General features: G+C 40.3%; 1 protein-coding gene across 2 annotated transcripts; it reads left to right on the top strand.

Annotated features, from left to right (window-relative positions):
* The first annotated feature begins 53,197 nt into the window (after positions 1-53,197).
* glra2 (glycine receptor, alpha 2) lies at positions 53,198-268,904 on the top strand. Of its 2 annotated transcripts, none has more exons than XM_059966154.1 (9): positions 53,198-53,265; positions 54,268-54,404; positions 110,113-110,180; positions 131,826-132,049; positions 186,893-186,975; positions 190,566-190,703; positions 197,188-197,402; positions 253,594-253,743; positions 268,629-268,904. In XM_059966154.1, the coding sequence occupies exons 1-9, from the start codon at positions 53,198-53,200 to the stop codon at positions 268,902-268,904; spliced, it is 1,359 nt and encodes a 452-aa protein (XP_059822137.1). The 2 variants fall into 2 exon arrangements, with proteins under 2 accessions (XP_059822137.1, XP_059822136.1); XM_059966153.1 differs by lacking the exon at positions 110,113-110,180 and adding an exon at positions 109,952-110,019.
* The last annotated feature ends 19,454 nt before the right edge of the window (positions 268,905-288,358 follow it).

Raw genomic sequence — 288,358 nt, 5'->3', positions numbered from 1 at the left:
CAATCACACATGTCCTTCCTAATACCGTGTCACACAAACATTTGTGCAACCAATTTCTGTGAGGCCTTTTAGCCTGGATGTGGAAGGCCACGAAGGGAGTCAAAAACAGCCCGCCTCCAGTTTGTGGACACTGAGGGGTGAGGGCGACCGGTTGAGACATTGCACAGAAGAGAATTCCCAGCTTTACAGAACTTAATGTCAGCCAACTGTAGGCCCACGACTGCTGTTTGGTAAGCCTGGACCTCATTGACAGTAGTTTGCTCAGCTGCCATGCCAGCATAGTCAACCCCTAAGGGTATGGCCTCAACAGCTGGCTATGAGAGGCAATCAGCCATGGTATGATTTTTCCCTTAGATATGTTGTTTATCTGTTGTGAACTCCAATACATAGCCCATTGCTGTTTCTGCTGAGCAGAACAAGAACCTGATATTTTGACCATCTTGGGCACAAGGGATTTATAGTCAACAAATGCTGTGAAATGGCAACCATCTAAAAGAAAGCAAAAATGGCTGACAACCCCATAGAGTACAAGCTTCGGGGGAGGAAGCTGCTGTTTGAAGAAAGCAAGCGGCTGCAAAATGCCTCTGACTAACTGTTCATGCACTGCACCCAGAGCATAGTCTGAAGTGTCAGTAGTAATGGCTATGGGAGCACTGGGGAGGGTGTGTGCCAGCAGGGTCGTGTTAGAAAGAATTCATTTGGTATCATCAAATGCTCTGGTCATGTCTGCTGACCAGTCAAGCACGTGATTAGTGGTATTGTTTTTAAGCAGATGATACAGGGAAAGCCGCCCACAGAAGGAAGTGGTGATAGAAATACACCATATCTAAAAACTCCTGTAATCTTTTTAGTAGTGTGGGGCAGTGAGAAATCCATAAGAGTGGCTGCTTTTGATGGGACAGGTTTTGCACCTTCTGCAGAGATGCGATGGCTGAGAAAGTCGATGGTTGACAATGCAAACTGGCACTTAATCAACCCATTTTGGATTAAGCGCTGGAAACGTGTGTGGAGATGAGTTACGTGTTCAGATTTGGATACACTGGTGACAATTATGACATCTACGTAAACAAAAAGAAAATGGAATTCTTTTAATGCAGAGTAGATCAGCCGTTTGAAAGCCTATGCCACATTTTTCAGCCCAGATGCCATGAGCAGAAACTTAGAGGCCAAACGGGGTTATCAGAGCCATTTTGGGAATGTCCTCGAAGCACACAGTCACCTGACTAACTCTAACTAGACTAACTTTGGAAAGCATTGATTTTCTGCCTAAACATGCTGAAAAGTATGAGACGAGTGGGATTGGGTAACAATCAGGGTTGGTGACCTCGCTAAGACATTGACTTTTGCCACATGGGCAGCAGCCACTATCGGACACAGGTATCATATGGAGGGCCAAAGCCACTTGACCGGTGTACAATGTCAAGTCTTGAATTGAATTGACTTTATTACTTACATCCTTCATATACATGAGGAGCAAAGATCTTTACATTAGGTCTGAAACTAAATGTGCAGTTTATAGTAATTTATAATAAATACTATGTAGAACAGGATAGTCAATATAAGCAGTCTGATGGCCTGGTGGAAGATGTTGTACTGGAGCACGTTGGTCCTGTTGTTAATGCTGCGGTACCATTTCTTAGATGGTAGCAGCTGGAACAGTTTGCAATTGGAGTAACTCGGGCCCCTTTTATACACCTGTTTTTGTAAATAATGGGAAGTTCACATCTTCAGACGTGCTGGGCTGTCCGCACCACTCTCTGCAGAGTCCTGTGATTGAGGGAAGTACAGTCAGGATGCTCTCAATTGTACTCTATAGAAAGTTCCTAGGATCTGGGGGGGCCACACCAAACTTCTTCAACTTCCTGCAATGAAAAAGCTGCTGTTGTTCCTTTTTCACCACCACAGCCAGTATGTACAGAGCACATGAAGTCCTCAGTGAAGTTTATGCTGAGGAATTTAAAGCTGTTTACCTTCACAGCTCCAGATCCATTGATGTCAATAGGGGTTATCCTGTCTCCATTCCTCCAGTAGTCCACAAACAGCTCCTTTGTTTTTGAAACATTGAAGGAGAGGTTGTTTTCTTGACACCACTGTATCAGGGTAATGACTTCTTCTCTGAAGGCTGCCCCGTTATTATTTGCGATTAGGTCAATCAGTGTAGTGTCCTCAGCAAATGTAATTAGCAGATTGAAGCTATGAGTGGTGACACAGTCATGAGTATACAGAGAGTAAAGGAGGGGGCTTAGGACACAGCCCTGAGGGGCACCTGTGTTGAGGGTCAGAGGGGCAGAGCTGAGGGAGTCCACTCTCACTACCTGCCTACAATCTGACAGGAACTCTAGGATCCAGCTACACAAGGCAGGGTCAAGGCTGACATCTCTAATCTTCTTATCAAGCCTGGAGGGATTTATGCTGTTGAATGCTGAACTATAGTCAAAGAACAGCATTCTCACATAAGCGTCCCTCTTCTCCAGATGTGTAAGGACGGTGTGTAGAGCTGTGGCTATTGTGTCATCTGTCAATTGGTTGTGTCAGTAGGCAAATTGTATGAGGTCCAGTGTGGGTGGTAGCAAGCTGGAGATATAGTCATTCCCCAGCCTCTCAAAGCATTTGTTTATTATTGAGGTGGATGTCAAGGACCCAAAGTCCTTGACGTCCACAAGCTGACAGTTCTTAAGATTTACTAATTGTCCTTGGGCACTCGGAATTCTGTGAGTTTAGATCTCAGCTTGTACAAACCAAGCAATATAATTTTGCTTCCAAAACTCAGGCAGTTTCAAAGAGATTGCATTGGCCAATATGATCAATAACTCTGAAATGATCCTGGACTACTGGAATCACCAGTGTATATTTTAGTAAATAAAATGGAATGAGGCCTTATGTTTAAGGAAAACCATAACAATTCATTTATTATGCTCCAAACACTGACACAAAGTGTGGTAAAACTACTTTACATAGTTAAGTCATAACATCAGACAGGCTTCTAAAAGTGAACCCTATCTTAATGTCGGTGGTTGTGAATTATGTGCATTTCCACCAGTTACGTTTCTTTACAATTTCAGTTCAGCTCCCCCTGTGGAGCTCCCGTGTCACCTTCATAGGGAAACCAAAAACATTCTCTAGACGCCTTTATTGACTTTGGTGCAACGGGGAATTTTTTGGACCTCGGACCGGCAACAAGATTGCAAATCCCATTTTTGTATCTCAAGTAGTGGCTCATTGCCACAGCCCTAGTGGGAAACCTTTGATTGCGGGGCAGATCAACCACCAAAAATTCCTGCTCAAGCTCCAGTTTGGGTGGGATGTGGACTCAGTCCAGCTCCATCTCTTTCACTCCATGGAAATGCCACTCATTCTGGGTTATCCCTGGCTGTCATCTCACAACCTGAGAGTCAATTGGTGTGCTGGCATCGTTGTGGTGTGGTCAAACCAATGCAAAAATAAATGCTTCCAAAAGGGGCTTAAGACGCCTTTCAAGTTGCGTCCAGGAAATACCTCCTGAGTTTATTTCCGAGACAACTTCCGACAGGCCTCCCCAAATACCTGTTGAATCTACCACCTCCAAAACCTCAGTGAATCTGACTTGTCCAGAATAATATTCAGACCTGCTGGAGCACTTCAGCAAGAAATGGTCACCGGGAAATGGTCCTTCCCGATGTATCGTTGTTCCTGAACCTTTTCATTGAGACATGTTTCGAACTTGGTTGGGCCTCCAAGGGTGGCTTGCACCCTAGAGTTTATCACAAGATGTTAAAGGTGGCCAGCCATGACTAAAGATGTCTGAGAATATGTCGTGGCATCTGATGCTCATGTACGAAATAAAGAATCCCGAGTACAGCCTCAAGGCGTGCTTCAGAGACTCCCCAACCAGGGGATGTCACATGATGATGTAGGATCGAGACGCTGGAACCCAGCTCTCCCGTAAAAAATCAGTAAATTAATGTTTAAGTAAAGAAAAGTTAGTTAATATTTTCTAAAAGTTACTTATAATCTACTCTGGATTGTTTCAAGTTATGAAGAAAACTACTACCATGAAGACAACACAAGTTGGAACAGAATCAAGGCCCACCTCTGCCAAAGAACCATGGGCTCAGGTACATTATACCACCGGCGATACAGAACAGGAAACTGCGACAACATCAACTAAAGTAAAAGACCAAAGAGAACTGCGCAAACTTGAAGGAAGGATCATGCGCAAACGAGAACAACCTGAACTACAAATCCCAGTTATGACTGAAACCGAAAGTGAAAGTGTATCTGAGGGAGAGTCAGATTCTCTGGAAAAATCAGATGAAGATGGAGGTAAAAGTTCTTCTGGAAATATAGAAAAGACTTTGATGAAAATAATGCGCAAATTAGGCACATTAAAAGTAATCAAAAAAAAGATAAATGTGGAGATTATGTTTGAGAAAATGACAAAAAGGCAGGAAAAAACGGAAAAGAGAATTATAGACTTGGAAACTACAATGGAAGACAAGATTGAAAGAATGAGTAAAATGGAAAATGATTATTACTGCCTGGACATCAGAAAGAAAACAAATGTTGGAAAAAGTTGATAAGCTTGAAAATTTTAGTAGACGAAACAATATTAAAATTGTTGGACTTAAAGAAGATATAGAAGAAGATCCAATAATTTTTTTTCAAAAATGGATTCCTGAAAAATTGGAAATGGAAGGAGAAACTCTAATTGAAATTGAAAGGGCTTATAGAGCCTTAAGGTCAAGACCTCAAGCTGACCAAAATCCATGATCAATTTTGATAAAATGCTTAAGATACCAAGATAAAGAAAAGATCCTGAAGGCGGCTGCCCAATGTGCCAAAAAGAGAAACGGAGCATTGATGATAGCAGGGAAGGCAGTTCTTTTCTATCCTGATATAAATTATAACCTTTTGAAGAGAAAGAAGGAATTCAACCCAGCGAAAAGAGTTTTATGGGAAAAGGGTTATAAATTTATAATGCGTCACCCAGCAACACTGATAATTTTGTTGGAGGAGGGAAAAAGAAGATTTTTGACCGATTATCGAGAAGCGGAGGAGTTTGCACAAAAACTTCCAAATACTTTCTAATTACACATAGAGATCTCCAAGTGTAATGGATTAAAGATGAAGACAGAGACAGTGAATGGAAGTGATGGACATTTAAGGAAGACATAGGGGAGAAAAGCAAAATTTCAGATATACTTATTGAGAATAGTTTTTTTTTCTTCTTCATATATATATACTTTTTATGTTGTGGGGGGGCTGGGGAGCTTTGGATCGATTACTATGGGATTCACGTGTGTAATCATGGCAATCGCCATGACCCGTACAATAGAGGGGGGTAATGTTGTGTTCTTTTTTTTCACAACATTAGTAGGGGGGTATTTTGTTTTTTTCTTAACACTCTATTTTTCTTCTATCTTTCTGTCTGGATGATCAGTGGGGACACACATAGCAACATGGAGAATTTTAGAAAGATTTTCCAAAATACCACGGAAGTTGAAAGATTAGGTATTATTATAGATTGGAGTAACATAACTGAAAATAATGACTAATTTACTGAATTTTAAAAGTTTTAATGTTAATGGGCTTAATGGACCGGTGAAAAGAAAAAGAATTTTAACATACATAAAAAAAATGAAAATTGATATAGCTTTTTTTTTACAAGAAACACACTTAACGGAGATAGAACATCAGAAATTAAAAAGAGACTGGGTTGGAAATGTTATTGCAGCTTCATTTAATTCAAAGGCGAGAGGAGTTGCAGTTTTGGTTAATAAAAATTTACCAATTAAAATACAAAACGTATTAATTGATTTGGCAGGGAGATATGTAATTATACATTGTCAAATTTTTTCAGAATTATGGACTCTTATGAATATTTATGCACCAAATAAAAATGATGTAAAATTTATACAAGAGGTCTTTTTGAATTTGGCTAACGCACATGACAAAGTATTAATAGGTGGAGATTTTAACTTTTGTTTAGATCCTGTTTTAGATAGATCCACAAAGGTTGTCACAAAATTAAAAGTAGCAAAATTAACTCTATCATTGATGAAAGACTTAAATTTGATTGATATATGGAGAAGAATTAACCCAAAAGAAAGAGATTATTCATTTTATTCAAATAGACATAAAACATATTCAAGGATAGATTTCTTATTATCAACGAATATGCAAGATAGAGTGAAAAACATGGAATATAAAGCGAGAATATTGTCAGATCATTCTCCTTTGAAAATGACAATGATAATGATAGATAGAGAGGAATCGACTTATAGATGGAGATTTAATTCAATGTTACTAAAACATCAAGATTTTTGTGATTTTATGAAAAAGCAGATTCAGTTTTTTTTAGATACAAATTCTACAAATTCACATTCAGTTGATAAATTTATATTGTGGGAAGCAATGAAGGCACATTTGAGAGGTCAGATAATAAGTTATACTTCTAAAATTAAGAAGGAATATATGATAGAAATAGATCAATTGGAAAAAGAGATTACAAAATTAGAAAAAGAATCTCAAAGATATATGACAGAAGAAAAACGAAGACAACATTAATAAGTTACAATATAATACACTTCAGACATATCAAACTGAAAAAGCAATTATGAGAACTAAACAGAGATATTATGAACTCGGTGAAAGATCACATTAGGTCCTTGCATGGCAGTTAAAAACAGACCAGACTTCTAAAACGATAAATGCAATTTGAACAGGAGTAAATAAAATTACTTATAAACCTTTAGAAATTAATGAAACTTTCAAGAATTTTTATTCTGAATTGTATAAATCAGCATCACAAAATGATAATGTCAAGATAGAAAGGTTTTGATCACAAATAACTCTTCCAAAATTAAATATGGAAGAACAGAAGAGATTAGATATGCCTTTTACATTAAAAGAGGTTGAAGAATCTTGAGGATCATTTCAAAGTCATAAATCTCCAGGAGAAGATGGTTTTCCACCTGAATTTTATAAAAAGTTTACAGATTTACTAATTCTTCCTTTTATGGAGTAAATACATCAAGTGGAAAGAATGCATAAACTTCCAGAATCTTTTTCGACAGCTATTTTTATAGTATTGCCAAAAAAAAATAGAGATCTTTTAAAGCCAACATCATATAGACCTATTTCTTTGTTAAATACTGATCATAAAATAATAGCAAAAATCTTATCTAACAGACTATCTAAATACTTACCAAAATTAATACATATGGATCAAACAGGATTTATTAAAAATAGACAATCGGCAGATAATGTAACTCAGTTATTTAGTATAATTCATTTGGCTCAAAAGAGGGAGAAAATGAGTGTGGTAGTTGCTTTAGATGCAGAAAAAGCATTTGATAGATTGAAATGGGATTTTTTATTTAAGGTATTGGAAAAATATGGATTAGGGGTATCTTTTATAAAATGGATCAAAACCTTAAATATTAATCCCAAAGCTAAAGTAGTGACAAATGGTCAATTTTCAACATCATTTCAGTTAACAAAGTCAACTAGGCAAGGTTGTCCATTATCACCTGCTTTATTTGTGTTGGCGATAGAACCATTAGCTGAATTAATTAGAATGGACCCAGATATTAAGGGTTTCAGAGTTAATCAGGAAGAATACAAGATTAACTTATTTGCTGATGATGTTCTGCTTTATTTAACAAACCCATTGCACTCGTTGTGTTAATTATCCTATAGATTAGAAGAGTATGGGAAAATATCAGGTTACAAAATAAATAGGGATAAAAGTGAAATTTTACTTCTTACTAAAGGAGATTATAGTCAATGTCGATTAATAACTCAATTTAGATGGCCGGCAAATAGTATAAAATATTTAGGTTTAAGAGTCGATAATGATATAAAGAATTTATACAAATTAAATTACTTACCATTATTGAAAAAAATTCAAGAAGATCTTGATAAATGGATGATATTACCAATAACATTAGTAGGTTGAGTAAATACCGTAAAAATGAATATATTCCCTAGACTACAATACTTATTTCAATCACTACCAATACAATTACCCCAGAAGTTTTTTCAAGAGTTAAATAAATATGTGAGGAAGTTTCTTTGGAAAGATAAGATGTCAAGAATATTGTTGGAAAACTTGACATGGAAATTTGACCTCGGAGGGTTACAACTTCCAAACTTTAAAAATTATTATAAAGCAAATCAACTTAGATTTATTGCATCTTTTTTAATGAAGATAAACTGGCATTGATTAGAACAGAACTAGATAGGAGAAAATAGGAGAAAATATGCCAGAAGATTTTATATATAAGTGAGAATCTAAATGGACACAGGAAAAGAAAGAATCTCCAATATTAAAACATTTGATTGATTTATGGAATAATATAAATATTGATGAGATAAAGAAATATTTATTAGCAAAGAGATCTTTATTTCAAAATAAATTTATTCCTTTTACAATGGATAACCAACTTTTATACAACTGGTTTCAAAAAGGGATTAGATATATAGGAGATTGTTTTGAAGGAGGTATATTAATGTCATTTGATCAATTAAAGAATAAATATAAAGTATCAAACAACACTCTTTTTTGTTACTTCCAATTAAGGGCTTATTTAAGAGAAAAATTAGGTCAAACAATGTTATTGCCGAAATCTAGTGAAATAGAAACCTTAATTCAAAAAGGAAAAACTAAAGAATTTATTTTTTGTATGTATAGCTTGATTCAAAAACAGGCAACTAAACAAGGAGTTCATCAGTCAAGACAAAAATGGGAAAGTGACTTGAATATTAAAACTGAAGAAACAAATCGATCAAGACTATGTCTTGATAGTATGACAAATACAATAAATGTCCAGTTAAGATTAGTACAATATAATTTTTTACATCAATTATATATTACACCACAAAAAATAAATAAATTAAATCCAAATTTATCTGATCAGTGTTTCCGATGTAACCAAGTAATTGGTACTTTTTTACATTCTACTTGGTCTTGTTCTAAAATTCAAACTTTTTGGACAAATTTAAGAGTTTTATTGGAACAAATTACTGGAACACAACTTCCACATAATCCAATATTATTTTTATTAGGTGAAATTGAAGGGATAAAATTGAAACCCAAATTGAATAAATATCAGAAAGAATCTATAAAATTTTTACTGGCAGTAGCCAAAAAGGCTATTGCAGTTACTTGGAAATCGGATGCATATTTAAGTATAGATCAGGGGTGGGCAAACTTTTTGACTTGAGGGCCACAAAGGGTTCTAAAATTTGACAGGGGGGCCGGACCAGGAGCAGATGGATGGAGTGTTTTGGTAATACACCTCATAAGAGAAAATAAAATATCATGGGATATGTAGAAAACATGTGCTTTAATTTCAATTGAAAATGAACAAATGCATTACAACAAAATATCTGTCTTTGAAGTCCCATGGTATTTAGCTATTTATTGAAATGTCTTAAAACACTGAAAATTAAATGAATAAAATATAGCTTTTTTTAATAGCAACAGTTATTATTTTAAAGCACTGAGAATTCTGTTATCCTTCAAGATATTATCATCATCCCTCTCCTCCTGACTGTCTTTATTTCAAAAACGGTAGGAGATGCAGGTCTACTTGTCCTGCTCCTTCTTATTCAATTGTCCCCTGTGCCAAAACTCAACAACGACCCGCAGAATGACAGAACAGTGAGAGCACGCCAATATGCAGAGCTCTGTGCTCGCGAATCCCCGCAGGCTATCTCCCTTAGCCGGAACGCTGGCTAATTGTGAGCCGGTTCGGATGTGCCAGGAAATGGGTCACCACAAGGTCACAAAGTAAAGTGCAAATGTGGAGTAATACGCTGCACCTCAACAAAGGTCAATGTATATAGAGTGCGTCATCTATTGGGAAGATGCCAGAATTGTGGGGAACAAACGTTAACAAGGTTTATTAATATAATTTCATCAAGTTCTGCGGGCCGGATTAAAAAGCTTAACGGGCCGCATATGGCCCGTGGGCTGTAGTTTGCCCATGCCTGGTATAGATCGTTGGAAGAATGAAATTTCAAGCTGTATTCCACTTGAAAAAATTACTTATAATTTAAGAGATAAATACGAAACATTTTTGAAAATTTGGCACCCTTATTTACAAAAGACAGGATTAAATATATAGATGCTCTGCAGATAAAATAATTGGTTATTTGGGGAAAGAAATAGATATATATATACTAAAGTTATTACGAACTCCGTGGAGCATGTGGGGATCTTCTGATATCCAGGCACTCTTTCTTTCTTTCCTTCTTTCTTTCTTTTTTTTTCTATAGGGATGTTAGGGGGGAGGGGGAAGGGTATTTTTTTTCTTTCTGTAATCATCTGAAAACGTAATAAAAAAAGTTTAAAAAAAAAAGAGACTCCCCAACCTATTCAACCTCAGTCCCGCATTTCTATGGACTTTGTCACTGGTCTTCTGGCCTCTTGGGCTAATGGGGTAATCATGGGGGTCACAGTCAGATTCTCCAAGGCCTGCCGCTTCATACCCCTTCTGAAACTACCATCAGTTTCGGAGACCACCAAGCTCACATTACAGCACGTCCGCAGGGTTCACAGTTTTCCCAGGACACTGTATCCAGTTGCAGCACCCAGTTAGCCTCTGGGATTTGTAAGGCCTTTTAAGAGCTCGCTGGGGCCTTTGGCAATCTGTCTTCCAGGTTCCATGTGGGCAAATGGAAAGGGCAAACCAATGGGCAAACAGAACTCAATCGATCAAACCGTATCTGTAGGGGCTAAGGGATAGTTGACATTTTTGGTCGTGACCCTGCATCAGGACTAATTCATGCTCTCAAACTTAGTCTGTAATTTCCAGCCAAATAAAAATATAACTGGAAAATGAAATGGAGACTGCAGATGCTGGAATCTGGAACAACAAACAATCTACTGGAGGAACTCAGCAGGTCAAACTGCATCTATTGGAAGAAATGAATTGTCGATGTTTCAGGTCAAAATCCTGCATCAGGTCTGAGAGTGGAGAGGCGAGATAGCCAGTTCAAAGAGAGGGAGCGTGGAAAGAAAGGACTTTGAAGGAATTGGTGGGACTAAGGGCTAGATGACAGGCCGGGGGTTGCCAAGTAGGGGAAGCAAATGAGAATGAATTTGGGAGACAGGGGCAAGTGAATGGAGACAAAGACAAAAGTGGAGTAAATAGGAAGAAAATTACAGATGGTGCAAGTTTGGAGAAGGGGAATATGAAGATAGGTGATAGCTGCTGAAGGACGTTAAGGAGACAAGGTGCTATCAGTGCTAGGTTTTGAGAAACAACGGAGGTGAAAATGGGATGAATGTTTGCAACCTCACAGACAATGTAGGCTTGGTATGCTAACATGGGTTGCCAACCATGGACTTCCTTCCATTTTTGGACTGCTTATGGTTTCTCACGTGTTGATACAGGCTGGGTAAGGAAAAGAAAAAAACAGCTGAGGCCACTTTTTGCTCAAAATAAATAGAGTAAGCAGAACTTGCAAGATAATTGCAAGGTTTTAATGAATGTCAATACAAGGAGAGATTTTTTGGCTTCTTCCCACTTCTATTCCAGTCCCAATGAAAAGATCTTGGCTCAAAACATCAACTATTCATCCCCCTCCAGAGATGCTGCCTGGCTTGCTGAGTTTCTCCTGAACTTTGTATGTGTTGTTCAATATTTCCAGCATCAGCGGAACCTTATGTTTGTGAAGGATTTTCCTGATCGGCAATAACTTCTAAACTAGATTCGTCAACCTCTGCCTGATGAAAAGAAGTATCAATGTGTTTGAACAAAGCTTTGTAAGGAATTCAACCAGGTGAATGTTCCATGCTATCAATCAGCTTTCTGCCTACGTGTCATACATGGACAGAAAAAAACAAGATAGATACATAAAAAGACAAAACAGGGTGAATATGGAAATTATTACATCTGAGGCTTTTCCCCAGGGCTGAAATGGCTAGCACAAGAGAGGTAGTTTTAAGGTGCTTGGAAGTAGGTACAGAGGAGATGTCAGGGGTAAGTTTTTTATACAGAGTGGTGAATGCGTAGAATGGGCTGCCGGCAGCAGTGGTGGAGGCAGAAATGATAGGGTCTTTTAAGAGACTCCTGGATGGCTACATGGAGCTTAGAAAAATGGAGGGCTATGGGTAAAGCCTAAGTAGTTCTAAGGTAGGGACATGTTTGATAGAGCTTTGTAGGCCGAAGGGCCTGTACTGTGCTCTAGGTTTTCTATGTTTGTCTATGTTTCTATGATGAGTAATATAAATTCCTGGATATGTCCAGAATGTTTGGAATGAGGAAAGATTGCAAGTGTTTAACTATAAGTTGACTTATATTGCTGTTGGAAGTTACAGACATGGACCTGGAAAATACTTCAAAACAAATGAGTGTAACGCCCTGGTTAAGATTTTTATAGCTATGCAGTAGGTTCCAGCAGTTCTGTAAGAGCACTCTGTTCTGCTTTCAGCCTGTCTGTGTTTGAGCTGAGGTAAGGAGCTTTGTTGTTCAACTTAGGAATGTGGTGTCAGCCAATCAGGATGGTGGAATCGGGAGAAGGTTCTAGAGAGCGCTGGGCGGAGAGGTTTTGTCAGGGACTTATAGGTATAATAGGCCCTTTTTTTCTATTTTTTTTAATTGCTCGTCAGTTAAGTTAACATTCATAAGTATACTTTCTTTATAATTGTATGCAGTGTATGATCAGTTATTTCTTGCCGATGGACAGTAAAACACACAACATTCGCTCAAACTGGGGTTCCAGTGGGCATCCCAACCTCACGGGTTGGGTGGGACAAAATTTATATAAACCCCAGACGTACAGAGTCTGAGAAAGGTAGGTTTCTCGCCATGGACTCCAGTGGCTGTTAGCAGGGGGCTAACAATCCACATTTCCAGAAACTCCCAGTGAAAAGAGGTTTCTACTTAGAAATCAATCTATATTATAGACTAACAGAAAACAAGCTACTTGGGATATATAGTATTCTTGATAAATTCAGGCTCTGTATATATCTGCTATGCTTTCAATACAGCTTATGCAGCTTTGCAACCACTTATCACTTCTTGGACGTGTGAAAACAAAAACATAGTCTGAAGATAATTTATAAAGACAGGAAGACAAGTGGTAAAACAAATATAGCAAGTTGCAGTTTGGTCTTCATCAGAAATATTTAAAATGGATTTACCTCTCAGTGTTTTTCAAAGACAAGGAAGCAAGTTCACTTTTCTATCAATGAGAGATAATGCGGCTAAAAGACAAACATTAATATGATTGGTTTCTCTAAAAATGCAGCATTTATTTGGCACAAACTTTGCAGCAATTTGAAGGCTGATATGGTAACATTTTTTCATCCTGTAATCACCACAGTCTAGAATTTCCATGCAAGTTCCATCACTTGCCATGCGCAAACACTATCTTGATTTGAAAATATATTCCCATTCTACCATTGTCACCGATGACAAAGAAGGAATAGCAATATGTATTCAGCTGGAAATACTTACAACATATAGATTGTAGCAGGTCAAAAAATGTCTCTCCAATACAAAGGAAATTAATTATGGTTGGTATTTTTCATTATTCAAAATCAGAGTGTTTTTTTGAATCTTGAATTGGGTGACATGCTGGGCATTTTCAGAGGCCTTGATAGTTGTTAGATGTCAAGAGCGGTCGCTCCTATGTCAGCTCAGGAATAGTTGTCTTCTGTTCATACCTGAACCTGGTTGTAACATAATAGGACAGAGAGTGTTTCTGATGGAACATGGAACATAAACCCAGTTTCAGTCAGTAGAGTATTGGAGAACATTTTTGGTGAATGGTGTTTGTAGCTCTGGAACACCCCAAGCTGTCATAGCGTCATGCTAACCTACACTACTGATATAGCTTGAAAGCTTAGTTAAAGGTCCTCCCCACCCCCACCATTCTCCACCATCCTACCCCACCCCCATCATTTTGTTGATGAGCAATGAACCATTGCTTTGTAATAAAAAGAGACTTTAGTTGGCCATGTTACAAGTGATGCACTTTTGTGGACAGGACATTCCTGGGCAGCTTCTCAGTTTGTGAAGTATTTGCCAGCATTATAATTGCGCTGTGACATCTTGGCTGGAGTATATGTTTTCATCTCTGCAGTTGGACGTTGTCAGTCCATACACTCAAACATTTCCTCAAATGACATGGAGTGAATCAAATTGACTGATATCTAGTATCTGTTCTGGAAGTGAAGGAAGCCACGATTGATCATCTACTAAGCATTTCTGGATGACCAGTTGCAACAATTTTACCTTTGTCTTCAATATTCAGATATGTTGGGATGGTGGTATTCACGGAGCCTCTTTCGTTCTATACATTTTGATTATTCATCACCACACATAACTGCATGTGGTAGAACTACAAAATATTGATCCAATCTATTGGTTGTGAAGTCTCTTAGCTCTACCTGTACCATGCTGGTGTCACTCCTTGGAATGTCCAGTTCTGAGCTGTAGCTTTGCATGATCAGCCTTTCTTCAAGAACCCCTGCTGTTGTTCCTATCACACTCATCAACAGTACTCATTAAATGGGGTGAGATTTATGGCTTGATAATAATAATAGAAAGGAGATTTATGCCTATCCATGAGGTTAGATATTGTGGTGGAAAGCAAATTAGAAGCTACTTCTGTGGACCTTCAGTCCCAGAAAGATAGCATTCACTGAAATGCTAGAATAATCTAACACACCAATAATATTATGTAACCCAGTCCAACTCTATGTGAATTGTAGGACTTGTATGTGCCCAGGACAAGGAGGCGGGCAGGAAGAATAATTTTGGATATTAGCCACCCAGCAAAGCACTTTTTCCAAAAGCTCCCTCTGGAAAGTACAATAGGGCTCTTAAAACAAAGAGCCAAAAACAAAAACTTCATACCATCTTAGAAGTTTCTTCCCCTAGGCAGTCAATCTGAATCAGAGATTCTTGCTAACCCCCACCCCCATAACTTCCTGTCTATTACCTCAGTCACTGAATTGACTACAAACACTGTAAATACATTTTATAATGTTGCTTACATTGTAAATACATTCTAACATTTAAGTATTTATATACACATTATTCCATATCTGTACTTCTTTACTCTCTGTACTTATTGAACATTTTCATTTATTTGTTGCCAGTAGCACCAACACACCACAGAGATTTCCTAATACAGTGTTTCCAGTTGATTGGATCCAGTACATTTTCGCCGAATTAAGTGACTATCTGATTAGCCAGTTTCACAAAAATGGTTAAAAAGGTATACAAATGCAATCTGTGTAATAAATTATATATTTAAGTGAAATACAGAATAAATTAGAACACTATCAATACTACTGCAGTACTATAAAGCTGTATATTAGTTCCTAATACTTACCGATGGAGGAATTCATCCACGTTACATTCTTTTTTACTGTAAATAAACAAAGTAAATGCAGTTACATCATGCAGATTATGGATTGCCGTTATATAATGCTGTCAATGATTGCACCCTCCTAACCTTCATTTACATTATACATTCAAGATGATTATCGATACCTTCCAATTCTTTGTAGTTTCTAATTTGAATTAGTGAGGTCTTTTCATTTTTACTCCTGGCCATTTCTAGCATCTCCAAGCCTGAACACTTGAAACTGCAGTGAGCAAAGCAATTCTGAATTGTATTACTAGTATTTTTCACAAACTGTCAATGACAAAAATCCCTGGTTTTTGAACACAAGCATACACAATTGATGTTTTTTGTTTGCTTGAAGATCTGTGCTGTGTCTAACAGCCATGCAAGTGCACATTACTGATATTGGAAAACATTCAGCCTCTGTCTCCTGCCCCAGCTAAGCAGCATCACACCCCAATTAAACAAAAGGAATCCTGGCTATCTTCACAATTAGTTTTTGTTCTTTAAGAGTTGTCCCAAATAAGCAGATCACCCAATTAATGAATGGCCCAATTAACCAGAATCCACTGCACATGTAAATATACACTCAGTGGCCACTTTATTAGGTACACCTGTACAACTGCTCATTAATGCATATATCTAATCAGCCAATTATGTGGTAGCAATTCAATGCATTAAAAGCATGTAGACTTGGTCAAGTGCTACATTTGTTGTTCAGATCATACATCAGAATAAAGAAAGAAATGTGATTTAAGTGACTTTGACTATGGAGTGAATATTGGTGCCAGAGAGGGTGGTTTGAGTACCTCATGGTCATGCACAGCAGTCTCTGGAGTTCACAAAGAATGGTGAGAAAACCCTTCACCTCATGTAACCCGTAATGAATTATAAAAACAACAAAGGATGGTGAATCAAACAACATGTTTACAGTATTACTCAAATATTACTGGAATATTAAATACACAACACTCCTCAATGTTTAGCTGTAAACTCCAAATCAATATAGAATACAACTCAACTTATATATGTATCTATCAGCAGTATACTACATAATACAACTACTAAATAGACATCCTCAGCATACTAAATTTTAAATTGTCCCAATCATATCTAAAGATTTAATCATTGTGGATGATTTATTTCTCTTACAGGATAAATGCTTCCCACACAAGCGATGGTCGGCCTGTTTGGTACTTGACAACCATGGCCATGAAACAATCTCAGATTCTGGAGCCTCCTCAGTGGCAGTTATAGGATTTGACTCTGGGGCTACAGGAAGTGGTTGTGACAGCTCTGAACACCTTTCTTCTCTAACAATTGACTATGTTCTCCTCAACTGCTCGATGTAACGTCTCCAGATGACATCAGTCTCAGTCTCCACCATATAGGAGAGTGGTCCAGTTCTGTACTTTAGTTCATCATTTTTAGGAAAGACTGAAACTGTTTTGCAATGAACTGTGGTCTATTATCAGTGATTAAGTATCCTGGAACACCAGTCCTTGACAAGAGTCTTCTCAACACATCAATGGTGCATGATGCTGCTACAGAGGCTATTGGTAACACTTCTGGCCACTTTGTAGCTGCATTCACAACTGCCAAGAAATTGTGCCCATGAATGGCATGCAAATTCCGCATGAATCCTTTGCCAAGGCAATAGAGGTCATTCCCAGGGATGAAGAGGTGCTGCTCTTGGCACCTTCTGGATGTGTTGGCATCCTGAAAAGTGCATGGCAAACTGCTCGATCTGCTGATCTATCCCAGGCCACCAGACAAAACATCTTGCCAATACTTTCAGTTTGACCATGCTTATGTTTAGACGACAGGCATGTAGCTCCCCTAAAACCTTAACCCTCAGCTTGGATGGGTCAACAGCTCTTAATTCTCACTTAAGGCAACTTCCATAAAGGGCAAATCCATGTCATCAACAGTAAAAATGGGAGAACTGGAGTTTCTGTTGCACATTTCAACCATTTTGGGTTGTCATGTAAAACTAAATCAATGTGGGTCTTTTTTGGTCTCCCTTTAGATCATTTATGCTGTGATAGGAAGACTTTTGGATTTGTGTCAGTGAGAATATGTCAAGCAGAATGTTTTATTTTTTGTGGTACTTTCTTTTCCAAAGGTCAATGGAACAATTCTTTCGCATTTCTATGCTTAATCATCCTCTTGAGTTCAACCTTGTAATTCTGTCCTCCAAGAAATAGAGCCTAATTCTGCGGCTGTACTGCTGTTGTTAGTGGAGCACCCTTCCGTGGATTGAAAATCGAAACTAGTGGTTGATGATAAGGGTAAAGTTTTTCCCATACAAGTATTGGTTGAAAGATTTTACACCCCAAACCAGACTCAAAGCCAATCTGTGTGTAATTTTCTTTTCAACATTAAGAAAATGTGATGCAAAGTAATTCACTTCTATCATTCCTAACATGTGACATGACAGCAACAATAGCATAAGGCGAGGAAGTACAAGCAAGCTTCACTGGATGAGTTAGATTATAGCGTGCAAGTGTTGGATATCACCATTTCCTTTACCTTTTTGAAAGCCACCTCACTCTGCTTTGTCCATTGTCATTTCTTCCTGATCTGCAGTAATGAGTTCAAGTGGTGGAGCACAGTAGCCATGTTTGGCAGGAACTTACATAGTAGTTGAGAAATATATAGTAGTTGAGTAGTTGAGAAAACCTAAACAAGACTGCAACTATGACACGTCCTTTGGCCTTGGGAAATTCAGCACTGCTTGAATTTTCTCAGCACACTTGTGTAATTCCTGTGTGTCAATGGTGTGATCACAGTAAGAGATGCTTGGTTTAAAGAATTCATACTTACTGTGTTGTACTCTGAGTCCATAATCTTTTTTTACACTGTTAGGAGAGAGATGAACCTTGTCATTCTCACTGGTAACAATGATGTCATCCAAGTAAGAGCGAGTGCTTGGGCAGCCTTGCAGAACCTAGTCCATAGCTTTCTCTCAGAGTGTAGATGCAGATGCTACTCCAGATATATGCCTCTTTTTGCATTAAATCTTCTTGTGAGTGTTTATGGTGAGAAACACTTTCTATCCTTCTTCCATCACCATCTGTAGGTAGGCCTCAGCTAAATCCACTTTTCTGAAGTGTTTTCCTCCAGAAAAGGTTTGCAAAAATGTGCTCTATCTTGGGCAAATCTACTTTCAGTACTGAGTTGATGGTGACCTTAAAATTACCACAAATCCTGACAGACCTATTCTTCTTGGCTACAGAGACCACTGATCTTGCCCACTCAACCATGAAAAGAACTCCTTCAGCCTCCATAGATCTAGCTCACTGATGGTATAAGGAACCAGATGGGCTTTGTAAAAGTCTGTTGTGCTATTTTCATTTAACACTATTTTACCCTTGAAATATAGGAGATTTACAATACCATCCTTGAACACTGCTGTGGCACCATTCTGTGATTTTCTTAATTTGCTTTTAGTTGACATTGTTACTAAGGATACGGCACACAAATGGTAGATGGATCTCTATTCATTTTGTAGTTGTTTCAGCCACTCACATAGAAGCCCAATGTGGCTTGTTGATTATTGCATTTCACTGTTACAAATGTCATTCCCACAGGAGTTATCATTTCTCCAGTATAAGTTCTCAGCTGAGTGTCTGCAAGTTTCAGTTCAGTATCTTTAAATGAAATTCAAACTCATTTTGTGGAATGATTGAAATAGTGTCCAATTCAATTTTAATTAATTTGTTGTTTACTTCTGGTGTAAGCTATGTTGCTTATCTCTGGTTAGTATGCACATTGTAAATCTCAGGGTTACTCAGTCCTGTATCACTCTCATCATTATCAGATTTTTCATCAAAAACATGCAGATTAGCATTTTTTTTAAAACTGCAACTTGACCTTTTATCTTTTTTCTTCCCTGTGCAGTTCTATTTTGTTGCATTTTCTGCACGATTTACCTTTAAACCTGCATTGATCAGGTGTATGTGAGCCAGTGCAACAATGATAACACTGATGATAATACTGAGCTCCTCAGTAAGCCCAGTCAGCAAGGCCCACAATGTCAGGACCCCCATAGCTGTGCAACAGGCGTCGCTGGGCCTGTGTTTTTACCATGCTTGTTTTGGTATGAATGCTAGGAAGTGCTGACCTCCTTGCAGCTTCACCAGTGCCAGCGCATCGTAACATCAGAAGTCTGTGTACACCGTGGGTTCTAGCAGCCAGGGATGTCTGCTCTTCATTACGGACGCCCTTTCAGGGCACCGCTTCCTGTGTGACATGGGTGCTCAAGTCAGTGTGCTGCCAGCATCACCTATCAATGAGAGGGCAAGGAGTGGCAAAACCTTGCTGGAGGCCACTGACGGCAGCAGGATCCGGACTTACAGGGCAGGACGGGTGACTCTCTGCTTCAGTGGGTGATGTTACACATGGGATTTTGTCCTGGCTGAAGTGGCTAGACCTCTGCTCGCTGCAGATTCCCTTTGTGCCCAAAGATTACTAGTCATTTTAAAATCTGCTGGCTTGCGGATCTCAAGGACTTTGGGCTGTTACCCTACTTCCCCAGTAAGTAACCAATAATGACACTGTCAGGTGCATGCACCACCGCGTGGGAGTTTACCTGACTACTGGGTGAATTCCCAAACCTCATCAAACCCACATTCTCCACTACAGTCACAAAACATGGGGTCAAGCACCATATTCCCACAACTGGCCCACCAGTCCATGCTCGTGCACATATACTGGACCCAGAAAAGCTAGCAACCCTGAAGGCTGAGTTTACCAACATAGAATGACTTGGCATTGTATGCCAGTCGAATAGCCCCTAGCTTCACCCCTCCATATGGTCCCTAAGTCCGATGGTGGTTGCTGATCATGTGGTGATTACTGACGCCTTAGCGAGGCCCAGTCCCGCATATTGAAGACTTTATAACATGCTTAGCCAGAAAGTTAATTTTTTTCCAAAGTCAATCTTGTTAGAGGCTACCATCAGGTGACTGTGTGCTTGAAGGACATTCCCAAAATTGCTGTGGTAACCCCATCTGTCCTCTCTGAGTTTCTAGGCATGGTGTTCGGACTAAAAAGTGCAGTACAGACTTCCCAGTGGCTGATGGATTCTGTATTAAAAGACTTAATTTTTTTTTTGCTTACCTAGATGACATACTTGTCACCAATGCATCCAAATCTGAACTTGTGTCTCATCTCCACACACTTTTCCAGCACTTAAACCAACATGGAATGACTATTAACCCTGCTGAACACCATTTTGGGTTGTCAGCCATTGACTTTCTCAGCCATCTCTGCAGAAGGTGCAAAACCCCTCTCATCAGAAGTAGCCGCTATTATGGATTTCCCACAACTCCACACTACTAAAAAAGTACAGGACTTATTAGGCATGGTGAATTTCCATCACCACTTCATTCAGTGAGCTGCTGACCTTATACTTCCTCTGTATCGTGTGCTTAAAGCAATGCCCCAATCACGTGCTTGACTGGTTTGCAGACATAACCAGGGCATTTGATGATACCAAACGAGTTCTTTCCAATACAACCAGACTGGCACACAGTCTCCCCAATGCAACCATAGCCATTACTACTGACGCTTCAGACTATGCTGTGGGTGCTGTGCACAAGCAATTGGTCAGAGACACGTTGCAGCCTCTCGCCTTCTTCAGCTACAAGCTTTGTCCACCCGAAAGTAAGTACAGCATGTTTGACCGTGAGCTTCTCCGTCTCTATATGGCTGTCCACCATTTTTGTTTTCTTCTAGAGGGTCACCATTTCACAGCATTTGTGACCACAAAACCATTGTGCACATGACAGCCAAAATATCAGACCCTTCATCTGCACAGCAGCAACGTCACCTGGCCTACGTAAGAGAGTACACAACTGATATACAACATATCAATGGGAAAATTAATGCTGTGGCTGGTTGCCTCTCACAGCCAGCCATTGAGTCTGTACACATAGGGGTTGACTATGCTGGCATGACAGCCAACCAACCTACCACTGACCCAGAGGTCCAGGCTTACTCAACAGCAGTTGGCTGACTTTAGGCTCGGGCAAGCTGGGTTTCTCTTCTGTGCGATATCTCAACTGGTCACCCTCACCCCAGTCTGCAAACTGGAGGTGGACTACTTTTGGCTCCATATGTGGCCTCTCGCATCTGGTCTGGAAGACATCACAGAAACTGGTTGCACTAAAGTTTGTGTGGCATGGCCTTAGAAAGGATGTTTGTGACTGGACTGCAGCCCATGTGGAGTGCCTGCGGGCAAAAATTAATCACCATGTTGGGGTCCCATTGGCACCTTTTGAGATCCCTGAGCGATGGTTTGACCATGTCAGTGTGGACTGGTTCCTCTTCCCACCTCACGTGGTTTTACACACCTCTTTATCATGATGGACCGTACCACCAGGTGGTCAGAGGTCGTCCCCCTAGCATCCATGACGGCCACAGACGTGGCTCGTGTGTTCATCAGCACCTGGGTTGCTCAGTTTGGCACCGCGTCTGATATTTCCTTTGACCCCGGTCCCCAATTCATTTCAGACTTCTGGCCCATTATGGCCCAGAACTTCGGTGTTAGGCTACGTCACACCACGGTGCATCACCCACAGTCCAATGGCTTATGCAAACGGTTTCACTGCTCCTTAAAGGCTGCTCTGAGGACTTCCCTGGTGGATCAGTGTAGGTATGATTGTCTCCTGCCGATCCTGCTAGGGCTCGGAATAGCTCTGAAAGAAGACTTGCAGTCTTCTGCAGCTGAATTGGTATACGGGCAGCTATTGTGAATGCCAGGTGATTTTACTTCTGATGCCATAACTGCCTGGTTGTCCTCTCAACAGCATTCCACCCTCCTCAGTAAATTCAATTTCTTTGCATCTATTCCTACCTCCCATCATGGCGTACAGCATTCCTGGGTCCCTGTTGACCTTCATTCTCTCTCGTTTGTTTTTATTCACCATGATGCACACGAACATCCCCTTAGGCCCCATTGCAATGGCCTGTTCTGCATTTTGTAATGGGGAGAAAAGACTTTTATGAAAGATAAGAGGAGAAAACCTGAATATATTTCAGTAATCACCTTAAACCGGCCTATCAAGGTTCTGCTACCATATCCCTGCAGTCACGATATGACCACAAGCGTGTCAATGTACCTCTGGACAAGCCAGAGGTGTCTGCTGTGCCTGCTGTTTCTCCACCCATGAAACATAGGACCCAAACTGTGTGGCTCGTCCAAGCTCCAGACAGGCTCACAATGCCGGTATTAGTGAATTCTAGGTGGCCTTGTGTAGGGTAATGTGATTGGTGGGAATGTACATAATTCACAGTCACCGGCATTGAATTGGAGTTCACTTTAAAAGGCTGTTCTTACGTGATGTTGTAATTATGCAAAGTACTTTTACTGTGCTTTGTGTTTAGTGTTTGTAGTACAATAGATAAATTGCTGTGGTTTTGGATTTTCATAAACATAAAACTCCTTTGCTGTACTTATTTGCAAAAACTTTCAGCGTCAACCTAAGTGTGTTCAAGTGTATAGAGTTTTGTCTAAAATATGTCATTTCAGTTCTTATTTTTCTTTGTAAATTTTTCCAAACAGTTTCAGACCAAGATATTATGCCAAAAGAATATTTTGATATGGGTACAGTGAATAAAGCCTTTGTTATATTTGTACTATTGAGCTCCATTTCATTGGTTTTCATAAGCCTTGAAGTAAATTCTGTCAAAATGTCTCCCTTTATCATGCTACGATCTATTTTTGATTGTTGATGTCCTGGATACTTATATGTTTCATATTGATCCATCAGTGGTATTGTATCCTGCTGCTGTTTTATATTCTACTAGCTCTATTACAGCTTCATTATATTTAATGTTCTGCACTTAGCTAGTTCAAAGTTCATGTTTATATCTTCAGAAAATAGTTTGACTATTTGAATGAATTGTTTTAGCTTTACTGATGAGAAAATGTATAATTTCAAATAGGAAGTATGTCAAGGTATAACTTGTTTGGTTGTTTCTGATCAGATACCCTATTTTTGTCCAATTCAATAAATTAGAGGGAAGGTTTAAAGCTAGACAAAACCGTAGTGGGCTTAGAATCATCCTGGAAAAATGCCTCGGTTTATTTTATTAACAGTGATTGTTCATTTTTGTTAATAATAGATAGAGTGATTATGATTCAGCAATGTTTCATCAGATGTAGGAATTTTACAAGTATTGGGTGTAGCTTACATATATTAATAGCTTCTCTGAACCATGATTGTGGGACAGAATCAAATGGTTTTTGATAGTCAATACAGCAACATGAAGGATTTCTGCTTTTCTGGCAGGCTTGATTTAGAATTACAGAATCTATTATCAGTTGTTCTTTATATTCTTTCATAATCTTATGGCATCCTTCCTGCTCTTCTATAAGTATATTTTGGTTATCTACATGAGTGGTGATTAGTTGCGAGATGTGTGATGTTACAATTTTATATATAGTTTACAAACAAGTAATAGGACAATATTTTAATGGGTCATTTATAATTTCTCCTTTAGATAAAATATATTTTACCTTTTAACAAAGGTTACTATTTTTATTATCTGTATATTTCTTTTTGTATTTGCATAGTATGTTGTCTTATGCACATTGATTGTTTCTCCAAACTATTGGGTACATCTTTTATTGATTCTATTGTATTTCTTGTATTATACTGTGAAAGCCTGCCAGAAAATGAATCTCAGGACTGGACATGGTTACATATATGTACTTTGAATACAAATTTACTTAGAACTTTGATGATTTAGGTCCTGAAGTCCAGGTCGGGAAGAACCAGATTTCAATAGAGAAAATTGGGAAAATGGGGTTATTTTTCCCTTTTTTTTGATTGCAACTATTGGTGACATCTATCTTAATATCCTTGAATACAATGATCCACTGAGCACTAGCTCCAAACAATAGTCACAATAAGTAACTTAACCCCATGTTAGTGTCATAATAGCCAGCAAGCAATTTATTGTTGAATGTACTGTAGACAGGTAACTTATAGACTCTGTTTTTGCATCCATCATACCTTGTTATTTGGCAAAGCGTATAAAAGAGTGAACCAAGTAAGTATGAGTAGAGCAATGATGTATATTAATATAAGTATATTAATATATTAAGTATATATAAGTATATATAAGTATATATAAGTATATATAGTATATATATATATATTAATATATTAAGTATATATAAGTATATTAATATATTAAGTATATTTTTAAGTATTTATAAGTATATTTTTAAAGTATGCATGCTAAGATTCTAAGTATATTATTAAAGTATGCATGCAGTATATAATTCTGAGATTCATCTTCCCCTCAGACAGCTACAATACAAAGAAAAACAATGGAATCCGTTCAAAGAAGGAGAAAAACATCACCCCCTTGGTTCAAGAGCTCAGTTATTATTTTATATCCTCATCTACCTTATACCCCAAATTCAAGTTCTTTTTCAATTATTTCTCTTTTGTTGACAATATCTTTTTCATTCAGCTGAAGTTTTGCCTCAAGAATTTAATTGACACAATCTTTTAATCTCTAGCTAAATGAACTAGCATGTCAATATATCAAGGTAATTACAAAATATTGCTGGGCCAGTTTTAGCTTAAAACCTTTTGGTCCATTGATTTTAAATAAATTGAAACCCTTGATAACCAGAAGAATTTCAACAGAATGTGTCAGTGTGCTAACACGTAGGGAATGATTTCAACCCATGAGTATTTAGAAATGCAGGTTTACAGCTCAAACATAAAGAGTAATCTCAATGTTTTTGCGACAGTGTTGCAGTGTTCCGAATCTGCAAAGCAATCTGTCAAGAAAATATTGTCAAAATTCAGGCAGTTCATCATGACCTCATCTCTTCTTCAAAATCACTTCAAAACAAAGGCTTCAAGTACATTGGCAGCTGTAGTTTGTGTCCTTGTGAAATTCTGATGCATTAACATTTTAAGCAACAGTTTGTTAAAATAATGCTATTATTTCTTATCTAAACATAAATATCATTTGAGTACTTAATTATTTGCCACAAATCTACAAGATGTTCTTCTTCACTTGTCAGCAAAAGATAGAGTGCGCATGGACATGTCAAGTCTCATTTAGTTTAATGTTACTATGTGATCACATCATCAAGCAGGTTTAGTCAGGCATCATTCCTGTTGGCAGCACCATTTCACAACAGAGAGTGGCAAATCATAACATGCATTAACACACCATGACTGGGCTCCAGGGGGATGTAAATGTCACATGCCAAATAATTCAATGTCACAGGCTTAGCATATGTTAAGACATACTTCTCTATGGCTGTGTAATTATCTCCACAAAATTTCATTAAGAAATAGTGTAAGACTTAATATCAAATATAGATGGAGGAGAAGTATTAAAAACTTCTCTGGACAACTTAAATGACAAAATATAATGGATAGTTTTATGATGTCACATTTTCCTCAGCGCCATTGTATTAAAAGTGAGTATGGTTCAGAGAGAAACACAGATACAAAATGAGGAGAAACACAACAACAAAATTTCAAATATATGTATAAAGAATGTTGTGGCCTTATTAACAGAGAAGATTCTAGGTCATTATCTAAATAGATGATCTCAGCTACTGAGGGCATCATAGTGGAGTTTAATGACTTTGATTAGGAAGTTCAAGGCTGAGCACAATCTTGAATTTGCTCCTAGCTCCCAAACTGAGTTCAAGTGAAGGTTCATTAATTGCCCAAAGACAGGGGATATATGCACTGTCTGGCTACTCCTCTGAATATAACTAAATTGACCAAAATTTGGGGAGCAAATTCTGCTCGTTGAGCCTTATCAGAGAAGAGTTTTCTCTTGAAAGGAGAGACCAATCTCTGACAGGAGGTCTTCATCTGGAGGTGCGCCACAGGGACCACTATGGATCATCAAATGCTCCTCATGCATTAACCCTTTCATTCCCAGATCATTCTAGTGAGTCTCCTTTGGACCCTCTTCAATTCCAATATATCTTTTCTTAGATAAGGAACTCAAAACTGCTCACACTACTCTAAGTGTGGTCTGACTAATCCCTTATAAAGCTTCAATACGACATCCTTGCCCCTAGTATTCTCAAAATGAATGCTAACATTGAACATTCTCTCTAATTATTTTTACAGCTGCTTTGCCCAATCATTGCATAAGACTTTTACATAGTCTGAAAACATAATATAAAAGAAAATTCCATCTGTGCAACGACAAAGGCTATGTGCATGAGAACATTTTAGTTACTGTGTGGCCGTGCATGTTGCTGCTTAGAGTGAACTTGCATTTGCCTTCTTTACCATAGAATCAACCTGCAAGTTAACCTTTAAGGAATCGTACACAAGGACTCACAAGACACATTGCAACTCAGATTTTTGATTTTTTTTTCCCATTTATAAAATAGTCTCTGCCGTTATTTCTTTTACCAAAGTGCATGCCCACACCCATCCATACACTATATTCCATTTGTTTCCTTTTTCAATCTGTCCAGGTCCTTCTTCAACTCTACCTACCCTTCCGCCTATCTTTGTATCATTTGTGAACTTAGCCACAACATATCAGTTCCATCATTCAAACTTTTGACAGATAACATGAAAAGAATTGGTTCCATTGCCACCCCCTCCAGAACACCAATAGTTACCAGTAGGTAACCAGAATAGGTCCCCTTTATTCTGATTCTCTGCCTGCTGCCATTCAGCCAATTTTCTACCATGCTAGTATCTTTCCTGTAATACCATGGGCTATTATCTAGTTAAGCAATCCTGTGTGCAACACTTATCTAGTTAAGTATGCGACACTTAATCTAGTTAAGCAGCCTTATGTGCAACACCTTGTCAAAGGCCTTCTGAAAATCCAAGTAAACAACATTGTTTGTCTATCCTGCCTGTTATTTCCTTAAGAATTACAATGGATTTGTCAAGCAAGATTTCCCCTTAAGGAAACCATGTTAATTTGGTCTACTTTATCATCTGCATCCAAGTATCCTGCAACATCATTCTTAATAACAAACTCCAACATCTTCCCAACCACTGAGGTCAGACTAACTGGCCTATAACTTCCTTTCTTCTGTCTCCCTCCCTTCTTGAAGAGTGCAGTGACATTTTCTATTTTTCAGTCCTCCCGAACCATTCCAGTATCTAGTGATTATTGCAAGATCATTACTAATGCCTCCACAATCTCTTTAGCTACCTTGTCAGGACCCCAAGTTGTTGTCTACCCAAGAGACTTATTGTATCTACCTTTAGAAGACTTACCTATCTTCAGACCTTCCAGTTTTCCAAGCACCATCTCTTTGGCAATGGCAACCATACTCATTTCTGCCTCTGACACTCTAAAATTTCTGTCATACTGCTAGTTGTCTTACACAGCAAAGACTGACACAAAGTACTTATTAAGTCAATCTGTCATTTCCTTTTCCCCATTACTACCTCTCCAGCATTATTTTCCAGCTCTCCAATATCTACACTCACCTCAATTTTACTCTTTATCCATCTTTCATCTTTTCTCTCATTACTTTTTAGTTGCCTTCTGTTGGTTTTTATAAGCTTCCCAATCCTCTAACTTCCTGCTATTTTTGCTATATTATATTATCATATTACTTTTATCTGTTTGAGTTTTTGTGGTGAACTACATATACCTGTCTGGACACGCCCCCCACCCCACCTTGCTGACTGCTCCTGTGGCTCCTCCCACAGACCCTGGTATAAAGGCAATTGGAGGCACTGCTTCTTCCTCAGTCTCCAGGATGTTGTGTGGTGGTCGCTTGCTGCTTGTGCTTTCTTCCAGCCAATAAAAGCCTACCTTAACTCACGTCTCCGAGAGTTATTGATGGTGCATCAGTTTTCTTGTCAGCCATGTTGCCTCCTCCTCCCTTTAGAATACTTCATCTTTGAGATGTATCTATCCTGTACCTTCCGACTTGTCCCCAGAAACTCCAGCCATTACTGTTCTGCTATCAGCCCTACTATTGCCCCTTCCAATCAACTTTGGCCAATTCCTCTCTCATGCCTCTGCAATTCCCTTTACTCCATTGTAATACTTTTACAACTGACTTTATCTATTTCCTGTCACACTACAGGGTATCATATTATGATTACTATCTCATAAGGGTTCCTTTATGTTAAGCTCCCACCTCAAATCAGGTTCATTACATAACATCTAATCCAGAATTGCCTTAACCCTAGTGAGCTCAACTAAATGCCTTTTCTACTCTCTGTTAAAATTTTTATCCCACATCCTGACTACTGTTTGGGGCCTTGTATATAACTTCCATCAGGTTCTTTTTACCCTTGCAGGTTTTTAACTCTGCTTACAAGGATTTTGCCTCTTCCGATTCTATGTCAACTCTTTCTAAGGATTTGATTTCAATTTTTACTAAGGAAACCACCCCACCCCCTTTGCCTACCTGCCCGCCCTTTCGACACAAGCTGTATCTTTCAATGTTCGGCTTCCAAAAGTCTTTTTTTCAGCCACAACATCACACCTGACAATCTCTAACTGTGCTTCAAGATCATCTACCTTAGTCTTGTTACTGCATGTATTCAAATATAACACCTTCAGACCCGTATTCATCACCTTTTTTGATTTTACCTACATGTTACACTTAAACTCATTCCACTGACTGCAATTTTGCCCTATCATCTGCATGTCCTTCCTTACAATCTCACCGCACACTGCATCTACCTGTACTGTATACTAACTTCCCCATTCTTAGCCCTGTCACTCTAGTCCACATCCCTCTGCTAACTTAGTTTAAACCTTCCTCAACAGGTCTGGCAAACCAGCCAGTGAGGATGTTGGAAATTTGTGGATGATACAAAGATTAGTGGGATCTAGACCAGCTGGAGAAATTGGCTAAAAGATAGCAGATGGAATTTAAAACAAAGAGAATGCAGACAATTCTTCAATCTGATAAAGGGTGTCGGCCTGAAACATTCACTGTTTACTTCCCTCCATAGATGCTTCCTGACCTGCTGAGGTCTTCCAGCATTTCGTGTGTGTTGTACAACATTTGAGAGAAGTTTGGATTGGTACATGGATGAGAAGGCCATAGGGTACTATGGTCCAGGTGCTGGAACTAGGCAGACCAGGTTGGCATGGACTAGATGGGCTGAAGGCCTGTTCCTGTGCTGTGGTGTTCTACGACCCTTTGACTTATATCTGTATGAAGATCTTTCAATCATCGGAACATCTCAAATTGCATTGCTGTGATTACACCATTGTAGGGGAAAAAGTCAGCCATTATGCACAATAAAGCATCTTGCAAACAGGAAATAAAGAGACAGAGTTGATGTTGTTTGATGTAGAATGTTAAACAGGTTCACCAGTAAATGTTTTTGCATCATCTTTGGACCTCTTACATTTATCCCTTATTGAATGCACCTCTCAAATCTGTGATGTCTACTATGCAGAGCAATTGCGCCAAAGTTTTTGATGAAGAGCCAATTGATAATTGTAATCATTTTGAGGATCACTCACATAAAATGAAATCTATTTTAATTTTACTGATATTTTTAGTCATGCAAAAAGTGGATACAAATGTTTGACTTTATGAGCTGCTGGACTTCTATTCATTATACCAAGAAGCAAGAAGAAACTATTAATGGATTCACATTTTAAAATGTTGGGGATTCTTTCTTGTGATTTAATATCATAATCTGCTTACAGTCACTTTACCTTTCTTGAAAGTTCAATGGCAATAAGGGCCTTTATCCGCTACACAGCTTACTTGCAAATTAAATTTAAACAAATTCTAATAATTCAAGTTTATACCTGCACCTAATGTGAATGGTGGGGGGGGGGGCACCTATTTCTGTGGACATGGTAAGGATCATCATCTTCAAACATTTACGAATAATCTATTGAAATGTCTAAACCTTCTGAATTTCTGTTTGCCTGCCATGCAGTACGTCTCACCTACTGCTACCACTGCTAAGTTCTTAGTGCTGTCAACTTAGGAGGATATGTCTTTTCTTTAAAACTTAGCCAGCCAAATTTAATATTAGACTGACAGTTGAGCTGAGACCAATATATGCATAAGTCTGCAGATACTGGGAAACAAACTGAATGCAAAAGGAAAAATGAAATGTTGAAAATCTGAACTAAAAATAGAAAATGCTGGAGAAGCTAAGCAGGAATGCATAACTAAAGTTATTTTTTTTTGTAGTTAAATGCTACCTGAACTGCTGAATATTTCCAAAATGTTTTGTTAATAAATTTGAATTTAGGTCTTACATACGCAGAGCGCCAATACATTCATGTCGGGGTCATGTGACAGTGTACGACTTTTATTTGGAAACTGATGAGGCAGAACAGAACAGGAATTTCCCTTAGACTTCTACCTTGATAAACTAAATAGATGGTGCCTCTGTAGAGGCTGCAGAAATGGAATGGGAGAACTCAAGTCCTCAGCCTTAACTCCTCTCTGCTTTATGGAAGTGCCATACAATAGTTCAGCACCTGTCCTAGAACAACACATCAGATAAAACAGGGTGTAGGGGTTCCCCACCTGGTGTCCACAGACCCCTCGGTTAATGGAAGGGGTCCATGGCATAGAAAAGATTGGGAATCCCCTGTAGGGTGGGACTAAGTTTAATTATTCAGGTTTGGAATTATGTAAAGACAATCAGAATCAGATTTATTATCACTGCTTATACAACATGCAATGCAAAAACACAAATTACTATACATTTCTAAATAGTGCAAAAGGAAAAATAAGGTAATGTTAGAATCTATTGGTGGAGGTCAGGGAGATGTTTCTCAATCATTGAAGGTGGGTCTTCAGGCTCTTGTCCCTTCTCCCAATGATTGTTACCAGAAGTGTGCATGTCCCAGATGGTGAGGGTCCTTAGTAATGGAAGCTGCCTTCTTAAGACATTGTCTCCTGAAGATGTCCTCAATGGTGGGAGGCTTTCATCAACGCTACTGCTCTCTGCATTGTGAATAGGCTGGAATTCCCTCAGACTCCATTTGTTCCACTCTAAAGAAATTTGCGAGAGTCTTTTGTGACATATCAGATCTCCTCAAACTCTGAATGAAGTAGACCCACTGGTGTGCATCAATGTGTTGGGCCCGGGACAGGTTCTTGAAGATATTGGTACTCAGGAACTTGAAGCCACTCACCAAATCCATTGCTGACCCCTTAATGAGAATTGACGCACATTCTCCCAACTTCCTCTTCCTGAAGTCCACAATCAAATCCTTGGTCTTGCTGATGCTTAATGTGACACCACTCAGTTAAAATGAATAGTTATATATTTATTACTCCTCCCAATTTCAATTCTTCTATGCCTATCAATTGCTGAGACTTTCATCAATGCCACTACTCTCGGCATAGTGAATCAATTGGAAATCTCTTAGACTCCATTTGTTCCACTCTAGCAAGGTATTTGCTGTCTACCTGAACAGGTTTTCTATCTTGCTGGTGAAACTTGCTGGGGTAGCATTACTTAAGTGGTGGTCTGTGTATTATGAATTCCACTCTGTATGGATGGTGTTCCAATTTCTAACCCTTAAATAATTCCGTTTTTCATGTATTTTACTTTTGTTACGAAATTCTATAATCTGGCATCCCATAATATTCAATTGATGCAATGGACATCCCTTCTAGCTTATATTCACGTGGTTTAATTTTGTAAAAACCACATTTGATGTAAGAAGTAATAGATTTGGGAGTAAGGTTGTCATGTAATCCTATGGTTAAGACGACTTCTATAAATCATTCAATGTTTATTCTTATAGTTTGTGACAACATTTGATTAATTTGATAACATTTCAATCTTTTAACTCATTTTCAATCATGTGTAATGCTAATTATGTTGTTTGTTACTCCCATTGATATAGGACTAAAACTAATTGTAAGTTTGCTTAAAACGCCCAGGACACTTCTGTTTAATTTATTTTCCTGCAATAATGTAGAAAATAGAATTCTTCTAGTGACAAAATCATATCTTAATTTTTTTCTTGTATACCTCAAGGTCCCTAATATATGTGTTTAATTAATAATATTGATATGATGATGAGTTTGCTGTTAACACAATTAAAATTTAGTACACTAAATTCTGAATGTAGTTGTGATTCACTCACTGAAATTCAATTTGCTTCCAAATTCATTACTAATGTAATTGCCAGGGTATAGTGCTCAATGGCCACTCTGAGACCAATCAAAGGTGTATTTGTTCATCATGTACTTCTTTTTTATGATGGCAAGTCACTGCTGGATACAAAGAACATCAGTTACTGCAGGACAATCCCAGGAGATCAACAGTTTCTGAGATACTCAAAGCATCCCGTCTGAGACCAACAATCATTCCACAGTCAGTCACATAGATCACGTTTCCTCCCCATTTTTGTTGAATCAACCATTCCCTATGTTTGGTCTGAACAACAACTGAACCTCCTGACCACGTCTGCATGCTCTTATGGATTCAGTTGTTGCCACATGATTGGCTGATTAAGTATTTGCATTAGTGAGCAGGGGCAGAGGTGTACTAGTAAAGTGGCTACTGATTGTAAATACATTGTAAAGGTGTCACGAGGTAAGATACCCATTTCCCTCCTTTCTATTAGTTTTTGGTAAATTCATAATATTTCTTTAGGTTTGGCATTCTAAACATGTTGCATGCTGTGAATGATGTCAACTGTGAGATTTGATACAAAAGGTTAGATCATTGCTGGGGATGTAAGTAAGATATGTTGCCAATGCAATGGATTCAGAAGAGATTTACTGGGATGGTACTGAGGATGAGAAACTTCTGCCCTGTGAGGACACTGGAGAAGCTGGATTTGCTCTTGTTAGAAAAGATTTGATAGTGATGCTTGAAATCATGAAGGATTTGATTGAGAAGCTATTTTCAGTGAAAGAACCAGAGGACAGAGGCGTACAGGAAACAGGCAAAAGATAAAGAGGCACCATAAAATAGGAAGTACATTATACTGTGATAGGTTCTGAATACAATTGTATTATCTGAAAGGATGCTATCAAGTTAATGCAGCAAATTCAGGAACACCTGTCTGATACTGGGCATCAAGGGCATTACTGACTACAGAAGGAAAAACAGCGTTGACTGTACCAGTGATAACCCCTCTCTAAGCAACTTTTATGCATGCTTTGAAGTATGCAGCATAATGCCAGCCACAAAAGCTACCCCCTCCTGTGAGGTGAGCAGAAGCACTTTGCAGAGAGTCAATCCCCGTAGCATTACTAGCAAACTGATACCAGGAACTGACTATTGATTAGGTGCTATCATCAACATTGTTGGCTGTGCAAATCATATCGAAGGTGTATGATCTACTGAAGGAGAGAAAATACACCAAGGCTACGGTGAAATCTGAGAAACTATGATATAATGAGGAACATTGGGGCTTTCACTGGAACAACAGCTCTTGGTGCAAAGCTAACTCTATGGAATCTAAACAAGATCTGTCTGATAAAGGATCATCAGCCCTCGAAAGGAAAATTCAGATACCAACGTCCGGTTCCAAAACCTGGACAGCAATTGCAGGTTGAAAAACGAATGGATGATTGTAGTTAGTGGAGGAAAATGCTGCACGTAGGCATCATACTGTTTAATTTAGATCCCATTTCTTGTATTTGCTGAAATTAAGCACTCTCAGTGAGCTCACTCCACTTCCGATTGTGCGTGCAGCATTGCGAGTGTTTATCCTGGTCTTGCTTTGATCCTGAATTACCTGCTGCTTCCAACTGTTGTGTGGTGAAAGGAAAAAGAAAAAGAAAATCAAAATACTGCAGATGCCAGAAATGTTGGAAGCACACAGCAAGTTGGATGACTTGCGAGGATAGAGTAAAGAAGAGTTAATGTTCCTTGTTGTTAGCTTTCCATCAGATCTTTCTAGAGAGGGAAGTGAAGACTTGTGCTCAGGCTTGTCACTCTGGGTAGGTCGTTGATCTTCCTTCTGCACTGAATCTAATTCCTGAGGGTGGTGCTCTTTAAACTGACAAACTTTGTCATCAATCAGATGTTAATCATAAGATTCCTTCCCCAGAGTTTCTGCACATAAAATGCACTTGTCCTTCACCTTTTCTACTGGGACATCCTGAGCAGCACATTCCTTTCTTCGTTGCTAATTTCCTGAGTTCTCAACCAGAAAGGTGGGCCTAGTCTTGAAAAAATAATTTCAATGACAAATCAGTCATCTCAATTCATTTTCTTAAACCTGCATGAAGTTATTTTCTATTTCAATGCAATGCTTTTCCAAATCTATATGTGGATAAATTATCAGAATATCCCAAAAAAAGACAAAGTGATCTTTTTTTATCTTTTTCAATCACTAGCGCCTTTAATATTGTCCAGCATAAAACACCGATGTGATGCTTTTACAAGCTATAATGTGTATCTAAGGTCTGGTAACTGTTTATTTTGGCAGTAAGCCACCAAATGTAGAGCACAAATGCGTCACCTTACTGAAGAAAAGCCAACACTTTGTACAGATTGCTGCCAATTAATGCATCAAATTTGGTTTTGTTCACTCTAAATTTGAATGTGTGATTTGGGATTTGGATTATTGGCATCCAACATAAAGTGAAAATATATTTATGGTATATGGTGAGGAGCAACAAATGACAGTAATCTAGCTGACAGTAAGTTCCTTAAATATGTATTGTAATGCATAACTGGTTATTCTCTAAATCAGTGGTTCCCATCAGTTACCACTCCTTAGCTCCCAGTGACCCCTCTTTCTTTCTGGCCATTACAAAAAACTATAAAGTAGTTTTATTTACAGTGAAAGAAGATAGGAACTGCAAATTCAAAGCAGTGACAAATATTTGCAAAAATTATTCAAATCTATTCAAAGCTATAAATAAAATAATTTCTGTATTAAATACAGTAAACAATTTTCATTAACAATTTTAAGGGTGTACATTAGTACTCCAATGATTCATTAATACATTGTTTTTTCACCTTTCAGTGAGATGGATGGGCTTGCTACAGTAATATCAGCTTCTCAACATCAACCTGAAAGAATGCCACTCAGAAAGAGTCTTAGATCCGCACATTCAGTAATTTGCTGTCTGTTTTGTTGCTTTGAAAGAAGTTGGGTGACTGCTCTGAAACCATGTTCTACTAAATGTGATTTGGGAAGGCAATAATAAATATCTTTCACAAACACGAGGACATCTGCAGATGCTGGAAATCCAAAGCAACACACACAAAATGCTGAAGGAACTCAGCAGGTCAGACAGCATCGATGGAAAAGAATCGATGTTTCAGGCCAAGACTCTTCATCAGGACTCATGAAGTGTCCTGGTCTGAAATGTCGGCTGTTTACACTTTTCTATAGATGGTGCCTGACCTGCTGAGTTCCTCAATGAACATCCTTACCTTTGTCCACAATGCAAGATGGCATTCAGATGTTTCATTTTGCAACCAAAAGACTCAATAAGAATTTTTGAAGCTCGGCTTCAGCTCAAAGTCAATTTATAGTGAGATCAGTTCTTCCTTCATCCTTCCTGTTAATTCCTCATTACAAGTGTTCAAGAATGAATTCATTACCAAATCTTGAACTTGGATCAGGGGAAGATCCTGAAATCTCTCTGACATATTTTTATGCAGCTCAGCCAGATGGGCACAGTATTTATGAGAATCATCCTAATCATTATTAAGCTAATGTTATACCTCTATTTAAGAAGGGAACAAGGGAACATTGTGGGAACTATAGACAGGTGTGTTTCACATCAGTTGTAGGGAAATTGCCCAAGAAAATTCTTAGGGATAGGATATATGAACATTTGGAAACCCATGGCCTACATCCAGTTGGTGGATATAGCTTGCACGGATTTTAGTAAGGTATTTGACAAAGTCCCTCATGGGAGGTTGACCCAATAAATTAGATGCATAGGGTCTGCTGCCTGGTTCAAAGGGTATAAGTTATCATGAAAGGCTAGAAAAACTTGGGTTGTTTTCTTTGGAGCAGTGGAGCCTGAGGGGAGATCTGATAGAGGTTTATATGACTATGAGAGGCATAGGTGTAGCAGGCAGTGAGTATCTTTTTCCAGGGTAGGTAGCGGCAGCAAGTTAGTGTAGTGGTTAGCATGGTGCAGGTGTCCCAGGTTCAACTTCCACTGCTGCGTGTAAGGAGTTTGTACATTCTCCCCAGGACCACTTGCTTTCCTCCAGGTGCTCTGGTTTCCTCCCACAGTCTAAAGCTGTACTGGTTGTGGGTTAATTCGTCATTGTAAAAGTTGTCCTGTGATTAGGCTATGATGAAAATGGGGGATTGCTGGGCAGCATGGATTGAAGGGATAGAAGGCCTACTCTGCACTGTATCTCAATAAAGAAGATAAAGAATATGTCTAATACCAGAAGGCATGCATTGGAAGTGAGGGGAGGGGGAGTAGGTTCGAAGGGGATGTGAGGGGTAGGTTTTTTACTCAGAGAGTGGTATATGTCTGTAATGTGCTGCCTAGTATGTTGGTAGAGTAAATACACAAGTACATTAGAGGCTTTTAAAAGATGTTTAGACAAGCTCATGGATATGAAGATGGAGGGGTATGGGCATTGTGTAGATAAGAGGGATTTGTTTTTTGGTTGGGGGGTATTTACTTTTCAGCAGGCTTGGCATAACATTGTGGGGGTGAAGGGCCTGTTCCTGTGCTGTACTGTTTTACATTCTATGTTCTATATGATCTGGTTTTATTTCTTTCTCTTTCAACTCAGAGAGGCTCAGAAATTGGAAAAGGTCACAATGGTAAGCGTTGTGCTTAAATCAGGTTAACATGGACAGAAATGTGGAGATGATTGATTCGACTTTAATAAGATTCACATCATTTCCTTGTAATTGAAAATAGATTTCATTAAACCTCACAAATAATTCTGACAAATAAGCAATGTCATTCCTAATATTCTTGAGCTGATTACTGAAAGAAGCATTCGAATCGTCAAAGAATTTTATCAGAGTTTTGAAAAGACGTAACAGCTGCTCAGGCAGTTTCCTTTTGAGAGCCACCTGACTTCCATGTCAATGCAAAGCTCTCAAAATGGAGAATTGTGAGCATGGGACTTGATTCTATTACCTCTATGATAATAGAGCTTAATAATTTATGCGCCTGATCACTTAGTTTTTTTGTGACAAGATGTTGTCTGGGTTTCACAGAGAATGGTAAATATGTTAGATACTGCTTTTTTAAAGAAAGTAACACCACAGTTGCATCCTGTTACTGGTGATGCCCTATCTGTTGCACAAACAAAAAAGTTGGTGAGCAGAATGTCATTCTCTTTGGAAAATTGCTTATGGACCTGAAATATTGACTTCCCCTTTGCATCTGTTTCTAGAACCCTTGCAAATAACAGCTTGACCATGCTTTCATGTTTTAGGAAGTGAACATAACCAAGAAGCAAAGATTTGTTGCCGAGTAAGTTTGACTCATCCTGCTGCAGAGCAAATTCTGTTGACCTAGGTATGTTGCAGAGCATGTCTTCCACATTCCCAGACATTTCATCTATTCATCTTTGAACAGAGCTGTCACAGAGTGCAATCACTTTAACTATTTGGCCTGGTAACATCTGCAAAACCATATAGCTTCCCTTACAGCTGCCAGAAACAGTTCATCTCCAATCGTATAGGCCTTTCCAGATATAGCAATGAACAATGAAATGTTGTTTGAAGCACCCAAACCATCATTGTTTTACTGTGAAGTGCTGGCTGACATATTTTGAAGTGTTTCCCATTTCTTAAAGTTTTCAGATAGTGACTGAAAATAAGCTAAGATTTTATTTGCTTTATCAGAGTGTATTCACTTCAAATGTTCAAGTAACCTAGATGATTTCATAGCCTCATTTCATACAGCAGACTGCTGTTAATTGCTTGATGCTGGTACTAATGCATATTTCAGATATGCACACTGTAGAGTCTACACTTCTATTTTGTTTGGTCTGCTTCTGCCATTTTCATTATCGATGAATGACCACGGTCAATTGCCTGTTGTTTAAGTCCAAGCTCAATCACTGTGATCAGTAAAGGGGAAAGTTATAACTCTCTGCCTAAAGGGGGGCAGTGATATTTTGTTTGGAACTAGAGTAATACGGCCAAGATTATTTGAATGAGCAGATTCTGAACATTACTCCACTGAACACCAAATCCTAATTCACAGGAACTGAGTCACTACATGGTTTGAGTAAGGGAATCATACCAGTTAAAGCTAAGTCAATGGCAATAATGTGGGGGCTAGCCTCAGAAATAACACTATTTCTTCAGTCCAGTTTTCTCTTGATATGCCAAATACAGAAGTGTAACATTGATTAGACTTTTGAGCAAAGTATAAGAATGATGGGTTAGCAAGAGATGCAGATCAAATGCTAATAATAAGTAACTAATTTCTTAAATTAAGCATGTAATTTCTCAGCTGCCCTCTTGCTACCAAGCCCTCCCCCCCTGTCTCCTTTATCTTTATCATCCCCTCAGAAACTCCCACCATCCCAGTGGGGGGGGGGATATCACCCACTTTGTGGACCACTCCTCTAAACACATGGAACATTATAATCCTGTTTAGCTACTATTTTCTTACAGCTACGTGTTTCATGGGAATTTACAATGAATGCACAAGGTGGCAGACCACTATGGTATATCTGGCAGGGCTCTGAAAACTTGTGCCAATCAGCTGGCAGGTGTGGTCAAAGACATTTTCAATTTCTCATTGTTATAGTCAGAAGTTCCCACCAGTTTCAAAGGGGTAAAGGTCATACCAGTGCCCAAGAGGAGCAGGGTGACTGCCTTACTAACTATTGTCCAGCAGCACTCACATCTATAATGATGAAGTGCTTTGAGGCCTAGGTTATGGTGAAAATTAGTACCTGCCTAAGCAAGGATCTGAACTCACTGCAATTTGCCTATCGCCCCAATAGGTCTACAGCAGATGGGATCTCATTGGCTCTTCAGCGGTCTTGGATATTCTGGACAGAACTAATACTTACATCAGGCTGTGGTTTATTGACTACAGCTCAATGTTTAATACAATCATTCCTACAATTTTGATCAAAAACTCCAAACTGGGCCACTGTCCCTCCCTCTGCAACTGGATCCTCAGCTTCCTCATTGGAAGACTGCACCCTGTGTGGATCAGAAATAATATCTCCACCTCACTGATAATCAACACTGGCATAGCTCAAGGATGTGTGCTCAGCCCGCTACTCTACTGTCTCTCTGTACCCAACACTATACAGCTGTGCACAGCTCAAATGTCATCAATAAACCTACTGATGACACAACAATTTTTGGCAGAACTTCAGATGATGATGAGAAGGCATACTGGAGTGAGATTGATCAGCTAGTTGAGTGGTGTCAGAGCAACAACCTTGCACTCAACATCAGTAAGACCAAATAGTTGGTTGTGGACTTCAGAAAGGGCAAGATGAGGGACACACACCAGACCTCACTGAGGGATCAGAAGTCAAAAGGGTGAGCAATTTGAAACTCCTGGATGTCAACATCTCTGAGGACCTATCCTGGGTCCAACATAATGACACAGTAACAAAGAGGGCATGGCAGTTACACATTTCTACAGATATACTGTGAAGACCATTCTAACTGGCTGTATCACTGTCTGGTATTGGGGGTTGGGGGTGTCGCTGCACAAGATTGAAATAAGCTGCGGAAAGTTGTAAGCTCTGTCTATGCCATCATGGGCAATAGCCTCCCCAGCATCCAGGACATCTGCAAGGAACGATGTCTCAAAAAGACGGCATCCATCATTATAGACACCCATCACCCAGGACATGCCCTCTTCTCATTGCTACTATCAGGAAGGAGATACAGAAGACTGGAGGCCCACATTCAATGGTTCAGGAACAGCTTCTTCCCCTCTGCTGTCTGATTTCTGAATGGACATTGAACCCATGAACACTATCTCACTACTTCTTTTTCTCTCCATTTGCATATTTATTTAATTTAACTTTTTAAATATCTATCTATATATATATATACTTCCATCTGTAATTTACAGTTTTATTATTATGAGTTGCAATGTACTGCTGCTACATAACAACAAATATCATGACATATGCTGGTGATATTAAACTGATTCTGATTCTGAGTCTGAAATGTTTTAAAAACTTCCCCCTGCCAGCTACAGGGGATAAATGTCACAAAATAGCTACGTTATTCACATAGGAGCCCCTATCCAGGTCTGCCATTACTCTGCCATTAACTGCACTCTGCTGAAAAAGAGAGGCTACATTGGAGACCAAGACCATTTACCTTTCCAGTGTATTGAATTAGGTTGAACAATGTGGTCTTGTGTTTTTATCATGGCAAGTCCTGCAAGAGCAGAAGTGCATGTGGAACTATTTACAAAGCTTCAAGTTCCTATCATAAAGGCACCATTCAGAGTATGCAAGCATTCGTCGAAAACAAAACTCACAGTTTTTCTTGCAGTGTGATTTCCCCTCCTCCATTGTGAATGGGGCTGTCATCTGCTTTCTCTCTACTTCCTGCAAGTTTCCTTTACCTCGATTCCCTTGGGTTAGAATAACAGTAAAATTCACCTGATTTTCTCCTTTCACTGCATCACCTTTGGCATTACATGCATTCTCCTTCACAATTTCTGCCAATTCCAATGTGATTCCACTAGCAGTTGCATCTTCACCTTTCCGCCCCTTCTGCACTTTTCAGGGGTCATTCACTTTATATCTCCCTTCCATCTTCACTCACCAATCCTCATCCCATTGCACCTTCCGATGCCACTGTAAGAGATGCCTCATCTGTCCATGCATTTCACAAAATGCTGGAGGAACTCAGCAAGTCAGGTAACATCAATGGAGAGGATTAAGTGGTCGATGTTTCGGGCTGAGACCCTTCATCTGTTCTGGAAAGAAAAGGGGCAGAAGCCCGAATAACAGGTGGGGAGAGGGGATGGAATACAAGGTGGCGGGCGATAGGTGAACCCAGGACAGAGAGGTGTACTAAATATACTATACCTAGCAATCTGCAGCATGGAATCTCCCTATAAGTGGATGAAGGTTCATCATCATGGCTAGTCACTGTTCATGCCATCACATTGGAGGCCGATCATGTGGAATATGAGGTGTTGGTTCTCCAGCCTACGGGTGGCTGTATCACGGCAGAAAAGGAGGCCATGGGCATATGTATCTGATTGGGAATGGGAAATAGAATTAAAATGGATGGCCAGCCGGAAATTGTGGCAGTTGTGGCTAACAGAGCAAAGGGTTTTGACAGAGTGGTCCCCCAGTCTATCGTCCATTGGATTTCCAGCATCTATTGTGTTCAATTACCTTTTCTCTTCCCACCATGGACCATCTCAAGCCCAGCTTTGAAAGGAGAGAATTTGAGCATGGGGATAGCAACCCCATCTCAAAAAAACCCAAATGTACAGAAACGGCAGCAGAAGCTTCAGTCCTCATTGCCAGGAGAGGAAGCAGGCGTGGTGAGCATCAGTAAAGAGTAAGTTTCCATTCCATCTTAACCTGTCTATTTGTGTCTTCTTCACTGTTATATTAAGGCACAATGTCACTTTGAGGAACACCACAGTTTTCATCTGGCCATCTTGCAGCCAATGTCCTCTTGAATAATTGAACTTCAGATCATTTCAGATAGAGTCATAGAAATGTACAGCACAGAAACAGGCCCTTCAGCCCATCTAGTCCATGCTAAACTACTTAAACCACCAATTCTTGTAACTTGTTCTTTCTTTTGTTTGTATCATGAATGGCCATTTTACATGCCAGTCCTCTCATAATTGTTTTTTTTATCTTTGAGTCGTCTATTCTGGTCAACTCCACTCACAGCAGTAGGCCAGGCTATGTATCACCCAGACAGTCTACATTAGCCAAACATTTCATAAAGAAGCTTCATGGTCTTTCTAACGGCTGTCCTGTTTCTGCCTGTTACTGACATTTCATCTGTTCCACCCATTGTCCTTCCCCACCATCTCTGCAACATAAATCAACCTGCTTTCTCAGTCCTGATAAAGCGTTTTCACCCCAATACATTAGCTGGACTCTGCTTCCAAATTGCTAACTGATTAGAGTAGTTCCCTGATTTCTTTATTTTTATTTCAGATTTTAGCATCGGTAGTTTTATTTGTTTTGCCTCACTGTTCAACAGGTGGAACTGCTTTTTTTACGTGTGAAACTGCTTTTTGGATGCGAAACTATTTTATTTCTCTTTTTTAGCAAATCCACAGAGAGGTGAACAATAGGATCACAGCTACAATTTCAGAGGTACCTGTGTTGAGTCTTGTCATCCTACACTCATTCAAACCCTGAGCTCTGCTCTCACCTTTACACTCCCCTTCTTTCCCTTTCCCTGGTACCTCTCCCAACCTTTGTCTCTGGAGAAAGGCTGAACACAAATATCCATTACAAAACTTTAGCTATCTCAAAGTTGTGATTAGATCAGCAGTAGTTTCAGCTGGATGTAAATTCTAATTATTAAATGTATAATGTTGCACTATAGGGCTGAAGGTAGTAGGGCTTTTCAACTACTTTAACTAACTCTCCTTCCAGGATTTCCTTGTTCATTCATCTCCCCCTCCAACTAATCTCCCTCCTGACACATATCCCTGCAAGCAGAAGGAATACTACATTTTGCATTCACCTCCTCCTTCACTGCCTTTCAGAACCCCAAACAGTCCTTCCAGATGAGGGTACAGTCACCTGTGAATCTGTTCGTGTCATCTACTGTATAAGTGTTCCCAATGCTACCTGCTCTACATTGGAGATCCCTTAACATAGATTGGGGAGCCACTTTGTTGAATATTGATGCTCCATCTGCAAAAAGCAGGATTTCTTAAGTGCCAACCATTTTAATTCCAAACCACATTCCCATTCCTTCATGTTGGTCCATGGTCTCCTCTACTACCATGATGAGGCCACTGTCAGGTTGGTGGAGCAACAGCTAGGTAGTCTCCAACCTGATGGCATGAACATCAATTTCTCAATCTTCCAGTAATTCTTCCCCCTCTACTTCCCTCTTTCTTGGTTCCCCACTCTGGCACCTCCTACTTCTTTTCTTCTCCTCACATGCCTATCATCTCCCCTGATGCCCTTCCTTGTTCCCTTTCTCCCATGGTTCACTCTCCTCTCACATTAAATTTCTTCATCTCCAACCCTTTACCTTTTCCACCTCTCCTCCCAGCTTGTTACTTCATCACTCCACCTGGTTTCACCTATCATCTTCCGGCTTATATTCCTTCCCATCTTTCTTATTCTGGCTTCTTCCCCCTTCCTTCCCAGCCCTGATGAAGGATGTCAACTTGAAATGCAGACAGTTTATTCATTCCCATAGATGCTGCCTGACCTGCTGAGTTCCTCCAGCATTTTGTGGGTGTTGCTCTTATAACAACTTGTCCCTTTGTTTGGCTGGAGAAAGTTTTTTTTTATCAATTATGACTTATATTGTACAAACTCAAACACAACAGTCTTCTGTATTCAACTCATAATGCCTTGAATTACTGAAAGGCGGTAAGTATTATTTTGTAGTTATATTGATGGAAAACACAAGTGCAAAAGCTGTAATCATCTAAATCTACTTTGGTATCCATGCTGCTCTAGAAAAGAAAACATCTCCAAATCTCATGAAAGATGAAGAATATTCACTGTCAAAACTATTCAACAAAATCTGTGTTTATTCCTTGTTACCAATTTTCACAACAACCTCTCTCAGTGTATGTAAACAAAATGAGAACAAGTCTGGTAATTCAGCAGATGAAAAAAATGTATTTTCTCTGTATGAAGCCATTTTGTTGTGTACCATCATCCAGCCACTAGAGGGAGGTACACAATAGGATCATAACTACACCTCAGGTATTACAGGTATGTATTTGTTATTTACTTTATTTTAATACTTTCTTCATTTTTATTGTGCTTTTGAATTATTTATTTTGTGTTTTTCAAAAAAATAAATATTTATGTCAATTGTAATTTTTAAAACATCAGAAATTTTTTAATATATATCACAGTTCTAACTGACAAAGACAGAGCACCATCCTCAACCTTTTCTCCCATCAAAGACATTTTAGGGGCTTGGCTGCAGGTGTCTGGTGACTGAGATCTATTCATTGTGAAACCTTGCTACTCCTCCCACCCTACTCCAGGATGTAGATAGTCAGAAGAACTAGGTGAAATGCAAGAGGCCCTATCCAGCAGGTGATGAGTCAGGTCCACTAAGCAGTCTCTACCATTAACCGTTGTTCATTGATAGGAGGATTACACAACTTTTGACAGTGCAATCCTGTTTGATGCATCACATTTTGTGATCACTGAATATTCTTTGTTGGCAGTGGGCATTATAGATTTATTTCTGAACTCATGCTCACAATGTTCAAAGCTGTCGTTCCCAGTGGCGCTCTCTGGATATTGACAGGGTGAGGAACCCTGACTGGGCTTTCCTTTCCAATGTTCAGTTGCAGTAATTCTGCTCACTCAGCAGAATCAGGGAATTAAAATCTGTTAATTTGGATATTTGTGCCTTTTCACTGCAGCTGAAGTGTCCTTATCCACAAAGGTATTGGGGAAGCAGAGCAGTTATCTTAAAGGGGCAGGCACACTGGAAACAGAATCCAAATGTTTTGAATAGCACTTAACAAGTGAAATTATTTTCAGGATTATTCCCAGCAAAGCATACAGAGAGAAAACTGGTTGCATTGTTCTGACTACTTTTTTCCAGGAAAGTGAAAACATGCAGCTCAATCAAACTTGGAAACCACAGCCTAAGTATTAAACACCTATGGTAATTGTCAACATTGTATTTATTTATCTGCTTATTTATTGAGATACAGTGTGGAGTAAGCCCTTCTGGTCCTTCGAGCCGTGGCACCCAGCAACCCCCAGTTTAATCCTAGCCCAATCATAGGACAATATAAAACATTTGTATATTGACCTATCAACCTACCAACCAGCACATCTTTGGACTGTGGGAGGAATCTTGAGGAAACCAACACGGTTACAGGGAGAATATATTAACTCCTTACAGGCAGTGACAAGAAGAGTTAAAAAGGGAAAGATGAATGATAAGGGTAAAATTAACTTCCCACAGCATGCGATTAATTTTAATCCTCCCTCCTGCTTGGGATTAGATCTTGTTTTCGTGTATTCATAAAGCTAAGAAGACCAATCAATTCTCTCCCTGTTCCTGTTGCAATCACACTGGTTTTAATTATTATTCATTTAGACGGTTGAGAGGCCAACAGGAGAGCTAATTACCAAATTCAACTCCATGCAAGTAGGTCCAATCATGTCATTAGGAACCCCCTATCCTGTTACTTTTTTTAATTTGACAGTCTCAAATCCTAACCAGTAGTCAAACTCATAGATTCCTCATGGAGGGATCAGAAGTGGAAAGAGTGAGCAATTTCAAGTTCCTGGGTGTCAAGATCTCTGAGGATCTAACCTGGTTCCAGCAGATCAATACAGCTATAGAGAAGGCAAGACAGCAGTTATATTTCATTCGGAGTTTGAAGAAATTTGGTTTGTCATCTAAAATACTCAAAAATGTCTATAGATGTACCATGGAGAGCATTCTGACAGACCACATCACTGTTTGGTATGGGGGGGGGAGTGTGGTTTGGCTATTGCACAGGACAAAATAAAGCTACAGAAAATTGTAAAATTAGTCAGCTCCATTTTGGGTGCTAGTCTCCATATTATCCAAGATATCTTCAAGGAGCGGTACCTCAGAAAGGCAAAACCATTATTAAGGAACCCCTCACCCCAGAAATGCCCTCTTCTCACTGTTAGCACCAGGTAGGAGGTTCAGAAACCTGAAGGCACACACTCAGTGATTCAGGAACAGCTTCTGTCCCTCTGCCATATGATTCCTAAGTGGACATTGAACCCATGAACTACACCTCACCTTTTTATATATTATTTCTGTTTTGCACTATTTTAAATCTATTTAATATACATACTGTAATTAATACTGTACTTACTGTAATTAATTTACTTATTTTTATTTTTTTCTATATTATCATGTATCACATTGTCCTGCTGCTGCTAAGTTAAGAAATTTCATGACACATGATGGTGATAATAAACCTGATTCTGATTCTGAACCGCTGAATTCCAATTCATAGGATTGGATTAAACTGCTGTTGATGGGAAGCACTGCTTAATGTAATCATCAGCATGCAATTCTGTTTGCATGACTTGTACGAGTTACTTCATCTTGCAAATGTCTAATTTGTTGAGAGTTGTATTCGCCTGGCTCAACCGATTAAACTATCACAGCTTTTCTTGCTTCACTGTTTTGAATGCTGCAGGATGTGCAGAACCCTCTGTCCAGATGAGAAGCAGGTTAGCTTGATAGACAAGCAAAAAGAGGTGCTGGAAGGGCTTGTGTAGTTGCATGGCCCAAGGACTCCTTTCCTCTATTTGATTGGGGAGCACAGCATCAGGATAGATTTGTTCAGTCTATGTGATTAGGACCTTCCAGGGATTTATGTAAAAAATTAGAGTCAGACTGTCTTTGGAAGAATATATTAAACAGTCACATTATATGTATGTATGCAACCTTGTTGAAAAGCCCTATGCCCTATCTCTGCTCCCTTGGTATCTGCTGTTTATAAGTCCAGGTGACCAACCTTTACCACTACAGTCTTTGTTATTTGTCATGAGCTCCAGTAGCTATAATGAGAGTCCTGTGACTTCCAACATGATACAGCAGCACTCACAAAGTTTCAGTTTGTGAGCGGCCTAGCCATAACATTTTGGCAATTAGAAAAGCTGTTGCTATATAAATGAGAGGAGACATCTTACTGTTTAGCAAAAATACAGTTCAAAAAGCCATCTCATGGATGAAGTGATAATTCTGGACTAAACTTAAATCAATGAAGAATGCTCAACAGTTGTGGCAGGGCATGAATGCTATCACCTCTTGTAAAGTAAAATCAAGCAACATAGATGACAACAGGACTTCGTTTCCAAATGAGTTTGATGCCTTCTATTCTCACCTTGGCCACCTTAACATGCAGGAACCATCATAAATTCCCACAACCCCTGATGAGCCTGTGACATCGGTCTCTGAGGCTGACATGAGGGCATCCTTCAGGAGGGTGAACTCATGCAAATATTCCTGGCCAGATGGGGTACCTGGCCAAGTACTAAAGAGCTGTGCTGATCAACCGGCTGGAGTGTTCACTGAGATCCTTAACCTCTCACTAGGTAGCATGAGGTACCCACCTGCTTGAAGCAGGCTTCAATTATACCACTTCCTAAAAAGAATGTGGCAACCTGCCTCAATGTCTATCATCCAGTAGCACTTACATACATAGTTATGAAGTGTTTTGAGAGCTTGGTGATGAAAAGTATCAACTCTTACCTGAGAAGTGACTAAAATTCATTCCAATTTGTCGACAGCAGATGTTACCATATTCAGTCTCAACTCAACTCTGGAACATCTGGAAAGCAGGATGCTCTTTATCAACTACAGTTCGGCATTCAATACTATCATCCCCTCAAAACTAATCAATAAGCTTCAAGACCTTGACCTCAATACCTCTGTGCAGCTAGGTCTTCAATTTCTTCACTTCCAAACTCCAGTCAGTTTGAATTGGCAACAACATCTCCTCCACAATCACCACACAACTGTGTGCTTAGCACCCTGCTCTACTCACTTTATACTTATGACTGTATGGCTAAGCACAGCTCCAATGCCATATTTACATTTGCTGATGACACGACTGTAGCCAAATCAAAGGAAATATGAATCAGCATATAGGAGGGAGATTGAAAATCTGTCTTGAGTGGTGCCCAACAACAACCTCTTACTCAATGTCCATGAGCACTAGAGTTGGGGACTCAGAGTTGGAGAGAGTCAACAACTTTGAATTCCTTGGAGTTATCATTTCAGACAGAGGACCTGGCCTGGACCCAGCACTTAAGTGCAATTATGAAGAAAGCTTGACAGAACCTCTATTTCCTTAGGAGTTTGTGAAGATTTGGCATGACATCTAAAAATATGGAAAACTTCCATTGCTGTGTGGTGTAGAGTAGATTAACTGGCTGCATCACAGCCCTATTCTAGAATCACCAATGCCTTTGAACCAAAAATCCTACAAAAGTATTGGATGTATCCCAGACTATCATGCATAAACCCCTCCCCTCTATTGAGGATATCTACATAGAGTGCTGTTACAGAAAAGCAGTATCCATCATCAGGCACCCCCACCATACAGATTATGCTCTCTCCTTGATGCTGCCATCAGGAAGAAGGTACAGGGGCCTTAGGACATACACCAGGAGGTTCAGGGACAGTCATTAGCTTGCAATCACCAGGCTTTTGAACCAAAGGGGATAACCTCAGTCAGCTTCACTTGCCCCATCACTGAACTTTTCGCACAACTTATGGAGTCGCTTTCAAGGGTTCTTCACCTCATTTCTACTTTCCCTTTGTACTTGCACAGTTTGCTAACTTCTGCACACTGATTGTCCACCCATGCTGGTGTGGTATTTCACTGCTTCTATTATGGTTATTGGATTTATTGAGTATTCACATAAGAAAATGAATCTCAGGATGAGATATGGTGACATATATGTACTTTTATAATAAATTTACTTCGAACGTTCGAGTTTATATCTCTCATGTTTATCTCATTCCTTCACAAGATTTGTTCAACACAACAATAGAGTTGTTGGCAAATCAAAATGAGTCTCATTAATTTGATTTGCAACAGACACTAATGTGATGTTAAGAAACTGGAGAAAAGTTCTGGGAACTATAGCTCCAATACAACTGCTTCTAAAAGCTATATTTGCCACAAATAAAACACACACACACACACACACACACACACACAATGCTGGAGGAACTTAGCAAGTCGGGCAGCATCTATGGATCTATGGAAGGGAATAAACAGTTGATGCTTTGATCTTAGCTGGAAATGTTGACAGCTTATTCCCTTCCATAGATTCTGCCTGACTTGCTGAATTCCTCCACTATTTTGGGTGTGTTGTTCAAGATTTCCAGCACCTGCATAATCTCCTGTGTTTATAAGTTGCTACAAATCATATTTTAAATTGTTCAGGGCTAAATGCTAAATTATTGTTTCAGAATTAATGATATCTGATTTACATTCAAATAGAACAATCTTCACCAGGGTGACTATCTGGTGAGGCCTACTTCACTGATGTACTTTTCTCTGGTTGTTTGATCTCCACAGAAAACTTGTGTAAACCTATACTTTATTGACAGTCAACTGGCAGGCATACCCATCCTATGACATTGAATTATTCCCCCACCAGCCTACCATTGAAAGGTGATATGACAATGACTTCTTGTTGACCAGCACTAGCATCTGCATTCAAGGCAGATGACATTGGTCCTCTGCCAACTATGTCTGAACACCTTGGATATAAGCATGTCCTATAGCACTGGGATGATCAGTGAGCCCACCACTGGGGAAATGAACCAAAGCTTTATGAAATGTAAATGCACCAGGGAGCTTCCAATAATCTGCCACTGCTCTAGGTGACCTTCTCACCCTATTCCTACTTTAAAAGTCATTAAAACAACTCAAGCAACTTTAATTTGACAATATAGACTCTGAAGCTGCTGCCATAAAATGCAGAAGGGATAAAGAATGATTAGTTTCATGTACAACATAATAATTGCTTTGAATCTATTAATCATTTAGAAGTAAACACAGTTCATCAAAGTATGAAAAACCTCATATAACATTTTGAAACTAGAAAGGCTATCACTCAATGGTGAAGACAGAGCTGTCAGAGAAGAAATCATATCTTGCTGGTTTATCTCCTGTGCTCTGAACAGTTGTTCAATACACCAGAGGAGTCGTTGAGTAATCACGGTGCCTTTCAGAAAAAAAAGTTCACTTGTATGGCCTCTTATCCTTGGTATGTACTGCCAAAGATTTCAGCAAAAGCAGGTAGAAATCTGTGTGTGAACATCCTGTCATGTTAGCCGCGGTTGTTAGATTCCTACCGGCAATCAGGCACTATGTTGAGTAGTGGTGGAAAGGGAAACAATAACGGAGACATCCTAAGAAGGAGAAGCAAAAGCAAGCTGTGTGACAACTCTGCCCCTCGTATGAGGTTAGGTATTTACTGATAAGTCTGTCCAGCCGCGGGCAGTCAGTTATTTAAACCCTGCTAAGTTGCAAGTGACACTGACTGGTGTTAGTCTGGACGTCCCTGGATCTATCAGCCTCTTAAAATTAAATAGTATAGAGGTATTACTGCGCAAGATAAAACTCCATATACTGTAGTATTCCGTGGCTTTGAGACTATTGTCCGGCTTTTCGGGGTTGAATACTTAATTGTGATAGCAGCGCGAGCTTCCCTTTTGTTTTAGGTCACCGAATGTTTGCATCCTTGTCGCGGGTCAACGTAGTGAAAACATTATGCGTGTGCACGTGAAGACATGTTGCTCTAAATTCCATCTTTGGGTAACGCTAGACCTTGATATCCTCAACTATGCCTGAGTCCACTAACGTTGTTGTCTGCGAGCTGATGAACCTGGTCAGAGTAATAGTTGAGATATCGTACGAAAGCGGATTCGAGTGCAGTGTGCTGAATCATTTCTAAGAAAGGGTGTGCAAGGGTAGTGAGGAAACAGCTTCTCAAACAGGTCCGAATGTTATAATGGAGACTGCGGATGCTAGAACGTGGAGCAAAACTAAACTGCTGGACGAACGGAGGCGGTCAGTCAGCATCTGCGGAGGGAAATGGATAGTCGACGTGGCCTGCTAATTTCCCTTCACAAACGCTGGCTGACAGCCTGCGTAAAAGTTTGATTTTTGCTTCGCATTTTATAACGGCTTTCATAAGCTCAGTTCCAAAGTGTTTCACAATTAACGGGACACTACTAAAATGTCGCCACTTGTAGTAAGAACTCCTGTTGTAGTCGTGATCATTACGGAGCCGAATGGCGTGCGGACCCTAGATGGGGGCGAGATAGTTGCTCGGTTCGGAACAGGACATGAATGTTAGCAAACGAATGGAAAGGAAGATCTCAAGGTCAACGCAGAGGTACTTTTCAATGTTCCACGCCCCCGGAAGAAGTCAAACCGGACAGATGGAAGTTTTGATGGAGTCGGTGCCAGAGGCACTTCAGAACTGGTGGGAGCCATTCGCGGTGACTTTCTGACAACGTGCAATCTGGAGGATAGATACAGTATGCTCTGTAGAACATGACCCGCATTATATAGATCGTTCCAATGGAACAAACGTCCAGCAGGCTAAAATCTTAATCGACCCGTCAGTTCTATTTTGTGATTCTTATTCGATCTCCTATCATCGCCTTGTGAGGTCACAAATTGGATATACTAGAATTTATTGATGGGTAAAATGCATAATTGAAAATGATAAGATTTCAATAATTCAGATTAGTTTCAGTCAGTTGATTTAACTTGTCATTTTAGTACAACACTTCTACGTTTATTTGAAAGCTTAATGCATTTACTATTAAGTAAAGAAAATTAATTCAAAGATAATAACTCTACAAAATGCCTTTCTTAATCCTGAAGCTTCTTCTTTGTGGTTACAGGCAGTTTATAAAGTACAATATTAGCTGCTTCAGGCATTTGTAGTGAAAAAAAATGCTAGATAACTAAAAGAAACATTTCTTAAATTGTAAACTATTTTATGGTTTAAATTTGGAAGCTATAAACTAGAATCAAGTCATTCTAAAAAAAAAAGAGGTAATTCAATAAAATAACACACGAATAAATACCGGGAATCATCAAACTCTAATTGATCAAACAACGACGAATAGGAGTTATACAGATTTAGTTAATCGCAAATGGGCTTTAGCAAAAAGCAACCAAACGGACAGAGTGACTATTACTTGAAAGATCATTGAGTGGAACGTTTTATTTGTAAACATCTACAAACATAAAAAGTACAGAAGATCACCATCTTATTCCCATATAGAACTTAACAGTTTCTTATTAGTCCGGTATTTATCCGGAACATTTATTTCCGCTCTGCTAGATACTGGGAAAACGTACTGGGCAGCGAGTCGGAAGACAGAAATCCATAAGAACGAGAGTGAAGCAACTTTGTATTAACAGGTGGGCGTCAGAGCAGTTTTAGAAAAAAGAAATTACCAAGCTAACCAGTCAGCAACGAGCTCCGAGTTTCACAAAATGGTTTTGATGCTTTTGAATTGGAGGCATATCGCATGCACAGTTATCCACAGTCATTAACAGACAGCAGAAGGGAAATGCAGAAAGGGATTTCGATCTATATCACTTTACTGATTCTTGATCGGTGTGGACGCGTATTTGCCTTCTCCATCTAATCACTTCGAGCTCCTTTACAAGCCGGTCACGTCTCTTTAAAGGGGCTTGTGGACATGCGTGCTGTCGGAACTGGAAGCTCCGGGAGCTATCCAAGTGCTGAAATGCAACTGCTACGTTAAAGCTCCTATTGCTCCAGTGGCTGGCCCGCTCTCCATTTGAGCCGCCCTCCAGCCCCTTACCCCAACCCCCACTATCCCCACCCCTCTGAACCCCTGGTATACCGAATATGGTGCTGTCGCTTCCCGGGAGGTGAGACGAAGCTCAAACGCTTCCCTTAACATGAAGTTTGATTCCTCCAGTTCCCTGACGTCGTGTTTACGGAGGGGCTTTGGGAAAAGATGCCATTCTGACGCTCTTCACTCCCCGCAGCAGCAGCGCGATCTCCAAGTCTCTTACCACACGATGATACTGAGGACTGATGTCCTGCATTGTTCCCTCTCCGCCTGCATCAACCCAATTCCGTCTGCCGACAGTTTGGGTGGAAAGCGTTGGATCTGACTTTCCTACACGATCTGCCGATTATTTTTTTAGGAAGGGGTGGGGTGGGGTGGGGAGGGACGTTATTTCCAGAACACTGCCCTCGATACCACACAGACAGAGAGATAAGAGTTTGGCGGAATGAATCGACCAGTTGTGAAAATCCTGACAACGGTGTTTGCGTGCATCTTAGAAACAAGCAACTTCAGGTATGGCTGTCATTTATCGGGGGATACTGCACGGATTGTCTGGCGTTTGCACCTCTCTGCTTTTCTGCACGTTAAAAGCACAACCAGTTCGGCGATTCGAACAATAGGGAATTGCCTAGCACGTATGACAAGAATTTCTATGTGTCTTAATCCTGTGAGCATACACTGGAGTAACAAAGCATCTCCCAGCATGCGGAGAAGGGGTCTGTGACTGATGGAAGCCCCACTATTGTTGTACACGGGCTAGAAGTTGATGTCTTAAACGCGAGGTTACCTCGGCGTAAAACTGCCCCCACACCACCTTCCGCCCCCCTAATTTGATGACCCCTTTCTTTCGTGGAGGGCGAGAACTGTCCCCTCTCATTCGCCAGCCTGTGATCTTTAGCGGAAGTTCTGGAAATTCCGTATTATTTTCTGTTCCCGAAGCTGTTTTCTGATAATCGCAAGTGTTTTGGAAATGTAGCCTCGCGATTTCATTTGCTTTCTCGATGTTTGGGCAGAGAAAACCAGTTGATTGGTCCGAACATGTGTAAATAATAGATGGTCCCCAACGAATCCATCATAGCGCTCACAATAAATGAAGACCGCCAGTATTAAGTATTCATCTGTGCATATGTAGGGAGGGGAGGTCTGATGGTATGGCTCTGTACTACTTTTTATGCATTCCAATTGCGTCCAAAAAGCTTTGGTAATATGGCTTTCAGCAGCTTGAAGCGTGTTTAGATTAAAATCGGTCTGATATATATCTTCCTCTGAAAGCAACCTTTGGCATTAATTTTAAAAGTATGAGCTTTGAGGAAAATGTGTGTGCAATTGAAAAGGAAATCAGGTTGGAGACACTTTTTGCTAGACACATTAATCATTCATTTGACACTGGGAGAAGCCCAACATATTTTCATTCAAATTGGCTGTCTTTTTCCAGCACAACACGGCGCAATGTCTGTGTATTTTAAGCACATTGTCAGCGCCGATCGTTCTAAAGCCGATTTGTGTGTTCTTCAGGTTAGCCCTCTCCAAGGAACATGATTCCAGGTCTTCAACCAAACCGGCCTCGCAGACCATGTCCCCCTCAGATTTCCTGGACAAGCTGATGGGAAGGACGTCAGGATACGACGCCCGAATCAGACCGAATTTTAAAGGTAAAAAGGACGTTCAGTGTAGATTCAGCAGGAAGTACCCTGTCCATTGTCTGGTCCGTTCTGGAACTTCGCGTTTTGAATCTACTGAAGAATCAGTTGCGTAAGAGGGGATTTAGCGTAGCAGCTTTGTTTAGGCTACCTTTAGAAGACCCCTGTCGCCAACTTTGGACAAAGTGTAGCAACTTCAGGCTGCTGCATCTGTCCAATTCAATTTCGAATATCCCCAAGATGCAAACGTGACGTTATCATTTGGAAGTGCTTATCCGTTCTCCTGGCATGTTGGTGCTATTTTTCATATGTCAATGCATCCTTCAACCTGAATGCCTGGAATCAGGAAACGCGATGGAGTGGGGGGGGGGGGGGGGGTTGTTGGGGAATAAGCGAAGAATGTGCTAGTTCTCTGCCCTGCTTGTGATGTTGACATCATGTTCATTAGAAAATGCTGTTTTTGGAGGTTACGTAAACCGTGATAAAGCTAAAGAAGAAACTAATTAGTTCTCAGTATTTTATTCTCAAAGCCACAAACAAATATTTGAATTAAGAGAAAGGATTAGCTGTTGAACTATGTTGAACATTTGAGTTACAGACAACCCGTTTGTAAAGAAGAGATCACGATATATCTATGAATGCTTACAGTTAGTACTCCACCTGAAGAATATTAATAGATTTTGTAATTTTTATGCATTCTCAACAACATCCAAGAAGCTGCCATATAAGTGGAGCAAGCTGGTTAATCAGTGTGTAGTGTGGGTCGTGTATCTAGATACCAAATATTCCATAATGGATTATTGGTGTTCTTCAGATTTTGTTTCAGGGTAATATTCCTTATTCTAATACCTGCATATACAACATCACAAAAATGGAGTGATTTGAAGTCCTGTTAATATCGATGCTGCCATTGTGCAGATCGAGAAGTCTATGCTGCTTAAGTGTGCCTAGTAGAAATTATCAGATGCATTCAGGATTGGGTGAAACAACACATAGTTATGTTACTTGACTGATAACCCAGAGGAAAAACAGCAACTGGGCAATTTAGTAACAACTCAGTGAAAGCTAAAATGGAGCATCAGCAATGAGTACCTTGATACTCAAACTGTAATAATAACCTAAATTATTCACTGATACAGTATATTTGCGAGAAATCTGTCAATCTTCTCCAGTCTTGTCTATTGTTTGCTCTTAACTCTTAGAATAATGATGTTCTACTAAGCTATCAGTAAGAATAACAATAAAATAGATCAACCAGTGTTAAGCGTGGGATTTATAAACACCAAGTACATGTTCATCTCAGACAACTCTCTAAAGACCTCTTCATTGCTGGCTGCAGAAGAGCTTTATTGTTTTGTTGATCAATAAAATGAGGATGATTCTGGAAAGCCAGCACTGTTACCTGAATGTAATACTGATGAGAAGGGGCTAAGATACCATCTTGAACCCCTCAATCTATATGATGGATGCAGGATGTTAGGGACAGATATGCAGTCTAAACCTAGTGAGGACAAATAAGGCAGGATATATATCTGGAATGTGTGACTCAGAAGGGAACTGGCGAGAGATAATGTATCCATGAACCTACTACTCTAGGTGTCAGAGTTGATCGTTGAGAAGCACTATTGCAGGAGTCTTGGTGAGTTGCTGTGGTGCACTGAGCAGTCTCTGTGCATCACTGGCTAAACACTGAATGACTAAGTTTGTGGATTGGATGCCAGTCAGTCAGCGTGCTTTCTTCTGCATTTCCTGGATTCAGGTTCAAGCAAATGGAGAGCATTGAACAGATTTCTGAAATGAATTTACAGCATTTTTTTTACAGAATTAAGTTTGACTTATTTGGTGAAGCAATTTGAGTTATTGGGGAAGTCTCCTTCTCTTTCTATTCCCATTGAATATGTAATGAACAATTTAATAATTTTGTGTTCATTTTGAGTAGGTGTGCAGAAATACTGGTTAATGGTTTCATTCACATGATAGCAAAAGGCAACATGATAGTAAAAACTGATGCAAAGCATTCCATTATTTTACTTTATAGCTTTTATCAAGAAGCAAGAAGAAACAAACTGTTCATTAAAATGTGCAGGAGGATAGGAGGTAACATCTTTTCATCTAATGAAGAGTGTAGTCTGGTGTTGAAAGGGAGGCTGGAATGCTTGTCTCATGTATAAAATTTGTGAAATGACACCTTTTTTTACACTCTACAAGACTAAAAATTAAGACTTGGAGATAGGATTTAGCTGTAAAGCTCTTTTTTTTTAGCTAGCAGGGGTGCAATAGGCCAAGTGACACGTTTTGTGCTATGAATTTCTAAATTGCTATTAACCTGACAGTGGATGCATGGTTCCAGTCCCTTAACTTTGAATGATTCAGGGTATAAAGAGAGAGTTTCCAAAAAGTTCTCTGGAGATACAATAGTTTGCATAATCTACCTGTGACCTCGTGTGTTTCCTCTGCGTGATCTGGTTCCTCTAACATCCCTGTAATGTGCAGACTGGTAGATTAATTGGCCACTGTGAATTGCCCCAAGTTAGTGGTAGAATATAAGGGGTGGCATTTAATGGGAATATGGAGAGAATTAAGTGGGATTATTGTAAATTCATGATTGATACTCACTGTGAACTGGGAGGACTGAATTACTCTACATTGTTGCAGATATTTTTGGTGATATCTTCAGATTTGCTTATCTAGATATGAAATGGTGAATCAGTACTTTGTTGCTTTTAACTACTCAATTGCAATACTTCATCTGGACAAAAACAGGAAAAAAATGTTGTTAAATAAGTCTCAGTTGACAACAATCTTCGAATGAATGAATTGGCTAAATCGCAGTCCATCTATTCCCATAGATCGAGCAGCCTTTTGATGAAAGGTATTGTTTTCACACACAGATTGTCTTCATATGACTTTTCTTGAATTTAGTGTAAATATTCCATTTACAGCTATCAATAAAGATAGATGTTAATAAATCTGTCTAGCAAAATGGTAGTGTGTCTCTATGCTAGAGTTTTGAAATATCATAAGAAGGTACTCATGTATCATACAGTTATGGCAATTACAAAATCTCAATTTTGGCATGTGATACTTTTAAATATTGCAATGGATAATATGCTTTGTAAATTTCCAACAATATAGCATGAAACCATTGGAGGATATTAATTTTATAACAAAATAATGGTTATAAAAGCTATGGTTGCAAGAACACCTTAAAATGTGAATCCAGTTATTTAAAATTAAAGCACTTAAACATGATTGGTACACAATTGTATGTTTATTATAGACCACCAAGCAGTGAAGCCAAAGAAAGTTATGTGTTTGATAGAGCAAAATGTAGAGGCAGAGTGATATTAATGGATAACCTCGATTTTCCAAAGATGAGTCAAATAAAGGTAATGTAAATTGGAAAGGAGAAAGAATTTTAATTGTGCTAAGGATTGCTTCTGGATAAATATGGCTTTGGTCTAAAAAGGATGTGTTCAGAATTTACTTATTCAAAATGAAATTGATCAAGAGGTTGGATAATGGAAGAAAGCAACAAGAGAAGATAGATCATAATATAATTAGTTTCAGGCTTAAAGTGAAAAAGAAAAGCAATGGTTATAGGCAGATGTACTTCACTTGAAGTAAATGAATTTTATTGAGGCTTAAAGGGGAATAGCACAATTAAATGGAAAATGCATGTCAAAATGTACCTTGGACAAACAGAGGATATGCTTTTACCAAAACTGTACAAACTATGTTTTCAGAAATAAATAAAGCAAAACAAAGGTAAAATTCTTTGAATGAGTGAAAAACATTCATTCAAAGATAAAAGTTAAAATCAAGGTGCATCTAATATAATTAGCCTATAATGTCATATTTAGCAAAGGGAAAGTAAAATGCATATTAAGCAAATACAAAGAGAATCTAGCAAGCGATGTAAAATGATAAAACAAAATATCAGTTAACACAATGATGGGATCAATTGTTAAAAAAAAATAAACTCCCTGCTGAGCAAAGGAGAAGTAAAGAGGTTTTTCTTATTTACTCAAACTTATATGGTTGGGTAAATTAAGTGTTCAAGAACAAGAGGTGGAGAAGTAGGATATTATAGATCAGTACGAAGGTCTTAAAACGCTGCAGGGCTATTCAGTGGAAAAGTCACCAGACTTTTATGACTTCTATTTTGGAATGCATGGCCATAATCAATGTAATAGTCATCTGAAGGGATGGGGAGGAAATGACTTTGATAGGAAAATAGGGAGAATTAAATGGGATTAATGTAATAAGATTAAGTATTAAGAGACAAAGGAATGGATGATGTTGCTGATTAAATTAGATGAAGGAGGGTGATATGAAGTTTATGAGGTGTATAAACACCATTATGAACCATTAGGCCAAGTGACCTCTTTGTCTGCTGCACTTTCCATATAATGTATGAAAATTATATCCATTAATTCCACCAGAATATTTTGATGACATAGCAGAATATTGTCAAAGGAATGCAATGTTTATGGATTTAAGTAAATTTTCCTTTCATACTCTTTGCAATTTCTTTTAGACCTGTCATATAAAAAGTTGTGATAAATTCAAGGCATATTATATTAATGAGAATATTGTTAAATGCATAATTAGTCACTTGAAACCAGTGAGTAGTATGTACATATATCTTCTGACTGGAAGGATGTTAAAGTCCTCCAGGGGTCTCTCTGCTCTTACTTTATATGATCTGGACAAAAGCAGATGATATTAATATTTGAAGACATCAGAGGAATAGGAAGATTGTTTGCATGCAGATGGGTTGTAAGTAGCTTCAGGAAATTGATGGTTAGTGAATGAAGCAGAACATTTTTTGTTAAAATCTGATACAGAAAGAAAGAGTGATGTAATACATTTTTGGGAGGAAAGCAAAAACATAAAACTCTAAAGCCTTATATATCAGAAACATAATTTAGGTATTTAAATTTTAGAGAATGCAATGAAAAGATAATGAAAATGTAGAAAAAAAAGTTGAAGGACTCACCTTTATCAATAAGGCCATAGAATACAAATGTAAGGAATCATTTGTGAATTTGAATAAATAATCAGTTAATCCACAGCTCAAAATCTTCCACTTGTGCTAGATAAAGAAACTGTGTATCTATTGTTTATGATTGACCTTCTCCCTATGTCTGCGTTAGTTCTCGCTTTTTCAAGTAGGTGTTGAAGGTCCATAAGAAACCTAGAGAAGAGTGTACTAAAATGATCTCAGAGGTGAGGAAGGACCACAACATGTAGGACTCTAGTTTAATGCTGTGTGGAAAATGGCAAGAAATTGCTGGAGTCAGTAATGTACCATCCCACTTCAAGTAACATTGTGAAGTGAGGTGCAAATGTTAATAACCTGGCCTCACCAACATGAGTATCAAATTGGTAGGAGTAGCTGTTGGCTGATGAAATAGTGGTTGACAGGGTTTCACAGAAGAGTTGAATGAATAGTACCCTCTTCTCAACTGAGTCACAGAGAAAGAATGTCTGCAAACATCTTGCAGTCTGATGCGTAGTAAATGTGGGGTAGTGTAGATCTAAATTTTCCAAATGAGGCCCAAAGGGGGAATATTTTATATAATTTTAAAAGATATAATAGTAACAAAGCTACCTGCAAATCTACCTATGTTTGCTAGTCAAACAGCCTCCTTTTTGTTGATGTTGTAGGGCACTGATACAGCTCCACGTTCATATAGAAGGTGCAACAGAAAACAAGATTACTTTGCATAACAGGTTCATAATGCTGTTTATGTTCATAAGCTTCAATTATGCTACCAGACTTTGATGTACCTGTTTGAAAGATCCTGCTTAGGTACCTCGTGCATGTTCAAAATGAAAGTAAAATTGCACTCTGCCAATCTATGTGAGTCTTCAAAGGGTGAGTGCAAGACTGGTTGTAACCATTCAATATGTTCAAAGTGGGCAGGGTTGAAGCTGCCCCATTTTATTCAAATAGGAAAAGATAAGCAGGATTGATGAAAATCTGCAGTAACTTGAATTTGATAGGGCAAAAGTTGATTTTAAGGTCCAGAAATTAACATAATAGGTGATATAAGATCATCACCAAATTGAAGGGCACAGCTATCACTTGCATTGAATAGCTCCTCCCAAACTGCATGCTGTTCCAGCAAGAAACACCAAGGTAAAAGGTTAATGAGAGCACATACAAACTTCCTCCAAGTCATGCAGCAGACTGACTGGTTCTATTAGAACAAAGCACGCTGACAACTTGTGCACTCAATGTGCTGAGTAGTAATTGTGAGCTGGGATATATGCAATTTCCTTATACCTATATATGAAGGTCTTAATGTGGATGGATTGAAATTGTGGGAGAATCAAGTCCAGTAAGACTATGAGCAAAGACAAATATAGGTTCACTATACAAACTTAAGAATGAGCAATAATTGTGGACCTTGTCTATGATGCCTAGAATCTGTAAATGTATCAATCAATTTACCCATCTCGGTATTTGACTCTTCAAAAGTAGTATGCAAATTTTGCCAATCTTAATTCTTTAAAATTATTGTAGAAATGTTTCTGCATGACACTATCTAATTCTTTTTGTTGATTCTCTCAAACCTCCTTTAACATTCCTAAGTCCTTTGAATGCATTGTTGTCTCATACACCCATGCCTATCTTGCAACAGCACTGTAGTTTTATCTAGTTCACCCCACTGCCATAGCATTGAAACAGCTCTTCACAAAGTCACAAATGACTTCTGGTCATAGTAAAATATCACTCTATACTTCCTTTCAGCATTCCTTCAGCATTTGACATGATGGTGCAAAGCAACTTCTATTATCGTTTCTGTTGTCCAGTCTGGCAGCATGGCTCTTGTATGATCCTTGTCCTTCTCTAAATAGTAATTTTAATAATTTCTTTCTTCACTGTTGTGTTACTGCTTCTTGAGTAACCAGAGCATTATACTTAGTTTACTACTGAGTGTCATCCACCCACTGCTTTTGTTCCCCTTGCACTTGCTATTCTGATTTGTCTCAATTCTTGATCGAGCTCCAATATCGGACGAAACAACCTTCTCATTATTGTGAAGGCCATAATCCTTGCTGAAGCCCTTGAAAATGTCATTGTTACTTCTTGACACAATTCTTTCAATGATCTCTTGTCCCATTATGTGCTCTTCCTATAGATGAATTCATCTTTATAATTCATAAACCAGTGTTCCAGCATCACCCCTGTTTCTGCTGACCTCCACGTTAATTGATGATACTTCAGTTTGAATATTCTCATCCTTATATTAAGGTCCTCTTTTTCTGCCTCCTTCCCTAGCCTTGACATCATCAAAGATCTCCTTTTTCTTCCAGTTATAGGTCTGTGTGCATCTTTATTCCTATAGCATCTCTTAAAAGCTAATCTTTGATTAAAGTTTCAGTTATCTGTTCCAGTAGTTTTTGAAGTGATACTAATGTCCTTTCTCACATAGTCAACATTTCCAGGAACAATTCGAGGATGTTTTACTGATTTATCATCTACCAAATATCTTTCATATTTGAACTTATGCTGCCTGGATCTACCCCCAGAGCTGAATTTAATATTCTTTTGTTTTATCTCTGTGCCTTAAATATTTTCTATATTTCTACCTTTATTATTGGCTCTCAGACTCCTTCTTTCCATTGTCTCATCTAAGTTTCCTGATAACCTAGAGCTCTGGAGGATTAGTTTACGATTTCTCAATGAACTGCTTCAGTACTTGGAAATTCTGAGAAGTTTACTGATGCTGAGAACCATGCCCGTTACTCAAGGTGTATTCTATGGTTCAATATACTGTTGGTTTTAGTGGTTGCTATTAGCTTTGCTTGATATTGATCAAGTGTATTTACTCACCACTGAGTACACTAAGGCTACTTCTTTCTTACATTATTCAGCATATGCACTAGAACAGAGAAGATACAATTCAGCCTCAGTGGTATCTTATAATAGATTGACAATTTTTTTAGTTGAAACTGAAGGATGCATTACTGCCAGACATGATGAATGGAGCACAGCTTTCCTACAATCATAAATTCTCCTGATTAGCTTGCCTTTGAGCCTCCACTTTTGGCCTGCTGCACCATCTCACTACTTTGGCTAAGGGAAAGAGTTTGGCTTGTATGCTTGATCCTAGTTACTCATACTGAAAAGAAAAATTGCACTGAATTCGATCTTTTCAATAACATAACTTTGTAATTCGGCATTGTTCTAGTGTCAAAGTACTGTAAGGCTCATTGAGAAGTGTACTATTGTGTGTTCTCTCTGGGATAAATTTGCTCCCCTCTTTTTATTACAACTCTTACCAGTATCCAGTAAGGAAATGGATGGGTAAAGAAGAACATTAGAGTGAAGGGCTTGCTGAGAATAATAAAACTGATTCAACAGATTGTTGTGTTGCCAGTCTACAATGAGACCCCTCAGTAAGGTTATTGTATCAGATTAGCACATGTTGCTATAATAACGTCATACATGATGCATTTGCTAATTCCCTTTGATCTAACCTGTCTTGGCAGAGAAAAAAACTCTTAGTTCTCTACAGTTTGTATGTGCATCACTGACTAAGTGCTGATTGAGTAACTTGGTGGATTGGTTGGCTATCAGTCGAGTGCTTTATTCGGTTTCATATGCCTTCCTGTAGAGCACTGACCAGAACTACACACATTACTTAATTTGTGGCTAAACCAGTGTTTTATAAATTTGTACTGCACTATCTCTGCTCTTATATTCTATGCCCTGGCTCATGAAGGTTTTTATCTTCATGTAACTTAAGAGCTAGTAAATCAGATTATTGTAGTTAATTAATTGTTGGTTACTATTGTCGTGGTGGGTTAAAGGACATTCTTTTGTACACTATGACTTTACCAAACTCTGCTCCTGGTGCTTAGCACACTATTAACATGCCCATGGGTCATGCACTCTCAGCCACAAAAATAACCCTCCACCTTCATCTTCTGAACCTCTGCTTCCTATGACAAAGCCAAGTTTGGTTCCAATTTACCAATTTGTCTTGGATGCTCTGGGGTCTAACACTTTGAAACAGTATCCCATTTGTAACCTTTTCCAAAGCATCATATTCCTGGCCTGATGAACAAATTGTAATACGCAAAAGGGCACAGCAAACATTACCATACATCTTATTATGATCAGCTGACCACATAGATTGGACCAAAGTAGAGGAAAGGTGTAGGGAGAGTTGGAATCTTTAGCAGTTCCTTCAATATATGCTAGAATTACCCTTGTGCCAAATAAATAACCGAGAATAGAAAATTCAAACCTATTTGTTGTTACTGCCAGTGGAGAGCAGCATTCAACATTTACAGCTCACCAAATTCAGCTGAGACATTGCTTTACAATATTCATTGAAGACAGAATTTATTTAGTGTTGAGGTCTCACTGATCAGATCCTCTCAAGACAGCAGGTGTAAACTCAAAGACTATCCTGCCTCCGCTTCGCTGAACAAGAGGTCAATGGGTTGGGCACCAGCTTGAAGTAAAGGAAAGGTTAATCTTTTCTGGTGTTTGAAGGAGAGAAGAGCGGGGGAACAGACTAGTGACGTCAGAGAAGAATATGTCTCTGTGAAAGTTTGGAGAGCATGACAAAACACAGTGTTCTTAATGAGCTGGATCCTAGGGCACTGAGGTATTATTGGAAACTGCTCTTATTTGCTTCAGATGTGGGAATGGGACTGAGATTACTTCGAGGTAATTGATATTTGGTTATTAAAATGTTATTGAAAATGAAAGTGTTGTTGAAAAAAGCTTTGAAGTATGAATGAATCAGAAAGCTGAGACTACATTGTAGTGTTGTGCGTAGCTCTGGAGTCCCTACCAAAGGAAGATATACTTGCAGTAGAGGAATTACAAGGAAGGTTCTTGTGATGGGGATACTATGAGGAGGGATTGAAAAGATTTTTTCCAATGCCCTGTTTTTTGTTTAGAAAAATACTAGTTGATCTCATTGAACACATAAAATTCTTAAGAGCCTGGCAGGGTGGACACATTGATGGTGTCACTATCTCAAAACGATTGTGACTCCTAATTCTAAGTACTTCAGCCAGGTGCAACATTATTCCTGTAGCTCATGGTGGATTGTGTCTTTCAGGGCTGATACTTCATTTTTGACTGCTACATAGCAACTTGGCAGCAGTTGCACTGAATGGAGCATGGTTTCATCAGCAACCAATCTTGTCCTGTCTTTATTTATGTGTGTAAATTTCATTGTTTTAAACTTGCTTCTGACCTATTTTACCATTTTATGCACAGAATATATTCCATTTTGAGACTAAGTATATAATTTTAATGCATCAGATATAGGTGGTCTAATTTCTAGGCTTTGGATCTTCTATAAGAGCATAAGACATAGGAGCAAAATTAGGTCATTCATCCCAACGAGTCTGCTCCGTTATTCCAACATGACTGATTTATTATCCATCTCAACCCTATTCTCTTGCCTTCTCCCTGTATCTTTTGATGCCTTGATTAATCAGGAACCTATCAACCGCCACATTAAATATTCCCAATGACTTGGCTTCCACAACCATCTGTGTCAAAGAATTCCATAGATTCACTACACTTTGCCAAATAAATTCCTCTTCGTCTATGTTCTAAACTTGGTCATTCTCCATTTACATGTCTATCTATTTTTGTTCTCCTAAGTAGGCAGAAGGGCAGTTTAAGTTCAAATGGGCATGATCTTGTTTCTACATGGTAGAATCCTTCCAACATTTACAGCTTATTCTGAAGGGTTAGCCACTTTTCAAATTTATTTTCGCTATTTTCCTGCTTCTTTAGTTGGCTTTCATGTACTGACTTGGAAGTACAGTGCCAAACCTTGAAATGAATGGTAAATTATGAAACTCATTCTTCTCGATGTCATTACAAATTTTCTGTCTCTTTAGCTACTTCATCTGCTCTAGCTTCCAAAGGGAGTGTCTTGGGAATTTCTTCCCTGATTATAGGAACAATCTGTTTGATCATTCTTGGTTTCTGTGCATGAGGTGCAAATGTTGTCAGAGTCCCTGGAGTCTTGCCAGGAATCCACCAAACGAATATCATGAACTTCAATTTAGGAAAATAAATCAAGGTTGCTCTAGTTTGGAAAGGAAAGCAGAAATTGGAGAAAGGTTTTGTCCAATATTTGAAAAAGAAAACATATTTGGATAACTACTCTTCTTTGTACACTAAATGGAGGTTCCGGAAGTTATTTAGAAGAGGCATGTCCCATTATGTTGATATTTGTTAATATTGTTGATATTTGATTGAGGTATGTTTCTATGAGTGATATCCTAACCTTGATTTAGTCATCCTATTTAGTTTTAATCCTAGATTTATTTTGTCATGGGTCATTTGCAATAACTTAGACAAATTGGATTCCATTCTAATCCAACATCCATATATCAATGTTTTAGCAGAAAGACTCTTCAATGTTTTTAGAAATGGGAATGTAAACTAATAGGGTGCACATTAGTGTAGCTAATAGAGCCATTGCCTCACAGCACCTATTACTCTGGTTCACTCCTGACCTCCAGTTTTATCCATGTGGAGTTTCAACATTCTTTATGTGACCTGTAGATCTCTTATAGATGCTCCACTTTCCTCACACACTGGAAGATGAGTAGGTTGCTGGTTTGATTAGCCTTTGTGAACTGTCTCAGTGTACAGATGAGTTGTAGAATTTGGGAAGAAAGTTGATGGAATTGGGGAGAATTTTAAAAAATGGATTAGAGCAGGATTGGTGTCTGTTGGTCGATGTGGCCTGAGGTCTTGTCTCTCTGTTGTTTGTCACTCTGTCACTCTATTACTCAATGAATATAATTGGCCCTTCATTACACAGCTTGTGCTCTTCTGATCAATTCACATGAGGACACTGCTTCACAAGAAGGATCTATGGTACAGATCCACTAGAATTATATCAGGGCTGAAAATGTTCAATTATGAGACCAAAATATATACACTAAGCATGTGTTCTATTGAATGTGGAATAGATGATTTAAATAAGTTGCTGAAAGTAAATTAGTTAATGGAAGCCTTCTTTCCTCTTCTTGCCAATTTTGTTAATAGGGCAGCCTATGTGCCACACATCACTTGCAAAAAGCATCATGCTTCTGAAAACAAATTTCAGTGTTTTCTCCATTGATCAGTGAGATTACCCAGCAGTAGCTGAGCCTTACCAGAGCAGAAGGATGCCAGATTCAATTCCCGGTCTTTTCTGAATTAACTGGCATTGACTAGAGAAATGCCATGGCAAGTCCACTATGTCACAGAGTGAATCCTGTTGATCCGTATTTACATTCTGTTTAGCAATCTTACTTCTGTTGCTGCATATTCCTCAGCACTAACATAGAAGGGAAGAAGGTCGGAAATCAGGGACGAGAGAATGAGATCCAAAGGTTTCAGTCAGGAAAGAACAGGAAGGTTGGGAAGTGAGAAAGTGTAGTAATAGGAGTTTGGCCCAGAGATATGGGGTTCAGAGGAGAAAGGGATTGGGATCAATGAAGTTGTGTGGGAAACAAGGCAATTGAAAAGGTGGGTGGTGTGAGCTGATGGACTGGGGAGAAACCTGCAGGAATACCTGTTATGTTAGTGAGATCAAAATGATACAGTTTTGCTCCGCTGGTCCCACAAGCGGTGATGTGAAGGCATTTGAAGGCACAACAGACTGCAGATGCTGGAAACCTGGATCTACATATCAATGCTAGCTCTTGCTTCAACCATCCCATGACCTATTTACACTGGCAATCTTCCCTCTTTCTTTCCAGTCCTGATGAAGGGTTTTGACCCAAAATGCTACTGCTCATTTCTCTCCAGGGATGCTTCCTCTTGCTTTTTGTGTGTTGCTGTGGAGGCATTTGTGTACTGAAGCCAATACTCTCTGACAGGATTTGCTAACCCAAGCAGCCTGGGTTAAATATAAAATGGAGATCAAATTTAACATATGTAGCCCCAATAAATTATTTGCATAATTAGTACAACTTCTGGGGAGTTTAAAACCAGAAGAAGGAACATTTGATGTGGGCTTAGTTTAGTTCTGAGATTCTCAACATCTCACTTGACACAAATCCACATGTTATGGGAGTCTCAGTCTCACCCCAGCACTGTAATTCACTTTGATGTGCTCAATAATTTATAAGATAGTTAAATATTCAATAATTAACTGCATGTAAAATGTTGGGCCAAACAAATTCTAAAGCACTATCTGTAAGATAACCAATGCGGAGGAGTTATGATTGAAGCAAATATTTTGTTTTGGGTAAATTAACATGCTCCATCTAGACTTAATTAATACAATATTAATGATTTGTAAAATGCTACTTCTTAAGTGTATAAATTATTGTTTTAGTTTATTATTTCACTCAAGTATGGATTTAATGAGAGTATTGGTGATGGCAAGTGAAGAACCTGCAAATCAACAATAGCTATGTATTTATATTTTTAAAAACAAAGCATGTAATGATTAGAGAAAGCCCTGCAGTTATGGTGAGGACTAAGGATGACAGAGATTCAACAGAGCTGAGATAACAAAAGACATTGCCCCATGCTGCCATCCCAATCTGTATTTAAAGAAGAAACTTCATGTGCTGGTGGACAAAGAAGAGCTGACGAAAAGAGGACTGATAAAAAGGGGATTGACTTAAGGAATTGTTTGAAGATAAAAGAAGAATGTGTTAAGGGAAAGGTTTCCAAAGACCAGGATCCATTGTTGGTCAAAGATTCAATCCAGTAATCTTCTGGGGATAAAGTTGTGCTTAGTGAAGTAGGCCAAAGACATCAATAAACAATTAGTGGAGCAGTGCTGTGGGGACTTAAGGGAAGTCCTTTATTATGTGAAATGAAGTGCATGATTGTTTTTGATAGTGACATTAAGAGCAGGTGTGAATGATGTTTTACGGAGAGAAGGAAAGCCTTGATTAGGGATTCAGTGGAGGCTTATGAGCTCAGATTCTTCATCTCTGAGCTCAAACTTAAGTGGTTCTGAGAACTAAGTATCTGCTGAGGTCAATATGGGGTTTTGATGATTCTAGGTTTCAGTTCGACTGACTTTCAAAGAAAATAGAACATAGCTGGCCTTTCAGTGCACAACATTGTGCTCACCTATATAAACCTACTTCATATAAACCTAACCCTTCCTTCCTACACCACCCATAGCCCTACCTTTTACTTACATCCATGTGGTTATCTAAAAGTCTCTCTTGTTTCAGCCTCTACCACCATCTCCAGTGGTGTGTTCCAAGCACCTACTACTCTCTTAGACTTTCGTCCATTTTCCTGAAACAGAGATCCCCTGGTATGGCCGTGCCACCCTGGAGAAAAAGGTAGTATCTGCCCATTCTAGCTATGCCTCTCATAATCTTATACACCTCAATCAAGTCATCTCTCATCCTCCAATGAGGAAAGGTCATCCTTGCCTCATAAGACATATTCTCAAATCCTGGAGGCATTTTTAAAATCTTCTTTGTTCCTTCTCTAAGACTTCCATATCTTTCTTAAAATTAAGTGATCAAACTGAACACGATACTCTAAGTTTGGGGTGACCAGAGCTTTATAGAGCTGCAATATTATTTTGTGGCTCTTGAACTCAGTCCCCCAACTGACGAAGGCCAGATCACCATCTGCCCTATCAGCCCCAAGATCCCTCTGTTCCTGCATACTATTAAGAATCTTGCCATTAACCTTGTACTTTGTTTTCAAGTTCAGTCTTCCAAAATATGTCACTTTACACTTTACTGGATTGAACTCAATTTGCCATTTCTCCGTCCAGCTCTGCATCTAGTCAATATTCCTTTGTAACCTCCAACATCTTACCACACAATCTACATCTCCACCAGTCTTCATCTCATCTGCAAATTCACTCACCCACCCTAACCCTTCCTCATCCAAATCATTTACAAAATCACAAAAAGAAGGGTCCCAGAACAGACCCCTTCAGACCACTACTGGTCACTGACCTCAGGCAGAATATACTCCCTCTACTAACACTCTCCGCCTTCGGTGGTTAAGCCAATTCTAAATCATGCAGCCAAGCTTCCATGGATCTCACGCCTCATGACTCTGAATGAGCCAAACAAGATTGCCAAAGACCTTACTAAAATCCATAAATACCATGTCCACTGCTCTATTTTCATCAATTTATTTTGGCATCTCTTTGGAAAAACTCGATCAGACTCATGAGCCATCACCTGTCCCTCACAAAGCCACGCTGACTATAGCTAGTAAAGTTATGCTTCTCCAAATGCTCATGAAACCTGTTCCTGAGAATCCTCTTCATTCATTTGCCATAAAACTCATAAGTTCCACTGGTTTATAATTCCCAGTGTTATCTCTGTTACCTTTCTTGAACAAAAGAGCTACATTTGCCATCCTTCAATCCTCTGACACTACTGCTGCAGCCAGTGAGGATGCAGAGATCAACAACAACACCCCAGCAAACTTCTGCCTCACTTCCCATAGTAATCTGGGATATATCCCATAGTAACCCCAAGGATTTATGTTTCCAATATTGCCTCTTTCTTTACCCTGGCATGCTCCAGCACATCAGCATCTTCTACACTGACCTCACAATTATCAAAGTCCCTCTCCCTTGTGAACACTGAAGCAAAGTATTCATTGAAGACCTCCCCTATCTCCTTGAAATCCAAGCATATGTTTCCTATATATCCTTGAGTGCCCTTAGCCTTGTTCTAGTCATCTCCTGTTCCTCATGTATATGTAGAATGCCTTAGGGTTTTCCCTTATCCTACCCTCCAAGACTTTCTCATGTACCCTTCTAGCTCTCCTAAATCTTTTCATGAGCTCATTCCTGACCACCTTATAACTCTCAAGACCCCTGTCTGATTTTTGCTTCCTAAACATTAATTTAACCTCCAGCCTTCTCTTGACTAAATATTCCACCATTCTTGTCAGCTTCACCCTGGCATTCTTTTCCTGCTTCAATGGGAAAATTTATTCCTAACCCCATGTGTTTCCTCCAGATGATATTGGAAAGTATTTAAATGAGGAAGGATTCATTATGATGGTATTAGGCAGGAACTTGGAAGGAAACTAAGTTGGGAACAGTTGTTCTTAGGGAAATGCACAGCAGAAATTGGGAGGTATTTTCCCACATTTCTGCCTAATATCATCATAATTAGCCTTCCTCTATTTAAATATTTTCCCATATCATCTGTAGGAAATTTCAATTTACCCATGTTTTTATCTCTTATTGGCAATGGAAAAGAGTTGATGTGATCCTAAAATCAACAGAGGAAGTATTTAACTATGACTGATACTTACAAAACACATACAAGTCATTTGAATGATGTCTGAGCAATACACTAGGATACTGAAGATATTAGATTTAGGGTATTGTATTTTTAAACACCGTCACCTTTTAACCGCAGTTTTCTTATGATGTATCAGCAGATGCCATGTTCATCCTCACAATCAGCCAACATAATTATTTCAGATCTAAACTGTTGTTTTTGTTACACTGAAGCCGTAGCAAATATCACAGCTTCTAATTGTAGCTCTTATATCACAGTTCTGAGTGCAGCCTTTGGCATCTGCAGAACCAGTATATTATTCTCAAATTTTCTATTTTTTCTTTTATTTTGTACTGCTTATCTAAACTACATGATATTTCATGGAATTGAGGAGTTAAATATAAATTAAGTTACAGAACATATTGCAAAAAAAGATCAAGTTCTTACTTCTTACTCAAAAATATAGTTTTGCGTGATATTATAAATAGAAAATCAAATTTTAGGATGATTATCTTTCATCAAACTTAAGTAGATTTCTAAGTGAACTCTCGATTGTCACAGCTTCATATGCTGCTTATTCATATCAATTATCTTCTGAAGGTTTCAGTGTAATGTTTAATCAGACACTGCCTCCATGAATTTAGGCTCACGCATCTCTAACCAAATTACAGCTTCAAGGCTGGCATCATCTGTCAATGTGAATGTCCTAGTGACTAAAAGTAGGTCAAATCCAACACAGCCAGTTACCGCCTCATTAATCAACTCTTGAACTTCAGCAAAGCGATGGAAGGCATCTCCAACAGTGTGGTTAACCAGCCTGTGTTAACCAGCAATATGTTAATTGATGTTCAGATGTTCTGCTGCCATTACTGTTTAAATATCATTATTATTCTGAACAAAATATGAATAATAAAATAGAAAAAACTATAGAGGTGTGAATAACTAGCCTTTGGCTGAGATTGGTATCAATACTCAATGAGTTCAAAGTAAAACTGCAGTCCGTGGGTATCTAGAAGAAAAATGTCCACTGGCTTGAATCATGCTTTGCACAAAGGAAAATGACTAGCCGTTGGAGTCAATCACTTCAATTCCAAGACTTTGCAGAAAGATAAGTTTCTCATACCCAGTGAATGACCTTCAACTGCAGAATCAGTGACTATTTACCAATATTGTCCAGGACATTCGCTATTTGCTGATTATTGCAGTGTTTGTTTCCAATTACAACTCCTCAGGTAATGAATTTATGCATGCCCGCCAGTAGAAAAATGATGTTGCTGCTTCAGCTAGTAGGTGGCAATGCAGTTTGTTTTGTAGGAGAATCACTAATCAGGTCCCTTCTGCTGGAAAGTTTATACTTCTGCCAGTCTTTTCTCAGCAACATTTACCTGTTTTCTTCAACCCTTCAACCTCACTTCTCACTCAGCTCCACATAATGTCAGCATTCTGCATTTTAGGTATAATTGTAATAGGGAAGTGTAAATAGGCCAACCACAAAACAGCCCCTCCTATTAGCTGGTCTGAAGTTAGGTAACATCTGTGAGAAATATATCATGTGGATAGGCAGACCCTTTTTTCCCAGGACAGAAACAGCTTATACGAGGGGATATAATTTTAATGTGATTAGGGGAAAACATAATAGTGATATCAAAGGTATTTTTTTTACACAGAGTGATGAATGCATGAATACTCTGCCAGGTCTGGTGCCATAAGCAGATACATTAAGGACTTTTAAAAAACTCATAGGTAGTCACATGGATAACAGAAAAATGCAGGGCTATGTAAGATGGAAGAATTAGATTGATCTTAGAGTAGGTAAAAAATCAGCACAACATTGTAGGCTGAAGGACCTATACTGTGTGGTAATATTCTATGTTCTATCTGTATAGATCTGAGTCCTCAATTCTGCTCTGCCACTTACATAGAATTAAGGGGATGTGTAAGACTTTAAATCTGGCTGGATGTGTGTAGCTGAACGGAACTCAAGAAGCTTAAAACCAAGTCAAGCAAACCTACTTGATGTGCCCCATCCATCACATTCATTTCTTCTAACTCTATCATATGCTGCGGCAGAGTAGACAAACAGTAGGATGCATGACAACAACTTTCCAAGAGTTGTCTGACAACATAATCCAAACTACCGATGACAAGGGCAGCAACTACTACTGAAGGTTTGCCATCTACAAGTTCATCTCCAAGTCAGATCATTATGACTTGGGAAAATAACTGCTGTCCCATTAGTATCACTGGAATGTCTGTCCCTTTAGCATGTTGTAAATGTCTTCACTGCATGAACAGTGAGAACTGAAGAAGGCATCCTACACCATCCTCAGAGAAACTTGGAATGGAAACTAAGTGCTGACTTCCTCAATGATTCTCACATGTTGTGAATGGGTAAAAAAAAAATGCTTCTAGTTGTAAATCTGTAAAGCATCCTAATATTTAGTTACTTACTGCCTATTACGCTGCTGGTGTTCAGGGCACCAATGAAGGTCCTACATTGCTGGTGGTTCAGGTCTTCCTTTATCATGTCAGTTGCTTCCTCTTGGCTTTCACTCCTGTCAGTCATGCAAGTCCTGGGTGGAGATTCAGGAATGCTATTGTGCCCAGATGTAGAAAGAAACTTCATTGCAGTTTCCATAACAATTTTGTTTGACAAGTCAGGGTTGTTAGCCCTGAACTGAACCCCCAAACCCAGAGGACCAGTGGACCACTCTTAGCCTGGCCTCCACCCTTTGACCTGTTTGACAGGGGTGATGGTTCCAGGAGCCAAAGTTTAAACCCCTGACTCCAGCCAACATAGCTCTCCAGGTCATTGAGGAACTCAAGCCTCCAAACACTATGTCAAGCTTATGGTCCTCCTGGAGGATCCTAATATTTAGCAATGCTATAAAAAAAATCAGTAGCTCATTGAAACTCACAATTAGATATTCTAAGGAGCAACGCATGAAAACTGCTTCATATTAAAGGCAAAACTATGAACAGTTAACTATTTTTATGTGGTTCTGCTTCTTTGAACAAATGTGGTGAGACAGTCTAAGTACCTGTATATTGAATATCACCAGGATAGACCTCATCAGAGTAAGGAGTTTACAGCTTGCTACATGCTCCATGCAAATCTGCATTGAGTTGACCCTTTGGTGCTTATGCTCAGTTTCCCTCCTTCTACAAACTTGGCACTCTCAGCATTTTCAACTGTACAAATTTATCAGTCAGTACTGTTTTTCAAAGATCCTTGAGGACCGTTATTTCCAAAGAAAATGTCAATAAATATATGTCATGGAAAATTTACTTCAGTACAGAAAGCACCCAACACTTTGGGTGTGATTTTTTTACAATGTACTTTTAAGGCAGCATTATACCAGATTGTATTCCATGGATATTGGCTGACCTCATGCTCCTTTCCAATGCAGCTTGTTTGCATTCAGTTTTCCATCAATTGCAGCACTTCCTCTTCAGCTTTAGCTGTAATGTGTCATTGATGGAGAAATTTAGGTAGCCTGTTCCCTACTGAAGGTGCCCGACTGAATTGTGGAAATTAACTAAAGCTGGTGGTACAGCAGCATCTACCTCCCATGTTCCTTCTTTCCTTAACTCTTGGCGAAAACTCTGACACAAGAATGCAATCAAAGGCAAGAGCCAGGAAGATTTACCACGTTGAAAATTGCTGTGCTGTCATTATCAATAGGATGCCTCGACAGTATATTGAGGGCCACATAGGAAAGGAGAATAGATGAAGATAATAGACGATCTACTTCTCAAAGAGATCAGCAAATAAATGGTGGAACTGATTTGATGGGCCAAACAGCCTTTGCTGTTTCTCATAGTAGTACTGAACTTGTTTCACATCTATTTGTTACCTCACAGAATGCTAGGCAGTGAATAATTCTCGCAAATCTGCTTAGATGTTTTAAACAACATTAATTAGTGCTAATTAGTATGTAAATTATAAACTAAAAGACCTGCATTTATCTGGTGTGCTATCTGTCACAAATTCAGATTCTCCAATGCACTACCCAATAAAGTACATTTTTTAAATGTAAGGGGCAACATGGTGGCATACTGGTTAGCACAATGCTTTACTGTACAAGTGATCCAGGTTCAATTCCCATCACTGCATGTAAGAAGTTTTTACATTCTCCCAGTTACCATGTGGGTTTCCTCTGGGTGCTCTGGTTTCTTGCCTCAGTCCAAAGACATTGGCAGGTTCATCTTACATTGCAAATTGTCCCGTGATTAGGCTGAGATCAAATCGGGGGCTTGCTGTGGAGCACGGCTCGAAGGGCCAGAAAGGCATTCTCCACACTTTATCTCAATAAATAAATTACAATGACTGTTTTGTGTTCAGCTTTGCCACAGACAACAATGCTATAATGATCAGATAATATTTCTTCTCTGCAACAATGATCGAAGAATGAATAAGGACCAAGATGACACCATATTATATAATGCCAATTTATTTAATACAAACATCCCCAAGAACGGCACACAGGTAGACACGGTACTGAGGAAGGCATATGGCCTTCTTTAGCTAGGGCATTGAGTATAAGAGTTGAGATGACATGTTACAGTTGGACAAAATGTTGGGTAGACCACACCAGGACTATTGTGTGCAACATAGGAAGGACAGGATTAAAGAAGAGAAGGCACTGCACAGATTTCCATGTGTTTTGGAGTGCTCAAGTTATCCAGCAAGATTGGACAGGATAATTTTGTTTTACCTGGAGTGAAAGAGGCTGAATCGGTGTCTATTTCCTGTCATAGGTATGTATAAAACTAGAAGGCATAGGTTTAAGGTGAGAGCGAGGAGGTTAGGGAGAATCTGAGGGGTAATTTTTTTCACACACTGAGTAGTTGGTACCTGAGATGAGCTGCTACACAAGGTGGTGGAGGCAGAGATCAGTAACAACTTATAAAAGGTATCTGGACAGATGTTTGAATGAACAAGGCTTGGGGAGATATGGAACTAAAGTAAACATAGTATTAGTATGAATAGGTATGATGGCCAGCATGCAGGGGAGCAAGGGGAACTACAGGACATGAGAGAGGAGCTGTCCAAAGTTGATTAGAAGGGGACACTAGCAGGGCTGATGGCAGAACTTCAATGGCTGGAGTTTCTAGAATGAATTCAGAAGGTGCAGGATCCAAAAGAAGAAGTGGTATTCCAAAGGGAGGATAAGGCAACTGTGGCTGACTAGGGGTCAAAGACAGCATAAAAGCAAAAGAAAGGTCATATAGTAGGGCAAAAAATGACTGGGAAGCGAGAGATTGGGAAGCCTTTAAAATCAACAGAAGGCAACTGAAAAGCAATATGGAGAGAAAGGGCACAATATTAAAGTAATATAAAAGCAGATTCCAGTATTTTTTTCAGATATATAAAGAGTAAAAGAGAGATTAAAGAGAATGTTGGACCACTGGAAAATGACGTTGAAGAGGTAGTAATGGAGGACAAAGAAATAGCAGATGAACTGAACAAGTATTCACAAATGCAAGAATGTCAGGCAGGAGGTGCTTGGTAAGCTGAAAAGTCTGAAGTTAGATACATCACCTGGACCAGATGGACTACACGCTAGGGTTCTGAAAGAGGTGGCTGAAGAGATCGTGGAAGTATTAGTTGTGATCTTTCAAGAATCATTAGATTCAGGAATGGTTCTGGAGGACTGGAAAATTGCAAATTTCACCCCACTTTTTAGAAGGAGGGAGGCAAAAAACAGGAAATTATAGGCCAGTTAGCCTGACCACAGAGGTTGGGAAGAAGTTGGGGTTCATTATTAAGCATGAGGTTTGGGGGTACTTGGAGGTCCATAAAAAAATAGGCTGGAGTCAGCATGGCTTCCTATTGGGAAATTCTTGCCTGACAAGTCTGTTAAAAGCCTTTGAATAAATAACAGGCAGGATAGACAAAGGAGAGTCAGTGGATATTGTTCATTTCAATTTTCAGAAGGCCTTCAACAAGATGCCACACATGAGGCTGCTAAACACAATAAGAGCCCATGGTATTACAGGAAAAATATTAGCAATGATAGAAAGCTAGCTGACTGGCAAGTGGCAAAGTGTGGAAATAAAGGGGGCCTTTTCTGGTTGGATGGCATGACTAGTGGTGTTCCACAGGGGTCAGTGTTGGCGCTGCTTCTTTTTACATTATATATCAATGATTTGGATGATGGACCGTTTCGCTGAACACCTACGCTCTGTCTTCTAGAGAAAGCAGGATCTCCCAGTGTCCACACATTTTAATTCCACAGCCCATTCCCATTCTCATCCCATGGCCTCCTCTACTGTCAAGATGAAGCCACACTCAGGTTGGAGGAACAACACCTTATATTCCGTCTCGGTAACCTCCAACCTGATGGCATGAATATTGATTTCTCTAACTTCCGTTAATGCCCCTCCTCCCTTCTTATCCCATCCCTTTTCTTATTTATTTGTTTGTTTGCTTGTTTTTTTATTTATTATTTTCCCTTTTTTCTTTTCTCTCTGTTTTCTCTCCCTGCCCCTCATACAATCACTCCTTGCCTGCTCTCCATCTCTGTCTGGTGTTCCCCTCTCCCTTTCTTTCTCCCTAGTCTCCCGTCCAATGATCCTCTCCCTTCTGCAGCTGTGTATCCCTTTTGCCAATCAACTTTCCAGCTTTTAGCTTCATCCCTCCCCCTCCTGTCTTCTCCTATCATTTTGGATCACCCCCTCCCCCTTCCACTTTCAAATCTCTTACTATCTCTTCTTTCAGTTAGGCCTGACAAAGGGTCTCAGCCCAAAATGTTGACTGTACTTCTTCCGATGGATGCCGCCTGGCCTTCTGCATTCCACCAGCATCTTGTGTGTATTGCTTGAATTTCCAGCATCTGCAGATCTCCTTGTGCTTAGATAATGGAATTGATGGCTTTGTGACCAGGTTTGCGGATGTTGCAAAGATAGGTGGAAGGACAGTTCATATCAAGGAATCAGGAAGACTGCAGAAGAACTTAGATAGATTAGGAGAGTAGACAAAGAAGTGGCAAGATGGAATAGATTGTTTGGAAGTGTATGATCATGCACATTGGTAAAAGAAATAAAGACTATTTTCAAAACCAGGAGCAAATCAGTAATCAGAGGTACAATGGGACTTGGGAGTCCTCATGCAGGATTCCTTAAAAGTTAACTTGCAGGTTAAGTCAGAGGTAAGGAAGGCAAATGCAGAGTCATCATTCACCTCAAAAGAACTAGAGTACAAAAGTAAGTACGTAATGCTGAGAATTTATAATGACCACACTTGGAGAATTGTGAGCAGTTTGGGCCCTTAATCTAAGAAATGATGTGCTGGCATTGAAGAGGGTCCAAAGGAGATTTATGAGAATGATCCTGGGAATGAAAAGGTTAATGAATGAGGAGCATTTGATGGAATTTAGAAGAATGAGGGGAACCTCACTGAAACCTATCAAATAGGGAAAGAACTAGACAGAGTGGACATGGAAAGGGTGTTTTCTCTGGTGTGAGAGTCTAGGATCAGAGGCTACAACTTCAGGATAGAAGGCTGTCCTTTTAGGACAGGGATGAGGAGAAATTTCTTTAGTTAGAGGGTGGTGAATCTGTAATTTATTTCCAGAGACAGATATAGAGGCCAAGTTATAGGTTATCTTTAAAGTGGGGGTTGATTAGTAAGGGTGTCAAAAGTTACAAGGAAAAGGCAGGAGAATGGGGTTGAGAAGGATTGTAAATCTGCCATAATGGAAAGGCAGAGCAGACTCAATGGGATGAATAGACTAATACTGCTCCTTTGCCTTCTGGTCTTGATGCAGTGGACAGAAAGGTCTACTTCTATCCTCTACAAATTTCTGACTTTGTCTTTGAGAATTGAAGGTAACTCTTCTGCTCTTTGCCTTAATTGTATGAAGTGTGTTATGGTCACATGATAAAATAAGTGTAGTCTCAGATTAACATCTCGTTTAAAACACAGCATCTTTGGGAGTGCAGCATTCCCTCAATAATGCACCAATGTCAAACTAAACTTCAGTGGTGAAAATCTCTGGAGCAGAGCTTGAATCTGCAAAACCTTCTTATGAAGGGATAAGAGTGCAACCAATTGAAACACAGTACTGGGTGTAATATTGGTGGGATTGTTGGATTGCTCACATAATTGTGTGAGGATTGAGTCTTCATTCCTCATGAGGTAATGTTGAAGATCCAGGAAGCTCAGTTCCAAATGGGCTTGGTATTCCTATTAGTTGTGTTTTTGGAACTTTGGAAAGGATAACAGTGGACAACAATTTTTTTTCAAAACGTGCTGCTTCCTCAGAATTTTATTTTGTTTATGACAGACCACTTGAAGCTGAACACAAGTATAATTTCAGACTACTTGTATCGCATAAGAATGTGGAGAAACAAAAAGAAATTTTATTGAATATAAAGCATTTAATTCCATAATTAAATTATTACACCCAGTACTGTGTTTCAATTGGTTGCACTCTTATCCCTTCATAAGAAGGTTTTGCAGATTCAAGCTCTGCTCCAGAGATTTTCACCACTGAAGTTTAGTTTGACATTGCTGATGCTTTGTAATAGTTCAACTAAGCTAAAAAGGTTTTGTTGATGATTTTTATTTGTATTCAGTGTCTGAGATTTCTTACTTAAATATTCAACAGTGATCAGCCAGCACTAATGGATTACCGTTGCTGTAATACTGTTTCTCTAAGACCGCAATTTCATGGTGAAACCTTTAACCATGCTCATCAATGACGGCGCCAAGATTTGTAGGGAAGAACTCGAAATGGGAATGCAGAAAATGAATCTTTAGGGACATGTTGCACTTTGTATGCTTGAAGCATGTTGTCAAGCAGCTGCATATAGTATGGTGCTCTGTAGTTGCCAAGATAATTTTCAACAACACCCTTGATGCCTTCCAACCATTTTCTCTGGTCCCACTAGAAGTTCTTCGAATTGCCTGTTATTGATGACTTGTATGATTTGTGGACTAACAAAAATGCCTTCTTTAATCTTGGCATCAATTACTCCGACTTGCATTATGAATTGAAATAACAAATGTAGGTGATGTTTTAAAAAATGGTTTGTGATAAGGAAATTTCAAGGTGATTTTCATGATCAGCAGCCCAAAATCCATAAGATACACCTAAAAGTTTTCAGGAAGCAAAACTTTTGTTGTCCTGTGTAATTATATTGTTGCATTTTTATGGTGAATTCAGAATACCATCATCATCAAAATGTGGCATTATAATCAAATTGTGACATATGAGTAAATGCTGGTAAAAGGGATTGATCTTGATAGTTTAGTGATGGTTAGCATGGGAAGCGAGGGCTAACTTTTGCTATAAGACTCCATATGTAAATTAGAACATGGACTGTATTTTTCTGTGTGTTCAACATCACTTTCCTTGTCTGGGACTAAATTGGAAGCTTTTGAAAATAAGTGCAGAAATCATAATAAGCAATTAATTTGTAATTGCTGCTCCTGGCACAGGCAGTACAGGAATTTGTGCTCCCCAGTTATTACCCTATTCTAGCAAGAGATGAGCATTAGCCACTGAATTTGGGAACTATGGTAAATATGGCAACAGTGGAATCGGAGGCATCAATGTCTGCATAGCGAGCTCCTACACATGAACAAGAAATGGATTAAATAACCAGAAAACTCTGACATTATTGATGTTGATTGCAGGTTAAATATTGACTAAGTCACCAGGAATAATTCTCCTGTTCACCAATGTTGTAAATAAGAATCAGCAACCCGAGAGAGTAAAGAGAACCCTGGCTTAACACCTCAGCAGAAGAGGATGAGACTGACAATCCAGCATTCCTTCAGTGTTATGCTAAAGGTTTTGGACTAGATTTTGTGCTCAAGCTTCTCTTGTGGTTGTTGTATCCAGAACTTCTGACCCATTACACAAGGGTGCATTCAACTGAACCTTAGATCAGTTGTTGCCAGTGCAGCTGCATTTACATTAACACAGGTCAGCAGTTATCAGGGAGGGATGGTCAAAGTGATATGTAATGTATAGACAATGCAAGTAGTGAATTGTTTCTGGGTCTTTGGATTATTTGTTATTCCTTCTATTCCTGCAGAAACCGGCACAGACTCCATTTTCTGCAAGACTATCTGAATGATTCAAAATTATATTGTTGAAGAGCTGACTGGGAAAGCATTATAAGGAAGTGCTGGTGTGACGTTATCAACATTTAGATGACAAAGTTGACACTTGACATTAATAGCTGAGCTGCACAACCTAATTAGAGGAACTTATTCCAATGATAATAGTATAGATAGCACCAAGTGGCAGGTATAACCTGCTTTCCAAGACAATGTCGACCATGTCAGTGTTAGGGTTTGTGTCAATGGCCATGTACCTATCATAGTTATTTCACTGAAAAGTTTTCAGTATTTATTACAAGACTATTGGCTTTTAGTTTATTGAAACACTATGTTGCAGGATGACAGAAGAACAATAATGGAATCACCATACCAATTGGAACTGAAAGGAAATAGGTTAATATTTTTTTTAACAAATACTTCTTTTATAGTAGCCATTGTACAAATTGAAGTCTGTAACCTGAAGTAATGAATTCTCCAAACCTTTCCTGGATACTAAAATCAAAAATCAGTGTCAGGTTCAAGTACGGCCTCACCTAATGTCTGAAATTGATGAGCCTAATGTTGCTGAAATTAACTAAAGTGCAGTCCAATTTGTGGTTGGATGAATTGAAATAGAATCATAATGTGCAGAAAAGACATTAGTGCCAATCTCATACTGAGATCACGCTGATTTGCTGGCGGATAACTGGGCTGTTGTCAAGTGAAGAATGTTGTAAGACCTTCTGCTTAGTTGCGCTCAGGCCAAGGAATTCTGCACTCCTCAGCTGGGCCCATTCTAATGGTGCATTGTGGAATTGCACAGATATCATAGCATTCAGACTGGGAGACCCACTCTCTGAACCCATGTTAGGCTGAGGTTATCCAATACCAAGCACACAGTCCCATTCCAATCTTTTAGAGTAGTTAACAACACAAGGCATTCTGCAGATGCTGAAAATCATGAACAAAGCGCACACATGAATTGCTGGAGGAACTCATTATCCTTGGAGGGAAATGTGCAGTTGATGTTTTGGGCCAAGGCCCTTCATCAGGACAGGAAAGGAAGAAAGCAGAAGCCAGAATAAAAAGGTGGTGGAAGGGGAGGTGGTAGATAACAAGTGAAACCTGGTGAGTGGGGGAGAGGGGTTGATGTTCCCAGAATAAGGGAAATAAAGCTTTTCAAAGAGTCATAAGCCGTAGGGTCCAGAAGAAGGTACTTCAGTCCGTCAAGTTCACAATGACTATCAATCACCCATTTACACTCATCCTATGTTAATCCCATATCTTCTTCTCCCCACACTCTCAACAGACTCCCCTAGGTATGAACACTTAGCCTACATATTATGGGAATGCAACAGTGGCTAATTAACCTACCGATCTCCAGCTCTTTGGAGTGTGGGAGGAAACCAGGCAGCCTGGAAGAAACCATGTGATCACAGGAACGTGCAAGCTCCACACAGACAGCACCTGAGGCCAAGGTTAACCCAGGTCTCTGGCACTGAGTGACAGTTGCTCTACTATTTGTGCCACTGAGAAGACTGATTCTATATTTGTTTTTTAGATTTTGTGTGTTTTTGTGTGTCTGGAGATGTGGCCTCATCAACAAACAAAGCTGTTCCGTCAGTACAATCAGCTACTGGCACTGACAGAGCCACCTGCTGCCCTAGATCACAACAACATACGAGGAACCAGCCCCCCTAAGAAGATCTGCTCCTGTACCATGCTTGAAGGAATGGCATGACATTGGGCATTTTCCTCAATGATTTCAGAACTGAGGAAAAACAGTCAAAGATGGTCCTGAATTTGTTGTAAACTTTTCTGTGCATGAATTGTACATTAATGCACTGGTGACACTATCACTGGCTCACAACTCCAGCAACATGGTGCAATGCTGATCTCCGGGACTGCCAGTGTGGAGTTTACATCCTCTGCCTGCGACAACTGGGTTTCTCCTGGGTGGTCTTGTTCTCTTTCCAAAGATGTACAAGCTTGTGCGTTAGTTGATAATGTTAATTGTCCCACGTGTAAATAGATGGTAGAAATATCAGGAATGTGGAAGGTGTGGATTACAGGCCTACTCAGTGTGAGATTGGGATTGAACTGGCATAGATTTGATGGGTTGAATGGCCTCCTTTGTGACATAACAAAATAAGGAAATATTATTGTTTTGTAGTTAACTTCTTTTCACTTGCTCTGACATAGTTAACCCCACCAGAATGCCCTACTTTATTCACCCTCATGGTTGCCGTATTTCCTCTTAGTAAACTCTCAATCCATTCTGAATAAAACATTAATTTGCTACAATGCAGAAAGCATAGTTGAACCTGAATTACTGATTTATAGATTGCTCAGACAGTGTCTCCTATCTGTCAGGATACATATTTGACAGCTGTCATGTTGACCTGGCCCCGATGAAACCACTAGGGTGAGAAAGTATTTTTTTGTGTCTCTGTGTTTTCACTATACCCATTTGGCTGCAGAACAAGAACCACGAGCACCTTTAGTAGAATTCAGTGTAATTGAGAAGGCAGAGGTCACACAAAAAGTAGCTGCTTGAGTGCAATGAGAATCACAAAATGAGAGAAGTAACAAGCAAGCCTATGGTGGGAGAGTTCCTTAATAATACAGAAATACTCCAAAGCAAGTGTTTCATCACAGACAAGCTTCAAAAGGGAATGAGGAACTGCAGAAACAAAAAGATTATTCAGATGGGGCTGGCTTAACTTCTAGTGCAAACTCACTCCCAATACTAATATGAGAGTATAGTTCCACTAGTGACAAGAACCGAATGATAATTCATGCCCTAAGTTTTTATGTGAACGTGGACTGCATGCTAAATTTGTGACCTGGCAGGCTAACAAAGGCGTCACTATAGTTGTAACCCTCACTCCAATGGTCCGAAAAATAGTGATTCCCATAGCTCTAAATCTCAGCAGTGTTTCTTCCCACTTTTGACTTTTAGATCACTGTTAAGTAATTAAATTCAATATCTCCACTCACTTATTCTTTTATGAAGCAAAGCTGAAATCTTTGTAATAGCTTCTCTACTGACTTATAGATGACCAGGAAGAAGTACACAAGGTTGAAAGAACATTGCTTAAGGCACCAGGGATTGCCAATCAACTATCCTGCTCTTTCCATCCACGTAGAGTGCACTGGTAATGAGTAACATTCCAGACACGTTCAGAGGAGCCTCACAACTGCAGATCACACTTAAGACTACAAGGGGATGTGGATAGCTTAAATGATAGGGAAAAGATTTGGCAAATGGAATATAATGTGGGGAAATGTGACGTTTTATTTTATGGCAAGAAAAATAAAAAAGATGCATAATGTCTTATTGGCAAGAGATTTCAAAGCTGTGAGATACCGGGCTAGGTGTCCTATGATTTCCAAGAGACTAATTTGTAGATATAGCAAGTAGTAAAAAAAATCTAAAAGAATGTCATGGTTTATTGCTGGGGGAATTGAAAAGTAAACTGGTATGATCGTGCTTCAGTGTATACGAGGTATTAGTGAGACCGGATCTGGAACACTGTGCATAGAATTGCTGTCCCTATTTAATGAAGGATATTACATCTCTACAGGCAGTTTACTGAACTGTAACCTGGAATGGCAGGGAAGGTTGCTAGCTTGCTTCTAGATGCCAGGCCTGCCCAGGTTCAGAAGACCGAGAGCAGACTTGATAATGTGGATGTGCAGAGGATGTTTACTCCTTGAAAATCTAGAACTAGGCATCACTGTTTAAAATTAAAAGATAATCCATTTAAGATGCAGATGAGATTAAATTGTTTCTCTCAGAGGATTGTTAACTTGGAGGAACTCTCTTCCTCCAAGGAATGCTTTTAATGTGGAGGTAGATGGATAGTTGATAGTGAGGGTTGATGTGCTGAGGTGAATTTGTGATCTGATTTTACTGGGTGGCAGACCAGGCTGAAGATGTTTAGTGGCTTCCAGTTTTTGCATTTACTCTTTTCCCCTTAATACGTGTAGTGAAGTCCTCTGAATGAGTTGGGTGGTTGGTATTGTTCTATTTTTTATTTTATTTGGAGATACAGCATGGAACCGACCCTTCTGGCCCAGTGACCCATGCTGCCCAGCAACACACCTGTTTAACACGAGCCTAATCACAGGACAATTTACAGTGACCAATTCATCTACTAACTGTATGTATTTGGACTGTGGGAGGAAACCGGAGCACCCAGAGGAAACCTACAGACACAGGGAAGGGACATACAAACTCCTTACAGATGGCGCCCAAATTAAACTCTGATCTCCGACACTCCAGGATGTAATATCGTTGTGCTAACTGCTCCACGACCATGGCTTAGAAGATTTCTCCCATCGAATGATTGAATAAACGAGAATTAATGTTCAACAGGTTGGTAGGATCTGGGACATTGTTACCAAAGCCAGCATTTAGTGCTCATCCCCATTTGCTAGAATTAGGATTAATTGCACTGGTGGACCTGGAGTCACATCAGCTGGATTGGGTAAGGATAACAGCGTTTCTCCCCTAAAATGTATTAGAGGGCCTGATGTGCTTTTACTACAATCCAGTAGATATTAAGGACAGGATATTAAGGATATTATTGAAGTTAATAACTCATCAGAGGTGATTGATGTTCGTGGCCTAGGGTAGATGGAGATGAGTTATTAACTTCAAACTTTCTGCATAATCACTCAAAGAGTTGACCTGCATGTGCATGTAATGAGAGCTGTATAACTCATCTCCTTCTACCTTAGGCCACAAACTTATCGATCACCCCTGCTGTGGACGCTTTCTGGAGGTCCAAGATCCATATGCTCCACGACCGCTGGACTAAGTGTGTAAATGTAGGAGGGGACTATGTAGAAAAACAAATGTGCTAGGTTTTCTAAAATTGACTCCTTCTGCCTTCGGTCATGAACTTATCAATCACCCCTTTCATGAAAAGTCATGCTTGCCTCCAGTGGTCAACATGACCACATATGCAGGAAGTGTCTCTAGCCACAGCAGCTTAACCTCCACATTTCAGAGCCGGAAGGCAGCAGAAGTCCCGAGGGGCATCTGAGAGACTGTAAGATCTGTGGGGAGCATATTTAGCAGGGTGGCCACACCGCAGATTGAACACAAGCAAGTAGGGAGGAAATGGGCGATGGCTAGGCAGACCTGGAGGAGTAGGCAGGCTGTGCAGGAGTCTACTGAGTCAGTATCATTCTCAAATAGATCTTCCCTTTTGGCTGCAGTGGCAGTGATGGTTTCTTAGTGGAATGCAGGTGTGGGACTCTGAGTAGCCCCACTGCACAGGGGCATGAGAAGACGAGTGAACAAACAAATGTAACAGAGCCAGAGCCCCAGTATGAACCCTCTAGATATAGGAAGCTGGACCAGGTGAATGTCTGGCTGGAGAGAGATAGTGCAGAAAGGAAGACCTCAGACTTCTGAAGGGCTGTAATAGTCTCTGGAGCATCTGGCACCTTTACAATCAAATTGTTGCGCCTAAGCAGACCTGGGATCGACGTTCTTAGATGTAGGATTGGGGAAGGGGGTTGCGGTGACCAGGGAGGTTTACTCGTGCGACTAGAGAAACTTAAAATAGCTTGGCTGAGAATGGGAACATCAAATGGAATTCAGTGAGGTTAGAGGTAAGTCCAAAAAGTAGTAAATGAGATAAACTGGCAAAAACAAAGGACATCCACAAAAAGGGACTGGGGTTTGAGGAATCAAAATACGGAAGATTGTACAAAGACCAAAATAGAGATAGTCTATCAGGGTTCCCAACCTGGTGTCCACGGACTTCTCAGTTAATGGTAGGGGTCCATAACATAAAAAAGGTTGGGAACTCCTGCTCAAGCTGAATAAACACAGTATTTTAACAAGATAAATTAATTAATTTCATAAACAGAAGTAAACATTTATGATCTGATTAGCAGTACAGTAACGTAAATGCAGGGTAACTAAGCCAAGAACTAAAAGTTCCAGGGTACTTGATGTTTTGAAAGGCTGCAGTAAAGAAAATGAATATAAAGGGTAATGAAGAAAGACTATATATAAGGAAGGACACCTTGACTTGGTAGGTCAAAATATAGAACCAAAATTAATTTAGGTCAAGTAAAGAAATAGAATAGCACAAAAAACATTGATAGTTACTTTAATGGTTATCAATAGTAACATTTCCTGTGGTGTAAATCAGGAAATTTGAGGTACATATAAGGGGATCAGGAGAGGAATTTAACCTATGAAAAATGGGACAAATCAAGTTTGTGTCGAAAAGGAGGTAAGATAAATTCATGGAGTGTCCATGAGTTGCTTTCCTAGATCAATGCATTGAGCAGCTAACTGTGGGCAAGTGTAATTTGGATCTCATTTTCTGCAATGAGAAAAGGGATAATTGATAATCTTGTTATCAACTGACATTTGAGGAGAAGTAATATTAATGTAATAGGATTTGATATTAGATTTTAAGGTGATGTATGATACAAAATTGGGGTCTTGCATCTCACTGAATGAATCATGAAGACACTGGAGCTGCTGCTGTTAGCTGAGAGGACACATTGAAACAAGTAACAGTGAAAAGGCAATGGTTATTTCTTGAAGAAAAAATGCAATACAGAAATCACAATAAACTATCTTTAAGGCATTAAAGTCCACCAGAAAATCCAATTAATCCATGACAGACAAGAGAAATTAAAGACAGTTTGAAATCCAAGAAAGAGACTTATAAAAGAAAAATCTTGCTTGACCATTCTGCCGGAGTTCTTTCAGAATATGTGGAAAGTAAAAGGGGAATGAGTGGATATAATGTACTTGGACGTTCAGAAGATTTTTGTAATCGTCTCTCATTGATAGTTCATCAACAAGTTTAGATCTCATGGAATTGGGGGTAATATAATGATGAGGACTGAGTATTCATTATCAACCTAAAGCAGAATGGTAATAAGCAAATTTTCTAAGGTTAACTAATTATGCCCAGTGCGTTCTGCAGGCACTAACTAGTTCTTAGACCCCAATGCCTGCAATCTCAACCTATATCAACAAATTGGCTGAGAGGACCAAATGTCATATTTCTAATTTTGCTGACAATAGGAGAATATGTATATAGAGAAGATAAGAAGAATCAACTATATAAATAAGTGGGCTGACTGAATGGGTGATAATGTGGCATGCAGAAATCAATATGGAATACTATGACATTATACCTTCTGGTTCACAAAATATTTGTCAAGTGTTTAGAGTTTCAATATTTTGGCACGCAAAGAAACCCAGGTGTGCTTGTACACAAGTCACTGAAAGCTAGCATACTGGTATAGCAAGCAATGAAGAGGACAAGTGGTATATTCTCTTTTACTACAAGAGGCTTTAAATATAGGAATAAGAAAGTCTTCTGGTGAATCTCTTCAACAATTACAGATCAATATTCCTCCTTAAACTTTATTCTGTGTAATTCTTATAACTATGACATCCCAAGAATGCAGTAATCTTAAAGCTTTTGATCTGTAGAATGCACTGATAAACTATAAGCTTGAAACGGTAATTAACAGTGGTTTGAATGGGAAAGAGGCTGTATGCATCTAGGTATTGATGCTTTAGGCAAATAATCTGATCCACAGATGGCACAGAAGCCTGGACTGACACCTTGCCCTATTGTCCTGTTTATTATTTATTGTAATGCCGGTACTGTTTTTTGTGCACTTTATGCAGTCCAGTGTAGGTCTGTAGTCTAGTGTAGCTTTCTCTGTGTTTTTTTTTATTACGTAGTTCAGACTAGTTTTTTGTACTGTGTCATGAAAACCATGGTCCTGAAAAACGTTGTCTCATTTTTACTATGTACTATACCAGCCATTATGGTCGAGATGACTTGACTTGACTTGACGTTATGGGAGTAACAACCAATGCTTTTGTTTCTCCTCAAGTGGAAGATGGGCAGGTCTCTGTAGTGGCTGACTACCTTCCAGCTACCTACCTTCTGCTGTAGAACCTCCAGAGCATTATGTAATGGGAGGTCTGCCCACCTCCACAATCAATGACAGAGCTCCACCGACATCCCTCCACACATTTGGATGAACAGACAGCAAGGGGCCTCTAGGTGAGTGAGACCTCGACCTCACCCTTCTCCGGATCTTTGCTTCCATCCTGGACTCCTGGTGCTGTGGGAAAATGAAGATTGATGAATACTGCCTGTGTCATCGTTTTGCCAAAAGCACCATTTTGCTGAAGGTGGTGGCACCGATATGCAGGGTAGTGAAGAAGACATTTCACGTCATGGGTTAGGGCATTGAGTAGACAAGTTAGGCCATCATGCTCTCACTGTGCAAGTTATTGGTGAAAACACGTTGGAGTATGGTGTACAGTTCTGTTCGCCTTGCTATAGGAAGGATGTCATTCAGCTAATATGAAAAGATGTTACTGGGACTGGAGAGCTTCATTTATAAGGACAGACTGGACAGACTGGGGCTAATTCCCTGAAATTTAGGAAGCTGATGTGGTGATCATATTGATGTATGTAAATTCATGAGGGGAAGAGATAAGGTGAATGGTCACTGGAGGACATAGGTTTAAGTTTAGAAGGGTAAGACTTAAAGGGGAATTGAGGAACATTTTCACACGGAGTATATGGAATATACAGAGTATTCTGGGTATATGGAAAGAACTGGCAAGCAATGTGGTAGAGAGGGATACAATTATAAACTTTAAAATAAAGTTGGACAGGAACACATTTAGAGGGTCAAGTGCAAGCAAATGGGATACGCTCACATATGCAACTTGATCAGCAAAGATGGATTGAGCTGGAGAGTTCATTTAAGTACTACATGATCCAATGACAAGAGAAATCATAAAACAGAATTATTTTTGGAATTTAATTAAGTAATGGCGGAAGCTCATATTAATAAATCTTTAAAATATTTTAAAAATGTTTTCATATCAGCTTCCTTCCAGATGATTGACCTGAAGCAGCTATACTGCTCAGTTGTGTTCTTTCATTGGCATGGGTGGGTGTTGGGTATGACGCTACTCCCTACTTCAAGAAAGGACATAATTGAGGAATATTCCCATAGGCCTCCAGATCAATCAATCATGACACAAAGGAAGTGATGCTATCAGCATGAAAGAGGCTAATTACAGGGCTTCCTCCACCACCACATGACCACAAGGTGGCCTTGATCCTGCTACAATGCAGCCTGGTGGACTGGGTGTGTGGTTGGCAAGTAAAAGATAGACTTTCAGGCTGCAAACTTTTTAGGAATTGTGGGCAGATGCCCAATTGAGAAATCAGGCCCAGAAACACAAAATCGATTGAAGGCTTACCTTCAACTCAATGACTCACATCTGTAGAAGCATTGCATATGGTTCAAGGGTTATTGGTCATTTTTGCCAGTAGATATTAAATTTCAGTATTTACAATGGCCAAATCCAAAGCAATAAGCTGCAGGGACTGAGGTAAGAACAGAAAATGCTGGAAATACTCGAAAGGTCAGGCAGCAGCTGTAGAGAGAGAAACAGAATTAACCTTATATATTGAGAGCCTATCATCAGACCTGATTAAATATTGACCTGAAACATTGACTCTAGTTCTTTCTCCATAGATAATGTTTGATTTGCTGAGAGTTTCCAGCATTTTCTGTTTCTATAGCTAACGATTTGTCATGATATCTAATACTTGAGAAACTTCTAAAGATATGTGGTAACGAGTATATTGGCTAGTTGCATCATGGTCTTGTATGGAACCACCAACGTCGCTGAATGAAAACTCCTACAATAAGTCATGAGTTCAGCCTGGTCCATGATGGGTAAAGCCCTCCCCAGCATGGAGCACATTTACACAGCGCACTGTCGCAGGAACGCAACCTCCACATCATCAGGGATCCTACCATCCAGGACATGCCGCTGCCATCAGGAAGAAGGTACAGGAACATCAGACTCTCACCACCGGGTTCAGGAACAGTTATCATCTCTCAACCATTAGGCTCTTGAACCAATAGAGATAACTTCTTTCAACTTCACTTGACTGAAATATTCCTACAACCTATGGACTCACTTTCAAGGCCTCTTCATCTCATGTCCTTGATATTTAATGCTTATTAATTTATCATTATTATCATTTTCTCTTTTGTATTTGCAGTTTGTTGTCTTTTGCACGTTGGTTGGTTTGCCCCTGTTGGGTGCAGTCTTTCGTTGATTCTACTATGGTTCTTAGATTTACTGAGTATGCCCACAAGAAAACAAACTTCAGGGTTGTATAAGGTGACATATACATATGTACTTTGATAATAAATTTATATTGAACTTTGTACTTTAGAATAAACTGACTGAGTACAGCCATCCTCAAGAACTGCCTCCGAGAATCATCTCCCCACATCATGCCATCACTGTGGGAGAAATCTCCGGTAGACTGTATGAACTTCCAGAAAGGCTCTACAAGCAGATTGAGAGAGCATCCCAAAAATTTCATAGAATCGCAGCAAGTTACACGGAGAATGTAACAAAAAATTAGGACAAATTCAACTGCATTTTACATTTTAGAGGGTTTTGCAATTTGTTTGAAATCCTGAAGCTGCTTCCCTTTTTATTGGGCTTCTTATTCCACTGCAAGCTCATTTTCGAGGCAGTGTGCTTTCCCTTAGTAAAATTTAAGTTATGAGAAAAACACTTTTTTTACTATTCTACCTCAGTAGGAACAACCTTCTGTGCTGCCAGTTATAGTTTGTTGTATAAAGAGAGCTGTAGCTGGATTTGAGCTTCATCGTTCAGGTACTTTAATAGTGTTTGCCTTTAAATTTCTTTCCAACTTTCTTTGTTAGCCTCCTACGCTTTCTGTAACTTCAGCTCCCACCTACTGTTTGATTGATGTGTTGCTGTTTTAGCTTAAGTTCCATTTTCTAATTATCCCCATAATATCATACTTGCATCTGTCTCACTCCCCCAGTTTAGATTGAGTATTTGGTTTTAGACTCAATGAGAGAGGGACTTTACCGATATTCCTGCATTCGAAACAGAGCGTGCTGAATTATTCAGGACTCTTGAAAGCTATGATTGTATTCAATTTGATGATTTTAGCAGAGTTATGGCATGAAGTAGAAGTGTAGAGAAACATTTGACATAAACTGGAAGGCAGTCAGAAAATATGTAAATAGCTCAGCATGGTTAAAGTTCCTGCATTATGCTGAAATCAGAATTTTGTGGATTCAACACAGTCAATAATAATGACACAGTATGGTATTGAAGAAAGGCTCTGCTGTTGGAAGCCCATTGGCTGAGAAGTTAAAATCAGGAAATAAATACAGGGTGATGAGAGGTCTGGTACAATTGAAGGGTAAAGAATCAGCGTTCTCCATTTAAGTCGATAAACCTCATCAGAAAAGGGGAAATGAGAAAAGAAATATATTTTATGTAGCAGAGAGTCGGGGATGGGGAGGAGGGGAGGAGAGAACAAAAGGTATCTCTGTGTTAGGGTGTAGGGTGGATGCCAAGATTGTCCAGGTGACACATTGCTTAGGCAAGTGAGTTTGCCGGCCGAGAGGTGAGGTGGCATCCACACTGGACTTCGAGGTGAGTGGTCCCAAGTTTGAATCTGACCGGCTCCTTGCATGCTTTCCTTTTGTGCTGGGTTGAGCATTGAGCTAGCAACTCCGCCTTGTGAAAAAACAGACCAGTGCTAAGGAACCAGCAAGACTGCTGCCCAATGTGCCACAAGGTGCGGAAAGGAAATAAAAAAAAAGAGAAGTGAGTTAGTGAGTGAGAGACAGACAGATGTAGAGAGAAGAACATAGCAGAACTGTAAGATAAACTTAGATGGCACTAAAAGCATTGTGCACCTGAAACTGTTGTGTCTACCCTATCACAAATATTTCCTGTCTTCTCTCCACCTCTTTCTCTATCTACAGTTTAAACACACTTGCTTTCTCACTGTGCCAGTTCAAATAAAGGGTCATTGATCTGAAACATGATTGTTTTTTCTCTATATGTATAAAACACTTGAGCAGCTGAGTGTTTACAGCAACTTTTTTGTTAGATTTCCTGCAATTACATTTTTTCTTTGTAATTTCTGTTCAAATGAGACCATACTGATTTTCCTGCACAGATGAAGGTGAATATTAAGAATTTTATGGTGGTATTTGGTGAGAAACAGTGGGTTTATTAGTTGGAATGGTTGTCGGTGTTGGCTGTGGGTTAACTGCACCCCTTCAACAGAGTGAACCCTCACAAGGCATCAGACGCCCTATAATATACCCGGCTGGGTACTGAAAATCTGTGCTAACCAACCAAGTGGAGTATTCAAGGACATCTCCAGCCTCTCACTGCTACAGTTTTAGGTTCCCACCTGCTGCTGCAGAACCGCAAATTTCACACATACAGAATGTTAGTGATAATAAACCTGATTCTCAAGTTCAATTATCATTAAACCGTTCATGGATGTAGCGAGGCAAAACAGTGTTCCACCAGAGCCAAGGTGCCAAACACATTGCAAACCACACATACTGAAGCACATAGCACAGATAGCATCTCTGTATCTGAATGTTCTTGGTTCCAGATCTATTTCAGAAACTTGAGCACAAAATGTCTCATCTGATTCTCCAGTGCAGTACTGATGGAGAGTTGGACTGGAAGAAATGTTTTTATTTTGATGAAATATTGAACCAGTCACATTACTCTTTCATCTCTTTTTCAATATTTTTATTGATTACTTGCACAGACAAATACAAAATACATTATGGTATTATGAAAACAGAAACAAAGTTGAAGCCAAATATGCAAATCATTTGGCTTAAGAATAAAATCATTTACTCCAACAATGCCAAACAAGGCAGTCAGAGGGTTGGGTTTAAAGTTTACTTTAAAAAGCTCTGAAAAAGTTTGAAATACTCCTTTCCAAAATTTATCAAGCCGTGGGCAGGACCAAAACATATGAACTAGAGAGGCCTCTTCGACATTACACCTATTACAGTATGGACAAAAATCTGAGTAAAAATGAGAGTTTATCTTTAGTCATATACGCTCTATGAACTACTTTAAATTGTAAAAGAGAGTAACGCACACATAATGAAGAGATGAGAACAAGTTTAAAAATTTAATTCTAAGTATCCTCATCAATTGAAATCTGTAGGTCTTGTTCCCAGAGGTTTTTAATTTTGTCTAACAGAATGTTTCTCATTGCCAACAACATACTATAAATATTAGAAATAGATGCATTATGAAAAGGTTTCAGAGTAAATATTGTATCAATTAGATTCTTATCTGGACATTTAGGAAATGTATGAAGTTGAGAACGCAAGAAGTCTCTAATTTGTAAATATATAAAGAAGTGAGCTTTATGAAGATTATATTTAATAGATAGTTACTCTTTACAAAACATCACACCTTGCTTGCATGATAACTCCATTAAACTGTTGATTCTATGTGGCTTGGCATGGCCTCTGTTGTGCAGCAATTGAGAGAGTAGAGTGATGACCATTCTAGACCAGGTCATTGCAAAGGCTAGTTCCAACATGTTCTTCTCTTGTTGACTATTCATTCATTTCCATAGATGTTGCCTGGCATTCTGAGTTCCGTCTGCATCTGCAGAACCTCTTGTATTTCTTTTTCTCTTTCTCTCTCACACTCTCTCATACTATCACTCCTCATTCATCTGTTAACTAGATGACTCTAAAACATTATGACCCCTAGCTTGTACTTTCCAAGGACTGTTATATTTCCCTTAAATATTTCTGATATTCAGAGACTTCAGAAAGCATGAAGTACAATGTTCCTTCAAGAAAACCACAATCTTGTTGTACGGTTTGGAGACTTCTGTGCCTCAATGACCCAGAGAGCTATGTTGGTTGGAGTTAGGGACTTATGCTTTGACTCTTGGTTGGGTCACCCATGCCAAACAGGTCAAAAGGTAAAGGTCAGACTAAGAGAGCTCCACTGCTTTTCCAGGTTTGGAGGTTCAGCTCAGGGATAACCACCCTGACTGTCAGGAAACAGGAAGTTGTTAGGGAAATGGAGAATCCTTCTGTACAGAGACGGACGACCTTCATCGCTGCCCTAAACACCAGTGGCATAACTGGCAGTAAGTAAATAAGAAGTATGAGGTTATAAATGATTGTGGCATTTTTAAAACTCCAGAAAATTGTGAAATAAAATCATAATTAAATAAAATCATAAATATACAGAAACATTAAATAAACTCAAATATACAGTGAAATGAAGAAAAATAAAGAAAAAAAGGTTGCTAACTTTGCACTTTGATGAAAGTCTCTCGTATTAGAGTTGGATGTAAAGTATGTCATGGGCTCAATAGTGAGTCCAAGAATGGAGCACGAGTTCACATATGTCAACAGTGTCCATGCTTTCATGGTGCTGTGTGCAGGTGCAGAAGTCTTGAATCCGTTGATGCACATGAAAGTTTGTTAATGACAGTGTGTAGAACCATTAGCTAGTTGTCAGTGCCATTTTGGCCGATCAAACTAAGCTCCTTTGGCTGGATAGAAAATGTCTCTCAGCACTATTCTCAGAGTTATTACTGGTCAATCTTTGTTCTGTGATCAATACCACATAAACAGTTTGTTCCATCATTATTACATTCCTCTTTGTGGGATATTGTCATGCACACTTTGCCTGCTATATTTTCTACATTGCAATACTTTAATAGACATGGAAAACCTGTTGTGAGACACTTGGGCACATTCTTTCTCACAGTACATCCTTTCAACTAACAATGAACTCGCTGTCTAGACAGTTCCCTTAAATAACTGTGCGAAGGACTTGGATTAAAAATTGACGTGTTATCTGGTGATAAGATGGTGCAAAAAAAAGAAGAACCAACGATATTTTCTTGTGGGTGTTTGATTGTGTGCAAGGAGTATGATGTAATCCCCAGGGCTTCAGTATGCTTGTATAAAATGGCTACATACTGTACTGTATGCACAAACCTAGAAACGGAATCACTGCTGACATGCTGGGAACTCTTAAAACAACAGACTTCAGTGGGAATTTCTGGTGCAAGCAGTATATTCCCCAAAGGTGAAATAATGGAGCACAAAGTCTCCAACAGGTGATTGGCTATCAGTAAGGGGAAGCATCAGTTGTCCTCTAACCCCCATCTACTACTGATCTAGATCTTGAGACTGCCCAAGAGCTACTCAACTAAAGCAACTGTCCCTCATGCTTTAGCAGACCATCAGCTCTGCTTAAGGCTTACTTTCCTGTTGATGCCCATAGGTTGCCAAAGCCCATATATATGATTCAATATTGATTCCAGAAATCCCATGATTTTACTACTGATTGACAACACTACATCATGCTCAGTGAGTGGTTACTATACATGGGACTGAGTTTCAGAATCAGGGTTAATATCACCGGCACACTGTATGTTGAGAAACTTGTTGTTATGTGGCAGCAGTACATATAATAATAAAAATAATAATAATGCAATATATAACAATAATAGTAAGAAGTGTACATATATTAAAAAGCTAAATTTAAGTAGTGCAGAAAAGTAGTGAGATAGTGTTCATGGTTTCAAAGTTCATTCAGAAATCTGATGGCAGAGGGAAAGAAGCTGTTCCTTAATCATTGAGTGTGTGCCTTAAGGCTCCCTAATGGCAGCAATGAGCAGAGGGCATGTTCTTGATGTCCTTGGTGATGGGTGTCCTTAAATATGAAAGCCACCTTTTCGAGGCATCAGTCCTTTCAGATATCCTGGATGCTGGGGAGGCCAGTGAGTTTACAACTTCCTGCAGCTTATTTTGATCCTGTGCAATGCATGCCGCCCCCATACCAGACAGTGATGCAGCCAGTTAGAATGCTCTTCATGGTATATATCTTTCTCACAATGCACTGTGAGTGCACAGAATTATTTCTATTCCAAATGAATCACATGGTGAATAGACTGCACGTGAATTTCTCAACCCTCATACAATATTACAACTGAGATAAGAGCAGTCTGTGTACTTTCAGTGCATTAATTAGGATCACCTTAAAGTTTACATCACAAATTTGACCCCAGTTTATTACCTAGACCAGGACTCAAACCCGTTACTTATCATCTCATTTTCCAAATAGTGGAAGAATTAAGGGCCAGACAGCATAGTCTCAGAATAGAGAAGGTTCCTTTAGGTCACAGATGAGGAGAAATTTCTTTAGCCAGAGAGTGGTGAATCTGTGGAATTCCTTACCACAGATGGTTCTGAGGGCAAATAGTAGGACATATTTAAAGTGGAAAATGATAGTTTTTGATTAGTAAGGAATCAGAGTTATGGGGAGAAGGCAGGAGAATTGAGTTGAGGGGGGAAATAAATCAGTGATGATTGAATGGTGGAGCAGACTCAACGGACAGAACAACCTAATGTGTGCTATTCTGTCTTACGGTCTTAGAGGTGTGAGATTGCTGTCCACTGAGATAAAGCTAGTTGCAAAAAATTGTCAATTGTATAACAATGATTGACACTAGTGTTTAGAAACATAGAAAACCTACAGCACAATACAGGCCATTCGGCCCATAATGCTGTGCCGAACATGTACTTACTTTAGAAATTACCTAGGATTACTCATAGCCCTCTATTTTTCAAGCTCCATGTACCTGTCCAGGAGTCTCTTAAAAGACCCTATCGTATCTGCCTCCACCATCATTGCCGGCAGCCCATCCCATGCACTCACCACCCTCTGTGTAAAAAAAAACTTACCCCTGACATCTCCTCTGTACCTACTTCCAAGCGCCTTAAAACTATGCCCTCTTGTGCTAGCCATTTCAGCCCTGGGAAAAAGCCTCTGACTATTCACACGATTAATGCCTCTCATCATCTTATACACCTCTATCAGGTCACCTCTCATCCTCCGTCGCTCCAAGGAGAAAAGGCCAAGTTCAATCAACCTATTCTCATAAGGCATGCTCCCCAGTCCAGGTGACATCCTTGTAAATCTCGTCTGCAACCTTTCTAAAGTTTCTGTATCCTTCCTGTAGTGAGGTGACTAGAACTGAGCACAGTACTCCAAGTGCAATCATTAACAAATGATGAACATCAGTTAATGGGATCAGAGTTCCTGAGGTAAAGGTACTTCCTGGCATAAACTATCAGTAGAAATAATGCACAGTTACCAGTAAGTATATCGTGCTTTATCTGTGGCCTCCCTGCATCTTAAGTAATAGTATGTCATTATACTTTCCAACTGAAAGTGCATTGAAATTATTAAAATGTTCAGGGTGAAATGAGGCAAATTACCTCCCCAGACTTTACCATTCATACTTGTAAAACCTGGGCCAGAAGAGAGGCAAAATATCCTGAGAGCAGTTATGAAATGCAATTTACTCTGTGTGTAGGAGTGATGGAAATAGAATCAATTAGATTGTTCAAACAGATTGGTCAGACACTTGAGGGAAAGTAATTTGCAGAGCTACAGGAAAAGAGTGGTGGTCTGCTGAAAGCCAGCATGATCAGTGGATTGAATGGCCTTGTCTGGTGGTAAACGATCCCTGAACTTCCCTTTATTTTGCCTTAGAAGCATATTTTTCCAGGAGATCCACTGAAATATTATATGGATATGGAGCAAAATCCCACCATGTGTTTATGATGAATGTAAGAAAAGCTTGGGAAATGAAGCTTTCCTTGTTCAGTGTTACATTTTGTGTCAATTGAAGCATCACATGGCAATGACGTTAATATTTTGAGAGAAAAGATTTTCAGCTGAACTACACACTCAGTATGGCAACAAAATAGTGAATTGTTTTCTTTATTGGCTGAGTAGGACAGAGACTTTGCATCATTGACTAAGCAAATTCAGCGGCTGACTGCATGCAAGGAACAATCTGCCAAAATCTCCTTTGCATTCAGGGACATGACCTATTAGGCCTTACAAAAGAGTACATGTTACTTCTCTGATAAAGAAATAACAGCTTCATGATAGCGATCAACACTTGCTCAAAGCGTTTTAAGGTGAAACACATGGGTTCATCTTCTGCTACTGAGTGTACTATTGATGAGTTGAAGCCTTTATCCATATGCTGTGGCCTATGTGGTGTAGTCCTTCATTTATAATCTTGTTTCCAAGCTTTATGAAGCAGAATAGTATCAAAACACACTCTTGTTCCTTTATACTATCTGATTTTAAAAATCTGATGAGAGGTTAGTCATCATATTTGAAGTCCCTCTCAAGGCAGTTGCGGGGATATTCAAAGCTCAGGATGAATCATCACTTAGCTAACATCTTGCTGAAGTACAGAACAAATCATCACATTACCACAGGGTAGACACCTGCAGAACTCTTTATGAAGAGAAGACGGAGAACGCACTTGAGCCTAACTCAGTCTCATCTAAATTCCCAAGTAGAACACAAACAGTTGAGTTAAAATGCCAAAGTAGCACTAATCAGAAAGAATGCAGGTTCATGTAAAACAAGTGTGCTAGCCCTTCTAGTATAATATATTCAAGAGCTTGGGACGTAGTGGTTTGTGGAAGTAAGAGTATGGCTGGCAGTAATGACAGAGTAAAACAGTACAGAAACAGGCCTTCAACCCAGCACAACATTCTCCATGCTAGTCCCACATTTGCTCCATAACCCTCCAAGCCCCACCCTTCCCTATATTTATTCAAATTCTTCTCAAATGTTGTAATTGTACCTGCCTTGATGACATAGGGTATTTCCATCCAGCTACTCCCTACTGACTGTGTAATGAAGTTTCCTCTTTTAAATCTCACCCCGCTTACCTTGTATCTGTATCTGCATCAAGGCCCTTCATCTAGACTGGAATGACGAATTTTGTCCTGAAGCATTAACCAGCCATCTCCCTGAAAATGTGCTGTCTCACCTGCTGAGTTCCTCCAGGATCTCGCTTGTCCTGCCCTGGCTTGAATGACTAAAATGTAACACTTCATATTTATCGAAAGTGCAATCCATTTGTCATCCCTCAGCCCATCTCCCTTAGTGATCAAAATCACTTTACAATTCATTGTAACCTGCTTCACTATCAGCAAAATAGCCTAATTTAGTATCATTTGCAAGCTTGCTAATCATGCCATATACATTCCTATCCACACCACTTACATAAATAATAAATAAGAGTGAACGCTAGGGCAACAGGCATCTAGCTAGAGAACTGACCTTCAACCATCACCATCTGCTTCCTATCATTGAGCTAATTCAGAATCCACCACACTAGCTCCTCCGGAATCCTATGTGACCTAAACTTCCAGAACAGCCTGCTATGCGGGACCTTGTCAACAGCCTTAGTAAAATCCATGTAGATAATGTCCACTGACCTACCTCCATCTATCCCATTAGTTATCTCTTCAAATAACTCCAGAAGATTTAAGACCTTAAGACCATATTACATAGGAGCAAAATTAAGCCATTTGGCCTATCAAGTCTTCTCCACCATTCCATCGTGGCTTATTTATTATCCCTCTCATACCCATTTTCCTGCCTTCTCATCATAACCTTTGATGCCCTGACTAATCAAAAAAGTGTTAACCTCTGCTTTAAATATACCCATATGACTTTGCCCTCTTAAGTCGTCTGTGGTGATGAATTCCACAGATTCACTACACTCTAGCTAAAGAAATTCCTCTTTATTCCCATTCTAAATGGATATGCCCTTTTCTGAGACAATTCCTTCTGGTCCCAGACTCCTCATTATAGGAAACATTCTCTCCACATCCACTCTCTCTAGGCCTTTCAGTATTCAGTAGGTTTCAATGAGATTACCCTCATTCTTCTAAAAGTGAGTACAGGCCAGAGCTATCAAAAGCTCCTCAGACACTACACTAACCCTCATTTTCAGAATCATTCTCATGAACCTCTTCTGGACCCATTCCAATGCCAGTACATCTTTTCTTAGATAATGGGCCCTAAACTGCTCATAATGCTCCAAGTGTGGTCTGAAAAATGCTTCATAAAGCGTAAGCATTGCATCCTTGCTTTTATATTCTAATCCTCTTGAAATGAATGCGAACATTACGTTTGTCTTCTTTACCACTAACACAACCAACAAGTTAACCTTTAAGGAATCCTGTAGGAGGACTTCCAGCTACATTTGCACCTTTGATTTTTGAATCTTCAACATATTTCTACCAAAATGCATAACTATATACTTACCCACACTATGTTCTATTTACCACTTCTTTTCCCAATCTGTCTAAGTCCTTCAGCAGGTTCCCTGCTTCCTCAACACTACTTGCCCCTCCACCTATCTTCATATCATCTGCAAACTTGGCCATCAATTATGTTTTCCAAATCACTGCCATATAATGTGAAAAGTAGTGGTCCTATCACTGACCTTTGTGGAACACCACTTGTCACCAGCACCCAACCAGAAAAAGTCACCTCTCTTTGCCTCCTGTCAGTCAACCAATCCTTTATCCATGCTTTTATCTTTCTTGTAATACCATGGGTTCTTATCTTGATAAACAGCCTCATGTGTGGTGGCTTACCAAGTAACTTCTCCTTAGTAATAGCAACTACACTCACTTCTGCTGCCTGACACACTCGAATTTCTCATATACTGCTTATGTCTTCCGCAGTGAAGACTGACACAAAATGCTTATTAAGTTTGTCTGCCATTTCTTTATCCACCAGTACTGCCTCTCCAGTATAATTTTCTAGTGGTCCAATATTGACTCTCAGAATTCACTCCAGTAACTTCACGACAGCTGAAATCAGGTTCACTGGCCTGCCCTTGAAGAATGGACAACATTAGATGCCCTCCAGTTGTCTGGAATTTTGCCAGAGGTTAATGATGAAGCCAATATCTCTGATCTTATCCCAAACCTCACATATGATATGGGGATGCACTTGATTAGGCAATAGGGATTTGCCCAGCTTAATGCACTTCAAGGCTGCAATACTTTCTTCCTTGTAATATGCACATGATCGAAGACCACACTACATATTATCCTCATTTCATTGGCACCCTTAGTAAACACTGAGAGGAAACAGACATTGACAATCTTAGTCATACCCTCAAGCTTCACAAGGTTGATTCCTGGGATGTCCAGACTGTCTTACGCAGAGAGGTTAGAGAGACTGGGCTTGTACACGCTGAAATTAAGGAGATTGAGAGGGGATCTGATTGCAACATATAAGATTATTAAGGGATTGGACAAGATAGAGGCAGGAAATATGTTCCAGATGCTGGGAGAGTCCAGTACCAGAGGGCATGGTTTGAGAATAAGGGGTAGGTCATTTAGGACAGAGTTAAGGAAAAACTTCTTCTCCCAGAGAGTTGTGGGGATCTGGAATGCATTGCCTTGGAAGGCAGTGGAGGCCAATTCTCTGGATGCTTTCAAGAAGGAACTAGATAGGTATCTTATGGATAGGGGAATCAGGGGATATGGGGACAAGGCAGGAACTGGGTATTGATAGTAGATGATCAGCCATGATCTCAGAATGGCAGTGCAGGCTTGAAGGGCCGAATGGTCTACTTCTGCACCTATTGTCTATTGTCTATTGTCCATGTATTGGCTGCCCTGATGGTCTTTGAGAACCTAATCTCTCCCATGTCACCCTTTTATTGTTAATGTAACTAAAACACCGCTTGGGATTATCATTAACCCAATGAAATCTCTCTGATACCTTCCTGCCCTCCTGATTTCCCTCTTAAGCCTGATCTTAAACTGACTATACCTATCAATGGATTTGCTTGAACCTAGCTGCCAAAATGAAAAATACACTTTCTTCTTTTTTCCTGACCAGAGACTCGATATTTTCATCAGCCAAGGTTCCCTGAATTTGCTATATCCACACTTTATCCTGACAGGAGCACACTGTCCCTGGACTCTTCATATTATCCTTGAAAAAAACCCTCATATTTGCTAACTGTTTCATTACCTTTAAATTGAGTCACCCGGTCAACCCCAGCTAGATCCTGTCTAATGCACTCAAATTCAGCCCTGCTCCTGTTCCAGACTTTAACCTGTGAACCTGTTCTATCTTTTCCAAAACTATTTTAAAACAAATGGAATTGGGAACATAGCATCTGATATCTCCCTATCTGATACCTCAGTTACATGCTCCACCTTTTTTCCTCAGAGGATGTCCAGTGTTGCTCCTTCCTGAGCAGATTCCACTACATATTGTGTGAGGTGACCACCTTGGATGCATTATACAAATCCATCCAGTCCCTTTGTGCTCTGGCTGTCCCAAGATCCACTAACACTATCCTACTATTCCCACAACCACGTGCAATTTTTTTGACACATCAGCCTCTCCAGTTACTTCTGACTGTTGGAGATTCTATAATGTACCCCTGCAAGGTGACCATTCCCTTCTTATTTCTAAATTCTACCCAAATAGCTTTGTCAGATGATACATCAAGAATATCCTCTCTCAGCACTGTGGTAAAGTTATCCTTTATCAGAAAAGGCAACATCTCGTCCACCCATGCCTATTTCTCTGTCACACCTAAACCACCGGTTTCCCAAAACATTGAGCTGAACTGGAGAAGAACAAATACCAATAGAAGTGATGCACCATCAATAACTCACACTGAGATGTAATGCGAGATATCGGCTTTTATTGACTGGAAGAAGGAACCAGGAGTGAGTGTCCATCATACTATGACCTGGAGACTGAGGCTGAGCATCAGGCCTCAGATCGCCTTTATACAGGGGCCTGTGGGAGGAGCCACAGGAGCAGTCAGCAGGGGGCGTGTCCAGACAGGCACATAGTTCACCACAAGAAGAGATGATGCAAACCTTGGTTCTATAATACTGTGTTTGTTTGGCTATATTTGGAAGAAAAACTGTTGGCTAAATAATAAGAATCAATATTTTTGTTCTGCAGTGGTTTCCGCTGATTAAACTTCAGCAAAAATCCTTACTGGTTTACAGTAGAAACAAAAGGCTAAATGGCAAACCATCTCACAACAGGTTTACTTTTAAATTGGTGGTGGCAAAAAGGTTGTCTTACCAGAAAACTATCATGTTGAGCATGCTGCAGATAACTCAGTGTGTGTGAAATGTTACATTTCTGTGATTTGGTCATTAACTGAATATATTTTGTTTTTATCGTGGTAAGGAGTGTTTGGAATCCTGGCACTCTAAGCGAAGGCACTGAGGTAAAGAACAAAGAGGCTATGAAGATAAAATACTGACTTAACAAAAAGTAGACTATTGGGTCCATTTCTTGGTGCTATGCTTCAGAAAAGATGTGAATCTTCAGAAAAGATTGCAGAGAGGGTTCCAAAGAAATTTATCAAAATGATTCCGGAGTGACAGATTTTAATCACCAAAATATACTGTAGAAAATTATTTTTTGTGCTCATTAGAACAGAAGAGTTTGCAAAGGATTCAATAGAACTATTTAAAATAATAAACATCAAAACAACAGATGGATCAAAATAATTCTATTGGTTCAGAAAAGGCTCAGAAAGATAAGGATATGGACTAAGAGTCACTGGAAAAAGTAGGAAAGGTGACCTGAAGAGAAATTCCTTATTCAAGAACTAGTTTGGGTCTGGAACAAACTGCCAGAATTCTAGTAGAGGCAGAAGCAAATAGGGATTTGGATAAGTATGTGAAAGGACAGTAGTTGCTGACTTACTGAGGAGAGTGTGACAGAGTGGAAATAGTTGGCTTTCTCTTACATGGAATTGTAGTATGGATTTAATGGACTGAGTGGTTTCTATCCCTGCTGTAACTATTTTATGATTCTGCTTTCTTTGGAGCATATTCATGATTGGGAAATCTATACATTGATTGAGTTGTATTCACATTCCAAATATAAAATACTGGAGCTGCATAAAATCTGAAGTAATAAGGATAACTTTAGTTGGGTAGGGAATGATATTGCTAAAGAAAGTGGTGTGTTTGATCTAAGGATAAGTCCTTCAGTAGTTTATCCGGTTGTAGCTCCATGGAAACTGGTATGGCCTGATGTAGACTGGCATTTGTTAGAGGTAAAAAGGAGAGAAAAATATAAAACTGCTTTGGTAAGTGCATTTAACTGTCATGTGATGGAAAAGTATAGTGATTATACTCAGATTTATACAGATGGTGCTAAGGAACCTGAAACAGGAGTGATAGGGTTTGGGGTGACTATACCAGCAAAAGAAATTGCAATCAGCAGGAGAACATATAATAAGATAGGATGTATACAGTGGAGATGTTGACAGTATTGGTTGTGTTGCAATGGGTGGTGAAAGCTTGACTAGTCAACGTGTTGATATGCTCAGATTCATCCTCAGTTCTAGCGAGTTTAAGGTCTTTTCACTCAAACAGCTGGCAAGATGTACTTTACAAAGTCCTTCAGTCAGTCACAAGAGTTGCAAATCAGGGAGGTAAGGTTAAATGTCTATGGGTTCCAGCTCACGTAGGGGTGAAGGGGAATGAGAGTGTGGATGAGTTGGCAAAGAAAACGTTAAAGAAAGAAAATATAGAAATACACATTAGTATCAGTAAAGCAGAGGCTAAGTGTGTAATCTGGGAAAAAATCATCCAAAAGTGGCAAGAAAGATGGGGCAGAGAGGGGAAAGGGAGGCATTTATATCAAATTCAAAAGAGTGTTACAGGTACTAGGGTAGGCAGTGGATACAGAAGAGAGGAAACTGTGTGGACTAGGTTAAGGCTGGGGCACTCTGCACTAAACAAAACATTGAAATTGATAGGGAAATACCAGACAGGTTTGTGTGAGGAATGTCAGGAAGAGGAGTCAGTAGAACATGTAATCTGAGGTGCAGTAAGTATGGGATACAGAGAGAGATGATGTGAATTAATCTAAGGGAATTGGGGGTGCAGGAATTCACATTAAAAGGGTTATTGGGCATGGGTGAGGGGGCACAGGTCAAGGTATTTTTAGCTTTCTTAAGGGATACAGGGTTTTTTTTATAGGATATGATGGATAATCAGGAATACGTTACTAGGATTGCCAAAGAAGGAAGGATAAAGTGTAGATTGTGGGTGATGAAGGGATTTAGAATGCAAGTCTATTGTCTGATCCACACTCCGGAGCAGAAGGTGGCGGTAATGCACCATTAAGCTGGGTGTCAACTGTTGTAAAACAAGAAGAAGAAGGAGAAGAAGGTATAGCTGGTTGAGCAGTTGTGTCACTGTGGCGGAGATCCAGGTTCAGTCCTGACGTTGGATGCTGTCTATTCCGATTTGCAAGTTCTCCCTATTCCCACATGGGTCTCCACCATTTGGTCCAGTTTCCTCCAAATCCCATAGATGTGTTGGTTGTTTGGTTAATTGGCCATTACATTGCACTTCCGGTTAGAATCTGGTTGATGATTGTTATGGATTTGGTGGGCAAAAGGACCTGTTTCTGTGTTGAACACCATCAAGAATGCCTACCATCCCATCCCTCGACAGCATTATTAGAAATCTGACCACTTATCTCCTACCGGCATACTATGGGAGTGCTTCGTGGTCACTTTGACTGACAGAACATAGAGGCAGCTTCATTAACCTCCACAGCCCCGCCAACCCTGATAGTCTCTGAGGCCACTGTGCAAGCATTCCTCAGGAGGATGAATCCACGGAAAATATCATGGCGCAGACATCATAATGGCCAAGTGCTGAAGATCTGTGCTAATCAGCTGGCTGGAGTGTTTACAGACATGGAGTGCTACCATAAGAAAGCAGCATCCATCATCAAGAAGCCCCTGTAGCCAGGCCATGGTCTCTTTTCACTACTACCACTGGGCAGGAGGTGCAGAAGCCTTTGGTCTCATACCACCAGGTTCAGGAACAGTTAATAGCCTACAGCTATAGCTATAGCTATAGCTACACTCACCACAACTCTGTACAGATTCTATAACCTACAGTCTCACCTTCAAGGGCTCTTTACAACTCATGTTCTCAGTATTATAATTTTATTTGCACAATTTATCTTCTTTTGCACATTGGTTATTTGTTAGTCTTCATTTATATATAATGTTTCATAAATTCTATTGTAGTCTTTATTATCCAGTAAATGCCTGCAAGAAAATTAATCTCAAGGTAGTATATGGTAACATACACATACTTTGATAACAAATTTTACTTTGACTTTGATTTTAAAACAGAAAAAGCTGGAAACACTCACTGAGTAAGGGAGCTCAAGTGGAGAGAAAATTAATGTTTCAATAATCTTTCATTGGTTCAAAATATAGACTGTATTTCTCTCTCTATGGGGGCCTGCTTAGCATTTCCAACATTCTCAGTTTTTATTTTCATAATAGATTACTGTATTTGCACAACTCAAATATTGGCTATGTGTACTAATGAGATCATACCAATAAATATGATTTCCCTCCCGTGAGTCCAGTTGTCTCGGCGGGAGAAGATTGTCATGGACCTGCTCTTTATGATTGGTAGTCTCCTTCTGGTAACCATAGTTCATGGAAGAAAGTCACTTGTGGAAGTGACCATGTGATTTTGTAATAAATGAGATCAGGGGTCACAGAATGTATTGATTCTTCACCTCCACTATCAGATTTCTCAACAGCCCATAAACCCATGAATACCACCTCACCATTTTGCTCTTTTTTGCACTATTTTTAAAATATTGCTTATTGTAACTTACATTAATTTTTATGTATTGTACTCTACTACTGTCACAAAGCAACAAATTTCATGACATATGTCATAGATAACAAAACTGAACCTGAGTTGTTAATTTCCAAAAGCGGATCTGAATTTTTGTGCTATTCACACCTTTCATAGACTGTTAGAAGTAATGTCCTATTTGCAATATTACTGTTTGAATCATTTATTGCACTTGCATACGTAATTGTGAGTGCAGAGATAATATTTTAATATGTAAGAGGCTTATGCATGTTTTATAGGCTAATTATCCTGTCATTAATGTACCAGATACGTGTTATTGAAAGGCTATCTGACGAATGCTACTGAAGCCTGAGATTGATGTATTGCTGATATCTGTATTGCAATTAAAAACAGAACAGCTCATGTTCTGGAATAGCGGACCTAGAGATGCAGTCATTAGTCTTGTGCCACATAACCCGCTGGAGGCTGCTAGAATTTATTCAAGATTCAAAACTGCTTAATGTCATTTCCAGTGCACAAGTGTAATGGAGACAAAATAATTGTTACTCTGGACCCGATATGGCACAAAAAACACAATAAGATAAAGAACACTGTAATAAAACAAAAACACAATAAGTATAAATATATAAGATAGCTTATATACATAGATTGATAGTACGTCCATATAGTGACACCAGGCACTAGAGTGTCTATACACAAGGTGGCTGTCAGGAAATGATAAAGTAGTGGTCATTAGGGGTGTAGTTTGGTGGGTTAGTGGGTGGAGGTGATGATCTGCTTGGGGAAAGTAACTCTTTTTGAGTCTGGTGGTCCTGGTTCGGATGCTGCATAGCCTCCTCTCTGATGGAAATGGGACAATCTGTCCAGGAACAGGGTGGTGGATCCTCCATGATATTACTGGCCCTTCTCTGGCTCCTTTCTGTATATATGTCCTTGGTGGTGATGATAGGTCGGACAGTTTTGACTATGCTATGCAGAGAATTCCCATCCGCCGCAGTGCAGTTCCCATACCAAGCAGTGGTGCAGCTTGTTAGGTTGCTCTCTGCTGTGCATCTGTACGATGATGTGAATATACATGTGCTCCCTTCAGCCTCCTCAGTAAGTAGAGGCCTTAGTGAGCTTTCCAGATTATGTAGAACATGCTCTGGGACCATGAGTATTTGTGTGTGATGTGCGCTTCCAGGAATTTGAAACAGTTTGCAGTTTCCACCACTGTGTCACCATTTTAAAGGGGGTGTGAGCAGTAAGGGCTCTCCTGAAGTCTATGTCCATCTCCTTTGCCTTGTTGACATTGAGGAAAAGATTACTGGCCAGGAACTGGGACCTTGAGCTCTTTCACCTCCTCTCTGTAAGCTGTCTCATCTATGTTGGTGATGAACCCCATTAGACCCCACCACTGTCACGTCATCGGCGAATTTGACAATGTGATTACTCGGGTGTTTGGCTGTCAGCAGAGTGTAAAGCAATGGCCTCAGCAGACAGCTTTGGCGGGCGCCCAAGCTGAGGAGGGAGGAGACATTGTTCACCTTGACTATCTGCAGTCCGTTGGCTAGGAAGTGCAATGCCCAGTTCCACAGTGGTGTATTTAGACTGAAGAGAAGGAGTTCGTTCACCAAGGTCTAATGTTGAATACCAAACTGGAATTCAGTTTCTGGAACATTTATGAAACTTTTTTCTTTCAATTTTACTTACTTTGGATTCAACTCTCTATTGGTGCTGGGCTATTGTTGCTCAGTGCTCTGCCTGGTTTCAATTAATTTGATTAATTCAATTTGGATCATTAGGCTGAATACTCATATCAAAGGTATGATAATAAAACGTATTTATGATGCAGCAGGAAGAAGGCTCCCTTCATCCAGTGGCTTGGTGTGAAGGTACATCATGCAGGCCCAATGACTCATGTTTAGTTACCTACTTGTTCAGCATTGTTTTTGCAATCTTCTCCCTCCCCATCAACCTGGACATGGATATGTTAAGGATCTTCCAATGAAATTTTTCTCAGGAAACACTGCTGACTCTGCTTCCCCTCCCAGTTACTGATCACAAACAACATTGTCCCTTCCTTTGTTGGGGAATACTCATAGCCACCAGCACTGTGATAGGAGGCAGCACTCCTCCTCCTTCCCCTATCCCCCACCCCCCCCCCCCCCCGAGGCCCACAGTCTCACCTCACAGACATAGATGTGCTAGAGAGTGACTTAAGAGTGAAGGCAAGAAACTTGAGGAGTAGTGGGGTGGATGTAATGAAAATCAAAAGAAAACAAGTGGATTCCCATCGCTGCCTGTAAGGAGTTTATATGTTCTCCCCTTGCCCATGTGGGTTTCCTCTGGGTGCTCCGGTTGCCTCCCAAAGTCCAAAGGCAAACCGGTTGGAAGGATAATTGGTCATTGTAAATTGTCCCATGATTAGGTTAGGGTGAATCGGTAGGTTACTCTGTGACGTGGCTCGAAGGGTTGGAAGAGCCCACTCCAAGCTGAATCTCACTAATGAAGCTATGCAGAGTGAAGTAAGAGAAAGATGCACCAAGTTCAGAGTTAGGAATTTGTCTCTGGAGACGGTGCTGAACGAATGGTATTGTATTAAGTTCACATTTTATACCTCCTTGCCCTCCCAATCTCAATTTGTTCAATTCTCACAAAGGCAATAATATTAGTAATCTATTCAATACCATGCCTTTTCCACAGCTGCCAGAGACAAATTTCTATCCCATAGGGCTATGGAATGACTGGTTATGTTTCATCACTTATCAAAGTTTGTCATCATGGCATCTCCCATGTACGTTCACTGCTCCAACTTGTATTGCAACATTGTCCTTGCATTTCACAGGTCCTCCAGTAAACGTTACATGCAATATTTTTATCAACAGTTTCGGCTCTGTCACGGAAACTACAATGGTAAGTGCTGATGACGACTGTCAAATAACTTGGTGTCTTGCCCGGTAGCAGTTTGTCAATTTTCTTTCTTTTGTTTTATCATTTAAATTGCAGGTCCTCCTGTTAATGTTACATGCAACATATTTATCAACAGCTTTGGTTCAATAGCAGAAACAACGATGGTGAGTGGGACTGATCATGAGGCCATCTTGTAATGAATTGCTTAGTTTGTCAGCCTACCACCAGGGCTTTTATCAGCAGGTGATCAAGATCAAGCTATCATGCTCCAAATTCTGTGTGTCAAGAGCAGTTCCCAATCTTCTGAATTACTGAGTGGCCGATCACTTGCCAGACGATCTGCACTCAGACTTTTTCACTTACTGAAAAAAAAAGTCCTGGAATTTCATCAAAAGCTGTTAATAGAAAGTCACATAAAAATTTGTTCTGAGCTTTCCAATGACTTACAAAATACAACATAGTGGGAATCAGCTTAAAGACCGGTAGCTCAAGGAAAAATCCAGATCATGTTGAACCCTTCCTTTTTAAATCCATCATTCTGAAAGAGAATTTAAGTATGTAGCAATGAAACTGCACTCATACTGCATTCAGCAGGATTAAGAAATTGTTTCATTTTTATTTTTGTTGCTCCTTTTCATCTTGTGAGACTGCATCCAAAGAGAGAGCGTGGCTTTCAAGGAGTAGGGATGTGTGAAAATCACTTCAAACGTTAACATAAAGCACCAGAAATACGAAGTTGGACCTAGCCCAATTCAGAGTAGTATATGTACAAGAAACTCACTCAATTTGGCCTTTATAGCCGGAAACTGGTTTTAAAGGTTTTGCAAATGTGAGTAATAAATTATGGAGATTCGGTTATAGAGTAAAAACAAGCATTGCTCACGCATTCCCTGGTTTTCTAGATTGCATGAGTAAATAGCACCATGTACTTACTTCACTGTAAGATTTCAGGATGATTTTGGTCAATGTTGTAAATGTGGAGACACTTCTAGAAGCCTTGAAATTCTGCCTTTTGAAGATTAACGCATGTACATTAAAATGCACACTAATTCTCACAACATAATTTTGCTCATTCATTTCCTTTGTGCCATATTTTAGTGAAGATGTTCAGCAATTTGTTTTCAATAGACTAACACCTCTGATAAAAAAACAGGCCAAGGAATTCTTTGGTAACACACACACACACACACACACACACACATATATATCTACAATGCAAATTTAGGATTGTAAAAGATTAAGTTTTAAAAGATAGAGAGCCTGTCTCCATGGCGTAACTACTGGGCTTTTGTACACTGCAATGGCACAAAAAGAAATCTCATCCCCCTAAAGAGGGGCAGCTTTGAATGAATAGTAAAAGCCTGTCCTGCCACTGATATTAATGTTCCAAGATTAAATAAAGTACCACCTCCCAAAGTTATTGGTCATATTTATTGAGCATTTTCTTACAGAAGCATATCTCAGTAGTCCAAAGTTTATGTGTAAGCACTGAATTAGCTCAGTCCTCTTCATATTGGAATGATTTTTTAATGAGACTATACTCACTGGAATTCAGAAGCATGAAGGGAGGGGGGTGAATCTTAGACTATAAAAGACAGGAGCAGAATTAGGCTATTTGGCCCATCAAGTCTTCTCTGTCATTTCATCATAGCTGATCTATTTACCCTCACACAATTCTCTTGCCTTCTGCCCGTCCTTCACATGCTGACAAATCAAAAACTTATCAACCTTTGCATTAAGTTCACCCAATGACCTGGCTTCCATAGCTGTCAGTGGCAATGAATTCCACATTTTCACCACCCTCAGATTAAAGAAATTCCTCCTCACCTCCATTCCAAGTGGACTTCTCTCTATTCTGAGGCTGACCCTAGACTACCCCACTATAGGAAATATTCACTTCACATTCACTCTACCTAGGCCTTTCAACATCCGATTGGTTTTTTTGAGAAACACCCCCCCCCCCACCGTTCATTGAAATTCCAGTGGGTACAGGCCCAGTGCTATCAAACACATCCCTGCCACTCCCGGAATCATTCTCGTGGACTTCCTCTGAAACCTTTCCAATGCACGTCACTTCTTATTTAAGCAGTCCAAAACTGTTCACAATGCCCCAAGTGAGGTCTCCCCAGTGCTTTATAAAGAGTCAGCGTTACATCCTTTCTTTTATATTCTAGTCCTTGCAAAATGGTTGCTAACATTGCATTTGCCTTCCTCACCACTGACTCAGCCTGCAGGTTAACCGTCAGGGAATTCTGCATGAGTACTCCAAAGGCACTTTGCACCTCGGATTTTTGAATTTTCAGCCCATTTTGTAAATAGGCTACACTTTTGTTCCTTCTACCAAAGAGTATGACCATTGACTTCCGGACAGTATGTTCCATCTGCTGCTCCTTTGCCCATTCTCTTAATCTATCTAAGTCATTCTGCAGTCTCCCTGCTTCCTCAACACTACCTGCCCCTCCACCTATTTTCATGCCATCTGCAAATGTGGCCACAAGGCCTTCAATTTCATCATAAAAATTATTAACATATAACATAAAAAGCAGTGTTTCCAACATGTGCTACTAGTCAGTGGCAGCCAAGGAGAAAAGGCTCATCTTATTCCCACTCTTTCTTAAGCCAATCACATTCACTTTCCATGCTAGTATCTTTCCTGTAATACCATGAGTTCTTAACTTGTTAATCAGCCTCATTTGTGGCACCTTGTAAAAGTCCTTCTGAAAGTCCAAGTACACAACATCCATCATTTATGCTCTGTCTATCCGACTTATTATTTCCTTAAAGAATTCCAAAAGATATTTCAGGCAAGATTTTCCTTTAAGGAAATCATGCTGTCTTTGGCCTACTTTAGCATCTAAGTACACTGAAACCTCAGCTCTAATAATGGGCTTTAATATTTTCCCAAACGCAGAGATCAGGCTACCTGGCCTATAATATCCTTCCTTCCGCCTCCCTTCCTTCTTGAAGAGTGAAATGATATTTGCAATTTTCCAGTCCTCTGGAACCATGCCAGAATCTGGTGATTCTTGAAAGATCATTACCAATGCCTCTTAAACTACCCCTTTCAGAACCTTGGGGTGCAGTTCATCTGGTCCATGTGACATAGTTACCTTCAGATCTTTCTCCTTCCCAAGCACCTTCTCACCAGTAATAGCAATTGCTGCATTCACTTCTGTCCCTTGAAACTCTTCCAGCATATTGCTTCTGCTTTCCACAGTGAAGGCTGATGAAAAATACTTATTTGGTTTGTCTGCGATTATCCTTGTCCCCTCTCCAGCATCATTTTCCAGCGGTCCGATATCCGCTTTCACCTCTCTTTCACTCTTGATATATTTGAAAAAACCTTTGCTATCCTCTTTGATATTATTGACTAGTTTATCTTCATATTTCACCTTTTCGCTCCTTATGATCTTATTGACTAGCAACTAGACACAATGGGCCAGATGGCCTACTTCTGCTGCTATTTCTTATGTTCTTACGTTTTTAAAAAAAAATTTAAATAATTATTAATTTATATATTTGAAAGGAATTACTGATTAATGCTAACCTAGAAATGATTGGAAAAAAATTGTGAGTTTGTTTCTCATAAATAAAGTTCACCTCAGCAGGAAAATGAGTTTTAGGAAGACAAATAATTATCACTTCAAATACCAAACCAAATTACTTGTTGAGACTAAGGAATATTTGTAAATTCAGCAGATCTGCCATGTTTATCACCTTCTGTTCTTTCAAAAATAATATCCCACATGAAGACTAGGTAATCATATAACATTATTAACAAATTATTTTCAATTTTTACTGGGAACTTAACTTCATAATTTCCAAAGATATTGCATGCTTTACAGTAATGTAAAGGCATTGCTTTAGTTCAATAGAAGTAGTGATGTTCGAAGAAATATTTGGCTACAGATTTGGGTTTGTATTGACCCCAGTGTAATAATAGAGAGATCCATTGTATACCCTTGGATTTTCTAAATGGTGAATTCATAGATGAGAACTAAAGAGAAAATATCCTTCTTTAGGCCAAACCCTTCCCATGACCAAAGGCGAAGCACAACAAAAATGAAAAAAAATATATAACGACATCTCCACCTCAAAGCCACACTTACCTTTTTGGCAATGGGTTAGAGAATGATTAACACAACGATTTGATTCAAAGAATTATTTGTATAAATAAATTCTTATTTCAACACCACCATTTTCAAATTACTGGATAAATTCAAAACTAAATCAAATTATATTACTAGGTGATTTAATATTTTTAAAACTCAATCCTTACTTTATGGTATTATTTCCATGTACTTATTCATCATGAGGAGGCTATAAAGGAATTGTTCAGATGAGATCTGAATAAATACAAAGATAAATTTGCATCTATCCATTGAAAATTGATGAGTAGGCCATATGAGATTGCTGTTTGATATACAGCACTTTAACCAGAACAGCATGTACATTCTGATTACAAAACTGGAAAAAGATTTCAAAAAGGCGACTACAAAAATTACTTTACTGCCTCTTTCCAGTTTCTTGAGCATTCAGTCTCAACCCTTATCACTATGTATTTTCAATTCAATTCAAGTTTAATGGTCATTCAGCCATATATGAACACCCATGAATACAGCCAATTGAGACAGCACCACTCTGGGGCCAAAATACAAAATGCAGTACCAACAATCACACACAGCACAAAGCACACATAGCACATACAAGATGGCAAGCACCTAAAGGTATCAGTAAGCTACAGCAATGCAAAAATAAAGTCCAGATCCGAGCCATGAATGGTGCGGAAATCTACAGAAAGTGACAATACAGCTTGTCTTCTGCCAGGCAAACACTGGGAGGGGCAGTGCTGACTCCAGCCTGAATGCTAACCCCAGTGCAGTGCTTTGGCTCCAACGTCTCTTTCCTGGTAGAGCTGGTGAGTCTTTTTTTTATTGTTTCCAAAGGTGTTTCTTCCGTAGAACTCACTTTATCTTAAAATCCCTTTGTCTTAAAATCTGATTGAGCTATCCAAACTCCGAACATAACCCTTTAAGGCATACACTGTTTCAGATGCACCTGAACAGCCAGCCATTAGTACTTACCACAGAGTATCATTCCCACCAAGCCCTGTAGAGGCTTTTAAATTCTCATGTCCCTGCCCCTCTGTTACTTCTGCCCTGCCAAGAAATCTCCGAAGAGGTAGATGGAAACTGTCTGCCCCTTGAGTCCATGCCAAATCTCACAACAATCACATTTTATTCATCCACTTAATTCACTGTAATCTTTTGTTCTCACATTACCATTACCAGCTTCTCTGATTCTCATGCTAAGCTCCCAGTCTGGTAGCTAATTAGCCTTCTGACCCGCATATCTGCAAGACATGGAAGGAAACCTGTGGCATATCCACAGGGAGAATGTGTAAGCGCTTTCCCTGTCTTCCCAACTTGCTAGAGATGTGAGACAGCAGCTTAGCCAGCTGCACCACGACTGATCCTGTTAAATCCAGAGCACACAAATAATTCCATTTTCCTTTGGTCATTGGATCCTAACTGTTATTAATATACAGCCACTGGCTACCATGCAACAGGCAGAATACTTATCTTCCAATTGTTAAAAGCATTTCCCTGCGCTAACTAGTTTAAAGGTACTAAATCGGAGCCCAACTGTGTTGTGATTTCTGCCATCTCAATATAGAATAATAAAGCAGGAATATAGTATTTAACAAAGTTAAACTTCCACATAATAAACTTAGTGACTTTGAAATGTTAGGTGGACCAAACAACCAATTTTTCATGTTCTCAGATGGTGTGGTACAAACAACAGATGCTGTTTATTTATCTCTGCCCTTAATCAGCTTCAGGGAGAAATAGGAAGGGAGCAAGTCCCAGATATAATGCTTGGCTGGAAGAGGTTTGAGTATGTCAGTTGCAAGTTCAACATGTGGATTAGAGATTAGATCTCTGCTTTTATTTTTGTTACCAAACACCCTTAAGGAACAGTGATTTATAGATTCTTAACTCTGAGAATATGTAGGTAAAAGTGCTCTCTCTGTAATGTCCATGTTTCAAACTATTACCCATTGTTTTCCAAGTGTTTAAATTGTGGTGTTTGGGTGGGGGGGGGGGTGGCTGTGGTGAGGGAGGTAACACAACCCAAAGTGCTTGTACAGAGAAAAATGAGAAGTATCACTACCATATAGCACAAATGTTAGTTACTTCACAGGATGTAGATGGTTGTCATTTATGAATTTATAGGAAAGGTAACTATAATAGTTTTCACGTCCTTAGATGTTAATTGAACATCCCTTCATAATAAAGGCAAACTTGTCCTTAGTTGCCAGTGTTTTGCAACAGTAAATTTTAACAAATGGCACAAAATGGTCAATGGGTCATGTGGTACCTGAGAAACTCTGCCTTGACACTTAAGTTACAAGATGGCTCTCAATGGATGTCTGTGCACGGATGTAGTTCTGTAACAGATGCATTTTAACTGTGTGTAAACTGCTTTCAACAGCACTTAAACAAATCATTCATTGAAAGTATCATGCGAAGGGGCTGCAATTTTGAACTTGATGGCAGTCAAACGCTGGTTAATTGGTGTTATTTTTTTCATGATGCTTTTACTTGCTGCATGCCATTTTCTGATGGGCTGGTTCTCAATGGGCTTTCCAGCAGCTATTGTGTATTGTTGCAGAACAACAAATTTGAGACTTCCCTCTTGTTATATGCATAGATAAATATTTATTTTAAAACGCAGTTTAAACAATAGTGGCTGAAAGCTTCATCCTCTCATGTTTTTAATAAACAAAAAACACAGTTTATGACATTTCCCTGATAAGTGAGAGATGTAAACTTGCCTGATTACTGCAGTATTGGTGACCAGAATGTTTGGTGGTTTAACTGTTTCATACAATGTGCCAGCTTCTGATGACAAACTTGCCTGCAGAGGCAGCCTTACAGTGTAATTAATCCCTACCAAGAACACCAGAATAATTTTAAATAGGGAGAATCTGTTTCCGCTGATAAGTGCATCAGCAACCAAAATACAGAGATTAAAGGTAGAAGACAAAGATTAAAAAAAAGAGAAGATATTTCCTTTGATGGTGTGTTGGAATGAGCTACACTGCTACGAGAAGAATAAATAATAACATTGAGACTTGAAATGGATATGTCATTTAGGGAAGTAAAATTGAAGTGCAATGTGGGAAGGCAGAGGGATGGGAATAGTTTACTAAAATCAGAGCAATAGACCTTTTGTAATTGCATGCTGTAATGGCCCAGAACCTGTGACCAGCACACTGACTAATGAGGAATAATCAATCTTAACATGCGCTGTTTCCCAGGAGGAACCATTTTGAGGGCAGCCAGCTCCTAGCATTATGACAAAAACTGATTATCATCCCGGGCCCTCAGAAAAGTAAATAGCAACGCACTAATGGGGAGGAACACCAACAACAGCTGACTCAGTCAATATCTTTAGCTTAGACGACCATCAATGTTTCTAACACTCAGAAGCATCTAAAAACAATTAGAAGTGTTAAGACTAATCAAATTTCTGAACTCTTCTTAAACAGTTTAAAATTGCAAAAAAAAAACGAAAACAACTAAAACTTGGTGTGATGTCGCATCTCAAAGATTGCATCTCCAGCAATTCAGGAAATCTCAGTATAAAATATATTCCTCAAGTTTCTTGAATGCAATGTAAACTTTCTGCCTTAAGATGAGAGTGCCAACTGTTGAGACCAGATGCACAGTGGACTAAAAAGTAAAATTGAGGGACTTGTGAGGCTCACAAAAAATCTTTGATTTCTTTTTAATGTTTCATCATACAACTCTCTCTACTAAATTCCAGCAGCTTATTGCCCATGCTTTCCTCAGAAAACAACCTGCCTATTCCATGCACTGAACTATCAAACCTCCTCTGAAATGTTTGAAATACTTCTTTAAATTAGGATATCAATACCATATGCCAACACAGACCATACAAAGAGTCTCAGCCCAAAAGATCGACTGTTTATTCCCCTCCACAGACGTTACCTGACTTTCTGAGTTGCTCCAGCATTGTGTGCGTTTTGCTCAAGATTTTCAGCATCTGCAAAATATGGCCTGGTTTCTAGGCAGACACCTTTGCCCCAAGTATGTGATTTCAATACTGTGGTGGGAGTGAGAGCCAGTGCGAAATGCTCATACCAGAAATACTGGGAAAACTGCAGCACATTCAAAAACAATGGAAGTGGAGCCCTGGTTGGGGTTTCTGAGAAGAAATGGTGTTAATCTACCATGTGAAAGAGAGGAAGAGAGCACCTGCTACAGGAGAATGATGTAAGACATATTGACTGGGATGGAATGAGCACAGGAAGGGAGGTTTAGTGAGAATAATGTTAGGGGAACAGTGTGTGTGGTCTCATTGGCAAGATGGTTGTTTGGGTGGATGTAACAAGAAATGAGCAAACAATTACAAAAAGTTGCAAATCTGTGGCCAGAAGGCTGGGATGTAGATCTTCAGAGGGCTGGTAAAGAAGCTGCTATCAGTGGAGGAGCCTGACTGGATGAACTCACTGATACTGAGAAAGAGGACCCAGTTCCTTGATCTTATCATTAAAGGTGAGGCTGGAAAAGAACCGCGAGAGGTGGTAGAGAACAAAGCTGAGTGTTAAATTCTGGCTCTGCATTGTTCCTGAAAAAGTGAATAGTCCTGACAGGCATGTGTAAACATGGCCCACTTGTGCTTTACTACACCCAACTGAATCTCATAGTGAATGACAATTTTTGTTTAGGCTGAGTCAGACCCCCATCCACCTATCATACCTTGTTTCACAGTCCTATACTGCAGTTTATCTAAGCTTTAAGTTTACAGTTTTGTGACTTGTACAAAATGCCGGAGAAACTCAACAGGTCAGGCAGCATCTATGGAAATGAATTCATAGCTGACATTACAGGCTGAGGCACTTCTTCAGGACTGAGAAAGAGGGGGAAATATGCCAGAAGGAAGTGGTGAAAGGGGGAAAGAAGCTAACTGGAAGGTGATAGGTGAAGACAGGTGGGTAGGAAAGGTTACGGGCTGGAAGAGAAGGAATCTGATAGTAGAGGAGAGTGGACCATGGGAGAAAAGGAAGGAGGAGGGGACCTGGTGGAAAGAAAATGAGATGAGGTAAAATGGCAGAGAGGGGAATAGAGGAAGACTGGAAGGGGATGGAATTTGTTTATTGGAAGGAGAAATGAATACTCATGCCATCTTTTGGATTCAATTCTCCCTGTTTCAGTTGAGTTTTCCATTTTTAAATCCATTGCGATCAATGCAATCTTCCAATTACTACTTGCAATCCTGTTTTAAACTGCTTGTATTTTATTGTACCATACTTGTATCTGTATCCTTAACTCTTCCTATCCCTTTGCTTCATGAAGAATTTTGTTATTTGCAGTGTATTTCAGTTCTCCATCATTTCCTTCAAGTTCATTGACTGCATAGTTCTTCACATTCAACATCATTTGTCTACTTTGCACTCCTATCATTGACATATCTACAAAAAATCCCTCTGTGATGAAGATTCTTCTTTGCAGTCTCCAATACCCCATAATTAGTTATCATATTTTAATATTATTTATCCTGGACTCTTGACAAATAATTAACTGTCTTTTATTTAAAAAAAAACAAATATATAATAACTTATTCCTGTTTTTCTGTACACTTACCAATCATGAAGAAGTTAATTAAATAAATGAAGGTCTGCAGTTTATTTTGCCTCTTGTGAAAAAGGGTTACATTTAGCTTCAATTAATAAATGATTTGCACAGTTCTAAAGCAAAGAAGAAGAATAATAAATGGAAGGTCAGAAGCTTAGAAATGGCAAGGAAAGAATAAACAGCAAAAGTAATTAGGTTCAGCAAATCAACTTGCCCACATGAAGTCCCATGTAGTTGATATAACTAATAGAGTCATAGAGAAGTACAGCACAGAAACAGGCCCTTTGGCCCATTTACTCCATGCCGAAACAATTTAAACTGTTTACTCCCAATGACCTGCACCAGGACCATAGCCCTCCATACCCCTACTATCTATGTTCCTATCCAAACTTCTCTTAAATGTTGAAATCAAGCTTGCATGGAACACTTGCACTGGCAGCTCATTCCACACTCTCACCAGCCTCTGAGTGAAGAACTTTCCCCTCAGGTTCCCCTTCTAACCCAGAACTCATGACCTCTAATTGTAGCCTTAACCAACCTCAGTGGGAAAAGCCTGCTTGCATTTACCCTATCCATACCACTCTTAACTTTGTATACTTCTATCAAATCTCCCCTCAATCTTCTACATTCTAAAGAATACTATCCTAACCTATTCAATCTTTCCTTATAACTCAGTTCCTGCACTCTTTCAACCTGTTTACATCTTTCCTGTAGGTAGGTGATCAAAACTACACACAATGCTCCAAATTAGGCGTCGCCACCGTCTTATACAACTTCAACATAACATCCCAGCTCCTGTACTCAGTAATTTGATTTATGAAGGCCAATGTGCAAAAAGCTTTCTTTAGGACCCCATCTACCTGTGGTGCTACTTTCAATGAATTATCAATCTGTATTCCCAGATCCCTTTGTTCTACCACGCTCCTCAGTGCCCTACCGTTCACTGTGTAAGACCTACCCTGGTTGGTCCCATTGAAGTGCAAAATCTCATATTTATCTGCATTAAATTCCATCTGCCATTTTCAGCCCATTTTCCAGCTGATGCAGATCCCTCTGCAAGCCACAGTAGCCTTCCTCACTGTCTACTACACCTGCTATCTTGGTGCTGATTTCATAAATTTGCTGATCCAGTTAACCACGTTATCATCCAGATCATTGATATAGATGACAAATAACAATGGACCCAGCACCAGTCCCTGTGGCACACCGCTAGTCACAGGTCTCCAGTCAGAGAGGCAACCATCCAGCATCACTCTCTGGCTTCTGCCACAAAGCCAATGTCTAATCCAATTTACTACCTCATCCTGAATTGGTGACTTCAATAAGAAATTCTACAGTGGAATAACAGAGAGAGTTAATAGAAAATAAATTGTCATTTAATGATTATATCCTGCATACTCATGTAGTATTACTGTAAATAAGAATAGTTTTGTTGCTTTATCAATCAATATATTTTAAAAGGAATTGAGTAGTATGTAGAAAGTGGAATACTAAAAGTTCAAGGCAACACAGTAGCATAGTGGTTAGCACAATACAGGCGAATTGGGTCAATTGCCGCTTCTGCCTTTAATGCCTCCCCATGACAGCGTAGGTTTCCTCTGGGTGCTCCAGTTTGCTCCCACAGTCCAAAGACCTATCGGTTGGTAGGTTAATTGCTCATTATAAATTGTCCCGTGATTAGGCTAGGATTGAATCAGAAGAATGCTGGATGGTGCAGTTCGAAGGGCCATCTCTGCACTGTATCTCAATAAATAAATAAACAAACAAACAAATAAAGGACGATAGAACTAGTTGGATAGCTCTTTCAAAACCTGATATAGCAGTAATGGACCACGTTGCTTCATTTGTGCCATGTGTTTCTCTGGGGTTGGTTTTGACTTTGCCTGATGGATTAAAATGGTTGGGGTGTAAGCTGAGAACCAATTTTTCATCTCTCCTTCGCTGGAATCACTTCTACAGATTCAAACCATCATTTGTCCAAGATTAATCAGTAATTGTGTTTCATTTCTATAAATTCTCATTTTTTATAGATAACATAGTCCAATTCATCAAATAGAGTGGAAAGGCAGAACAAATTTCTTACTTGCTAAAGAATATTTTGCATGTTGTTTACACAAGGCAGGTTTCATTACATCATTTATCAAATAACAATGTTATGCATGCATCAGTACTTACATTTTCTTCTGCTAGGGTACTGTTCCATTTTCCTGAATATTCAAAGATACTTAATTTCTTATTAACCACAAATAGTAAGTGAAGCTTCCCTATTAAACCTTGATGAATTGTATCGGTTTATATTCAGTTTTTACCAACTCGTGATTTTCCTGCCTGTTAAAATGGATGCCCAGGGAGAATTCTAAGATCCTAAGTGGAGAAAAGACTAGTCAGGAGGCTCTAACTGCTGCCTCATCACAGACTTTTTCAAAGCAACACACTCAAAATGTTGGAGGAACTCAGCAAGTCAGGTGGCATCTATAATAATAAATAAACATTTGATGTTTCAGGCTGAGAACCTTCTTCAGTACTGGAAAAGAAAGGGGAAGATGCCAGGATAAAAAGTTGGGGGGAGGGGAAGGAGGCTAACTAAAAGGTGATAGGTGAAGTCAGGTGAGTAGGAAGGGTAAAAAGGGTGGAGAGGAAGGAACTGATAGCAGATAGAGTGAGCCATAGGAGAAAAGGAAGGAGGAAGGGACCCAAGGAGAGGTGATAGGCATTTGAGAAGAGGTAAGAGGCCAAAGTGAAGAATAGAAGAAGAGGGGAGAAGGATGGAATTTTTTTTACTGGAAGGAGAAATCGATATTCATGCCCATCAGATTGGAGGCTACCCAAACGGAATATAATATATTCTTCTCCACCCTGAGGGTACCCTTTTCTTGACACAGTGGACACCATGGACCAACATGTTGGAACAGGAATGAGATTCAAAGTTAAAATGTTTTTCCACTGCAAATTTCCACTTCTGGCGGATGGAGCGGAGGTGCTCAATGAAGAGGTCCCCCAATTTACAACGGGTCTCACCAATGTGGAAAAGGCCGCATCAGGAGCACCGGACACGATAGACGACCCCAGCAGATTCACAGGTGAAGTGTTGCCTCACCTGGTGCTCTGAATGGAGGTGAGCGAGGAGGTGAATGGGCAGATGTAGCACTTTGGCTGCTTACAGAGATAAGTGCTGGGTGGAGGATTAGTGGGGAGGGATGAATGGACAAGGGAATCACAGAGGGAGTGATCCCTGTGGAAAGCAGAGAGAGAGAGAGAGAGAGAGAGAGAGAGAGAGAGAGAGAGAGAGAGAGGGAGGTAAAGGTGTGTTTGGCGGTAGAATCCCTTTGGAGATGGCAGAAGTTGTGAAGAATGATGTGTTGGATGCGGAGACTCATGGCGTGACAGGTAAACAGGTAATGACATGAAGTTACGGCAGTTGGAAGATGAGTGAGTGTGGAATTTCAGGAGATGAAGGAGATGCAGGTGAGGGCAGCATCAAGGATGCAAGAAAATAAATTATTGGGGAAGGCTTGGTGTACGACTGTTCTATGTAGCAGGCATAGCTAGGGCCCATGCAGGTGTGCATGGCTACCCCTTGAGCCTGGAGAAAGTGGGAGGAGTCAAAGGAAAAATTGTTAAGGGTGAGGACCAGTTCTGCCAGACGGAGGAGGGTGAAGGTGGAGGGGAACTGGTTGGCTCTTTTGAGAAAGAAACAGAGAGTTTTAAGGCTTTCTTGATGGGAGTTAGAAGTGCATAGGGACTGGGCATCATGATGAAAATGAGGCAGTTAGGGGCCAGGGAACTGGAAGTTAGTGAGGAATTCAAGAGCATCAGAAGTGTTGCAGATGCCAGTGGCAAGGGACTAAACCAAAGGGGATAGACAGAATGGAGTTGAGAAATGAGATCACAAATTTAGCGGGGCAAGATTAGGCAGGGACAATGGGTCTACCTGGACAGCCAGGTTTCAAACAATTGTTTTAGCATTTAATGAGTTTTTGTGACAGCAAATACTGCCAGTTGTCAATACTACATGTCTTTAATTTAGCAATTGGTTTAAAATGTACCAATTATTTCATCTTCAGGAAATAAATAGTGATAATGAAGTTAAAATGCCCCTTAATACAATGGATCTTTGGGGAGAAACCTAAATATTAACAAAAAGGGATGTCTGTGATAACCCAGGTAATCAATGAGCTATATTATATCTATATTAGAAAGATTGTTCATGGTGTGTTCCAGTGATTCCTCAGTCTCCACAGTCAAGGCAACTAATAAATCCTAATTATAACAATAAACAGAATCATCATCTGTAACTAGACTATAATCCATTGTTATTCCAATTCACTTCAGTGTGGGCAAATATTTGACTGGTTACCCAAAGGCCAGTAGTAGCTATCAATATCATTTCCAAAGTAGTCAATTTCTTAGTCAGCCTATTAAATTAAAACCTAGTGCGTAGTCACAGAAAATTTGCATGTGGATATAAGGAATGATCATAAAACCCAATGCAAACTACATGGAAAATGACAGAAAAATATTCTTTCACAGATTTTCCTAATATCATTTGAAGTATTGAGTGTAATATCATGGTAGAGAAGTTATATTAAGTTTGGAAAAGTTTCTCCAATCTGAAAGAACTTTCTTATGATAAACCATAGAAATAGGTTACATTATTACAAAATTTTGGAGATCAAGATATGAACTGATTTGATAGTTTGAAGATATTTGAGTGTAGATAAAAGCACACTACTACCTGGCAGGAGGATCTTGGGAGCTCAGAACAATGTGATATTATCTTAGAATTTGAACTTGACTAGCTAATTTGAATTCATGTACATTGCGTCAGGGCATCAATAATACAGAATCAGTTGATTGAAAACAAATTTTATGGAATAAAATCAAAAATGGCAATGTAAGGTATGACATCCATGATTAACAGGAGGGCGGAGAAAGCAACATGGACTTGCACAGCCCACTTTTGTTTTACATTTTATAAATTTATTAACTAACAAAGTTATTGTAGGCATAGAGTTCTGATTTCCTGATGTTCAGTCAATGGCTGTTTCATAGAGTCATAACTGAGAATTGGGCCAATTGAACCACTGATTGCATGCTGACCACCAACCGCGTGTTTACCCCAGTCCCACGTTTATTCCCATTTACTTCTCCCCACATTCTCAACAGCTTCTCTCAGATTCTACTACACATCAACTCACAAGAGGAAAGTTACAGTCGCCAATTAACTAACCAAACTTTGGGGCGTGGAAGGAAACTGGAACATCTGAGAGGAACATACAAAGTTACAGGGAGGAAGTGCAAACTCTACAAAGACATAATCCAGGCGTCTGGCACAATATTGCACCTCTGTGCTAATCCTTTGAATAAAGCTGTAAATGCAATTCCAAAATAGAGTTCATAATTATTTATTGATGTAGTCACATACAAGTCGTTATGGACCAATGTACGAAAGTCTGGAAATAACTGGATATCTGAGTTCAATTCCCAGCATGAGAGCTAAAGAACCAAAATTTGTGTAATTGAATATAGCTTAAATTAAAAAAAGAAAGTATTAAAGATGATGAACATGAAACTACTGACTTGTTGTAAGCACATATCTAATTCACTCCTGCTCTTCAAGCAGGAAGTCTTCCTAACCTGCTCTTGGGACAACATGCCAGCATAGTGGTTAGCACAACAGTTTACAGTACCAGCGACCCAGGTCCAATGCCCGCTGCTGCCTGTAAGGAGTTTGTACGTTCTCCCTGTGACCACGTGGGTTTCCTCTGGGTGCTCTGGTTTTCTCCCACAGTCTAAAGATGTACCAGTTGGTGAGCTAATTGGTCATTGTAAATTATCCTGTGATTAGACTAGAGCTAAATCTGGATATCACTGGGCAGTGGCTCAAAGGGCCAGAAGGGCCCACTCTGTGCTATATGTCAATAAATAAATAACTAGTTTAATAGGTACCATCTTTGCCACTAATTCCTGCATCCTGTAATGAATATAATTGAAATGAACTAATTCAGAAAGTTAAAAGAGAATGTTGTTTTAGTTTGCTTTCTTTCTCCAGATAGTTCATTTCTCAATTTGTTTTATTTCTTGAACCATTTTCTATGAGCTATGAAAATATCTTGTGATGGCAGTTTCCACTCAGGGCAGTGTTGAGTATGTTTAGCTTTATATGTGAAGAATCGTGAACGTAGTGTTAGTTATGTTTCCTACTGCTAAGATCAGACATTCAAAAAAATCCCTTTGGCCATTACCAGGTACACCTAGCTTGGATTTTCATTAGGAGTTTGACATTGAAATTTCACACCTCAACAACGGAAGTTTCGAAAGTCAGGAGCATTCATTTTCCAGTCATTTGTTGAGCAGTGAAATCCGAAGCTTGGGGGTGATTTGCTTTACAGTCTTGCAGTGGGAAGAAAAATCAGACAGGTAGTAGAGTCTTATTTGCACATTGAATGCCAGCTTCAGGCATTAGCACTGCATCCTTTTCTCAGTGTGCTGGGGAGCACAATTGAAGCTTGTAACAAACAGGAGTGCTTTGATGACCGTACTGCAGTTTCAGTATTCTGGAAGTGAACATCTAAACCCAAGTATCATTTTCCTCTGGCACACCTTCCATGATCAATCAAGAAGATGCAGTTAAACAACATTTTTTCCTTGTCATTGTCTGTCAACAATCTTGGGTTTGGTTGATATTATCTGCCAAATCTTGCCCTGTCATTAATTGTAAAAGTATACAAGTTTATTAAATGCTAAAAAGTTCTCCCTCAAGTAATCAATAGATCACCTTCAAACAGTCAGTAAAAACTTATGTGGCCACCACCACATATATAGCCTATTCTTATTTAGGGCAACTGTAAATACTAGATAATAAATATTAATTGTTTTCCATCATCATATGGATCATTTACAAAGGAATCACTTATAACCATGCAGGCCATTTCAGGCAGTCTCTGTTGTTCAATAAACTTCTTAAGATGTAATTACCTTAATTACTCAGAACCCCTGTATTTACTGATAGAAAAGCTTCAATAACGTTAGGCAATCTCAGGTCTTCCAGTGATTGTTCATTAAGCGCTTTGCCTCTCATTAAGGTGTGATTATTTTGACTGCTTCCATTCAAGTCTGTCAAGGAGTTTCTAGTTGGAAGCGGCTTATTAGGGTATTAAACCCCACCTCCTATTGTTGAATAAACAATACCACATGAAAAGAGGATTGTGTTACCATTTTAATAAGCAGCTAGCCTTAAAATGCAGCATTAAAACTATTCATTTCTCTCCATAGATGTTGTATAGCACATTAAGGTCCCCCAGCTTCTTTATGTTTTGCTTTAAAACCGTCAAATCATGCACTGACATTCAGATCACACATTGCTATGAAGAAACAACCAAATCTCATGATCGTTACCATCAACTGAATCTCAGTGTCTTCAGATCACATGTACCACAACTAATGCTGAGACCATATCTATAATATAGCTGCCATATATCAATAAAAAGTGCAATAATTACCTAGTTAAATAACATCATCTATGTTTACAAACTAAGCTGACATTAACCAGAGTACCTACACCCACCACCATTAATCTAATATAAAATTTACTGAAGGTGTTATAAACAATATTTTTTGACTGAATTTCATGTTGACATGTTTTTTTTCTGTACTAAACTTTGCAACCACATTCATAGTATAACAAAATTAAAATGATTCACACTACATTTAAATGTTTTTTCTCTAACACTGATAAATCAGTCGGTACTACTGTAGTGTAGCAGTCAGCACAACAGTATTATTGCTTGGCATGTCAGAGTTCAGAGTTCAATTCCAACATTACGTATAAGGAGTCTCTACGTCCTCCCCTTGGAATGTGTGGGTTTTCTCCAGGAGCTCCAGTTTGCTCCCACAGTCTAAAGATATAGCAATTAGTAGGTTAATTGGCTATTGTAAGTTAATTATAATTAAACTAGGGCTAATCGGGGGTGGGGGGTTTGCTAGGCAGCACAGATCGAAAGGCTGGAAGGGCCTAATTCACAGTGTATCCCAATAAATAAATAAATAAACAAACAAACCGTGGGAGCAGTGAGAGAAAATTCAGCCAAGTTATTAGCAGATAAATGTAACTGTTAAGTCGATCACAAACAAGAGAAAATCTAGAGATGATGGAAATCCAAGCAACACACACAAAATGCTGGAGGAACTCAGCAGGTCAGGCAGCATCTATGGAAAAGAGTACAGTCAACATTTCAGGCCAAGACCCTATAACAGAATCTGTTAAATATAAGAAATGAGTTTGCTTATTTACTTACAGTTTCAGCACCAAGCAAGCTCAGTTCAGGTGCAGAACTGCATTAACATTATCTGCCTCATTAATACATTTAGTTCTCTCCCAGAAATCGAGCTCTGTGAATACTTTCCCACTGACTATCTTAGGTTTCCACAATTTATTGAGAGACATTGTTGGTTTAATTTGCAACTGATATTGAATTATGACAACTTAATGTGGTGATCTGATGCTCAAAGGAAACTGAGATGAGATTGTCAAAAGAAATTTAATAGAATCTAGTGGTAAATTGAAAAAAGTGGTTTGTGCAAACTTCATGTTGGAATGGATTCAAAAGCTATGTTCCAAAAGCAAAAGGATTATTCATTAAGTCAAAGATTAATTTATTTCTCTAACCTAGTCAAAACTATGGTAATTAGTAATGTAATCTATTAAAAGCAAGAATATGACAGCAAAACAATAAAACTGAAAACATAAATTCAAATCCAAATCCATTAACTTTAAAAGTGCCAATAATATGTATTTATCTGTTTATCATGTGAATCTCACTTTAGAATAGGGCATTCCCTGTTCCTCTCTCCATTAACCTTGCAATCTATGTTCAAAGTCCTGTTCTCTCATCATCTCTCTGCTGGCCGATATACACTAGAACCAGTTAGGCAGAATTCATTTTTAAAATTCTTATCCTTGCTTTAAAACCACTCCATGATCTTGTCTCTGTATTCCTCCCTATTTGATGACCTTCTGGGATATTTTCCATCCTCCAATACTGTCTCCTTAGTCATCCCTGAACTTAGTTGTTCCACCATTTGGGCCTGTGCCTTCAGTTGCCAACCAAGCCTCCAAACCTTGAAGTTTCTTCCCTGAAGCACTTAATCTAAAATCCTCCCTTTACCCTATAAGACTCAATAAAATAATCAACTTATTACCAAACTTTTTGACCTGCTCCTGTTATCTCATGGATGGCTTGTTCATAATATTTTTTGATGATTGTGCTGTGAGGCATCTTGGGGCATTTTTCTTAAAGCACTATATAAATGCAAGTTGTCTTTGAGAAGTATTAATTCTCTGAATGACTGCTAGAAATATTTATCTTCTGTAGGGCTTCTCACAGGAAGTTATACAATTTGCTAATATCACATTCATGTCTACAAACACAGCCCATTAACAGCACAGAGAAGGCAGATGAATACACAGATTTAAATATGCCTAATCTGAATCATATAATTAGCTCTGTATAAAACTTTACATGAACATCTGACTGGAGAGCTTGAACAGTTATGATTAACAGTCTAGCTATCAATTCATCCTCTGAAGGAGCCAGTAGAATAGAGTTGAGGCCTGTTACCATGTCAGAATTTGAACTAAGTTGCAACTGTTAAAGATTGACATCATTTAAAAGAGTGGTCCATAAGCTAACATGTGTTAAAGCTGCAGAGAAATGGACGAGTGGGGGCCTTCTAAAATCTAATTTGAGTAAATCTCATGTGAAAAGAATCTCGCATACTCAATGGCAAAGCATTGATTATGCACACAGTACACAATCACAAATGCTGGAATATTTAATAATCACTCATACTTTACACATTTGCAAATATATATCAAAAATATTTCAGTAGGCAGTTATATAATGGGAAAAGACTCGGATTACGATGTTGTAGTATTCCACCCACCGCACTTCAAGGAATATTGCCTCTCTTTATCACCAACAGCACATTTATAGGACCCATGATCTCTCAAGCTCTGGGAAGTTCAAGTTTTAACATTTAGGGTTCGATCCACAATAAGATGAATGATTTTAACTCGTTATATAAAATTATAACTAATTATATATAAAACAGGTACAAATTTAAAATATATCAGTTTCTCTTTGACCTATTTTGCCTCTCATCTTTTCCTTTTCTCTCTTTTTTCCATTATAGCATTACATTCCAATTTAACTTTACCAATCCTGTGTCTGCTTCCTCCAAAGAAGCTGATTTTTGTTTCATTTTGTGTTCTATTTGGGCTTCCAGGCCATGAACGTACCACTATGTGTTCAGTGTCTCTGTCTTAAGTGTCTGGTTCACTGCTTGTAGCTTCTATTTGTTTGCCACGTTAGTGGTGTTTCGATTGGGAGAGCTAACTCAGTACTAAATCACTTGTAGTTTTAGGCTACTGACTTGTGCACACGTGCACTTGGCTCAATAACCTTGTAGTCAGTGGAACCTATTAAACTTAATTTAGATGAGATCAGAACTATTTGGTTCTTTTTTTATATAACACTGCCATTGAGTCATGTCATATGCAAAGTCCTATATTAGTAAAGGACTGGAGTGAGATAAAAGAAAAAGCTTGTGTCCAGTACCCTCCATATTACAACAAAAATGTTAAATACTTGTTTTTTGTGTAATGAATGTTGCCTAATGACACAATGCTACCTGTGTATCCATACCCTATAGTAAGATGGCACCTTTGGGAAGAGGATGGGTGGTAGGCAAGGATGAGAAATATAATTTGGAGAAAATAAATAACCCATTAAGGAAATAAATGAGCTGATTTTATGGGACTCCTAAAGACATGATTAAACTTACGTGCTGTAACCAATCTGCTTCCTTCGTCTTAGTTATATCCTTAGTAGCATGACATTATGCAGAGAATGTGTGTGTTCTTTGGTAGTGAAGGGGAAATAATGCAATATGACTATAAATGTCACTGAAACCACGATTTAATGAACCTTAAAAATGATCATGTCTTGAATAGTCTAACCTAACCAAATCTAATTAAAAACATGAAGACACTGAAGCATCTCAAAATTTGCATGGCACTGTCATATCATTATATTAATTTAGAGCTTATTAAAACATCGGCAGTATGAAGTACCACAGGGACTGTGTATGTTATACATGAAAGATTGATAGAAGGTACTCCTGGACTCTAAGGAACTAAGAACAAATAAAATGCTTCAGTCTCTAAACCAGAGTCAGTTGAATGCAAATCAAACTAAGCACAAACTTTAACGTGTCAATGTTTTCTTCCCATAAGCATGGTCAAAGTGTGCAATGGCTAACTAATTAAAATATTCAAAAGTAGATGCTCAAAAATATAAATCAATGTGCATAGTTTCATGAAGCTGCAAGGGTTGGTGCTTTATTCTGATTATGCCTGGAGGTAGAAATGGTTTACATATATTAAACTTTTAGTCAATAAGGGTCGAAGGGCAAGCTTCATATTTCGTCTGTCACCAAAAGCTGATGTTTGTTCAAAAGCCATTAAACCACAGGGTATCTGTTTAACCCATGTCATCAACTTTTTTGCATTGTGAATAAATACGTTGAATCTTTGGATGCTGGCAAACAAAGATCATTTGGAATGTCCCTTAGTCTATGCTCTTGCATTTATTGGCGTGGTAGTCCAGGTGATTAAGTAACATACCAGTATGCCATTACTGGAGTCAGTTCAATAAAGAAGCGTCATTGAACAAAAATAAGATCTCTATGCCTGGAAATTCATAGAACTGGCACAAACCACTAATCTGCTATATTTTATAAATACCATGTAATTAATCTTCATATATTAAAAATACTTAAGAATACTCTCCACTTATATAATATGATAACATCAAAGCATCTCAAAAGGTCTGTACAATGAATGTACTCTGAATTGCTGTGACTATTATTATGTAGGCAGATCTTATTAGCTACCATTAGTTTGTGAACCACTGTCACATAAGAATGTAATTAACTTTTATCATGTTCTCAAGATATTTTATCTGGAAGCAGTAACATACAGCTCTGCAGTAATTTGAGATTTTGTTGAGATGTTTATTATTAAATAAAAATGTAAGGCAGTTCAGTGAACACACCTTTTAAACTAATTTTGAATTTGTTTAGGACTACAGAGTGAACATCTTCCTGCGACAAGCATGGAATGATCCACGATTAGCCTATAGCGAATACCCAGATGATTCCTTAGATCTGGATCCTTCCATGTTGGATTCCATCTGGAAGCCTGATTTGTTCTTTGCGAATGAAAAGGGGGCCAACTTTCATGAAGTGACAACAGACAATAAACTGCTTCGCATTTTTAAAAATGGAAATGTTTTGTACAGTATCAGGTAAGACTTGCTCACCAATAATAACTGATGTTCCTTCTATACTTTGATGTAATGTTGGGAGAAGCATTCAGCTGAGATGATGATGAATAGAAATCTGACTTGAATTATATTTAAGAAGAGCTTCAGTGGGGAACTGGAAACAGCCGAAAAACAGATAAATAAAAGTTGTGGGTATTTTGGCACTGACTTTCAAGAAAGGCTTTAAGTGGATGATATGCATTCTACTCAGCATTAGGGGACATACATTGAAGTTTACGGGTAGAAGGAGTAGAAGGGAATTCAGAAAAAAAAAACATCTTTTACTCTAGAGGTGATAGTGGTCTAGAACTCTCTACTTGTAAGTCTGGTGGAGGTAGAAGCCCTCTGCAGACTTAAAAGTACCTGAATGAGCTCCAGAAAACCCACAGATATAGGGTTATGGTTCAAGATTTGGGAAAACTGTTTTTGGCAGGCATATGAAAGCAAAACTTAACAGCCAATTCTGTGCTATTAATTTATATATTTTTGTGATTTTTTTTTATAAATGGGTAGCTGACTGTTTAGATATCCACATAGGGGATTATGGGTCTAGTAAGGTTCCAGTTGTAATTAACAATGATAAATGCATAGCATTTGACAGTCACATTAGCCCAGGTAGTATGAGACCTGATCACATTTCCAATAGGAACCTCTCCCTAAATGATTAAATAAAAACTTCCACTGATTCTAAGGAGTTCCAATAAGCTTCACATATAGGAGTAAAATTGGGGTGCAATCCAGTGAATTCCAGTGGGATTCACTCCTGAGAGTTGCAATGGGATTCACACCTGAGAGTTCCAATGGGATTCACACCTGAGATTTCCAATGGGATTCACAACTGAGAGTTCAAATGGGATTCACAACTGAGGGTTCCAATTGGATTCACGCTGAGAGTTCCAATGGGTTTCATGCAGAGAGTTCTAATAGGATTCCTGCCAGAGAGTTCCAATGGGATTCACACTGAGAGTTCCAATGGGTTTCATGCAGAGAGTTCTAATAGGATTCCTGCCAGAGAGTTCCAATGGGATTCACACCTGAGATTTCCAATGGGATTCACAACTGAGAGTTCCAATGGTATTCACACCTGAGAGTTCCAATGGGATTCACACCTGAGAGTTTCAATGGGATTCACAACTCCAAGTTCTAATAGGATTCACACTGAGAGTTCCAATGGGATTCACACCTGAGAGTTTCAATGGGATTCACACTGAGAGTTCCAATGGAATTCACACCTGAGAGTTTCAAAGTGTTTCACACTGAGAGTTCCAATAGGTTTCATGCTGAGAGTTCTAATAGGATTCCCGCCAGAGATTTCCATTGGGATTCACACCTCTGACTTCCAATGGGATTCACACTGAGAGTTCCAGTGGGGTTCACGCCTGAGAGTTCCAATGGGATTCACAACTGAGAGTTCCAATGGGATTCATGCCTGAGAGTTCCAATGGGATTCACAACTGAGAGTTAGAATGGGATTCACACCTGAGAGTTCCAATGGATTCACTCCTGAGAGTTCCAATGGGATTCACAACTGAGAGTTCCAATGGTATTCACACCTGAGAGTTCCAATGGGATTCACACCTGAGAGTTTCAATGGGATTCACAACTCCAAGTTCTAATAGGATTCACACTGAGAGTTCCAATGGGATTCACACCTGAGAGTTTCAATGGGATTCACACTGAGAGTTCCAATGGAATTCACACCTGAGAGTTTCAAAGTGTTTCACACTGAGAGTTCCAATAGGTTTCATGCTGAGAGTTCTAATAGGATTCCCGCCAGAGATTTCCATTGGGATTCACACCTCTGACTTCCAATGGGATTCACACTGAGAGTTCCAGTGGGGTTCACGCCTGAGAGTTCCAATGGGATTCACAACTGAGAGTTCCAATGGGATTCATGCCTGAGAGTTCCAATGGGATTCACAACTGAGAGTTAGAATGGGATTCACACCTGAGAGTTCCAATGGGATTCACAACTGAGAGTTCCAATGGGATTCACACCTGAGAGTTTCAATGGGATTCACACTGAGAATTCTAATAGGATTCACACCTGAGAGTTCCAATGGGATTCATACCTGAGAGTTCCAATGGGATTCACACTGAGAGTTCCAATTGAATTCGCACCTGAGAGTTCCGGTGGGATTCACACCTCTGACTTCCAATGGGATTCACACCTGAGAGTCCAATGGGATTCATGCCAGAGAGTTTCAATGGGATTCACACCTGAGAGTTCCAATGGGATTCACACTGAGAGTTCCAATGGGATTCACACTGAGAGTTTCAATGGGATTCACACTGAGAGTTCCAGTGGGGTTCACACCTGAGAGTTTCAACGCGATTCACAACTGAGAGTTCCAATGTGATTCATGCCTGAGAGTTCCAATGGGATTCACCCCTGATAGTTCCATGGGATTCACGCCTGAGAGTTCCAAAGAGATTCACTCCTGAGAGTTGCAATGGGAGTCATGACCTGTGAGTTCCAATGGGATTCACACTGAGAGTTCCAATGGGATTCATGCCAGAGAGTTTCAATGGGATTCACACCTGAGAGTTTCAAAGGGTTTCACACTGAGAGTTCCAATGGGTTTCATGCTGAGAGTTCTAATAGGATTCCCGCCAGTGATTTCCATTGGGATTCACACCTCTGACTTCCAATGGGATTCACACTGAGAGTTCCAGTGGGGTTCACGCCTGAGAGTTCCAATGGGATTCACAACTGAGAGTTCCAATGGGATTCATGCCTGAGAGTTCCAATGGGATTCACAACTGAGAGTTCCAATGGGATTCATACCTGAGAGTTCCAATGGGATTCACACTGAGAGTTCCAATTGAATTCGCACCTGAGAGTTCCGGTGGGATTCACACCTCTGACTTCCAATGGGATTCACACCTGAGAGTCCAATGGGATTCATGCCAGAGAGTTTCAATGGGATTCACACCTGAGTGTTCCAATGGGATTCACACTGAGAGCTCCAATGGGATTCACACTGAGAGTTTCAATTGGATTCACACTGAGAGTTCCAGTGGGGTTCACGCCTGAGAGTTTCAACGCGATTCACAACTGAGAGTTCCAATGTGATTCATGCCTGAGAGTTCCAATGGGATTCACCCCTGATAGTTCCAATGGGATTCACGCCTGAGAGTTCCAAAGAGATTCACTCCTGAGAGTTGCAATGGGAGTCATGACCTGTGAGTTCCAATGGGATTCACACTGAGAGGTCCAATGGGATTCATGCCAGAGAGTTTCAATGGGATTCACACCTGAGAGTTTCAAAGGGTTTCACACTGAGAGTTCCAATGGGTTTCATGCTGAGAGTTCTAATAGGATTCCCGCCAGTGATTTCCATTGGGATTCACACCTCTGACTTCCAATGGGATTCACACTGAGAGTTCCAGTGGGGTTCACGCCTGAGAGTTCCAATGGGATTCACAACTGAGAGTTCCAATGGGATTCATGCCTGAGAGTTCCAATGGGATTCACAACTGAGCGTTCCAATGGGATTCACACCTGAGAGTTCCAATGGGATTCACAACTGAGAGTTCCAATGGGATTGACACCTGAGAATTTCAATGGGATTCACACTGAGAATTCTAATAGGATTCACACCTGAGAGTTTCAATGGGATTCACAACTCCGAGTTCTAATAGGATTCACACTGAGAGTTCCAATGGGATTCACACCTGAGAGTTCCATTGGGATTCACACTGAGAGTTCCAATTGAATTCACACCTGAGAGTTCTGGTGGGATTCACACCTCTGACTTCCAATGGGATTCACACCTGAGAGTCCAATGGGATTCATGCCTGAGAGTTCCAATGGTATTCACACCTGAGAGTTCCAATGGGATTCACACCTGAGAGTTCCAATGGGATTGACACCTGAGAATTTCAATGGGATTCACACTGAGAATTCTAATAGGATTCACACCTGAGAGTTTCAATGGGATTCACAACTCCGAGTTCTAATAGGATTCACACTGAGAGTTCCAATGGGATTCACACCTGAGAGTTCCAATTGAATTCACACCTGAGAGTTCTGGTGGGATTCACACCTCTGACTTCCAATGGGATTCACACCTGAGAGTCCAATGGGATTCATGCCTGAGAGTTCCAATGGTATTCACACCTGAGAGTTCCAATGGGATTCACACCTGAGAGTTTCAATGGGATTCACAACTCCAAGTTCTAATAGGATTCACACTGAGAGTTCCAATGTGATTCACACCTGAGAGTTTCAATGGGATTCACACTGAGAGTTCCAATGGAATTCACACCTGAGAGTTTCAAAGTGTTTCACACTGAGAGTTCCAATGGGTTTCATGCTGAGAGTTCTAATAGGATTCCCACCAGAGATTTCCATTGGGATTCACACCACTGACTTCCAATGGGATTCACACTGAGATTTCCAATGGGATTCATGCCAGCGAGTTCCAAAGGGATTCACGCCTGAGAGTTCCAATGGGATTCACACCTGAGAGTTCCAATGGGATTCACAACTGAGTGTTCCAATGGGATTCACAACTGAGAGTTCCAATGGGATTCACACCTGAGAGATCCAATGGGATTCACGCCTGAGAGTTCCAATGGGATTCACACCTGAGAGTTACAATGGGATTCACAACTGAGTGTTCCAATGGGATTCATGCCTGAGAGTTCCAATGGGATTCACACCTGAGGGCTCCAATGGGATTCACACCTGAGAGTTTCAATGGGATTCACAACTCCAAGTTCTAATAGGATTCACACTGAGAGTTCCAATGTGATTCACACCTGAGAGTTTCAATGGGATTCACACTGAGAGTTCCAATGGAATTCACACCTGAGAGTTTCAAAGTGTTTCACACTGAGAGTTCCAATGGGTTTCATGCTGAGAGTTCTAATAGGATTCCCACCAGAGATTTCCATTGGGATTCACACCTCTGACTTCCAATGGGATTCACACTGAGAGTTCCAGTGGGGTTCACGCCTGAGAGTTCCAATGGGATTCACAACTGAGAGTTCCAGTGGGATTCATGCCTGAGAGTTCCAATGGGATTCACAACTGAGCGTTCCAATGGGATTCACACCTGAGAGTTCCAATGGGATTCACAACTGAGAGTTGCAATGGGATTCACACCTGAGAGTTCCAATGGGATTGACACCTGAGAGTTTCAATGGGATTCACACTGAGAATTCTAATACGATTCACACCTGAGAGTTCCAATGGGATTCACACCTGAGAGTTCCAATGGGATTCATGCCTGAGAGTTCCAATGGGATTCATGCCAGAGACTTGCAATGGGATTCACACCTTAGAGTTCCAATGGGATTCACACCTGAGAGGTTCAATGGGATTCACACTGAGAGTTCTAATCGGATTCACACCTTAGAGTTCCAATGGGATTCACACCTGAGAGGTTCAATGGGATTCACACTGAGAGTACTAATCGGATTCACACCTGAGAGTTTCAATGGGGTTCATGCCTGAGATTTCCAATGGGATTCACACTGAGATTTCCAATGGGATTCATGCCAGCGAGTTCCAAAGGGATTCACGCCTGAGAGTTCCAATGGGATTCACACCTGAGAGTTCCAATGGGATTCACAACTGAGAGTTCCAATGGGATTCACAACTGAGAGTTCCAATGGGATTCACACCTGAGAGTTCCAATGGGATTCACGCCTGAGAGTTCCAATGGGATTCACACCTGAGAGTTCCAATGGGATTCACAACTGAGTGTTCCAATGGGATTCATGCCTGAGAGTTCCAATGGGATTCACACCTGAGAGTTCCAATAGGATTCACAACTGAGAGTTCCAATGGGATTCACACCTGAGAGTTCCAATGGGATTCACTCCTGAGAGTTCCAATGGGATTCATGACCTGTGTTTTCCAGTGGGATTCACATTGAGATTTCCAGTGGGGTTCACAGCTTAGAGTTCCAACGGGATTCACACTTGAGTGTTCCAATGGGATTCACTCCTGAGAGTTCCAATAGGATTCACAACTGAGAGTTCCAATGGGATTCAAACCTGAGAGTTCCAATGGGATTCACTCCTGAGAGTTCCAATGGGATTCATGACCTGTGTTTTCCAGTGGGATTCACATTGAGATTTCCAGTGGGGTTCACAGCTTAGAGTTCCAATGGGATTCACACCTGAGTGTTCCAATGGGATTCACACTGAGAGTTCCAATGGTATTCACACTGAGAGTTCCAATGGGATTCACGCTGAGAGTTCCAATGAGATTCACGCCTGAGAGTTCCAATGGGATTCACACTGAGAGTTCCAATGGGATTCATGCCAGAGAGTTTCAATGGGATTCACACCTGAGACTTCCAATGGGATTCACACTGAGAGTTCCAATGGGATTCACACTGAGAGTTTCAATGGGATTCACACTGAGAGTTCCAGTGGGGTTCACGCCTGAGACTTCCAACGCGATTCACAACTGAGAGTTCCAATGTGATTCATGCCTGAGAGTTCCAATGGGATTCACCCCTGATAGTTCCAATGGGATTCACGCCTGAGAGTTCCAAAGAGATTCACTCCTGAGAGTTGCAATGGGAGTCATGACCTCAGAGTTCCAATGGGATTCACACTGAGAGTTCCAATGGGATTCATGCCAGAGAGTTTCAATGGGATTCACACCTGAGAGTTTCAAAGGGTTTCACACTGAGAGTTCCAATGGGTTTCATGCTGAGAGTTCTAATAGGATTCCCGCCAGTGATTTCCATTGGGATTCACACCTCTGACTTCCAATGGGATTCACACTGAGAGTTCCAGTGGGGTTCACGCCTGAGAGTTCCAATGGGATTCACAACTGAGAGTTCCAATGGGATTCATGCCTGAGAGTTCTAATGGGATTCACAACTGAGCGTTCCAATGGGATTCACACCTGAGAGTTCCAATGGGATTCACGACAGAGAGTTCCAATGGGATTCACACCTGAGAGTTTCAATGGGATTCACACTGAGAGTTCCAATGGGTTTCACGCTGAGAGTTCTAATTGGATTCATGCCAGAGATTTCCAATGGGATTCACACCTGTGACTTCCAATGTGGTTCACACTGAGAATTCTAGTAGGATTCACACCTGACAGTTCCAATGGGATTCACACCTGAGAGTTCCAATGGGATTCACGACAGAGAGTTCCAATGGGATTCACACCTGAGAGTTTCAATGGGATTCACACTGAGAGTTCCAATGGGTTTCACACTGAGAATTCTAGTAGGATTCACACCTGAGAGTTTCAATGGGATTCACAACTCCAAGTTCTAATAGGATTCACACTGAGAGTTCCAATGGGATTCACACCTGAGAGTTCCAATGGGATTCACGACAGAGAGTTCCAATGGGATTCACACCTGAGAGTTTCAATGGGATACACACTGAGAGTTACTATGGGTTTCACACTGAGAGTTCCAATGGGTTTCACACTGAGAATTCTAGTAGGATTCACACCTGAGAGTTCCAATGGGATTCACAACTCCGAGTTCTAATGGGATTCACACTGAGAGTTCCAATGGGATTCACACCTGAGGGCTCCAATGGGATTCAAACCTGAGAGTTTCAATGGGATTCACAACTCCAACTTCTAATAGGATTCACACTGAGATTTCCAATGGGATTCACACCTGAGAGTTTCAATGGGATTCACACTAAGAGTTCCAGTGGGGTTCACGCCTGAGACTTCCAACGCGATTCACAACTGAGAGTTCCAATGTGATTCATACCTGAGGGTTCCAATGGGATTCACCCCTGATAGTTCCAATGGGATTCACAACTGAGAGTTCCAATGGGATTCACGCCTGAGAGTTCCAAAGCGATTCACTCCTGAGAGTTGCAATGGGAGTCATGACCTGAGAGTTCCAATGGGATTCACACTGAGAGTTTCAATGGGATTCACACCTGAGAGTTCCAATGGGATTCACACTGAGAGTTCCAATGGGATTTACACTGAGAGTTTCAATGGGATTCACAACTGAGAGTTCCAATGGGATTCACCCCTGATAGTTCCAATGGGATTCACAACTGAGAGTTCCAATGGGATTCACGCCTGAAAGTTCCAAAGAGATTCACTCCTGAGAGTTGCAATGGGAGTCATGACCTGAGAGTTCCAATGGGATTCATGCCAGAGAGTTTCAATGGGATTCACACCTGAGAGTTCCAATGGGATTCACACTGAGAGTTCCAATGGGATTCACACTGAGAGTTTCAATGGGATTCACAACTGAGAGTTCCAATGGGATTCACCCCTGATAGTTCCAATGGGATTCACAACTGAGAATTCCAATGGGATTCATGCCTGAAAGTTCCAAAGAGATTCACTCCTGAGAGTTGCAATGGGAGTCACGACCTGAGAGTTCCAATGGGATTCACACTGAGAGTTCCAATGGGATTCATGCCAGAGAGTTTCAATGGGATTCACACCTGAGAGTTTCAAAGGGTTTCACACTGAGAGTTCCAATGGGTTTCATGCTGAGAGTTCTAATAGGATTCCCGCCAGTGATTTCCATTGGGATTCACACCTCTGACTTCCAATGGGATTCACACTGAGAGTTCCAGTGGGGTTCACGCCTGAGAGTTCCAATGGGATTCACAACTGAGAGTTCCAATGGGATTCATGCCTGAGAGTTCCAATGGGATTCACAACTGAGAGTTCCAATGGGATTCATACCTGAGAGTTCCAATGGGATTCACGACAGTGAGTTCCAATGGGATTCACACCTGAGAGTTTCAATGGGATTCACACTGAGAGTTCCAATGGGTTTCACACTGAGAATTCTAGTAGGATTCACACCTGAGAGTTCCAATGGGATTCACACCTGAGAGTTCCAATGGGATTCACGACAGAGAGTTCCAATGGGATTCACACCTGAGAGTTTCAATGGGATTCACACTGAGAGTTCCAATGGGTTTCACACTGAGAATTCTAGTAGGATTCACACCTGAGAGTTTCAATGGGATTCACAACTCCAAGTTCTAATAGGATTCACACTGAGAGTTCCAATGGGATTCACACCTGAGAGTTCCAATGGGATTCACGACAGAGAGTTCCAATGGGATTCACACCTGAGAGTTTCAATGGGATTCACACTGAGAGTTCCTATGGGTTTCACACTGAGAATTCTAGTAGGATTCACACCTGAGAGTTCCAATGGGATTCACAACTCCGAGTTCTAATGGGATTCACACTGAGAGTTCCAATGGGATTCACACCTGAGGGCTCCAATGGGATTCACACCTGAGAGTTTCAATGGGATTCACAACTCCAAGTTCTAATAGGATTCACACTGAGAGTTCCAATGGGATTCACACCTGAGAGTTTCAATGGGATTCACACTAAGAGTTCCAGTGGGGTTCACGCCTGAGACTTCCAACGCGATTCACAACTGAGAGTTCCAATGTGATTCATGCCTGAGAGTTCCAATGGGATTCACCCCTGATAGTTCCAATGGGATTCACGCCTGAGAGTTCCAAAGAGATTCACTCCTGAGAGTTGCAATGGGAGTCATGACCTGAGAGTTCCAATGGGATTCACACTGAGAGTTTCAATGGGATTCACACTGAGAGTTTCAATGGGATTCACAACTGAGAGTTCCAATGGGATTCATGCCTGAGAGTTCCAAAGAGATTCACTCCTGAGAGTTGCAAAGGGAGTCATGACCTGAGAGTTCCAATGGGATTCACACTGAGAGTTCCAATGAGATTCATGCCAGAGAGTTCCAATGGGATTCACACCTGAGAGTTCCAATGTGATTCATGCCTGAGAGTTCCAATGGGATTCACCCCTGATAGTTCCAATGGGATTCACAACTGAGAGTTCCAATGGGATTCACGCCTGAGAGTTCCAAAGAGATTCACTCCTGAGAGTTGCAATGGGAGTCATGTCCTGAGAGTTCCAATGGGATTCACACTGAGAGTTACAATGGGATTCACACCTGAGAGTTTCAAAGGGTTTCACACTGAGTGTTCCAATGGGTTTCATGCTGAGAGTTCTAATAGGATTCCCGCCAGTGATTTCCATTGGGATTCACACCTCTGACTTCCAATGGGATTCACACTGAGAGTTCCAGTGGGGTTCACGCCTGAGAGTTCCAATGGGATTCACAACTGAGAGTTCCAATGGGATTCATGCCTGAGAGTTCCAATGGGATTCACAACTGAGCGTTCCAATGGGATTCACACCTGAGAGTTCCAATGGGATTCACAACTGAGAGTTCCAATGGGATTCACACCTGAGAGTTCCAATGGGATTGACACCTGAGAATTTCAATGGGATTCACACTGAGAATTCTAATAGGATTCACACCTGAGAGTTTCAATGGGATTCACAACTCCGAGTTCTAATAGGATTCACACTGAGAGTTCCAATGGGATTCACACCTGAGAGTTCCATTGGGATTCACAACTCCGAGTTCTAATGGGATTCACACTGAGAGTTCCAATGGGATTCACACCTGAGGGCTCCAATGGGATTCAAACCTGAGAGTTTCAATGGGATTCACAACTCCAACTTCTAATAGGATTCACACTGAGGGTTCCAATGGGATTCACCCCTGATAGTTCCAATGGGATTCACAACTGAGAGTTCCAATGGGATTCACGCCTGAGAGTTCCAAAGAGATTCACAACTGAGAGTTCCAATGTGATTCATGACCTGAGAGTTCCAATGGGATTCACACTGAGAGTTTCAATGGGATTCACACCTGAGAGTTCCAATGGGATTCACACTGAGAGTTCCAATGGGATTCACCCCTGATAGTTCCAATGGGATTCACAACTGAGAGTTCCAATGGGATTCATGCCTGAAAGTTCCAAAGAGATTCACTCCTGAGAGTTGCAATGGGAGTCACGACCTCAGAGTTCCAATGGGATTCACACTGAGAGTTCCAATGGGATTCATGCCAGAGAGTTTCAATGGGATTCACACCTGAGAGTTTCAAAGGGTTTCACACTGAGAGTTCCAATGGGTTTCATGCTGAGAGTTCTAATAGGATTCCCGCCAGTGATTTCCATTGGGATTCACACCTCTGACTTCCAATGGGATTCACACTGAGAGTTCCAGTGGGGTTCACGCCTGAGAGTTCCAATGGGATTCACAACTGAGATTTCCAATGGGATTCACACCTGTGACTTCCAATGTGTTTCACACTGAGAATTCTAGTAGGATTCACACCTGAGAGTTCCAATGGGATTCACACCTGAGAGTTCCAATGGGATTCACGACAGAGAGTTCCAATGGGATTCACACCTGAGAGTTTCAATGGGATTCACACTGAGAGTTCCAATGGGTTTCACACTGAGAATTCTAGTAGGATTCACACCTGAGAGTTTCAATGAGATTCACAACTCCAAGTTCTAATAGGATTCACACTGAGAGTTCCAATGGGATTCACACCTGAGAGTTCCAATGGGATTCACGACAGAGAGTTCCAATGGGATTCACACCTGAGAGTTTCAATGGGATTCACACTGAGAGTTCCTATGGGTTTCACAATGAGAATTCTAGTAGGATTCACACCTGAGAGTTCCAATGGGATTCACAACTCCGAGTTCTAATGGGATTCACACTGAGAGTTCCAATGGGATTCACACCTGAGGGCTCCAATGGGATTCACACCTGAGAGTTTCAATGGGATTCACAACTCCAAGTTCTAATAGGATTCACACTGAGAGTTCCAATGGGATTCACACCTGAGAGTTTCAATGGGATTCACACTAAGAGTTCCAGTGGGGTTCACGCCTGAGACTTCCAACGCGATTCACAACTGAGAGTTCCAATGTGATTCATGCCTGAGAGTTCCAATGGGATTCACCCCTGATAGTTCCAATGGGATTCACGCCTGAGAGTTCCAAAGAGATTCACTCCTGAGAGTTGCAATGGGAGTCATGACCTGAGAGTTCCAATGGGATTCACACTGAGAGTTTCAATGGGATTCACACTGAGAGTTTCAATGGGATTCACAACTGAGAGTTCCAATGGGATTCATGCCTGAGAGTTCCAAAGAGATTCACTCCTGAGAGTTGCAAAGGGAGTCATGACCTGAGAGTTCCAATGGGATTCACACTGAGAGTTCCAATGAGATTCATGCCAGAGAGTTCCAATGGGATTCACACCTGAGAGTTCCAATGTGATTCATGCCTGAGAGTTCCAATGGGATTCACCCCTGATAGTTCCAATGGGATTCACAACTGAGAGTTCCAATGGGATTCACGCCTGAGAGTTCCAAAGAGATTCACTCCTGAGAGTTGCAATGGGAGTCATGTCCTGAGAGTTCCAATGGGATTCACACTGAGAGTTACAATGGGATTCACACCTGAGAGTTTCAAAGGGTTTCACACTGAGTGTTCCAATGGGTTTCATGCTGAGAGTTCTAATAGGATTCCCGCCAGTGATTTCCATTGGGATTCACACCTCTGACTTCCAATGGGATTCACACTGAGAGTTCCAGTGGGGTTCACGCCTGAGAGTTCCAATGGGATTCACAACTGAGAGTTCCAATGGGATTCATGCCTGAGAGTTCCAATGGGATTCACAACTGAGCGTTCCAATGGGATTCACACCTGAGAGTTCCAATGGGATTCACAACTGAGAGTTCCAATGGGATTCACACCTGAGAGTTCCAATGGGATTGACACCTGAGAATTTCAATGGGATTCACACTGAGAATTCTAATAGGATTCACACCTGAGAGTTTCAATGGGATTCACAACTCCGAGTTCTAATAGGATTCACACTGAGAGTTCCAATGGGATTCACACCTGAGAGTTCCATTGGGATTCACAACTCCGAGTTCTAATGGGATTCACACTGAGAGTTCCAATGGGATTCACACCTGAGGGCTCCAATGGGATTCAAACCTGAGAGTTTCAATGGGATTCACAACTCCAACTTCTAATAGGATTCACACTGAGGGTTCCAATGGGATTCACCCCTGATAGTTCCAATGGGATTCACAACTGAGAGTTCCAATGGGATTCACGCCTGAGAGTTCCAAAGAGATTCACAACTGAGAGTTCCAATGTGATTCATGACCTGAGAGTTCCAATGGGATTCACACTGAGAGTTTCAATGGGATTCACACCTGAGAGTTCCAATGGGATTCACACTGAGAGTTCCAATGGGATTCACCCCTGATAGTTCCAATGGGATTCACAACTGAGAGTTCCAATGGGATTCATGCCTGAAAGTTCCAAAGAGATTCACTCCTGAGAGTTGCAATGGGAGTCACGACCTCAGAGTTCCAATGGGATTCACACTGAGAGTTCCAATGGGATTCATGCCAGAGAGTTTCAATGGGATTCACACCTGAGAGTTTCAAAGGGTTTCACACTGAGAGTTCCAATGGGTTTCATGCTGAGAGTTCTAATAGGATTCCCGCCAGTGATTTCCATTGGGATTCACACCTCTGACTTCCAATGGGATTCACACTGAGAGTTCCAGTGGGGTTCACGCCTGAGAGTTCCAATGGGATTCACAACTGAGATTTCCAATGGGATTCACACCTGTGACTTCCAATGTGTTTCACACTGAGAATTCTAGTAGGATTCACACCTGAGAGTTCCAATGGGATTCACACCTGAGAGTTCCAATGGGATTCACGACAGAGAGTTCCAATGGGATTCACACCTGAGAGTTTCAATGGGATTCACACTGAGAGTTCCAATGGGTTTCACACTGAGAATTCTAGTAGGATTCACACCTGAGAGTTTCAATGAGATTCACAACTCCAAGTTCTAATAGGATTCACACTGAGAGTTCCAATGGGATTCACACCTGAGAGTTCCAATGGGATTCACGACAGAGAGTTCCAATGGGATTCACACCTGAGAGTTTCAATGGGATTCACACTGAGAGTTCCTATGGGTTTCACAATGAGAATTCTAGTAGGATTCACACCTGAGAGTTCCAATGGGATTCACAACTCCGAGTTCTAATGGGATTCACACTGAGAGTTCCAATGGGATTCACACCTGAGGGCTCCAATGGGATTCACACCTGAGAGTTTCAATGGGATTCACAACTCCAAGTTCTAATAGGATTCACACTGAGAGTTCCAATGGGATTCACACCTGAGAGTTTCAATGGGATTCACACTAAGAGTTCCAGTGGGGTTCACGCCTGAGACTTCCAACGCGATTCACAACTGAGAGTTCCAATGTGATTCATGCCTGAGAGTTCCAATGGGATTCACCCCTGATAGTTCCAATGGGATTCACGCCTGAGAGTTCCAAAGAGATTCACTCCTGAGAGTTGCAATGGGAGTCATGACCTGAGAGTTCCAATGGGATTCACACTGAGAGTTTCAATGGGATTCACACTGAGAGTTTCAATGGGATTCACAACTGAGAGTTCCAATGGGATTCATGCCTGAGAGTTCCAAAGAGATTCACTCCTGAGAGTTGCAAAGGGAGTCATGACCTGAGAGTTCCAATGGGATTCACACTGAGAGTTCCAATGAGATTCATGCCAGAGAGTTCCAATGGGATTCACACCTCAGAGTTCCAATGTGATTCATGCCTGAGAGTTCCAATGGGATTCACCCCTGATAGTTCCAATGGGATTCACAACTGAGAGTTCCAATGGGATTCACGCCTGAGAGTTCCAAAGAGATTCACTCCTGAGAGTTGCAATGGGAGTCATGTCCTGAGAGTTCCAATGGGATTCACACTGAGAGTTACAATGGGATTCACACCTGAGAGTTTCAAAGGGTTTCACACTGAGTGTTCCAATGGGTTTCATGCTGAGAGTTCTAATAGGATTCCCGCCAGTGATTTCCATTGGGATTCACACCTCTGACTTCCAATGGGATTCACACTGAGAGTTCCAGTGGGGTTCACGCCTGAGAGTTCCAATGGGATTCACAACTGAGAGTTCCAATGGGATTCATGCCTGAGAGTTCCAATGGGATTCACAACTGAGCGTTCCAATGGGATTCACACCTGAGAGTTCCAATGGGATTCACAACTGAGAGTTCCAATGGGATTCACACCTGAGAGTTCCAATGGGATTGACACCTGAGAATTTCAATGGGATTCACACTGAGAATTCTAATAGGATTCACACCTGAGAGTTTCAATGGGATTCACAACTCCGAGTTCTAATAGGATTCACACTGAGAGTTCCAATGGGATTCACACCTGAGAGTTCCATTGGGATTCACACTGAGAGTTCCAATGGGATTCACGACAGAGAGTTCCAATGGGATTCACACCTGAGAGTTTCAATGGGATACACACTGAGAGTTCCTATGGGTTTCACACTGAGAATTCTAGTAGGATTCACACCTGAGAGTTCCAATGGGATTCACAACTCCGAGTTCTAATGGGATTCACACTGAGAGTTCCAATGGGATTCACACCTGAGGGCTCCAATGGGATTCACACCTGAGAGTTTCAATGGGATTCACAACTCCAACTTCTAATAGGATTCACACTGAGAGTTCCAATGGGATTCACACCTGAGAGTTTCAATGGGATTCACACTAAGAGTTCCAGTGGGGTTCGCGCCTGAGACTTCCAACGCGATTCACAACTGAGAGTTCCAATGGGATTCACCCCTGATAGTTCCAATGGGATTCACAACTGAGAGTTCCAATGGGATTCACGCCTGAGAGTTCCAAAGAGATTCACTCCTGAGAGTTGCAATGGGAGTCATGACCTGAGAGTTCCAATGGGATTCACACTGAGAGTTTCAATGGGATTCACACCTGAGAGTTCCAATGGGATTCACACTGAGAGTTCCAATGGGATTCACACTGAGAGTTTCAATGGGATTCACAACTGAGAGTTCCAATGGGATTCACCCCTGATAGTTCCGATGGGATTCACAACTGAGAGTTCCAATGGGATTCACGCCTGAAAGTTCCAAAGAGATTCACTCCTGAGCGTTGCAATGGGAGTCATGACCTGAGAGTTCCAATGGGATTCACACTGAGAGTTCCAATGGGATTCATGCCAGAGAGTTCCAATGGGATTCACGCCTGAAAGTTCCAAAGAGATTCACTCCTGAGAGTTGCAATGGGAGTCATGACCTGAGAGTTCCAATGGGATTCACACTGAGAGTTCCAATGGGATTCACACCTGAGGGCTCCAATGGGATTCACACCTGAGAGTTTCAATGGGATTCACAACTCCAACTTCTAATAGGATTCACACTGAGAGTTCCAATGGGATTCACACCTGAGAGTTTCAATGGGATTCACACTAAGAGTTCCAGTGGGGTTCGCGCCTGAGACTTCCAACGCGATTCACAACTGAGAGTTCCAATGTGATTCATGCCTGAGAGTTCCAATGGGATTCACCCCTGATAGTTCCAATGGGATTCACAACTGAGAGTTCCAATGGGATTCACGCCTGAGAGTTCCAAAGAGATTCACTCCTGAGAGTTGCAATGGGAGTCATGACCTGAGAGTTCCAATGGGATTCACTCTGAGAGTTTCAATGGGATTCACACTGAGAGTTTCAATGGGATTCACAACTGAGAGTTCCAATGGGATTCACCCCTGATAGTTCCAATGGGATTCACAACTGAGAGTTCCAATGGGATTCACGCCTGAAAGTTCCAAAGAGATTCACTCCTGAGCGTTGCAATGGGAGTCATGACCTGAGAGTTCCAATGGGATTCACACTGAGAGTTCCAATGGGATTCATGCCAGAGAGTTCCAATGGGATTCACGCCTGAAAGTTCCAAAGAGATTCACTCCTGAGAGTTGCAATGGGAGTCATGACCTGAGAGTTCCAATGGGATTCACACTGAGAGTTCCAATGGGATTCACGACAGAGAGTTCCAATGGGATTCACACCTGAGAGTTTCAATGGGATTCACACTGAGAGTTCCAATGGGTTTCACGCTGAGAGTTCTAATAGGATTCATGCCAGAGATTTCCAATGGGATTCACACCTGTGACTTCCAATGTGTTTCACACTGAGAATTCTAGTAGGATTCACACCTGAGAGTTCCAATGGGATTCACACCTGAGAGTTCCAATGGGATTCACGACAGAGAGTTCCAATGGGATTCACACCTGAGGGTTTCAATGGGATTCACACTGAGAGTTCCAATGGGTTTCACACTGAGAATTCTAGTAGGATTCACACCTGAGAGTTTCAATGGGATTCACAACTCCAAGTTCTAATAGGATTCACACTGAGAGTTCCAATGGGATTCACACCTGAGAGTTCCAATGGGATTCACGACAGAGAGTTCCAATGGGATTCACACCTGAGAGTTTCAATGGGATTCACACTGAGAGTTCCTATGGGTTTCACACTGAGAATTCTAGTAGGATTCACACCTGAGAGTTCCAATGGGATTCACAACTCCGAGTTCTAATGGGATTCACACTGAGAGTTCCAATGGGATTCACACCTGAGGGCTCCAATGGGATTCACACCTGAGAGTTTCAATGGGATTCACAACTCCAAGTTCTAATAGGATTCACACTGAGAGTTCCAATGGGATTCACACCTGAGAGTTTCAATGGGATTCACACTAAGAGTTCCAGTGGGGTTCACGCCTGAGACTTCCAACGCGATTCACAACTGACAGTTCCAATGTGATTCATGCCTGAGAGTTCCAATGGGATTCACCCCTGATAGTTCCAATGGGATTCACGCCTGAGAGTTCCAAAGAGATTCACTCCTGAGAGTTGCAATGGGAGTCATGACCTGAGAGTTCCAATGGGATTCACACTGAGAGTTTCAATGGGATTCACACCTGAGAGTTCCAATGGGATTCACACTGAGAGTTCCAATGGGATTCACACCTGAGAGTTTCAATGGGATTCACACTGAGAGTTCCAATGGAATTCACACCTGAGAGTTTCAAAGTGTTTCACACTGAGAGTTCCAATGGGTTTCATGCTGAGAGTTCTAATAGGATTCCCGCCAGAGATTTCCATTGGGATTCACACCTCTGACTTCCAATGGGATTCACACTGAGATTTCCAGTGGGGTTCACGCCTGAGAGTTCCAATGGGATTCACAACTGAGAGTTCCAGTGGGATTCATGCCTGAGAGTTCCAATGGGATTCACAACTGAGCGTTCCAATGGGATTCACACCTGAGAGTTCCAATGGGATTCACAACTGAGAGTTGCAATGGGATTCACACCTGAGAGTTCCAATGGGATTGACACCTGAGAGTTTCAATGGGATTCACACTGAGAATTCTAATAGGATTCACACCTGAGAGTTCCAATGGGATTCACACCTGAGAGTTCCAATGGGATTCATGCCTGAGAGTTCCAATGGGATTCATGCCAGAGACTTGCAATGGGATTCACACCTTAGAGTTCCAATGGGATTCACACCTGAGAGGTTCAATGGGATTCACACTGAGAGTTCTAATCGGATTCACACCAGAGAGTTTCAATGGGATTCACACCTGCAATTACCAATCTGATTCACAGCTGCGAGTTCCAGTGGGATTCACACCTGAGAGTTCCAATGGGGTTCATGCCTGAGATTTCCAATGGGATTCACACTGAGATTTCCAATGGGATTCACAACTGAGTGTTCCAATGGGATTCATGCCTGAGAGTTCCAATGGGATTCACAACTGAGAGTTGCAATGGGATTCACACCTGAGAGTTCCAATGGGATTCACAACTGAGAGTTCCAATGGGATTCACACCTGAGAGTTCCAATAGGATTCACAACTGAGAGTTCCAATGGGATTCACACCTGAGAGTTCCAATGGGATTCACTCCTGAGAGTTCCAATGGGATTCATGACCTGTGTTTTCCAGTGGGATTCGCATTGAGATTTCCAGTGGGGTTCACAGCTTAGAGTTCCAATGGGATTCACACCTGAGTGTTCCAATGGGATTCACACTGAGAGTTCCAATGGTATTCACACTGAGAGTTCCAATGGGATTCACGCTGAGTGTTCCAATGAGATTCACACCTGAGAGTTCCAATGGGATTCACAACGGAGAGTTCCAATGCGAATCACAACTGAGAGTTCCAATGGGATTCACACTGAGAGTTCCAATGGGATTCACACCTGAGTGTTCCAATGGGATTCACACTGAGAGTTCCAATGGTATTCACACTGAGAGTTCCAATGGGATTCACGCTGAGAGTTCCAATGAGATTCACAACGGAGAGTTCCAATGGGATTCACAACGGAGAGTTCCAATGGGATTCACAACTGAGAGTTCCAATGGGATTCACACTGAGAGTTCCAACGGGTTTCACACTGAAAGTTCTATTAGGATTCACGACAGAGAGTTCCAATGGGATTCAGAACTGAGAGTTCCAATGGGATTCACACCTGAGAGTTGCAAAGGCATTCATGACCTGTGATTTCCAATGTGATTCATACCTGAATGTTCCATTGTGATTCACACCTGAGAGTTTCAATGGGATTCACACTGAGAGTTCCAATGGGTTTCATGCTAAGAGTTCTAATTGGATTCATGCCAGAGATTTCCAATGGGATTCACACCTGTGATTTCCAATGGGATTCACACTGAGAGTTCCAATGGGATTCACACCTGAGAGTTCCAATGGGATTCACTCTGAGAGTTCCAATGGTATTCACACCTGAGAGATCCGGTAGGATTCACACCTGAGAGTTTCAATGGGATTCACACTGAGAGTTCCAATGGGATTCACGACAGAGAGTTCCAATGGGATTCACACCTGAGAGTTTCAATGGGATTCACACTGAGAGTTCCAATGGGTTTCACGCTGAGAGTTCTAATAGGATTCATGCCAGAGATTTCCAATGGGATTCACACCTGTGACTTCCAATGTGGTTCACACTGAGAATTCTAGTAGGATTCACACCTGAGAGTTCCAATGGGATTCACACCTGAGAGTTTCAATGGGATTCACACTGAGAGTTCCAGTGGGGTTCACGCCTGAGACTTCCAACGCGATTCACAACTGAGAGTTCCAATGTGATTCATGCCTGAGAGTTCCAATGGGATTCACCCCTGATAGTTCCAATGGGATTCACAACTGAGAGTTCCAAAGAGATTCACTCCTGAGAGTTGCAATGGGAGTCATGACCTGAGAGTTCCAATGGGATTCACACTGAGAGTTCCAATGGGATTCATGCCAGAGAGTTCCAATGGGATTCACACCTGAGAGTTCCAATGTGATTCATGCCTGAGAGTTCCAATGGGATTCACCCGTGATAGTTCCAATGGGATTCACAACTGAGAGTTCCAATGGGATTCACGCCTGAGAGTTCCAAAGTGATTCACTCCTGAGAGTTGCAATGGGAGTCATGACCTGAGAGTTCCAATGGGATTCATGCCAGAGAGTTCCAATGGGATTCACACCTGAGAGTTCCAATGTGATTCATGCCTGAGAGTTCCAATGGGATTCACAACTGAGTGTTCCAATGTGATTCATGCCTGAGAGTTTCAATGGGATTCACACCTGCAATTACCAATCTGATTCACAGCTGCGAGTTCCAGTGGGATTCACACCTGAGAGTTCCAATGGGGTTCATGCCTGAGATTTCCAATGGGATTCACACTGAGATTTCCAATGGGATTCATGCCAGCGAGTTCCAAAGGGATTCACGCCTGAGAGTTCCAATGGGATTCACACCTGAGAGTTCCAATGGGATTCACAACTGAGTGTTCCAATGGGATTCATGCCTGAGAGTTCCAATGGGATTCACAACTGAGAGTTCCAATGGGATTCACACCTGAGAGTTCCAATGGGATTCACAACTGAGAGTTCCAATGGGATTCACACCTGAGAGTTCCAATAGGATTCACAACTGAGAGTTCCAATGGGATTCACACCTGAGAGTTCCAATGGGATTCACTCCTGAGAGTTCCAATGGGATTCATGACCTGTGTTTTCCAGTGGGATTCGCATTGAGATTTCCAGTGGGGTTCACAGCTTAGAGTTCCAATGGGATTCACACCTGAGTGTTCCAATGGGATTCACACTGAGAGTTCCAATGGTATTCACACTGAGAGTTCCAATGGGATTCACGCTGAGAGTTCCAATGAGATTCACACCTGAGAGTTCCAATGGGATTCACAACGGAGAGTTCCAATGGGAATCACAACTGAGAGTTCCAATGGGATTCACACTGAGAGTTCCAATGGGATTCACACCTGAGTGTTCCAATGGGATTCACACTGAGAGTTCCAATGGTATTCACACTGAGAGTTCCAATGGGATTCACGCTGAGAGTTCCAATGAGATTCACGCCTGAGAGTTCCAATGGGATTCACAACGGAGAGTTCCAATGGGATTCACAACTGAGAGTTCCAATGGGATTCACACTGAGAGTTCCAACGGGTTTCACACTGAAAGTTCTATTAGGATTCACGACAGAGAGTTCCAATGGGATTCAGAACTGAGAGTTCCAATGGGATTCACACCTGAGAGTTGCAACGGCATTCATGACCTGTGATTTCCAATGTGATTCATGCCTGAATGTTCCATTGTGATTCACACCTGAGAGTTTCAATGGGATTCACACTGAGAGTTCCAATGGGTTTCATGCTAAGAGTTCTAATTGGATTCATGCCAGAGATTTCCAATGGGATTCACACCTGTGATTTCCAATGGGATTCACACTGAGAGTTCCAATGGGATTCACACCTGAGAGTTCCAATGGGATTCACTCTGAGAGTTCCAATGGTATTCACACCTGAGAGATCCGGTAGGATTCACACCTGAGAGTTTCAATGGGATTCACACTGAGAGTTCCAATGGGATTCACGACAGAGAGTTCCAATGGGATTCACACCTGAGAGTTTCAATGGGATTCACACTGAGAGTTCCAATGGGTTTCACGCTGAGAGTTCTAATAGGATTCATGCCAGAGATTTCCAATGGGATTCACACCTGTGACTTCCAATGTGGTTCACACTGAGAATTCTAGTAGGATTCACACCTGAGAGTTCCAATGGGATTCACACCTGAGAGTTTCAATGGGATTCACACTGAGAGTTCCAGTGGGGTTCACGCCTGAGACTTCCAACGCGATTCACAACTGAGAGTTCCAATGTGATTCATGCCTGAGAGATCCAATGGGATTCACCCCTGATAGTTCCAATGGGATTCACAACTGAGAGTTCCAAAGAGATTCACTCCTGAGAGTTGCAATGGGAGTCATGACCTGAGAGTTCCAATGGGATTCACACTGAGAGTTCCAATGGGATTCATGCCAGAGAGTTCCAATGGGATTCACACCTGAGAGTTCCAATGTGATTCATGCCTGAGAGTTCCAATGGGATTCACCCGTGATAGTTCCAATGGGATTCACAACTGAGAGTTCCAATGGGATTCACGCCTGAGAGTTCCAAAGTGATTCACTCCTGAGAGTTGCAATGGGAGTCATGACCTGAGAGTTCCAATGGGATTCACACTGAGAGTTCCAATGGGATTCACACCTGAGAGTTTCAAAGGGTTTCACACTGAGTGTTCCAATGGGTTTCATGCTGAGAGTTCTAATAGGATTCCCGCCAGTGATTTCCATTGGGATTCACACCTCTGACTTCCAATGGGATTCACACTGAGAGTTCCAGTGGGGTTCACGCCTGAGAGTTCCAATGGGATTCACAACTGAGAGTTCCAATGGGATTCATGCCTGAGAGTTCCAATGGGATTCACAACTGAGCGTTCCAATGGGATTCACACCTGAGAGTTCCAATGGGATTCACAACTGAGAGTTCCAATGGGATTCACACCTGAGAGTTCCAATGGGATTGACACCTGAGAATTTCAATGGGATTCACACTGAGAATTCTAATAGGATTCACACCTGAGAGTTTCAATGGGATTCACAACTCCGAGTTCTAATAGGATTCACACTGAGAGTTCCAATGGGATTCACACCTGAGAGTTCCATTGGGATTCACACTGAGAGTTCCAATTGAATTCACACCTGAGAGTTCCGGTGGGATTCACACCTCTGACTTCCAATGGGATTCACACCTGAGAGTCCAATGTGATTCATGCCTGAGAGTTCCAATGGTATTCACACCTGAGAGTTCCAATGGGATTCACACCTGAGAGTTTCAATGGGATTCACAACTCCAAGTTCTAATAGGATTCACACTGAGAGTTCCAATGTGATTCACACCTGAGAGTTTCAATGGGATTCACACTGAGAGTTCCAATGGAATTCACACCTGAGAGTTTCAAAGTGTTTCACACTGAGAGTTCCAATGGGTTTCATGCTGAGAGTTCTAATAGGATTCCCGCCAGAGATTTCCATTGGGATTCACACCTCTGACTTCCAATGGGATTCACACCTGAGAGTTTCAATGGGATTCACAACTCCGAGTTCTAATAGGATTCACACTGAGAGTTCCAATGGGATTCACACCTGAGAGTTCCATTGGGATTCACACTGAGAGTTCCAATTGAATTCACACCTGAGAGTTCCGGTGGGATTCACACCTCTGACTTCCAATGGGATTCACACCTGAGAGTCCAATGGGATTCATGCCTGAGAGTTCTAATGGTATTCACACCTGAGAGTTCCAATGGGATTCACACCTGAGAGTTTCAATGGGATTCACAACTCCAAGTTCTAATAGGATTCACACTGAGAGTTCCAATGGGATTCACACCTGAGAGTTTCAATGGGATTCACACTGAGAGTTCCAATGGAATTCACACCTGAGAGTTTCAAAGTGTTTCACACTGAGAGTTCCAATGGGTTTCATGCTGAGAGTTCTAATACGATTCCCGCCAGAGATTTCCATTGGGATTCACACCTCTGACTTCCAATGGGATTCACACTGAGAGTTCCAGTGGGGTTCACGCCTGAGAGTTCCAATGGGATTCACAACTGAGAGTTCCAGTGAGATTCATGCCTGAGCGTTCCAATGGGATTCACAACTGAGCGTTCCAATGGGATTCACACCTGAGAGTTCCAATGGGATTCACAACTGAGAGTTGCAATGGGATTCACACCTGAGAGTTCCAATGGGATTGACACCTGAGAGTTTCAATGGGATTCACACTGAGAATTCTAATAGGATTCACACCTGAGAGTTCCAATGGGATTCACACCTGAGAGTTCCAATGGGATTCATGCCTGAGAGTTCCAATGGGATTCATGCCAGAGACTTGCAATGGGATTCACACCTTCGAGTTCCAATGGGATTCACACCTGAGAGGTTCAATGGGATTCACACTGAGAGTTCTAATCGGATTCACACCAGAGAGTTTCAATGGGATTCACACCTGCAATTACCAATCTGATTCACAGCTGCGAGTTCCAGTGGGATTCACACCTGAGAGTTCCAATGGGGTTCATGCCTGAGATTTCCAATGGGATTCACACTGAGATTTCCAATGGGATTCATGCCAGCGAGTTCCAAAGGGATTCACGCCTGAGAGTTCCAATGGGATTCACACCTGAGAGTTCCAATGGGATTCACAACTGAGTGTTCCAATGGGATTCATGCCTGAGAGTTCCAATGGGATTCACAACTGAGAGTTCCAATGGGATTCACACCTGAGAGTTCCAATGGGATTCACAACTGAGAGTTCCAAAGGGATTCACACCTGAGAGTTCCAATAGGATTCACAACTGAGAGTTCCAATGGGATTCACACCTGAGAGTTCCAATGGGATTCACTCCTGAGAGTTCCAATGGGATTCATGACCTGTGTTTTCCAGTGGGATTCACATTGAGATTTCCAGTGGGGTTCACAGCTTAGAGTTCCAATGGGATTCACACCTGAGTGTTCCAATGGGATTCACACTGAGAGTTCCAATGGTATTCACACTGAGAGTTCCAATGGGTTTCATGCTGAGAGTTCTAATAGGATTCCCGCCAGAGATTTCCATTGGGATTCACACCTCTGACTTCCAATGGGATTCACACCTGAGAGTTTCAATGGGATTCACAACTCCGAGTTCTAATAGGATTCACACTGAGAGTTCCAATGGGATTCACACCTGAGAGTTCCATTGGGATTCACACTGAGAGTTCCAATTGAATTCACACCTGAGAGTTCCGGTGGGATTCACACCTCTGACTTCCAATGGGATTCACACCTGAGAGTCCAATGGGATTCATGCCTGAGAGTTCCAATGGTATTCACACCTGAGAGTTCCAATGGGATTCACACCTGAGAGTTTCAATGGGATTCACAACTCCAAGTTCTAATAGGATTCACACTGAGAGTTCCAATGGGATTCACACCTGAGAGTTTCAATGGGATTCACACTGAGAGTTCCAATGGAATTCACACCTGAGAGTTTCAAAGTGTTTCACACTGAGAGTTCCAATGGGTTTCATGCTGAGAGTTCTAATACGATTCCCGCCAGAGATTTCCATTGGGATTCACACCTCTGACTTCCAATGGGATTCACACTGAGAGTTCCAGTGGGGTTCACGCCTGAGAGTTCCAATGGGATTCACAACTGAGAGTTCCAGTGAGATTCATGCCTGAGCGTTCCAATGGGATTCACAACTGAGCGTTCCAATGGGATTCACACCTGAGAGTTCCAAAGAGATTCACTCCTGAGAGTTGCAATGGGAGTCATGACCTGAGGGTTCCAATGGGATTCACACCTGAGAGTTCCATTGGGATTCACACTGAGAGTTCCAATTGAATTCACACCTGAGAGTTCCGGTGGGATTCACACCTCTGACTTCCAATGGGATTCACACCTGAGAGTCCAATGTGATTCATGCCTGAGAGTTCCAATGGTATTCACACCTGAGAGTTCCAATGGGATTCACACCTGAGAGTTTCAATGGGATTCACAACTCCAAGTTCTAATAGGATTCACACTGAGAGTTCCAATGTGATTCACACCTGAGAGTTTCAATGGGATTCACACTGAGAGTTCCAATGGAATTCACACCTGAGAGTTTCAAAGTGTTTCACACTGAGAGTTCCAATGGGTTTCATGCTGAGAGTTCTAATAGGATTCCCGCCAGAGATTTCCATTGGGATTCACACCTCTGACTTCCAATGGGATTCACACCTGAGAGTTTCAATGGGATTCACAACTCCGAGTTCTAATAGGATTCACACTGAGAGTTCCAATGGGATTCACACCTGAGAGTTCCATTGGGATTCACACTGAGAGTTCCAATTGAATTCACACCTGAGAGTTCCGGTGGGATTCACACCTCTGACTTCCAATGGGATTCACACCTGAGAGTCCAATGGGATTCATGCCTGAGAGTTCTAATGGTATTCACACCTGAGAGTTCCAATGGGATTCACACCTGAGAGTTTCAATGGGATTCACAACTCCAAGTTCTAATAGGATTCACACTGAGAGTTCCAATGGGATTCACACCTGAGAGTTTCAATGGGATTCACACTGAGAGTTCCAATGGAATTCACACCTGAGAGTTTCAAAGTGTTTCACACTGAGAGTTCCAATGGGTTTCATGCTGAGAGTTCTAATACGATTCCCGCCAGAGATTTCCATTGGGATTCACACCTCTGACTTCCAATGGGATTCACACTGAGAGTTCCAGTGGGGTTCACGCCTGAGAGTTCCAATGGGATTCACAACTGAGAGTTCCAGTGAGATTCATGCCTGAGCGTTCCAATGGGATTCACAACTGAGCGTTCCAATGGGATTCACACCTGAGAGTTCCAATGGGATTCACAACTGAGAGTTGCAATGGGATTCACACCTGAGAGTTCCAATGGGATTGACACCTGAGAGTTTCAATGGGATTCACACTGAGAATTCTAATAGGATTCACACCTGAGAGTTCCAATGGGATTCACACCTGAGAGTTCCAATGGGATTCATGCCTGAGAGTTCCAATGGGATTCATGCCAGAGACTTGCAATGGGATTCACACCTTCGAGTTCCAATGGGATTCACACCTGAGAGGTTCAATGGGATTCACACTGAGAGTTCTAATCGGATTCACACCAGAGAGTTTCAATGGGATTCACACCTGCAATTACCAATCTGATTCACAGCTGCGAGTTCCAGTGGGATTCACACCTGAGAGTTCCAATGGGGTTCATGCCTGAGATTTCCAATGGGATTCACACTGAGATTTCCAATGGGATTCATGCCAGCGAGTTCCAAAGGGATTCACGCCTGAGAGTTCCAATGGGATTCACACCTGAGAGTTCCAATGGGATTCACAACTGAGTGTTCCAATGGGATTCATGCCTGAGAGTTCCAATGGGATTCACAACTGAGAGTTCCAATGGGATTCACACCTGAGAGTTCCAATGGGATTCACAACTGAGAGTTCCAAAGGGATTCACACCTGAGAGTTCCAATAGGATTCACAACTGAGAGTTCCAATGGGATTCACACCTGAGAGTTCCAATGGGATTCACTCCTGAGAGTTCCAATGGGATTCATGACCTGTGTTTTCCAGTGGGATTCACATTGAGATTTCCAGTGGGGTTCACAGCTTAGAGTTCCAATGGGATTCACACCTGAGTGTTCCAATGGGATTCACACTGAGAGTTCCAATGGTATTCACACTGAGAGTTCCAATGGGTTTCATGCTGAGAGTTCTAATAGGATTCCCGCCAGAGATTTCCATTGGGATTCACACCTCTGACTTCCAATGGGATTCACACCTGAGAGTTTCAATGGGATTCACAACTCCGAGTTCTAATAGGATTCACACTGAGAGTTCCAATGGGATTCACACCTGAGAGTTCCATTGGGATTCACACTGAGAGTTCCAATTGAATTCACACCTGAGAGTTCCGGTGGGATTCACACCTCTGACTTCCAATGGGATTCACACCTGAGAGTCCAATGGGATTCATGCCTGAGAGTTCCAATGGTATTCACACCTGAGAGTTCCAATGGGATTCACACCTGAGAGTTTCAATGGGATTCACAACTCCAAGTTCTAATAGGATTCACACTGAGAGTTCCAATGGGATTCACACCTGAGAGTTTCAATGGGATTCACACTGAGAGTTCCAATGGAATTCACACCTGAGAGTTTCAAAGTGTTTCACACTGAGAGTTCCAATGGGTTTCATGCTGAGAGTTCTAATACGATTCCCGCCAGAGATTTCCATTGGGATTCACACCTCTGACTTCCAATGGGATTCACACTGAGAGTTCCAGTGGGGTTCACGCCTGAGAGTTCCAATGGGATTCACAACTGAGAGTTCCAGTGAGATTCATGCCTGAGCGTTCCAATGGGATTCACAACTGAGCGTTCCAATGGGATTCACACCTGAGAGTTCCAAAGAGATTCACTCCTGAGAGTTGCAATGGGAGTCATGACCTGAGGGTTCCAATGGGATTCACACTGAGTTTTCCAATGGGATTCATGCCAGTGAGTTTCAATGGGATTCACACCTGAGACTTCCAATGGGATTCACACTGAGAGTTCCAATGGGATTCACACTGAGAGTTTCAATGGGATTCACACTGAGAGTTCCAGTGGGGTTCACGCCTGAGACTTCCAACGCGATTCACAACTGAGAGTTCCAATGTGATTCATGCCTGAGAGTTCCAATGGGATTCACCCCTGATAGTTCCAATGGGATTCACAACTGAGAGTTCCAATGGGATTCACACCTGAGAGTTCCAAAGAGATTCACTCCTGAGAGTTGCAATGGGAGTCATGACCTGAGAGTTCCAATGGGATTCACACTGAGAGTTCCAATGGGATTCATGCCAGAGAGTTTCAATGGGATTCACACCTGAGAGTTTCAAAGGGTTTCACACTGACAGTTCCAATGGGTTTCATGCTGAGAGTTCTAATAGGATTCCCGTCAGTGATTTCCATTGGGATTCACACCTCTGACTTCCAATGGGATTCACACTGAGAGTTCCAGTGGGGTTCACGCCTGAGAGTTCCAATGGGATTCACAACTGAGAGTTCCAATGGGATTCACAACTGAGCGTTCCAATGGGATTCACACCTGAGAGTTCCAATGGGATTCACAACAGAGAGTTCCAATGGGATTCACACCTGAGAGTTCCAATGGGATTGACATCTGAGAATTTCAATGGGATTCACAACTCCGAGTTCTAATAGGATTCACACTGAGAGTTCCATTGGGATTCACACGTGAGAGTTCCTTTCGGATTCACACTGAGAGTTCCAATTGAATTCACAACTGAGAGTTCCGGTGGGATTCACACCTCTGACTTCCAATGGGATTCACACTGAGAGTTTCAATGGGATTCACACTGAGAGTTCCAGTGGGGTTCACGCCTGTGACTTCCAACGCGATTCACAACTGAGAGTTCCAATGTGATTCATGCCTGAGAGTTCCAATGGGATTCACCCCTGATAGTTCCAATGGGATTCACAACTGAGAGTTCCAATGGGATTCACACCTGAGAGTTCCAAAGAGATTCACTCCTGAGAGTTGCAATGGGAGTCATGACCTGAGAGTTCCAATGGGATTCACAACTGAGCGTTCCAATGGGATTCACACCTGAGAGTTCCAATGGGATTCACAACTGAGAGTTCCAATGGGATTCACACCTGAGAGTTCCAATGGGATTGACACCTGAGAATTTCAATGGGATTCACACTGAGAATTCTAATAGGATTCACACCTGAGAGTTTCAATGGGATTCACAACTCCGAGTTCTAATAGGATTCACACTGAGAGTTCCAATGGGATTCACACCTGAGAGTTCCATTGGGATTCACACTGAGAGTTCCAATTGAATTCACACCTGAGAGTTCCGGTGGGATTCACACCTCTGACTTCCAATGGGATTCACACCTGAGAGTCCAATGTGATTCATGCCTGAGAGTTCCAATGGTATTCACACCTGAGAGTTCCAATGGGATTCACACCTGAGAGTTTCAATGGGATTCACAACTCCAAGTTCTAATAGGATTCACACTGAGAGTTCCAATGTGATTCACACCTGAGAGTTTCAATGGGATTCACACTGAGAGTTCCAATGGAATTCACACCTGAGAGTTTCAAAGTGTTTCACACTGAGAGTTCCAATGGGTTTCATGCTGAGAGTTCTAATAGGATTCCCGCCAGAGATTTCCATTGGGATTCACACCTCTGACTTCCAATGGGATTCACACCTGAGAGTTTCAATGGGATTCACAACTCCGAGTTCTAATAGGATTCACACTGAGAGTTCCAATGGGATTCACACCTGAGAGTTCCATTGGGATTCACACTGAGAGTTCCAATTGAATTCACACCTGAGAGTTCCGGTGGGATTCACACCTCTGACTTCCAATGGGATTCACACCTGAGAGTCCAATGGGATTCATGCCTGAGAGTTCCAATGGTATTCACACCTGAGAGTTCCAATGGGATTCACACCTGAGAGTTTCAATGGGATTCACAACTCCAAGTTCTAATAGGATTCACACTGAGAGTTCCAATGGGATTCACACCTGAGAGTTTCAATGGGATTCACACTGAGAGTTCCAATGGAATTCACACCTGAGAGTTTCAAAGTGTTTCACACTGAGAGTTCCAATGGGTTTCATGCTGAGAGTTCTAATACGATTCCCGCCAGAGATTTCCATTGGGATTCACACCTCTGACTTCCAATGGGATTCACACTGAGAGTTCCAGTGGGGTTCACGCCTGAGAGTTCCAATGGGATTCACAACTGAGAGTTCCAGTGAGATTCATGCCTGAGCGTTCCAATGGGATTCACAACTGAGCGTTCCAATGGGATTCACACCTGAGAGTTCCAATGGGATTCACAACTGAGAGTTGCAATGGGATTCACACCTGAGAGTTCCAATGGGATTGACACCTGAGAGTTTCAATGGGATTCACACTGAGAATTCTAATAGGATTCACACCTGAGAGTTCCAATGGGATTCACACCTGAGAGTTCCAATGGGATTCATGCCTGAGAGTTCCAATGGGATTCATGCCAGAGACTTGCAATGGGATTCACACCTTCGAGTTCCAATGGGATTCACACCTGAGAGGTTCAATGGGATTCACACTGAGAGTTCTAATCGGATTCACACCAGAGAGTTTCAATGGGATTCACACCTGCAATTACCAATCTGATTCACAGCTGCGAGTTCCAGTGGGATTCACACCTGAGAGTTCCAATGGGGTTCATGCCTGAGATTTCCAATGGGATTCACACTGAGATTTCCAATGGGATTCATGCCAGCGAGTTCCAAAGGGATTCACGCCTGAGAGTTCCAATGGGATTCACACCTGAGAGTTCCAATGGGATTCACAACTGAGTGTTCCAATGGGATTCATGCCTGAGAGTTCCAATGGGATTCACAACTGAGAGTTCCAATGGGATTCACACCTGAGAGTTCCAATGGGATTCACAACTGAGAGTTCCAAAGGGATTCACACCTGAGAGTTCCAATAGGATTCACAACTGAGAGTTCCAATGGGATTCACACCTGAGAGTTCCAATGGGATTCACTCCTGAGAGTTCCAATGGGATTCATGACCTGTGTTTTCCAGTGGGATTCACATTGAGATTTCCAGTGGGGTTCACAGCTTAGAGTTCCAATGGGATTCACACCTGAGTGTTCCAATGGGATTCACACTGAGAGTTCCAATGGTATTCACACTGAGAGTTCCAATGGGATTCACGCTGAGAGTTCCAATGAGATTCACGCCTGAGAGTTCCAATGGGATTCACAACGGAGAGTTCCAATGGGATTCACAACTGAGAGTTCCAATGGGATTCACACTGAGAGTTCCAACGGGTTTCACACTGAAAGTTCTATTAGGATTCACGACAGAGAGTTCCAATGGGATTCAGAACTGAGAGTTCCAATGGGATTCACACCTGAGAGTTGCAAAGGCATTCATGACCTGTGATTTCCAATGTGATTCATGCCTGAATGTTCCAATGTGATTCACACCTGAGAGTTTCAATGGGATTCACACTGAGAGTTCCAATGGGTTTCATGCTAAGAGTTCTAATTGGATTCATGCCAGAGATTTCCAATGGGATTCACACCTGTGATTTCCAATGGGATTCACACTGAGAGTTCCAATGGGATTCACACCTGAGAGTTCCAATTGGATTCACTCTGAGAGTTCCAATGGTATTCACACCTGAGAGATCCGGTAGGATTCACACCTGAGAGTTTCAATGGGATTCACACTGAGAGTTCCAATGGGATTCACGACAGAGAGTTCCAATGGGATTCACACCTGAGAGTTTCAATGGGATTCACACTGAGAGTTCCAATGGGTTTCACGCTGAGAGTTCTAATAGGATTCATGCCAGAGATTTCCAATGGGATTCACACCTGTGACTTCCAATGTGGTTCACACTGAGAATTCTAGTAGGATTCACACCTGAGAGTTCCAATGGGATTCACACCTGAGAGTTTCAATGGGATTCACACTGAGAGTTCCAGTGGGGTTCACGCCTGAGACTTCCAACGCGATTCACAACTGAGAGTTCCAATGTGATTCATGCCTGAGAGTTCCAATGGGATTCACCCCTGATAGTTCCAATGGGATTCACAACTGAGAGTTCCAAAGAGATTCACTCCTGAGAGTTGCAATGGGAGTCATGACCTGAGGGTTCCAATGGGATTCACACTGAGTTTTCCAATGGGATTCATGCCAGTGAGTTTCAATGGGATTCACACCTGAGACTTCCAATGGGATTCACACTGAGAGTTCCAATGGGATTCACACTGAGAGTTTCAATGGGATTCACACTGAGAGTTCCAGTGGGGTTCACGCCTGAGACTTCCAACGCGATTCACAACTGAGAGTTCCAATGTGATTCATGCCTGAGAGTTCCAATGGGATTCACCCCTGATAGTTCCAATGGGATTCACAACTGAGAGTTCCAATGGGATTCACACCTGAGAGTTCCAAAGAGATTCACTCCTGAGAGTTGCAATGGGAGTCATGACCTGAGAGTTCCAATGGGATTCACACTGAGAGTTCCAATGGGATTCATGCCAGAGAGTTTCAATGGGATTCACACCTGAGAGTTTCAAAGGGTTTCACACTGACAGTTCCAATGGGTTTCATGCTGAGAGTTCTAATAGGATTCCCGTCAGTGATTTCCATTGGGATTCACACCTCTGACTTCCAATGGGATTCACACTGAGAGTTCCAGTGGGGTTCACGCCTGAGAGTTCCAATGGGATTCACAACTGAGAGTTCCAATGGGATTCACAACTGAGCGTTCCAAAGGGATTCACACCTGAGAGTTCCAATGGGATTCACAACAGAGAGTTCCAATGGGATTCACACCTGAGAGTTCCAATGGGATTGACATCTGAGAATTTCAATGGGATTCACAACTCCGAGTTCTAATAGGATTCACACTGAGAGTTCCAATGGGATTCACACGTGAGAGTTCCTTTCGGATTCACACTGAGAGTTCCAATTGAATTCACAACTGAGAGTTCCGGTGGGATTCACACCTCTGACTTCCAATGGGATTCACACTGAGAGTTTCAATGGGATTCACACTGAGAGTTCCAGTGGGGTTCACGCCTGTGACTTCCAACGCGATTCACAACTGAGAGTTCCAATGTGATTCATGCCTGAGAGTTCCAATGGGATTCACCCCTGATAGTTCCAATGGGATTCACAACTGAGAGTTCCAATGGGATTCACACCTGAGAGTTCCAAAGAGATTCACTCCTGAGGGTTGCAATGGGAGTCATGACCTGAGAGTTCCAATGGGATTCACACTGAGAGTTCCAATGGGATTCATGCCAGAGAGTTTCAATGGGATTCACACCTGAGAGTTTCAAAGGGTTTCACACTGACAGTTCCAATGGGTTTCATGCTGAGAGTTCTAATAGGATTCCCGCCAGTGATTTCCATTGGGATTCACACCTCTGACTTCCAATGGGATTCACACTGAGAGTTCCAGTGGGGTTCACGCCTGAGAGTTCCAATGGGATTCACAACTGAGAGTTCCAATGGGATTCACAACTGAGCGTTCCAATGGGATTCACAACTGAGAGTTCCAATGGGATTCACAACAGAGAGTTCCAATGGGATTCACACCTGAGAGTTCCAATGGGATTGACACCTGAGAATTTCAATGGGATTCACAACTCCGAGTTCTAATACGATTCACACTGAGAGTTCCAATGGGATTCACACGTGAGAGTTCCTTTCGGATTCACACTGAGAGTTCCAATTGAATTCACACCTGAGAGTTCCGGTGGGATTCACACCTCTGACTTCCAATGGGATTCACACCTGAGAGTCCAATGGGATTCACACCTGAGAGTTTCAATTGGATTCACAACTCCAAGTTCTAATAGGATTCACACTGAGAGTTCCAATGGGATTCACACCTGAGAGTTTCAATGGGATTCACACTGAGAGTTCCAATGGAATTCACACCTGAGAGTTTCAAAGTGTTTCACACTGAGAGTTCCAATGGGTTTCATGCTGAGAGTTCTAATAGGATTCCCGCCAGAGATTTCCATTGGGATTCACACCTCTGACTTCCAATGGGATTCACACTGAGAGTTCCAGTGGGGTTCACGCCTGGGAGTTCTAATGGGATTCACAACTGAGAGTTCCAGTGGGATTCATGCCTGAGAGTTCCAATGGGATTCACATCTGAGCGTTCCAATGGGATTCACACCTGAGAGTTCCAATGGGATTCACAACTGAGAGTTGCAATGGGATTCACACCTGAGAGTTCCAATGGGATTGACACCTGAGAGTTTCAATGGGATTCACACTGAGAATTCTAATAGGATTCACACCTGAGAGTTCCAATGGGATTCACACCTGAGAGTTCCAATGGGATTCATGCCTGAGAGTTTCAATGGGATTCACAACTGCAATTACCAATCTGATTCACAGCTGCGAGTTCCAGTGGGATTCACACCTGAGAGTTCCAATGGGGTTCATGCCTGAGATTTCCAATGGGATTCACACTGAGATTTCCAATGGGATTCATGCCAGCGAGTTCCAAAGGGATTCACGCCTGAGAGTTCCAATGGGATTCACAACTGAGAGTTCCAATGGGATTCACACCTGAGAGTTCCAATGGGATTCACAACTGAGAGTTCCAATGGGATTCACACCTGAGAGTTCCAATAGGATTCACAACTGAGAGTTCCAATGGGATTCACACCTGAGAGTTCCAATGGGATTAACTCCTGAGAGTTCCAATGGGATGCATGACCTGTGTTTTCCAGTGGGATTCACATTGAGATTTCCAGTGGGGTTCACAGCTTAGAGTTCCAACGGGATTCACACCTGAGTGTTCCAATGGGATTCACACTGAGAGTTCCAATGGGATTCACACCTGAGAGTTCCAATGGGACTCACAACTCCGAGTTCTAATGGTATTCACACTGAGAGTTCCAATGGGATTCACGCTGAGAGTTCCAATGAGATTCACGCCTGAGAGTTCCAATGGGATTCACAACGGAGAGTTCCAATGGGATTCACAACTGAGAGTTCCAATGGGATTCACACTGAGAGTTCCAATGGGTTTCACACTGAAAGTTCTATTAGGATTCACGACAGAGAGTTCCAATGGGATTCAGAACTGAGAGTTCCAATGGGATTCACACCTGACAGTTGCAATGGCATTCATGACCTGTGATTTCCAATGAGATTCATGCCTGAATGTTCCAATGTGATTCACACCTGAGAGTTTCAATGGGATTCACACTGAGAGTTCCAATGGGTTTCATGCTAAGAGTTCTAATTGGATTCATGCCAGAGATTTCCAATGGGATTCACACCTGTGATTTCCAATGGGATTCACTCTGAGAGTTCCAATGGTATTCACACCTGAGAGATCCGGTAGGATTCACACCTGAGAGTTTCAATGGGATTCACACTGAGAGTTCCAATGGGATTCACGACAGAGAGTTCCAATGGGATTCACACCTGAGAGTTTCAATGGGATTCACACTGAGAGTTCCAATGGGTTTCACGCTGAGAGTTCTAATAGGATTCATGCCAGAGATTTCCAATGGGATTCACACCTGTGACTTCCAATGTGGTTCACACTGAGAATTCTAGTAGGATTCACACCTGAGAGTTCCAATGGGATTCACACCTGAGAGTTTCAATGGGATTCACAACTCCAAGTTCTAATAGGATTCACACTGAGAGTTCCAATGGGATTCACACCTGAGAGTTCCAATGGGATTCACGACAGAGAGTTCCAATGGGATTCACACCTGAGAGTTTCAATGGGATTCACACTGAGAGTTCCAATGGGTTTCACACTGAGTATTCTAGTAGGATTCACACCTGAGAGTTCCAATGGGATTCACAACTCCGAGTTCTAATGGGATTCAGACTGAGAGTTCCAATGGGATTCACACCTGAGGGTTCCAATGGGATTCACACCTGAGAGTTTCAATTGGATTCACAACTCCAAGTTCTAATAGGATTCACACTGAGAGTTCCAATGGGATTCACACCTGAGCGTTTCAATGGGATTCACACTGAGAGTTCCAGTGGGGTTCACGCCTGAGACTTCCAACGCGATTCACAACTGAGAGTTCCAATGTGATTCATGCCTGAGAGTTCCAAAGAGATTCACTCCTGAGAGTTGCAATGGGAGTCATGACCTGAGAGTTCCAATGGGATTCACCCTGAGAGTTCCAATGGGATTCATGCCAGAGAGTTTCAATGGGATTCACACCTGAGAGTTCCAATGGGATTCACACTGAGAGTTCCAATGGGATTCACACTGAGAGTTTCAATGGGATTCACACTGAGAGTTCCAGTGGGGTTCACGCCTGAGACTTCCAACGCGATTCACAACTGAGAGTTCCAATGTGATTCATGCCTGAGAGTTTCAATGGGATTCACACTGAGAGTTCCAGTGGGGTTCACGCCTGAGACTTCCAACGCGATTCACAACTGAGAGTTCCAATGTGATTCATGCCTGAGAGTTCCAATGGGATTCACCCCTGATAGTTCCAATGGGATTCACACCTGAGAGTTCCAAAGAGATTCACTCCTGAGAGTTGCAATGGGAGTCATGACCTGAGAGTTCCAATGGGATTCACACTGAGAGTTCCAATGGGATTCATGCCAGAGAGTTTCAAAGGGTTTCACACTGACAGTTCCAATGGGTTTCATGCTGAGAGTTCTAATAGGATTCCCGCCAGTGATTTCCATTGGGATTCACACCTCTGACTTCCAATGGGATTCACACTGAGAGTTCCAGTGGGGTTCACGCCTGAGTGTTCCAATGGGATTCACAACTGAGAGTTCTAATGGGATTCACAACTCCAAGTTCTAATAGGATTCACACTGAGAGTTCCAATGGGATTCACACCTGAGCGTTTCAATGGGATTCACACTGAGAGTTCCAGTGGGGTTCACGCCTGAGACTTCCAACGCGATTCACAACTGAGAGTTCCAATGTGATTCATGCCTGAGAGTTCCAATGGGATTCACCCCTGATAGTTCCAATGGGATTCACAACTGAGAGTTCCAATGGGATTCACACTGAGAGTTCCAATGGGATTCACACTGAGAGTTTCAATGGGATTCTCACTGAGAGTTCCAGTGGGGTTCACGCCTGAGACTTCCAACGCGATTCACAACTGAGAGTTCCAATGTGATTCATGCCTGAGAGTTTCAATGGGATTCACACTTAGAGTTCCAGTGGGGTTCACGCCTGAGACTTCCAACGCGATTCACAACTGAGAGTTCCAATGTGATTCATGCCTGAGAGTTCCAATGGGATTCACCCCTGATAGTTCCAATGGGATTCACACCTGAGAGTTCCAAAGAGATTCACTCCTGAGAGTTGCAATGGGAGTCATGACCTGAGAGTTCCAATGAGATTCACACTGAGAGTTCCAATGGGATTCATGCCAGAGAGTTTCAAAGGGTTTCACACTGACAGTTCCAATGGGTTTCATGCTGAGAGTTCTAATAGGATTCCCGCCAGTGATTTCCATTGGGATTCACACCTCTGACTTCCAATGGGATTCACACTGAGAGTTCCAGTGGGGTTCACGCCTGAGTGTTCCAATGGGATTCACAACTGAGAGTTCCAATGGGATTCACACTGAGAGTTCCAATGGGATTCACACCTGAGGGTTCCAATGGGATTCACACCTGAGAGTTTCAATGGGATTCACAACTCCAAGTTCTAATAGGATTCACACTGAGAGTTCCAATGGGATTCACACCTGAGCGTTTCAATGGGATTCACACTGAGAGTTCCAGTGGGGTTCACGCCTGAGACTTCCAACGCGATTCACAACTGAGAGTTCCAATGTGATTCATGCCTGAGAGTTCCAATGGGATTCACCCCTGATAGTTCCAATGGGATTCACAACTGAGAGTTCCAATGGGATTCACACCTGTGATTTCCAATGGGATTCACTCTGAGAGTTCCAATGGGATTCACACCTGAGAGTTTCAATGGGATTCACACTGAGAGTTCCAATGGGTTTCACGCTGAGAGTTCTAATAGGATTCATGCCAGAGATTTCCAATGGGATTCACACCTGTGACTTCCAATGTGGTTCACACTGAGAATTCTAGTAGGATTCACACCTGAGAGTTCCAATGGGATTCACACCTGAGAGTTTCAATGGGATTCACAACTCCAAGTTCTAATAGGATTCACACTGAGAGTTCCAATGGGATTCACACCTGAGAGTTCCAATGGGATTCACGACAGAGAGTTCCAATGGGATTCACACCTGAGAGTTTCAATGGGATTCACACTGAGAGTTCCAATGGGTTTCACACTGAGAATTCTAGTAGGATTCACACCTGAGAGTTCCAATGGGATTCACAACTCCGAGTTCTAATGGGATTCAGACTGAGAGTTCCAATGGGATTCACACCTGAGGGTTCCAATGGGATTCACACCTGAGAGTTTCAATTGGATTCACAACTCCAAGTTCTAATAGGATTCACACTGAGAGTTCCAGTGGGGTTCACGCCTGAGACTTCCAAGGCGATTCACAACTGAGAGTTCCAATGTGATTCATGCCTGAGAGTTCCAATGGGATTCACCCCTGATAGTTCCAATGGGATTCACAACTGAGAGTTCCAATGGGATTCACGCCTGAGAGTTCCAAAGAGATTCACTCCTGAGAGTTGCAATGGGAGTCATGACCTGAGAGTTCCAATGGGATTCACACTGAGAGTTCCAATGGGATTCATGCCAGAGAGTTTCAATGGGATTCACACCTGAGAGTTCCAATGGGATTCACACTGAGAGTTCCAATGGGATTCACACTGAGAGTTTCAATGGGATTCACACTGAGAGTTCCAATGGGATTCATGCCAGAGAGTTTCAATGGGATTCACACCTGAGAGTTCCAATGGGATTCACACTGAGAGTTCCAATGGGATTCACACTGAGAGTTTCAATGGGATTCACACTGAGAGTTCCAGTGGGGTTCACGCCTGAGACTTCCAAGGCGATTCACAACTGAGAGTTCCAATGTGATTCATGCCTGAGAGTTCCAATGGGATTCACCCCTGATAGTTCCAATGGGATTCACAACTGAGAGTTCCAATGGGATTCACGCCTGAGAGTTCCAAAGAGATTCACTCCTGAGAGTTGCAATGGGAGTCATGACCTGAGAGTTCCAATGGGATTCACACTGAGAGTTCCAATGGGATTCATGCCAGAGAGTTTCAATGGGATTCACACCTGAGAGTTCCAATGGGATTCACACTGAGAGTTCCAATGGGATTCACACTGAGAGTTTCAATGGGATTCACACTGAGAGTTCCAATGGGATTCATGCCAGAGAGTTTCAAAGGGTTTCACACTGACAGTTCCAATGGGTTTCATGCTGAGAGTTCTAATAGGATTCCCGTCAGTGATTTCCATTGGGATTCACACCTCTGACTTCCAATGGGATTCACACTGAGAGTTCCAGTGGGGTTCACGCCTGAGTGTTCCAATGGCATTCACAACTGAGAGTTCTAATGGGATTCACACTGAGAGTTCCAATGGGATTCACACCTGAGGGTTCCAATGGGATTCACACCTGAGAGTTTCAATGGGATTCACAACTCCAAGTTCTAATAGGATTCACACTGAGAGTTCCAATGGGATTCACACCTGAGCGTTTCAATGGGATTCACACTGAGAGTTCCAGTGGGGTTCACGCCTGAGAGTTTCAATGGGATTCACAACTCCAAATTCTAATGGGATTCACACTGAGAGTTCCAATGGAATTCACACCTGAGAGTTTCAAAGGGTTTCACACTGAGAGTTCCAATGGGTTTCATGCTGAGAGTTCTAATAGGATTCCCGCCAGAGATTTCCATTGGGATTCACACCTCTGACTTCCAATGGGATTCATGCCTGAGAGTTCCAATGGGATTCACAACTGAGAGTTCCAATGGGATTCATGCCTGAGAGTTCCAATGGGATTCACAACTGAGCGTTCCAATGGGATTCACACCTGAGAGTTCCAATGGGATTCTCACCTGAGAGTTCCAATGGGATTGCCACCTGAGAGTTTCAATGGGATTCACATTGAGAATTCTAATAGGATTCACACTGAGAGTTCCAATGGGATTCACACCTGAGAGTTCCAATGGGATTCACACTGAGAGTTCCAATTGAATTCACACCTGAGAGTTCCGGTGGGATTCACACCTCTGACTTCCAATGGGATTCACACCTGAGAGTTCCAATGGGATTCATGCCAGAGACTTGCAATGGGATTCACACCTTAGAGTTCCAATGGGATTCACACCTGAGAGTTCCAATGGGATTCACACTGAGAGTTCTAATCGGATTCACACCAGAGAGTTTCAATGGGATTCACACCTGCAATTACCAATCTGATTCACAGCTGCGAGTTCCAGTGGGATTCACACCTGAGTGTTCCAATGGGGTTGATGCCTGAGATTTCCAATGGGATTTACACTGAGATTTCCAATGGGATTCATGCCACAGAGTTTCAATGGGATTCACACCTGAGAGTTGCAATGGGATTCACGCCTGAGAGTTCCAATGGGATTCACACCTGAGAGTTCCAATGGGATTCACAACTGAGAGTTCCAATGGGATTCATGACCTGTGTGTTCCAGTGGGATTCACATTGAGAGTTCCAGTGGGGTTCACAGCTTAGAGTTCCAATGGGATTCACACCTGTGAGTTCCAATGGTATTCACACCTGGGAGTTCCAATGGGATTCACACCTGAGAGTTCCAATGGGGTTCACGCCTGAGAGTTCCAATGGGATTCACAGCTTAGAGTTCCAATGGGATTCGCACCTGAGAGTTTCAATGGGATTCACACTGAGAGTTCTAATTGGATTCACGCCTGAGAGTTCCAATGGGATTCACACCTGAGAGTTCCAATGGGATTCACAACTGAGAGTTCCAATGGGATTCATGACCTGTGTGTTCCAGTGGGATTCACATTGAGAGTTCCAGTGGGGTTCACAGCTTAGAGTTCCAATGGGATTCACACCTGTGAGTTCCAATGGTATTCACACCTGGGAGTTCCAATGGGATTCACACCTGAGAGTTCCAATGGGGTTCACGCCTGAGAGTTCCAATGGGATTCACAGCTTAGAGTTCCAATGGGATTCGCACCTGAGAGTTTCAATGGGATTCACACTGAGAGTTCTAATTGGATTCACACCAGAGAGTTTCAATGGGATTCACACCTGCAATTACCAATGTGATTCACACCTGCGAGTTCCAGTGGGATTCACACCTTCGAGTTCCAATGGGGTTCATGCCTGAGATTTCCAATGGGATTCACACTGAGATTTCCAATGGGATTCATGCCAGAGAGTTTCAATGGGATTCACACCTGAGAGTTCCAATGGGATTCACGCCTGAGAGTTCCAATGGGATTCACACCTGAGAGTTCCAATGGGATTCACGCTGAGAGTTCCAATGGGATTCACAACTGAGAGTTCCAATGGGATTCATGCCTGAGAGTTCCAATGGAATTCACAACTGTGAGTTCCAATGGTATTCACATCGGAGAATTCCAATGGGGTTCCCAACTGAAAGTTCCAATGGATCACACCTGAGAGATCCAATCGTGTGCTATTTTGGCAGAGTGGGTCAGAAATCTTGTCAAGAGGTGTGAGACTGGTGAAGAAGATAATTAATATATATTATAAATGATTGATTTAAAAACTGAAAAGGTATGTGATGATCATGAAAAGGTCTACAATGCTGGAAATCTAAAGCAACACATACAAAATGCTGGAGGAACTTAGCAGTTCAAGCCAGCATCCTTGTTTTAGGCTGAGACCCTTCCTCAGGATTGAAATGGAAGGGGGAAGATGCCAGAATGAAAAGCTGGCTGGAGTGGCAGGAGACTAGCTGGACGATGATTGGTAAATCTAGGTCGGTGGGGGATAGTTCAAGGACTGGAGAAGATGGAATCTGATAGGATAGGAGAGTGGACCTTTGGAGCAAGGGAAGCAGGTGGGGACCCATTGGGACATGATAAGCAGATCAGGAGAGTTAAAAGGCCACAGTGGGAAACAAAAGAAGAGGGGAGGGAATGGTATGTGTATTAAAAATAGTTTCTAATTTTGAATCAGCTGATTCATACACCAATCCATCTATCGTGATTCCTATTTCACACATTTTAACAAATAAATTTACCTTAGCATGGAGAACAGTGCCGGTGGGTAGTAGATGAAAGAAGCATGTCATCTTCTTAATGATGTCAACAAGAAGCCTGGAACCTTGTCGTGTATGTGCTTGCATTCTATTTTAATTGTCTGTTGTTTGTGTTAATTACACTGCTCCTTACCAGTCGCTCACCAATGGAGAATCCAACATACATGCCATAGCTGAAAGGAAGGTTGAATCTCCCAAAAGGCACTTTCTGCTTTTCAGCATGCTTGGTGGTTTTTAGTGTTCTGAATCTCACAGCAAGATTACTTTGTTCAAGATTGTTGATTTAATGAATGTGCTTATAGAGCAAGGTCCCATTAATATTTGTTGTCAGTCTAGCACATTCGTATTTTTAACAATGTATTTGGGCCAAACAGTTATGAAGACACATTTGATGGTCTCCATCTCTCTCTGTCTCTGTATTTCTCTATTTCTCTACCTATCCTTCTACTCCCTTCCATTTTTCCTTGTAGTTGGCAGAGAATGGATGGTGGGCAAACAGCCAGCTGCAGCAGAGCAGTTAGATATTTTGCCTTGTCTCTTTCTCTCCCACTTTCTCACTCTTTGTATTTAACACTGCTACATTACCAACATATCTTGGTGTATGCTTAGAAATTTAAATCGGTAGATTATGGATGGGCTCATTAGTTATGTTTTGGGGTGAGCCTGTGCACGCTTGTATCTATCAGCTCCAGCTATAATAATTACTTTGCACATGTCATGTCCCGGGTTGTTTCCTGGTGCATGCACATGCATTGGTTTTGTATTAGTTATCTGACTGCCCTTCATTAATTGAACAAAAAGATCTGGGCATAGTGGAAGATAATAAATTTGAATAAACCATTAGATCTCTACCCTCCAGTTTTCACTTTTATGTGAGAAATATAAAAAGATGTTGCCAGTGGTTCATGCCAGGTTTGCAAAAGCAAGCAGCCTTATACCTGATATTCCCAGTGGTAGCCTGTACTGAGCTGGAGCCAAGGAAACTGAAGATAGTAGTGCCCTTGGATAGAATTGATTTTGCACTAACTGGTGGTTGGCTCTATGTTTTTTAGGCTATAATGTGTAGTCTTTCCATACAGTGTTACCATGTTGTGTGCTAGCAGTGTCAGGACCCAGGCAGAGAGGAAAGACAGACCCCAACGTAAAGACAGCGACCGAGGTTCATTCATAAGCATTCCAACGGAATATCAGTAGTTCAGCCGAGCGACACTGCGAGATGTTAACATTCTCTAAATTAGAATCCCACGATTAGCGTTAATTGGCATCTGCTTAAATAATACAAGTAACATAGAAACCCTGAACCTATAAAAATAAACTTAGCAAGTTTAAACACAAAGCACCAAGAGACCACATTACAAAGAGCAAGCTGCTCAAGAAAAACACAAGGAAAGCTAAATGATTAACAACTCGCGTTAAGCAACAATTACCAAATTCTAGTGCTCTAAAACATTGGAGCCCAATGTTTTCTTTCTCCCTACAGAGGCCCAAAGAGCCTATTACATTGCCCCCCCCCCCCCATGGCTGGCACCTGACCATCCAGGGAGACCTGAAAACACAAGAAACAGAGTGAGATGGGAGACGCGAGGGAGGACAGGGAAAACATTGACGAAACCTGAGAGATCTGGAGGGCCATGGGAAATCTTAAGAACCCTGATGACCTTGAGAACTGAATGTGCTTAGACCAGGATGTCTAGACCCAGAAAAAGCCTTGAGACCTGGAAAAATCCTCGAATGTAGACTAGAGAAGTTTGGAATGTGAACTGAAGAAGCTCGGAAAGCAGACTAGAGATACTCAGAATGTAGACTGGAGACTTTTGGAGCGTAACCTTGAGAAACTTGGAATGTGGACTTAAGAATACATGATATTCTCACCTGAAGCCGACTGATGTCAAAACAGTGCTGTTCACACTCCGCTGAGTCCATAACTTGGTGGGGGTCCTTCTGTCACAATGTGTGCTGGCAATGTCGGAACCCAGGTGCGGAAGAAAGGCAGATTCCGATGTAGAGACAGTGATCAAAATTTATTCATAAGAATTCCAACTGAACATTAGTGGCACAGCCAAACAATACCACAAGACACAACATTCTTAAAACTATGACCTTGCCGATAGCACTAATCAGGCATCCCATTAAATAGGTGGTGGTGGCATCCGTCGATCTGTGCCTGGAGTTTCCAGGGCGCAGGCCTGGGCAGGGTTGTATGGGAGACTGGCAGTTGCCAAAGCTGCAGGCCTTCCCCTCTCCACGCCACCGATGTTGTCCAAGGGAAGGGCACTAGGACCCATGCAGCTTGGCACCGGTGACGTCGCGGAGCAATGTGTTGTTAAGTGCCTTACTCAAGGACACAAACACGCTGCCTCAGCTGAGGCTTGAACCAGTGACCTTCAGGTTACTAGTCTGATGCCTTGCCCACTAGGGCACACGCCAACACAACCCCTTAAATAATACAATTAATATGATCAGCTTTTCAAGCTAAACTTACAAGTTTAGACAGAAAGCACACAAAGACCAAATTACAAAGAGCAAGTCGCTTGAGAAAAACACAAGGAAATTTAAACTATTAACGACTCTTGTTAAATAACAATGAACAAATTCAAGTCCTTTACAACCCTGGGAACACAATGCGCTTTGGCTCCCAAACACGAGCCAGAAGAGCCTATTACACACTACTCCACGGGGAAGGGCAACTCTCTTGAAGCCTTTCCAGAGAGGCACAGATTTCAGAAAACATGTCTGCTGTTGTCATTTCCCTATCAATGCAGCCCCACAAGCTCCTTACTTCTTGTAACTGCCTATGACTTGTACTGCTCATGCCTTTAATTCTTTCTCCTACGTCCTGTGGCATGAGTGCACCCTAGAAAGTGATGGTTCCAAAGTGGGCAGAGGGAAAAGAATGGCAGATATTATGAATGGAAAATGAGCCTGTTTTATGGAAATTTAAATACAATTACATTGCTTTGAGCACCCGGAGCTCAAATTATTGAACCAGAACGCTCGAGCTCTAGCAGAATGTTGGAGGTGCTTTTCTGGGACCTCTTTGCATTTACCACCCTGTTCATGCTTTAAAACATAAAGAAAGTAAGATTTAAATCGGAGTGCCTTCACATCAATCTCCTGCGGTCTTTTGTTTTGATGATATAAGAGAGTTCACAAAGGCAGTAGGATATTTCATTAACAGAAGAGTAGAATTGCTCTTTGCTTTGATGGCTCCCACCTTACACTAGTGGCTATTCTCCCTTGTGGAGGATACAGTCAGATCTGTGGATATCAAATAAAATTGAAAGCTGCAACCATTTATAATGAATTAAAATATGCGAGCTGACACTGGCACTGCCTATCGCTATTGCTTATTTAATAAATGATGGAATATCTAAATAATTCATGGTAGTTAAAACTAAAAGAATGGGCTTCCAAGCAAGGGCAAAGCCCTGGATTGTTTTATATGATGTGGGTACTGATGGACAGCGATAATCATAGCAGCTAGTGTTCAAAAGCATAATCTGATGTTTTGAACTATGAAGTATCAAAGGTACACTTCTGGAAGTACTTAGTGTGTAATTAATGCATCATAGGCTGAGTTTTTATAAATTAATTACAGGCAGAATTAGCCATCAATAGTGGATTAATCAATTACCACTAGTTACAAAATCATATTTTGCCAAATTAGTAGATTCTGTTAAATCTATTCTTTATTTTCTAAATTATTCCAAAATGATGGATGTCCTAAATAGCTCCATATAAGTCATTTTGCCTTTAAAATGTTACTTTTTTTGTGAAACTCCTACCACTATCAAATACCTAAATGTCACTATGTTAAGTGAGTTCTACAATTGAGAAAGGTCATTATTTTTATAAATATCATTTGGTCACCCAAATAGTCCCATCATTTACATTAAATTAGCCATGGTAGCATTAACAAGCCTCTATGTTAAAAAAAAACCCTGCATTAAGGATTTTATGTCTAGTGGCTATTACCTTTGGGTTTCTAAAGTAACTTTTAAAATTGCAGACTGTGATCATTTGTAATGAAATAAAATCTTAGCTAGCTGACATTGACAATTGATGTTACTTAGTTACTATGTAATGGAGGCATCTGCTTGGTAGTAAATATTCTACTGGTAAGAGGCATTCCTACATGTTGGTTTATTGCCAGATTTCACATCTGTTCCTATTGGTTTCTTTATAGCCATGTTTTTATTTCAAAGTCAGTGACCATATAAAAAAAACACAGCTCTGAATCCCAAGCATAACATTTCCCACTGCATTCGAATGTAAAGCACATTGATATCTAGATTATTTGTGTTAAGCTACTAATCAGTGCTTATCATTAGATACACTCCATTTTAAAGGATTTCTTGCACATAATTGTGCAATGTTGAAGCTGAGAGTATTCTATTGATTAAGATCTAATGAAGACTCGAAGACATTTTGTGTTGTTTTTGGATTCATTGATATTCAGTCGAGCTCATCATTTCACTGACAACCATTAGAACAAAAAGCAATCCCTCGCTTTTGTTTATGAAATACTCCACTGCCTTTGTGAACTCTTTCATATCATGCTATTGTCAAACCAGTCATAAACATCTGTATGGTATGCATTTTTATTTCATTCACTATATCTGCTGTTACCTTTTGCACTGTTTCACTAAACATGGATTTTGTTTGTCTACGTTACAGAATTTCAATTCACATCAATAAAAACATGTGTTAGTACAAGAGTGAGCAATTCACATAGCTAAACTTAGGAACATATTGAAAGGCTCAAAATTAGACTAGAACTATCACTCATTGGAGTTACCCAAAAGCTAATAACACTTAACAGATAGTAGGATGCAAAATTCCTTTTCTTGGCAGTGTAATTTGGAACAAATATTCCCTTATTTCATAGAACAGCAACCCAATTGATAGCACATTGCTAGTAGCACCATTTTAGGTTCAAATAGATACATTGTCAAATGCCAATAATTAAACAGACATGAGGAATTGACTTTTGCCTGATTTTGAGCAAACCTAAATGCATTCAAAATGGTCTGTGTTGAGCCACCTTACATGTCGATATCGTTTGGATTGCATTTCATGTATACTAAATGTGACTACCACTGCATTCGGAAATACTGATCAGTGCAGATCAGAAATGCACCAGCTTCTTTCCTTCACCTGTGGGCAGCCAATTCACTGCAGATCTGTGGTACAATTGCCCTCAGATTTCTGACCTAGACCCATGAAAAGTGAGGCCAGGTAGAGATTTCATCTTGAATTTGCTATCCATTAATAACTGCTGGGAAGGGAATTGCAAGGACTTTAGATGATGCTAGAAACTAAATGGTACACATTTGTGAGCAAATGGTTGACTGGTTTTATATTTAAGAAACAGTCATGAAGAAGGAACTAAAGACCTCTTGACCCTTGTTGAAATTACAACTGAGGAGAAGAAAGCAAAATACACAGCATTTTTATTTAATGTTTTCCATCAATATCTTTTTCATTTGAATTTTAATAAGATTCTAAGGGGCGGTGCTAGGCCCACAACTGTTCAAAGATTCAAAGGTCCAATTTAATATCAGGGAAATGTATACAATATACATCCTGAAATGTTTTTTTCTTCGAAAAACTTCCACAAAAACAGAGAAGTGCCCCAAAGAATGAACGACAGTTAAACGTAAGAACCCCAAAGTTCCCCCAAGCTCCCCTCCCTCCCACACATAAGCAGCAGCAAGCAACAATCCCCCTCCCCCCACCAGCAAAAAAAATCAGCACTCACCACCGAGCACTCGAGCATGAACAAAGCAGCAGCAAAGACACAGACTTGCAGTTACCACAGACTTCATGTTTTACCCGACAATTGACATACCACAGGCGCTCTCTCTCTCTCTCTCTCTCTCTCTCTCTCTCTCTCTCTCTCTCTCTCTCTCTCCCTCTCTCTCTCTCTCTCTCTCTCTCTCTCTCCTTAAGAGAAAAGGAGGTGTCTCCTTTATTTCCCAGTGAATGGGGAGACATAACAAACTACTCTCTGGTTTACCATGTTAAAAGTCCATTATGTCGCTTTTTCCGAGCTCTGTTCCCAAAAATCTCAAAGATCCTGGGTCTTTGGGCACACTGCAGTAGATTTTCTGACACCCCCGATGACACGCAGGTCTTCTGCTGTGACACCAACCCTCAATCTGTCTGTCTCCAGAGCCCCAGGATCTTAGGCTTCCAAATCCGAGCCGGACTCTCAAGCTGAACACTTGGCGTGCGGAATAATGGCCAGTCCTGAAACCCCAAAAACGGGTCTCATTCCCACAAAGAGCCGAAGTCAGCATGTAACTCTAGGTCAGGGTCTTCAAAAGAACCCTTAAAGGATAAAATAAAGGTATTAAAGATAGACGTAGTGGTGTTTCTGAAGGTGCAAGCAAAGGAGTCGCCGTTTAGCACCAACTTAATTTCGCTCCGCTCCCACTATACATAACGTTCATGATATACATTAACAATCTAGAAGAGGGGACCGAGTGTAGAATATCTAAGTTTGCTGCTGACACAAAATTGAGTGGAAATGCAATCCATGCAGAGGATAGAGAGAGTCTTCAGAGAGATATAGATAGGTGAAGTGAGTGGGCAAGAATCTGGCAGATGGAGTACAATTTTAGTAAATGTGAGGTTATCCACTTTGGAAGGAAAAATGGAAGATCAGATTATTATTTAAATGGTAAAAGATTGCAGCATGCTGCCGTGCAGAGGGACTTGGGAGTGCTTGTGTATGAATGGCAAAAGGTTGACTTGCAGGTGCAGCAGGCTATCAAGAAGGCAAATCGAATGTTGGCCATTGCTAGAGGAATTGAACTTAAGAGCAGGGAGATTATGCTGCAGCTGTACAGGGTATTGGTGAAGCTGCACCTAGAATAGTGCGTGCAGTTCTGGTCTTCTTGCTTGAGGAAGGATATGGTTTGCATACCAACCCTACTGATTAGTACATCAAGGTAAAACAAGAGAAAAACAACAGAATATAGAATAAATTGTTACAGTTACAGAGAAAATGCAAACCACGCAGGCAGTGAGGTACAAAGCCACGATGCTCAGAAGGCTGTCACTAATCTTATAACAGTGGGATAGAAGAAGCTACTCTTGAGCCTTGTGGTATATGTTTTCAGACTTTGTATCTTCTCCCCAATGGGAGAGGCGAGAAAGGCAAAATTCTCTTATGAAAACCAATACATTAATAACATTTACAACAGCATATGTATGAATTTAGCATGGCAAGACAGTGCAAACTATATCACAGGAATATTATCAAATAACCTTTGGATAAGACCCACTTAAAAATTGCTAGGAGAGTTGTGTCTGGCTCTTGAGGAGGATCTGATACAGATGGTGGCAGAAAGAAGAGAGTATCTCCAGATGCTGGAAATCCAAGCAACGCACACAAAATGATGGAGGAACTCAGCAGGCCAGGCAGCATCTATGTAAAAAAAGTACAGGTGAAGTTTTAGGCTGAAACCTTCCGGCAGGAAGGGTGCTGCTCAGATGGAGGAAGAGAGGTTTAGGAAGGCAAATATTATAGAGTTTAGGTCTGAACAGCTCTAGGTTGAACATGAAAAAGTCTTTACTGGTTGGCACGATGAAACAGGGCTGTAACCGCGTAACTGGGTCACTTACCAGCAAAGATAGAGAGGTCCATTGAAGTCTGATGGTACTATTTTTAACAGTATTTGTTGATAAAAATACACAAAAATAATATCAATGCAAACATACAGATAATATACGTCATCAATACTAAATCTAAAAGCGCGGGTATAATAATAATCAATAAGAAATAGCTCTATCGTTGTCTAGGGGATAATGTATTGTCCGATGGAAATATAAAGGTCACTCAAGTTCATTCATGCTGCAGCCTTTGGTTGGAGTCAAGAGAGAGAGATTTTGGAACTTGCCAGAGTTTCCTTGTTTATGATGTCAATCCTTCAAAATGTCGTTGGTGTCCTTTTCCTTTTAGCTAAGCCGTTCTTCCATGGTCAGTCCCGCCAATCCCAGGCAACGGGAAAGGACGCACGCAGGCCCCACTTGCTGTTGCTATTAAATGCTGTCACAGGATTTCTAGCGTTTCTCCTGGTGCGTCTGAAGGGGTTATTCCCCAGACCCTCTTTTATCCTTACTCACGGGGTCTCAGATGTCAATTGGGTTGGGTTGGTGCCATCCCTCAACCAGCCCACTTTGGTCATTCCCTGAGGGCTTCCATGAAGTACAGTACTCAATACACAATTCCGTCTCCAAGAGACAATGGTCGTTTCCCGTGGCTTTGTGTCGCTGAGAGGCCAGGACATTCCAAACCCCTTGTAGATTCTGTATGTCTTTCTCTCATTTCCTGGGTCTCCTGACCTGAATTAATAGCGATCTTGCGATTCTCAAAAAGGAGGGGGCTACTTTGTACCCTTCGGCCCCTCAGAGTTGGGCACAGGCGTAACAGGGCCTTAGTTTCTTTTGATTTATAAATGTGACTTGGATGAAGATATGGTTGCTAAATTTTCTGATGACATAAAAACATGTGGCAACATAAATTGTGAAGAGGACATAAGGAGACTGCAAAGATAGGAATAATTTAAATGAGTGAGCATACCTATATCTGACAAATGGAGTACAATGTGGGGAAAATGTGAACTCATCCATTTTGGCTGCTCAGGTGGAAAACAAATGCTTAATTCAGATGGTGAGAGATTGTAGAAGCACTGAAGTACAGAGGGATCAGAGTATCCTGGTGCGTGATTTGCAAAATGCTAATATGCAAGTACAGCAAGTAAATAGGAAAGCTAACAGAACATTATCAATTATTGCTGAGGAAACTCTGCAGACAAGTAGGCATGTATATAGCTTCAGCTATATAGAGTATTGGTGAGACCGCATTTTGACAGACTATGTACAGTATTGATCTCTTTATTTAAGTAATTATGTTCATATATTTGAAACAGTTCTGAGGTTAATACCTCTAAAGGACCGCTTGTCTTATGAGGAAAGATTGAATAGGATTTGCTGAATGAGAAGCAGCTTATTTGAAACCTATTACATCCAAAGTGTGGCCAGGATGTATTCTCTTGTGTCTAAATCCAGAACTAATGGTCACTCTATAAAAATAAGAGTGCTCCCTCCCACTGCCGTTTATTAGCTTTCTTCTATCATGTCCTGTTTAAGTCTACAGAAAATAAGAAATCGGACATTGGGTACATCCTTTAAATTTGAAGAAATCTGGTGACCTTTTACTCAATTTTTTCATTTGATCTGATTTTTGTACTGATTCTCTTCCAGCTGTTTCTTCAGAACCTTGGATTTGATCCGAGGGTCTCTCTTCTCTTGGTTTTTCTCTCAGGATGGACTGCCCAGTCCTATTTTTTCTGTTTAGAATCATGTTTTTTTTCCCCTCTTTTCTTTTATAGAAAAATTTCTAATAGTCCTTCCTTTCTTCATAAATTGATAAGAGAAGAATTATATATTCTATATCAAATTTATACTTTGTAGATCAACACTACGTGTGATTATGATATTGTTTATTTTACCTTATGCATGTACTGCTATTGACATATATACCAGAGATATTCTCCTCCTGTTTTTATACACACTTTTTTAATCAACAAAAAGATTGAAAAAAGAAAAGAAAGAAAGAGTTCAGCCACCTAACACAGGTATAAGGTGTCTTTTTTTTCAGTGATGGCTTCTTGTCTGCGAGCTCCATGATGTTTTGCTGCCCTCTGTGATGAACTGAGGCTGAGGATGTGGGCCTGCTCCGGCTGCTCGGGGCTTCATGTCCATGGGCTCACTTTCATTCTGAATGCTAGTGCTTGCTTTTATTGTTTGCATGATTTGTGTTTTCTTTTCTCTCCTTCTCTGTGCACTGGCTATTTGGTGGTCTATTTTAATGGCTACTTTCAGGTTTCTTGTTTTGTGGCTGCCTGTAAGGATACAAATCTCAAAGTTGTGTGAGCTATACATTGAAGTCTAAAACTCTTTTCCTCAAAAAATGGTGGAATCAGTGTCCTTTGACGTAGAGTTGAATAGATGTTTGATAAGCAAAGGACTGAAAGGTTACTGAGGATGACGGAGATGTGGAATTGAAATTACAAACAGATCAACCATGGTATTGAGTAGATGGACAGAAATAAGGGGTTGAATGCTTTTATCTTTTATGATTTCATGTAGTGGCAGTTGAAGAAAGTGGAAGATTGGTCAGAGCTGGAGGAATGTAGATTTCTCACAGGATGAAGAAGGTGACAAAGATAGGAATGGGGTGAGACCATAAAGGGATTTGAATGCTGATTAAAAAAATGACGTACTATAATGGCACTGGTAGTCTGAGATCATGATGTGGTGCAAGTTACAGAGCTTTGGATAAATATTTTGTGCCTCACCTTTAATGTTTATCGATGCAAAATGCTTAAGACAGGGAGCGAACATGAGGCAGCAGGCACTGTAGAAACAGAAAATCACAAGGCTTGTTTCAGTCATTTTAGGTTACAGTAAAACATATCAGAGACTGATAATAAAATACAAGAAAAACAGCCAATGTTTTTATTGAATAATTATCACCTTTGAATGTGTTTTTGGTTTGTTTCCAGCTTGATATGTTTTCTAGTGGATCCCACCAAGCGTGAATAAAAATATTAAACTATTTCAAGAAAATTCCTCAGAATATTTCCTGTATTTGGTGCTAATAATAACAGCAAATCAGCGAATGGAACAAATATATACCAATTTAAATCAAAAAGTGCCAAATATAGACGGTTGCTATAGACATATCCAACAGGATAGGTCAGTACTTTGATTGTTGAAGCTTCATTAAAAGCATTCTGACAAGGGGAAGGCTTTGGAAAAATTGAAGCATGTTTTATTCATTTACTGTATTCCACCAGTGTATACAAAATAAACTACGGTGTAGAATATTCATCTATCTGATATCAAAGCCAACCACACACACCTTCCTTTCTTTTGCAGCAACGAAGTCGAACACAGCAGATTGGAGCTTCCTCACTTATCTCAAATAATATGACCTCTAGAGAAAATTCAGTGCGGGCCAAGGTTATATCACTCCACAGCCTGCTGAACCTAACATCATTAATTTAACAGAGCAAGGGACTCCATGATACACATAAACAGCCCCACTTTAATCTATAATGCTAATTTAGTTTTAAGAACACAAGATTCTGCAAATGCTGAAAATCTTGAACGGCACACACAAATTGCAGGAGGAACTGAGGCAAGTCAGGCTATAACTGTGGAAGGAAATAAGCAGATGATGTTTTGGCCTGAGGCCCTTCATCTGGACTGGAAAAGAATTGGACAGAAGCCAGAAGAAGAAGGTGGGGGTAGGGGAAGGAGCATAAGCTGGTAGATGATAGTAAGAGCATGTAAGGGGAAGGTGGAAGGGTGGAAGGAGGGGTATGATGTAAGAAGCTAGAGGTGATAGGTGGACGAGATAAGAGCCTGAAAAAGAAGAAATCTAGTAGCAGAGGATAGTGGACTGTGGAAGAAGAGGAAGGAGGTGGAGAACCAGAGGGAGGTAATGGGCAGGTAAGCAGAAGAAATGGAGGTGAGAGGGTAACCAGAATGGGGAATGGGAAAAGAGAGAAGGATGGAGGAGAGAGAAATTACTGTAAGTTAGAGAAATTAATGTTTATGTCATCATTTTGGAGGCTGCCCAGATAGAATATGAAGTGTTGCCCCTCCAACGTGAATACAGCTTCATTGTGGCAGTAGAGGAGGCCATGGTCGCACATGTAGGAATGGGAATGGAAAATCAAATTACAGTAGGTGGGGACTGGGAGATCCAGCTGTTTGTGGTTGTTCAGAGTGAAACTGGTTGACAAAGCGCTCCCCTAATCTGCATCAGTTTTCACCCAATCAGGAACACTGGATACAACAAATGAAAAAAAAGGCCAATTCTCTTCAGCCAGCACCCAAACATTCTTTCCTTCCTAATGTCGACTAGGATTTGGATTTCAGCCACAAAGCTGAAATAATATTATTAGTCATATTGCCACAGAACAAAATGCAGATTAAAACCTTGATCTTTTCACTGATTCTTGGTGATAATGACAGTTATTTTAAAACACAAATAATAAATGCCTTTGCACACTGAGACAGGAACAGAGATGAAGATAAGCTTTAATTTTGCAGACTCCTGATGAAAAGCATCAGCAATTTTCCAGGCCTATCTCTGGCAGCAGTCACTTTTCTTAAGCTTCCATTCGTGTAGAAAATGTTACCATGTTAGTTCTTTGGTTCTCGCTTGAATTGTTCAAAAAAATTTCGGGTCCTACCATTTAACGTAAGATGGATAACAAATTCACATCCAGATATCAATATTGTCCACTCCCTTATGATGAGAAGAATTCATAAAGAACTTTTTTTGTTTTTTCTCAGGCTGACATTAACATTATCTTGCCCAATGGACTTGAAAAATTTTCCAATGGATGTGCAAACATGTGCGATGCAGTTGGAGAGCTGTAAGTAATAGGATTATATGTGCATGTTTACCAAAATCATTTCAACCATTCTTAAACCCTGCCCAATGATATCTGGGAACAATAAACCTTTCTACTGACATTATTGATGTAGTTATATCTATCCCATTCGATTTGTAAGACCAGAAGACCATAAGACATAGGAGCAGAATTAGGCCATTAAGTCCATTGAGTTTGCTCTGCCACTCCATCATGGCCGATTATCCCTCTCGATCCCATTCTCCTGCATTCTCCCCATAACCTTTGACATCCTTACTAATCATGAACCTACCAATCTCTGCTTTAAATATACTCAATGACCTGGCTTCCACAGCCATCCGTGGCAATTAATTCCTCAGATTCACCACCTCTGGCTAAAGAAATTCCTCCTCATCTCTGTTCTAAATAGATGTCTCTCTATTCCGAGATTTTGCCCTCTGATCCTAGACTTACCTATGATAAGAAACATTCTCTCCACATCCACTCTATCTAGATGTTTCAATATTTAATGAGATGCCTCCTAACTCTTCTAAGCTCCTGCAATTACAGGCCAGAACCATGAAGTGCTCCTCATAAGTTAACTCTTTCATTCCCAGTATCATTGTGGTGAACCTCTTTGAACCTCTCAAATCTTTTATTAGCTAAGCAGCCCATATCCACTCACACTAGCACAAGCGTGGTCTGACACTGCCTTATAAAGCCTCAGTATCACATCCTTGTTCTTATATTCTAGTCTTCTCAAAATGAATGCAAACATTGCATTTGTCTTCCTTGCTGCAGACTCAACCTGCAAATTAACCTTTAGGAAATCCTGCACAAGGACTTAAAATCCCTTTGCAACTTGATTTTTAAATTTTCTCCCCCATTTAAAAAAATAGTCCACATCTTTATTCTACCAAAGTACATGACTCTACTTTGTCTTACAATGTATTCAACCTGCCACTTCTTTGCCCATTCTCCCAATTTGTCTAAGTCTTTCTGTGGATTCCCTGCTTCCTTAACACTACCCATAACACAAAGATATTGTGTTGTCTGCAAACCTGGCCACAAAGACATCAATTCCATCATCCAAATCATTGACATATAATGTGAAAAGAAGTGGTCCCGATACTAAATCCTGCATAACACCATTAGTCAATGGCAGGCAAACAGAAAAGGTCCCCGTTACTCCCTCTCTTTGCCTCCTGTTGAACAGCTAAACTTCTACCATGCTTCTATCTTTCCTATAATATCATGGGCTCTTATTTTGTTAAGCAGCCTCTGTGCAGCACCATGTCAAAGTCCTTCTGAGATCCAAATAAACAACATCTTCTGACCTTCCTCTATCTTTCCAAGTAAATTACTAACTTCCGCACCTACTATTTCCTCAAAAATTTCCAAAAGATTTATCAGGCAACACTTCCGCTCAAGGAGATCATGATGACTTTGGCATATTTTATCACGTGCCTCCAAGTACCCTGGAGCCTCATCAATAATGGGCTCCAATATCAGTCGTTAACTGGCCTATAATTTACTTTCTTCTGCTTTCCTCCTTCTTAAAGACTGCAGTGGCAGTCACAATTTTTCAGTCCTCCAGAACAATTCCAGAATCTCTTCAGCTACCTCTGTCAGAACCTTGGGGTGTAGTCCACCTGGTCCATGTGACTTATCTACCTTCAAACCTATCAGCTTCCCAAGCACCTTCTCCTTAATGATAGCAATTACGTTCACTCCTGCCCCCAGACACCCTTGAGTTACTGGCATGCTGCTAGAAATCTTCCACAGTGAAGACTGATGATATTACTTATTAAGTTTGCCTACCATTTCCTTTTCCCCTATTACTACCTCTTCAGCATTATTTTCTAACAGTCTAATATCCATTCTGATCTCTCTTTTACTATTTGTATATCTGAAAAAGCTTTTGGAATCTTATTTTATATTATTGGTTAAGTTAGCTTCATATTTCATCTGTTCTCTCCTTTTGAGCTTTTTCAGTTTCATTCTGTTTGATTGTAAAAGCCTCCCAATACTTTAACTTCCTGTATTGCCCTCCCTTTTTGTTTTATGCTGCCTTTGAGTTTCCTTGTCAACCAAAGTTGCCTTATGCTCCCTTTAGAATATTTCTTCATTTTTGGATGTACCTATGCTGAGCCTTCTGAATCCTCCCCAGAAACTCCTACCATTCTGCCATCATTCCTGGCCAACTCCTCTCTCATGCCTCTGTAATTCTCTTTACTCCGCTGTAATACTGATACATCTGACTTTATATTCTCCCTCTCAAACTGCAGAGTAAATTCTAGCATATTATGATCACTGTCACCCAAAGGCTCCTTTACCTTAAGCTTCTTAATCAATTCTGGTTCATCACACAACACCCAATCTAGAATTGTTTTTCCCCTAGTGGCCTCAACCTTAAGCTGGTCTAAACATCTATCACATAAGCATTCTACAAGTTCCCTCTCTCGGGATACAGCACCATCCTGATTTTCCCAATCTACCTGCATATTGAAATCCCCCATATCCACGTTATGTAATGAACCAGATTTATTTTTCTCTGCTGAGCCTCAGAACCAGCCACAGTATCACTGGCCTGGCTGCCTCTGCTGTGTTCTAGTAAGTCCTTCCCCTCAGCAGTATCCAAAGGGGTATACATGTTGCTGAGGTGAATGGCCACAGGGAAACTCTGCACTAACAGCTTACTCCCTTTACTTTTCCTGGTGGTCACCCATCTTCAATCCGAAGCCTGCAGCTGTGTGTGACCACCTCAGTGATAGACTCCCCTATGAGGTTTTTAGCTTTCTGGATTATCCTGAGTATACCCAGTTCCAGCTCCGTTTCCTTGACCTTGTCAGTCAGGAACTGAAGTTGGGTGCACTTCCTGCAGATCAGGGAGACCGTTAGGTACCCTGAAATCCCAAATCTTACAGCAGGAGCATTCCACTGTCTTAACTACCATCTTGCCTACACTCACTATACCTTTGGCTCTAACTTAAGTTTAAAATCCACTATCAACTAAGTGATTCTAAATTATTCAGCACTCTTAGCCTCCGCCCATTGTCACCGAAACCTGTTGAGCTAATAAGCAATATTTTACACCAAAGCTTTTTAGTGTAGTTTGTGCTTTTGATAAGTTTGGCGGGTCCTGCAGTGGTTGTTATCTCATACCTGTCAATAATGAAAGATCAAAGTTCCAAAGCAAGATTAAAGTGTTCTTTCATGTGCAACCATTATAATTTTATATCATTTGAGCAGCCTCCAATTAATCTCTTTGATCTTGCGCTCAGCTTCACCATTAAAATGAAAATGCATTATTTCTACATTCTGCTTCTTTTCACCTCCATTAGACTACTGGCATGTTTGGTCCTCATCTGCCTACAACCATTTCCACTGCATCTTTGACCATTCCCAACATCCTGAATCTCTTTCATGCTTCAAATTCATGAAAACATTTCATGAGTGGACATCAAAGGTAACTATTCTGTTAGTGAATCTTTAATTTCAGTAATTCACTTCAGATCATCTGCCTAGCTTTGCTCATCTGGTTCTTACCATTTTCGTTAGTATAACTAAGTCTCTTGAGCACATTGTCTGATATCGTTGGTAATGGCCTGCAGTTGGATACACAATGAACGACCTGATATTCGAGTGGCTGGAACAAGGTGCAGTGCAGGTTGCTGATGGTCTGACCCTTCCACAGTTTCTTCTGAAGGATGAGAAGGAGCTAGGATATTGCACAAAGCATTATAATACAGGTAGGTCAACTTCATTAACAGAGCAGTTGAATCTCCTAATAGGAAGTTGCCTTGTGAGAGTAAAAATTAACCTGATTGGCATGTGTAATTTAATCACTACATCATGGTATAAAGGACTTTTTCATTTGGTAACTAGACTGAAGGAATGAATTTGATTTTCTTTTTGAATGCTGAAACTAGTACTATCAAAAAGAGAAAATCTTCCTTATGGATTTATATTATTCTGCTTGCTTATCTAGGAAGGAAATTGTTTGCTTTATTAAATATTTATTGTTGTATAATCAAATAGCCTACCCATTTCAGGATCTACATTGGGACAGATCTTCCAAAGACAGTCTGGCCGTTACTTCCTAGATGTTAATACTTAAGAGTTTTCCTTCTTGATTGGTTAAACCATTTTGTCGATTTTCCAAATCACCTCTTCTTGATCCTGTAGTGACTCGGCCACAGTGCTGAGCTCGACATAAACCTTAATCTCAGAGTGGAATCCTTTGCCTCCTGTATTTTGCATCATTGCTCCTGCCCCCATTACCATCATTTCAGCAGTGTTAACCTAAAGTCAGTGTGCTTGGTATGTGGATATAGCAGTCAATACACGGTAGGCAGCAGTTGTCAGAAACCCCTTCTCCCTTGTAAATTCTCCAAAGTTGAAGAAGTAGACTGGCAGGTGTTTGAATTGTACATGTTTTTGTCTTATTGAATACTAACATATAATATCTGTACCTTATAATGCATTGAAGATTCATATACACTCAGTGGCCACTTTACCAGATGCCTCCTGTATCTAATAAAGTGGCCACTGAGTTTATGTTCATGGTCTTCTGCAGCTGTAGCCTATCCACTTCAAGGTTCGACATGTTGTGCATCAGAGATGTTCTTCTGCACACCACTGTTGAAACATTTGAGTTACTGTCACCTTGAACCAGTCTGGCCATTTTCTTCTTATCTCTCTCATTGTCAAGGCATTTTCATCCACAAAGCTGCCAGTCCCTGGATGATTTTTGTTTCTTGCACCATTCTCTGTAAACTCTAGAGACTGGTGTGCGTGAAAATCCCAGGACAGCAGGGGCTTCTGAGATACTCAAACCACCCTGCCTGGCACCGACAATCATTCCATGGTCAAAGTCCCTTAGATCACATTTCTCCCCAATTCCTCTGCTTTGTCTGAACAACAACTGAACTTCTTGAACATGTCTGCTTGCTTTTATGGACAGAGTTACTGCCACTGATTGGTTGATTAGATATTTGCAGTAAAGAGTAGGTGTGCAGGTGTACCTACTAAAGTGGCCATTAAGTATAATTATCCTGTATTGTGTGTACGCAGATGATATCAAAGGAGCACAGTGGAAAGCAAAAGACTGTAATGCATGTGAATGTCCCTAAAAATTAGCATATCTATATATATTTACTGTATTTACATATATACATATATAGTAAATAGAACATTACAGCACAGGAACAAACTCCTTGGTTCATAATGCTGTGCCAAGCTAATTAAACGAGAAATTAAATGCCTAGCTGAACTAATCCCTTCTGCCTGAAAGAACTCCATTCCCCTCCAACCTCTGCAAACTTATTTGCCTTTCAAAGAGCCTCTTAAATGTTTCTTTTGCATTTGCCTCTACTATTAGCCCTGGGTGTACATTCTAGGCACTTAACATTCTCTGTGTAAAAAAATCTTGCCCTGCATATCTCCTTTTAACTTAATCCCGAGTTACCTAATACTTCCTCAGGCCTTATCTTTCTGGGTGTTCTGACCCACACATTTACCACTTCCATATTAAACTGTTAAATCTAAACTGTGCTCCTTTTGTATTCAAAGTTTGAGCCTTGTCATCCAGCATTGAAATTCAATGCCATTTTCAGCATTTTGGAATAGTTTAACTTATCTCTTTCCTTAAAGATTGCAAATATATTTGTAATGACTCCCTCAGATTTTCTGTACAGTAGTTCACCATGGTATTTAATCTGCTCATAGCTCAGTCACTTTCAGGTAAGTATAAGTACCACTTGGAAACACTCAGTGGATCAGGCAGCATTAATACAGGAAGGAACAGATTTCAAATTTCAGACCAGTTTTCTACATGAGATGAAACATTAACATTCTCACTCCACTGAACTACTGAGTTGCAAATTGATTAGAGTAGCTGACGTGTAATATAACATTCAATGCCTGAACCTCGTTTATTTGTCGTTTGGAATAATTGCATTTGGATACCATTTGGAATAAACATGCATTACTCTTTGCTTTTTCTTTTGATAGTGCCAGGCTGGCTAGCCTTTTATTTCTAGTTAACCTGGCTCACTTAAAAAATGGCTCAACTGCTTTTGGGGACTACACATGATTAGCCCAAAAATATAGCTGGTACTAGACCATAATTGCATCCTTGAGGCAGGGTCTTTTATACTTTGCATTGTTTAGATAATAATTATCCTGCCTGAAACTGGCCTTCAAACATCTTCATCAAGCTCCCCAGTTGTCTATTGCTTAACCTCCTTATCTACTGCTTCCAGCAATGGATCTATTATATGCTGACTGAATGAACCATTTTACACCATAGTCGCTGTGCAGACTGCTAAAGGATGTTCAGTGCTTCTTTAGAAAAGCCAACAGCCCCTGGGGTCTATTGTTAATGCTGCTCCAATGATTGACCCACTGTGCTGCCATTCATTTGTGCAATTTACCCCTGCTTCAGAATGCAGCCATCTCCAAGCTTTATAAGCAGGCTTCGACAGTCTGCAACAAACCACTGCCACCCTTTGAACCAAAAGCAATTTCAAGACTAATAATCTGAACAGTTTCAAAGATTCAATATCATGTATTTGAAGCTTAATTACATATTAAATGAGCAGGCTACCCAGTTTACAAAAGCTTCTGTGAGTCAGTCAGCCCGATCTCCATAGACCTTTGGGAGCTGTGTAAAGATTACAATTGTATTTTGTAGTTATGATAGATAATTTCTAAGCCTGCTGGATGGATTGTGCAATCATGTAAAAAATCAGAACAATTGGTCTTACACCTGAATAATTAACCATCCACAGTTGAAAATTGACTTTTGAATTATTCTGCATTCAGATATATAATTGGTTTTAATAGAGCTTATTATAGTGTGTGACTAAAAGATCACATTGTAATACTATGATGGATATTGATATGAATCATACAAGAACATTTTAAATTGACATTTAGTAAAATTATAACCCTATTTTTAAGTTAGACTTATTTCATATTTTCACTTCCTCATTAATTTGAAAACCAAATTCTAGCTTCACCATCACAAAGACCACCTACTTACACTTACACATTAGTCCATCTTTCAGCACCATCCAACTCCCCACCCATTTAGCTCCATGTGTCTAACACTAAACCCTCAAGCATCATTTTGTTATCTCAGAGCCAAGTGAAGGGCTTTTTAGGATCCATTTACCCACCCTCCACACTTACTGTGCCACGTTTTGCTGCCTTTATCTGAGCCAATATCCTTGCAGTTGTCCTAACACCACAAGTCCCGAATGTCTCTTTGTGCATCAGCTTGCTGCACTGGCATCTCAGTTTTAAAGCTGTCCTCATGTTGAAATCAATTTTAAACTTTGTTTTTCCATGTCACAACACCATGCAGCTCTCTTCAGACTCCGCACATAGCCTCCTGAATTTATACTACTTGCTTTCTCTCTCTGTCAAAAGCCCCATCTTCAACTATTTGTCACTGATTTCAGGAATTTATTCTCCTTGCTCCCCCTCAACCATCTCTCCATCTTCCTCTCCAGCTTTAAAATAATTCTTAAAAATGAACAACTTTGCAGCTAAGTTTCTCTTTCTTGACTCAGCATGAGTTTTCATTAGACTTCACTTTGATGAAGCATAAATATGGTTGTAATGGTTAGAACCATTTTCAGTAATTTTTATGACATATTTTATACACCACAGTAACTTCTGGTTGAAGAGAGACGAGCTTCTGCTATTAGCTGTGACTGAAATTGTGTTTACCTGGCTTAGGGTGTTTTTTTATTCACAGAGAAAGCGAGCTGATCTTAAAATGCCTGAAAGATAGTGCTCACCTGGCCTGAGAAGCAGTTCGTGATTGTAGGAGACACAGGAGATTCTGCAGATGCTGAAGGAACTCAGCAGGCCAGGCAGCAACTATGGAGTGAAATGAGCAGTTGATGCTTTTGGGCTGAAACCTTTATCATTTTTTCCCTCCATAGATGCTGCCTGTTCCTCCAGCATTCTGTGTGTGTTGCTGCTGCAGGAGTCTTCTCCATTTGTTATAGCTGACTGACTCTGACTACCTTAATACTGTGACATCAGTTCAGTGCACCTATACTCTAGTGAACTGCAATATCAAAGAAATTTCTCTGGAAAAATTACTCTACTTGGCACTCAAAGAAAATAGGTTAGACTGGGTTGTTGAAAACTGAAGCCCTCGGGGTTAATGACTGTGATTATGAGTGTATCCATTCTGCTGTCAGAAACAGCATTCTTTCAAAACTAACACCATTCATTAACTGGAGCAAAATACAGTGGATTCCAGTTAAGTAGGACACATTGGGAGCAGTAAATTTTGGCCCAATTAAGCGGCCACCCCAATTAGCCAAAGTTTCCTGGACGTAGTTAAGAAAGACAGATTAACAAGTTATATACTTAAATGAAATACAGAACAAATTAGAACACTATCAATGATACTATAGTACTATAAAACTGCATATTAGTTTCTTATAGTTATCGATGGAAGAATTCATCCAGTGTACATAATGAACAAAATCAGTGTAGACAATAAACTGCGTTCATACAATGCTATCAATGATTTCATCCTCCAAATCTTCATTTCATTTTCATTGCAACATTCAAGATGATTTATTGATACCTTAAATTTTTTTGTAGTACTTAACTTGTTTAAGTAGTGAAATCATTTCCTTTTCACTCCCAGCTGTTTCTGGCATCTCCAAGCCTGAATGGTTGAAACTGCAGTGAGAAAAACAGTTCTTTATTGTCTTACCTTTATTCCTTCCCAACTATCAATGACAAAAAACACTGCTGTCTGAACACAAGCATACTCATCTGACACTATTTAAACACTCTTCGGTCTAAGCATGATGAAGTGTCTAATAGCCATACAAGTGCACTTTTCTCATATTAGTTAGAACCTGATAGGCAAATCTCATAGAACATAGCACAGTACAGCATAGTACAGGCCCTTTGGCCCATAATGTTGTGCAGACCCTTAAACCCTGCCTCCCATATAACCCTCCACCTCTTGTTCCAATTAAGTGGCATACTGTTACAAATAAATGAAGGGAATCTCAGCTATTGTCTCCATTTGTTTTATTCTTTAAGAGTTGTCCCAAATAAGTACGTGTCCCAATTAACCGAAGGCCCAATTAACTGGAATCAATTGTATTTCAATATTTTTTCATGTAAAGAATAATAGGAGCAAATTTGTCACATTTTTGTTATAAACAATTTAAAGGTAGAAATTATAGTCAATACTATGAAAATGCCATTTTAATTGAACCCAATTTTAAAACAGTAGCTGTCTACATCTACTACCTACACCAGCATAACTGAGTAACCAATGACTATATATCTAATTGGCCATTCATAAAAACAAACATTAAAAATGTTGGGGACCTTAAACAAATACAGAAAATGCTGGAGATACTTAGTTGGTCAAGCCACAAATTTAGTATTTTTGATAAAAGGTCCTTTCTGATGAAAAATCATTGACCTAAGTCATTAGCTCAGTTTCTCTCTCTACAGAAGCTGCCTGAGTATCTCTAGCAGCGTCTACCTTTATTTCTGACCTTCTGAATATGTTTTATAATTTAACATCAAATCACATTCACGCTCAGTTGGAAAATATGGTGCTCGTATTATGCAGAGTTTCATAACCGAAGATGGCACAGAGGCACAGCCGGTGGAGTCACTCTCTCACAGCAGCAACCAGCTGCGTTTAATCCTGACCTTGGGTGATATAGGTGTAGAGTTTGCACTTTTCCTCTAAAGCCATATGGGTTTCCTTCACATCCCAAAGATTTGCAGGTTGCTAGATAGAGTGTCCCCTGTAAGTTGCTCCTGATGTATACATGATTGGTAGAAACAGGTGGGAGTCAATAACTAAGTGGGGAGAATAGAAGAAAATGAGATTAATATAAGACTAGTGGAAATTAATGGTCAGAACAGACTCTGTGGGCCAAAGGGACTGTTTCTATAATGTACCTACTATGTGACTCTATGACTAAGCACATGCACTGAATTCCAATTAAAAGCTTGGGGTGAAAACTTTATATTTGTTTATAAACACTATTATGTAAGTGAAAATTCTAAGCATTAGAAATATTCATGGTCCTGATGAAAATATGCTTATTCTATCAACAGATGGTACTGACCCACAGATTAGTTCTACATTCCTTGTTTCATTTTATTATTAAACCTTTAAGGAAGTGACCTAGTGCTTTCTAATGCCATTTTCTTTTTTTAAAACAGGAAAATTTACCTGCATTGAGGTTAAGTTCCATTTGGAAAGACAGATGGGTTATTACTTAATACAAATGTACATTCCCAGTCTGCTGATTGTCATACTTTCCTGGGTCTCATTCTGGATTAACATGGATGCAGCTCCAGCAAGAGTGGCTTTGGGCATCACAACAGTACTGACGATGACCACACAGAGTTCTGGCTCGCGAGCTTCACTTCCAAAGGTGAGATGTTGCCAGCCAATTATATACAGTTGCATTCTCAGTCAACATATTTTAGATCTAATATTTTAGATCTAATTAAACAGGGAATTGGAATGTTTTGTTGCTGTTGAATTTACAATGCTATGCTGGCTCATTGAAAGGCCCGTGCTATTAGAATTGAATGCATACTATATCAGAGACTAACACAAAATACCAAATAATTTGGACAAATTGTGTGTGTGTGTATGTGTGTCAAAATGACATGCTGCATTCTTACCCACTGGCATACTATAATCTAAAAGTTTGATTTACCAAGAATGCTTATTTTAACCAGGATTAATATTAACCATATTAGCCATTTAGATTTAATCCATCTTCAGAGTGCCTGCATTTTGTGAAACGGTATCATTGATCCATGCTGTGCAGAGCTGAATGTCAGATCATAGACTCTTTTGATTGTACTTCACTACATAGATCTGGTATGGTGTTAATTGAATGTGACTTTCTGGATTAAGTATACTGTTAATTAGTGGCTACTGCTTGGATTAGATATCAATTGGTCTTAGAGTTTAGAATGTATTAATTACAATTGACTGGTTGGATAAAGTATTGTCAAATGATATTAATTTCATAATTAGCATAATTTTGGGTTTTCATTTTCCTGCAAATATTTAATGTTTCCTGCAGATAATAAAACCATTTCCATAATCAGGAATTTCAATATGTTTTAGCAATGTTAGAGAAAGAACAATTACTCATCTTCTTTTGACTCAGTTCTTTGGTATCTGCTGAGCCGTACCGTATTAGGAGTGCCAGACTGTAATTCAACTTGGATCTGGTATTTGTGCTGATCGACTGACTTCCATCAGAATGGGTCATATACCTACTCAGGCTAGATCAGAGAAAATCAACTAGGATAGCTTGTGATTCCTGCAGCATAATGCAGAGAATCAAACTCCAAGAAAGCACAAGTATACAGACTATGTGTGATTCCATCTGTGATCACATAGGCTGTAAATCCTTACTTGGAGGAGTCTTGAGAATAAAACCCCAGTGTATTCTCTTTTTTTCCTCAATACTGGCAACAAACTAATTGAAAACATTTAGTGTTAAATGTGGATGTGTATCCATCTGGTACATTGACAGATTTACATAAAAATCATCATTTGTTCTTCATGCTCTCTTTTTATATTTCATTGGGCCATGTAGATATAATAAACCAAAAAAAACCTGAGAGACATTTGAAGAGATCTCACCAACTGAGGAGATTTCAAAGCCTTTTACAACTAAAAGGTATACTTACAAAGGTAATCGCCAGTGTAATGTAGGGAACAGAGCACGCCAATAAAACTTATACCACGGAAAAGCTGTGGAAACCAAATAATATGTTACAGTCTTGGTGAAAGGTTAGAACACAGGGGATAATTGGCCTTCTCTCCTATTATAATGTCACACAGCTTTTTGCACTCATACCTGAAAAAGCAGTGGAGGTTTAACTTCGCATTTGACAGACTCTATCTTTAGAGTGCAGAAATGCCCCAGTTAGTTGTGATTTCCTTTGACTCTGAGCTGTGGCCAAACACACAATGTAGTATCTGTCCTAATGGATGCAGTATAAATACTTAAAAATTCTAGAATGAGAAATGTCAGTTACCATACTTTCATTCAGCTCCTCTTTCAAAACTTGTTCTTTTTTAAAGTTCTAAATCTTACATACACTCTGAGTGCGTGATGTATTCCTTTAATATTTTATACAAGATCAAAGTTGTCACAAATGTCATTTCAGAACAGTTCTATACCCTTTCACAATTGAACTGTTGCTTCTTTTAAATTGAATGTGTTAACTAAAACTTGAAGTTGTTGCTACTGACTGAAGCATTTTGGATTCAGATCAACTTGTTCTCCAATCAGTGATTAAGCATAAACACATAATGTTGCCTATATTGTAATTTAGTTCTCATGAGCAAAATAAGAATCCTTCGGATGTATTTAAGAGCATGGATTTGCAGAACAAAGCAGAAGGAGCAGACCACAAGAAATTAAATAATTAAATCCATAAAGTAGGAACATTACATTGTGAGGCATGTAATAATACCAACAGGAGAAATTTAATTATGACTTATATTCTTGCTATTATACTATTCTTGGTGTTGTAATAATACTCCTCCTCCATGTTACCAATATTCAACAAATATTAAAATCATTAATCAAGCACAGTTCAGGATATTTTTTCATTATTAAAATCAGATCAAAATTCTGAAAGGGTTAACGTGCCAATAAACATGTTTATGGATCAGAGAATTGCAGTGGGCCATCATTATTAATGCCTTTTTACCAGTGGGAGTTGTATTACTATTTGTGGAGCCTCTTTCAATGCAGATGGTCCAGTTGTGCAGTACTGACGTATTGCATAAGAACCTGTGCCCCACTGAAGGATATCAGGATTGTTCTTCATCATATGGATTCTGAATGACATTGCTGGAGACCTTTTTCATAGAGTTTTTGCATTAATTACACTAACAGATTTTTTTGTGCTTTCTCTTTGTGTAGAATTTTTGATTCTTATAATCCTGATTAATAGATAGTACTGAATTGACAGGTTTCACTTCAGTACATTATTTTCTTCATTCTGATCCAACCACCACCACATTGAGCTCAACCTCCCAATGTGAGAAGGATCTATTCATTCCCTTTCTTTGGCTTCAGCCCGATAACCAACTCTCAAGACATGTCAATACATTAACCTCAATCCTATATGCTCCATTCTTGTTAACCAACCTCTTCTGTAGCATTGACTTGGTAAGACTCCAGAAATCCAGGTTCCCCACATCTATTGGTTAATCCTAATTTATTGGTTTCTTCTTATCTTTCTCTTGTCTCCCCAGAGCACTGTAACTGCTTGGCCAAATTTGACTTCTCTGAAAAAATATATGTTGACTCTGCTCATTATAACTTACACGATATTCCATTATTACATTTAGCACCATGATATTAGGCTAACAGGTCAGAAGTTTTTTTTTGTTTTCTCTCTCCTCTCCTTTCTTAAATAGTTACAAACCTCCAATCCACAGGAACTATTACGGTATCTATAGGAACATAGAAGATGACAACCCCAAAGCAACACTAAAGCCATTAACCAATGTGATTTTTTCATGTTTATCTATCTATCTCTCTATTTATTGATTGATTGAGATACCACGCAGAAATTCCCTTCTGGCCCTTTGAGCTGCACCAGCCAGCAATCCCCTGAACAGCTTAACCATAGGACAATGTATAATGACCAACTCGCCTACTACCTGGCGTGTCTGTGAACTGTGCGAGGGAACTGAAACACCCAGGGGAAACCCACATAGTCATGGAGAGAACATATAAAATCCTTACAGGTGGGGGGGGGGGGTTGGGGGTGGAATTGATTCCCGGTTGCCTGTACTATATACAAGTATACTATACCATAATGCTACTGTGCCACCCCATTTGTGCTCCTACCAAACTATTAGGTAAAATTACCAATAATGATTACATCTTCTGGATTGTGACTCTGTTACAAAATTGGACCTCTTTGCACACTCTTGTCTTATTTCAAATCATTTAAAATGTTTAACCCTCTATTTCTTCCACTCATCCAATATTCCAATGGTATACACATCTTATCTGCTGATTTTTCATGCTCAAGAACAAAGTAAGAACTTCTTGGTGTTCAATTTTATGAGACAAACAGAGGAAATGAAAAGATCAAATAGTTCAACAAACCTGTTTTATGGAGCTTCATTTGGCTACTTTGTACCAAATCCTTTGAGTTGCGTCAAACAGAAGTTAAACAGATTCAGCTTTAAGTCAACTTCATTGCATTGTGTCAGAGGATACCTTATTTCAAAAGTCAATATCCTTGAGCATAAAGATTACTTGTATCTTGTGTACTTCCTCAAGCTTATAGGAAAGTTTTATATTTGCCCCATCAATTTCCTTTTTCCATTAAAAATATCCTGTTCATCATGCAGAATAACTTTTCATTTTGAGAAAATAACAAAATTTTTTTTTGGTTTAGTGATTTAGAACCAGGCCTCATTTATTGCCTCTTCCTAAATCCCTTCTGCCCTCAGTCAGACAAGTTTCATCTGCTTTCCACTCTCCTCGCCTCTTCCATGACATACAGTATATGAATCGAAGGCAAACATGAGGAAATCTGCAGATGCTGGCAATTCAAGCAACACACACAAAATGCTGGTGGAACACAGCAGGCCAGGCAGCATTTTGTATATGATTCGATATGTCTTCCCATGCGAGTGCCTTGTAATGCTTAGGAGCTCCAGAAACTGTCTGCACCTTTGGAGCACTAGGCAAGAAACAATAGTTTATCCCCGGCTTACTCGTATTATAGATGCAACCTTAGCCAATCTAAAAGCAAATAGATTGAAACTCATATGACTTATTCACCATTCTCCAAAGCTTATTCACCATTCTCCAAAGCATTGGATTCTTCTTTTCCCACTTAAATGGTAGTACCGAGGCTGTTTTTGCATTAGAGTCTCTGACATTTGTTGCAGCAAATTTCTGCCCCCCCCCCTCCCCCATGCTATATAATAGATTCCCAACTGAGGGACTTGTTTGAAAGGACATTCTTGCGAGAAAGACATAACTAGGGATTTTTCAAAGTCCTGTATATATTCTTGAACAAGGTCACCCAGAAAATCAACAAAAGCTTTCTCACTTTTAATTGACACATCAGTGCTATGATTGAATTTTCCATTTGAATGATCTAATTATTTATTTCAATGTTTTATTTGCTTTTGCATCTGCGTATGAATGTCACGGAGTGCTTTGTCAACTCCTACAGCTGTATCTTTTTTCTGACTCAACCTTTTAAAAATGAGTCCATCATTTTTAAAATGAGCCCATCATTTTTAATCACACTTATCTCTAGTACTAATATCCTTCTATTTTTTTGGTTCTCAGCAGTAAATGTAATTTATGTTCCATCCAAGAGGTGCAAAATCACCATAATTATTTCTACGTCAAATTTTACTTCTGTACATCTTACTTTCCTGCCCACTTGAATGCTGATAGCATACTTCCCAGTGCTCTTTCAAGATGATTTGTAAGTCACAGTATCAAACTATTGATACAACATGGAGGAGATCACTTAGCCCCTTGAATACATCTCTGCTCTTCAGAGGACAATCAGTTCAGTACCAATCTCCTACATTTTCCCCTTAGCTCTGCAAATAGTTTCTTATTAAATTCAATTCCCTTTTCAGTGCTGAGTGATTCTGTTTCCATCATGCTTACAGGTAATAGGATCCAGGTTACTATTGCTTTTAGAATAAAGCAAGATATTTTCTTTTGTGCCATTTGCCCATCTTTTGAAAATCTGATGAACTTTATAAATTTAATGAATTATCAATCCATGTGCATTTTCAAGACTAAAATTAATATTTCAGTCAATTTGTTTGAGGGGATCTATTCCACTGGCCATGGTTTTCAAATTAAAATGAGCCACCATTGTACATTGCTCTTTTAGGTAATACCCAATTTGTCTCTAAGATTTGATTCTGTTAATCTATTAAAATGGACAACATCCTAATATGTTTTTACTACCATGCTTGTAGCAGGCTTGGGTTAAATAAGAAGGCTAGAACCAATGTGATGTTTCCATTGTAAAACTGACCTGCAGAAATATAGGCAGGCAAATCATTAACACCTTCGGTTATCTATAAAATAACATAAGCAGATTAACTTATTTGAACTTGAAGCCAACATAAGAATCTGATCTCCTCAATGTGGTTTTCTCAGAAATGGAGTTACATGTTTCTGAAGAGTCTGAAGTGAACAGTTGTGAGCTGTTGTTCTGCAACTTTCTATGAAAAGAAAGATTTGCTATTACATGAGTTGTCCCTCTCAACTCAACAAACACCTTGTTTCCAGAGTTAACACCTCAAAATGCATGATCCACAGTTAAGCCCCATCCTAATGATTGGCAAAGTGTTCAATACTCCATGAGCTTGCCACTCACAAATATTTATCACCTTTACCTTCCAAAGCAAGGGTGCCACAACATAGACTATGCAAAAGTGGGGGTGAATGGCCTATGTTCACCCTATGGCCCACACCTAGCCATGCAAGGTTTGCTAAGAATTTGAAAAGTGTGCCAGAACTGCATGTGGATTCATTGATAAGAAATATCAGGTCTCTCCAGACATGAGCAAGCCTCCCATTGCAGTGTGCAGCTGACGTAGATAACGATAAAATTGGTGGACAATTCTACAGGCTGCAGCTGCTGAGAGCCCTCTGAAAAGAGCTAACACAAAACAGAAGTGTCCCCAATATTGTAACACAACAATGTAAAACTTTGCTTACAAGGCAAAGTAGTGATTTAATTAGTGTAGGTTTCTGATGGTGCACGAATGGCAAATTATGAGTAGGTGATCAATGGCTTGGTGGCAAAATTTTTTTGTGGCAGAATGGAGATTCAAGAGATTGCAGCTGCTGGTATCCAGAGCAATGAGCAGTCTGCCGGAGGAACTCAATGGGTTGAGCAGCATCTGAGGGAACAAAGGAAAGGTGCAGATGCAGAACATCAATAACTTTACTCCCCCACACAGATGGTGCTCCAACTGCAGAGTTCCTCCAGCAGACTGTTTGTTCACCTATTGTAGAACTTTGTATACAGATAATCACCAACTGTGTGCCATAAATGCTGTGTTCAGTTTAATTTAATATCAATAATTTAATATATTAATTTAATATCAGTTCAATTTAATATCAGAGAATGTATACAGTATACAACCTGAAATTCTTCCTCTTCACAGATATCCGTGCAACAGGAAAAAACCCCTGAGAGTGCCATAATGCATAACAAACCTATATATTCCCACTTCAGAGCCAGCAGTTGGTATCACTCTCAAATCTGAGTCCGTGTGTTGTGTGTGCAAGCGTATTCCTGCAGACACAATAATTTAGACTGATAGTTCAATGTAACAGTGAGGGAAAGCATACCATTAGATGAACCTTAAACCTTGTCAGACATTAAAGATCAACTGTTAGATAGAAGATAGAGTTGGGGAGTTAATCCTGACTAGCAATTATACCTCAAGAGATACCAGTAGAATGGAGTATCTGATCATTTTCATTTTGCAGGAGCTTGCTTCATTGCCTGTCATGTTTTTTACAGAAAATCAGTGATTATATTTCAAAGGTAAAGCAATTGGGACTGACGTATAAATGCTAATTATATTTTTCGCCCATTTTCTGCAGAGGATTCCAGAAATGTAATAAATGGAAGTAGATTGGGCAGTGTTACCTTTATTAGTGATCAGTCCTGTTGATAGGAGCAGTTGATTAATGAGATGATCTTACATTGTGAATGAACCTGCTCAGCAGCAAGGAATGCATTTCCTATGCATGCTGAAGAACTTGATTTTATTGATCAATTTCACTGAATGTCAGACATCTGGAATGAGATTTTGATTGGAATCTCAATCAGTATCTTAATAGATTTTGGAGCCAGGAGCATGTCTCCGGCATCTTATCGCAACTCAGTATAACTTAGACTTCACCTGGATTGGATGCTCAATGCTCCGGATCATTTCCAGATGAATAACTGGACCAGGTATTTTGACCATTAACACCCAAAGTATTTTACGTTATGTCTTGTACCTTCATAAATTAATCAATAGGAAAACATGGGAGCCTGGATGTGCGTGGAATTCATTTTACTATAGTGAGGCACTCACCTATGATGTGGTGGCATAATGATGTATGCCATGTATGTACATTTACATATAACCCATAATGAATTATGGAAACAATGCATGATCAGACAATATATTTACAATATTACTCAAATATTACTGAAACATTAAATACGCCATACTTCTCCCAGCTTGACTATAAACTCAGACTCAATGTAGAATGCATCTCAGTTTTTATACATATATACAGTTTGTATATATATTTTTTCACTGTTTGGGCTTCTCTTTGAAGTCTTACCTTTATTAGTAGTCAATCCTGTTGATAGGAGCAGTTGATTGTTGAGACGATCTTAAATTGTGAATGAACCTGCTCAGCAGCAAGGAATGCATTTCCTATGCATGCTGAGGAACTTGACTTTATTGATCAATTTCACTGAATGTCAGACATCTGGAATGAGATTTTGATTGGAATGTCAATTAGTATCTTAATAAATTTATATAATACAACTACTACTTAGAAACATCTATGGCATAATACATTTTAAACTGTCCCATTCAGGTTAAAGATTTAATCACTATGGAGGACTTCTTACTCTTGTAGAATAATGTCTTTTCTGACAAGAGTGGTCACTCTACTTGGCAGGTGAGGCTCATGGCTGTGAAACAATCTCATATTTTGGGGCCTCTTCTGTGGCAGTCGTAGGAGTTGACTCTGGAACTGCAGGAAGTGGTTCTGACAGCTCTGGACACCTTTCTTCCCGAGCAATTGACCCTGCTCCCCTCAACTGATCGATGTGACCTCAACCATCTCAGTAGTTCCTCATCGGGAGTGAAACATTGAAACTCCTTGTTCGGTGAACGTTCACTTTGTCCTGCATGCACCTTCTGAGACCAGGGTTTGAGGAGACTCAGGCATGAGCTCGAGGGACAACCCAGGAACAGCATAGCTGCTGAGTTGTTGGTTGTAAAGTGTGCTGCTTTGTGATATGCAAGGAACAAATTGGTAAGCTTCTGATTTAGTGTCAGTGTAGTGTGTTCTGCTGCCATTGCTTGTGGTCCATTCTTTAAGACTCTGGACAAACCTTCCTGCCATGCTATTTGTAGCTGGGTGAAATGGTGCAGATGTAATATGCCTTATTCCATTCATTTTCAGGAAGACTGAAACAATTCTACAGCAAACTGTGGTCCATTTTTACTGACTTAAGTGTTCTGAAAAGCCAGTCCTTGACAAGAGGCTTCTTAACAGTGTGTAAGGCTGTAGTGGAGGCTGTTGGGAAGAGTTCTGACCACTATGTAGCTGCATCCACTACTACCAAGAAATTTGTACCCATGAATGGTCTGCCAAAATCCACATGAATCCTCTGCCAGGGCAATGCAGACAATTCCCAGCGATGGAGTGTCACTGCTCTTGGCATCTTCTGGATGGGTTGATATCCCAAAGAATGCACGGCTATCATGTTTTAAAGAATTCATATTTTTTCCATCATGCTCTATATCTATAATCTTCTAGTCTTCTTAACACTGTCTTCAGATTTTGGAGATGTTCCTTGACATTCTTAATGGTAACAATGGTGTCATCCAGGTAACACTGAGCACCTGGCCCATAGGTTTCTGTCAGTGCAGATACAGATGGTGCTCCAAAAATAAGCAAAATTTAGCAATAAAGCCCTTTGTGAGTGCTGATGATGAGAAACACTTTGGACTCCTCTTCCATCCCCATCTGTAGGTAGGCTTCAGCTAAGTACATTTGCTGAATGGTTTCCCTCCAGAAAGGTTTGCAAATATATCCTCTATCCTGGGCAGAGGGTATTGATCTACTTTCAATACTAGCTTTATGATAACATTAAAATCACCACAAATCCTGACCGGCCCATCCTTCCTGGCTACTGAGATCACTGGCATTGCTCACAGGCTCCTCTTAACCTTGGAACGAATTCTTTCCGCTTCCATGTAACCAAACTTACTGGCTACTTTATCACGAATGGTATGAGGAGCTGGACAGCCTTTGTAAAACTTGGGTGCGGCATTTTTATTTAACACTCTTTTACTCTTGTATTCCAATATCATCCTTGAACACTACTGTGGCATCATCCAGTATCTTTCTTAATTCACTTTAGTTGACTCTTTTACAGGGAATGTAACATGCAAATAGTGGATGGATTTCCAATCGAGTTGTAGGTGTCTCAGCCATTCATGGCCCCACAATACTGGCCCTCCTGTTTTTACCACATATAAGTCCAATGTAGCATGTTGGTTGTTCTATTCCACTGTCACGAATATTATTCCCACAAGGAATATCTTTTCCCCAGTATGAGTTCTTAGTGAACTGAAACCTGCAGATTTCCAGCTATCTTTGAAATGCCATTCAAACTCATTGTGTGGAATAACAAACAGCCAAGCCAGTGTCCAATTCTATTTTATTAATTAATTTGCTCTTCACTTCTGTTGTAAGCCATACTGCTTGTCTATCATTACTTTTCACATTGTAAGTCTCAAGCCTGCTCAGTCCTGAGTCATTCTCATCATTATCAGAATTTTCATTAACAGCATACAGATTAGTGCATTTTTTGTGCAACATATTTTTTAGTCTTTTTCTCCTCCTTGCACTGTCCAATTATTTTTGTCTGTCTGACATGCTCTTTGTAAGTGGCCTACTTTGTTGCATTTTCTTCTAATTTTACCTTTAAATCTACAATACTCTACTGTATATGAGCTCCTGTCACAGTGGAAACACAGTTTGTTCAGCCAGGCAGGTTCCTGTTTGGATATTCCAAATTTTTTCATGTTCACTTTTGTTCTTGATTACAACTCAATTGTATCTCTGGCTGCTGTTTCCATTGATAGTGATTTCAACTGTTCTTTTAAATATGAGGTGCTTCATTTAGAATCAGAATCAGGTTTATTATCACCGGAATGTGACAAGAAATTTGTTAACTTAGCAGCAGCAGTTCAATGCAATACATAATCTAGCAGAGAGAGAGGAAAAAATAATAAATAAAATAAAACATAATCAACAAATCAATTATGTATATTGAATAGATTATTAAACATGTGCAAAAACAGAAATATTATATATTCAAAAAGTGAGGAGGTGTCCAAAGCTTTAAAGTCTATTTAGGAATCAGATGGCAGAGGGGAAGAGGCTGTTCCTGAATCACTGAATGTGTGCCTTCAGACTTTTGTATCTCCTAGCTGATGATAACAGTGAGAAAAGTGCATGCCCTGAGTGCTGGAGGTCTTTACTAATGGATGTTGCCTTTCTGAGACACCACTCCCTAAAGATGTCCTGGGTAATTTGTAGGCTAGTGCCCAAGATGGAGCTGACTAGATTTACAATCTTCTGCAGCTTCTCTTGGTCCTGTGCAGCAGCCCCTCCATACAAGACAGTGATGCATCCTGTCAGAAAGCACTCCATGGTACAACAATAGAAGTTTCTTTGAGCATATTTGTTGACAAGCTAAATTGTTTCAAACTCCTAATAAAGTATAGCCACTATCTTGCCTTCTTTATGACTACATCAATATGTTGGGACCAGGTTAGATCCTCAGAGATCTGATTTTCACCAAAATCTGAAGCCGATTTTGAATACTTTCTTGCACGATTCCACAAACTAAATGATATTTTGGTGCATCATTGAGGCCATTCCTGAACTGGCAATGCTCAGAGAATTTGTTTGATTCAGTCATGTAAGCTGAAATGGACTCCCGTCTTTTGATTCCACTTATGAAACTTGAAACATTCTGCAATCAATAGTTGTTTTGGTTTAAATGTTTCTGCATTATTTTCACCTGTTACCCATTGCTAATGAACCCATGAATTCCTTCTATTTTCTGACTTTTTTTTAAACTCAATTGTATTTCTCACCCCCTTTCAAAGAAAAAAAAACTTGCTGCACTTTTTTTTTTAAAACTTAAATGTTACTTTCTCCCCCTTTGAAGAAAAAAAAAACACACTGCGCCTTTTTTAAGACTTGATCATCTTGCTGCACTTCAGCCGATAGGTAGTCATCTCAGATTCATTTTAAAACTTTCTCATCACTGTTATGCTTTCTAACTTCAGAAATTTATCAAAAGAAAACCACAGGAGCTAGACTGTGTGTGCACTTGGTTTTACTTTAGTGGGACACTCATATATGATGTGGTGGCATAGTGATGTATGCCATCCATGTACTTTTACATATAACCCATAAGGAATTATGTAAACAAACAAAGAATGCTTAATCAAATTATATTTTCAATATTACTCAAATATTACTGAAATATTAAATACACTATATTCTTATAGTAGGGCATGCACCAAAAGAATTTTTGGTTCATATATTGCACATACTGTTTATAAGTGAAGGAAGCTTTTCATCTGGCATTTATCTGGTGAGAAGATACTCCTGAAGAGTAAACCACAGAGGTGTCACGACTGGTAGCAATCCATTATAGGTGTACATTATTCTTGAGTGTTGATAGAGCTACACTCGTGGTGGATGTGGAGCGGGGCTCAAAAGGCTGTGAGAACAGTCAAGCTGGAGCAGAGATAATGATCACACACACACCTTTTTTGATGTCTCTTTTTGCATCAAATGCAAAATGACCTGGGCTATATCCAGCCTTGGGCTGACAAGTGGCAAGTAACATTCGAGCCAACCAAGTACCAGGCAATGACCATCTCCAACAAGAGAGGCTCTAACCATTGTCCCTTGACGTTCAGTGGCATCACCATCTCTGAATCCCCTACTATCAAGATACTGGGGGTTACCACTGATAGGAAACTGAATTGGTCTATAAACAACGTGGCTACCAGAGCAGGTCAAAGGCTACGAATCCTGCGGCATGTAACTCACCTCCTGATTCCCCAAATCCTGTCCACCATCTACAAGACTCAGGTCAAGAGTGTAATGGAATACTCACCACTCACCTGGATGAATGCCGGTCCATCAACACTCAAGAAGCTTGACAGCATCCAGTACAAGGCAGCCCACTTAATCGTTAGCCCTTCAACAAGCATCAATCCCTCCACCATCGATGAACGGTTGCAGTAATGCGTACTATCTACAAGATGCACTGCAACAACACACCAAAGTTCCTAAGGCAGCAGCTTCCAGACCCACGACCACTACCATCTAGAAGGATGAGAACACCAGATACCTGGGAACACCACCACTTGGAAATCCCCTTCCAAGTCACTCAACATCCTGACTTGGAAACATATCACCATTCCCTCACTGTCACTGGGTCAGAATAATGGAATTCCCTACCTAACAGCACTGTGGGTGTATGTACACATCAGAGACTGCAGCTCATCACCACCTTCTCAAGGGCAACCAGGGATGGGCAATAAATGCTGGTTTAGCTGGTGATGCCAAATAATCTAGCTTATTTTCATTCAGGGTTCCAATTAATTCACATACTAAAATTTATAAATAAAAAAAGAAATGAATGTAACATTTCATTAAAACAGTAAATTTATCATGGCCCATTAGGAAACCATTGTTTCCCCCTTTACTGTTTTTTTATTTGTGGCTCCTATGAAATCTGGAATGGTCCCCTGGGGGTGGGGGGAGGCTATGCCCCATGTTGAGAACCTCAGTTGTAGAGCGTCACATTCTTTCTATAGACTTCCTTAATAAAATGGATCTTTACATGAATAAAATAAATCGAATTAGATGAAGTTTCCACTCTATGGATATGCAAGTCATTGGGTAGAGCTAAGGAACTGCAAGGGTATATAGATTTCATAAGATGGGCATTGGGAACAGACCCAAATGCAAGACACAGATACTGAAGTACTAGGGAAAGTGGAACCTGGTGCGTCAGAAAGCATGAGAAGTGGGAAAGAAATGATGCTGGACAAGACACAAGCCCTGGACAAGACTAGGAGACAGGGCATGGGCTAGGACTAGAGTAGGAAAGTGGGACCTGGACGAGGAACTAGGAACTGGGAACTAGGGACTATAAACCTGGACAAGGACTCCAAGCTAGAGACTGGACATGGACTGGAACCACCTTGGAGCCTTGGACTGCAGCACAGGAACACAGAACACAGAGCCAGGACCCCTCCTTAGGGACAGGACATAGGGCCAGGACTCATACACAGACACTAAACACAGGGACACAAAGAGACAGTTCCAAGCTCAAAGATAGATAGTTCCTTCTGCTAGCAAGGCAAGGCTCCAGGTAGCCAGCAGGGCTTCAGGCAAGGCTTTAGAGGGACAGAAGGGAACAGTCCAACCTCAGGGTAACAGCAAAGACAGCCTGACTTACCTTACAGAGGCAAGGACAGGAAGGGACAGATCCCACCATAGGGTAACAGCATGAACAGCCTGACTTACTCCACAGAGGCAAAGACAGGATACCAACAAGACAAAACCCACAGAGGCAAGAACAGGATACTGACAAGACAAACCAACCCCTACACTTGACCCCAGGGCCACATATTCCCGGCCCCAAGATGAGAATCAGGTAATTATGATTAAGCCCAAGTGAAACAAGGGACAGCTGGAAGACCCGGAGTCTGGAGTTCACGGACCAGACCATGAATCAGAACGTGGTTGTCATGGACCAGACCATGACAATAGACACTCAAATAGTAGTAAGGATGGAGTCTACACATTACAATGGGAGATAGGAAATGCATACCAAAAGGATAATCTTACAATAGTCATGGGGGATTTCAGTATGTAGGTGGATTGGGAAAATCAGATTGGTGGTGGATCGCAAGAGGAAGATGGCTTTTTAGAGCAGCTCATGGTTGAACTCACAAAGAAATCAGCTATTCTTGACTGGGTGGTGTGCAATGAATCGGAGTTGATTAGAGAGCTTAAGGAAAAGGAACCCTTCAGAGAATGTGATCTTAAGATTCACATCGCAATTTGAAAGAAAGCTAAAGTCAAATGCATCAGTATTACAGTGATGTAAAGGGAATAACAGTGGCATGAGAGAGGAGTTGGCTAAAATTGATTAGAAAAGAACACTGGCAGGGCTAACGGCAGAAACATCAATGGCTGGAATTTCTAGGGGCAATTTGGGTGATGCCGAATATATACATCCCAAAGATGAAGTATTCTAAAGAAAAGAAGACACACTGTGGCTGACAAGAGAAATTAGAGGCAACATTAAAGCCAAAAAGAGGGCATATAATAGAGCAAAAATCTGTGGGAAGTTAGAGGATTGGAAAGCTCAGAAAGCAACAGAAGGCAACTATACCAAAAGTTTCTTCAGGTACATAGACTGCGAAGGAGAAGTGAGTGGATATCAATTAGCTGGAACATGATGCTGGAGAGATAATAAGGAGAACAAGAAAAAGGCAGATGAACTAAATAAATATTTTGCATTGGCCTTCACTGTGGACACTAGCAGTATGCCAAAATTTCAAGAGTGTCAGGGGACAGATGTGTGAAGTTGCCATTACCAGGGAGAAGGTTATTGGGAAACTGAAAGTTCTGAAGGTAGACAAGCCACCTGGACCAGATGGTATACACCAGGGTTCTGAAAGAGGTAGCTGAGGAGATTGTGGAGGCATTAGTAAGGATTTTTGAAGATCACTAAAATCATGGAATGGCTCCAGAAGATTGGAAAGTTGCAGGTATCACTCTACTCTTCAAGAAAGGAGAGAGGCAGAAGAAATTATATTAGAGGCCAGTTAGTTCGACCTCAGTGTTTAGGAAGGTGCTGGAGTGAATTGCTTAAGAATGTGGTTTCAGGGTACTTGGAGGCAGATGATAAAATAGACTGCAGTCAGCATGGTTTTCATAAGGGAAAATGTTGCCTGACAAATCTGTTGGAATTCTTTAAAGAAATAACAAACAGGATAGGCAAAGAAGAATTGACTGATATTGTGTACTTGGATTTTCAGAAGACAAGGTGCCACATGTGAGGTTGCTTCACATGCTAAGACTATTACAGGCAAGATACTGGCATGGATAGAGCATTGACTAATTGGCAGGAGGCAAAGTGTGGGAATAAAGGGAGCCTATTATGGTTGGCTGTTGGGGAATAGTGAAGTTCCACAGGTGTCTGTGTTGGACTACTTCTTCTTACATTATAGTCACTGATTTGGATAATGGAATCGATGACTTTGTAGCCACATTTGCAGACAATATGAAGATAGGTGGAGAGGAAGATAGTTTTGAGGAAGTAGAGAGGTTACAGAAGAACTTAGACAAACTAGGAAAATGGGGTAAGAAGTTGCAGATAGGTATCAGTGTCAGGAAGTGTACGAGTATGTACTTCGGTAGAAGAAATGCAAGGATTGACTTTTTTTCTAAATGGAGAGAAAATTCAAAAATCTGAGGTCCTTGTGCATGATTCCCTGAAGTTTAATTTGCAGTTTGAGTTGATGGTAAGGAAAGCAAATGCAAAGTTAGCATTCATTTTGCGAGGACTAGAATATAAGAGCAAGACGTAATGTTGAGGCTTTGTAAAGCATTGGTGAGGCCTCACTTGGAGTATTGAGAGCCGTTTTGGGCCCATATCTGAGAAATTATGCTGAAACTGAAGAGGGTTCAAAGCATGTTTACGAAAATTATTCCAAGATTGAAAGGCTTGTCAAACAAGGAGCGTTTGTTGGGCCTCCACTCACTGGAATTCAGAAGAATGAAGGGTGACTTAAATGAAACCTATCAAATGGTGAAAGGCCTTGACAGAATAGATGTAGAGAGGATGCTCCCTATAGTGAGAGAGTGTAAAACCAGAGAACACAAACTCAGAGTAGAGGGACATCCTTTTAGAATGGAGATGAGAAGGAATTTCTTTAGCCAGAGAGTGGTGAATCTGTGGAATTCATTGCTATAGGCAGCTGTGAAGGCCAAATTATTGGGTACATTTTAGGCCAAAGTTGATAGATTCTTGATTATTCAGGGCATGAAGGGATAGAGGGAGAAGGCAGGAGATTGGGACTGAGAGAAAATGGATCAGTCATGATGAAATGGTGGAGCAAATTTGATGGGCCAAGTGGTCCAATTCTGCTCCTATATCTTATAAGAAACCTGATTCTGATTCTGACTGGTGTCAATAAAATATCAAACTCAAAATTAAATTGTCCAGTTTGAAAAATCACCTTCCTTTTCTCTATCTATAGCAGAACTGCCCCTTTCAGTCTGTTGTTACTTTGGCTCTGTATTCTTGTTTTATTTGTGAAGTCTAGACTGATGTTCTATATCACAGACTTACTATCTCCAACACAGACTAAGATCAAAGTTCTTCTAAATGCCACTGATCACCCTTCTAAGCTCACTCTGTAAAAGACACTCCCTTTGTTCCATCCATCCCTCGCTTACCTACTATTGAACATTAACTTATTTCCTCCCTTTCTCAGTTCTGCTGTAGAGTTCTATGCCTGAAACTTTCATGCTTTCTCTTTCCAGATATGCTGCCTCAGTTGCCAAGAGTTTTTGCACATATTTCTTGCTCATTTTTTATTTTTATTTCATACTTCCAGCATCTGCTGGTTTTGATTTTCCTTAATTGAAAGGAATGGCTGATATTTCTGATTTTTAGTCTGAGGAAATTGGTGCTCATCAAGTCATTGACTTATAGTACTTACACTGATTCTCTCTCCTGACCAGCAGAGAATTTACACCATCTTCTGCTTGTAATTCAGATTTCCAACATCTGCATTTCTTCTTTTTTTGCTATCTGGTATGGCAGTTTACTTGGAGGAAATTTTTACGAAGGCACAGGTGTGAATTTAATGAGAGGGTATAAAGAGTTGAGCTGAAGATTGAATTCACCAAGTATAAAAGGTCACCTAGTCTGGAGGCTGAGGAAAAAGTTCATTATCTTGTGAAAAAATTGGCATCAACCTTGGATGACCTGTATCACCGGATGAACTGCTGAGATCTTATGTTGAAAGAAAAAGCAATGGAATAAGAGGAGTTCTCCCAAGAATGCATAGAAGAGTTGAAGGCAGGACAAAATTTGATTTGTTGATAAGGTCTGTCATTGGCATTACGGGAGGGGATGCAAAGAAAAGAGCCTTCAGGACTATCACAGAGACTACTGGGTAAGCCTCCAGATAGCTATTGAGGTGTGATCCATGGAACAATGCTACTGGGACACAAGTCAGGATCTGATGAACCCTGGCTGGCTTGTCTGGGTGAGAAAGCCTGATGTTCAAAGACTTGAAACACCCGATGACCCCAGCTTATATCACTGATGATGTGTTCTAGTGCATCCTAGGTCGTATCTCAGCAGCCTGGTATCCCTTGGCCTGCAGGAAGCAAGATTCTTGCTGAACTCAAATTGGATGTTGCTTTTAATTGTTACAGAGCTGCCCTCTCTCCCCTACAGGCCTTCTCCTCCCACATTGATCTGAGTCTGTGATTTTTGCTCTATAGCTACCATTTGTGGTAGCTGATGCCATTTGTGCAGCTAAGGGTCAGGGGATGCATGAAATTGGGTAAGGTTTCACTGGGAATTCCCCAGCTCTTCTTTCAGCTGTTAACTCTGATTTTTAATGTTGTTTCAAGCTAACTTTTAGAAAATGTCATGATTTTTTCCCCAGGTTTTCTAATTAGGATTAGGCAATAAATGTAGTCTACATTTTAATGCACCAAAAATAATTACAAACCACTTTCTAGGCCTTGTTCTCTTGAAAAGCAGAGAATAACTGGGATCACAGTGAAATGAGACTATTCTATACTGGGGAATTCTGGTGAGCATTTCAGGTTTTCTGAAAATTCATTCATCAGTTTCTCATCATTGATTGCTTTATGTGTTCCCTGAGATGCTATCAATTGAATATCACATGACTCTATCCAGAAGGCTATTAAATCTTATCGTACTTCACTAACACTCTCCAGCTCTGACAGGTGTTACAATGAAAGATAGGATTTGAAAAATTTACTATCAAGTGACATTTATCTGCTTATCCTGCATTGCTGCACTCAGGAAGAATTGGACCCAGGTGCAGAGGAACAGCAGGAAGAGAAGGAAGCAAGAGGTTTAACATTGAAATACCAATAGAACCTAGGAAGAGCAACTAATTGAGGAAATTCATTTTTTCCAACACAAAGACCCCTCCCACCAAGGCACTAAATGAGATTCTTCTTTAACTAATCATAGAATGTGGAAAATATGTGTCAGCCACAACTAGTTTGACAAGATTAAACCAAAACTACAAGGGCTGATCAACTCTAGTTAAGATATTGATTAGTAAATACAGGTGGTCAAATCCCTTGAAGCTCAATGCTCTATGGCAAGCTGCAGGGCTCAAGAAAGTACCTCCCCCTCTAAGGCTCACACATGACAGCTCTTGAGGTGGGTATAATAAAACAAGACAGACCTGTGCTTGAGGCAGCACTTGAAAAATCCAGAACAGATCTGATGGTCCTGAGGCAGATCTGAAAAAACATAAGGCAGACTTGGAGCTCAAGGCAGCACTGGAGAATCGGGAACAGATCATATAGCTCAACATCATTGTATTGGACTTGGAAACATTGCATTTGACTCAGAAATGTAGCCTAAAACTTAGGGATAAAACATGACATGGTAGACTTTACAAACCTCATTGACCCAGAGAACCTCAAAAACAATTTTGAACATGGACTAGAGAAGCTCAGAACCTCCACTGTGTCCATTAGGTTTGAATGGGTGGTGGCGGGAGGGGTCATTCTGTCATGGTGCGCACATGAAGGACTCGACCCAGGAGCAGAGGAATGGCAGGTTCCCCAGGAAAAGACAGAGACGAGATTTGACATCAAAATACAAACAGAGCCTTGTAGGAGCCACTAAGTGGCACAACAAGTCAATCTATTCTTTTTGATACAATGACCCCAGCCCCCAACGTACTGAAAGGAAGTTCTCTTTATATATTCATAGAATGCAGGAAACGTGTGCCAGCCACAATTAATGTGACAAGCTTAAGTCATAAACAGAAGGGCTTAACAACATTAGTTAGGATATTGATTAGTAAATACAGGTGCTCAGAACCCAAGAGGCTCAATGCTCTATGGAAAGCTGCAGGGCTCATGACAGTACTTTCCCCTCTAAGGCTGGCACCTGACAGCCCAGGGAGCTCTCGAGGCAGGTCTGAAAGAAAAAACAAGGCAGACATGGGGTTCAGGACAGTGCTGGAAAATCCAGAACAGTTCTGATGGTCCTGAAGCAGGTCTGAAAAGACAGAAGGCAGACCTGAAGCTCAAGGCAGCACTGCAGAATCCAGAACAGCTCTGATTGTCTGAAGGCAGCTCTGAGAAAACACAAGGGAGACCTGGAGCTTGAAGCAGCACTGGAAAATCTGGAAAAGATCATATAACTCAAAAATATTGCATTTGACTTGAAACCATTAACTGGGAACATAGCATATAACTTTGAAAGAAAGCATATAACTTGGAAACATTGCACTTGACTCAGAAACATATCCTATAATTCAGAAAAATAAAGCCAACGTTACAGACCTTGTTGACCCAGAGAACCTCAGAAAAAATTTTGAAGGTAGTCTGGAGAATCTCAGAACCTCCACTGGGTCAATAGGGTTTGGGGGGGAGGGGGCATTCTGTCATGGTGCATTCATGAAGGACTAGACCCAGGTGTAGAGGAATGGCAGGATCCCCAGGAAGGGACGGAAACAAGAAGTTTGACATCAGAATATGAACAGAGTCTTGGAGGAGCAAATAAATAATATAATTTATTCTTTCCAACACAATGACTCTGCCCCCCCTTAGCACAAAATGAGAGTCCTCTTTAAATTATCATAGAATCAGGAAACATGTGCAAATCATAATTAATGTGACAAGATTAAACCGAAAACTCAAGGGCTTAGTAAATATAATTATATGATTAGTAAATATAATGCTCAAACACCCTAGAAGCTCAGTGCTGTATGATAAACCACGGAGCTCAAGACATACTCTGCAAATGAAAGCAGAATAAGAATTCTAATTCAGGTGGAATCATTACATATCCTCTCCTTTACATAATGGTTCCAGTTCTGGGTATCAAGTGGGCACATGCAATGGAACCCTTGAGGTCCAGCCTGGGGTAACATTTTGCTTCCAGACTTTCTTTTATATATATATATATAAATTTAGCACTTTCATCAGCTTTGTTTTCCTGAAGAATTTAGAGAACAGACCATAGAATTCTGCTCGTAATGTATTGAACAGCGTATACTGTAGAATCTGAGTGTTAAACTTCTGAAGTGCTGTGATCTCATTCTCCAACAGTAGGGATTGCTTAGCTGATCTTTGCAGCCAACACTCATAGTTTCCTCCAGCACAATATCCTCCAGTTTCAAATCAGGACCAATGTTTGTGTCTCAGTATTCTTTCTGAGAGCTGTTCCATAACAAATAGGGAAAGACTTTGTAATAAATGTTTTTTAATGTATTTATACTTAAGTATAATTTATGTTCTGATTTTGGTTACAAATAACATTTAACATCCAAATATTAGTAACACTTTGGTAAGTGTGCATGATAATCCTTTTCACTCTCACATTCTCTGTGGTTCCTTGTGTCCCCCTTACACTTGGAATCATTTGTATCACTTCTTACTACGACATTTGATCTTTTAAACCTTATAAGATCTTTGTCCTCAGGGACCGACAGTGTGATATCTTGGCAGTTTTACAAGTCTATTTGTGAATATTGGGAACATGTGAAACTTGATTTTCTATCCATGTCTTTTTTTAAAGTCCAGTGGCTAGTATTATTTTTGATATTCTTCTATGAAGTTCCAGTGGATACTTTAATACTTCTGCACCATTATACCAATGCAAGTTCTTGGTGTTACCAACAACAGCAAAGTGTATTTTTATTCTGGCATCGTACTCCATCCTATAATAGTTGTCCAGACATTAAAAGTGACCTATTTATAAATCAGGATTCTTTCTGTGTAGTCATTTTATCTCACTTACCTATAGAGATAATGGTGGATCTTCTGTGATGTTATTCATCATGAGTTAGAGTACATGCAGTTCTATAATAATGAGGTTCTGGTGTCAGTTCTTTCTCTAGCATGGTAACCAAGTGGGATCTGGGTCACTGTTTTATTTTCAAGAAACTGGGAGCCATATAATATGCTTTATTTAATTTTCCATTAATGAGGCTCGATGGCAGAGCCTAAAAGTTTAGGAAACAGGGTCTGAATTTAATTTTTCAATAACTTGGCACAGTTATTAAAATTAATGAAAGAACATTACTGAGGTGATGAGTTTGCAATCAAGAAGTGTTAAAACAAGGGGATGCTTTTTACTGCCAGCTATACATCAGAGAACAGACCCAGAACCTTATCTTTAAGGCGTGCAGGGCAAGGAGCTAATCTGTAAATCGGAGCATGAGGATAAATAGCAGGGACTATGGCTGAGTATTCCAGCTGATATCTCAGAAAAAAAAATAGCAAGTTACAGGAAGCCACCTTAGTTGAAGCCACGTACAAGTGTCCTGATAGTCAATAGATAAGAAAAGTGTGGTGTCTCTTGCTTCAAGTTTAGGAAAATATGGAGTGTCAATTTAAAATTTTGAGCCCAATAGTTTATATTTTTTTACTCAGGTATTGGACAACCAGCAGCAATCTCAAAAGAAAACCTGTGTTTTTTTTTGTATGTATCAACAGGAAATGGGAATAGATTGCACTACACAACTTTAAAGTCATCTAGTTTAGGACAAACAGGACAAGTCTAAGTTTTCTTTCCATCTGAACACAAGTCTGACTTTCACGTATTTTTTTAAAAATAGGGCCAGGCCCCAAATCTGAACCAGAGTGAGGGGAGTTGTCAAAAGGGGTTTGTGATGAAAATTATCTCTTTAACAGTGGTCAACAGCAAATATCATAAGTTATGATATAAAGCGGATAATAAGACATTCTTGAAAGATGTTGAAATACATTTTAAAATGATTTTTTAAATTAAATGGATAATAAATTCATAGAAAATAACATTACTTATTGATTACTTATAAGAACTGAAAAAAGGGTTCCCTGATCCAGTCCTGATAAAGGGTCTCAGCCTGAAATGTCGACTGTTTACACTTTTTCATAGATGCTCCCTGGTCTGCTGAGTTCCTCCAGCATTTTGTGTGTGTTCCCTGATCCTTGCCTTCTATTTTACCAGCCTTCACATTCAATTCTTCACAATGTCCACCAGCTCCAATAAAATTCTATTTCTAGAAACATATTCCCATCATTGTAAAGGGATCATTCTCCTCATGATTTCCTGATCTGCCCATCTGTTTTCCCACATCAACCTCCCTGTCATCCAATACCCTACTGCCCACACTACCAGCATCATTGTCTATCTTTAGGTAGTTTCACATGCAACTGTATCTGGTTTAATGGTACTCCGGCTGTGGCCTCTTGTCTATCGGTGAGATCCGACATAGATTGGGTGACCGTTTACTCGAGCACCTACACTCTGCCAACCAGAGAAAGCGGGATCTCCCAGTGGCCACCCATTTTAATTCCACTTCCCATTCCCATTCCGATAAGACTATCCTTGGCCTCCGCCACTGTTGTGATGTGGCCACACTCAAGCTGAAGGAACAACACCTTATATTCCATCTGGGTAGCCTCCAACTTGATAGCACAAACATCAATTTTTTGAGCTTTCAGTAACACACCCCCCTTTCCCCATTCCCTTTTCCCTCTCACCTTGCCTGACCATCACCTCCCTTTGGTGCTCCTCCCCTTTTCCTTTCTTCCATGGCCTTCTGTCCTCTCTTATTAGACTTCCCCTTCTACATCCCCGTATCCCTTTCTCTAATCAACTTCCCAACCTTTACTTCACCTCTTCCCCCTCCCAGTTTCACCTATTACCTCGTGTTTCCCCCTCCCTTCCCCCAACTTTCTAACTCTGACTCCTCATCTTTTTTTTCTCCACTCCTGCTGAAGGGCCTCAGCCTGAAACATCGACTGTACGTTTTCCATCGATGCTGCCTGGCCTGCTGAGTTTCTCTAGCATTTTGTGTGTGTTGCTCGGATTTCCGGCATCTGCAGACTTTCTCATGTTTGTGACTAGTTTAACACCTGCCCTTTCACCTCTTTTCTTCCCAACATCCGAACAGTAATTCATTTGGATTGAGTGAACTTAATTTGGTGTTCACAATCTGGTCTCCTCTACACTGGAGAAAGCATCCGCAGACCGGGTGATTGCTTTGAATACCGATATGCTCTGCATATCCATTCTGTTATCTCTCACTTAGGAGATCTTGACAGGGTGGACGTGAAGATGACTTGCCTCCCAGTGGAAGAATCTAGAAGTGGGGATCACTGTTTTGAGTTTAGAGATTTTTAAAATGAGGCTTCTAAATCTATGGAAGTGTTCTCCATGTGGCTGTGAAAACTTTGATTATTTCTTAAGCAAATTGACTGTAGATAGATCCTTGACAAGAGCAACACACACCAGTTACTCCGCAGGTCAGGCAACAACAGTTGACATTTTGGGCCAAGACCCTTCTTCAAGGAAGGCGAAAGATGACAGAATAGAAAGGTAAGGGGGTGGGAAGGAGGACTAGCTGGAAGGTGATAAGTGAAGCCAGGTGTGTGGGAAAGGTAAAGTTCTGAAGAAGGAATCTGACAGGAGAGGAGAGTGGGTCACAGGAGAAAGGGAAGGAGGAGAGCCAGGGGAAAGTGATAGACAGAAAAGGTAAGAGGTCAGAGTGGGGAATAGGAGAAGATGGAAAGCAGAGTGAAAAAAATTACCGGAAGGAGAAATTGATATTCATGCCATCAAGTTGGAGTCTACCTTGATGGAACATAAGGTGTTGTTCTTCCTCTCTGATCGTGACAAAAGAGGAGGCCATGGACATGGGATGGGGAGAGGCATTAAAATATAAACAAGAGAAAATCTGCAGAGGCTGGAAATTCAAGCAACACACTCAAAATGCTGGAGGAACTTAGCAGGCCAGGCAGCATCTGTGGAAAAGGGCCGAGACCCTACTGCAAGACTGTAGAGAAAAGATGAGGTGTTGGAGCTAGAAGGTGCGATGAGGGGAGGAAGAAACACGAGGTGCTAGGAGAAACTGGAAGTGGGGAGGGATGAAGTAAAGAGCCAGGAAGTTGAATGATGGCAGAGATATGGAGTTGGTGAAGGAGGAGTCTGATAGGAGAGGACAGAAGGCCATGGAAGATAGAAAAAGTGGAAGGAGAACCGGAGAGAGGCAATGGACAGGCAAATAGATAAGGTGAGAGAGGGAAAAGGGATGGGAAAGAGGGAAGGGGTTGAGGCCAGTACTGGAAGTTCGAGAGATCGATGTTCATGCCATCAGGTTGGAAGCTACTCAGATGAAATATAAGGTGTTGCTACTCCATCCTGGGTGTGGCCTTGTTGCGACAGTAGAGGGGGTCATGGACTGATGTGTCAGAATGGGACTGGGAAGTAGAATTGAAATAAGTGGATACTGGGATATCCCGTTTTTCCTGGCAGAAGGAGTGTAGGTGCTCGGCAAAGCAGTCTCGCCAGTATACAAGAGGCCACACCAGGAGTATTGTTACTTTTTTCCACAGATGCCGTCTGGCCCGCTGAGTTCCTCCAGCATTTTGTGTGAGGAATTAAAATAGCTGGCCACTGGGAAATTGTGCTTTTGACAAATGGAGCGAAGGTGCTCAAAAAAGCAGCAACCCAATTTACGCCAGCTTTCTCCATGTAGAAGAGGCCTCCTCAGGACCATTGGATACAATAAACAGCCCCTAAAGTTAAGAGAGTGTCAGGCCCTGACCTTACTGAACGACAGGCCTGAAGGACTCCGTGAACTACTCCTGCTCCTTGTCGTATATTCATACGTGTGTTTGTTTGAACAAGAGTTGACAGCCAGAGGGCAGTCACCCACACTTGCCTCTGATATATGTGCAGATCCCTCAGCAGGAATCTGTGCATAAAATCCACCTATATCTTCATGTTGCTAAGACCTTGTCTGACGTAAATGCTTCTGCATTGGGATGGAAGGAGAGTGGAGTACTGGCCAGCGAGACTGCCCACAAAGCTGCTGAAATTACTGACAAAGTCATTCAAAAACTAATGTAAAGCATAAAGTTATTTAAAGCCTTAAAACAATACACTTTTTAAGAAAATAAGAAATGAAATAGCGAAGCATGGAGAAAATTTAAAAATTGAATAAGTTAATTACTGATGTGTTTAGCAAATAGCAACAGCTCAGAAGAAACATCGCTATGCAAGAGACCAGATGTGCCGAAGAGGTTTCAGAGAAGTTCTAAAATGTGCTTATCACAGAGCTATCCCATCTGGTACAATAGAAGAAATTAAATTTGATTGATAGGCAACTATTTCGATCACCTCTTTCCATTCTTTTGCAGCAATGCTCATTAAGTTATATATAAACATGAACCCTTTACGAGATATCATACATTTCAGAGTGCTGCTCAAGTTACTAGGCAACAGATCCTGATCTCTCCAGGCATGTCATGTTCAAGTTCAAGATTAATTGTAATTCAACTGCGGATGTGGCGTACTTCATTGGCAAGCTGAGCCGCCCTGAATGGAACTATTGTGTCACCCTCCAGAGCTCTTGACTGTGGTCCAGGCTTCCATCACTTCTGCCCCTACCTCTTTGGTTAACGGTTCCTGCTTCGCACAGAGCGTATATCACTGACCAGACCATTGAGCTTCTATTGTCCTGAGAGGCAGCTGGCCCGGTGGCTGAAGCCTCACCAGAATTACGATTGTTAAGGTACCGCACTGCGCCGGAAGGCACTATGGTAATGCTGATGCCCTCTACCGCCGCCCCTGTGAGGTCACTGCCGCTACTGCGTCACCACCTAGAGGAGCCAGGGGTAAGTGGTGTAGGCGGCACTTCAGGTGGCAGCCGGCGGCAAGGTGGGATGCCCACCATTAACCACCAACAGCTGCACAGCAATTAGGAGAGAGATCCGGTGTTGGGCCCGGGTGAGCAGATGGTTGAGTGTGGGACAGCGACCGGAGTGGGCAGAGGTCTCTGCCCTGGGTCCAGAGACCAAAGCCCTCTGCTCTCAGTGGTGCACACTGGAGGTTCGTGACGGGTTGCTCTAACATGGTGGCAACGTTCCAGTGGGGACAGATATGCGCTGCAGCTGGAGGTGCACTGCAGTCTCCGCGCCACGGAGCTGCACGGATTGGAGGGGTTGGCCATTGTGGGGTTGAAAGGTAGTGGACAAGCTGCACCAACACTCCTATTGGACTGGGTGGAGGCAGGATACGGACCTGTTGGCACAGTCATGGCTGCAATGCTTGCACGTCCCAGAAGGGACCGGGCCGCCACTCTAGGGTACCAATGTAACAGGACCTTGTGGGGATCCAAATGGAGCACATGGGGTGGACATCCTGGGCCCTTTCCCCTGCAATGACACTGGAAAATTCTACATTCTCTTGGCCATGGATTACTTTGTGGTGGCCGGAGACTATGTGAGCCCAGAGTGCTACTGCCACACTGAGAGGCTCGCGGAGGAGTTCTGCCATTTCACTGCCCCTGAGGAACTCCACAGCGACCAGGGTGTGGAGGCGCAGGTGTCTGGCGAAGTCTGCAGGCAAATGGGAATCACCAAAGTCTGGACCAGCCCCCATCATCTGCAAAGTGATGAGCTGGTGGAGCACTTTAACCGCATCGTGGCTACACAACTCACCATCCTCACCAGCCAGCACCAGCACGATTGGGATCGCCACTTACCCCTAGTATTGTGGGCATTCCAGCAGCAGTTCAGGAGAGCACCAGATGTACGGGGGGAGCTGCATACGCCGGCGGGTCTGGTGCTTGGCCCTCCTCCGAAGCCAGAGATTCCTGGGGAGGTCTGATTGGAGTACCTGCAGCACCTCAGGCTGCAGGCTCTTAATGATGTGGCAGCCAGAAATGGACATGATACCCACCGCGGGGACAAGACTTTGCTGTGGGGCACCGGGTATGGGTCTACCACCCTACCTGGAAGAAAGGACTGTCCCCCAATCCTGGAAGCCACTGGAAGGGGCTGGAGGAGGTGCTTTAATGATGCGGCTGTCTGAATGGTGGGAAGGAGTCGTCTTGCACTGTGCTGGCCCAGCGAGACTGAAGGAAAGAAGCCTCACCAAGCAATGCCTTCCCTGGGGGAGCTACAGACACCCCCTCCCCCAGTGACCCAGTGTTGACAACCACTGGGACCTTTGGACTTAGTTGTGCACCCTTGGGTTGCTGGGGACGGCTGACCCTCCAGATGGGGTCAGTGTGGCGCTCGGGAAGCCTGGTCGACAGCATGCCTCAGCATTTCTAGTGGCCTGTGCTACTTATTGTTCATGTTTCTAAAATGCGTTTATGGCGTGCGTGTTCAGTAGAATTATGGAGAGATTTTCAGGTTCATTTATTGTTACATTTTAGCTTGGGTTATACAGTTGCTCGCCATATTGTGTGTGTGCCACTCTGAATGGAACTGTGGTGTGTAATAATCACCTCCCCTGTCTGAATGTGACTGAGTTAGTTCTCAGTGAGCCATGGCACTCTGTCTGTTATTGTGCTTGTCACAATAGAAGTGGCAGGTGAGATAAACTAGCTTTTCTCGTCTGTCATCATGGACCAAATGCTCGCCACAATATGATTGAATTAAGATCCAACAGTATGCCATAGCTTGCATTTATAAATTCCCTGAAGACTCAAATGTAAAACAATTTCTGTAATATATCAGTCCATGTCACATTCTTGGGAAAGCAAGAAGCTGAACAATTGCCTTAACAGCTTCTGAGTCTCAATTATAGAAGTGTGGCATGATTTGATGTTTGCAGGATTTTGAATAGAATAAATTCCAGCAAAGCTTACAAATGAAGATCAGACAGTTAATGAATACTCCAAGGAAATCCTCCCAAACCAATTCTGTACACTGTTTTAATTTATGGAAGTAACTGAAATTTTTTTAAAAAACAATTTATATTAAGGTTTTTTTCTATTATGCTATCATATCATATCCATCCTCTCATCCACTTCAAGCATTCCTGTGCACAGAAGAGATGTCAGATGACATGGAACATTCAGAGGTTTCTGTCCTGATGAATGGTCTCGGCCCAGAATGCTGACTGTTCAGCCCTTTCCAGAAATGTTTCCTGGTCTGCTGAGTTCCTTTGGCATTTTGAGTGTGTTGCTTTGGTTTTCCAGCGTCTGCAGATTTTCTTGTGTTCAGAGGTGTTTGGGAAGGCTTTCAAAGATGCAGAGGATAGTGGGTCTAACACTGAATTTGCATTTACTGGACAGTTTAAAAACTGGAAGGTCACTGGCCATGGTCTGTTGACAGCCATGAGTATACAGAGACATGGAACATACGTACGTAGGAGGCTTAATAAAACCAACAGTAAGCTTGCAGGGAGGTGTGGAGTAATTGTTAAAATATAGGATGAGCACTCATTTGGATGGATGGCAACACCATGAATTCTTATCCCGCCATGACAGCTGGGGGATTTAATTTAAATAATTCAAAAAGTTAGTACCCAGGTTGTTAACCACTACAGAAGCAACTTGCAATGAGTGCCTTGGAAAAGAGAAATGTGCCACTTCAATGAAGTGTTCGCATAGTCAACATTCAACCACCAAATAAAGACAGGTAGACATTTATTGGAGGCTTTTTTTGTTTTGGTAAAAGAAATTTGTGCTGGAGGTTTTTCATGTTCAGCATGCTATTGTAAGGTCTCCGACACATACTCAAACTAAAGAATTATTACTTGAGCTAGATATACTGCAATCATACCTTAGTCATTATAGCAATAAAATGAGGAGGTATTCTGTATTGGAAAACATCTTAATATTCTAGAATATTTTGTTCTCTTTCAACCTTTTTATTAAATTTCAAATTAATAAGCATATCAATATTGATAATGGTACATGGAGATCGGGATTACATTAATAACCGTTAACATGTAAAAACATATTTCAAGTAACAAATGGAGTTTAGCCTCCCAATCTATTAGTAATTAAATTAGTTAATTACTAACAGATTGGGAGTTAATTATTAAACTAGTTAATACTTCCTCAATGTGTGCCAGACACGCGTTGATACAACTTAGGGTGGTTCATAGGTCTCATATGTCCAGGGATAAGTTAACTCGCTTTTACCGTCATATAAATTCAGTTTGTGATAGATGTAATTCTGAAGTAGCCTCCTTGATACATAAGTTCTGGTCTTGTTCTCTTCTAGGAAAATATTGGAAAGATATTTTTGATATTATTTCAGTTGATTTGTTGATTTACAACCTCATCCTATTACTGCAATTTTTGGACTACCAGTGATGGACTTCAGTCATTTATCCTCATCAGCTTGTCATCTAATTGCATTTGCAACATTAATAGCCAGAAGATCCATTTTACTTAAATGGAAAGATTCCAACCCCCCTTCCACATTTCAATGGTTTTCCCAAACGATAGTATGTCTAAATTTGGGAAAAAATTAGAAGTGGGTACTATGGACCCTTTGGTTAAATTTGAAGAAACTTGGAGGCCATTTATTCAATATTTTCATATGATGTAAGTTGACCCTTTCTGAATCCTTTTTTTATTAATTTTTTTGTTCATGTATAGAGGAGTGGAGTTAACGACAAATTATAATTTTAACCGATGAAACATGGCAGCCCAATCTTTGTTTTTTTTTAGTTTAGTTTTCCTTAGTTTAGAATATTTCATGGTGTATTGTTATTATCTTCATTTATAAACATGATTAAAACCATAATGCCAGCCCTGACCTGACATGTTTTAACTTTTGGTGATTTGCCCCAAGATGCTGTGCCTTGATTCCCAAGCACATTTCAAACAGTCAAAGATTCAAATGTTCAAAGGTTCATTTATTATCAAAGCATGCATCCATATACACTCTGAAATGTGTCTTCTCCAGATAGCCACAAAACAAAGAAGGAACATGAAAGTCATTCAGAGAGAAACAACAAACCCACCCCCTGATCATCAACCCCAAGATCCCTTCCCCTGTACAGAACAGCAGCCCCCAAGCCCTCCTCCCTTCGCACAACAAAACGGAAAATGAACAGGCGATAAAAAACACAGAACATAATATCTATAAGCCTGAAGAAGTCCACAATCCATAAATGTAATAATCCAATCCATAAATGCTGAACCACAATTCCATCCTCCAGTATCACCGACATTCATCGAAACAGAAAGACACCACATGAGTGTGGAGGCCTACCCACCTGCCACAGTGAGCCACACAGTGCAAGACCACTCATAGACACTTTCTTGGCACCAATCAAAGGAAGGAGACCGTGCTGAACTCTGAACTCTGAAATTTCAGTCAAAAGTACAGATTTTCTTTGTAAGGACAGAGAACAATAATCTCTGGATTATTGATAAAACTACATAAAATTGACATGCTGAGGAAGAGCCATATGAATTGGCCCGTGGATAAAGTTGTGATGTGAGAAATTGGAGCTTCAAGAGACATAACAACAATGTCAAGTTATGTAGGAGCTATACAAATGGGAACTCATCTGGACCAAGTAAGCTACCAGAAGGATAAATGGAAGAAAATGATAACTTTGTGAGGGGGAGCCGGTTCTATTTCATGATGATGCAATGATTCCTATAAATGCATCATCCAATATTCAGTTACATTACTTGCAAAGTACTCCCACAAATCATGACTACAATTTTAATTTTGTGTATAAGAGCTCTAGACAGAGCAGGTTCACTCCTTGAACTTGTATTGGAGTGAATGAACGTTAAGTAAGTAAGCAAAGGAAGGTTATCTGCAGAACTACACATATGAGGCTGCAAAACAAGGTAAGAGACCATGGTATTGTAGGAAAGATACTAGCATGAACAAAAGATTGGCTGTGTGGCAGGAAGGAAAGAAAGGGATTAAAGGGGGCCTTTTCATGTACCACAGGGGTTGATGCTGGGACTGCTTTTTTTTTGTGCGTTATTTGTCAATGACCTGGATGGTGGAATTGATGGCTTTGTGGACGTGTTTGCAGATGATACACAAATAGGTCCAAGGGCAGGACGTGTTGAAGAAGCAGAAAGTATGCAGGAGGACTTGACAGATTAGGAGAATGGATAAAGTCGTGACAGATGGAATATAGTGCAGGGAAGTGTATGGTCATGCACTTTGGTTGAAGAAATAAAAGCATAGACTTTTTTCAAATGGAGAGAAAATACAGAAATCAGAGGTGCAAAAGGAGCCCTCGTGCAGGATTCACTGAAGGTTAACTTGCTGCTGGAGCAAAATGCAATGTTAGCATTCATTCCAAGAGGACTAAAATATAAAAGCAAAGATATAATGCTGAGGTTTTATAATGCATTGGTCAGACCTCACTTGGAATATTGTGAGCAGTTTTGGGCTCCTTATTTAAGAAAGGATGTGTTGACATTGGTGAGAGTCTAAAGAAGGCTAATGAGAATGACCCCAGGAAGGAAAGTGTTAATGTATGAGGAGTGTTTGATGGCTCTGGGTTTATGCTAGCTGGAGTTTATAAGAATAATGGGGCTTCTCATTGAAAGCTATTGAACATTGAAGGTCGAGATGAAGTGGATACGGAAAAGATGTTTCATAAAGTGGGGGTATCTAGGACTTAGAGGGTACCAACTCAGAACACGAGGATGTTCCTTTGGAACACAGATGAGGAGGAATTTCTTTAACCATAGGGCAGGGAATCTGTGGAATTCATTGTCATAAACAGTTGTGGAGGTTAAATGACTGGGTATATTTAAAGCAAAAGATGATTGGTTCTTGATCAGTCAGGACTTCAAAGGTTATAGTGAGAAGGTGGGAGAATGTGTTTGAGAAGGATAATAAATCAGCCAGAATGGAATGGTGAAGCAAACGCGATGGGCCAAGTGGCCTAATTCCGCTCCTAATTCTTATGGTTTTATGGTCTTAAGAGGTCTGTGGCTAAAAGAAAATTCAGGGTAATAACTTGGAGAAAGGCTGATATTGACATAAGTAACAGCATAGAATAACATGGAACAATATTCAAATGTACATATCCCTGGGAAAAAGTGTTACAATGTTATACATTAAACAAAATGAGCAAGTCAAATACTAATGAGCTTCTCCTGATAAAGAATAAGCAAAGGGGAAAGATAAAGGTAATAAAACAGGTAAGCCTAACTGCGTAGGAGACGGAAGTGGTCATTGCAAGAGGGAATGTGAAGAAATTACTAGCAAATTACCAGAGGAATTATCAGAGAAATAGCACATTGAAAGATTGAGGTGATTTATATTGATTCTGAATTAAGCAGGGAAGGGAGATGTTGATTATACTGAATAGCAAGGAAAGTCAGGAGATGGCTTGAGTTAAGGGTGCATATTGGTTTGGGTTGGTTAAGCTTCGGTGCCTTATGTTCTGTGCAGAATCACCTAATTCGGTAATCATGTTGTTCAGTAAATAAAATGGTTGATTCATTCAACAATATCTTAATAAATATATTAAACACAGTTGTCCCACTTAGGGTTAAAAATAAATCACTTAGTAAGATAATGCTATGGTTAAACAATTCTGTCTTCGAGCTCCAGAGATCGTGCAGAGTAGCCGAGATAAAATGAAGGAAAACTGGGATAGAAGTTCAATGCAATATTTTCAAGGAAGAACTAGCCTCCTTTAACCCTGCTGTGTGCTCTGCATGATTTTTCCAAGATTATTATAGAGAAAAGTGGCAATTCAAGTATATTGTTTTCAACTATAAATCGACTGTTGAACTCTGCCCTAACCTATAATCTCCTTAGTCAAACATGTGCCTCAAAATATGATGCAGTTGTAATATTTTTAACAACAAAATTATTTCCATTATGGGAAGTATAGCTACAGATACTTGTAGCCTTTAGAGACAACCTTGCTTTAAAAAAAGATAACCATATTAAAATTTACAAGTATTTCTGATTCAGAACTCTATAAGTTTGTAACAAAGAGTAAACTGTCTACTTGCTGTCTCAATCCTGTCCCTACCATACATTTTAAGGACTCTTTTAATAGCGTTTTTAATTCTCTTAGAAAAATTATTGATAAATCCCTTGAAACTGAAGTTTCTCCAGATGCCTTCAAAATTGCAGCTACCAATAAATCCAAACCTTGATAGTAAGGTACTAGCTCACTACAGGCCTGTATCAAATCTTCCCTTCCTGGGCAAAATTCTTGAGAAAGTCATTTTCCACCAACTCAACAACCTTCTGAATGAGAACAATGCTCTAGAAAAGTTTCAGAGCAAACCATAGTACAGAGATGACCCTTAACAAAATTGTCAGTGACCCTACGCTCAGCGCTGATAACAACAGGATCTCAGCTCTAATTCTCCTCGATCTAAGTGTTGCCTTTTTTTTATTAGTTTTTTTTATACATTTTCTACATAACTACAGATAAAAAAAACCAGATCAAAATGAAGAACATTGATACAGTGCAAAAGTAAACATACAATAACAATATGATACAAAGAAAGATAATTGAGAAAGCACCCAAATTGAAGACAAGTAAAATTAGTATCCTCCCCAAGCCCTGCAACACAAAAATATCTCCAGACCAACCACAACACAATATGGAGAATATAAATCAGGACAATCAAACCCCCAAAGCTGTAAATACACTTAGCAACAGAAGATATTAATGCCTACTACCAAAAGAAAAAGGAGCTGAAAGCAAGGGACTGAAAAAAAAAACCTTAGTTAAGAGGAAGGTTATGAAAGTACTCAATAAAAGGTCCCCAGACCTTATGGAACTTTAAATCCGAATTAAGAACTGAATAATGAATTTTTTCAAGGTCTAAGCAGGCCATAATATCGTTAAGCCATTGAGCATGCATGGGCGGGGCAACATCTCTCCATTTAAGGAGGATTAAATGTCTAGCCAGGAGAGAGGCAAAAGATAACATTCGACACTTAGTCGAAATCAGACGTAAATCTGTCTCACCCCAGAAACCGAAAAAAGCAATTAAAGGTTTTGGTTCTAGGTGGTGATTCAGAAGGTACGATAACGTTATGAAGACATCTTTCCAAAATTTCTCCAAGCTAGGACAAAACCAGTACATATGAATGAGAGAGGCCTCGCCCCTTTTGCATTTATCACAAAGCGGACTAATGTTAGGGTAAAATCGAGATAATTTATATTTAGACATATGGGCTCTATGAACAATCTTAAACTGTAAAAGGCAATGGCGAGCACAAAGAGAGGTTGAATTAACCGATTTGAGAATCGAGTCCCAAGTCTCATCAGATAAGGAGGTATTTAATCCTGCTCCCATGCCATTTTAATTTTATCCACAGGGGCACGTCGTAAGGCTGCTAATTTATCTCAAATAAATGATATTAAACCTTTACCTAGTGGATTAATGGAAAGAAATAAGTCCATAACATTTTTCTCAGGCATTTCAGGGAAGTTAGGAATTAAAGGAATAATAAAGTGTCTAATTTGGAGATATCTAAAAAAATGAGCATTGGGCAGATTGAACTTAGCAGAGAGCTGTTGAAAAGAAGCGAAGTGATTATCAATAAAAAGATCTTCAAAATGTCTAATGCCCTTCCTATACCAATCATGGAATGCTGAATCATACGTAGTAGGTAAAAAAAAAGGTGATTATGTAAGATAGGGCTAGAAATGGAAAAACCATGGAAACCATAAAATTTCCTAAACTGAGCCCATATATGCAAAGTGTGTCTAACAAGAGGATTAACTATTAATCTGGACAAGGGAGTACAGAGCCAAGAAGTGCAGAGATAGATAATTCTTTAGTGGAGCTCAACCTCATTGCCACCCAATTAGGGCACTCGGGTTGGCCATGGAAAAAAGACCAAAAGGTAGCACAACGTATATTGGCTTCCCAATAATATGAATGAAAGTTAGTTAAAGCCATGCCACCCACTTTTTTAAATTTTTGGAGATGGACTTTATTAATTCTAGAGCGCTTATTCTTCCACAGATATGACAAAATAATAGTCTAAGGAATCAAAAAAAGATTTAGGAATAAAAATTGGGATTGATTGAAATAAATATAAAAGTTTAGGGAGAACATACATTTTAACAACATTAATACAACCTACCAAAGACATAGATAGAGGCGACCATTGTATCAGACTCTGTTTTATAGTATATGAAAGATTGGCAAAATTTTCACGAAAGTGATTTTTAAACTTCCTTGTGACTGTAATCCCAAGATAAGTAAATTGATTATGAACTACTTTAAAAGGGAGATCACAAAATGTTAATTCTTGTGCTTCTTTATTAATTGGGAAAAGTTCGCTCTTATGTAAATTAAGTTTATAGCCAGAGAACTGGCTAAACTGGTCAAGAAGTGAAAACATTGGAGGTAAGGATGTAGGCGGATTTGAAAGAAAAAGTAATAAGTCATCAGCATAAAGAGATTATGTTCAACACCCCATCTCCAAATCCTTGTCAATTCAGGACAGTTTCGAAATGCTATCTCCAAAGGTTCTATAGCCAAATCAAAGAGAAAAGGTCTTAAAGGGCATCCCTGACGGGTACACGTTTTGAGGTTAAATAACTGGGATTTCTGAAAATTAGTTAAAACAGAGGCAGTAGGACACAAATACAGCAATTTGATCCAAGAGATAAAATTTTGACCGAAGTCAAATTTTTCTAAAACTGCAAAAAGGTAGTTCTACTCTATACGATCAAATGCTTTCTCCGCATCGAGGGAAATAACACATTCAGGAATCCCAGTTGGAGGTGAATATAAAATGTTAAATAAATGCTGAATGTTAAAAAAAGAAGACGGTTTTTAATAAAACCAGTTTGGTCATCAGAAATAATAGAGGGAGTAATAGTTTCTAATCTCTAAGCCAAAACTTTAGCCAAGATTTTAACATCAACATTAAACAAAGAAATCGACCTATACGAGGAACCCTCTGTTGGGTCTTTACCCTTTTTAAATAAAAGAATAATAAATGCCTCATTAAAAGAGGGTGGCAATTTGCCGTAATTAAACGAGTCAGAAATTACTGAGAATAACTGAGGAGAAAGAAATGAAGAGAATGATTTATAAAATTCTACAGGGAACCCATCAGGTCCAGGAGATTTCCCTGAGGACAATGCAGAAATTGCAAAAGATATTTCTTCTGATGATATAGGAGCATTAAGTTTGGCTTTAAAATCAGATGAAAGCAAAGGAATATTCAGATTATTTAAAAAATGATCAACAGAGATATTGTCATTCAAAGATTCAGAGGAATAAAGTTGAGAATAGAAATTTTTAAATGTGTCATTAATTTCTAAGTGATCCAATGTAAAGTCTCCATTCTCCTTCCGGATCTTTGTAATATGTTGTTTGGCTTTGGAACACCTCAGCTGATTGGCTAGAAATTTACCAGATTTGTCACCATGAATGTAAAAGCGACTCTTACTTTCGAGAAGTTGGCGTTCGACAGGTTGAGTAGACAGAAGATTAAATTCAGTTTGAAGTTCTACACGCTTCTTGTATAGTTCAGGATTCTTAGTTTGAGCATACAGTTGATCCAATTCTTTAATCTGATTAATGAGGTCTAATCGATCTGCACAGGACTTTCTATTAAGATTTGCTGTATAGGAGATTATTTGACCCCTCAAATATGCTTTCATGGCATCCCAGACAATCTGGGATGACACTTCAGGTGATGTATTGGTGTTAAAATAAAAGGTTATCTGATCCTTAATAAATTTTAGAAAATCATCATCCGATAATAAAGTCGAAACAAACCGTCAGTGTTTATTCCTCTGAGGGAGACCAGGAAAGTTTAAAGACAGAGTAATTGGGGCATGGTCAGAAATCAGTATACTCTGATAATCACAAGAATAGACAAATGGAATAAGTTGGTTATCGAGTAAGAAGTAGTCAATTCTAGTAAAGGTATGGTGAACATGTGAAAAAAAAGAATAATCTCTCTCAGTAGGATGAAGGAAACACCAAATATCAGAGATACCATAATTAGAGAAAAATGATTGGATAGCTAAGGCAGATTTAGCAGGTGGTCTAGTAGCAGAGGACGATCGATCCAAATTAGGATCTAACCAACAATTGAAGTCACCACCCAGTATAAGAGAGTATGAGTTTAAGTCTGGTAGTGAGGAAAAAAAACGTTCAAAAAATTTAACATCATAAAAATTGGGGGCATACAGGTTTGCTAGTACAACTTTAGTATTATATAGTTTACCAGAAACAATAATAAAAAGGCCATTTGTATCAGATATCTTATTATGGAGTTCAAAAGAAATATTTGAGTTAATAAGGATGAAGACCCCCCCCCCCCAGCTTTGGCGGCAAAGGATGAATGAAAATGCTGACCCGCCCACTTTGACAAAAGCTGGGAGTTATCAAAACAATGAATATGAGTTTCTTGAAGGAAAGCAATGTCAGCTTTGAGTTGTTTAATATGTGAGAATACCTTCCTTCTTTTAACAGGGTGATTCAATCCCTTTACATTCCAGCTCACAAATTTAAGTGTACTAACCATTATCAATTGTTAATGCATAGAAGGCAGCAGGCATATAAAAAGTCAAGCAGTACAATAACAGTCTGGGAGCAAAAATGTAAACATAGATTCATAGAATCAAAACATAAACATGTCCTGAGTAACAAAGGAAAGCAAAAGAAACAGTGAGTGGTGTTAGAACTGGAGAACCCACCCCACCCTCGAAACCCAAAACTAGAAGGCTACCAAAAAAGCAGCTAGCTCTACCAAGAAAATTAACCCAAATATGACTTCCAGTTCTGTGTCATTAACAACAGTTCCGTATAAATACTATAGCAAATGGTAACTAGTTTATGCACTAGAAAACATAATTACAAATAGGAACAACTTCAACAGAAGTATAAAACTTAATACAAAGAAAATCAGAAGAAAACCAAAACTAACCTACCCGCGAAAAATTATAGAAGATTAAAAGAAGAAAAAAAAAAGGGAGGGAGAAAAGGGGGAAATTATAGATTCGAGGAGAGTACTTATCAACCATTTACAGAAAAAAAAGCAAAACTTACAACTATAAATAAACCAACAGGGAGGCCTTCAATAAAAACTCCAAACCTCCAAAACAAGTTAGAGTCAATTGTAGAACTCTATAGATAAAGTTATACAAGAATAAAATAGATTACACAACTACAATCTAAATGTCTGCAGGGAAACATTAAACTCAGATTATCTATTTAGAAAAAACACACCAAGCCCAGGGAGAGATTGTCTACAGCCCTTAGAGTTTCAATAGATAGTCTGAGTTATTCAAGTAAAGTCTGAGTCCGGAAAAAATAATTTTACTACGAGAGGTACTTATCCACCATTTTAGAAGGTCCAACCGGGTTCCGAAGAAGACTGGATGGCCGGAAGACTTCCAACAAATGCCTCAGCCTCCTTCGCTGATTTAAACCACTTATATTCTCCAGTAGTAAGTGTAATTCGGAGATCGGCTGGATTTCGAAGGGAGGGTCTAAGTCCACGTTCAAAAAGCACTTTCATTACACCTTTAAACTCAGCACGCATCTTCAGAACCTGGGGGGCAAAATCCTCCACAAAACGAATGACTGAATTTTGAAAAGCAAAAGTACCTCTGCAGCGTGCCTCCATAATCAAACAGTTTTTCACCTGGTATTGATGAAAGCACAAAATTACCGGCTGTGGGTGGGAGCCCAGAATTGCACAGGGAACGTAGATCCTGTGTGCCCTTTCAAGCTCAGGTGGATTCGGAAGAAATTCTTTCCCAAAAATCTCACAGAGAAAATTGGAAAAAAATTTCACAAGAGAACCCTGTTCGGTGGCCTCTGGCAAACCAAGAATTCGTAGATTGCAACGTCTGCTCCGGTTTTCAAGATCCACCATTTTGGAAAAAAGTTTACAATTCTTCTCCTCTAGACTGGAGCGGAAAGTTTCAAGGTAATGAACACGGCGTTTTAAATCTTCAGAAGTCGTGTCGATGCGAGATAAATGTTCAGCATGTTCGTCCACTCTACCGTTGATCCGATCCAATTTGACATCCAACTGGTTGAAAGAAGTTCTAAATTCCTTTAAAATATCTTCTCAATGCTGTTCCAAAGCAGTGAGAATGTCAGCCGGCAAAGCCGTAGCTTCCTTTTTCGCGGTTTTAGTACTTTTGGTAGACATTATAAGATAGATGTGTTCGCAGGCAAGTAAAAGAGACCTAATAAAATACCTAACTAAGGTTTAAGAATGGAGACATAGTGCAAAGATAGGGAGAATGATGGAGCAAAAGTTCGGAGCAGCTAAACAATTGCCATCTTACCAGAAGTCGCCTAAGTGTTGCCTTTGACACAAATGACCACAACATTCTCCTAGATTGCCTGGAGAACTAAGTTGTCCTCTCTGCTAGTGCCCTTAATTGGGTTTGCTCATATACCTTAGAGAGAATTTTTTCGTCTGTCTTGGAGACTATTTTTCTAAGAGATATATGTACATTTTGGTCTTGATCAGGGAAGCTGTCTTGGTCCCCTACTCTTCTTTTCATACACGTTCCCCTTAGGAGGCATCATTAGAGAGCATAAACTTGATTTCCAGTTATGCAGATGACACACAATTGTGTATCTCAGTTGAGCCTGATGTTGATCATATCCAATCTTCTCTGACTATGTCATGTGTTAAAAACTAATTCGTGTCATCATATCAAATAGACTATATTACTGCAGAGCACTTTTTACTGGCCTTCCAAACAACCTATTGACTAATTTCAACTCATTCAGATCGGTACTGTTAGATTTTTAACTAAAGCCATATGAGGGTGCATATCACTTCCATCTTAACTGCTCTGCATTCCCTTTTAGAATTTATTTTAAAGTTTTCTTTCTACTTGTTTTTAAAACTCTCCCATGGTCTGGGACCTGAGTACATCAGAGAATCACTTTTGTTTTATAATTCTGCTTGCACTCTCAGATATTCTTCCAACAGTCCCTTAAATTTAAACTTAAACAATTTCCCTCAGAAGGTAATTGTCAGGTCAGCTATTTTGAACTACACTCCTAAGCTGTGGAACCTAATACCTAAAACTATAACACCAATTCAAAACTTATTTATTTAACATTGATTTTAGCTAACATCATTTTGTGTTTTATTTTCATGTTCGCACTTTATCCCATTGGAAAACACTTCCAGTCACTGCATTTGTATGAAAAGTGGTGCATAAATAAGTTACTATTATTAGCATTATCATAATTATTGGCTCCTTAAGATTGTTATAACCAGGGTTGATAGGGGGATAAGATCCCACTACCTATTAAATGTTCCCAATGGCATTCACCTCAGGTAGCCTCTGACAGCCAAGACCAACTCCTGGTCTTCACATGTGACTTAGCTACTAAGTCTAGTGGAACCATTTATACTGACAGGAGAAGGAGTAAAGGTGGGCTACTGGAGCCTTAAAACCAGCTGGTTTGAGCAGATGGGTCTCGTCAGCCATGGCGTATCTAGGAGAAGGAAAAATCTGATCTCAAACCTTCGCTGCCTTGCAGCTGTACCCACTCCTGGGGAAGGCTTTGGGAGTAAATCCTGAGGGAAAAATCCAGAATGGAAGTCCCTAGGGCAATCCTTCATTGAGTTCAATGTTGATTGGCAGCTCCTGCGACACAGCTGGTGGCAAACTGTATGGGTCCTGGGTGTTGTTTTGGATTCAGTAACTGCATGGAGAGGGGAAGCCTGCTGCCTGGGTAAGAGCTTGCTCTCCATATCACAGTGCTCTGCTTTGTATATCACATAGGCAGTTGACCCGGACCAGCTGAGTGCCTTATTACTATAGAAATTTATTTTTTCTCAGCTCAAGCTGGTAAAACCTGAGGTACAGGGCATAGCCAAGCAGGCTCATTTCTCAATTGCCAGAATTCTAGTGGTGAATTTCTAGTAGTATTGTGAATTTCTGAAGATTTACTTAGATATTTCTGTGTAGCCCTACTTGTTTCATGCTGTTGTGTAGAGACTTTGGGATGTTACCAGTTGTTGGGACAATATATATATATTGTCTGTTCATATAACAAACCCTTTCAATTTCCTTTATTAATTCAGCACATTTCTGGTATTTTTCACTTACTGATTTCCAAAAGTGTGTTTGGAATGGCTATGTCTAGTACATAAGTTATTCTTGCTTATTTCTACTGTACCATTACATCCAGATGGTTATTATGGATTGTCCTATCTGCAATAACAGATCATTCATAATATGATCTGTGGTATTCTGACACTTAAACTAGATCAGACTTGTATTTATAGTCAGCTATGCTGTCTTTTATGAGTTTGTGTTTTCAAGCAAGATTTTGGTGAATGACGCTTTCCACTTGATTGTGCCTGTGTAAGTAATCAGATTCAGTTAAATGGCTGAAGGATCCTGTAATGTAATGAATTGTTTCTGGTTCTTGGCATTTTCTGCATTTATTTTCTTGAATTTGTTGGTCTTTTATTATGTATTTTTGAGTTGTTTTGTGCGTTGCCACTCTGGTCATTTAATGCCACAAGGAATCCTGCGGGAAGAGGTCTCTATCTCCGAGCCAGGCATTCAATGTTTCCTTGTTGGCATCTAGTCTGCTCAGATCATGGGGATGTCTTCCATGGAAGGTCATGCTCTTCCACTGGTTAACTTTTTCTTTTATATTATTATTATTATTATTATTATTACTATCATCATCATCATCATCATCATCATCATTTTGGCTAGCTTTGATATATGTCCCAAACCAAAATGGAACTGTTTCATTTACCCATATTATCACTCTCCAGATATTTCTTTAGCTTAGAAATATAAGTGAATTGAATGTAATTCTGAGAAAATTGTATTGCTGAATCTTCACAGCTGAATTAAAGTGCAGAGAAGATTGCACTGCCTAGACCATTTTGCATTATTGATAAATATTATTTTAAGTTGGTTTAAATGATGCAATTATTGAATGTAATCAAGTCATCTGAGAGACATGGCTATGAACAATGTGTTGAGCACTATCTTTTACAATGTGAAGCATATAAGGTTGAAAGAAAGCAAATGCAGGCTACTAGCTTTAGGAGTTGAGAGTTTTCATTTAAAATATTTACTAAAGTTATGTAAGTGATTTTATTTAATTCACAATATTGTCTTTCATTATTTATAATCTATTGGGCTTTTTGGGGTAATTTAGTTTTTCAATGGATAAAGAACTACAGGAGGTCCTGTAAACAGACTGCAGAGAGTTAGGAAGGAAGTTGAGAAGCAGGTCCTCAAAGGTAGTTAATCTCACGATTACTGCCTGTGCCACGCGACAGTGAGTATAGGAATAGAGTGAAGTGGAGGATTAATGCGTGGTTGAGGGATTGGAGCAGGGGTCAGGGATTCAGATTTCTGGATTATTGGGACCTCTTTTTGAGCAGCGTGACCTGTACAAAAAGGTCGGGTTGCACTTGAACCCTAGGGGGACCAATATCCTGGCAGGGAGGTTTGTTAAGGTTATTGGGGTGAGTTTAAACTAGAATTGCTGGGAGGTAGGAAACAAACTGAACAGATGGAGGAAGGGGTGGTTGGCTCACAAATAGAGAAAGCTTGGAGACAGTGAGAGAGGGAGGATAAGCAGGTAATAGAGAAGGGATACACTCAGACCGATGGTTTGAGATGTGTCTATTCTAATGCAAGAAGCATCATGGACAAAGCGGATGAGCTTAGAGAGTGGATCAGTACTTGGTGCTATAATGTTGTGGCCATTACAGAGACTTGGATGGCTCAGAGGCAGGAATGGTTACTTAGAGTGCCAGGCCTTAGATGTTTCAGAAAGGACAGGGATGGAGGCAATAGAGGTGGGGGCATTGCACCACTCATCAGAGATAGTGTCATGGCTGCAGAGCAAGAGGAAGTAATGAAGAGATTGTCTACTGAGTCTCTCTGTGTGGAAGTTAGAAACAGGAAGAGGACAATAACTCAACAGGGTATTTTTTATAGACCACCCTTTAGTAACAGGGACATCGAGGAGCAGATAGAAAGACAGATTCGGGAAAGGTGTAATAATAACAAGGTTCATTTCATTTTCATTTTTCAATCTTTTTTATTGAGTTTCAAATAAAGAATATACAAATACAAATTGAAAGAGGAGTTTAACAAGTAGATAATATGAAAGACATATAAACAGCAATATTAAAGACAAAAAGCATATAATATCAAACTCAAATAGGTAATATATTATGCTGTTATATATACAATGGTCAGAGAGAAATTACAACTCCTCATTGTAAAAGAAAGACTGGAAATTTTATTGATAGAGAATGAAAAACCCCACTAACTAAACTAAAACAAAAAAGAGAGAAAGAAAAAAAAAGAAAGAAAAAGAAAGATTGGGCAGTCCAAATGAGGATAAACTTAAAAAAGAAAGAGAGAGAAAAAAAACACATCCTTCCCGTCAACTCCGAACCTTCATGGACAAGGATATTCTCCAAAGAGAATAAAGAAAAATAAATAAATAAAGATAAATTAAATCATGTGAAAATATTGAATAAAGGGTCGTCAGACTTGTTCAAAATCAAAAGATGTATCAAATATCCGGCTTCTAATTGTCTCCAAGCTTAAACATGACATGATGGAGGAGAGCCAATAGAAAACAGTGGGTGAGTTAGATTCTTTCCAGTGTAGCAAAATAGCTCTCCTAGCCAGTAAAGTTGAAAAAGCTATCACATGTTGGGCAGAGGCAGACACTTTGCTTGCTTCCTCTGGGAAAATCCCAAAAATTGCTGTAAGTGGATTAGGTTGAATTTAGATATCTATAACTTTAGATAATATTCCAAACACATCCCTCCAAAAATTATTTAAACTTACACATGACCAAAACATATGGGTTAGAGTAGCCACTTCTGCATTAAATCTATCACAAATAGGGCAATAACAGGGTTGTTGTGGTGGGAAATTTTAATTTCCCAAATATTGATTGGCATCTCCCTAGAGCAAGGGGTTCAGATGGGGTGGAGTTTGTTAGGTGTGCTTAGGAAGGTTTCATGACACAATATGTAGATAAGCCTACAAGAGGAGAGGCTGTACTTGATCTGGCAGTGGGAAATGAGCCTGGTCAGGTGTCATGTCTGTCAGTGGGAGAGCATTTTGGAGGTAGTGATCCCAATCCTATCTCCTTTACTAGAGCATTGGAGAAGGATAGGAACAGACAAGTTAGGAAAGCGTTTAATTGGTGTAAAGGGAAATATGAAGCTATCAGACAGGAACTTGGAAGCATAAATAGGGAACTGATATTCTTAGGGAAACTTATTGAAGAAATGTGATAAGTGTTCAGGGATACTTGAGTGGTGTTCTGCATAAGTGCATTGCAATGAGACAGGGAAAGGACGGTAGGGTACAGAAACCATGGTGTACAAAGGCTGTTGTAAGTGTAGTCATGAAGAAAAGAAAAGTTTACAAAAGGTTCAAAAAACTAGATAAGGATAGAGATCTAGAAGATTATAAGGCTAACAGGAAGGAGCTTAAGAATGAAATTTGGAGAGCCAGAAGGGACCATGAGAAGGCCTTGGCAGGCAGGATTAAAGAAAACCCCAAGGCATTCTACAAGTAAGTGAAGAGCAAAAGGATAAGACGTGGGAGAATAGGGCCAATTAAGTGTGACAGTGGAAAAGTGTGTATGGAACCAGAGGAGAAAGCTGAGGTACTTAATTAATACTTTGCTTCAGTATTCAGTATGGAAAGGATCTTGGCTATTGTAGGGATGACTTACAGTGGATTGAAAAGCTTGAGCATATAGACATTAAGAAAGGGGATGTGCTGGAGTTTTTGGAAAGCATCAAGTTGGATAAGTCTCTGGAACCAGACAAGATGTTCCCCAGGCTACTGTGGGAGGTGGGGGAGGAGTTTGCTGAGCCTCTGGCGATGACTTTTGCATCATCACTGGGGATGGGGGAAGTTCCAGAGGATTTGGAGGTTCACAGATGTTGCTCCATTATTCAAGAAAGGGAGTAGAGAGAGCCTAGGAAATTATAGACCAGTGAGTCTTACGTAACTGGTTAGTAAGTTGATGGAAAAGATCCTGAGAGGCAGGATTTATGAACATTTGGAGAGGCATAATATGATTGGGAATAGTCTGCGTGGCTTTGTGAAAGGTAGGTCGTGCCTTACAAGCCTGAGTGAATTTTTTGAGGATGTGAACAAACATGTTGATGAAGATGGAGCAGTAGATGTAGTGTATATGGATTTCAGTAAGGCATTTGATAAGGTAACTGATGCAAGCCCTATTGAGAAAGTAAAGAGGCATGGGATCCAAGGGTACATTGCTTTGTGAATCCAGAACTGGCTTGCCCACAGAAGGGAAAGAGTGGTTGTAGACAGGTCATATTCTACATGGAGGTTAGTGACCAGTGGTGTGCCTCAGAGATCTGTTCTGGGACCCCTTGTCTTCGTGATTTTTATTAATGACCTAGATGAGGAAGTGGAGGGATGGGTTAGTAAGCTTGCTGATGACACAAAGGTTGGGGGTGTTCTGGATAGTGTGGAGGTCTGTCAGAGGTTACACCGGGACATTGATATGATGCAAAACTGGGCTCAGAAATGGCAGATGAAGTTCACCCCGATAAGTGTGAGGTGGTTTATTTTGGTAGGTCAAGTATGATGGCATAATATATTATTAATGGTAAGACTCTTGACAATGTGGACAATCAGAGGGATATTAGGGTCTGAGTTCATAGGACACTCAAAGCTGTGGCGCAGGTTGACTCTGTGGTTAAGAAGGCATACGGTGCATTGGCCTTCATCAACTGTTGCATTAATTTTAAGAGCTGAGAGGTAATGTTACAACTATATTGGACCCGGTTGGACCCAGTCAGACCTACTTGGAGGACTGTACTCAGTTCTGGTCACCTCACTACAGGAAGGATGGGGAAACTATAGAAAGGGTGCAGAGGAGATTTACAAGGATGTTGCCAGGATTGGGGAGCATGCCTTATAAGATTGAGTGAAATTGGCCTTTTTTCCTTGGAGTGACCGAGGATGAGAGGAGACCTGATAGACCTGATAATGGCTATCATGAGAGGGCACAACTTTAAGATGCTTGGAAGTAGGTACAGAGGAGATGTCTGGGGTAAGTTTTTGACACAGGGAGTGGTGAGTGTGTGGAATGGGCTGCTGACGACAGTGGTAGAGGCGGATACAATAGGGTCTTTTAAGAGACTCCTTGGTACATGGATCTTAGAAAAATAGAGGGCTATGGGTAACCCTGGGTAATTTCTAAAGTAAGGACATATTCGGCACAGCATTGTGGGCTGAAAGGCCTGTATTGTGCTGTAGTTTTTCTATATTTCTATGTTTCCATGTAACTAACAGGGGTTTTATTTACACACTCTAGTCCAGTTAGCGGCAGTAATGCACCTTTAAGTTGGATTGCCAACCGCCATTAAAAGTCATAAGAAGAAGAAGAGACCTGGCAATTAACCTGTTAGAAATATCAGAGTCTTCATTAAAGGTTCCCAACTTGGGGTCCACAGACAAGTCTATAGCATTTAAAAGGTAGGGAACCCCTGCTTTGAATGAATGCTACAGAAATAATTGCTCGCGGCATCTTGTTGATCCCTCCCAACTTTCATGAAAAATTTATCTTGCTAATGCACTGTAAAGGACATTTTTTTGTTTAGTATAGTTCAGACCATTGGGTTAGGTAGAAGACAATCAGAAAGCTGCCCACCCTGCTCTTCCTCCTCCACCCTGAAAATATGGTTACGCTATAAATGATGGAAATAGTTCTGTGATGTATTTCATTGTGACGTTACCCTAATCCTTCCATTTAAATCAATTATTAATATCTCCATATCTCTTAATATCTATTCAGCAAGGAAGTTTATTTGAAGATTTTTTTGTTTCAGAGTTTAAATTTTTTCAGTGGATTTGCTCTCACATTTCAATTGAAAATGTTTTCACAATTCCCTTTATTAATCTGACGTTAATTTGAAATTGGATTTCCTTCATTTGTGAAGTACCAAGTGCTGCACATAGCATTAACACCACATTGGGAGTTATCAAACAAAATAAAGAAATTGGGGCATCCCTGATTTAAGAAATCATTATTGTTGAGGGAAAAGACAGGATCTCCTGTTGGCCACTCAATTCAATTCAACTTCCTATTCCCATTCTGCCGTGTCTGCCCATGACCTTCTACTGCCATGATGAAACCAAACTCAGGTTAAAGGAGCTGCTCCTCATATTCCACTTGGGTAGCCTCTAACATGATGGCATGAACATCAATTTCTCTATTGTCTGTTAATTACTTCCCTCCCACTCCCCTCTCTCTTTTTCCATTTCCCATTCTGGTTACCCTCTCATCCTTTCTCTACTCCTCACCCATCCAATACTTCCAACTGGTTCAAGGTTCAAAGTACATTTATTATCAAAGTACATATACTGTATGTCACCATATACAACACTCAGATTCTTTTTCTTGTGGGTGTTCATAGTAAATATAAAAAAATAAGTAAAATAAAAATAAATAGATAGATAGATGGATGGATGGATAGATAGATTTGTCTCGGGAACACGAGACAAAGAGTCCTTGAAAGTAAATCCATTGGTTGTGGGGACAGTTCAGTCTTGAGGTGAGTGAAGCTGAGTGGAGTTATCCCTTCTGGTTTAAGAGCCTGTTGGTTGAAGGGTAATAATTTTTCCTGAACCTGGTGTTGTGGGTTCTGATGTTCTTGTACCTCTTTCCTGACAGCAGCAGTGAGAAGAGAGCATGGTCAGGATAGTGCAGATCTCTGATGATGGATACTCCTTTCCTGCAACAGTACTACATGTAGATATGCTCAGTGGAGGGGAGGGCTTTACCCATGATGCACTGAGTTGCTTCTCTTTGTCTGCTTGATGTTTCCATACCAGGAATTGATGCAACCTGTCAACATACTTTCCACTGGTCTTCCATAGAAGTTTGTCAACGTTTTAGAAGACATACCAAATATTTCGCAAACTTTTAAGAAAGTAGAGATACTGCCACACTTTCTTGTAATGGCACTTATGCGGTGAACCCAGGACACTGAGGAATTTAAAGTTACTGACCCTCTCCACCTGTAATCCCTTGACAATGAGGACTGACTCACAAACCTCCAGATTCCTCTTTCTGAAGTCAATAATCTGTCCCTTGGTCAGACAGGCATTGAGTGAGAGGTCATTATTGTGACACCATTCAGCCTGATTTTCAATCTCACTCCTATATGCTCATTTGATACCACTTTTGATTTGGCCTATGACAGTGTTGTCATCAGCAAACTTAAATATGGCATTGGAGCTGTGCTTAGCCACACAGTCATGAGTATAAAGTAAGCAGAGCAAGGGGGCTTTGTAGACAGCCTTGTGGTACACCTAGGCTGATGTTGATTGTGGAAGAAATTCCCTTCCTCCTTCCCTTTCTTCCATGGTCTACTGTACTCTCTTGTTAGATTCCTTCTTCTTTTGCCCTTTATCTCATCCACCCATTACCTCATCACCTCCAACATATATCATTCCCTCCCCCTCATCTGGTCTCACCTATCACCTGTCAGCTTGTACTCTTTCCCTTCCGCTCCACCTTCTTATTCTGGCTTCTGCTGCCTTTGTTTGCAGACCCGATGAAGAGCCCTGGCCTGAAACAATGACTGATGCTGGCTGACTTCCTGAGTTCTTCCAGCATTTTGTGTGTGATGCTCATCGTTGTTGTTTATCCATTTTACAAACATTGAAGTTCAACCTGCACAGTTCACAAACGTGACTGGTTGAAAAGGAAGGTAGCAGCATTGACATTAACAGATGGGAAATGAATAACTTCTGTTAAACTGATCTCTCTGTGTGTCAGTCTCTCTGGGATGTGCAGTCATGAAAATGGGAGTGGAAAAGGGAAATAAGTGGTGATCTGATTGTCTCCCATGAATGGGGGTAATCCTGAGACCCTCTAATCAATACTAGCTTACAGACTGAGATATCAATGAACTGTGCTTGTCTGTCCATAGAAGTTCAACCTTCACGGCAGCAGATATGGTACTGCAGTAGTCAGAGTAATACCTTGCAAAGCCAGTGACCTGGGTTCGATTCCCATCACTGTCTGTAGGGCATTTGTACTTTCTCTCTGTGACCACATGGGGTTCATCTAGGTTCTCTGGTTTTCTCCCACAGTCCAAAGGCATACAGGTTAGAGTGGCAATGCTATGTTGGATGCTGGAAGCATGACAATATTTGCGGGCATTCTTCAGGACATCCTCAGACTGTTGGTCATTGGCGCAAATAACGCATTTCACTGTACATAGCGTTGGGGTCGTGCTATAGCGTAACAGTTAGTGCAACACTTCACAGCACCAGCTGTGGGATCAGGGTTCGATTCTTGCCACTGTCGGTCAGGAACTTGTACGTTCTCCCTGTGACCATGTGGGTTTCTACCAAGTGCTCTGGTTTCTCCTCACATCCCAAAGATATATCGTTAAGGTTTGTGAGTTGTGGACATGCCATGTTGGCACTGGAAATGTGTCTATACTTGAAGGCTGCTCAGCACATGCCTCACGGATTTGATTTGACACAAATGCTGCTTTTCACTGTATGTTTTGACTGTGCATGTGACAAATAAAGCTAATCTCTCATTCTCATTAAGGACTGTTAGCAACTAAATAGGAAGGATCCGATACATCATGGGAAGCTCACCACTTACAGAATCTTGAAGAATGTTGATCATGACTATCACATCCCAAGCTTTTGATCCAATTTACATCAACAAGTAATTAAAGGATGCCACACCCATCGATGTTATTAGCACCTGTGTGAAATACAATGGGGAATTAACATTCAGGTGATTGGTGACACAAAGAACCCCGGCCAACTACATAACAGACAGGACTTCAACATTATGTAAACACTTCAAAGTACGCTCAAAATTATATTTGGTGCATTAGTGATCTTCATAAAAGAGTGCTTCTTTTATTACTAATCCAATTTCAACTCCCAGGTCCACAGCTCTCAGCACTTTTACTCAATCTATTTTTTGAAGAAAAATTGGTTACTACCCTCATCTGATGTCTCATCCATTCACTAAATTTACTTGATTCCAGACATCTTTTGGTTTAATTAGTAGCCATGCCCACTGAGCTGTTATCCAAATCATCTTGGAAGTGTCAATGTAAAGTGCTAGTCGGCTTCCTACTTTTAACCAGTAATGACTCACCGTCAAGATAGTAGAATATATTGACTGGGTAAGACACACCTTTCTGAAATTGAATTCTAATTGCAGAAGAAATTCTTTAAATTCTTCCTTCATTTTACAAGGAATGTTTTGTTTCTATCATTAAACCTTGGTACATTGCCAGTTTCCGAGGTTCCATTTGCTATCCCACATGAGTGCCTCACAAATGTACTCCCTAGTTTCCTTAGCAACTTGGGATAATTGTAATTGATGTCCAATTATTTATTAACTTGCCACTCTCTTAAACATTTTTAACGTGTTCATTTCACTAACTTTGAAGATATCAAGGTGATTTTTTTCCCTTAGGTACATACCAAAAATCAGTCAACAGTGAGCCTGCAGCCCAATTTACTGTACAATCCCACTTGTTTTTGAGTGTCTATTGAAGGTCTGCAAATTACACAGTATTGTTCTATCTTCTTTTGGGACTTTGATTCCTTCTTCACTGTTGTGCAATATCTGCTATATGAAAATGTGTGGTTTCCACATTAGCTATAGTATTTTCACTTTGTTTCATATATTACTCCTAATTATCAGATGTGCCTGCATGTTTTTCTTTGTAGTTTTAAGTCTACATTGACTCATACTGGACACCCAATCATTCATAATGTATGGTAATTACTGTACCAAAAGACAACGGACAGCAGGTTAAATATCAGAATATAAAAAGTTTATGGGATACTGAGTTCTGATGAGGTTATGCAGGCCTAGAAATTCATCCTCAATCAAGAGCATTAACCTTATAATAACAAAGGGGTGTTTAATTCTATGTCAGAAATCCAGTCCATTGACAGTAATAGAACATATTTCAGAAGCAAAGTATCTGCTGCTAAGTAATGTGTGCATTTACTGTTACTTTGGGGTATCATTCTCTTGGCAAAAGGGGATATGGGGAGTTAAGTAAATAGGCAAATGATGTTTCCTGTAGAATTATGAATTTTGGAAAAAAATATTACAAATATATTGTTTTTAACAGAGTAGAACTGATAAATATTGGTGCTCAGAGGAAACTTAGACAAATAAAGTATACGCATAAAGCAAACAGTTCCAAAAATAAATGGTGTGTTGGTTTTTATTGAAAGGATGAAAGAAGACCCAATGACACAAATGTAAGCAAGGCTTTCTAAGATTATACAGGCTTTGGTGAGACACTAATAAAAGCAGAAAAATCTGGGAAACTTTCAGCAAGTCAGCCAAGATCTGCTTCAAGTCCTGGGCTGTGTGTCAGAGCTCTGGAGTACTGTAGTGTGTACATTTTTATCCATTGTTCATGATGGAAGTGTACACCAGCCTGCAGGCATTGCAGTGTGGCCTCATTGGATTGACTCCTGGGATGAAAGAGTTGCTCTTTCGAAAGAATACTGAGGACTCACTGCAAATCAGTTAGCCAAACAAGAATTGGAGACGGATTGTCTGATAGACATGAGGTTGCTTCCTCAGGCTGGAAAGGGCAGAACCAGAGGAGTATAGTTCAAGATAAGAATGTTGCCCCTTTGTGGCTGAGATCAGGATGGATTGGGATACACAGAGTTGTAAACTTTAGGCATTTCTTCTTTGTGAGAGCTATGGATGCTCAGTCATTGAACATAGGCAAGGGTGAAACTGATGAATGTTAGAACATCAAGGAAAATAGGAGACACAGAGAAGTGAGCATGAAAGTGGGCAGGGTACTGGATCCATCTTACTGAATGTTGCTCCTCTGTCTTGTTCTTACTCATATTTCATATGTTCTAAAGTCCCCATTCACTCTATTACCTCTGCACAGTGGCTCCTTTAACTTCCCATACCTTCCCTTTTTTTCAAAAGAGTCTTTATCTGTTCTGCACTTCAAGTAAATATCCAGAGTCTTTGAGCCATTTAGTCCACTTTTTAACTGTCACCAAAGGGTGGACTGCTGATAAAGTGTGATTCTTTGGGAACATTTGGTATGAACCATCTGCACACAGTGTCAGAACTGCTTGAGTTAACAAACATGTGGAGAGACAGTGCTGGCAGGTCCATCACGTCAGTGCCGTTCATTAATACTGAGGAGATGTCACCACAAAACCTACACGATTGGCTGGAAATTTGAGCAAACCAGTGTCGGTGTTGTCTCACAGCCCAACACATTCCCTAATTACAGTCATCAGCTACTTTGGCCAGGGTTGCATGCCTGACACCAGATTCACTAAACAAACACTATTTCAAGCTTAGTTTGGTCACAGGAAGTGATTGACAGATAAACAGAAGAAAAAAAGTCAAGAAGGTGCTCCAAGCCTCCTTGAAGAAATTCAATATCCCCACTGATTTGTGCAGATCCTTTGGGATAGTATGAGAAGCTCAAGCCCGTGCACTGGATGACACAGAAGCCTTGTACTTATGGCAGAAGGTGAACACCTCCCAAACTTCCAACCTCCTGATCCATGTGTGAAGTCTGCAGTTGCCCGATTGTCATTGTGTCATTAACACAGCATGGTAACAGGGCCTTCAGCCAAACTCATTCATGCCAACCAAGGAGCCCTCCTAAGCTTGTCCCACTTGTATTGCTCTATAAACCAGGAGTCCCTAACTTGAAATCCATGGACCCCTTGCCTAATGGTATTGGTCCGTGGTATAAACAGGTTGAGAACTCCTGCTCTAACCCTTTTCTATACACATGCTTATCCAATTGTCTCTTAAATGTCATCATTGTACCTGCCTCAACTATTTCCTCTGGCAGCTTATTCCATAGATGCACAACCCTCGGTTTAAAGGAGTTTTCCCTAAGGTTCCTTTTAAATCTCCTTTTTTCTCTCACCTATGCCCTCTAGACTTTAGTTCCCTTTTCCCTGGATATTAGATTACGTTCATTAACCTTAACAATACCTTCATGATTTTCTACATCTCTATAAGGACACCGAAAAGAGTAAAGTCCTAGTCTCCCCAACTTGTCCCTAAAACTCAGGCCTTCTAGTCCAGGCCATGTTCTTCTAAATCTTCTTTGCACTGGCTTCAGCTTTGTGACATCTTTCCTTCAACAGGGTGACCAAAATAGTACACAATACTCCAAGTCTGACTTTAACAGCATCTTGTACAGTTGTAACATAACACCCCAACTATTACACTCAATAACCTGACTGATGAATGTTCGCATGTCAGTGCCTTCTTCACCTCCTTATCTACCATGTTCAGAGAACCATGTATCTGTACTCCTAAATCGTTCTGTAGAGAATGCTGCCACTGTTCATGTAAGTCATCTTCTATATCAAAGAACCGCTTAAAAGAAAAAAATACGAACCCAGATTCAGCATGGAAATGGATCATTTCTAAGTCTCCACAGAAGTTTTTAAAAATAAGAAATATTTAAAACTCTGCATGTATACATTAGATTCTGTTTGAAATATACAGTAAGTTCATTCTGCCTTCTATGCAATTATTTGTAGCAGAAACCTGAAAAACAGCTATTGAATATTCAGCCTCTTAAATGTCCTCATTTAAATTAGCTCTAAACAGCTCAGCCTTTCTTAGTTCTATGTCAACTAATATCCTTGACTAACTGAAATATGTCAATCTTGGTTTCAAGGTTCTCTATTTTGAGGAAACCACTTGTGATACATTCTGGTTATTACCGTATGGAGTGAGTTTTCTCTGTTAAATTCCGTATTGTAGAAGGTTAGGTAGAAATAAGTAGACTACAGATCACAAGGCTATACTGAATTTACTGTGGGTGATACATTAAATCAACCCAAAAATTATGACAACTTGCTTGAATACTTATGATTTATGTTGCTTTGTAGCAAATGAATCGTACTTATTTGGAATCTTGCACAGTTTTCCAAAAGTGACCTAAGCAGCTTGATGTCTGTCTGGTGGTATTCCAGCTCAGTTCCGGGCAAAGGAGTCCAATACAAACAGGATAACAGATCAGTTGAGACCTGTGTATTTGTTCTGAATGTCTGGTCGGCACAGAAATGGCTCAGAGGAACTTCATTTATTGAAAATAATCTTCTGCCTCAACAATGATCCAGTGTTATGCAGCCGAGTTTTCAGAAAAAAATCATTGAATCTAATGAGGATAGCTTTTTACCTTCATTGCCTGACAGGAATTGGCTAAAGATCAGGTTGGTTCAGTACAGAATTAGAGAGCTGCTGGACAACTGCCCAGCTGGATAAGACAAAAATGTTTTCCTTATATTCTGAAGTAATTTTCATGACCTGCTCTAAAATTCTGATGCTGAGGCTACCTTTTTAGAACATCACCTCAGGTAACTTTCCCTTAGTGATTTCTCCTTCAGCACTTTATTCACTGCTCCAATATATCCACTTTATCTATATTTATTAAATTTAATCTCCTAATATTGTTTCTGAACTGGGAGAGTTTAAATCTTATAGCTATGGACAACCATTCCCAAATTGTGTAAGGACCTAGATTATGACAAAGTTGGAAGGGGCAATTGTATAGTAGCTGAGCTACTGTAGTATCTTCAGGAAGTGAGACTCATTTGCCATTTTCTGAGTCTGTTCCCCACATTGGTCATAGAAATAGAAACAGGCTCTGCAGTGGCTCATGAAGAATCTGCTGTTCAGAGATCCAGACTGCAGTCTTGTCTTATACATGATCTTAAATGCACTGCTAGGAAGAATAGGAGAATGATCCTCTCCTCCACCTTAGTATTGGAGCCACCACCAACTTGTGCTTAACCCACTACCTTATCCTCATTAACTTCCAAGGGATTCTCGTCATTTAACCTCCAATAAGGCACTGATTAGCATCACCAGCCCACTGCTGTTGTGTTGGAACAGATAGACTCCTACGTTGAAACAGCCCCTTCAGCCCATTGAATCCATGCTAAACATCAAAGACCCAGCTACACTTATCCTTCACTGATCCTATTTTATCATCCATGCATTCCTGTCACCCATATGCCAGGGGCAATTTGCAGTGAGAAAATAAACTACCAACCTACAGATCTTGGTAATGTCTGAAGGAACATCTTGAGAAAGCCCACAATGTTCAAACACCTCATGGCTGAAGATAAAATGATTAAACCAAGATCCGTGGTGCTACAAGGCTGACTATACTGCTATGCCACCCCTGGGATGCAGAAGGAAACAAGAGTATTCAGGGAAACCAAGCAGTCCCAAAGAGAACATGGTCAGGATTGACTTCTGATCCCATGAGCTCGTGAAGCAGACAGGCTAATTGTTGCACCATTTTAAACTTCAGGGACCACTGTGGGATAGTTTGCTGCTGTGGTTGGTGCAAGGATCACATATGGTTTTTAGGGACTGACAAAAGTGGGCTGCATTTTGGCTCATTGTTGCCAGCCTTCTTTTAATCTGATTCTGTTTAGAGAAAAGCACAGGACACCCAACTTCAATGATCTGTGAATCCCAGCGATGGTCCAGATCTGACACAGAGAGAAAATACTACACTGATAATAATTGCTACTGCATGAATTGTTGGCCTTTTTCTCTGAAGATGCAAATTATATTGTCTAAGTATAATATCTGTCATAAATATTGATATAAGTAAAGAATGATAATTTTAATTTTTGATGTTATCTTGTGTTAACGTAATATTGTGTTTCATCTAGGTTTCATATGTCAAAGCCATAGATATTTGGATGGCAGTGTGCCTGCTCTTTGTGTTTTCCGCCTTGTTGGAGTATGCCGGCGTAAACTTTGTGTCACGCCAGCACAAAGAATTTTTGCGCCTGAGAAGAAAACAGAGACGACAAAATAAGGTAAATGAGGAGCAAGTGATGGGATTTCCTTTTACCTTTCTTCATTCTTTTCAGGATGTGGGGGTAACTCACAAGACCAGCATTTATTTCCCTTCCCAAAATTGCCTCTGGAAAAGGAATACCGAACTACCCTAGTGGTTAGGATAGGACTGAGCATCTTGCTAGGCTATTACTGAGTTTAGTTAGGGTGTCAACCGATTTATTCCAGAGTCGCCTATTGGCCAGAGTAGTTGGCAGGATTCTTCCGCTGAGGGATATTAACGAGCCAATTGAGGATTTACAACAATTCCCAATCTACTTGAGTATTGAAATCCCCCATGACTATTGTAACATTGCCCTTTTGGTATGCATTTTCTATCTCCGTTTGTTATTTGTACCCATATCCTTTGTATTGTTTAGGGGTCTGCATTCAACTCCCACCAGGGTCTTTTTACCCTTGCAGTTCCTCTGTTCTATCCACAAAGTTTAAATACCTATGCCAACTCTTTCTGATGATTTGATTTAATTTTTTACCTGTCCTTTTGATACAATGTACACCCTTGGCATTAAGCTTCCAGCTATAATTTTCTTTCAGCCAGGAATCAGTGATGCAAACAACATCATTCCTGCCAATCTGTAACTGTGCTACAAGTTCATTCACTTTATTCTGTATACAGTGCACATTCAAATATAACACCCTCAGTCTTGTATTCATCCTTTTAGATTTTGTCTGCCTTTTACATCACAACTCATCTTGTTGACCACAATTTTGCTCTATCAACAACCTCTCTTCACTATACATTGCCTCTGTTTATAAACCAGCTACCTCTTCTCCATCACTATCATCCAGCTTTCCTATGATACTCATTGCATTGAAATACAGGCAGCTCAGGACTCTAGTCACACCGTGCTCAACCTTGTGATTCCTAAATTTGTCTAAGGTCTTACTGACATCCAGCTCCACAACCTCTCCGCTAACAGTTGTGGCACTTTGGTTACCACCCGCCTACAACTCTGGTTTAAATTCCTCCGTACAACGTTAACAGGTTTTCCCGCTAGGATATTAGTCTCCCTACAATTCCAGTCCACACTGGTCCCTACAATTCCAGTCCACACTAGTCCCTTCAATTCAGGTACTACCTTACCTGGAATAGAGCCCAATGATCCAAAAATCTTATGCCCTCCCTCCTACACCAACTCCTTACCCAGGTATTAAACTGTATAATCTTCCTAGTTCTAGCCTCAGTAGCACGTCACACAGGTGGCAATCCGGAGATCACAACCCTAGAGGTCATACCCTTTAACGTAGAATGTAACTCCCTGAACTCTCTATGCAGAACCTCATCACTTTTCCTATCCAATCCATTGGTACCTACATGGACTGTGACTTCTGGCTGTTCACCTTCCCACTTAAGGATGCTGAGGACTCGAACCCGGAAATCCCAATCCTGGTATCCAGGCGGCAACATACCATCCAGGAGTCTCATTCTCACCCACAGAGCCTCCTGATTTGTTCCCCCAACAAACCCCTGTCACCACAGCTTGCCTCTTCTCCCCCTTTCTCTTTCAGAGTCACAGAGGCAGACTTAATGTCAGAGACCTCACCCCTGTGAATTTCCTCTTTTTGGTCATCGCCCCCCACCAACAGTATCCAAAGTGATATACATGTTGTTGAAGGGGATGGCCACAGGAGTACTCTGCACTGACTCCTTAACCCCTTTTTCCTTCCTAACTGTTGCCCAGTCTCCTGCGTCCTGCCCTGTTTGTTATGTAGAGGTCACCAAAGTGCATCCAGGTCCTCCAGTCTGGTGTTAATGAGCAGGAAATTGTTTTGTAAGGTTTTGCATATTTGGGGTAAAAACAATTGAGGAAATTTAGTAGTATTGTTCAGACATATCGACATTTTCTTGATTGCATGAGTAAATGTATCTATTTTAATGTAAGATTACAGGATATTTTGAGTCATTGTTGTAAATGTGGAGACATTCCTGAAACATTGAAATTGAGCTTAATTTTCCACGGATTATCACCACATTAAGATAACAGGCCAAGTGTCTGCATGATAACATATGTTAACGCAAATTTAGTTTTAAGAGCACAACAGATTCTGCATCTATTGTAAACAACACCAAATAAAAAAATGCTGGAGCAACTCAGCAAGTCATGCTGCATCTATGGATGGGAATACCCAGTCAACGTTTTGGGCTGAGACCCTTCATCAGAACCAGAGATGAAGGGAGAAGAAGGTGGGGGGTGGGGAGGTAAGGAATATGAGTAGGTAGGTGTTTGGTAAAACCAGGTAAGCGGGAAGGGGAGATGAAGTAAGAAATTGGGAGGGGATAGGTGGAAGAGGCAAAGGACTGTAGAAGAAGAAATCTATTAGGAGAGGGCATTGAACTGTGGAAGAAAGGGAAATGGAAGGGGGGGGGCTAGGGAACCAGAGGGAGCTTCTGGATAGGTGAGGAGAAGAGAATCATGAGAGGGTAATCAGAATGGGGAATGGAAAACAAGAGATGGAGGGAGGGGGTAGAAATTAGAGAAATTGAGGTTCATGTCATAAAGTTGGAGTCTATCTGGACGGAATATGAGGTGTTGCTCCTCCATCCTCACCTTGGCAATAGAGGAGGACATGAGCAGACACATTGTAATGGGAATGGGAAGCTGGATTGAAAGGGGTAGGCATTGGGAGAACCTAGCTTTTGCAGTGGACAGAGCAACAGTGCTTGACAATGCATTCCCCCAATCTGCATCAGGTTTCACCGAGGTAGAGGAGACAGCACTGGGGGCACCAGATACAACAGATGTTCCCACCAGATTCTCATATGAAGTGACACCTTACCCAGAAGGAGGATTTGGGGTTTCGAACGGTGGTGAGGGAGTAGCACTTGTCATGCTTGCAGGGATAAGTGCCAGAAGGGAGATCAGAGGGGAGGGATGAGTGGGCAAGGTCGTCACCTGGAGACAAATCCCAATGGAAAGCAACTAGAGGTTGTGGGCAGTGATGGGGAGGGAAAGATGTGCTTAGTGATAATTTTCTGTTGGAGATAGTGGAAGTTATTGATTCTGATGTGCTGGATATGGCAATTTGTGGGTGGTGAGTAAAGAATATGGAAACCCTATCTTTGTTATGACAACCAGAAGATGCAGTGAGGGCAGATAAGTGGGAGATGACAGAGATGCAGTTGAGTGGAATTGATGGCCATAAAGATTGGATATTAGTGGTGGGAATGGGGGGAGATAAGGAAAGAGGGAACAATGGGTGGGGAGAGGGATAGAGCAAGAGGAAGAGATTGAAAGGGGCAGAGGGAGAGGGAAAATGGTAAAGGAAGAGGGAGATTGAGAGGGGTAGAGGGAGGGGGAGAGCGGGACAGGAAAGGGAGAAGGTGAGGGGGGAGAAAGAGAGAGAGAGAGAGAGAGAGAGAGAGAAATATTTCCCCACTACCATGTGCATCAGGGATGTTTCCCACTGTCACTAAGTGTTTTCTGAAGATTTCTTCTGGTTGCTACAGTATGTGTAACAAAATGATTTGCATTTGTTGACAATATCATTATGAAAATAAATCATCCCTGCTAGCATTTTGACAAACCGACAGCAATATTTCTACAGATTTCCAAAATATTCTGTGCTTCTTATGCTTAATTACAAACATTCAAATGATTCAAGTTTCAGTTTCTCTGCTCTGATAATTCTGTTCTATTATAATTAGCTTCTCAGAGGGCACAAAATATTAATCGCCCAACCTCCAGAGATTTACTTATTCGTGCTATACCTCTTGCCCCCAGTTTTGATGGAAAGCAGAGATTTACTCACTTATATTTATTTATTTACTGAGATACAGCATGGAATGGGCCCTTCCAGCCCTTCTCTGGCTGGGCATTTTAAAAGACATTCATGCCTGTCAAGAAAGGAATAGGAAATATCACTTTTCACAGGGAGTCTGCTAAAGTTATTGTTTGCTAATAAGCAGGAAAAATGGGTATATTAGCAGCTGTGATAGAAACACTTAATGGTATCATGATAGATGTGGTTCTTCCCTGGGAGCCTTCAAGAGAAATTATCAGGAAGATTATTTCATTTTCAGTGACGAATTTTATTGACATTTGAGACTCACTTATATTATAGCTAGTTGAAATATCTTCTTGAAATTTCGAAACACAGAGTTAGAGGTTTACTTAGCAGGCTGCACACATATTTATTTTATATGTTGAGTCTTTAGGACTTGCTGCATACTGAATGTCTATGAGATTGTTGCAAGGTTGAGAAGCAAACATATTACATTCATGATTTCCCTGTCAAATTGAGGAAGATTAGAAGATTGAGGGGGGATCTTATTGAAACGTATAAAATTCTAAAGGGATTGGACAGGCTAGATGCAGGAAGATTGTTTCCGATGTTGGGAAGTCCGGAATGAAGGGTCACAGTTTAAGGATAAATGGGAAGCCTTTTAGGACCGAGATGAGGAAAAACTTCTTCACACAGAGAGTGGTGAATCTGTGGAATTCTCTGCCACAGGAAACAGTTGAGGCCGGTTCATTGGCTATATTTAAGAGGAAGTTAGATATGGCCCTTGTGGCTAAAGGGATCGGGGGTATGGAGAGAAAGCAGGTACAGGGTTCTGAGTTGGATGATCAGCCATGATCATACTGAATGGTGGTGCAGGCTCAAAGGACCGAATGGCCTACTCCTACACCTATTTTCTATGTTTCTATGTTTCTGAATATGATCTTCCTATAAGTACGTGCATGGATATGTATGTTCTATACATTAAATTAATGTCAAATATGATCTCCCTATAAGCACATACATGGATATACATTAAACTGAAAGTGTGCTGCTTTGTTTAAAATGTAAAAAACAGTATATTTAAGAAAATCTAGCTAATTCAAATGACCATTAATCAAAACAGTTAATATTTTAAGTCAAAGACCCTTTGTCAGCATTGGAGACAAAATAAATTTGCTGAGCTGCTGGGAGGGAGTTTCTTTGGTCTCCACAGTTCTGACAAAGAGTTTTCAACCTGAAATTTGAACTCTGTTACTCTTCCCATGGATGCTGCCTGACCTGCTGAGTATTTCCAGCATTTTCTGTTTTTAAGTTAGATTTCCATCATAGAGTCATAGAGTACTACAGCACAGAAACAGGCCCTTTGGCCCCTCAACCTTTAGTCTCCCTAGTCCCATTGACCTGAACCTGTACCATAGCCCACCAGACCCTTCCCGGCTGTGAACTTATCCAAACTTTTATTTTAAGAATTGAAATTGAACCCACATCCACCACTTGTGCTGGCAGATCATTCTACACTCACACCACCCTCTAAATGAAGAAGTTCTCCCTCATGTTCCCCTTAAACATTTCACCTTTCATGACCTCCGGTTCTAGTCTTAACCTACCTCAGTGGAATGAAGCTTGCTTGCATTTACTCTGTCTATACCCCTCATAATTTTGTATACCTCTATCAAATCTCCCCTCAACAGCAGCAATTTTTATTTTCACTGAATTCTTCCTCTTACTTTAAGGAGGCAGACTATGCATAAACTGGCCAGGGTGATTCTGAATGGATTTAATTAAGGAAGGCAGTCGTGCATAACAATAATATCTCAATCCAAATTTTGCTCTTTGCCCCAACTGGTTTGGAAGCAGCCTGCAGTGTTAGGCATGAGAGGATTGCCTTCAGTTTAGTTTATCAAGATCAGACTGAATGCAGCCATGCAGTGCAACTAACATAAACAGGGTAACAGCTGACAGTGGACAAACAAATCTCCTGTCATGCTTATAAATATCTCTGAATAGTTCCAGACCTGTGGCCATTAAATAAAGTTTGTCCACAGAGATTTGAAAGTAAAATTGCATCGGGGTATTTCCAGTCTGTGCAAAAGAGAGCCCTTGCCCCATTTCTCATCTAGATTTTGTCAACACTGTACTGAAGTCAGTGAAATGGAAGTGTTCCCATGCAAACCCTAAGCCTTGAATCATAACACAGGCTGTAAAACCTCTGCAATTAAAAATTGATTGATCCATGTGGGGACCAGGTGCACTGATTGCCCCTCACAGGTGACTAACAATTGTTGGAATATTTGAAGTGAGTCATATATTCCTGGTACAAATGAAAGGAGGGAATGAGGACTAGTTCTGGTCAAAGTGTCTTATTGCCAAGGAGCATCTGATTGGTGATAGGGCAAGGTAATAATGTGACAAGATTCATTTTAAAGCAGCATGCCAATGCAATTGCAGCATTAATGGAGGCCAAACCAACAGCTGCTATGGTCACAACTGGAGGATTGGTTGGTTCAGAATATAAAGGTCAAAATCAAAATTTAAATTGAAACCTATGTACTACAAAGGCATTGTTAAACAGATGCACTTAATGCTGTGTAATTGTCAGCTTTCCAGACAGAACTGTAATTAAGGTTGTACTCATTTTCAGGACTTTTTTTATGTTTTTACAATTGTATCCATTAAAATGTTAAGGTTAATTAAATTTGTATTATCACATGGCTGCTATTATTCTGGTACTGTGAATCAGCCATACTGATTTCTATACTTTGTAATGTGCTCTCCTAATGAGAAATTCAATATAGGGAGCATTGAATTTTTTAATTCCTTCATTCAAACTCCTTGTTTTCCTTTTGCTTTCTATTACATTGTGGATTAAACTTGGCCAGCCTTGTTTTCTAAGCGTGATTTTAGCTCTTTGCGGATACTTCCCCAAGGTTGCTCAGAATTCTATTGCATAAGACAACATTTTTGTGTGGTACACGTTAGAATGAGAATGGGAAACTGATTACTGATCGCAATTGAGTGTTTTGTATTATGCAAAGGTCACCAAATTTGATACCAGGTCTTCCATCTTTATGATGTTCTGATGCATAGAGAAATTTCATTTAAAGGAATACATATGCATTTAGATTCAATGTCTGCAGAATTCATTTGGCAAACAGGACGTGCTACTCATGCAGGAAAAGGTGTTCATGTTGAGTGGGATGTCTGCTTCAGTTAGAATGAAAGAGAATTTGTCTGACCATGCTACAGACTCATCGTTGCCACGTGTGTGTGTGTGTGTGTGTGGTACAATAGGTATCAGGATCCATATCACTCATTTTTTTCCAGCCAGCCTTGCCAGGCTGCAACCCATTACCCCATCTTCCTGGGAAGTGGAATTAACCTAAGCAGCTCACTTTCGGCTGAAATGTGCTGATTGTCTTCCTTTTGTGTTCTCAATTCCTAAACTTCCATGAACCCAATGCAAACCACCATCCTTTCAGGTAAACAAGAGATGAAATCCATATATCACTCGTAGGTTATCATGGATTACCTTCAGAGACCGAAGCTAGAAACCACTGCTGAGTCAGAGCCATTGACCCATAAACCACCATCAACCTGTCAATAATTGAACCCATGCACCATTGCTAGACTACTAGGTAGCAGATTTGTTAACCATTCATGTAATGGTATGGATTAGACCCATCTATTGCTCCTAGCCTTCTTGTTGTTTATATATACCACATATACTAATGTCAATACCATCCATACGCATACTGTGCATAGCTTGTCAATGAACAGGTGATCATCTCCTTCACCTGCCAAGGTTGATATTGTAACTCTTTCTGCATTAATATCAACATTTCCTGCCCTCTCAACAATGAGCAATGATGTAAAATTAAACTTTTTAATGTATATTCCTGCTCTGTGCCTTCTCATGGAATCCATAAATTGTCAAACTTCAAATTTAGACTTAAGGCCTCTTTTCAATTTAGCTTAATCTATCTATTTCATTAAATTAATCTCACATCCAGAACCCTTTGCCATAATTTACATATCACTCTTCAGCAGGAAATGCAATCGTGAAATGCAGAGAACAAATTTATCAATATTTCTATTGCTTTTGGTATTATGAAAATTATCTTACATTATTAGAGCCTTATATCATTTTTGCAAAATTATCCGAGGGATGCTATAATTTACACATAGCTGATCATGTGCAGGCCATATTAGTCCATGTTACCCAAAGGTAATATGCTGTCACTGCTTTGTAATTTCCTGAAGTTAGAATAACTTCAATTCAGTGATGATCTATTACTCCAATGGTGCAACCCAGAGTTACTCATTGAACAGATGTCCGTTCATGTACCGGAGCTGTGTATAAGCATGTGGTCCTGAATCCGCATCCAGGCTCAGAAATGAAAAGATGCAGCTTTGTCAGGTTTCCAGCATAGGTGGGAAGTTTCCCATTCTAAAGATAAGCAACCGACTAACTGCTTTTGTTCAAGATGGATAACGTAGCAGTGCACAAATGGTTCATTAAATACTACACTGATTAGATTAAACCAATAACTTTATCAAGAAAAATTGACTGTGGTGCTAACCACCCTCTTCAGCTCTATAATTACAGCATGTCCCTTTCCTGCTGCCTGGGTGATTTTGAACCAGCCGTAAGCTGAAAGCCTTCAGTGCTGTTAATGCACTCTTTCCAACTGCTGTATCATCCAATTAGATCGAGGCTGATGGGCAGTTAACTCCGGCTATCCACTTCAGTTATGTCTACCTTTTCCCCACCTTCAATCTATCGATGTCCACTTTGAAATTTCCAGAAATTTCTTGGATAGATTTTTTTTGAAAAATTGTTTCTGTCAAGCTTTTAGTGCCTTCCTTTGTGAATTCATGCATTGATTTCCTGTGTAATTTCCTTATTCTCCTTCCATCCAAGTCTGTATGGGCCCACATTTGCCTTCACTGTCTTTTCCTTTATAAATATCTATGGTGTATGATTTGATGATTCTTGTCAGACTACATTTATCTTCTGTCATCCCTTTATTATCATTCAGTTGTTTGTCCTCCTTTGCTGAATACTAAAATGCTCCCATTTCTCAGACCTGCTGCTATTTCTGGCAACTTTGTTAGCCTCTTCCTTTGACTCTAGTCCTGTCTTTCATACCCCTTATCAATGAGAGATAAATAACTTTTATTTATTTTTATGTTTTTGTTCCTTATATACTCTCCGTGAATATGTCTTCCATCATATCACCGCTAATTTAATTTGTCCAGTCTGTTTGGAAATTTAAGTGTTCTCGGTCAAGAAGAGCTATTTCCCTGGAAACAAGTGGAGATTGTTTTGCAGGTAAAGCATGAAAAATAAATGCAGATAAGTGCAGCCTGCTAGAGTAGCAATGGTCAGCACACAACAGGACCTTTGCTCATCAATTCCATGCTGAGCATCAATCACCTACATGAACCAATTAATTCCATTTTTAATTCTCCTCACATTATCATGAACTCCACTCCCCAACCACCCCCACCCTCAGATTCTATTTCTCACCTACATACCAGGGAGAATTTACAGTGGCCAAATAACCTACAAACCTGGACATTTTTGGATATGAAAGGAAACCAGAATACCCAATAGAAATACGCGCAGGTCATAGGGAGAATGTGAAAACTCAAAAACATTAGTTCATGAGGTCAGGATTAAACTGGGTCATTGAGCAGTGAGGTAGTAGCTGTTCTAGATATTCCACTGTGCTGCCCTTTTATCCACTCTGTAAGTCACATCCCAAAGGATGCTAGCAGTTTAGTCAAACATGCTTTCTTATGCTTGCGACAGTCCACATAGCCCCTTTCTTTGGTTGAAGCTTCTCTTCCCTTCATTCCTGCAAAAAAAAAGAAAGGCATAATTTATATAGTACCTTCAGGAAATCCTAATTCGTTTTGTAACCAATGAGGCCTTCAGAGGTGCAGCCACAAGTATAATATAGGGAAAGGGTAACAACCAGATTATCTGTTACATTAAGTTTGAGTGAAGGACAGACATTTTCCAAGAATTTGAAGATAACTCTACTGCACTTCTACAAAATAAGGCTGTGAGATTTGAGAGAGTAGACAGGAGCCCTGCTTAATAATCCGTCTGAAAAATACCACCTCCAAAAATACAACATTCTTTCAGAGTACTAGCCGAGAGATTTTTTTTCATGTCACTGGAGTGGTGTTTGAATTCACAATCATCTGACACAGATTTAATAATACTGTCAACTGAGCCTTCATCAACATTCAGAAACTTCACTTTGCTAGGAAAATAACACAAATGAAAAGTAAGGATTTCAAGCCGAGCAGAGTCTTCACTGAAATGTCCATGGCACTAAATCAATCAGATGACACCCTGATCTGGTGACATCTTGTGTACCGCAAGATTTCTGTGTAAACCACCTATCCCAATATGGTGACATTTTTTTCTTTATCAGGTCAATCAACACTTTGCATCAAAAATGGCCATAAATAGAGAAGAGCTATATGAATTCCCTGCACGAAACATAACATTTGTTTGATCTTTCAGTCCTCCTCCTCTTCAGTTGCCTGTCTATTGAGCAAAGTCTGGTATTATTTTGTTCAGGATTTTTCAGGTAAAAGTTCATCTCCTTGCGTTCTAACAGCCTTTGAACTATAAATGGCTTCCTTTAGGATTTACTTGCTCAGTTCATGCAATTAATAGCCTGAAACAACTGGGGGGAAAATAATTTCTAATCCCCTCATTAATCTCAAGTCTAATTAATAATATCAGTATCACTTATCACTTGTGCAGTTCTGAGTGAGGAACATATAATAGTTCCTCGTAGGGCTGTGTGGATGGCTTCAAACAAATATAATGCATGGGGTAAATTTAGCGTCACAATTTTCCTTCCTATTATTTGGAATGAAGTATTTTGTTTTTATAAAGCTATTTATTTTTGTGTTTTACATTTTAAATATGTATTTATCCCTTCTTCTCCAGCCCTTTATCTTTCCCATCTACTTGGCTTCACCTATCACTTTTTAGCTAACGTCCTTCCACACTCCCCCCCCACCCTAATCTTTTAGTTCTGGCATCTACCCTCTTCCGTTTTAGCCCTGAAAAATTGTCTTGGCCCGAAATGTCAACTGTTTATTAATTTCCATAAATGCTGCCTGACCTGCTGAGTTCCTCCAGTATTTTGTTTATTGAACGCAGCCCAGTTTCTGCACATGGAATTACTGCCAAGGAGGGCCTTTACCCATCATTTGTAAAGTACTTACAGCAAATGAGGCTTAATAACTCATGTTCATCCTCAGCTTTTCTGGCTCTCCACCTTTGTCTCTTCCTCAATAACCGTATTTACAACACTCCTGTTTGACAAAGTTAATGTACTCCATTGTAGGCTTGTATTTCCTTCAATTTTACTGTATTTGGTTGAAATAGGTGAAATGGGCCAGACTTAGGTGCTATATAAATGTAAAGTTTAAGAGGTACTGAAGTATAGACTCTTGCCCAAGTTTTGGGTGAGGTCCACAGCCAGAACTAAAAGTAGGAATTTGAATTAACCTCAAGAGCTCTCATTGTAGCAAGCACATAATATGATAAGGTGCTATATTAGACTATTTTTCATCATATCTTTCTCCATCTTTAACATAATGGGTCAGAGTTGTAAGTCACTGGAGGATTTGATGGTTTCTGCAACTTAGTTCAAGGACATGTGGTCGCACTTCAAATCTCCTACTTTTGCAGGTCTACTTCCATATTGCAGATGGAACCTGGTCGTTGTGTGCACTCTTCAGGTCTGCTTTAAGTTGAAGTGATGCAGGCTTTCCACAATTGCAGATTTAAACTCCAGGTTCATACTGGAGGGTAGCCAACACAAAACTGGCATCAACAAACAAGCAATTCTTCCTTTTAAACTCACAACTAAAGCCATTGCCTTGTGATGTAAAACACAGACAGAATCTCTTAAAAATTGCATTAGTCTCATGTTGATTAAAATGGGCTTCAATTTAAATGATTATTGCAAGTCAATCACACTGTGCATACAATTATAAATTACCCAGAGTAAGAAATAGAATCTTCAAATGTTGTAAGATATCTGAACTAAACCTCGAACAATAGTGGAATTTTTTAAAGCTGCTATCTTGTTTATGGTTTATTTACGGTCTGATGAATCTTTCATAGAAGTTGGCTAAGACTGGTTCTTACAAAGCAGGGATACTTCTCTCAGAGATCGTTAAGAATCCAGTGAAAATTTATCTCCAGGTTCATTGTGCTTGATTACTTGCAGCCTTGCAATTCTGTCCACAGTAACAGTAGAAATGAAGTAACTACCAATCAACTTCAGGCTCTCGCTTTGTTGGCAATCATGGAAATATAATCAATGCTCTGCTATGACTGGAAGCTAGTTTCAGTTCTTCTTTCTTATAACAGATATATGCAGGAATTATGAATCTGAAAATATTAACATTAATATTAATGGCTCAGAACTTCCCATCCCAATGAACTTTTATTCTTTCTGAGAAGAAAGTAATTTTGTAAGCCAGAATATATTCCGCCAAATGCGTCAAACAAGCTTTTGACTTGAGCTGTGTGGATCAATAAAGCTAATGTGCTTAGAGCGACAGGAGCAAACTGATGGTAACAAAATTTCTTGCTAGAAATTGCATCCACCAGATGGCAAGGATTTCCCCGCTATTAAACTGCGGATTCCAGTTGAGCTTATCTCAGGGGATCATTTACAGTGCACTTCCTATCTCATGCAAGCATTTTATGATTTTTATATTGAATAATAAACCATTTAACAAATATGTTATGTATTCCAAGTACTTCCTCTTTGGGAATAGTTACTAGCTCTTCAAAAGGTTTGAATCATCTGCAGGGATGGAAATTGTCAACCAGCAGAAGCTTAAAGGTTCTAGCTTTGTTTGGGGAACTGTTTTTAAGCTAGCTACCCTGTTCGGGAAAGATGCAAGTACACCCAGTATTGTGGCTGAATGCAGTTCAGATAAATTATTTTTAATACTGAGTTTTAAAGTTATCAGTCAGCGGCCTACTTGATTTTCAAAGCAATATCGCTATAAGACCATAAGACATAGGAGCAGATTTCAGCCAATCAGGTCATGAAGTCTGCTCTGCTATTCCTCCATGGCTGATTTATTATCATTCTCAACCCTATATTCCTGTCTGCTCCCCATAACCTATGATGTCCTTACAAATCCTATCAATCTCCGTGTTCAATATGCCCTATGACATTCTCCACAGCCTTCTGTGGACACGAATCCCACAGACTTACCAATACACCCTAGTAATACCCTCCCGAAATCCTATCAATACAGCCTTTAATATTATGATGAAAGACAAAATTAATTTCAATTCAAAGATATGTTCATACCTTATGCAATGCTTTCACAACAGTTCATTTGGTGTTCAATTTTTTTTCTTTATTTTAATGTTAATATTTGTTTTTAACAATTGCTTGAATTGAATTTACATTAATTTCACAAACAGAATGAGAACTGCCTTGAGATTGTTGAACAGAGTTCAGACTGAATTAGGACGTTATCATCCATTCATATGGCTCATCCTTTGATTATACAGCCTAATGTAATTCAATTGCATCCTCAGAAACTGCTATTAGCTTTGGTGAGAAGCAATGTGCATAGTTTCCAAGGATCTTCTTGTTTATTCTATCCAATTTATTTTCTGAATATTGGAATGTTAAGTTATAGTAGGACAAATAACCACAGAAAAAAGAGAAATTTATTAATGTACAGCCAGACTCAAATTGCAAATTAATTACTGAATTTTATGAAAGTTGTTGAATTTTACATATATTCTTGATTTATAAGTGAATTGTCATTGTCATCGTTAACCAAGGTAAAAAGAGGTGAGAAGACAATTTAATACCCTTGCTCAAAAAGAAACAATCCTTTGCATTCCAGAATTCTTCAGAAACTTAAAGGAGTTAACCAATGTTTTGAGTTATCTCCATGAGTACAGTTCTTTAGTGGCTCACCGGAGACATCCACACCAGTTAAGGACCAGGTTTTCTGGTCTACTCTAGATGCACTTAGAGTCAAACCCAAAGTTCTTTGCATCTGACATCTGCACATGCAGACCTAGTCCTGACTCTTGCAAAACTATAGCTGGCTGTTCAGCCTTTATAACATAGAGCATAGGACAGTACAGAACAGGAACAGACCCTACAGGTCATTATGTCTGCAATAAGCACACAGCTAAATTAAATGTCTTCTGCCTGAACATGATCCATATCCTTCCATTCCTTGTTTATTGATTTGTCTATCTAAAAGCCTCTATCCTACCTGCTTGTTACTCCTGGTAGCTCATTCCAGACACCTCCCACTCTGTAAAATAAATGCCAAGCACATCACCTTTAAACATTGCTCCTCTCACCTTAAATGCATGTCCTCTAGTATTTGATCATTTTGTTTGTAATTTAGCCAAAGAGAATGGTTGTCAATATAAAGATTTTCCTTTTTCAAAACATTTATGAAATCTATCCTTATGATAATCAAATTATATAATCACTTCAACAGCCAGACCAGCTTACACTTGATGTTGAACCCAGGTTCAATTTGTTCTTTGTAGATCAATAGCAAACCTGACAGTGCATCTATTCATTATCCCAAGCAAACTGTCAATTTCTCTCAATCCTTTTGAAAATATTAAGGGAGAATACTGCTTGCCACCATGTAAGATATTGACCTCCATGTTGAGATCAAGCTGCGGTGTTCTAAGTTGTTAATGCAATCACTCACTGTTCATTCTCCAGGATGAATACAAGTCCTTGGCCTTAGGGAAAAGGCTTTAATATCCATAGTATCTGATCTTATCATGCAAATTGAAACCTCAATTTCCCAAAGTAACTTTAAGAATAGCATTAAACAACCTCAATAAAAAGAGTGAGAAACAAAATTAGATGAGGGACTGAAGGGCAGAAGTAACATGAATTTATCTAAATCAACTTGTCAGTTTTTTATTGATTTGGGAATAATCTGCCAGGGCCTCCTTTCATTTTCCATTTCTGACTGTCTTTGAGGAGTTGGAGGGGAGCTCTGCCTTTGAACTGCTGCGATATTTTTTGGGCTGCCTGGTTTCATCATGCCTTATGTCTCACAGGATGAAGACTTGACTCGGGAGAGCCGCTTTAACTTCAGTGGATATGGGGTAGGCCATTGTCTACAGGTCAAGGATGGCACTGCAGTCAAAACAGTAGCTCCAACTCCACCACCACAGCCCAAGGACGCAGAAGCCGTCAGGAAGAAATTTGTTGACAGAGCGAAAAGGATTGACATGATATCCCGTGCTGCCTTCCCTTTGGCATTCCTCATTTTTAACATCTTTTACTGGATTACGTACAAAATTATACGACATGAAGATGTCCATCAGCAGTAGTCAGTAGGCAGTACGCCCTGCCCGAAGTGTTGTCCTCGGCTGGACTGTGCGTGACCAAGTAATGCTAAATTTTATCTCTGTTGTTCACTGTCTCTCAAAAAATGACCAGCCCAGAATGAAGAAAAGCTGAATGTTTGCATTCTGTTGGGAAAGCAATAGAATGCAAAACTTTGAAATCTTGAAATAAGGGCGTACTGTACTGCATTGTCTTTTGGGACATCTTCTTCCAGTGTCTGCCCTTGACTGAGTTTATTTCTCTCTCTGTAAACTCCCCCATTGCCAATGAGGTAAACTAACCCACTATGCCATGTTAGAGGACAGGGTTTTCTGGGGAGGGAGTGGGTGGGGTGGGGAAGAGGAAGAAATGGGAGGAGAAGAAAGCAAGTGAACAGTTGTTTCATATTTTTAAGGAGTGGTAATGTTTAATGGATATGCAATGGAAACAAGATATCACTTTTCTTTTCAAAGATTGGTATGTTTACAATGGTTCCAGTACAATGAATCAAGAGTGGACCAAAATTTTACAAGAAACCACTGCCTTTATATTAAAACAATACCCAACTGAGCTGCATTCTATTCCTTGTCGATGTTAGTGGTTCACCAGGATCATTTTGTGATTTGAAGAATTCTTTCTACATATATATGTACAAAAACAAAATTAATACTTTGATATTCTAGTGGAACATTTTAATATTTTTCACACCAGGAAGGAAGAACATTAATATTTGAACTGAGGTATTAAAATGATGTTTCATGTTATGTGATTTACTTAAAGGCACATAATCAGATTGTAACCATTTCTTAATTTTTGATTTGAACCTTTAGGAAGATTCTCACTGCTTTAAAAAGATTCTGTTGCCTAATTCACGTGCATTTCAAGGTACCAAACTGTAAATTCCTTGCTGTGCAACTTGCACCAATGTATATTTAATAAGATTGTTGTTTCCTTAATGGTGTGGCTCAGTTTATCAATGTATAGGTCTTAACGCTGTAGCTTTTTATGTTAATATAGGAGAAACGTAGCATTTAGATTGGTTATTGTGTCAAACAATATTAAACTCTTCTAATTTATTCCTTGTTTAATCTGCCTCTGATATAAAATGTTTATTGTTTTTCAATTTAATATAAGAAACATAATTTACTGGTCTGACGAAGAAGAGAAAATTATGTCAGGAGTCTTTGTACTGTTGTGATATTTTGGGGAACTGAGAGACTAGTGATTTATTCTTCCCATTCAGCCTCCATCTTTAACAAACTATTAAACATTAGTGCTTTGAAATTCAATCCCACTTGGTAGTATTTCATGTCAGAGTATTGTATTCTGCTTCAAGTACTCCCTACTTTGAATGACAAAGGAGGACCAGGAAATCAACAGTGAATAGTAGAAAAATACAGTGTACAGGTATATGTATTTGTGGACAGGTATACGATAGACAAGAGCTTAGAGGGATATGGGCCAAGTGCTGGGAAATGGGATTATCTTGAATATTACATCTTGATCAACATGGACAACTATGGGCTGATCAGCCTCTTTTTCCATGCTGAAAAGAAATAATAAGGCAACCTTCAAGAGCTTACGTAAAAAAGAAAGGTTGTTGAGGACAAAGGTGTGTCCTTACAGACAGAGACAAGAGAACATATAATGGGAAATATGGAAGTGGCAAAGAAATTTTAAAATGACCTTGTACCTGTCTTTGAGAAGACACAGAAAATCTACCAGAAATATCAGAGAACCAAAGGTCTAGTGAGAGTGAGGAAATGAAACCAGAACTGGATTTTAAAAAGCATGGGAGTAGTTAGTGAGACTAAAAGTTAATATATCCCAAGGACCCAGTGGTTGTCATCCCAGAGTCTTGTGAAAGGGATGGCTGTAGAGATAGAGAACCCTCTTATTACCTTCTTGAAAAATCCCACAGATTCCAGAATTGGTTTTGGGGTTTGGAGGATATCAAATTTATCCAAACATTCATGAAAGGAAAATAGGAAACTGCCAAATATTTTGTTTAATATCTGCAGTGGGCAAAATGTTGGGATCTATAACAAAGGATACAATGACAAAATATTAGGATTGAACATTGACAGCATGGATTTATGAAAGGGACATTGTTTTTGATTAGGTGACTAGTGTTTGAGGATATGAGGAATGAGTGGATATGGTGTGTTTAGATTTTTGGAAGAATTTCAATGAGATCCCACACGAGAGGTTAATCAGCAGTGTCAGAGCATGTGAAGTTGGGCTACTACTGACTGCCTCGTGCAGTGCCATTCCGATTAGTGCTACTGTCTGTCATACAGCACCAGCAACCCAAATCCAAGCCTGACCTTGGGTGGCTTTCACACGTTCCTCCTCTGACCATGTTGGTTTCCTCGAGGTGCTTTGATTTCCTTCCATATCCCAAACATGTGCTTGCTGATTGGTTAAATGGTTACTGTAAATTATCCTCAGTGTAGGTCTGTGCTGCAACAGTCAGAGTGAAGTTGATGAGTTCATGAGAGAGAACAGGTTGAAGGGAAATAAGTGAGCGAAAGAGACTGATGGTACTGCTTCAAGAGCTTGTGTTTCTTTTACTTAGTTATTAAGATATAGCACGGGATAGGCCCTTCCAGCTCTTCAAATTTCAACGCCCTGCAATCCCACGATTTAATCATAGCTTAAGCACGAGACAGTTTACAATGACCAATTATCTACCAACTGGCACTTCCTTGGACTGTGGGAGGAAACCAGAGCACCTGGAGGAAACCACGTGATCACAGGGAGACATACAAACTCCTTACAAGTAGCAGCTGGGTCACCTGACCTGTAAAGCATTATGCTAATCGCTACACTACTGTGCCACACTTTTACTCGACCTCCTTCTGCGTCCTAAAGAAATTTAAGAAAAAAGGGACAGAGAATTGGTCGTCGTAGAAAAGGCAAAGAGTGGAAATATATGTATCATTCTCAGGTTGTAAGTAGTGATCAGTGTTTGGGCCCCAGCTGTTCACTATCAGTATTGTCTGAGGAGTCAAATTTTATTTTACTAAGCTTGCATCTAGTTTTTTATGATAATAGAAAACCAGGCTGGATTGCAAATGCAGAGGGTAAGAGGCATTAGAGAGATATAGATGAAGTAAGAGGGCAAGAAAATTGCAAATATAATATAACATGGAAAAATGTGACATTATTCACTTTGATGCATTAAACTGAAAAGCAGAGTATTTTATGTGGTGTGTGATTGCATGAGGCCTGGATGTCCTTGTGCCCAAAACTAACAGGAGGTAATATATTACAAGAGGATTTGAAAACAGGATACAGCTGTATAGGACCTTAGTGTTTCCTTACCCAGCTGAAGGATATGCTTGCCATAGAAAGAGAGCAGTGAAGATTGATTAGACCTTTTCCAGGGATGACAGGTTTTTCAGAGGAGGAGAGATTGAGTAGATGGGGCCTAAAGTAAGAATAATGAAAGATGATCCCATTGAAAATTTTGAAACACTTCCAGGGCACGACAGGCTAGATGTTGGAAGAATGTTCTTTTCTTACTGAGGACTCAAGAATCAGGGGTCACAGGCTGACAATTTAGTACAAGGGTGAGAAATATTTAGATGAATCTTGGGAATTGTCTAATGTGAATCTTCAGCCATTGAGTTCATTTAAAATAGAGATCAGTAGGTGTTAGCGAAACTGACTATCTTAATCAGACAAATAAATGCAGACTCTGAGAAGACTCGAATCAATCTCACTCTATTTACGAGATATGTCACGGGCAGTCTGCCTCACAATCAGGGCGTCCTTAAATAATCAGTGGAAAGTTCCTTCTTTTATAGTACAGAAACAAGATGTTTGTAATTTTAGTCTTAACCACATGAAAAAACACAGGAGCAAATAGGTGCATCCATAGCTCAAGATATTTTTAATCGTAGAACAGGCAGTAAATAAGTCTTGAATGTAAGCTCCTCTTTTCTGCACTCAGTGCTGTACCCTAATTATGAAAGACTGGCTGCTGTAAGTCTAAGCTTAGGAAATTGGGTTACAAAGTTCAAATAGATAAAAGCAAGTTAGCTACATAGTTCATTAACCCTTTTGCTGACCCATTGACCAGCGAGTTTGGACTGATTTTATGGCTGACAGTGTGCAAATCTTTAGCAACAGCTGAAGAAGTTTCATATTTTCAGAACTTTAAGGGTCACAATGGAAAAGTGCTAGCAACTCTGGTGCTATGAGATAAAAAATCCTTTATTCTTTCACAATAGGTTTCTGGAATATTGAGTGAATCGATGATCTTCTCTGCTGTCCTGACAGTTTGCTGTAGTGTTTGTATATTGTGAGAGGATGCTACACCAAAGGAAACAGTAATGGCTGATGTGAGAGTGCTGCAATGACGGCAGTGTGGAATTGCATCAGAATGTTCTGTGGAAGATAGAATTTTACCACCTGCTGCAAGAAGTGCATCCTTTGCCAAGCCTTTTTGTTAAGGAAGGCAATATAGTTCCTCCACCTGAGGTCCTGCAAAATAATGATGCTCAGGAACCTGAAAGTTGAAATGGTACTAACTATAGAGTTGTCGATGATGAGTGGGTGAAGAGGAGGCACACATCTCTTGAAATAGGTATGCATTTCCATGGTTCTGAGGGAATTCAGCTCCAAGTTATTGTGATTGCACCAGGTCACCCGCTTTGCAGTACTTTATGGTACTTGGATTCATCAACTCTGCTGATTCGTCCAATGACAATGGTGTCATCTGCAAACGTTATCAGTTTAACAGGTGGATCATTGGAGACGTAGTCATTGGTGTAGAGATAAAATAGGAAAATGGAGAGAACACACCCCTGCGGTGCACCAATGCTGAGTGAGCTGCATGTAGAAATGTGCTTGCCTGGTCTCACACACTGCATCCTGAGAGACAGGAAGTTTGGGATCCACTTGAAAATGGGAGCCGGTATGTTTCCCTCGGGATCAATAAAGTATGTCTGTCTGGCTAACTTTAGAGAGTTTCTCTTGCAGAAGCTCAGGGATGACAGTAATGAAGGCTGGACTGAAATTGACAGAGAGTCCTGACATACATACCGGGGGAAGTTGAGGTGATATAATACGAAGTCCAGAATAATGTTAACTGCATCATTTACAGATCTGTTGACTATGTAGACAAACTGTGATGGATCTAGAAAAATTTTGATTATGGATTTATGAAATGACGTGACCAGTCTTTCAGAAGTCTTCATTATGACTGATGTGAGTGCAACTGGCCTGTAGCCATAGAGTCCAGTTATCTTTGAATTGTTTGGGAATGGAATAATATCAGATTTCTTGAAAAATGTTGGAACAGTGCATAGTTTATGAGACTGATTGACAATGTCTGTGAAGACTATAGACAGCTGGTTAACATGATGTTTAAAGATGCCAGGGGTAACAGTATTAGGATGATAACAAAGAGTCTAGGATCATAACTATATATTCTGCAAGTGCCAAGTTTGCCATTATGTATAGAACTTGTCTTAAGTGTTGGACAAAGGCTCACATGTACATCAAGAGTATTGAGTGCACACACAGCCAGAATGGAACTGGTGGATATCCCCTGGAAAACCTCTTCCAAGGAGAATCCACCATTTAAAATGGCACTATTGCCACCTCACCATATATCCCTGTCAACAATTTGAAGCTTATTGAAAATGATGTCAATTTTTTCCCTGAGTTAGACATTGGACCACGAATCAATAGGAGTCCCTGTTTCTATTTCCCTAATCTTGTCCTGGCAATGACTCACCTTGTGCTGACTTTCACAGTCAGTTGTTAGATTTAGTCTTCCTACTCCAATGCTCTCCAGATCAGAATCCCTCCAGAAGGTAATCTAGAACTTTCCAGTTGTTCCTTATCTCGCACCAATTTCCACTTGCCTTTAGTCATTCTCTGCACCTACTGACGATGTTGTCTTTAAATTTAGCTATATCCCACCTCAACTTGTACTTAATATAGCACATTTTAGTATCACACAAATACCTCAAATCACACTTCATTAAACCAAAAGTCATTATTCTCATCCCTGCTTTCCAGTCCCACATTGGGGTTTTTTGGTCTGCCTTCTTCAGCTTCAGATCCCCAGAAATTACAAGAATCTTCCAAACTTACCTCTTGTTGATTCCTGAATACCATTGTTCCATCATTGGAAGATGTGTCTTTGGCTGCTAAGCTGCTCCCTTACTCTTGCTTTAAAATGTTTGTTCAAACCTATTACTTTACCCAAAATTTTGATCACCTGTCTTAACATCTCACTAGCTTGGTGATTATGTCAGGTTCTATGTGATGCCACTTATATGAAGTGTCTTTGAGGGATTCTATCTTGTATGCATTTATATAAATGCATGGTTTTGTTGTAGGGGTGTGTGTGTGTGTGTGTGTGTGTGTGTGTGTGTGTGTGTGTGTGTGTGTGTGTGTGTGTGTGTGTGTGTGTGTGTGTGTGTGGGCACACGCGCGCTTGTGTCCACTTGTGAACCAATGTTTACCGAGCCAATCTTTTGAACTTAACAGGTGTGCAATTCAACACATTGTTCAGCTTTGCTGAATGGGGGCAGTGTTGAACGGAGGGAGTTGAGAGGTGGATAGGGAAATCGTAAACCTATTGCAAGCAGAAAACCCTGCATTCTCATTAGTGTTTACAAGCGATCTTATATTACACCCTCTTACACCTGCCAGCACCATTATTTGGTAAGAGTACACACTTGTGATCTACTCCTTGGGCACTGCCAGTTCTGCTCTGTAGACCAAACTCAGACAACAAATCATCTAGGCATTTACATTCTGTATAGGTTCAGCAGCCAACCCTCATCAAGGGAATGTTCTTAGCTACTGCAGTGTACTTGTACCAGTTGCTGCACAGCAAGCAATGAAAGTCTAGAAGACTGCTCATTTCTTTGAAGTTGTGGCATTCATCAAATATCAAAGCTATTCTGTTTAACCTTGTACATCTTCTTTGCCTTGGTGAACAGATAGATAATGGGCAGGGCCAGCTGCATCCTTCCTCTGAATATCCATAGACATGGATGTGTGATGCTTGATGTGACACGCAGATGGCTGCAAAATTTTAATAACAATTCTACTTTTTAAGAGATGTCACAACTTTTCCATTTGAGGGCAGTGTTATCAAGATAAACTGAGGAAAGGAGAGCTGTTTAAATCATTCTACTTACACAATGCTTAATAGCATGAGAGCAGACTTACAGAGATGCAGCTGATCTCTGTTATCTACCTGCTGATAATATTGTGAAATTGATGTTGGGAGATCACCAGTATGACACATACATCCATGAACACAACAATAATCTTACATCACCTTTCAGATCTTTAACACTGACTGGGATAAAGAAAAGTCTTTAGGTTTACTGTCCAACTTACTCTTTTACAAGACTGTTGCTTATTGTAGTTTTAAGCAGTTGAATTTTCATTCAGGTAAGTAAGTGCACTTTCAAACCAAATTGTTTGACCAGTGGATTCCGTGAAGAGGAGAGATATTTGTTTTCCATCTACAAATTCTTCAATTTACTTTGTGATACATGAATTCCCAGTGAAAGCTAACTCAATTGCTTTTGCTTATAAGTGTGACTAAGCCCAAAAATTGAAAATTCACAGCCATTTCCAGGTTCAATCATCTTCCTGTGAAGAGATCATATCAGTAGTTCACATACTCCAGTAATGCCTGTTTTTTTTTGTTGGGGGACATTATGCAGTAGGAAATGTTTGCTAATATCTTGCTGTGTGTTTCTGATTAATATTGCAGAAACTCTATCATTCCCTTACTCAGTAATAGACAACATAAAAAGTACTCAGCCGAACAGGAGTAATTGTGGGTTTAGAAATGAGTCACAATTTAGTTGCTCTCCATTTGGTGTTAAACTGCTGATATCACAACTACCTTTTGAACATGATGATGCATTTGGGTTATAGCTACAGCATTTGGGGACATTGTGTATGAACATCTGCCTGATAAGTAAACATTAATTACTAGATTAAAAGATAAACATACAAATATTATACTCCACATTTGACTGGTTCAGTGCAGAATATGAACTTGAAATTGGGGTAATTATACACATGAAGAAACAACTAATAACATCACAGTGCAGAATTTGAAGGAGATAAAAGAAATTCCACATAGAACGGAGGAGACAAGAAATTATATGAAATACCATACCACTCCAATGCATGACTTCACTTTATTTAAAGTTGTAACTAGAGGACATTATAGAAATAGGTAGTCCTTTTGTTGCATAATGTGAAAGAACTATCTCTATTGAAACAAAAGGAACCATGATAATTATTTAGCACTCTGATTTCATATTCAACTCATGACTTCCTTTTACAAAGCCTAACGTCAGTGGTAAGTTTTGTTTGAACAATTTTCTTGCCCTCACTGCCTCTGATAGCATACGTAGAGAAAGGCTATTGTTTTAGGTGCAAAAATCCAGAACGAAAGGTTAGAGGTATGCTCCAGGGGTATTGACAGAAAACAGTTCTTCACAAAAAGAATACAGTGGAAGGCAGAACTCTGAAACACTATTCTTCCCAAACTCACTATCCCACAAACTCCACTTTCAGCCCATGTCTGCCTTGAGGTAATTCAGCTCACTGAATCATCCCCTTTCGCCTAATTATATCCCTCTAATGTATTTTTTCTCACCATTAAGACCCATCTGATACTCCCACCAACCACCTACATCAGGGGTAATTTATACCTCCAATTAACCTATCAGACTTTGGGATGTGGATGGAAGCCAAAACACTCAAGGGAAACCCACGCCATCACAGGAAAAGTGTACAAATTCAGCAGAGACAGAAAGGAAGCCGAGATGTTGGAGGTGTGAACCAGCTGCACTATCTGCAGCTCCACTGTGTCTTCTTACGGAGATGGATAGGTAAGGGCATTAATTATTATGAAGCTAAGGAAGGTTGCCAGGATTAAGATGAAAAGCAGGCATAATTTAAATGAATGGTGCAACAGTCGGAATGATCTATGTTTCTATAATCTAAATAGTGACACATTTCTTGATGAAAGCAACTAACTAGCAAACTAAGATGGATGTTATTTTGTAGAAATATTCACTCCAAGGTTATTGAATTGATCAAAGATACATTTAAGATTTCACATCCTGTTACTAAAATCTTAACTGATCTATTGCAACCTGTATTTAATACCCTTTGATTTATTTTTCTCCCTAATTTTATTACTTGTGTTTAAACAACAATAGAGTAAGAGAGAGTGAGAGAGAGATGAAGGGAAACTTGACTTGATATTCCCAGTGTTGCTTTGGTGCTTACAGATTCAGTATAAGGGCGGAGCACTTATTAAATATTTCTGTATCAGGATTCACAGAAAAAACAATACAGTAATCACATCATTCAGTTCCTACCAGTTTTGGTAAAAACTGTATCAATATTTATGGGTATGAAACAGCCAAACAGAAAAAAAGCAAATACAAAGAGTTTAACACAGAATGCTCCATGGAATAAGGAAGTTCGAATGTTGCTACATCAAGAAAGTCTGTAAAAATAACCAAACATTTTTCAACGGTTTTGAGAATCAGGAAGCCTGCAACAGGACTTTCCAATCAGTGATAAAGATCTATTCGTTGCTCATTTTAAAATTAGTAAGTGCTTATCTTGATGTTAACTGTTAAAATGTTGATTTTGATTTGTGATTTGTTCCTTACTGATGATTGACCACTTAGAATAACGGAAGTTCCAATTTGATGAAAAGAATTTTTCTCTGTTATTCTATTTTAATTATTTGACCCTTTCCATTCCTCTTGCACAGACAACATTGGTCTTTTTACATCATGGCAAAGTATTTACCAAATCTCATTATGTGTTTTTGTAAGTGGTATTTCCCCTGAGGTCCCTGGATGGTGACCAAGTTGAGCATGAATTTAGTCTTCTGTTTCACTGAAGGAATCTGAGGTGAGAACCCATTTGATATGGTTCAGGTTAGCTGATCAACCCCTGTGACTTTCTGGCTAGATTATTACAGACAAAGGGGCTGAAGTTTCTGAAGCCTGGCACTGCAGTGGCCAATTGATTATAGTCAGGAAAGATAGTTGGCATCTGGTACCTGTCCATAAAATACCATGGGGAAGAAGTCAAGAAAAATATTTACCAGTATTTTTCCCTGCGGGGAGTACGTGGGTAAGATTAAGTGCTGAATAATCCCCTTGTGATGAGAGACTCTGGTGCTTTTTGTGAGCTCACTTACAGAACTCATGGCAACCCTATGGTAAGTGTTTCAATGGAGCCAAGTTTCACCTCCAATATAAAGAAGAACCATGACTTTTCTTTTTTGTGTTTAAACCAACATAGAACTTAAAGAAAAGAGACAATATCAGTAACCAAAGATGAATACAAAATTCTTATATGACACTAAATTGGTACATGGGCTCCCAAATCATTGGGGGGAAGATTTTGGGGCTAATAATGACTAAGGTCTCTCTCTGGTCTTTGGAGTGAAGCTGTCTAATCCTTCATCTCCTAATGGTACTGAATATTTGTTGCTTTCTATGCTGGTCACCTAACAACATTGCCAATTAGTGATCAAGCTGTCCACCTGCTCCATCATATTGGTTTCATGCAAATCTTCCCGCAAGTTTAAAGGTTGTGACTAGAAACACAAAAGTAAAGTGGAAATACGTTCTAGGACTGGGGTTTCAATAATCCACACCTATTGAACCCAAAAGCTGTATTTTTTTGGTTGTTATCCTGAATTTACTTTGGAAGCTTGTGAATTTTCCCATTCACTCAGATGTGGAGGGATGGGCCACACTGTTCCTGTGGCTGGAACAAGACAAAGAAATCTAATGGATTCAAAATTATCCATGAATCCCATCTTGCTGTTTATGAAGATCTCACCATCCTGTACCACACCACTTACCAAGTGTAGAATGAAAGTGATTTCTTTGTAATGTTCGTGATCTTATACAGAGTTTACTCACAGAGTGCAGTGTCACTTAGCAAATAATAATGTGAGAAACTCTTTACTGTTAAAAGAAATGGATGTGCAGATTCCAGGTGCAATGTGATTAAGTGAAGATGTTCTGTCATAAAATGCCACCAACTGCAACATCATCTTCCATTTCTATTCAATGGACTCATCCGCAAAACATGAACAGACTTTTAAAACGGGCACCACACCAGAACTCCTACCCACGTCACACAAATTACATCACACTAACAAGATTCAAACAGTGACAATCATGCAAGTACATGGCATGGCACTCACAGACATACTTCCCTCTACCTTTCTCGATTGGATGACACAGACCCGATTTTGGCAACATCAAAACAAATATTATCCATCAGCAAGAGAAAGTGCTGACAGTAACTAGAGGAGCCTTGACTGCATCTGTGGTTGATCGTAGGTGTTGGAGCACTGAAGGTGTTGACATGAGCTTTCTACAACCAAAGATTCAAGATTATCAGAATCTGAATCAGGTTTAACATCACCAGCAGATGTTATGAAACTTGTTGTTTTGCAGCAGCTGTATATTGCAATACATAATAAGAAATATTTATAAAAATAAATTAAATTCTTAGGCAGTGCAAAAAGAGAGGGGAAGAAATACTGAGGAAGTGTTCATGGATTCATTGTCCATTCAGGAATCAGATGGCGGAGGGGAAGAAGTTGTTCCTGAAACGTTGCTTGTGTGTCTTCAGGTGACTGTGCCTCCTCCTTGAAATAGCAATGAGAAGAGGTCCTGTTGTGTGTGATAGGCGTCCTTAATGGTGTGTGCAGCCTTTTTGAGACATTGCCTTTTGAAGGTGTTTTTGATGCTGGGGAGGCTAGTACCCATGATGGAGATGGCTGGGTTCATAAGTTTCTGCATCTTTTTCTAATCCTCTCTGTACCAGACAGTGATGCAACCAGTTAGAATGCTCTGCATGGTATCCTTGTAGAAATTTGCAAGCATCTTTGGTAACATACCAAGTTTTTTCAAACTTCTAATGAAATATAGCTGCTGTTGTGCCTTCTTCGTAATTGCATGAATATGTTGGGCCCAGAATAGATCTTCAGAGATATTGACACCCAAGAATTTGAAATTGCTTGAAGTTTACTTAGTAAGTAAACATATAGTGAAATAAATTGTTTGCATTAACAAACAACACACAAGAAGGTGAGCTGAGGGCAGCCCGTAAATGTCACTACATATTCAGGCACCAGCATAGCATGCCAACAATGCTCAGCATAACAACACAGGACACAATAAAACCAAACACAACAAGGAATAAGACCATAACAGCAAAGCAAGCCTCCATTCTCCCCTCCCACCCACACACATGCACAGTCCTCTAACTCCAGGACAGGCCATTTTATTGGGTCTACAACCCTTAGTGGATTCAGACTCACAGACATTGGGCTTTTGACTATTCCAGTGGACTCAGAGAGAATTGCCGACTTGGGGCTCTAACCAATGGGCTTCTATTTCCGGGCATCCAATTTGACTGTAGGGGCTTGATCTATGGCATTGATGCCAGGACCCGCAGATAACCAACCACTGGACTTCAATCTCCGGACTCCCCAATGACAGGACTCTGAATACTAGGCCTCAATGATTCACCAACCCAGGGGGTCATTGGACTTCATTCCTCCTAGCCACATTCTGAATTTTGGAACCTGTTGACAACTCACTGGCCACAGGAAAGGGAGCACCAGCCCTCATCCACACTTGTCTTCCAGCTGAATAATCCAGCAGGACATCTCACAGATGTCTCACGCCCATGTCACGGGCCTTTGAACATAGAATGGAGTTTTAGACTCTGACCTGTCCTTAATTCCCCCACATCACTGTCCCTAAACCCTAACCTGACTCCTCACTCCCTCTGTCCCAAAAACCATCCCTACAAACCTAAAAAAACAACTGAACCTGAGCCAGGCCCTAAGCAAAGGTCACAGCTCAGTGTATCTTGGATCTTACTTCTTTTCCTCCTTTTCTATTCCCCACGCTTTGATCTCTAAATGAAGATGGCATAGACCCACACCTCTCTCTCCCCACACTGCTTTGTGTCTCTTCCCTTCGAGGAAGTGTCAGCTGGCCTTGCTCCCGTGCTGGCTGGCTCAGCAGTACGGCATGCTCATCAGGATTGCGAGCAGATACAGATTCCTAGAGCAAGCCTGAGATAAAGGCCGAGTCAACTTCTCAGATGGCATATGTTTAGGCAGAAGGTGCAAGAGCCTTAGGACTTGCATCACCAGGATCAAGAACAATTACTACCCCTCAACAGTCCGGCTCTTGAATAAAATAGAATAACTGCACTCTTCTTCACCTACCCCATCATTGAAATGTTCCCACAACCATTGATCTCACTTTCCAGGACTCTTTATTTCATTATCTCATGTTCTTATTTATTGCTGTTTATTTATATTTGAATTTCAGTCGTTGAATGGTTCCATTTAATATCTGAGAATGTGTATTATATAAAACCCAAAATTCTTACTCTCCACAGGCATCCTCAAAACAGAAGAAAAACCCCAAAGAATGGATGACAGGAAAAAATGTGGCCAATCGTCAAAGCCCCCTACCTCCTCCCATGCACGGGCCGGATAAACCCTCCCCCGCCCCCCACGTAAAGCATCAGCATGCCCACCAGCCACTATACAAGCAACAGCAAAGTCCCCAAGGAGACCCTATGGTCTGGACTATGGGCACTATGGACACTAACTGTTCATTCCAACATTTCTGCATCCCACAAGCTTTCTCTGTCACTAACAAGAGAGAAACATATATCACTCCTTCCACAGCAAGAGGGGAGACAAACAGCTGCTGTTTTGATATTACAGTCAATCTGAAGTGTTGCTTTTATTTTGAGTACCCTGAGTCGAGAATCAGCAGCAAGCACTCACTCAGCATTGAGAGAGAAAGAGAGAGAGAGAGAGAGAGAGTGAGTGAGAGACAGAGAGACAGAGAGAGACAGAAAGATCAATCACTGAGTGCAGAGATTGCCGAAAACCACTCTCACTGTCTTTGATGTTCAGGCTCCCGCTACATCTCTGTTTGCGACACCGCTGAGAATTCATGTCTACAGGGCCGTTCAAGACCATACCTCGAATGCACCTACTTCAGGCCAAACCTGGACGTATCAAAAAATGTGGCCAATCAGCAAGCTCCAAGAACAGGAACAACATGTCTTTAGCTCCGCTCCTCGTTGCATAGTTTGTTGTCTTCTGTACTCTGGTTCATCTTTCATACTATTCTATAGATTTTCTGAGTATGCCCACAAGAAGATGAAACTCAGAGTTATATATGTAACTTGATAATAAAATTTACTTGCAACATACATAAAATCAGACCTGATGAAGAGTCTCAGCCTGAAAATTTCGACTGTACTCTTTTCCATAGATGCTGCCCAGCCTGCTGAATTCCTCCAGAATTTTTTGTGTGTTTCTGGATTTCCAGCAATGCAGATTTTCTCTTGCTTGTAATTGGAATAAAATTTGCTTTGGACTTTAAACTTCTGCTAAAAAGGAATCAGATAAGATACACTGGATATCCTACATGAATAGGCTATAGGAGAGGCATGTTGCCAAGTGTGCTAGAAAGCCTACATGGAATGCTGGGAGCATGGATGAGTCCAGCAGCAATCTCCCACAGATCTGGTAGCCTGTCCACTCTGGGACAGAAGTATTGGCTAAGCCCACTTATTAGTAGGTGGACTCATTGGAAGGCTTGTATTGCTGCTTCCATTCAGCACACTTAACCATTAACATTAAAGACCCATGCATCTGCTGAGCAAGTGGAGACTCCAGCCAGCAGGGAAATAGATTCTGCTATTCTCAGATGTATTAGGCGGAGTTACAGCATTTCATTAATCTGCTCTTCTACAAGGAATTCAGAGGCTTTCAAGTGGCTGAAATAACAGCAGAAACACTCAGCAAATCCAGTAACACTGGTGGAAATAGAACAGAGTTAACACCAGGCAGAAACTGGGAAAGGGAGAAAAGATAGTTTTAAGTTGCAGAGAGGGTGAGAGATAGGACAACGAGAATATTTCTGATGTGGTAGGGTGTTCCAGGTTATAGCTTCTTAACAAAATCTTTTGATTGATGGATTGATGAGTGAGGTCACAGATGAAGGAAATAAAGAAAGCATTAGGTAAAAAGCTATGATCTGTAATGTTCTATGGTTCTATATGCAAGTTAGAGTTGTGAAATGCACCCACCAATATCATTAGAGAAAGAAAAAATAAGTTAATATTATCAGTTTATAACCTACTGAAGAATCGGTCAATTCTGGGACAAGCAGAGTTACCTGAAACGGTTAGATTTGATCTGGAATCCCAAAGGATCTGCCCAAACAATAGATGAGGTGCTGTTCCTGAAGTTTAAGTTGGGTCCCATTGAAGCAGCACAGGAAGCCATGCACAACACAATCAAAATGGGAGTGAGATGGAGAATTAAAGTGATGGGTAACTGAAAGATTAAAGTCAGCTCTGCAGACCAAACAAAGCAGTCATCCAGTCAGTGTTTGGTTTCCCTGAGACTGTCTGGGTGACTGTGGCTTCATGAAGTGTGAATCTATTCTTCTCCCACAAGATGGGAACTTCCCTTGGGTATGCGAGAATGAGGAGTGATCTGATCAAAGCAATAAAATAATGCTCGAAGCATTGTTTAGGGTAAAGACTGAGATTTTTTTTTTGCTGGAGAAATCAAGAGTAAGATTCAAAAATCCTAAATTTAAAGTTATGAGTAACTTTTCACACAAAAGGGAAACTGAACATCTCTTCTTCTTAAAATGGTGTCTAATGGAACAAGTGCATAGAGAACAATAGTACCAAGGAATCAATGGTATCAAGGGATTGGTGTTGATAGTATATGGTTATGAAATCCTGTTAATCAAGAATGGGATGCTAGTATACCCATCAATAGAGTCATAGAGTCACAGAAAAATACGGTACAGAAACAAGCCCTTCAGCCCATCTAGTCCTTGCCAAACCATGTAAACTTCTAGTCTCATCGGCCTACACCCAGATAATAATCCTCCATACCCCTGACATCCATGTATCTATCCAAACTTCTCTTAAACATTGAAATTGAGCTCACATACACTACTTGCACTGGCAGCCTGTTCCACACTCATGGCCTTCTGAGTGAAGAAGTTTTTTCCTCATGTTTCCCTTAAACTTTTCACCTTTCACCCTTAACCCAGCAGCTGTTCCGTAGTTACTCAGTGTTTGAATTTTCCCTATCTATAACCTACATAATTTTGTATATCTCTATTAAATCTCTTCGCAACCTTCTACATTCCAAGGAGTAAAGTACTAACCTATTCAATGTTTCCATATAGCTCAGGTCCTCCAGTCCTGGCAACATCCTTGTAAACTTTCTGTGTGCTTTTTTCAACCCTATTCACATATTTCCTATAGGTTGGTGACCATAACTGCACACAATACTTCAAATTAATGATGAATGTATGAACTTATTCTCTGATTATATTACAGAGTGTCAAACTAAATGAAAGAAATGTAATTTTATTCATCTTCTCAAAAGGTTCAGAAAGGGTCAAAGACTCATTTATAATCAATGTATGTGTGCAAATATACAACTCTGAGAGTCCTCTTCTCCAGATAACCACGAAACAAAGAAAAACCATGGAAGCAAGTTCAAAGAGAAACAAAAGAATGGCAGCACGATCATCAACCAACCTCCCTGAAAACTTCCTGCCCCCCACATAAAAATATAACAAGAACGTTGGCACACAAACCACTCCCTCCTCCACCCGAAACACAACAAAATCAGCCACCCTCCTGCTCAAGAACTAACAAAAAAACGCAACAAGAACATCATCCTTCAATTCCCCTCCCCCGCACAGAAGCACAATAAGAACATCTGCCCCCAAATATCCCTCCTCCCCTCATACAAAGAAAATGAACAGAAGTGCAATAACAGCTATCTCCAACATCATGGAAAGACAGCTTGTGTGCACAGACCTACCTTCCATGCACAGCGACAGGCCGCACAGGCTCCGATGGCAACAGAAAGATTAAAAGGCAGGAAGCTGGCGCCGAACACTCACTCAACTTCTACATTCAGCTCGATGCTTCAATTGGTGAAATGGAGTCAATCTGTTACCAGAGAATTTGAAAATTACTTCACCAAATAAGAAAAGATACCTCTGATTTTATTAAATTAGTACTCAAATTAAGTCCTTTCAGATCTTGACATGGAGTGAAAGTAAATCAGATATGATGGAATGGCAATGTAGATTAAATGGGCCAAATGGCCTAATTCTGCTCCTTTGTCTCAGGTCTTATGGTCCTTTTTAGTTCAACAGTTTCTTCCCTGTGTTGCAGCTTAAAGAGGTATGAAGAGTAAAATCCTCAAAGATTCTTAACTAAATTTTCATCAACAGCATGGAAATTGCTGGAACCCAAGTCCTGAATCTTTTGCCATTGGGTCAGATTTGGGAACATATTCTTTTTCTTGCTGTTTTGGCAATGAAATATGCAGGTGAGAGTGATAATTGCTCCAAGTTACACTCCTAGCAATTTCTGTAACTGGGAGAACATATCAGGAATTGAGCTGGCTTCAAAATCAAATACATGAATGCTGCATTTATTTTATTGTCACTTTAACTCTCCTTCCCTCTTTCGATAATCTCTTTGTGTGTGGCTTCCTGCATTGTTTCAGCAGGGCCCAAAGTAAACTTGAGTGGCAGCAATCAATGATCTATTGGACTTATTGCAGCCTTCTGGACTTAACGTGGAATTCACCAATCTCCCTGGGCAATATATACTCATTGTTTGCATTCCCACTCTTTAACTTAGTGGCTTTATTTAGTTTTTCTCTCTCTCCCCTACTGCACCAATGAGCCCAACCATCAGATCACCTCCACAACTTAACCCGGCCTATCCCTATCAGAGAGAGTCACTTTGTCCTATCTATTCCTGTCCCTCTATAAATTAAAACTAATGTATTTTCTCTCTATCACAGATACTGTCTGACCTGTTGAATGTCTTCAACCATTCTTGCTTTTATGTTACATCTCCACGGTCTGCAGATTTTAAAAACAATTTTAGTAATGTATTTATACCGATGTGAAGGATACAACTGTTCACAGTTACAGTATATCTGTACTTGGAATCTAATGAAGCAGGAACTTGTAACACAGAAGCAAAAGAGAATTTAAGAAACAATTAAACAAATACTTTCATGGTCTCAGAACATCCCAAAACATTTCCCATGCAGTAAAATACTTCCAAAGTGCACCCTGTCCTAAGGTAAGAATTTTCAAAAAATACACAAATGGCAATAACCAGAAATTTAGCTATGGTGATATTATCTGATAAATACTTCCCAAAACATTACTGGTAGCAATTTCAAACCAGTTCTGCAAAACCATTTTGTATGAAGAACATGGAGTTTGTCTTCTCATCCACCTGTGCGAGCCCTGTGTGACTAAGCCACAGTAGCAGTGGAAATGTAGGAGCTGGTGTTGATCAACGCAGCTTCTACAACAGACTGTTGACTACTGCTGATGCAGCACAGGTCATAGCTAACTGACAACTATGGCATTGATCATGCAGCACTTCCTGAATGACACACCCTAATGGATAAGAAGAAAGGGCAGAACTCTTTCAGTACCGAAAACATGTTATTTCAGCTCTAATATTCATGCTCACATCTTTGAAGCAGAATTTCAACCAAGAGCCTACCAGTTCCTAGATACATTCAAGTTACTGACCCATAGCCAAGAAAGCATTGACTCATGTTTAAAAAAGGGTATTGTTGGTGGTGCTGAGCTGATTGGTGGCAGTGTTTCTTCCTGCAGTTACACTAGATAATGGCTCCAAGCCCCTTCAGTGGGATAGATAATCAGCTAAGGGAAAAACATAAAATTGTTGTCTCCCACAATTCATGTGAGAGGCATGTTTTTTTCACATTTTGACATTCCTGTTCTCGGTGGTGAGGTGACACTTCAGTTAATGCATGTAACTCATCACCCAGAACTTCCAGTTATCAGCACTGGAGATTACAAATTCTAGAAGAAAAGAGAAAGTAAGAGCAAGAGGAGATAAAAATAAAAGCCAGAACAAAGTATATTTGAGAAGGGAGGAGATGATACAGCTTTATAAAACAATGATTAGGCCAGAACTAGGTTGCTGTTTACATTGGTGGTTGCTACACTATAGAAAGTGCATGATTGTAATGGAGAAAGTGTATAGGAGATTCGCTGGGATATGTCCTGATACTGAGTAGAGGCTGAATAGGATAAATTAGTTTTCCTTGGAGTAGATCAAGGCATGATATGCAAGCTGGTGCCAGAAAGTGGGCAACTCTGAAGGGAATCATCATATAGTCCCATTTAACACTACTACAGCTGGATTCCATAGTCAGAGCCATGGGTACTTCAGTAAGCAACATCATTTTAAATATTTTAAGAAAATCTATTGATCCTCAAAGTCGGTGGACTGCAGACTCAGATCAAGATCCCCTTTAAGA

Source organism: Hypanus sabinus, chromosome 4 (genome assembly GCF_030144855.1).
Source record: "Hypanus sabinus isolate sHypSab1 chromosome 4, sHypSab1.hap1, whole genome shotgun sequence".
Lineage (NCBI taxonomy): Eukaryota > Metazoa > Chordata > Chondrichthyes > Myliobatiformes > Dasyatidae > Hypanus > Hypanus sabinus.
Note: the sequence above shows the minus strand (reverse complement) of the source record. Positions and strands in the feature narration are given on the sequence as shown.

What these genes read in the sequence shown, in the direction of transcription:
- glra2 (XM_059966154.1), top strand. Translation starts at nt 53,198, where the DNA reads ATGAATCGACCAGTTGTGAAAATCCTGACAACGGTGTTTGCGTGCATC. An exon ending in CAATAGCAGAAACAACGATG is followed by an intron (nt 110,181 to 131,825) that starts GTGAGTGGGACT and finishes GAATTTGTTTAG; the next exon opens with GACTACAGAGTGAACATCTT. An exon ending in AACAGAGACGACAAAATAAG is followed by an intron (nt 253,744 to 268,628) that starts GTAAATGAGGAG and finishes TATGTCTCACAG; the next exon opens with GATGAAGACTTGACTCGGGA.